The following is a 271,074-nucleotide window of genomic DNA, read 5'->3' as shown; positions in this document are numbered from 1 at the left end:
CGCTTAATCCTATTATATTATTAGACAAATATTCTTCACAAAAAATGTTTATTCATATTCTAATTGGAAATTGTCGTTGAAATTTCAAATACTCGAAGTTACTCAAATCGTTCGCAATACGTTTTCACTCTTATTAATTACAAGATTTTAATTTGATAGATTTGCAATAATTTACAAATTGACAAATGCAAACACGTCGATTAACAAGACTAACAAGAACTGGGGAACTGAGGAACTCTGAACTAAGGAATTATCTCTCTCTCTTCTATGTCGCTACGCTTATTTATATGTCGGAGATGAAAGAACACCGGAGCCTTTGAAATTTTGGATAATCCCGCAACATTGTAACCTAGAGTCTACTATAGCTGTAATTGAACAATTGTAGTTATTCAATCCGATTGTAATTGTTCGAGAGCTGTGATAATGAGCTTGGGCTCGAGGCGACAGTCAATAGCCGAACGTAGCCGCGGTCACGGGATGAACGCTTTGTCTAACAAAGGCATGGAATAATTCTATAGCTCTCTTTAAAAAGGAAATAGTTGTAACACTCGACAGTAAACATTCCAACGGTCTCTGTCCCGTAGCTCGCCACACGCAGACCCTATTCTTCGAGTAAGATGATTGCCAGATGTCGATGCGTCTCCGCAGTACATGTTCGGCTAGCCCGAGGGCCCGTTATAAATCTTAAGGTTTAGTTAACTAAAGTCCTTCAAACAGACAAACAGTCTTTGTCCCAACTACGGGAAGATAGGGGAGACATATTTTTCAACGAGCGGCGTCTCCCACTAGCAACTTTCCCTCGAGGGCGGCTAGCATCTTTTTCTAACCACCGATATGGAGATTGACCAATTAGCAGCAACGTCAATTTCCCTTACTTTCTGAACGAAGGCTTTTCTCGACGAATCCGATGATCTCGTATCCTTAGACACACCCCATCATAATTTTTCCTCCGTGGCATCGTTGGGACGGAAAGGCATTCTCGTTCGCGATCTCACTGATGAAAGGAGTAACCCTTTACGACCAGTGAATATCACGCATCCGACTTAGATTTTGTGAGTACGTTCATCTATCATCCCGTCGACCGCGGATTCGTTATTGAACCTAGGATCATTGTCATTAGTTTCTCGAGTATCTAACTACCACGGTTACTTGTCCGGTTCTATAATAATCGTATTTGCACTAGTCAATGTCTTCTCTATTGCATAACGACAACGTGTAACCCAAACGAAGATTCGTTTCACGCCCCTAACCCTAATTCTAATGAAAACCCGACATATATATGTATTAATAAATTGGTATGTTAAATTCAATTATTTTATTAACAATAAAATGCCTCTAATTTGGCTTCAATTTAAAATTTATTTTATTTAATTTATAAATTTAATTTATATGAGAAGTAAAATTTACTTTTAATTTCGACTTAAAGATTGATTTATTTTTATAAATCCTTATATAATTAAAACATTCAATTTAAATAATTACATGATCATTCTATTAATAAAGAAAAAATTAGCATAAAAAATAAAAAATTATTAAAATAAATAAATATAGAAAATTTAATGTTTTAATATATGAAATTAAAGGGATTAGTAAAACAATTTCTACATCAAAAATTAGAAATGTTAATGAAATTAAATAAAATGGTAATGAAAATGGAATATTTATTTTTGTAATTGGATTAAATCCACATTCATAAGGTAAATTTTGTTCTATATTAAATTTTTTGTATATTGATAAAAATTTATTTAATAAAAAAATAATTATTAAAATTATAAAAATTAATAAATAATAAATTATATTAATTAAGTATATTAATTTAATATTAAATTTTTTAATTGGAAATTAAATGTAATTTTATTATACTATATATTTAAAATTTAATTTAATTTATGATGATGTAATAAAATATATAAATGAATAATCAAATTAGATCAACAAAATGTCAACATCAAATAGCAAATTCAAAATTAATACGATGAATTATTGAAAAATGATTTTTTATTATTCGGATTAAAGAATATAATAGAAATAATGTTCCAATAAGAACGTGAATACCATGAAATCCGGTAGATAAAAAAAAAATAGATCCAAAAATTCTATCATTAATACAGAAAAATGAATTATAATATTCAAAAATTTGTATAAAATTAAAATAAAATCCTAAAAAAATTGTTGATATTAATATTGAGATTCTTGATTTAAATTTATTATTAATTCAATGTATCCTAATATTATTATTAATTGGATATAGTACACTGCTATATAATATTGATAGTTCAAGAAAAGTATTAAAGCAGTGAAAATTATAGAGTTTTTAAGAAACAGGACGACAGAAGCAGGACAGAATCGCAACAGACGGACATTGCAAAAGTGTCTTTTGCTCCGCCTCCAAGGATTTGCACCCCCTCCCCCAAATGTTTTCAAAATTTCCTAAGGAATTATACCTGGCTTTATACCCGAGGAAATTTTATGACCGCATGAAAACATACTTCTTAGTTTCCTACTTTCTTTCATACTTCCCCATTCCTATTTTCGTAGTTAATAAGTTAAAATTAATTTTCTCTATGTATCTCAAATATTATTTATAAAAAATGAGAAAATTAAATATATAAAATATAATGATGTAAGTAATATATTTAAATTAGTATATGGGTATTCAAATATTTGTTTTCCTAACCAAGTAAGTATAATAAAAATATTAATAAATCATCAATAAAAAATTTTATTTATAAAATAAAATTTATTATTTTTTAAATTATTTAAATTAATTAATGGAATTAAATATAAAATAAAAATTGATATAAAAAGTATAATTACTCCTCCTAGTTTATTTGGAATTGTTCGTAGAATTGAATATGCAAATAAAAAATATCATTCAGGTTTAATATGAATTGGTGTAATTATTGGATTTGCTATTTTAAAATTATCTGGATCACCTAAGATGTAATGTATTTGTAAGTTAATTAATATAAATAAAATAAATGTTAAAATGATTGTAATTAAATCTTTAATTGAAAAATATGGATGAAAATTAATTTTATAAATATTTAATTTTGAGTGTATTGGGTTTGATGATCCTGTAACATGAAGGATAATTAAATGTATAAATACTATTATTAAAATAATAAATGGTAAAATAAAATGAAATGAATAAAATCGGTTTAATGTATCATTATTAATTGAAAATCCACCTCAGATTCATTCAACTGTAAATTGTCCAATATATGGGATAGCTGAAATTAAATTAGTAATAACTATTGCTCCTCAAAAAGATATTTGACCTCATGGTAATACATATCCAAGAAATGCTGTTGCTATTGATAAAAATAAAATTGAAACTCCAATTGATTAAACTTGAAATAATTTAAATTAATAATAAAATATATTTCGTGCAATATGTAAATATATAATGAAAAAATAAAATGATGCTCCGTTTATATGAATTAATCGAATTAATCATCCTGAGTTTATATCTTTTATAATATTTGAAATTCTATTAAATGCAATATTGATATTTGGACAGTAATGTATTGATAAAAATAATCCTGAGATAATTTGAATTATTAAAAATATTCCAAGTATTGATCCAAAATTTCATAAGTAATTAATATTAATTGGTGTAGGTAAATTAATAAATGATATAGGTATGAAATTAATTATGAAATAATAATTGATTTAAAATATAAAAGATTTATTTTGATAATTTCAAGAGTAACAATATTAATTTCAGAAATTATAGCTAATTTTGAAATAGATTTTAAAAAAATTAGTGCTTTATCAACATTAAGACAATTAGGTTTTATAATGAGAATTTATTCTTTAGGAATAACAGATTTGACATTTTTACATTTATTTATTCATGCGTTTTTTAAATCTATAATATTTATATGTGTTGGAAGATTGATTCATTATATAAATGGTATTCAAAATTTTCGTTTTTATTCTGGTATATTTTTTTTTATATCCTATAAAAGGATTATTAATAATATTTTCATTAATAATATTATGTGGTTTTCCATTTTTAGTGGGATTTTATTCTAAAGATTTAATTGTTGAATATTATTTTTTAAGAATTAAAAGAACTTTTAGTATAGTAAATTTAATTTTTGGAACTATTTTTACTGTATCATATTCTTTTCGTCCAATATTTATAATAATAAGAAATAATTATATAATAAATTTAATATATTTAAGAGAAGATTGTATTATAATTAGAGTTATATCAATAATTTTAATAATAATATTAATTTTAAGAAAATTTATTTTTAATTTTTTTTTATCATTTAAATATTTAATTTATATTTATAAATATTTTGTATTTAAAATGATTTTATTAGGATTAATATTATCAGTATTAATATTGAATGTTAATTTTTTTAAAAAAAGAAAAATATTTATTAAAAGATATTTTATAATAGAATTTTTTTATAAGTTTATAATTAATCAATTAATAAATAAAATAATTTATTATGAATTTTATTTTGAAAAAGGTTTATTAGAAAAATTTATAGGAAAAATTATAAGATATATTTGTGATTTATTAGAAATAAATTTTATATTTAAAATTTCTTTTTTATTATTATTATATTTATATTTATTAATATTAATAATTTTAATTTAATTAAAATTATTATATATGTCGGAGCGGACATTAGAATTAGGGTTAGGGGCGTGAAACGAATCTTCGTTTGGGTTACACGTTGTCGTTATGCAATAGAGAAGACATTGACTAGTGCAAATACGATTATTATAGAACCGGACAAGTAACCGTGGTAGTTAGATACTCGAGAAACTAATGACAATGATCCTAGGTTCAATAACGAATCCGCGGTCGACGGGATGATAGATGAACGTACTCACAAAATCTAAGTCGGATGCGTGATATTCACTGGTCGTAAAGGGTTACTCCTTTCATCAGTGAGATCGCGAACGAGAATGCCTTTCCGTCCCAACGATGCCACGGAGGAAAAATTATGATGGGGTGTGTCTAAGGATACGAGATCATCGGATTCGTCGAGAAAAGCCTTCGTTCAGAAAGTAAGGGAAATTGACGTTGCTGCTAATTGGTCAATCTCCATATCGGTGGTTAGAAAAAGATGCTAGCCGCCCTCGAGGGAAAGTTGCTAGTGGGAGACGCCGCTCGTTGAAAAATATGTCTCCCCTATCTTCCCGTAGTTGGGACAAAGACTGTTTGTCTGTTTGAAGGACTTTAGTTAACTAAACCTTAAGATTTATAACGGGCCCTCGAGCTAGCTGAACATGTACTGCGGAGACGCATCGACATCTGGCAATCATCTTACTCGAAGAATAGGGTCTGCGTGTGGCGAGCTACGGGACAGAGACCGTTGGAATGTTTACTGTCGAGTGTTACAACTATTTCCTTTTTAAAGAGAGCTATAGAATTATTCCATGCCTTTGTTAGACAAAGCGTTCATCCCGTGACCGCGGCTACGTTCGGCTATTGACTGTCGCCTCGAGCCCAAGCTCATTATCACGACTCTCGAACAATTACAATCGGATTCAATAACGACAATTGCTTAATTGCGGCTATGGTAAAATCTAAATTAAAGTATTAAGGTATTTTCCCAAAATTCCAATATACACAAGTGCAGCAAAAGAATAACGAGACCAGGAAAAAGTAAAGTACATGGACGCACAAAAGACGACGCACTAGATCTTTTTTTATTTATTGCTTTTTAAATAATTTCCGATGGACTTGCTTGTGATATTCACATGATAGCTTAGAAATCGTCGAAAATTCTTCTAACTTAATTACGTTTCATTTCGTTGTAACAATCAGTTAAATATCAGATGTCCATCCAACAAAAGGTTTAATTCCAACTTTAATTTTCGTAAGAGAAGCAGTTATCTGGAGAGAGGGAAATCAAGAGAGTAAGGACAATAATGAAGTATAAGAATTTCATTTTATCGTTATATTGATGGGCGTTCTTGCAGACGCAATATCGCGGTGTAATCGTCAACAAGTAAGACTTTCATCTTGAATTTTAAAGAATTTTTAAGCAAATTGTCGCATCATTATTAAAGAAATTATCATATCATTCTTGAAGGAATCAATCAAATGTTTTTTTGTTTTATATTAGTTTATTGAATTATGCATGAACATAATAATAGAAATATAACAAAATGGATCATACCCAATTCAATAAAATAATATAAAACAGAAGTTGTTGTTCATATATTATCACCTTAAAAAACTAAAGAAACTTTTCGGACAACCTAATAATTCCTCTGCAATTTGTACACACAGTTCTGCCCGAGCAGCCGAGCTAAACGGGCGTGTGAAACAGTGCTTCAGTGAAAGTGCGGCAAGTGAGGAAAAGTAAGAGAAGAACGACAACACCCAACGCCAAATGGTGGAAAATCCAAAATGCAACAACAAATACCGCCAATAAAAATAACAAGCAAAGGCAAAACATATTTCATAAACAAAGTTACAAATATAACAAATCCAAGTCAGTCACTAAACGAAGAACAGGAGTGCTCAGCTATGAATGAAATAGAAATGGAAACATTACAAAATAATGACGAGAATAAAATCAACAACGAAGTAACCCACCAGGATGAAAGATGGAAGGTCGCAATTTACAACAAAAAACGTAAAATAACACCAAACACAAACATTAGGAAAGCTATAGAAGCAGAAAAGCAACAACGGCTACAAGAAATCACTCTCCGAAACTCCTTCAGCGCACTGCCAGAAGAGAAAAAAACACACTCAGCCGAAAAACCAATAACCCACATCGCCAAACCACCATCAACTTACATAGAAGCCCAAATAGTAGACCCCCTCATTGAACTACTGAACAACACGGCAGGAAAAGAAAATTACAGTATAAAAGAATTAAAACTAGACCAGGTAAAAGTACAAACTAACACCCCAGAAACTTTTAGAAAAGTGACAAAAGCACGAAAAGAAAAAACGCCGTATATCACATTTACCAGCTCAAAACTGATAAAAGTTACAAAGCAGTAATCAGAGGATTACACCCAAAAACAAATACAAACAACATATGCGAGGAACTAGCCAAAATCGGACACCAGGTAAGAGCAATAAACAACATAACGAGATATGATACTAAACAACCATTACCGCTATTTCTAATAGAACTCGAACCTAAAAATAATAACAAAGAAATGTTTGAAATTAAAAAAGTTCTAAGCACAATAGTAACAGTGGAGCCACCTAGACATAAAAAAAACATACCGCAATGCATACGGTGCCAGCAATATGGACACACAAAAATTTACTGCAACAGAAATTCGGTGTGTGTCAAAAGTACCTAACAATAAACTGTCCATACATAGGAAAAATAAATGAAGTAAAATGCTACAACTGCAATGGAAACCACCCAGCCAGTTACAAAGGCTGTGTAGTTAGAAAACAACTGCAATGTAAACTGTCTCCGCCGCTTCGAAACAGAACACACAATAACATTCACGCGCAACAGGATAGCACAGAAACTGAAACAACACCAAATCTACAGCACGTAATGAACAATAACCACAGTAACATCAACACCGTTGGTAGCCGAAGCTACGCGCAAGTAGTCAACCAATCGCCACCCTTAGACAACCAAAATCAGAATAATAACAGCAACGACACTACACAAATCAAGGAACTGCTCAAACAATCCATCAAAAACATCGAAATGCTAACAAAAATGATAAGCGAACAAAACGCAGTTCTCAGACAGCAAACGCAACAAATAACAGTCATGTTACAACTTCTTACAAACATGCTAAGCAAAAAATAAAAACGGGCACGCTGAAAATAGCAGCCTGGAACTCAAACGGCCTACAACAATGGGCCCCAGAAATTAAAACATTCCTATATAACAACAATATAGACATATTACTTGTTTCAGAAACACACTTCACTCCAAAAAGCTACATGAAAATACTTTACTACACCATATATGATACCGAACACCCCTCAGGTAATAATAAGAAACGATATCAAACATCACTTACACATCCAATTTAGAAAGGAATATACCCAAGCAACCACCGGTACAGTACAAACTAGCAGCAACCACTCCCATTTGCCAGCAATATATGTACCATCACGACACAAAATTACATCACAAATGTGGGAAGAGTACTTCCAACACTTAGATGACAAGTATATCGCAGCGGGAGACTACAATGTAAAGCACACGCTATGGGGATCAAGAACTACTACATCTCGAGGTAGAACCCTGAAAAAATACACTAGAAACAAGAATCTCAATATATTACCCACAGGAAGACAAACAGACTGGCCGACAGACCTCAGCAAAATATCTGACCTACTCGAGTTTGCAGTTACAAAGGGACTAAACGCAAATAAACTAAAAATAACACCCAGCCTCGAGTTTAGCTCCGATCATACACCCATAATAATTGCATACAGAAACAAGCCAATACTTTATAGCAATCCAGAGACACTATGCAACAAAACCTCCAAATGGCAAACTTTTAAAGAAATAATCGAGAGTAAAACCAACTGCAACATCCAATTGAAAACACCCGAACACATCGAACAGGCAGTAACAACATTGACAGAAACTATCCAAGAAGCAGCATGGGCAACCACTATACCTGATCCAACCACCAGACAAATAAAAATAATTCCGCCAGACATACTTGAAAACATTAGAGAAAAAAGAAAAGCGAAAGCAAAATTGCAAAAACATAGAACACTAGAAAACAAAAAACACCTAAACAAACTTGCAAAGGAAATAAAAAACAAAATAAAAGAGCACAACAATAACGAATTCACAAAATTCATAGAGACACTCTCTGCACACGAGAACTTCAACTGCTCCCTATGGAAAGCCACGAAGAAAATAAAGAAGCCAACCAAACTAGTCCCAGCAATCAGGACGGCAGACAATACATGGGCAAGAAGCAACGAAGAGCAAGCTGAAGAATTTTCCAACCACCTTTCCAACACATTTACACCACATAATATCAACAATAGCAGCCCCAAATGCCATACGGACGAGGATGCGCAAACCACTAGTACCTCAACTGACAAACACTACATCATACCTAAAACAATAGCACAAGAAATTAGAAACATAATCGAGAAAACAAAACATAATAAAGCACCAGGAATCGACCTAATCAGTGGTAAAATCTTGAAAAACCTTCCGCCAAAAGCGATAACACTAATGACAATAATATTCAATGCAATACTACGAATCCAATACTTTCGTAAACTATGGAAACTAGCCAGATTATAATGTTACGTAAACCAGGCAAAGAACCACACCAAACTGCATCTTACAGATCAATATCACTACTTCCTGTGTTTTCCAAAATACTAGAGAAAATAATATACGACCGCATAAAACCAATAATAGAGAAGTAACCAATGGTCAAAGAGGAAATTAACAGATACGCAGGAAAATACAAAGAAAGAATAGGAATATACCCAAACCGGCTAGCTGTGGAAACGGTCAACACCCCAAACATGGATAGAAGACTGAAAAGGAAACACCCAGCAAACCTCACAAAGGACACAACCTAACAAACACGAAGATGGTATCCCGCTGGGGGTAGCCACCCACATGATAATCAAGCAGTTAAAAAATGTCCTACCAAATGTCCAAATTAGACAGATTGTGAATGAAAAGAATTAAACAAAAAAAAAAAAAAAAACGCGTATGGCGTTAGCCATACACGCTGGTCATCCTGCTTGTATCTCGGGCTGATAAAAATATTGATAGCATTTTTATGTTGTATGACGTCTTTAGAATTTCACACGACTCTTCCTCTCTGTCTCTCTTTAAACAAGCTTTTTTCTTATTCCTTTCAATAAACACACAACATTTCACACTTTATTTTCTATATTCGTTCAGATTCGTTGACAAAAAATTTGTAATCATCTTAAAAGAATGATTTTACATAACAAATTTTTAAAAATCTCCGATATACTTCTGTTCTAATACTTCTATTTTAATACTTCTTATTTTAAAAATCCCTAGTTATTATTATAATGTAATCAATAATATAGAAGAAGTAGTAGGAAAAGTATTACAGTTTGTATCATTAATCTATATTAATCTGATTTGGTATAGTCACCGAATAATCCTAATATACTTTACTTTAATCCGAATAAATTTCATTATAACTTATGAAAATGAGAGTGATCATTTTAATGAATTCGCAAATTGTTACGACCGTTCGCGGAGAGACGCGGTCGCTAGGAGATCGCGTCAGCGAGAGGCGTAAATTCTCGCTACGATTATGTTGATCGACGCCGCGAAATAGTCGTTCCCCTGTTTCGGTTAGGATAACAGAGGTGGTTTAATGAATGTAACACTGTATTAACAGGTTAACATAGAACAATATATTTTACAATAATATGACGAAGATGTTACAGAAATTTGACTCGACTTTGCGATATCTCTAGATAAATTCGTTTGCTCGTCAGATTTGTCGAAGTGTCACGTTTGACTCGTCAGAAGGAACTGAACGCCCTTCGATTATTCCTTTGTCTCATTTGGAAGACGACCCCCACTATGCTCGGGTCACGCCACCGCTCGCGCCTATGATCACGTATGCCTCTTCTTGTGTGAAAAACGTAACGGTCAAAAATCGACGTTTCTAGAGCTCGCTACTTGGCGACAACTATGCTCTCGTCGATACATTGTATATGATCCAGATAAGACGATCTGCCTGCTACGTTGTAGGACCGCGAGCGACGGTTAGAAAATACAGCCTGTGGTAAGCCTCGTGGCGTAACACAAATCTTTTGACATTTCGTGAACAAAAGGACTGTCATAAACACCATTTTTGGTGTTACTACCCGATTCTAGAAACTGAAATATTTTACGTCACGTAACGCGGTCGCGGTCGCGATAGGCAAATTGACAAACCTGTCAATCCCTATGCCCATTAACATCGTTTCTCCGTCTGTCTGTCGTACATCCAGCCTCAATTACAATTTATTCCCGTCACGGAGCGCTATCACCAGCCATAGCAAATTGTCCCTGAGCTTTCTTATCAATCGGAGAACGACTGCCGCTTATCGTTGACCTCGACCGCCGACCACGACGTTCAAAGTTTCCGTCTAGATTTACAAATCGACCACAACCAACGAAATTTCATTTGTTCCCTATCGATAGATTGTTTCGTAACCATTCTCGAGCAATTTCTTCGAATATCGAGGAGGTGCGATGCGTTTCGCTTGCCACGCCGCGACTAACCGTTCTCGATCCAATATTTGCGCGAGAAAACGGTCAGTCGTCGATAAGGCAAGTAAAGACGAAAGTGTGAATTGAGATAGCGAATCTGTGAAAAGCGAAATCGGAGCAACTGCCGATGTCTATGGAGATGTAAGTGGAAGTTGAACTTTTCGAGGAAAACAAGAAGAATTATTGGAAGTAAACTGTAAATTTATATTTCTATGAATAGAACCATAGAAATGGAATTCAGATGGAGATTCTTTTCGCTCTTGAGACATTGTATATGTCGGAGTCAGGTTGGAAATTTGGGGCGTTCAATGAACCTTTACTTACTTTACCATCTCGGGTGTAGCTAATGTTTATTGGTACAAATGTGGACTTGTGACTCTGGTCTAAGACTCGATAACGCATCCACGGTCAACGGGTTAGTAGGCTTGTTTCTTCGTCCAAGTCTAAGATGTAATGGTTACCCAGCAAGACGTTAGTTAACTCGTACAAGAGCGCGTACCGGTGAGAAAGTGACTTTCCGTCACGGTGGCGCTGTCAATGAAAACTATGATGGGTGTGTCTAAGAGAACGACATTCTCGGATTAGTGGAGAGACGTCTTCATTTGAAAACTGAGGGAAATTGACGCTGCTGTTAATTGGTCAATTTGGAACAAAGACTGCTTGTCCGTTCGAAGAACCTTAGTTAACAAAATCCTAAGGTTTAAAGCGGGTCCTCAGGCTACCTGAACTTATGCTGCGCAGATGCATCGACATCTGGTAATCATTTTGCCCGAGGAAACCGTTGGAACCTTTTTTTTTTTTTACTGTCGAGTACCTCTACGGGTATTTCTTTTAATACGGGCTATGTTATTACTCCGTGCTTTTGTTAGACGGAGCTTTCGTCCCGTTGATCGCGGCTACGTTCGGCAACTGACTGTCGCTTTGAGCTCAAGCTCATTGTCACAAATCTCAAATAAATACAATTGGGTAGAATAACGGCAAATAGTTTAATTACAATTTTTATGGATTTTCCCGAAATTTCGGAGGGGCGGCCCTGGTGTTCTCTCATCTCCGACATATATAAAGAATATTTTATTCCGAATAGTTAGTTGTTTTTGTGGTGGATAGTATAGTGGATTAATGAAGTGGGAACAAGAGATTCCTGTTGCAACCCGTCAAATATATTTGAAATAATTAAATAAGTTAATAAATATATGACGTAGAATGGTCACAAGCAGGGCTGTGAGCGTTCGGTGGATCTTCCTTGGAGTTGACCATCGTCGCGGAGGCGCACGCGGATACGGTTTTCTCACGCGCGAATGAACACTCCCGACGCGGCAATCAATAGCAGCGGTGTATATCTCGTAGTGTGAACGCCGCGGGTCTTAGGTCCGGTAACGAATCCGCGGTCAACGGGAGGAGAGATAGACTGACACTGACTCGAACGTGTACTACTCGCGGATCAAGCGGTGTTGGTCCCTTCGTCGATGAGATCTCCCGGAGGAATGAATGTTCGTCCCAACGTCACCACCGAAACAACCTCTGGTAGTGTGTCTAGGTATGCCAGCTTCTCCGATCGGCGTCGCTGTCGATTGGTCGATTTGGGACAAAAGCTGCCTGTCCGTTTGCAAAAATCTTAATTGCCGAAAAAAACCCCGGTTTTATAGCGGGTCTCCGGGATGGCTGAACTTGTACTGTGTACGTGCCTCCACGTCTGGTATTCATTGTCCGAAGGGACCGTTGGAATGTTTTACTATCAAATACCTCTATGGGTGTTTCTTTTAATGAGGGTCATACTGTAACTTCGCGCCTTTGTTGGACGGAACGCCCGTCCCGTTGAGCGCGGCTACGTTCGGCGGCTGATGGTCGCCTTGAGCCCAAGTTTATTATCGTAAGTCGCAAGCAGGTAGGATTGGGTCCAGTGACGACAAATCGTTTAGTTATAACTGTAAGCTTTAATTACAAGTTTATGGGTTTTTTCCGAGGCTCCAGGAGGAAGGCTCCGGTGTCCTTTAATCTCCGACATATAAATACTGTCGAGAGACGCTCATACAAACGTATTCGCAATGATAGTGTATGATCGTTCGTAGATAACTCGATAACTCGTATAACTCCGTTAATAACTGTTAATAACTGATTCGCTCGCGATCGCGTCCGTTTATTTATACTGGTTGGGGAGAGTCGAAAAATTCAAATTCGCCTTTGTTCTACGGTTGCACATAGCGGTGACATTGTTTTGCCCGGAGTTTATTTATCGTTACATTTCATGCGTCAAGGCTGTGTCAATGTTCCGAGTCAAAACAACAACATGAGTCGCTCCCGATTCGCATCGTCCTCTGACTCATGTGCCGTTACATCACCCCCTTCCAGTGATAACGTTTCTATTAGGTTATGTTCAAAAAATTATTTACACTGTTTTTTCTTGGTAGTCGCTATTTTAAAAGTTAAATACATACTTTCGATACATACGATACATCCTGTGTCCGACAATTTACGACTCTCAACCGAAACCTGCCTGAAACCAATCGGGAAAACGGACTCTTCGCCCAGACCGCCTAACGGACCTATTCCTGGTGTTTTCTTCCGTCGTTCGATTATTATTATTTGCACCGCTTTCGTTGCGGGCGTTCGTTTGTCCTACCGGAATACGTATGTTACGAGTTTCGGCCGTTTTTTTTCTCTAAGTCGTCCGGTACTATACACGCGGGTTTTAATCGGTCTATGGAAACCGTTACGTCGCGATTATTTACTTTTATAATATAATCTTTTTCATCCCTTTTTACAACTTTATGTTAAGGAAATTCGAGGATTTGGAAATACAAATAATTGACTATATTTCACACACAACAGCTATACATCTATATTACACTCTGAAGAACGTCTTGCACGCACGCTTGTCGCCAACCGACTATCCAGAATCTTCTAACGGCAGTCTTTTGTCTCAACTAAGACCTGGACGCCCACTGACCCTTACACACACACTCTTATGTACAATGTAAATGTATCACTTCCCTAACACTTTAAACGGCCCGTCGTACTGCGGCTGTAAAGGGCCTCCTATCGCGTCATGGCGCAAGAAAACATACGGCGATGATTTTAGATCTTTAAAAACGAAAATTTTCTGTTCGTCATGACGCGTAACCGGGTATGGCCTGACTTTCTCCATCCGCTCTCTTAGCAGGTTCGCGAATTCGAAGTTGGCCCGCTGATTAGTAAAAAGAACTTCGCCGGCAATCGTATACCGGTACCGTAGATCATTTCGGCCGCCGTTGCGTTAAGGCGCTCCTGTATCGCGGTTATAATCGGCGAATTGTACGATCGGCAGAATTTCGACCCAGTTGCTCGTGTCGTGGCACTTGATCGCCGCTTTAAGCTGTCTATATAAGCGTTGTACCATCCCATTAGACGCGGGATGATAGGCCGACGTGCGTAGGTAGGTTACGCCGAGCAACCGGTATAACTCTTCAAACAGACGCGATTCGAATTGGCGTCCTTGGTCAGTTGTTATTTTTAAGAGAACGCCGAAACGAGAAATCCAAGTTGAAAGGAGGGCCGAGGCAACGGTTGGCGCTTCCATGTCAGCGATGGGAATGGCTTCGGGCCAATGCGAAAAACGATCGATACACGTTATACAATATTGATAGCCCTCCGAATACTGCATTACGATAATGTCTACGTGTGCTGAAAATACGTACCTGGTGATTTTACTGCGTTGGCACTTTATGCATTGTTGCGTCCACGTACGGCAATCTTTGTTTACGGACGGCCAGACAAAGCGCGTTGTGGCCAGTTCTTGCGTGGCTCGTATCCCCGGATGGAAAAGTCCGGCTAACGACTGAAATACGTTGCGTCGTAACGGTTTCGGTACGAACGGCCGCAAGGTTCTGGTCGAAATGCCGCAAAATATTTCCACATTCTTTTCGGGAAAACGAATCTTCTCTAGTCGCAGTGCGCGAGAGTCAGAGTTGAGGATTTTCTTGAGCTGATGCTAACGTTCGGTGATCTACCGAGTTTTCAGTTGTCCCGATGCGAGCTCCGCAGAGAGGACTTGCTTATGTAAGTCTATGGGGGCTGGTAAACCCACGTTCCCGCAGTCAGGGAGGACCATCGGGACCAGCGGCCCGCTTACGTGAGTCCTCTATGTACACCGCAGGGAAGGTCGCCGGGAGTGTAAGCGAGAGGCTCGTTTATGCTCTCTGTATGTGGCCTTGGGTAGTAGCGCACCCACGATCCCGATGCCAAGGATGGGACCGTCGGGATAAGTTCCCGGGTACCTTGTACCTTGAGGCCCCCGCTTACGTAAGTCCCATCTGGATCTGTCGAGTACGGTTAGCAGCTCGCCGGCCGGCAGTGACGTGGCGGTACATCCACATGATAGTCCCACCAATGACTTAGGATGGTACCACGGGGGTCGAGTGTAAGCCCGGAGGGAGTAGCGACCCCTCTGCTCGGCCAATTATGGGTTTGGACTCGTGGTGGCAGTGATTGATGACCAAGATGCTGGCAAGAGGGCCGATTGAAGGGGTAATGGCTCGCCCCGAATGGTCTTCAGTGGGTGAGCAGCGTCCCGCCTGCTCTGGAACCGTCCTGGTGAGACAGTAGGGCTTGCAATCGCCCCGTTCGACCTGTAACGAGCGACAGCCCCTGCAGGCTTAGCTAATCAAGGTAGCACTGGGTGCCTTGCGCGATGGTTGGGCGTATCCCAGCCCCTATGGTCCTAGGGGTACCCGGGTGCCGGGTAAGTTGACGCCGAGGAAAGCACCCGTTAACTAAGACTGACAATACTTGTCCCGATGCGAGATGGCGTATCGGCTACATCGTTTTCTACGCCTTTAACGTACCGGATATCCGCTGTAAAGTGTGCTATATAATCTAGATAGCGAAATTGTCGCGGCGAACATTTTTTAAGTTTTTATCGAAATACGTAAATGAGGGGTTTGTGGTCGGTATAGATTATAAAGTTTCTACCCTCAACGGCGTGTCGGAAGCGTTTTACGGTGGTTTACATCGCGAGCAGTTCGCGATCGTAGGCGCCATGTTTTTGTTGCGCGGGTTTTAGAGATTTCGTGGCAAACCCTAGCGGCTGCCATTTGTTGTTCACGTACTGTTGTAAAACGGCTCCTAATGCATAATCGGGCGTGTCTACCGTAAGGCTGATGGGCGCACCTAGTATCGGATGCGCCAGCATCGTGGTGTCCGCGAGGGCACGTTTTGATTCTTCGAAACTGTCCTCCGCCTGTTTGGATCACTCGATGGGCGTGTTGCCCTTTTCCGCGCCTCTTAACAGGTCGTGAAACGGTTGTAAAATTTTTGCGGCCCCCGATATGAAACGTCGGTAGAAGTTAACCATACCGAAGTACCTGCGTAATTGTTTAACATCCGTGGGCTTCGGGATTCTGATTATCGCTTCGACACGTTCAGTCGGCGGCTTGATTCCTTCGGCGTTCACGTTGTATCCGCATTTCGAGGGATTAATGACTACACCGTAATCATTGAGGCGGTTGAATACTGTTTACAGATGTTCGCGAGGTTAGTTTTCGTCTTCTGAAGCGATAAGGAAGTCGTCTATGTACGCGTAGACGAAATCGAGACCGCGGATGATTTCGTCGACGAATCGCTGGCACGTTTGCACGGCGTTTCAAACATCATATTGGTCGCTTCGAAATTTCCGAACGGTGTTGTAATTACCGTTTATTCCACGTCTTCCGGCACAATTGGAATTTGGTGGTAAGCGCGAACGAGATCAATTTTTGAAATTATGCGCTTACCGTGTAGATGGGGGGCGAAGTACTCTATGTGTGGTGGCGTGTACCACCTATCAGGTATCATGCGAGCGTTTAACGCACGATAGTCGCCACATGGCCGCAGGTTTCCGTACCTTTTCGGTACGACGTGCAGAGGTGACGCCCACGGGCTTTTCGATGGTCGCACCACGCCTTGCTCAATCATGAGTTCAAATTCAACTTTCACCTGCTTGAGCCGATCCGGTGCGAGGCGGCGGGGTATTTTGTAAACTGGCGGGCCTAGCGTGGTTTCGATGTTCCCGTAATTCGGCGGACGAGTGAGGCCGGGAAATTCCGCCAGTAGTTGATGATACACTGAATTACCGCAGATGATTTTTATAGATGAAACGTTGACCGTGGCTGTGTATCCCTTCGAAGATAACTAGGTCGTCGTATCGAGAAGTCTTTTATTACGTGGGTCCACGAGCCGTAGTGACTTAGAAAATCCATACCGATAATAGGTGTTTGGACGTCGGCCACAATAAAATACCACTTAAAGGCACGCCGTAGGGACAAGTTAAGATGGACCGCGACGGTCCCGTACGTTGCGATTTGTGCCCGTTAGCCGCGAACAACTCGTACTCGCTTTATCTCGCATGTCCTCGGATTCTGCTGCGCGGGTAGATGCAAATGTCGACGCCTGTGTCTGCCAGATACGAGATACGCGTGTTTTTGTCGAATAGGAAAATGCGGCGGAACATCAAGCTGTCGTCGTTTGCCGCGTTTACAGCCGTTTCCCGGCTTCCAGTTGCACGGTGAGTTGCATTTTCTCGCGCGTTCCCGAAACGTAGCGTGGTAAAAACTAAACCATCTTGTCGCAGCGTGTTTCAGGATCTCGAACGGCGGCGGTATCTCGTACGAGAGCGTGATCGTGGTCGCGGTCGTCGACGATTATCCATGGGCAGCACGTTCATTTGCGCTTGCATCTGGATCGTCTGCTCTCTCAACGCGCTGATGGCAGCAGCGGTAGAATCACTAGCTCCGACGTTTTGTGCAGGTGGATTAGATACCGCAGTCATTCGGTCTGTGCTGACCGCGACAACCTGTCCTGGTCCCGAGTGTATTTCGTAAATGCTGCCGGCGATCCGGGTCAGCGTTTCGGGGCTCTTATCCTGCACGGCGGCCAGAATATGCTGCACGTGAACCGGCAGCCGGCCTTCCCAGATGGTAAGGATGAAGTCATCGGACGTTACGGGAGTGGCGAGGAATTTTATTTCGCTCACGTCGAATTCACATTTCGCGATATATATTACAACCCCGTACTCGTTAAGGCGTTTAAACAAAATCCGCCAGTATTCGCGGTGTTGTTCTTCGTTTTCGGATGCGATTAAAAACTCGTCTATGTATGCGTAGACGAAATCAAAGCCTCTCGTGATTTCGTCCACGAATCTCTGACACGTTTCTCTGACGTCATGTTGGTCGCTTCGAAAATGCCAAAAGATGTTGTGATCGCGGTTTTTTCTACGTCCTCCGGCGCGATTGGAATTTGATGGTAAGCGTCAACGAGATCGATTTTAGAAAAGATACGCCTACCATACAGATTCTGCGCGAAGTCCTCTATGTACGGCGGTGTGTATCTATCCGGAGTGGTGCGGGCCCAATAGTCGCCACAAGGTCGAATCCATCCGTCCTTCTTTAGAACGATGTGCAAGGGTGATGCCCATGGGCCTCTCGATGGCTGCATCGCGCCTTGCTCTATCATGACTTCGAATTTCGCCTTCGCGGCGAATTGAGCCGGCCAGATTGAGTCGATCGGGGACGAGGCGGTGTAGTTTGGCGTGACGGGGGGGGGGGGGGTCCCCGCGTCGCCCTGATATGGTGTTGCACACCGTGTCGTAGAAAACTTCTCCGGAAAACGGGCGGTTTCGTCAAATCAGGGAATTCCGTCAGTAGATTGGGATACGATGATTCTCCGTCGATGGTCTTGATTGACGCTATGTCGGTGGTGGCGGCGAATCCCTTTGTCGACAGTCATGTAATCGTATTAAGGTGTTTCGTGGGTCTACGAGCAACTCATAATGACTCAGGAAGACGAAACCGATGATGGGCGTTTGCACATCGGCAACGACAAAACGGCACTTGAAAGATCGACATAGTTGAGGGACACGGTGATGGTGCCATCCTAACCCCAACCTAAATAAATAAAAATAAAATAAAATCGAATACAGGTCGCACGATTAACATTTTTGATCTCGAAAGCCAGAGGAACGTGAGAAACTTCTCGGTATTACTTTTCCTTTTTCTTTGACATTTTTCTTTGACTTCTGCAGTACGTTCGAAAAACTTGGTCGTCGAAATGTAGACGCGCGGCTGGTAATACACTCGTTTTCGACAGAAAGGAAAATACGGAGGTGCAACTGAAAATTAAATCGATGAACCGAGGCAATATTTGCTCGTTTTATGAAAAAAAAAACTGTTTTAGAGGGTTGAGTTTCAAGAAGTTTGAATGTCGATTACGAAATAACGTGAAACTTTATATTTTACGAATAATTTGGTTTATTTGGCGAACAAAATGCAGAGAGTGCAGGGAATGATGGATTTTAATAGGTATAAAGTTTTAAAATCGCGAATGGACCTGTTTCATTCGACGTAATATTACTATAAAATTTTCTCCGTATAATTAATTTCATAACGTTTATTCGTTTAACGCAATAAGAATTAATATGTCAGATAAAATTATAGTTATAAAATTAATCGTAAAAAATATAATAAAAACTGTAAAATTCCTCCATTAACAAACGAAATCTGATAGAATAGAAATTGGGAATTTTTTAGACTCTGAACGTACCAGAATGAAAATGGACTACTCGTAAGCAGACAAAATCACCATTAGGTTTACAGGTTTACAGTTGTCACAGGTAGGTTTACAGTTATCGTTTTCAGGAACAATGTATGTAATACTTGTTCGTCGTGTTACGTCTGGGTCAAAGATGTTTCACAGATAATTCTCTATTCACGATGTATCGATGGATCGTTTGGAATTTGCCAAGTAGCTGTTAATTTCAATGAAATTATTCTTTGTAAATTTAGAACGGAAGTATTATAAATATGCCGGCATCCGACGGTTTTGTGAGAATATCTCGTTATCGAATATAATATAAATTAGATTCAATGTTACAATTTTGGAAAAGCAGGTCTCAATGATTTATTATGTGATGTACGTACAATGTTACTGCTTTATGGTTAAACAAGAAAAGAAAAAATGTATAAGAGTTTATTTGTTACGGCTTAATATTCCTGTCGTATCAGCAGACGCTTCTTTCCGTATTAAAGTCTTATCGTAGATGAAAATCTCAATCTCACGCACGATATTACAAGGTCTGGATCACAATACGTTACGAGTTGTTCCTAGTTATTCTTACGAGGCGATGTCCCACGCGCCTCGCTCGTTCGTCCTTCCGGTTTCAATGCATTCATCAGCTAAACACGTGGAAGGTATCAAAAAGGAGATGAGAGCTCGGACTCAGGGTTCAGGAGAGCACAACTGGAGGGGGGAAACAAAACTCTGTCCGCTGTTACTTTCTTTATCTTGAGGGCAACGTCACCCCCTTTGATGCCCCCGCTTCCAGTTTCACGAGGATATCCTCGTCCGTTTAATGCCCGTGCTCTCGCACAGCACCTCCTTCGTTACCATAGGCTCCTTATAGGTCTGGAGACATTCCTTACCCTCCCGGATTTTCACCAAGAAGGCCTATTTCGAATTCTAGGCAACCTTTCCCTCCAGCCTTCTTTAACCGGTGGCCTCCTTTCCTCGTTGTTCCTCCTCTCTCTCACCCGTCTTTTTTATTTTCTACCTATTTGAACAATCCATTCGCCTCCAGAGTCGTAGGTTTCTCTATCCCTGGGGTCAACTTCGCCCCTCTTCCACATACGAAGGATCGCCTCTCTTCGCCCTTTTTATCCCATCGGCCTTCGTGTCCTCAAGCGGCGACACAGTTTTCCTTTTGTTACGCTGTTCAAACTTGTTTCTCACGTCCCCGTTTCTTTTTCCAATCTAGACTATTGGAGGGGAAGTTTGTGTAGAGACGTTAACCTCAACGGGCCTTTCAACCTGTCTCCTACCTTTACGTCCCTTCTTATTTGATAATTTCTTTTTATTTACAAGTACTTTACAATCAATTCTCGCATTGAGAATTTTGAGTAAGTTTCTCTGGCGTGGTGCAGTGGTTATTGACTATTATGATATATCTATTACCACATTTTGTTATTTCTTCTCTGACTGTGGGTATCTTGAGGTGGTGATGTATTGCTTCGTTGGTAACATACCAGGATGCATCTATTAGGGACCTTAGAGTTTTCGACTGGAAGCGTTAAACTATTTCAATGTTGAAATTACTTGCTGTTCCCCATAGTTGGATTCCGTATAATCCGATAGAGTGTAATTTTGTTCTGCGTGCTTAGATTAGAACGTCGACCAACGAACCAGTAGAATTTTTTGAGTTTAGCCTTGAGTTGCTTCGATTGGTCTATGTTGTGTTGTTTCCATGTTAGTCTCCTGTCGAGAGTCATGCCCAGGTATCTGACTGAATCCTTGTTAGGAATTGTTATATTGTTAATGGTCACCTGAGGGCAGGTTTGTTTTCGCAGCGTCAAACTGTTTCGCTGTTATATTAGAAACAAAACATGAGTTTCCAGTTTTCCTCGATGCTTTCCTTAGCAGAAGTTTGGTTAACTAATTTTATGAAACAGTATTTTGAATTATCCCTTCGTGCAGCAAAATCCGCTTCAGTCGCACGAGCCATGGAACTTAACAAGGTCAATGTTGGTAAAATTTTTTCATCCGTTTCATGACCTTGTAGACAAGCATAAATTTCGACCATATAAGATTTTTAACGTTGACGTGACAGGTATCACGATAGTACAAGAAAAGTGATTTCAAATTATCGGTTTTAAAGGCAGAAGACAGGTTGGTATAATCAGTTAGCGACAAAAGAAGACAGCTTTCCATAGCTGTCATTTGCGTTACTGTCTCGGGAAATTATGTTCCTTTGTTATAAATTTTTCCAAAAGTTTGGAAAATAAAATAACTGGGCCAACGATTCTATCATTTAAAATTCCTATTCGAGTATTTGCTAGAAATTACGTTTGCGGATTTGATTCTTAACACGTCTGGATTTTCACTTGCCGAGAAATGTTCATTCTGCATATCCACCGTTCCATATTTACTGAATGAGCCCTTGTCCGTAAATAATATTCTCGCAGGAAAATTACAGTTACACTAAATTTTGCGAGACATCCATCTGTAAAATTCTCTCTTCTCGGGAAATCTTCCGCACTCAATTCTTGAACTTTTCGAAAACTGTACGGGTGTAGCTTTTATTTCTTCAATGCTATCCATATGGTTGTTGGTATCTTCTTCTGCAGCATAATCCATGTTTTAGCTAAACACGCTGCGATGTTCTATACCCAAAGTCTGAATCATCTTGTTGAATAGTCGGACTTCACAGATTTTAATGTACTTGCATCTAATAAATTTTGGTTGATTCTACGTAATATACTTGTTCTTTGTATTCTATTCTATTCGGAGATTTTTCACGTAACGCAAGTGCATATCGGCAAGTGTGTCAAAAGTATGACATTGTACAATAGACTACGAAAAGATGATGATGTACACTACGACCACAATATACACAATACGCAGTAAGTGCATTACACACGCAATAACATGCACTGCACACAATACACACAATACAACTCGCTCAACAATAATTGCTATATTCGCATGGACATTAAAAAAGAAATAAAACGAATCAAAAATAAAAGAGTTTAAAAAAGTGAAAATTAAAAAGGTCTAACAATATCTACAAAAATTAAAAAAATTTGTGGTTGGTATGATACAGAATAGCTACCATCAGCTGCAACAGCATTATCCGTGTTTGTTTGGCTGCTTTCATTCGATATGTTTGTTGTTTTCGCATGAAAATAATGTTTTGTACAAATGGTCTACATGCTTCGGTCTCCCTTGCCCATATCGCATTCGGGTTTTTAATTGCTGGAATCAGTTTTATTGGGCTTTTCTCGTTATTTGAGTTCTTCTCGAAAGCCCGTTTCGTAGTTTCCCACAGTGAGTAATTGGTGTCCTCGTGGGGTGAAAGTGAGTCTAGATATTTCGAGAATTCCATATCATTGTATCCTTTATAGCCTTTTTGACGTTTTTGTTATTTCGCTCAGGACCTTTTTATTTGCTGATATTTCGTGTTTCTGCCAAATCGCTTTTGCTTCCTTCTCACATTTAATTTTTTCCAGAATTTCATTCGGTATTAATTTGTTTTGTCTGGTTGTTGATTTGCAATTCGTGGTTGCTTCCACTACTTGTGTGAGTTCTGTTAAATGCTTACTCAACTTCATCTGGTGTCTTGTTATTACTAGTACATTGCCTAAATAATTGTTTTATTGCAGAGTGATGTTGACTTACTGCAAAAGACTCGTTTGCGTTATATTCAATTATTATTGGAGTATGATCAGAGACGAGTCTTAGGTTTCCTGATATTCTTAGTTTGTTTAGATCTGTATCATTTGTGACTGCAAAGTCAAGCACATCCAGTGTTTTATTGAGTTCTGTTGATAAGTGAGTTAGCTCGTCAGCTGACCTTAAGGTTACTCCTAATATTACTCTGAGAGTGTACTTCCAGTATTCTAGTGTTATTTTATATTTTAATGATGCGTACAATGTTCAAATTTGGAAAGAATTTGTATTTGTTTGTACTGAGACGGTTGTAACTTATACGTGACCCTGATTAATTTGGCTATGGAGGTAGTGTTTAATGTTATTCTTAATTATTATTGCTGAACCTCCATGTGCTCTTCCTGATGAGCATACAGTATAGTGTGATATTTTTATGTAACTCTATTTGTTGTATAATGTATTATACAAAATGTTTTTATTTCATGTATTCTCTTTTGTAGCCCATTAGCGTCCCATGCTCTTATCTTTAATATATCCATTGATTTATTTTTGCATTAGTGCGCTGCTGATAAGTTGTAGCATGGCTGATATTTCTTGCACTTGTTGCTTTAATAGCGAATTCTGTTTAATTCTGTTAAATCCATGTTTTTCTATAGCTTGCCTCACGTAGCTCTTTAAATTCTGTTTAGATTCATTGCTCCAGATTAATAACTCTAACAGGGCCCGCCTACGACACTGGAGCTGCCAGGATGGCGAAGATGCGGGTGGAGGTACTAGAGAAGGAGATCGAGGTCTTGCGGAAAGAGCAATCAGGAAAGGCCGGGTGTGTCCGTTAGGAGAATGCACGGTACTTGCTCATGTACCTTGTCTTGTAAAGGCGTCGCTCGCACCTTGTCGCCAATAAGTTCGTTTATCTTATTGGCAGCTACTTTCACCTCGCTGCCAGCCCTCATTTCTATCAAGATGTCCCCAGCTCTTGTTCTACGAATGCCCGAGCTTTCCTTAAGAACATCCTTCGCCACCATGAGATCTTTATACACCTGAAGCCATTCCTTGCCCTCTCCTACTGTTACGCCACGAGGCTTGCCACAGACTGTGTTTTCTAACCGTCGCTCGCGGTCCTACAACGTCGCAGACGGATCGTCGCGGCTGCCCGGCAAACGAACATTGTAGTGGCAAGCGCATGGTTCACTAAGCAAGGCGACCTCCAGAAACGTCGACTCGTGGCCGTTATTTTACCTCGCGTAAAAGAATGTGGCGTGATCCGAACGTAGTGGGAGTCGCCTTCCAGAAAAGACCAAAATAATCGAAGGGCGGGCAGTTCCTTCTGACGAGTCAAACGTGACACACCGAACATATCAGACCAATAGCAAACGAATTTATCTAGAGATCAAAGTCGAGTCAAATTTCTGTAACATCTTCATCAGATTATTGTAAAATATATTGTTCTATGTTAACCTGTTAATACAGTGTTACATTCATTAAACCACCTCTGTTATCCTAAACGAAATAGTGGTTCCCCTGTTTCGAGAGGAAATTCAAAGAGCTCGGGCCTTCACTAATGAGGATCCTGGAAGAACGCCTACAGGAATGGCGTCATAGTCTGAAAACAAGGCAGAGAAAGGCAACCACGGTTGCGGGCAATGCCACCAATCGCCCTTGAAGTCGAACACAAGAGAAAGAAAGATGCGAAGAGACCAGTTGCTGCCAAGGCGCCTAGGACCTCACAACGAAGTCTTCGGTTTAGGACGCGATGGAGAGCGGATGTGTTGACGGGTTGCTCCCGCTAGCCGAGTATATGTACGAGGACGTAGGAGCGTTTGAGATGGGTGTGATTGTTATAGGGTGTAATGGGTCAATGAGGCGGGAAGTGTAGTGTAATAATAATTGTAAGGAAGTAGTGAAATGAAATGAGAGGTATGAGTGGACTGAGGTGGCAGGAGAATGCATGGGAGTGAAATAGTGTTGGGTGATGCGGGGGAGAGTGAGTGTGTGGAAATGGAAATAGAGTTGGCATGTATGATGATTGAGTAGGTGAGCAACAAGACGTTTGTGCGTAATGGGGTGATAATATCCTCACTGAACAAGAATAAGTAAGTGGAGGATGTAATAGGAAGTGTGCAAGAAACAAAAAGTACGGTTAGTAATCGTTAATTTGAATTTATCCGTTCTAAACATCTAGACAAGACCCCATCGACTATAATGGCAGATCCACGCGTCACGGTAATTAGTCGCTTATATACATACGCGATAGTGGATAACTGCAAATAAATAAACAATAACGTGAGCATGTCGTGTGAGTCGACACGTTGTAAGTCCCTATTTTTAAGGAATAAAGTCGGGCCGGCCAGGGTTCTTATACTTATAATATTTATTTGGCCATTTATTTATTGTGACACGAGCCGAACAAGGTTCTTTGGAATAAATAAATAACTAATAGGGTGCCGAATAATGAGGGGGCTGTAGGAGTTACGTGGTGATTAGTAGGTTGGAGTATGTAACGGTTGGATATAAGCACCGCTATAATATTATAATATTTTGTTATTTTATTTATTCTTTTAGTTTATTTTACTTCTTTATTTATAACTTTATATTGATTAACTAGTAATTGTTTTATTCGTTTTATTTATTTATTATTTATTATTTAAATTATTTATTTATTTATTTATTTTTATTTATTTATTACTTATTATTTATTATTTATTATTTATTATTTATTTATTGATTTATGGTATTTATTACTTATTGTCCATTATTTATTATATATTGTTGTTATTTATCTATATTGTGGCGTTCTTGGCGCGCATCATCGGGTCTTTAGCAGTATGCAAGCGTTTGACAGGGGAAAATTAGATAGCACAATTATTGTAAATATAATCATTGTTTGGCTTATTTGTTGACGACCTGGCGATGTTTATGGACTTGCTTATTACATACAATATGGACAGACGGTCTAACGTAAAAAAACGTACGGCGCAGGAGGTTTCGGAACCCCCAGGCCCCGTCGGGAACACGAGTGGCTTACCAGGCTCGACCCGACGGTCATCATGTTACTGGAAGAACGGCGGGGGGGGGGGGTGGAACACCAGGCACCCCCTTGTGCGGTAATAGCTACTGGGGAAAAGGAAAAGGAAAAGGAGAAGGGCAAACTAAAGAAGACGATAGCGGGAGGAGAGAAGCCGAGGATGATGTCTGACGTGAAACCGAATGAGAATGTGATAATCTCGGTTATTCCGAGGAAGGATGGGGGAGTAAAGTGAGGATTTCTGCCCCTTTAAACCGAGTAAGAGGCTTCAGAGGAGCCCTGATTAGTGAAAGGACGGAGGTTGGAGTGATTGAGGAATCGGAGGGGTGCTTTGGGACTAGAGGGAGCGACCACAGTACGCCCGTAGCAGGGATAGGGCTGGCCTACGCTAGAATGTTGACCAGGAGGGTGGTCGAGAGGAACGTCAGCGCGAAATCCACGAGATCGGCTATGGCTAGCGAAGTCGAGGATAGTGCGAGAGACGATACGCAGATTAGCGATGCTGACGACGAGGATCTTCTGATCTCCAGGGCTGAGTTGAAGGGGCTCACACAAGCCATGGTAGGGATGGTTAAAATGTTCAACATGGTGTTGGAGAGGCTGTTGAAAGTTGGACAAAGAGAAGGATGAAGGGATAAGGGCGATAGGCAACATGATGAAAGGTATCCTATCTACCTTGGAGCAGTGTGGGGAACACAAGGAAAGAAGAAGAAGGAGAAGGAGAGAGCCTGCCGAGGTTGTGAAAAGGGCAGACAGGGCAGAGGTGGAGAGGGAAGTGACGATAGCCAAGGGTGGATATTCAAAAAGAAAGGTATTATCGCCGGCTGAAGGTATCAGAGCTGAGGAGTATAAGAGACCCCGAAGAGGAGAGGGCACATACGCTGAGGCGTGTGGGAGGGAGAATGGAGTGATAAAGGGTGACTACAGCGAGGACTCCGAAGGTTGGGTGAGGGTAGAAAAAGGAGGAAGGAGAGGACAGCTCGCTTAGAGCAAGCTACACCGATGGTGCACCCGGCAAGCAACCGGCGAGTTGGTACTGAAGAGAGAGGCGTACCAAGAAACCGGAGGAGGAAGGAAGCCATACTAATTAAGGTAGAGGATGGTTGTAAATGGCTTCAGGTGTATAAGAGGATAATGGCGGCGAGGAGTTCATTGGAGGGAGCCACGGCGGTCCGTAGGACGAGAGCGGGCCACATCCTGATTGAATTCGACAGGACGGTGGTGGTCAGCGAGGCGGCGGCTAAATTGAGAGCCGCCTTGAGTGATAGTATGGAGGTGGCCGCTCTGGTGATCAGGGCGACTCTACAAACAAGAAACATCGACACCCTCACCAGCAGGGAAGAGCTGGTGGAAGAAATCAGGCCACACTAGGGAATCGAGGAGAGTGGGAAGGTGGAAATTAAATCTATAAAGGCGGCACCATGGGACACGCAAGAGGCGGTAGTTGTCCTCCCGGTGAGTGGAGTTCCTAGTGACGAGAGAGAAAGGAGATTGAGAACTGGGCTAACGATAGCCTCCGTTAGGCAGTTAGCTAATGTTCGGCACTGTTACAGGTGCCACATGTTGGGGCACGTGGCGGCAAGGTGTACTGTTGCATGTCCTGGCAGAAAGTTGTGTAGGAGGTGCGGCAGCGCTGAGCATAGTATGAAAGATTGCGATAGAGAACCGAGACGCGCCATGTGTCTGAAACACGGTGGTATAAATGCAAGGCATGTAACGGGTTCGTTGGCGTGCCCTATGGTGCGCTTAGGTGGTAGGAATAGACGGGTGCCCAATTAGTGTCTTACAAATAAACCTGAACAGGTACAGGCTTGCACAAGACCTGATGATGCAGTGCGTATGTGAAAGCAGGGTGGACATAATGGTCATCTCCGAGCCCTATAGGCAGTTGCCTTATTTATTTAATGACGAGGGTGGGGATGCATCGGTATGGGTCACCCTATTTAATGGAAGACATGCGACGAGCGAGGCGCTGATAAGAAATGTAGGGATTGTAGGGGTCAGGGTTGGTGATGTGCTTTGCGTCAGTGGGTATTGTTCCCCCAATACGGGCAGGAACCAGTTCAACGATTATTTGAAGGAACTGGAAGGGGTCATAAAGGAAGGGAGGAAAGGAGCACCGGCGATTATGGACTTTAATGCGAAATACAGCCGCTGACAATGCTCATAGAGAGAAGCATGGTCACGATCCATTCCATAGGGATCAGTATGGCTTCAGGAGAAAGAGGGGGACTCTTGAAGCCCTGGATAGGATCGTCGCAGTTGCTGAAGAGTGTAGAAGGAAGGGCCTGGTGTGTGTTCTGGTCGCCCTTGATTGTGAAGAACACCTTGAACGCTCTAAGGAGGGAGAGGATAATGGAGGAGATCCGAAGGAGACGGCTACCGGGTCGGTTACAGGAGTTGTTAGCGGACTATCTGGCTGAAAGGAGAATATTGGTACACTGTCGGGACGATGTCGTAAGGAGGAACGTCTACGCAGGGGTCGGTCTTAGGACCGTTACTGTGGAATCTAGTGTATGACAGGGTGCTGGAGGCGCTGGACCGGGAGAAGACGGAGGTTATCCTCTTAACAAGGAAGAGGATTCCGAAGATTTTTAATGTTGACGTGGGGGCTAGGGGGGGGGGGAGAGATATCCACTAGCCGTGTTGTGAAGTACCGAGGGGTAGTGTTGGATAGTGCTAGGAGATTCTCCTCCCACCTCAAAGCAGTTTGTGATAAAGCGGAACGGTTCTTGGGCGCCATACGGAGCCTACTCTCAAACGTCGGTGGGGCCAACGATTTAGTCAGGAGACTGTATTATGGGGTCTGGAAGTCTGTGGTACTAAATGGCGCACCGATATGGGCCTCCTCTCTGGGAAGAGAAACAAATAGGTCGATCATGAGAAGCGTGCAAAGGGCAGCGTTGATCTGTACGTCTACCGCCTACCGTACGGTGTCACATGGGGTTCTGTGTGTGCTTACCGGTAGCATGACAATTTACATCAAGGCATGGTTGCGGTGGAAGCAGTATGAAGTGAAGAGGCGGATCAACGAGAGCCCTGAAGAAATGGCACATGTTGGGCAAGAAGAAATGAAGGATTTGGAGACGGAGGCAGAGGACAGGTGGAGATTGGAGTGGGCGTTCCACAACCCCCACAATTGAACTACGAGACTGGTAGAAGATTCGCTGATCTTCTACAAAAGAAAGAGGAAGATCAACTACCATACGATGCAGATCCTTACGGGACACGGTATCTTTAACTGTTACCGTCTGTTTCGATCATTCGCGGAGAGACGCGATCGCGAGATATCACGTCAACGAGAGTTGTAAGTTCTCGTTACGATTAAACAATCGACGCCACGAACTGATCGATTCCCTTATTTCGATTATGATAATAAGGGTAGTTTAATGAAATTTCACAAAATTAACACAACTAAATTAATGTTTATTGCAACAACTTATTAACTAGAAAGATATAAATGGAACAACAAAAAGAAAATGTGACTACGTAATGCGCGATATAAGATGTGTGTTGACTGTTTGGCTTCTCGAAACGTTCTGATTTTTTCTGGAAGGCGACCCCCACTACCTTCGGATCACGCCACATTCTTTTACGCCAGATAAAATAACGGCTACGAATCGACGTTTCTGGAGGTCGCCCTGCTTAATGAACCATGCGCTTGCCACTACAATGTTTGTTTTGCCGGGCAGCCGCGACGATCCGTCTGCGACATTATAGTGCCGCGACCGACAGTTAAGAATATGATCTATGGCAAGCCGCATGGCGTAACATCCTCCCCCCGTTGAGAGGGTACCGATCAAATTAGCGAGATGTGGTTGAAGTTCCCATCTTAGTTCGTCTCGGTGGCTAGTTGTTCGGGTTTCTCGAGATCGGGTTGAATTGGCAGTGGGACAAGCCTTTTGACGGCCCGATCCAAAACGCTCTTTGCCGTCTGAACTGTAGCTGTCCGGATGACACCATCGGCGCCTGGATGAACCTTGATAACTCGGCCCAGAGGCCAATGCATGGAGGGAACGTTGTCCTCTCTGAGGATGACGATTGTGCCTTTTTGGATGCCGTGTCCACCCTTGCTCCACTTATTGCGGTTGGTTAGCTCGTTCAAATACTCCTTATGCCAGCGGTTCCAAAAATGCTGTTTAAGCTGTTGGATATGCTGCCATCTGGAGAGTCGGTTCGATGGAATGTCTCTGAAATCTCGATCACGTAAGCACATTAGTGAATCGCCAATGAGAAAATGTCCGGGAGTGAGGACTAGGAGATCATTTGGATCGGTGGAGATAGGAGTTAGCGGGCGGGAATTGAGGACTGCTTCTATTTCTATGATAAGAGTATTCAATTGTTCAGAGGTGAGTAACTCGTTGCCGGCTACACGCCTGAGGTGGCGTTTAAATGACTTCACCGCTGCTTCCCATAGCCCACCGAAATGCGGCGAATGAGGGGGAATGAAGCGCCATTCGATTTGTTTGTCGGCTAAAAATGCGGTCACTTTTTCCTTGTGATCGTCCGATTGTAATAAATCGTGAAGCTCTCGTAATTCGTTGCTTGCTCCTCTGAAGTTGGTGCCGTTATCAGAATGGATGGTGGAGCAATACCCTCGTCGAGCGATAAATCTGCGAAGAGCGGCGATGAAGGCTTCGCTAGTGAGATCGTCAACGAGCTCGATGTGTACCGCTTTAATTGCTAGGCATACGAAAATGGCTACGTATACTTTTATCTGACGACGGTTACGATCTCGTTTTTCCTTGATGTGGAACGGCCCGCAGTAATCGACGCCGACGTTTGTAAATGGGCGAGATTCCGTTACTCGCGCCTCCGGCAGATTACCCATCACGTATTCTACCGGCGGTGGTTGAGCGCGGCAGCAGCGGACGCAGCCTTTGATCGCCCGCCATACTTGACTTCGACCGTCAACGGGCCAGTATCTTTGTCTTACTGCGTATAACGTAGCCTGCGTTCCGGAATGCATGTGGATCTTGTGCTCGTGGTCTATGATGCGTGTTGTAACGGATGACTTAGGTAATACTATGGGATGTTTCTGGGCGAAGGTCATCGACGAATGACTGAGTCGACCCCCGACTCGCAATATTCCTTCCTTGTCTATGAACGGATTGAGTCGCGTGAGCTTACCCTTTATCGCCGCGTTCCGATCTTTTTGGAGTGTACGAATTTCCTCGGAGAAATGGATGTTTTGCAACAATTTTATCAGTTTATTGTGCGTTATGCGTAATTCAGTAACGGTTAGGGGTGCCGCTCGGTTCCTTTTCTGTTTCCAACGGAGGCAACGAGCTATGATTCGTATCAACTTGGGCCAGGATGAATATCTTTGCAACAAACTGTAATCGGCGGGGTTTGCGGACAGACAAATCGCCCCCTTCTGCTCCGGTACTTCAATTTGCGGTGTTAGCGCCCATGTCGGCCAATAGCCTTCCGACTGGTAGAGCCATGCAGGACCGTGCTGCCAGATGGTTGGGCGCAGAAACTCTTCGGGTGTTTGGCCGCGTGATATTAAGTCCGCGGGGTTGTCGTCGGTAGGAACGTAGCGCCAATCGCGGATGCTGGTTTTTGTTTGAATTTCGGAGACTCTGTTAGCGACGAATGTTTTAAGGGTGTGAGGTGATGTATTGAGCCAATGGAGGACGATAGTGGAATCGGTCCAATAGATAGTTCGAGTAATTTTGTGTGATAGGGCTTGTTGTACTGTCGACATCAGGGACGTAAGAAGGAGTGCTCCGCTCAGCTCGAGCCGAGGAATGGTCTGGCACTTGAGTGGGGCGACTTTCGATTTTGCGGTTAAAAGCTGGGTCCAAACACGGCCGTTGGTGTTAAGGGTTCGAAGATAAACACAGGCTCCGTAAGCCTTTTCGCTGGCATCGCAGAAACCATGCAGTTCAATTTCCATTGCGGACTCGATTATTGCCTTGCGTGGGAACCTGACGTTGTTTAATAAGGGTAATTGGGCATAGTACCTTTCCCACTCTGTATGTAACTCGATCGGAAGTGATTCATCCCAATCGATTTTCGACGACCATATTCGTTGAAGTAGCATCTTGGCCCGAACAATCACCGGTGCGAGCAGACCGAGCGGATCGTAAATTTTTGCAATCTCCGAGCTGATGATTCGTTTCGTGACTCGAGAGGGCGTGGGTTTGACTTCGACCGAGTAAAGAATAGAGTCGTCGGATGAATTCCAAAACACTCCCAGCGTCTTCAAGGTTTGCGAGTCGCCCAAAAAATGTTGGTGATTTGTTTTTTCTAAGGAAAGTCCGTGTAATAAGTCCTTATCGTTTGACGCCCATTTTCGTATGTTTAAGCCGGCCAGTTGAAGTAAATTGGTGAGTTCTGTTCTGAGCGTGAGGGCTTCGTCCTTCGTTTCGGCTCCGGTGAGAGCGTCGTCGACGTAGAAATCCCGCTGCAGTACCTGTGCTGCACGTGGAAATCGATGTCCTTCGTCCTCTGCCAGTTGCTTGAGGCACCGAATAGCTAGATACGGGGCTGCGGATAAACCGAACGTTACAGTGTTAAGCTCATATGTTTCTGTTCCTCCACTCGCGCTGCGCCATAATATCCTTTGATATTTCCGATCCTCTGGTCGTACGAGGAATTGCCGATACATTTTCTCGATGTCGCCGGTGAGTACGTATTGATGAGCGCGGAATCTAATTAATATATAAAATAAATCTTCCTGTAACTTGGGTCCTGTGTGAAGTGTATCGTTTAAGGAGGTTCCGGTAGTGCTTGGTGCCGATCCGTCGAAAACTACACGGAGTTTGGTGGTTTGACTCGATGCTTTGGTCACGCCATGATGGGGTAAATAGTATCCGTTGTCGTCGGAGTGGTTGTCATTGACCTTCGTCATGTGTCCCAACGCCAGGTATTCCTGTATTACCGTTCGATATTCTGATTCGAAGCGTTTGTCGTGCTGGAATCGGCGATTGAGTGAGGCGAGTCGTTTACTCGCCAGCGTTTTAGAGGATCCGAGTGACTGAAGCTGATCGTTGAAAGGTAGAGCGACGATGTATCGTCCTTCGCTGGTGCGTCGGGTGTGGGCTTGGAAGTGTTCTTCGCATCGTCGATCTGCCTCTGAGATATGTTTAATTGAGGGTCCTTCATCGATTTCCCAAAACCGCGCGAGGTCTGCTTGTAAAGTCGTCGTGGATGTGTGAAATATGTTTGTAGCGGTTTGGGAAGTTGGACTCCCCCCGATTACCCATCCGAATCGCGTCTTTTGCAGACGCAGTCCAGGCTCGTCTGGCTGCGTGAGGTTGACTTGTCCCACACACATCGACGCGAGTGTCACAGACGAAATTCGAGCAACTGTATATAACAAACCGAAATTCCGAACGCCTTATCGCGTGTGACCGTCCGGTCACCACCCGTTCTCAGCCGCCTGAATGGCATTCGATCACTCCAGCCGTTCTCCGAAATTTACACTAAGTATAAACAAAACCTTCTCCCACTCCAACGAATGGAAGAATATAAATGCTCCCTTCAAAATCATCCAGTCAGTCTAATAAAAAACTCTTAACTAATCCAAGTATCGAAAGTGTATCATCGCGAACCGGAAAAAATTGTATAAATTGAGTAAAAAATAAAAAGAACTTAATCTCCTTTTCGGAAATTAACAAGTTCCTTATTTTTACCTTAATTTTACACGACATTTTTGGCGATCCGTGCCAGGATCTATTCACTTCAGTGCAAACGAAATTACGATTTCGGCGTACGCGCATCATTGAAGATCGAAGGATCAACGGACCCAGTGCGAATCTTTGCTACTACGAAGCCCTGCAGCAACTTTCAACGTTCCACTACGGTGAAACTAGACGAGAGGACTACGGTCAGCGCAGAGCAAGCCTACGAATAAGATTCGGAATCTAGAACCAGCCAGAGAGGAAACATCCCTGAGACTCCTCAACGGTCATAGCTACTACGGTAAGCTGAAAAATCTGGATTCATTTTCACGATACCGTGTGAGAAAACCCAGTTTCTCAAGCGCTTCGAGTCCAAATAGCAACAGTAGTTCAGACTCAATAAGCTCAATTAGAATCATGCCCACATCACGAAAGGACAAAGTCGAAACTATTGAAACCGTTTCTACAAACGGAGGTACGGACAATTCGATTCGTGCCATACTCGACGTGATACAAAAACAAATTGAAATTCTTGCGCAACGTGTAGAAGAGACACAACGGACGGCCGACAGTGAAAATAAGAAGCGTGCAGCGGAAATAGAACTATTAGGCAAAAATATCTCTAAAATAAAAATAGGACGCGACGCTACTACAGAACTAGGCTCCCTTATTACTATGGACGAATCTGTTGCCGCGAGAGATAGAACTTCCCCACCATGCGTTCCAATTCGAACAGAAGAAGGCAACCATCCCTCTTACGAAGACCGTCCACCGCAATTCGCCCCTCCGAGCTTACGGGCCAAAGACGCGATAGTATGTATTCCGCAATTAAACGGCGAAGACAATATCGGAGTAGAAGAATTCATACGCGAAGTACGCGAATTACGAGCCATGTGTAGCGAACCCACGCTACTATTAAAAATGATCAAAATCGGGAAAATCGCGGGTAAAGCCGCAATGGCCATCTGCAATATACCGATATACGAATACGGACACCTGTACGATGCCCTAAGACGAAACGTAGCCACCCAAGACTCTGTTAGAGAACATCAAGACCAGCTACGCGAAACGAGACAGCGTCACGACGAAAGTGTGCAAAATTATATCATCAGGTTCCGCAGAGCGCTCAATAAGTTACAATACAGTATAACGAACGAATACCGTGACGAAATTACTAGACGAGCTATGAACGACAGGATTTTAAAAGACTCCGTGATCGATTTTATCCGAGGCTTGAAAGGCGAAATAGGACAATTACTACTCGCCAATCCACCATACAATATCCTTGAAGCCGAAAAGAAAGCCACCGACATCGAGCGATTCTTCAGGGAAGATCGAAATCGACGACCAAAACCAATAGAACGATTACGACTTCCCGAGCAGCAACGACTAACAACCAATAATCCTAATCCGATCACTAAAAAACCAACTCCAACACCCAATCCAATGCCAAGAAGCTTCCGACAAACCGAACAAATACCACTTGCCCAAAGGACACAATTAAAATGCTTCAAATGCAACCAAATCGGACATGTCTCCAGTCAATGTAAAAATTTTCGAACACCCAGCCAATTTCCGAAACCACCAGCAGTCCACAATCTCGAGACACACAAGGAAGAAATAGAGGAACCAATAGACCAGACCTACGAGTTAACGCCACAACAGGAAGACTACCCACAGCACTTTTACGATCCGACGGACAGCGACATAAATTCCTCATTGACAGCGGAGCAGGAATTAATATACTCAAGCGAAGATGCGTATTACGACCAAGAATAACAAAAGAACGGAAATTCTCGATGGGACACTCTAAATTTAAAACCAACGAACACGCTTTGATAAAACTATTTGGCAAAACTCTAGAATTTTTTGTGGTAGAAGACAACTTTCCAATTATAGAAGACGGCATACTCGGTTTGCCAGCTCTATCTAAATTCAAATTTGAACTCTCGAATCAACAATTAAAACTTGACAATAATATACTTTTATTGCAACAGGAAAACGACGTACCTCCAAAACAAGCAGTGTCAAAAACAGTCTACCTGGAAGGAAAACCGACAACGATATGCTTTATCAATGGTGGTGAGTGCCCAGCCAAAATGACTAATTTTATCGAAAATTCAAATACGTACGATCAAGTCTCCACGTTTAAAGATTTAGTTAGACTTTCGCATATAGAGAAAACCCTCCGTGAACCAATCGAAAAGATATTGCTGTTCTACCTCGACGTATTCAATCTAGAGACCGACTTATTACCATGCACTAATCTTGCTAAACACACAATAACGTTAAAAGAAAATAAAATCATTAACACAAAATCTTACCGACCGCCTGAATGCCATAAAGAAGAAATCAAACGACAAATGGACGAAATGCTACAAAAGAACACTATAGAACCATCCGATTCTCCTTACAATTCACCAGTCTGGGTAGTACCAAAAAAGGCAGACGCCTCAGGGAAACAGAAATGGCGAATTGTAATAGACTTCAGAAAAATAAACGAACTAACTGACCAGGACGCATATCCATTACCTGACATAGACGACATACTATCCCAACTAGGCAACGCAAAATTCTTCTCAGCCCTCGATTTATCCTCCGGATTCCACCAAATCACAATGGACATAGACTCTAAAAAGTACACAGCATTCTCCACACCACAAGGACACTATCATTACAATAGGATGCCATTCGGTTTAAAGAATGCACCTGCAACATTTCAACGCATGATGGATACCGCGCTAAGAGGACTCATAAATAAACATTGCTTCGTATATTTAGACGACATTATAATATTCGGACAGTCGATTGAAGAGCACAATAGCAACCTCGCGATAGTATTGCAACGCCTACGCGAACTCGGACTCAAAATACAGCCGGACAAATGCGAATTTCTCAAACCAGAATTAGAATATCTTGGACATATAGTAACCGCCGAAGGTGTAAAGCCAAATCCCAAAAAATTAGAAGCCGTTAGCAATTTCAAACAGCCACGTAATCCCACAGACATCAAATCGTTCTTAGGACTAGCAGGTTATTACCGTAAGTTCATCAGAAACTTTTCTAAGATCGCGAAACCATTGACCGAACTTACAAAAAAGGAGACACCATTTCATTGGACAGATAAAACCCAGGAAGCATTCCAGACATTAAAAAACAAACTCTGTTCATCACCCGTACTAAAATTCCCAGACTTTGCGAAACCATTCACATTAACGACTGACGCCAGTAACGAAGGTATAGGTGCAATCTTATCACAGGACGGACATCCATGTTGTTATATCTCGCGAACTCTAAACCCACCGGAACGAAACTATTCCACTACAGAAAAAGAACTTTTAGCAATAGTATGGGCCGTGAAACGCCTCCGACAATATCTGTTAGGACGGAAATTCCTCATCCGAACCGATCACGAAGCACTAAAATGGTTACAGAATTGCAAAGACCCCTCATCACGCTTGATGAGATGGCGATTAAAACTAGAAGAATACGAATACGACATAGAATACACGAAAGGAAAAGATAATACTGCAGCCGACGCACTATCTAGAATACATGTTCTGACCAGACGACGCGAAAATTTGAACATAGAACTCGATAAAAAATATCACGATTGGGAAAAATCTACCGACGCGTTACCCAAAATTCTCAAAATGACTCCGAACCGTAAATCTTTCTATCAATTATCCAAAACAGAGCTAGGAAATTACGACAGAATCGAATGGTTAACTAAATTAAACGAAATTATTCATATAAACGAAAAGATAGGTATAGGCGACGACAGTTTCACAGAGACCGAAAAGAACGCGATCAAACAAATTTTACTATTCCTGAACGACACCGTAAAAGAATTAAATTTTGCATGGGAACCAATTCAAACATATAGCGACGAAGAAATAGACGAATTATTGAAAGAAAATCACGATTTAGTAGGACACCCCGGTATACAAAAGACATACGACCGCATTCGTGAACGGCACAGAGTACCAGATTTGATGAAACGTATACAACAACACATAGAATCATGCGACTCCTGCCAAACATCTAAAACTACACGTATCAGACCGCGCGAAGAACCTTGTATCACCGACACACCCCTCGAACCAAACGATAAAATTGCTATGGACTTATTAGGCCCACTGAAAAAGACGAAAAAAGGCAATCAGTACATTCTATCCATACGTGACGAATTGACAAAATATTTAATACTCGTACCACTAAAAACTCAGCAAACGGAAACAATTTGGAACGCACTCTTGAATCATTACATTTACATCTTTTCCGCTCCAAAAAAGATATTAACTGACCGCGGACAGAATTTTATATCTAGTTTAATGCAACAGTACGAAGACGCGTTCAAAATCAAACATATCAAAACGACATCCTTCCACCCACAAAGTAACGGATCGTTAGAACGGACACACGCAGTAATAACAGACATGTTAAAATCGATACAGCGAAATTCGGATGAAGAATGGGACGATCAACTTAACTTTGTATGCCTTGCATATAACACAATGATACACGACTCTACTGGTTACACGCCATTCGAACTCACATTCGGACACCAAGCCAATCTTCCCTCCACAATATCCAAGAATCCCCAACGCACGTACGCAGACGAAGTCACGTTCCGCAAAAAGGAATGGGACTCTAGACTCCGACACGCTCGCGAAACATTGATCAAAAGTAAACAGCGATATCAGCGCGATCAAAAACGTAAAATTATAAAACCTCAATCAGTTTTCAAAGAAGGAGACTCTGTTTTAATACATAACGATCATAAAAGGCATAAACTTGATGTGGAATGGTTAGGACCGTACACGATTGATAAAGTATGTACTCCATACTATCTGATTCAAGACAAAAAGATACACGGTAATCGTTTAAAACCTTACTTTCCAGGTCGACGCTCCTCTTTGCCGGAATAGTATCCGCGCAAATAAATATTACACCATTAGAAGGAAACTCTGTATTCGTAGAAAACATAGGAAAAGGATATTTATACAGCGACACCCATTGCTTAGTGGTATTTTCGAGAGGATGAGGCTGTTGAGCATAGCACTGGTATCGGGGTAGGATTCTCCTAATTTGTTCAATGCATATATGTGTTGTTTAAATGTGTGGACTAAGCGCCTTAATTCCGTTGGAGATTCCTTGGTTATCCTTGGATAATCAATTATTGCCATGCAGTGACTGAAAGCTGTGTATCGTGGACATTCGAAACTTTCCTTGAGAACGGCTATAGCCTGACTGTAGTTTACATTACTAAGGGGTAACGCGTTTAAACAATCGGCTGCTTCTCCTTGCAGGGCGGACTGCAGGTAATGGAATTTCTGTATGTCAGTGAGACTAGGATTTTTATCGATAGTGGAGGAAAAAGTATCATAAAACGTGTTCCATTTTTCTAAGCTTCCGTCAAAGGTAGGGAGCCGAAGATCTGGTAATTTAATGGATATCGGATTTGAACTTGCAGATGATGCACAGGTTGGAGGGTTTATGGATGTCGACGGCGAAGCTGTTTGCGCGTTCCTCAGAAGATTTTGTAGCCTTGTGTCTACCGCGACGTACTGATCCCTTATTTCGAAGCCGCGCGCTTGTTCCCCCTCGTCCAATACTTCTAATTCGAGTTGAATCGCTTCGAATTGACTCGCAACTTCGGTCAGTTGTTTCTCGTAATTCTTTAATAAGGAATTTTGCTGACTCTCAGATTGCTCGTACTCGTCCAGTCGATTCGATAAATATGTGAATCGGCCGCTACAGTAGCCTCGTCTTCGACGCAGGGAGATGAGTTGGTCTTCGCTCGTCATCGTTGCCGAGGATAGGAGATGGTCGAAATAAGGAACGAGCTTACCTTACTGTCGTGCGGCGTGAGGTCGCGTGTATGTTAAGTTGTGAAATTCGTTGCGTTGATGATTGTCCAGCTGCGACGGAAGGCTGCGTGGTTGCGTTCCCTTGCCAATGGGATGTGCTTCCTCGAAGATGACGCGCCTGACGTCACTGGTTTCGCTGTAGTGGATGCTCCTGCTTCCGCTGCTGGTTTTGATAAAGTCACGTGGCACTGTGTGGTCACTGGTAAGTGCACTCTTCACTGGCACGTAATCCGGCTCGAAGGACCAAAATGTTTCGATCATTCGCGGAGAGACGAGATCGCGAGATATCACGTCAACGAGAGTTGTAAGTTCTCGTTACGATTAAACAATCGACGCCACGAACTGATCGATTCCCTTATTTCGATTATGATAATAAGGGTAGTTTAATGAAATTTCACAAAATTAACACAACTAAATTAATGTTTATTGCAACAACTTATTAACTAGAAAGATATAAATGGAACAACAAAAAGAAAATGTGACTACGTAATGCGCGATATAAGATGTGTGTTGACTGTTTGGCTTCTCGAAACGTTCTGATTTTTTCTGGAAGGCGACCCCCACTACCTTCGGATCACGCCACATTCTTTTACGCCAGATAAAATAACGGCTACGAATCGACGTTTCTGGAGGTCGCCCTGCTTAATGAACCATGCGCTTGCCACTACAATGTTTGTTTTGCCGGGCAGCCGCGACGATCCGTCTGCGACATTATAGTGCCGCGACCGACAGTTAAGAATATGATCTATGGCAAGCCGCATGGCGTAACACCGTCATAAGATCGGCAAAGAGTCTCACACCAGCTGTTGGGATTGTGGTGCGGTGATGGATGACGCCGAGCATGTGCTATTTTGGTGCCTTAGATGGACGGAGGAGAGAACGGAGTTGGAGGTCGAGATCGGTGAAGATTTTCAATTGGAGAACCGAGTCGTTGAGAAGATGGCAGCAGAGGAGCAGCTGTGGAACAGGTTTCATGACTTTTGTACAAAGGCGATGAAATGCTGGCTTTCTAAGGAAAGGGCGGTGGAGGTCAGGAGAAGATGGGAAGGAAGGAGGAGAAGAATGACCGGAGTCGAGGAGAGAGGATAAAGGATCGGGTACGTGGTGTAGAGGCCAACCTGAAGTAATGTCGAATGACTGTACCCGGTTGGTGCCTCGAGTACCGTAGCAGAGGGAAAATGAGGAGGGGTTTTTAGTGGGTATGGCGATGTCATCTGCCGAGTCCTACATAACCTGGAGACGCGGGTCTTTGGGTATGCGTAAAAGCGTTTTCCCCTCCTCGCTATTAAAAAAAAAATAGGACCTCACAACGAACTCCAACAGGAGGGCCGGTGCAGGAGACCAGGAAGATGGTGCTCCCACTTCCTCCGCGGTCATCTGCGGTGACCCTAACGCTGAACGAGGGGAGGAAAACATCATAAGCTGAAGTGCTAGCGACGGCTAGACAGAAAGCCGAATTCGGCATTGAACGAGTTAAAATCAAAATGGCGATGACTGAGATTATCATTCTAGAAGTTCCCGTAGACAAAGAGAGGAAGAAGGCACCCGCGCTTACAGCATGGTTGACACAGGTCCTGGATCTGACCACGGTGAAAGTTGCGGCCCCAACGGTGGAGCTGAGGGTAACTAAGATTGACATCTCGGTCGGCAAAGAAGAACTTCGGGACACCCTGGAGAGGGCCGGAGGATGCAAGGCACTGGAAGTTTGAGTAGGAGACATGAAGACTTCCAGAGGTTGGGTCAGCCTGGATAAGATGCCCGACAGTAACAGCGGGGAAATTAAGTCAAGCGGGAAGAGGGTCGAAGTCTCCCCGAAGAAACTAATAGAAGCTACAGATGCTTAGAACTGGGACACGTGAGAGTGACCTGCAGATCTACGGTAGACCGGGGGCAGCTATGGTACAGATGCGAAGGCATCGGTTACCAGGCCAAGAGCTGCTCTGCCACCGTGCCCGGGGGCCCGCTCTGTGAGTCGCTTGGTGCGCCACCCACAGAATGGGAGAGGCGGCATGCGTTCCGCCGAAAACTAAAGGGACGAGCCGGATTCGGGAGCCTGCTACGGGCTGGAGACAGGGCGACAACGCGAGAGATCTACCGCAAGAAGAGGAAAGAATCACGAGTGGGGCAGATGGCCAGGGGGAAGCCATGGATATGGACTTAGTAAAGTAAATAAATTCATGCGGCTCCACCAGACCAACTTGGAGCGATCGAAACGGGCATAAGACCTGCTCTTCCAGGCGATAAGGGAGAGCAGGGTTTTTCTGGCAATGGTAGCCGAGCCCTATTGTATACTAGACACCCCTGACAGGGTCGCAGACCTGGACGGCTTAGCCGCTATGACGTGGATGTCAGCACCGAGCACATCCGCCGCAGAGATCCTGTTCGAGCAGGGCAAGGGGTATGCCGCGATCGAGTGGGCTGGGATGGTAGTGGTGGGCGTATATGTTTCCCTGAACAGTGGCCTGGTCGCGTTTGAGGAGTTCCTGGACGTGTTTAGCGATTGCGTGAGACGATACCTTTCACGTCAGGTCCTCGTCTTGGGAGACTTTAACGCTCACTCCTCGCAATGGGGAACACAATGACAGATGCTCCGGGCCGGATGCTATCAGACTGGGCTGCGGGCCTCGGGCTCCTCTTACTTAACAGAGGCTCGTCCAGCACATGCGTGGCATGGAGAAGATGTTCCGTCGTCGATATTACATGGGGTACCCCCAATGCCTTCCAGCGGGTCTCAGGCTGGAGAGTAGCCGAAGGGGTTGAGACTCTCGCAGTCCACCTGTATATATTCATCGAGGTCGGCCCGGAGGCAATACCCGCGAGACAGACCTGCGGCATTAGGGGAATGGAACTCTCCAGCCCGCCACCAAGATGGCGCCTCAAGGATAGAGACAACGAGATGCTCCAGACAGCAGCCAGTGACGCGGCCTAGAACTGGGACGCCCGTACAGAGAAGACAAACATGTAGGAGGAGGCGGAGAACCTTCGCCGAGACGTCAAAGCGGCATGTGATGCGTCAATGACGCGCTCCGTGCCTGGGATTAAACTGGTGGACCTGGAGATCGCAAAGCTACGGATAAAGTGCATTCGGGCCCGCAGGCGGTTCTAGAGAGCCCGCTGTCGGCGGCTTTATGACGAGGAAGAAATCTACTTTTGAGTCTGTACGATAAATTGTTTTACTAATAGTGAATAGAGAAGAGGTCTTCTAACACTCCATACATCTACCCATGTTGATGGGTTATTATTAATTATTATTAGCCATAAGTATATAGGAGGGAAGTATTTGCGCACTTTTACTCACTGGCGTTTACTGGAGAACTAAGCCCTTGCTTGTGCAGTGTTAGGAGGTTACGAGTGTTAGGTTCTGACCTATCAAACCTGAACAGGCACCTTGGCCGACATCACACGGATGCTCGCATCCAGTGGGGATGTCAATATTGTGAAAGGAGTTTCCCGAAGCTCCATGGGGCAAAATGCCACATTCCAAAATGTAGTGGCACTAGTCAAAGGAAAGAAGGAGCGTACAAATGCAAATTTTGCCCCATGAGCTTCTGTACTCAGAGAGGATTATCCACCCACGAATGGCATGCGCACTCTGCCATGAGAAATGAAAAAAGAAGGAGAACGGGCTCTTGTGAGAGCTCGATGAAATTTATAACAGTGAAAAATTGCCAAATGTTGAAATTAGCAAAGTCCTCACTAACAGGACAGTTGAACAAATAAAATACAAGAGAAAGATATTAAAAATAGCTAGTGAGAATACAAGTCCTCAAGAGTTTGCCGAGGAGACAGAGGGAGGGTGCGATCCCGTTAATTCAGGCAATGCGCGGACATGCGTTTAGCCTGTAACTAGCGGGGAAACATATAATGAGGAGCCTACCCATCAGTGGAGACTCCAACTAGAGTACGAAATAGAGAGAGTAACCGAGGTGCCCCCGTCGTTGAAGGAGGTTAACGCTCGGTTAACAGATATTTGGGCAAAATACAAGGAAAATAAAGAAGTCCTAACAAATAATTAAAATGAATTTATTTACACATCTCTATATGGAGCGCTAGAGAATGTTAAAATTAAAAATGACAAAAACAAAAGTAATTCAAAATCCCAAAATAGAAGATATTATAATAATAAGAATAATAATAGAAATAAAGGGAAGGAATACTCCTACGCACGTTGCCAGGAGTTGTTTAAGGAATGTCTAAGAAAGTTGTCCGACGTTGTCGTTAACAACGATCGTGCATACCTGGAACCAACCAGGCAGCCACCGGAAGAGAGTGAAGTGAGGACGCTCTATGAAGATTTATGGCGTCGGGCAGAACCAACCAATCCCCCAATCCCAGGAAGTAGAACCTCTGAGCTGGTAATAAACGAATTGTTTCCGCCGATAACCGCCGAGGATGTGAGCGAGAAACTTAATAAAATTAGGAAAAAGGCTGCGGCAGTAGCGGATGGATTTCAAAAAGAACATTTAATGATATCTGGCCTGCCCGCAATACTAGCTAAAATTTGTAATATATTAATGTATAGTTCCCATTTTCCGACAGTATGAAAGGAAAATAGGCCTACACCAATTTCAAAGCAAAGAAACCAAGCAACCAGGTGGAGAATTGGAGGCCTATAACAGTAGGCCCCATTCTCAGCCGAATTTTCTTCTCCATCCGTGGCGGAAGGATGAGAAAAGGTATTGTGTAAAATTTAAAGCAAAAAGGTTTTACATCTGAAAATGGATGTAAAATAAACATCGATCCATTGAACGCTGCCTTAAATTATAGTAAAAAAAATAACGGGGGGATATTCACAATTGTGGATATCTCCAACGCATTTGACACAATATCCCATTCGGAGTTAAGCAGGGTGACCCTCTATCGCCACTGCTATTCAACTTATGCCTAGAACCGCTGCTGGAAATGATTGAGGAGCAAACCCGTGGCATCATTGTCAGTTGTGAAAGAAAAATATCGATCCTGGCTTTCGCTGACGACATTGTTCTACTTGGTGAAGATGAGAGGGAGGCACAACAAGAATTAATATGCTCCATTAATATCTGAAGAGCCTGGGGATGAACATATCTGGTGAGAAGAGCCAAACGTTCCAGGTGGTCGCCAAAAAGGACACATGATTCATAAAAGAATCGCGAATTAGGCTCGAAAATGTCAACATACCAACGGTTGACCCAGATGAGGCCTTCAGGTATTTAGGCGCCAAAATGGGGCCTTGGAACGGTATCCATTGTGGCATCATAGTGCTAGAAATTCTGAGCATGGTCAGAAGAGTTAGAAAATTCTCTCTGAAGCCATGCTAGAAGATTGAGTTAATTACGAAGTACATCTTCCCTCGATATATTTACCATTTCCTTATAAATCTACCAAGTGACAGTGTCTTAAAATTATTGGACAGCGAAGTCAGGCAGGATATAAAGGTCATATTACATCTTGTGCATTGGACAGCCACTGGTTTCTTTTATGCTCCAAAAGCAAAAGGGGGATTAGGGCTACCGAGACTTGAACATATTATCAAACTTGGTACCGTAAAAAGCGCATTGAACAATAAGAATTCAGTCGATTCAGCGGTATCTAGCTTGATCAATGGAGAAAACGACAGCAAGCTAAAGGAAATCGCAAACTCTCTAAGGATCAATTGGCCGGCCACTTCCGAAGAGGTAAAAAAAGCTAGAAAGCGACTAAAGAGCGGACATATTAAACAATGGCAAGAGTTGAGAAGTCAGGGACATGGAGTAAATGACTTCTCAAAGAGTAATACTGGCAACGTGTGGCTCGAGGAGTATAATCTGTTCAAGCCCTCGAGATTCATCGATGGCGTAAGACTTAGGACAAACACCTATGGGACACGGACTGTATTGGCACGGACTGACAAAAGAATTGATGTAACCTCAAGTGAGCGTCTCGACTTGGGCGCCTATGAAATCTTCCTCCACGAAAAAAAGCATAACAGTTCAATGCTAATATAAACTATAAGTATTAATTAATTGATTATTATTATTATTATCAATATTAATACAGATTATTACTACAGTTTAATAGCATAATTGTGAATGTCTCTAAAAATATTATATCCATATTACGTTGTTTTGACATTAAAATTTAGTATTTATCTTACATTGTATTTTGCGTGTTAAAGATATGTATAAAACAATTGATTTTTATAACAGTTTGCATAATGTACATATAATATTAAATACATTAATTAAACACAGATATATCAATTTTCTCTAAGTAAGTGCATATTTATCAAATTTATCCTGCATGCACTTTATATATGTCGGAAATGAAAGGACACCGGGACCTTCCTTTGGAATTCTTCGGAAAACCCCCAATATTTTGCCTCTATAACTTAACTGGATTATAATTGTTTGAGATTTGTGATAAGGAGCTTGGGCTCGAGGCGACAATCAGTTGCCGAACGTAGCCGCGGTCACGGGATGAACGCTTTGTCTAACAAAGGTATGGAGTAATTCTATAGCTCTCCTTAAAAGAAATATTTGTGGCGACACGCGACAGTAAACATTCCAACGGTTTCTGTCCCCTGGCTCGCCACACGCAGACCCTATTCTTCGAGTAAGATGATTGCCAGATGTCGATGCGTCTCCACAGTACATGTTCAGCTAGCCTGAGGAGCCGCTATAAATCTTAGGATTTAGTTAACTAAAGTCCTCCAAACAAACAGTCTTTGTCCCAGCTACGGGAAGATAGAAGAGACCTATTTTTCAACGAACGGCGTCTCCAACTAGCAACATTCCCTCGAGGGCGGCTAGCATCTTTTTCTAACCACCAATATGGAAATTGACCAATTAGCAGCAACGTCAATTTCCCTTACTTTCTGAACGAAGGCTATCCTCGACGAATCCGATGATCTCGTGTCCTTAGACACACCCCATCATAGTTTTTCTCTGTGGCATCATCGAGACGGAAATTCATTCTTTCTTGCGATCTCATCGACGAAAAGGGTAACCCCATACGACCAGTGAATATTACGCGTTTTATTAACAAAGAGTCCGACTTAGATTTTGTGAGCCCGTACGTCTACTATCCCGTTGACCGCGGATTCGTTATTGCACTTAGGATCATTGTCATTAGTTTCTCGAGTATCTAATTACCACGGTTACTTGTCCGACTCTATAATAATCGCAGTTGCACTAGTCAATGTCTTCCCTATTGCACAACGACAATGTGTAATCCAAATGAAGATTCGTTTCACGCCCCTAACCCTAATTCTAATGTAAACCCGACATTTATAATGTAAAAAATGTATATGTAATACAAAAAGAATGTAGAATATAGGTACTAATGTTTAATCTGATTTTCTGTAATTTTGACAGTTTTGTAATCTTTTATTTTTATATTTTTATATTTTCTATATCTTTGTGCTCTTGTATTTTTTATATAATTCTATATCCAAGTAACCGTATAAAAAGGATACGAAAAGTATGGAATGGCAATGCATGTAACGGTACGTGAATGTTACGCGTGCGCAAGATAACCAGGAGAGGTTGTATAGGAATCAAGAGGTCGTTGGACAAAGAGAACGTTTTTTAGCATTACGTTATGTTTAAGACATTCATATATTCTGCAGATATTAGTTCCTATCAGTATACCCACGTCGTTATTAACAAGATGTTTATGTATTTCCATTATCTTTGTTCTAAAATTCACTGTTATTTTGGGAATTTGTTAAAAAATCTCTTAATCCTTTTAGGAGATGTATCACTCTAAACTGAGATCTAAACTCAGATCACAGATTTGTCCAGTTTGGACATTTGGTAGAATTTTTTAGCTGTTAGATTATTATGTGGGTAGCTACCCCCAGTGGGATACCATCTTCGTGTTTGTTTGGTTGTGTCCTTTGTGAGGTCTGCTGGGTATTTCCCTTTCAGCCTTCTATCCATGTTTGAGGTGTTGATCGTTTCCGCAGCTAGCCAGTTTGGCTGTGTTCCTATTCTTTCTTTGTATTTTTCTGCATGTCTGCTAATTTTCTCTTTGACCATTGGTATTCCCAGGTCCTTCCGTATGCCTTCGTTTCTAACGTACCATGGGGCGTTTACTATTGTTCTAAGAATTTTAGCTTGTACTGTCTCTATTTTGTTTATATGGCTCATTGCCGCTGCCCCCCATAGTGGTATTCCGTACGTCCAGATTGGTTATGATCGTTTTGTATATTTTTAATTTATTTTCTATGCTTAATTTGGATTTTCGACTTGTTAGCCAATGCATTTGTCTCCTTGTTGTCTGTATTTTGTCTATTATTGATTTAGTATGCTGTTTCCATGTGAGTTGTGTTTCTAGGTGGTCTAGTCCTAGGTATTTGACTTGCTTTGTTTGCGGTATGTGCGTGCCGTTCAGTAGGATGTTTGATGGTGTCTGTTTTCGCAGTGTGAGTGTAATATGGTTGCATTTATCGGGGTTTGCTTTTATTTGTTTATCTTGCAGCCACTTTTCTATTTTTGTGATATGTTCTTGTGGTAATTTGACTACTATTTCTGGGTTAGTGTGTCTGACTAGTACAGCTGTGTCGTCCGTGAGTGTCAGTATTTTGCTATTGGTAGTTGTTGGTATGTTTTGTGTATAGTATTGATCCTAAGACGCTTCCTCGCGGAACCCCTGCCTTGATGTCTTTAACTTCAGAGTATGTGTCCTTGATTTTTATTACGAAGGTTCTGCTGCTTAAGTAAGACTTTATTAATTGGTATATTTGCTCCGGAAATTGTTTCCTGATTGTTTGTAGTAGGCTTTCGTGGTTTATTTTGTCAAATGCTTTATCTATGTCCATAGAGAGGGCTGTACAGTATTGTTTGTTTTCTAATGCTAGTATTATTTCTTTAATGAGCCTGTGCATTTGCTCTATAGTGGAGTGTATGTTTCTGAATCGAAATTGGTGATCTGGTATTAATTTTTCCTTCTATATTATTGGTTTTATGCGGTTGCATATTATTTCCTCTAGTATTTTGGAAAACACAGGAAGTAGTGATATTGGTCTGTAAGATGCAGTTTGGTGTGGTTCTTTGCCTGGTTTAGGTAACATTATGTCCTGTGCTAGTTTCCACAGTTTAGGAAAGTATTGGATTCTTAGTATTACATTGAATATTATTGTCATTAGTGTTATCGCTTTTGGCGGAAGGTTTTTCAAGATTTTACCATTGATTAGGTCGATTCGTGGTGCTTTATTGTTTTTTGTTTTCTCGATTATGTTTCTCATTTCTTGTGCTGTTGTTTTAGGTATGGTATAGTGGTTGTCAGTTGAGGTACTAGTGGTAAACGCATCCTCGTCCGTATGACATTTGGGGTTGCTGTTGTTGATATTATGTGGTATAAATGTGTTTCAAAGGTGGTTGGAAAATTCTTCAGCTTGCTCTTCGTTGCTTCTTGCCCATGTGTTGTCTGCCGTCCTGATTGCTGGGACTAGTTTTATTGGTTTCTTTTTTTTTCGTGGCTTTCCATAGGGAGTAGTTGGAGTTCTCGTGAGCAGAGAGTGACTCTATGAATTTTGTGAATTCGTTATTGTTGTGCACTTTTATTTTGTTTTTTATTTCCTTTGCAAGTTTGTTTAGGCGTTTTTTGTTTTCTCGTGTTCTATGTTTTTGCCATTTTGCTTTCGCTTTTCTTTTTTCTCTAATTTTTTCAAGTATGTCTGATGGAATTATTTTTGTTTGTCTGTTGGTTGGTTCAGGTATAGTGGTTGTCCATGATGCTTCTTGGATAGTTTCTGTCAATGGTGTTACTGCCTGTCCGACGTGTTCGGGTGTTTCCAATGGGATGCTGCAACTGGTTTTGCTCTCGATTATTTCTTTAAAAATTTGCCATTTGGTTGTTCTGTTGCATAGTGTCCCTGGATTGCTATAAAGTATTAATTTGTTTCTATAAGCAATTGGGCTGTATGCAATGAGGCTGGGTGTTATTTTTAGTTTATTTGCGTTTAGTCCCTTTGTAACTGCAAAATCGAGTAGGCCAGGTATTTTGCTCAGGTCTGTCGGCCAGTATGTCTTCCTGTGGATAATATATTGAGGTTGTTCTTAATGTATTTTTCCAGGGTTCTATCTGGAGGTGTGGTAATTCTTGATCCCCATAGCGTGTGGTTTGCATTGTAGTCTCCCGTTGCGATATACTTGTCATCTAAGTGTTGAAAGTACTCTTCCCACGTTTGTGATGTCATTTTGTGTCGCGGTGGTACATATACTGCTGACAACTGTAAATGGTTGCTGCTAGTTTGTACAGTAACGGCGGTTGCTTGTATATATTCCTTACTAGCTTGGCTGTGTTAGTGGTGTTTAATGTCGTTTCTTATTATTACTGCGGTCCCTCCGTGTGATTTTCCTGAGGGATGCTTGGTATCATATATTGTGTAGTACGGTATTTTTATGTAACTTTTTATAGTGAAGTGTGTTTCCGATACGAGTAGTATGTCGATATTATTATTATACAGGAATGTTTTAGTTTCTAGGGCCCTTTGTTATAGTCCGTTAGAGTTCCATGCTGCTATTTCAAGCATGTCCATTTTTATTTTTTACTTAGCAAGTTTGTGAGTAGTTGTAACATGACTGTTGTTTGTTGTACTTGTTGCCTTAGTATTGTGTTTTTCTCACTTACCATTTTTCTTAATATCTCTGTACCTTTAATGGATTGTCTGAGCATTTCTTTGATTTCTGTATCGTCTTCGGTGTTGTTGCTTTGATTCTGTTTGTTTGTGGGCGTTGTTTGTCTAATGTTTTGGGTTACTTGCGCGTAGCTGCGGTTTCCTTGGGGATCGGTGTTTCCGTTTATAGCTTTTGGTTCATTTTGTGCTTTCAATGTTGCTTAATTATCCGTTATACTTTGTTGTGGTTGGTAGTTATTGATTGATCTATTGCCAAGTGGTGGAAACTGTTTACGTTGTGATTGTTTTCTGATTTCGCATCCTTTATAGCTGGCTAGGTGGTTTCCATTACAGTTGTAACATTTTACTTCATTTATTTTCCCTACGTATGGACAGTGTGTTGTTAAATGCATCGTATCGTATCTTGTCATATTGTTTATTGCTCTTGTTTGGTGACCAATTTTTGCTAATTCGTCACTTAACTTTTTTTGTGTTAGTTTTTGAATGTAGTCCTCTTATAACTATTTCGTAGCTCCTTTCCGTTTTCAGCTGGTATGTGTGGTACACAGCGTTTTTTCTTTTAATTCTTTTATCACTTTCCTATAATTTTCTGGGGTGTTTATTTGAATTTTTACTTGTTCTAATTTTGTTTGTTTTATTGTGTAGTTTTCCTTCCCAACTATATCGTTTAGTCGATCAATAAGCGGGTCTATTATCTGGGCGTCGACAAATATTGGTGGTGGTTTTGTAGTTTGCGTTGATTTAGTTGTGTTTTTGGTTGTTGGGTCGTCTATTTCTTCCGTAAGTGAGCTGAAGGAGTTTCTTAATGGCAATTCTTGCAGCCATCGCTGCTTTTCTGTAACAGAATTTCCTGTTATTTTTCGTTTCTTGTTATAACTTGCCACCTTCCAGCTTTCATCCTGTTGGGTTAATTCGTTATTGGTAATATTCTCTTCATTGTTTGGTATTGTTTCCATATCAACTTCGTTTGTAGCTGAGCATTCCTGTTCTTCGTTTATTGGTTGGCTTGGTTTTGATATGTTTGTTGTTTTATTTATGTAGTATTGTTCGTCTTTGTTAATTATTTTTATCGGTGGGATGTGCTTTTTCATTTTAGTTTTGCTTGTAGTCTTCTTAGTAGAAGACACGAGTTTCCACCATTTAGCTATGGCCGTTGCCGTTCGTAACTTTCTCTTCCCCACTTGCCGCACTTTTTCTGAAGCACTGTTTTACACGTCCGTTTGGCTCGGTTGCTCTGGCAGAACTCGATTTACAACATTGAGAACATTTATATCGAAAATTCTTTCTCGCATGAAGCTTCTGTATTAATACAAAAGGCACGAATTAAGATATATGATTGTTCACAAGTATTAGAGCACTTGCTGATCTTATAGATTTTATAGAAAATGTAATACATGATTGACCAAGATTATTAAGAAAATGAAGTTTACATCCGTATGAGATTAACGATCCGAAATACACACTTTGTGAAAATTCGTGACAGTTGGAGGAAAAGTAATGAATTAACGATTATGTGACAGCAATTAAAATCCGTCGATCTAAGGTCTTTATTAAATTAAATAGTTCAAAATCGTTTACATATTAGGTGATCCCATAAGTTTTTGTGTATATATTTATACACTTTTGTGTATATATTTCATGTGTCGATTTCTAAACATACGGCGATACGGGACCAATGCACTTGAGCTTAGCTGATCGAGAACAGGCTAGAGTAGATCTTCGTGGGCATAAGATCGTAATATAGTGAACACAGTGACTTCTAACAGTAAAAAATCACGAGTGAAATGCGTATCCATTTTCGACATCTCATGTTATATGAATTTCGGAAAGAAAGTTCGGTAACAATTGCCAGGAAAAACATATGTGCTGTTTACGGAGAAAATACGCTTTCATCTCGCACCTGTAGGAAGTGGTTCCAACGTTTTAGAGCTGGGAATTTCTGTTTAGAAGAGGAGGTACGCTCCGGGCGTCCTCCTCAGACAGACGGAGATAAAATTCGGGATCTTGTTGAAAAATCACCAAGTTTGACAGTTCAAGAGATGCCAAATGTCCTGAAAATACCTAAGACAACGATTCATAGGTGTTTAAAAAAAATGGGGATGGTGTCAAAGTTGAACGTTTGGGTGCCCCATGAACTTACGGAACGGAACCGTCTTGAACGAACGACAGCGTGCATGTCATTAATTGCACGTAATAAACGTGAACCATTCCTTAAACGCTCCTGATAACTGGTGATGAAAAGTGGATACTTTTCGAAAACCCTGAACGGAAACGTAGCTGATCCCAACGAAATCAGCCGCCTGAACGCTGTGCAAAACCAGGGTTACATCCACGTAAAGTTCTTTTGTGTGTATGGTGGGATTATAAAGGAATACTCTATTTTGAACTTTTATCTAGTGGTGATACCATTAATTCAGACAAATATTGCGCTCAGTTGGAAAAATTAAGGGAAGCACTAGCTGAAAAACGGCCAGGTTTAGTGAATAGGAACAACGTTATCTTCCATCACGACAATGCTAAACCGCATGTCGCGAAAAGCGTTACAAAAAAATTGTCTGAATTTAATTGAAAAATTTTACCACATCCCCCATATTCCCCAGACATTGCCTCATCTGATTACCACCTGTTCAGAGCATTACAACACTTTTTAGTAGCTAAAAAATTTGAAAATATTGACACTCTCAAAAATAGCATAGAAAATTATTTTAAAGAAAAACAAGAGAACTTTTATCGAGACGGAACCTACCAGAAAAATGGGAAGAAGTTGTACAACGAGAGGGGGATTACATTTTTTCATGAAACTGAAAGGTATGTAAACGATCTTAACATATATAACCTCTCGAAAAACGGCACGAACTTATGGGATGACCTAATAATTAAACAACTATAAATATATCAAAAGATTATAATAAAAGAATGTAATAGAATATCTAATGTCCGTACTTGTAAATACAACGAAAAACGTAACGTGTAGATTGCAGATGTTTATGAATGTAAAATTTGCGAAAAGCATATGAAAGTTATACACATAAAATATACAAATATTGATATATGCACGAAAACTATGCGTATATGCACAAAGATATGTACAATTTATGAGTAATATGTCTAATATTGATTTATTAACGTTATGTGAATTGATACAAAAGGATATTTAAGAATTTCGTTTTAAATAAAAATCTATTTATGACGACGCGCCAAAATTCGCATTACGATAAATTACGATAAATTATAAATTGCTTTTCCGTATCTGCAGCACTCGAATTGTACAAGTAATGTGTGCGTTTGAGGGCCCGACCTTTTGGTCGACCGCGCCATACCTGCAGTAAAAACGCATACTGGCTTCGCATTTAGATGTTCACGTTCGACTTGGGAATGGCGCGCATAGATGGTCGGCGCGCGACTTGCCCTCTCCTTGCGGATCATTGGACAAGTTAAACCTACCCTTTCGGGCGACAGCTCGCTTAGCTGGCGCCACGCGATACCTGCCACCATATAGCTCGGTCCCAGCAGGTTGGCTCTCCAGCCGATTATTCCTGCTCGGCAACCATTTTGTATGCTTACCGCTTGCACCGACGGTCACAGGTTTCCTCCCCAGCTCGCACGCTTCGTGCTTTTTTCTGCGCCCCGGTTCTTCGTTACTGTTGTTTTCTTGGTTCTATCTTGTTTATTGTTCTATCTTCGATCCAGTGTTCTGTTTGTTGTATCCGTTTATTTCTTCGTTGCGATTCTTTGTTTGGTTGTTGTTGTTGTCTCTATAAACTTGAAATATAAATGCAATTTCCTTTTAAATACAGTAACGAGGTTTATTCAATTTCGATAACATTGTATTAGTAAGATATCGAAGCTAGCAACTTTTCGTTGAAGTTTATTTTATATTTCTTAAATTATTCGGGTAAAGATAACTCCACACTGACGGCCTATTGTCCACAGACAGATGTCGTAGTAATCGGCGGACAATGTCTGTCAGTGAAACTTAAGGCGCGTACGGGCAGACTACAGGCGTCTGTAGACATTGCCTGCCGACAACACATGCCAAAACATGTATATAAACTGCCTGCAAGCAACGTCGCTTGTCCACTAGAAGTTTGCCGGGTATCACTGCGTATCGATGAGTCGAAGATGCCTTGGAGATGCAACACACGGATCGTTTAAATCTACCTGTAATCAAATCAAGCTAGCCTAAAAAAAGACAAATTCAACATTAAATTGTATCGGACATTTTGCTACAATTTGCTCAACTGATAGAAATCATGCTCAGGAACAAATATATGTCTTTGCTAACTTTCTAAATATATGTAGACGACGTTTTAAATTGCTAGTAGTTGAAACAAACAATATGATATATTTTTGAGTGATCTATAAGGATTTACAGGCCCACTGGGAAATCTTATTAGTGTTCTCATGCACTATGTATTAAAGCGCATCAACAACGATAGAAGCACTGTACACGCGATATCGTCGCAGTGTCTCCTGAAAATCGGCGATAAGTCGCTCGAAACTTTACTGGAAACATTTCTCCATGTTCTACTGACAATCACATAGCATGTGTCATTGCTGGAATTTGATAAATTTGGTTGAGAACACGAAAGAATTTTCCGTTTACAGTAAAGCAAGGGACTATCGAGTTGGAACAATTCGTGTTTGAAAATAGCGTTCTATGCTAAAATAGCGGTGGAAATTATACTACATGTAAAAGTGAGTCATAAAAACGAATACAATTTTCTTATTTTCTATCTTTTTTACTTTTATCGCAAGTTTGATTTCTATACATATAACTGTTTTCAATTTAAGGAGGAACTTATTTTCTTCAGGGCTTTTCATACAAATTTGAAAAATAACTGTTGTTTTTGATCCCTTATCTCTATCTTTATCCTTCTATTTTTGTGAGACTGTATCGGTTATTTATTCTTAATATTTACAATCCGAAGTCTAATTTATGTGCCGTATTAATTTTCTGTGAATAATTTAGAGATACGTAAAATCTTGCTATATATATATATATACTGTTTGGTACCTATTAGAAGTGCGTTCGATCTAATGTGGAAAATTCTTAATTTTAATAAAATAGTTTCAAATTGCTAAGGCTGGGGCAAACTAAGAAGTTTCTGGAATATACAGGGTAGTAAGTCGCTTCGCAGATATGTGTACATCGGGACAATATGTTACATATGTAATCCCTTACACAGTTTCATATTATCTTGTAAAATAATCATTCTTCTTTTAATATCAGTTGGTTTTTGTATTTTTATTTCATTTATCTCATAGATTATAATTCCTTTAGGAAATTTTTGCAAAAATTTTCGCAGGAAATTTTCAGAAAACCTTATTCCTGAACAAAATTTGTTTTGTACTACGAACTGTCGCATTTAAATAAGAAAAATTCTATTTATGTAATTTTGTTATTAAGCTTGTTCATATCTAACTTCAAATTATCTGTAGCTTGTTTATAATTAATTAAGTTTGAAATGTTTGTTTGTTAGTTATTACAAAAGGGTCATAGCTAAGTTTTTGAGTTGTGCTCAGGTTATTATAACTTCAGTTATTATGCTCTGAGCGTCATGTTGTTTCTTAATAAAATTCTTTAGTCTCAATAAACAATTTTCTCTGTTCGTAAAGATGGTGGTTGTTTATTTTAAGAATTTTGTTCTTAATTCCAAATATTGCGGACATTCTTTTATTATGCATTAGTTGGTATCCAATCTTCTTGGATAGGACGTATTGCATATTCCATTTTTATTTGTTTTATATTTTATCCTGTTTCCTAGACTCACTGCACAATCACGTTTGTCTCTCTGCTAATCTAACTTGTACTATTATTCTTTTAGTTATTAACAATAATTTCATATCTAAGCAACTCACTTCAATTATGTTTTCTGAGTCGTTAGTATATTTATATACTTCACCGTTGATAATCCTGTAGATTATTCTATTCTCTCCGTTTATTACGCCCCAAGGCTTACTATAGGCCGTGTTCCTAACCGTCGCAAACAGATCGTCTTACATGACCGTCGAGATATACACAAAGTAGCGATAAACGCATAGTTGTCGTCAAGCAGCGAGTTCCAGAAACATCTATTCGCCTTCGGTGCGTTATTTTATCCGCATAAAGAAGCTGGTATACGTGATCATAGGCGCGTGATCCGAGCGTAGTGGGGGTCGTCTTCCAGAGAAGACAACGAAAAGGATCGATGAGTAATCGGTCCCTTCTGAAGAGTCAAACGTTATAAATTGCTTAGTCTAACGAATTCATTGAGAGATATCGCAAAGTCGGGTCGAATTCCTATAACATATCAACTGTATTTATCGCTAAATAATTTGTGACGTTTTTATTATTACATTCATTATTTTTAAATATACAAGCTATATTAACCTGTTAATGCAGTGTTAAATTCATTGAACCACCCCTATTATCGTAACAGAAATCAGGGGATCGGTCAGTTCGTGGCGTCGGTTATCTAATTGCAACGGGAATTTACTACTCCCGTTGACGTGCTTTCTCGCGATCGCGTCTCTCCGCGAATGCTCGAATAAACACGGATTGTTTTTTAACTAAACATATTCATACCCTGTTTTCTCAAAATCGAAAGCTTAAAACATCCGTTCTTACTGATGTTATTTCAATTATATTTATATCGCGTTATTTCAATTATCTAATATATTTTTTACTTTTTTCATGTAAAATCATCATTTTACCAATTGTACCATAATTATTAGGAAGCTCTGTTAGAATTTAATCTTGGAATTGAGATTAATAATCTGTGGGACACAATGTTTGTGTTGAAACAATATAATGTGATATTTATTAAACAATTATTACAGGAATTATAAGTGTGTGTGTTCTGGAATGTAGACAGTTGGCTAGTTATTCACAGACTGACTGGCTTAGTGACCCATGGCCCTTGAAAGGGTTTTGAACCCCACTCTCTACGCAGTAATGAGTGTGACCTGTGTGGGTGTCTGTGTGTCGTCACATGTGCCACAGAACCTTCTAGTAGCTTCTCGACGTGCCCATCGGGAATGTTCCATCCATATTCCTACGCTTCTTCCGCCGAATTCTCGAAAGAGCATGCACGTGCTAGCCGCCGTGGTACATCTCACGAACGCACGCTAATGAGGATATCGCTGAACAACGAAGGAAAGAATCCGTTCGATCAATCACCTCATCTGTATGCGATTAATATCGTTGTATTCCAACAAACTCTGAACAATAACTTAAACACGAAACTGTAATTTGTGTCTTTGTAATTTGCAACGTTGTTAAAATTTTGTATCTCCCTTTGCAAATGCAAATAATTTAAATGAAAAAATACATGGTTTTTAAATCGTTTCTCTTATATTCGTAATAATAATTTCGTTCTACAGTGAATGCATCTATTATTCAACGACGTGATTTTCGGTTGTTTATTGGAAAGTTACAATGCTGCTGATCTATAGAATTAGTACTGACTGTTATAGTAATATGCACAGCGAGTCATTTGTAATAAATTGTAATTACTTGTAATGTATATCGATTGTAATTACTTGTAAACCACTCAATTCATAAATGCATACATATGTGGCGGCACTCGACAGCACAAATACGACAACTCGACACTAACTAATACCAGACAACGGTAGCGCAGTGGTTAGCGCCTCGAGTTACGAACGTTCGGGATCTGGGTTCTTAAATCCCGGCGACCGTAGTCCGATTTTTCTTCCACGATTCTTAAATGAAAAGAAAATACAGCAGTACCCTAGCAGCGACATCTACAGCCAGCAGCTACAATTATCATTTGTGTCTTTGTTCTCTCCTAAAGGCCGTCCAAGGGACTTGAGAATGCAAAGAAGAAGTGCTGCAAGAACATAACAAATATATTTACAAACCAAAACCAATTCATTACAACGCTCATCCTTCAATTACATCCTCCGTCGCGAAAATCCTCCGCTTCCTTTCTGTCAATCCATCTTGCCCATATGTGGTTCCATAGCTGCTGAATCTTATATAGACAAACAACAACTTGAGTAAGCAAGGGGGATGGATGTAGAGCCGACAAATAAAGGAAAAGGAGAGAGAAGTGTTTCGTTCTTGAGTTTATCATATTGTGGTGGCCGGGGTATTCAACGCTATGTCCTCGATTCGCTCTAAGTACTCAGGTTCTAGACACCCTTGGAGGGCGGTGGATTTTTCTTCATCGCCCGCGATGCTCGCCGCCGCGAGCTATCTCTCTAGTAAGGAGAACCATAGCACTATCTTCTAGGGCATCGTCAAAGGCACGCGGACTACTTCACTGGTCGTAACTGTTTTATTCTTGTTTGACATATCGTTAGCGCGCCCGGAATCACGATCATTGAAATCTCATTAGCTCGATCACGTCGGGGTCACTTACACCTCACATATTTCAAATAAAATCTGCATAATTCTGAAGGAAACACAACTACATTTGGGTTATCTTGTTTTCACAGAAACCTGAGAATTGCTCAGAGTATTTTAATAAAATATTCAACTACTTTAAAACGCAAAAAATAGTTTATTGTATGGAATATATAGAGTGGTTCACGCAATTGTTTCGGCATAATTGGAAAATTCGAAATGTGTAGCTTTAAAAATATTGCAGAGGAAAAATCGGATTCGTCGAGGACAACCTTCGTTCAGAAAGTAAGGGAATTGGTCAATTTGTATGTCGGTGGTTAGAAAAGGATGCTAACCGCTCTCGAGAGAAAGTCTCTAGTGGGAGACGTCGTTCGTTAAAAAATAGGCGTTTCGACCGTTCGCGGAGAGACGCGATCGCGAGATAGCACGTCAACGAGAGTTGTAAGTTCCCGTTACGATTAAATAATCGACGCCACGAACTGATCGATCCCCTTATTTCGATTATGATAATAAGGGTAGTTCAATGAATTTCCACAGAATTAACACAAATAAATTAATGTTTATTTCAACAACTTATTAACTAGAAAGATATAAATGGAACAAAGAAAATGTAACTGCGTTTTGGTTGATAAGTAATGCGCGACATACCACATGTGTTGACGGTTCGACTTCTCGAAAAGTTCTGAACGCCTTTCGATTTTTTTCGTTTTTTCTGGAAGGCGACCCCCACTACGTTCGGATCACGCCACATTCTTTTACGCGAGGTAAAATACGGGCCACGAGTCGACGTTTCTGGAAGTCGCCCTGCTTAATGAACCATGCGCTTGCCACTACAATGTTTGTTTGCCGGGCAGACACGACGATCCGTCTGCGACATTATAGTGCCGCGATCGACAGTTAAGAATATGACCTATGGTAAGCCGCATGGCGTAACAATAGGTTTCCCCTATCTTCCCGTAGTTGGGACAAAGACTGTTTGTCTGTTTGAAGGACTTTAGTTTCCTAAGAGTTCTGCCGAATATCAATGGTCCGCCTGGCTTGGCGCGCAGGCTCTATTACAATGTTTGGGAACCCATCGTGACATATGGTGCGCCTGTGTGAGCTGATGCAATGAACTATGAGAAGAACAGGAAGATTATAAAACGGACCCAACGTACTGCCCTGTGCATTACATTTACAGCCTACCGCACTGTATCTCATGCGGTGCTTTGTGTATTGACCGGCAACTTACCGATCAACATTAAAGCTAGGATGTTGAAAGAATCATACGAGAGAATGAAGATTTATAAGAGCTTAGCTGTTGAAGGTGAAGTGATCGATAGATACATCATGTTAAAAGAAGAACTGGATGACATAAGGAAGAAAGCAATAATGGAGTGACAAGCGGAATAGGGCATTTACAAAGAGGACAACTTTACTAGGAAGTTGATAGGTAATGCGTCTATATTCGCCAAGAAAAGGAGAGACATCGATTACTTTACGATGCAAATGTTAATGGGGCATGGTATCTTCAACAGCTACAGAAAGAGGATCGGTAAGGGGGTCGACACTAAGTGTAGAGATTGTGGTGACCCGAACGACGATGCAGAACACGTCCTGTTCGTGTGTCCTAAATGGACCTAATGAACATAACGATCGAACTCGAGAATTTCCTGGATCTCCGGATAAGTGTGGTCAACTTGGTGGACACCGTGGTTACCAAGGACGAATACTGGACAAAGCTCAAAGCGTTCTGCAAATCGATAATAAATTACAGAAGAGAAATGGAAATGGCTATGGGGTCAGCGAACAGGAGGAGCGGTACCAGTATGCAACGTTAAATATTCGGAGACGCGGTTAATGACAACCCTGATGAATGCTGATCGGCTATGCCGGGGTTGTCCGTGTCTAATCAAATAAAGGATCGAGGGGTTTTTAGGGCGTATGGCGATGTCACCTTCCGAGTCCTACATAACCCAGAGACGCGGATCTCTCTGGGTACGCGTAATAGCATTTTTCCCTCTTCACGCAAAAAAACCGGTTCATCTAACAAATTTTTGTTTCATGACGACGGTGTCCTCGAGATAAGGACTCATGGTAACTACAACTGCCGTACATTCTCTACTATTCTCCTCGATAGGAACATGAAGAGATCCGTTCCTTCTTTCAACTACGATCGGATTTGCAAAGTCGGATTAAGACTGATCAATTACTTTGTCTTGCCGCATTTCTATATCTACTTTAAACACCTCCTGGTGTCTATTACAATCTTTTTCCTCTACTTTACGAATAGAAGCATTTCCGTCCTTTATGTTTAATTCGACGGTATTCAGGAAGTATGTGCCAATTATGAACGAGTGTTGCATCAAGGTATCTGAAACTACATGTATCGTTACAACGTACGACTCATCATCTATCACAATATTCGTCGAAAATTCTTCGAGTGTACAATTTCTTCCGGACCCGATACCAATTTTCACATACTGATTCGCTCTCATTAAAGTTAGTTCGCTACCGGTATCGGTATTGTCGCATTTCGATACGATGTGTCCGTACTCTCTACACTTAAAGCACTTGGGTCCTCTCGACCTATTCGGGCACTCTGCACACTCATATTCTTCGTCGCCGCAATTGTAACATCTCGTCTTCTTCATATCTCCAGATTGACTGGGCATCCTGCTCCTTTCAATTTTGGCTAGCTTCACAATCAATTTTGCTCTGCGATAATTCTGTTCCTCGTACATGATTAATCTCTTCTTCAATTCTTTAATGGATGTAGTAGACTTATTGTTTTCTTCATCTACTATTCCTTCTACAATATACTCCACTTTCGCCTCCTCTTCCATATCAACATGGCTGGCTATTTCCAGCATGCGGTACATATTCAAGCATGCGGTACAATTTATATTCTAGAGAAAAATGGCGCGCCCGGGCGAATAGATGGCGTTATACGCAATGATCCCAATTGAACTGAAAAGTCGTTATGTATTAAGGGACTTGTGTGTAGAGGATGGTTAATCGTGAGATTTTTTAGACGAGATTGCCCGTTGTAGAAACCGTCAAGTATATTTTAAAATGATTAAATAAATAAGAACAGATAATGTTCGCAAAGACGCTCGTATTAACGGATTCGCTAAGACAGTGTATAACCGCTCGCTCATAACTCGTTAGTAACTGATCAATACTCGGTAGATAGTCGGTAGAGTCATAGGACGTGGCGGATCGAGAGCGACTCGTGTTGTTGTGCCTCGGAACACGGACATCGCCTTGACGCACGAAACATATCGATAGGTAAACTCCGGACAAAACAAAGTCACCGTTATGGGCAATCGTCGATCTAAGATGAATTCAAATTTTCCGACTCCCCCCCCCCCCCCCCCCCCCAGTATAAATAAACGGACGTGATCGCGAGTTTGTATATACCGAGTACCTACGAATTATCGATCAATATCTACGAGTTATTATCCGAGTCATCCGAGTTATAGTTATCGAGTTTTTCGCAAGCGACCATACCCTAGCTTCGCGAATACATTTGTACGAGCGTCTCTCGACGGTATTTATATTTATTCGTATTTATTTTATTTATTCTAAATATATTTGAGGCGTTGCAGCAGCAATTTCTCGTATTCTCTAAATTATTGATCCTCACACGATCCACTACATGATCGATAACTCTTTACGATTGCGTCCGTTTAAACTGGTACAGTATAAACTGGTCGGAGGAGAATCGGAAAATTCAAATTCGTCTTCGTTCGACAGTTGCACGAAGCGGCAACATAGTTTTGTCCGGAGTTTATTTATTGCTACATTATGTATGTCCTAACGATATTGATACTCCGAGGCAAAAAAACAACATAATTTGAATTGTCCTCTAGCTCATGTACCGCTACATGTACTTTCAAGGAGCAAAACTGGCACAGTCCCGCTTGTGACGTGAGACGGAGATTATCGTTTCCCTTACTTTAACGCATTTTGCCATTGAAAGACACGAATTTCTGTGACTTGTTTTATCTCTGTTATAAAAGTTGATATTTACAATTTTGTAGTTTTTATGCAAACGTAAAAGGTAAGTAAATATTAATAAATATTATAATAATATAATATAGTACTGTATAATAATATTAATAAATGCTTCGCTATTTACTTGTTTTATTTCCATTAAAGTATATTGTATTTTTCATTAGAGTACTTTCACTTTTATTTGGTGTAATAATAAACATATACGTTAATATTCATTGACATTAGTGTAATTGTAAGCTTCACTGTAAATTTAATAAAATTGATAAGAACGGTATTGTTAACAGTGTATATATTTGTAATTAAACTAGATTTTATTCTCAACGTTATTTCATTATTTTATTATTGTTTCATATAAATATTTTTTTTGAAAAATAATTTACATATGCTTCTAAGTTAAGTGTTTGTATTAATTGTTACATATGTCATAATTTCAAGCACAATATTAAATTATGGTATGTATTATTAAAAAGTATAGTTTAATGTATATATTAAATACTTATGTAGTATCGTTGAGCTGTGCTCAGCGCTGTAGAGGTCGCTGTTGGGTACGGCCGCTCTTTTCCTCATTTTTTGTACCGTGGAAGAAAAATCGGACTCCTACGTTCGTAACCTAAGGCGCTAACCACTTCGTCGTCCGACACTAGTTTGTGTCGAGTGGTGCTATTTAACTATCGAGTACCACCACAGGACCTTCTTTCCACGATACTACACTTATAAAGAATTTATTTGTAGATATATCGATTGTAGGAATATCGGTACTACATCAAAGAATCGGATGAAAGCACTAATTACCAAAGATATATTGAATATACGTTGCTTGGGTGTTAAAAAATCTGTTAACGACCATTTTGGAGATACTTTGCTCAAACACCACAACCTGGCCCTTCAACTTCAACTACGCCGAAAGTTTTGAAGAGCCGAGCAAAAAAAGAGGGTTGAAGGAAAGCTGCAATTAATATTAAAAAACAACAGTCAATGTCACTTGTTGCAAAATTACGAAGGCCATTAATTCGTGACGATGACAGTAATGTAAATGTTTGTATCATATTATGATGAAATTTAATATCTTTAATCTTACCCCAAATCTCATGTTACTGATCAATACTAACCTTTATATATAGTATCTAATAATGATACCTAAAAGATATCGGTTAATTAATATGTTGAAATCTAATCGCTTAATGTATGTACATTGTGCATATAAATTCTATTATAACGTAATTAAATATATCCTACATTTTTAGAGGAAACGTGAAAACCGATCTAAAAAAAAAGGAAAAGTGCTAGAAGTAGCTCAGAAGAAGAAATAACACAAAGCCCTACAAAACATAGTAAATGAGAAAAGTGTTTTAAGCGAAACAATTTCAAGGAAGATCGCGGGTACTTCACAGACACATTCACTATAAGAGAAGATGCAATACAGCCAGAAAAGTGTTCAATGACAACAAGAAATAGTAATAGAAAGAGAACTTTTTCACAGAGTGAAAACACGAAGATGCATCAGCTAAAAGAAGAAGATGAGTCATTCCCTGAAGTGAAAAAGTTTCAAGCAAATATTCAGAAACAAGAAATTAAAAAGCGGCAAAACAGATCTATGACATTGTGTTTCGATCGCGGAGAGACGCGATCGCTAGGAAGCACGCCAACGGGAGTCGTAAATTCCCGTCACGATTAGATAATCGACGCCACGAAATGATCGATCCCCTATTTCGATTAGGATAATAGAGGTGGTTAATTGAATATGGCACTGATGTAACAAGGTGTGAATGACAGTTTATTCCAACAACTTTGTGAAGAAGATAGTTACGCTGGTGCGTATGTATAAGATAAGTGACTGACTGATCTTCGGGTGTAGACCCGGTCGAAGAATGTTGTATGTTTGAAGGTTGAAGAATCAGTGATGTTCGGTGACGATGCTGTAGCGGAGGAAAGCTAAGGATGCGTGTGTCCAGCGCACGGGACCATCGGATTTGTTGTTAATTGGTTAAACGAAGGTTGGTGGACTAGGAAGGGTCTTAGCTGCTCTCGATAGAAAGTTGTTATTAGGAAGCATCGTACGTGGGAAAACCCAACTTTCCCTTGTCAAGCCGTGGTAGACAATAATCTTTAGAAATGATTCAGAAAACAGATGTTTGTTGGGTCTGAAGGACCTTAGCAAGCAAATTAGTGGGATTTATGACGGGTGCTTAAGGTTATTGAGAGTACGCCGTAAGAATGAGCGGACATCTGGGGCCTGTCTGGCCCGCGGTGTATGGCCGGGTCCAGGTAGAGTGTTGCACGACGCAACATATTGAGTGAAGATGAAATACAACCATCTTCGGAGGAAGAGAGAATGCTCTATTCGATCCATTTGAACAGGCAGGCACGGACACTTCAAAACTTGTTCAACTAGGATAACTAGAACGAAAACACGAAAACAAAACACTAGAGCTATTGCATGAACAAAAGCTTTGAAAAATACAAACATTGCAGAGGAAGCGATTGCATATAAATCCGCTGCGTTAAATGTGCAGGTACACACCCCACTGACCAGTGCACTAAATCAACGGAAACCCCAACGAAGTGCATCCACTGTCAAGGTGACCATTCTGCTAACTACAAAGGCCGCTCAGCCTACAAAACCTTATGTATAAATAAGTATCCCAAGCTTAGAGCCAAAGAGACAACCAATCAAATACCCAGTCTTCCGAAATTCACTACTACTTCAATCTCCTATACTACTCCCAAACAGTACAAGGAAATCAAAATAATCCAAATAACCACAGGGTCCATTCTCAAAATAATGTCTCCAATTCATAAAACACAGACAACGTCTCTAGTGTCACTGTGGCCCCGGGAATGCAGCAATAGGATAATCATATCTCACATACCTTAGCCATCGAAACAGTAACTAAGCAGTAACAGGATCCCTATGTGACCGGCATCCAACGATAACCCCTCCACAGGAGCCAACCCCTTGATATAAAAAAACCTCCCAAGTCAGTACTCGACATTCTATTCTGTTCTGTTATAACATTCTGTATCGTTACTTTGTCAGTTTCTAATAAATTTTGTAATAACGATCATAATTGGAATACGAATCTATTAAGGAAATTCAAGGATTTGGTAATACAAATAATTGACTATATTTCACACACAACAGCTATACATCTATATTACACTCTGAAGAACGTCTTGCACGCACGCTTGTCGCCAACCGACTATCCAGAATCTTTTAACGGCTGTCTTTTGTCTCAACTAAGACCTGGACGCCCTCTGACCCTTACACACACACTCTCATGTACAGTGTAAATGTATCACTTCCCTAACAATTTTTATGATTAGATTTAAATTATTAATATTTGTATTTTTAGTAATATTAATTAGTTCTTTTATTTAATTATATAGAATTAGATATATAAATTTAAATAATAAATATTTAATTAATCGTTTTTATTATTTAATATTAATGTTTTTAATATCAATAATTTTTTAAATTTTGAGACCTAATATATTAACTTTATTATTAGGATGAGATGGTCTGGGTTTAATTTCTTATTGTTTAATTATTTATTATCAAAAATTTTTATCATTTAATTCAGGAATAATTATAGTAATTTTAAATCGTTTAGGTGATTCTAGTTTATTAATAATTATTTCTTTTTTAGTAATTTTTGGTACATGAAATTTAATTTTATATAAAATAGATTTATTCATTTTATTAATGTTCTTTTTAATAGTATTTACAAAAAGTGCACAATTAATATTTATGATGTGATTACCAGCTGCAATAATTACTCCTACTTCTGTGTCTTCATTAGTTCATTCATCAACTTTAGATACTGCTGGAATTTATTTATTAATCAATTATGAGATAATAATTGATTTTAAATATAAAAGATTCATTTTAATAATTTCAAGAATAACAATATTAGTTTCAGGAGTTATAGCTAATTTTGAAATAGATTTTAAGAAGATTATTGCTTTATCAACATTAAGTCAATTAGGTCTTATAATAAGAATTTATTCTTTAGGAATAACAGATTTAACATTTTTACATTTATTTATTCATGCATTTTTTAAATCTATAATATTTATGTGTGTTGGAAGATTTATTCATTATATAAATGGTATTCAGAATTTTCGTTTTTATTCTGGTATATTTTATTTATATCCAATAAAAGGATTATTAATAATATTTTCATTATTAATATTATGTGGATTTCCGTTTTTAGTAGGATTTTATTCTAAAGATTTAATTGTTGAATATTATTTTTTAAATATGAAAAGAATTTTTAGTACAATAAATTTAATTTTTGGAACAATTTTTACAGTATCATATTCTTTTCGTACAATATTTATAATAATGGGAAATAATTATATAATAGATTTAATTTATTTAAATGAGGATTGTATTATAGCTGGAATTATATCAGTAATTTTAATAATTATATTAATTTTAAGAAAATTTATTTTTAATTTTTTCTTTTATCAATTAAATATTAATTTAATTTATAGTTATAAATATCTTGTATTTAAGCTAATATTATTAGGATTAATATATTTAGTATTAATATTAAATATTTATTTGAAAAAAATTAATATTTATCAAAAGATTTTTTATAATAGAATTTTTTTATAAGTTTATAATGAGTTATTTAACAAATAAAATAATTTATTATGAATTTTATTTTGAAAAATGTTTAGTTGAAACATTTACAGGAAAGATTATAGGATATGTTTGTGATTTATTAGAAATACATTTTAGATTAAAAATTTCTTATTTATTATTAATATATATTTATTTATTAATATTAATAATAATAATTTGATTATAAATATATTTATAATTAATTATTTAATTATTATTACTAATTTATATTTAAATTAAATAAAGAGAAAGATGAACTTGTTTAATTTAAATAGCTTATACATTTAGAGCATAATATTGAAAATATTAGGGAAATTTAAAAAATTTTTGAATATTAAAAAAAAATATTTAAAAATATTAATATGTATGTTGGATTAGCACTGGGAGTAGGGTTGTGGGCGTCAAATGAATCTTCACGGGAATTAGCCATTGGTACGGTACACGCAGGTGTAGTTTATTACAATAAAAGAGTTATTACAGTCTTGACAATTGATCACGACAATTGGCACTCGCGACACTAGTGACGATGGTCTCAGGCCCGATAACGAATCCGCGGCCAACGGGATCACAAAAGAACGTGTCGGAGATGAAAGGAAAACCGGAGCCTTCCCTTTGCAATTTTGCGAGAGTCTTCTGGTGCTTTAGCCTGGGTTTTGTCATAGCTGTAATTAAGCAATTGTTGTCATTTGTAATTGTTCGATATATGTGATGGCGAGGGTGGGTTCGAGGTGGCAGCTGGTCGCCGAGCGTAGCCGCGGTCACGGGATAAACGTTTTGCCTGACGAAGGTGTGGATCGGTTGTATTGTTCTCCCTAGAAATCACATAGAATTGTACTTTGGAGATGTCGATATAATGGGACACACGTTGTATTAGGAATCAGACTCCAGACAGAGGCTGCCTAGCAACGACGTTTGGATCTTTCTCGATGCTTCCAAAGAGTATACAACAAACTCTTGGCAGAGTCTGCCTAGCAGCGGCGATTGGAAGCTTCTCGATGCCTCCAGCGAGCATATAACGAACAAAATGCAGTCGTACAGCGAAAAAGATTTTCATCAGATATTCATTCGTGTGATCGCCTTGGAAAGTGATACATCGAGCAATTTACCGAGTGCCTCCGCAATCGTATTTTTTTTTGTGTTTAAATTATTCTACGCATAGTAAAGAGTTATCCCGTTGACCGTGGATTCGTTTGGAATCATTAGTTAAACTTATCATTTGTTAATCTTATCATTCATTAAACTCAATATTCATAATATTTTGTAAAATCTTGTATATTCGCGTAAATATAATCTCTGTTTCATAAAACGATGGCTAATTCAAACGAAGAATCGTTACACGACTTAAATTCTAATGTTAACCCGACATATACATATATATATATATATATATATATATATATATATATATATATATATATATATATATATATATATATATATATATATATATATATAATATTTTAAAATATTAATAAAAAATAATAATATTACTATAAATATTTAATTATCTATAAAATTAAATTATAAAATATTAATACTTAAATATTCTACCCTTTATTTTTAAATTGTTTAATATACAATTCTTTTTATTTTGAAAAAATGGAAATTACTATAATATAAATTGTATAATATATAATTTAAAAATTTTTTATTTATGATATATATATATTAAATTATAAAATATCAAAAATTTTAATTATATATTAATATAAATAAAAAATATTAATGATACTATAAAATTAAAAATATTAAAAATTTTAAGATTGTATTTTTAATATTAATAAAAAAATATTAATAATATTACTATAAATATTTTATTTATAATATTTAAATAAATATAATTATTAAATTATAAAAATATTAAAAATTTTTAAATTATATTTTTAGTTCTAATAAAAAGATATTAATAATATTATTATAAATATTTTATTTATAATACTTATATAAATATAGTAATTATTATTATTATTAAATTATTAATAAATATTAAAAATTTTAATTTAATATATATATATTATTTATTCATTAATACGTTCATGCTGTAATACACGAACATATGCGTTACTCTGCTACTCACGATGCATCGTAACAAGTATGCATTTTTGTATGAAAAACCGTTTATTTTCATTTTATGTTCTTTTTTAAAGTCAGATGCGATACGAAATAACGTCAGTGTTGTTTTCTGGCTGCTCGCGAACATATGATATCTATTCCATTTTCAAATTGATTTTATCTACACGTTAAAGCGAGCTGTGGAATAAATCAAACTTGCTCGAGCCTGCTTGAATCTCTGTATCATTGTATCATAATGTGAGAACTTTCACAAGCCTAAATCTTGGCAGTCTGACGATCGAGAATATTGCTATCGGAAGAATCGCTCTCATCCGTAAACAAGATATTTCCAAGGATTGCGTTATAATTTTCTTAGCGGCTAACCATCGAATATTCGTCAAACGACATAATTTCGCACACGGCGAACCTTATAACGTACACCTTTTTGGCGTATTATTTTTCCCACTTTTTTTTTTATTAACGTGGAGGACACCAGGCCGCTTCTGGGAAAAAGCGGCGTGGTAGTGGCGGACGCCAACGGACTAAAACCTCCATGATGACCGTCCCGGCAGCGATCTAGAGGGGCCCGGGAACTGGTGTGAGGGATACACCCCCCCCCCCCCCCGCGCTCAATACACCCCCTAATGGAGCGATATGCGGCCACGTCACACCGCGCCTCGTCGCCGGAGCCGCCGTGCCAGACAGTCCGGTTCCCCTGCCGGGCTGATTTGCTGCCCCGGGGCGCTGAGTTGCCAGCGCCTAAGTTTGCACCCCACCGGTGGGCGCGACGGACCTAGCGCGCCTCACCGAAGCGCTTCCATGGCCTCTGCCGCGCCCTCGCCGGTCAATTCTCTCAGGGTGAGAGTATTATTTTTCCCATTGCTGCGTGTGAAACCCCTATTGGACAAACTGTTCTTTGCAATACATCGATGGATAAATACGCGCACAAACACGCAATACGTGCAATAGAATGCTCGAGGTCAATTTTGTGATCCTCTTTTTCAACAGATCTTCGCAAATCCGAAGGTGTAGAATTACCTCCCAAAGACATAAGATGACAACAAACACTTTCTTGACACACTGTATAACATTGAGGTATCCAGTTTTGCCACATACAATTTTGTCATTGTCACGTTTGACTTTGCTCATTGTAAAGTCAAATTTGCACACTCCATCTGTGAAATAGTACGAAGAAATCATAGTGACTTGTATTCCTTATGATATCATGATGCCACATAATATATAATACAATACAATAATTCGCGAACAGATCACTCGTTAATTGCTTTTAAAAGAATTACCACGGAAGCTTCCTAACACGCTACCCGGGGGCTAGGGATTTATTTCGTCGATAAGTTAGGTTATTAAACTTATGTTCTTTCATTGAAGACATCGATGGACGCTGTGTTCCAGAAATGTGTTCCAATCACACTTGGCGAAGCATAATAGTAATTTACAATAACAAATACTTAAGAATGCCTAATTTTGTTAAACATAGGGTTCAATTTACAATTATGTAAATATTACTTCTTGAAAGTAACTTCTTAATCAATTTTAACAAATTTTGTAAAATCATGTAATAAATCTTGTTATTTATCATACGCGTGTATTAAGCCAATTGCCAACCGAACATGTTCAAACTGTATTTTTTTCAAAACGGGACCTTAAGCTAAAAAGCTTTATTTCACATATTCGACTTGTTCTTGTATGTGGTATCAGCACCTAGTCGGATGCCCGCGTTATGCAGGACACCCTGATGGCGTTGAACGCAACGATTCAAATTGAACTGAAAAGTCGTTATGTTTTCAGAGGACTTGTGTGTAGAGGATGGTTGATCGTGAGATTTATTAGACAAGATTGCTCGTTGTTGAAACCTTCAAGTATATTTTCAAATGATTAAATAAATAATTATAGATAATGTTCGCAAAGACGGTAGATACTCGTAGATACTGATCCATAACTCTCGTGAACTCTTTACGATTGCGTCCGTTTAAACTGGTATAGTATAAACAGATCGGGGGAGAGTCGGAGAATTCAAATTCGTCTTTGTTCGACGGTTCGACGGTAACGTAACGGCGACATTGTTTTGCCCGGAGTTTATTTATTAATATATTATGTATGTCCTCACGATCTTGATACTCCGAAGCAAAAAAAACAACAACATGATTTGAAATGTTCTCTAGCTCATGTACCGCTACGTGTACTTTCAAGGAGCAAAACTGACACAGTTCCGCTTGTGACGCGAGACGGAGATTATCGTTTCACTTCCTTTAACGCATTTTTGCCATTGAAAGACACTAATTTCTGTGACTTGCTTTATCTCTGTTATAAATCTCTCTTTATATTTAAAATTTTATAGTTTTTGTGCAAACGTAAAACGTAAGTAAATATTAATAAATATTATAATAATATAATATAATGCTATATAATAATATTAATAAATACTTCGCTATTTACTTATTTTATTTCCATTAAGGTATATTGTATTTTTCATTGCATTACTTTCATTTTTATTTAGTGTAATAATAAACGCATACGTTAATATTCATTGGCATTAGTGTAATTGTAAGCTTCACTGTAAATTTAATAAAATTTATAAGAACGGAATTATTAAAAGGGTATATATGTGTAATTAAACTAGATTCTATTCTCAATGTTACTTCATTATTTTATTATTGTTTCATATATATATATATTTTTTTAATTTACATGTGCTTCTAAGTTAATAGAACTAAACACATGTGTATGTATTAATTGCTATATACGTCATAATTTCAACCATAATATTAAATTATGGTATGTATTATTAAAAAGTATAGTTTAATGTATATATTAAATATATATCATTTATTCGTAGATTTCAAATATAGATACTGGATCAAAGAAGGAGATTAAAGAAATGATTACCAAAGATATATCGAATATACATAATTATTCCTTGGATGTTAAAAAATATATTAACAACCAGCTTGAAGACACTCTGGATTATTTACATGGTTTAATTGCTGAAATACCACAATCAGTCCCTGGCCCTTCAACTACAAAGAGGCCGAAAGTTTTGAAGAAAAAAGGTTATCGCCGTAAAGAGACTATCCCAGAAAATGATATTATCAATACTGATAATACAGTAACAGATTCAGCAGTACATGATAAAACAGAAAATAAAGATGTAAAAACTGGGGATGTGCTGGAAACAACAATTGACCGAACAAAAAGAAAGGCTGCAATAAAAGCTGCAATTAATATTAAAAAGCAGCAGTCAATGTCACTTGTTACAAAATTACGAAGGCTAACTCTTGATGATGACAGTAATGTAAATGTTTGTGTCATATTATGATGAAATTTAATACTTTTAATCTTACCCCATATCTTATGTTACTAATCAATACTAACCCTTATATGTAGTACCCAATAATGTTTGATATCGGTTAATTAATGCGTCAAAATCTAATTGCTTATACAATTGTATGTACATTGTGTATATAAATACTACTATAACGTTGTTAAATATATTCTAAATTTTTAGAGGAAACGTGGAGGCCGACCTAAAAAAAAGGAAAGTGCTAGAAGTAGTTCAGATGAAAAAAACACAAAAGGTCCTACAAAACATAGTAAAACAAAAAAGAATGTTTTAAGCGAAACAATTTCAAAAGAAGATGCAATACAGCCAGAAAGGATTGAACCATTAAAGTCTTCAATGACAACAAGAGATAGATAGACAACAATATAAAGAGAACTTTTTCACGGAGTGAAAACACGAAGGGTAAATATTCTAATATTATTGATGATACAGTAATTCCATCAGCAAGAAATGATATTGAAGATCCTTCAATGTGCGAGGATGCACTTGAGAAATTTACTCCTCTTATGAATTCCACGATGGACATCAATTCTACTTATACGCAGAAGATGATGGACGCTACCGCAATTGTAGAACCTTTATCACCAATAAAATCAAACAAAACTGTAGTAATTAATAAAAACTTGGCTAGTAGTATAGGAAAAAATAATGAACCTAAATTTGCATCACGGTCGCCAATAACTCTGCAGGAGGAGGTTCAGCAGCTGAATCAAGCGATTGGACTCACCGAGTTCGAAGAATTATTCGCAGAAGATGAGCCATCCCGTGAAAGGGAAATGTCTAATAGAAACATGACGAAACAGGACATTCAAAATGAAATGAAGAAAAATGTGCCCGTAAGAAGGAGAATCGAGGCCTTTGAAAAAGAAAAAATTTCAGAAAAAGCCATTGTACAAAAACTGGCACGAAGATCTGTCGAAAAAGCAAAAAAAATCTTATTAGCGAAACAAAAGAAGGAGACTCAGATGATGACATCGCAGGTAACATTACAAACAGTATCAAAGTATTCTTCTGTTATAAAAACACAAGCTATTATTCATTCGATATTTTATCCAAAATATAGCTCCAAACAGCAAGGTCCACTTCTGTTTTGCACAGTAAACCTGACGACGACACATCGGACGATGAAGCCAGACCAAGGCGTACAATTCCACATTAGGCGCAATGTAAGTGTTGTTTTACTTAATGAGTTAATAAACATTATAATGCATGGAGTACTCGAATTTTTATCAATCTTAGCGTACATACGCGAAAATGAACTTGCAATGCAACGATAAATTCCGAAGAAAGCAGTCTATAAATTCTTTGATAGAAGAATGTGCACACCAGATTTAACTGAAATGTTTGAAAATATAGATAGGAGTAGATTACAACGCACGTCCAGTGCAATATGGAAGACACCACCGCGTTATTCCATGATGGAAAACGAATAGAAGTTATAATTTGTTAAACTGAATGTTGTTGATTTCAAATTGTGCCTTAGAGCAGGAATACTTGCCATACCTTGCGTGTAATATAAAAATGATGTTACATTGCAACTATCGTTAAAAGATGTATGTGTTCTTAAAATATACCAATGAACGTAAGACTATTTCACTTTTTATATTTTAGAATGATCATAGGCATATATTACTTTTATTATACTAATCAAATTTTACCATTTTTTCTTATTTATATGTATCTTCTTAAGAATTAATAAATAAACCAATTAATAAATAATTGTTTTGGTACGACTTTTTAATGAGAAGTAAATTTTATTAGATTTGCCTTATTATCACTGTCGTGTAATAATTCGCGAGATACGCGTGATATAATTCGCACGATTAAATAGCACTGGTGATTTCGTCTCTTCGTGTAACGAGGAGGGTCTGGTAAATGGGTCGACCGTGGACGTTCAATCTTGTAAGAGAACAAACGGCGGCACCGTATCGTCGAGCATTTTTCTTTCGGTCAACAGCCATCCATTTTATATTTAGCACATTCGGTTGCGACGCTAAATTTTCGTCACACCACCAGTTGTTTCGTCTGAAATTCGCGTGACGTAAGTGCATTACACTCTCGCACCCGTCAGCCATTCCTGCGACCACTTCGCGTGCGTTAACTCGATAATATTTCGTCTCTGTTACCTTGTCGCCGTTGCTGCTTGACACATCTCGCTTGCTGGACGACTGATCGATGAAAATTAAAACGGGACGCAGATTTACCGTATCGTTATTTTTGTGTCAGGTATTCTCTTTTTGCCGTTTCGGCGAATTATTTTCATTTCGAACTTTTTTAGTCTTATTGTTACGTCGATTCTTATATTTCAAGATCTAGTCTTGTACGTACGTTGGGGAGCGCTTTTATTTATTGATTCAATAAAGAATATCGTTGTAGGTGTCATACATGCGAGTAAAAGTAACGAAGTACGAGCAGTTTCACTGTAACATACTTCCTGATAATTTCTCGTTATTTATACCATAAGAAAGTATCAAAGAGGAACTCTTATCTCGAACGTGGATCTATTTGTCGATAATGCATGCGTGTAATACTCGAGTGTCGTTCATACAGCGTAAATATACGTGCAGATACGTAAACCTTTTATGATTTTTGTATCAAAGGCAGACCTGCTATAATACTCGCAAGTGAAATATAATTCTACGAAAGAAAATGGAGCAAAAGAGTTTCGTTGGTAATATATTCTTCCTTTTTCATCACAAGTTTCCTCTTTGTTGTGCTTCTGTTACATTATAATCCTGTTAGATTTACGCGCGTAAAATTTCACTTTGTTGCACTATATCTCATCATCGCCATCTGCCGAACACCTGTGAGAAACGCGGTTTACTTTGTCTCAAAGCGAGCAAACGTCTAATTTCACAAATTGGATTTTCATCAACAGCGAGAAGGGCATATGCGATGTAAAGGAGGCTGTAAGGGCGTCCTAGGGCTTACGGTGGTTGTCACGATGCCGGAAGTGGCGCCGAGCAGACACGTCAAGGGAGAATCAGAATCGCTATTGGGAAAACCATCACGAACATTTGTCCTTCCCGCCACCAAAATTCTATCTTCTGAGATATTTTTCGCGTTTCCGAGGTCATCGCCACTCTCCTTAACTTTGCCTTACGATGTATAATATCTCGATGTTACGGTAGTTAGAAATTTGTATTAATTTGGAGAACCTTGCAAAAGTACGCAAATCTGCTACGATAGTCGGATAGAGAATATCGGCAGAGATCTGTTCCTTTATCGTGAAACTCTCTCGGACAACTTAGATGCTACCAGATATCGATTTTCGCATCCAACCATTTCGTAATAAACGTAGATCATCCAAGAAATTTCTCAATTGTCATCCGTTAATTTCGCGCAACTTTTGCTTTATTTTAGCTATGTGGGAACCTATTAGTGCGCAAATGTTACCCCGAAAATGTTACTCCTCTGTGCCAAATATCGTTCACGTGTATAATCAAAGTTGCATAAAACCGCGTACAATTGCATCAGGAAATTTCTAATAATTTGCTCGTCTCGCAGGACGAAAACAGGCTCACGAAGGATCCCTCTGTCCTGGCTATCGAATGTACCGCAAGCACGTAGTTTCAAGTGTCCGTTCTCTAGAAAATTCGAAACAATTTATGGTCGATGGTCGAGTGAACGATGCAACGGTCGAGTCGGAAAGATCAGAAAGACAAATCGTCATAGTTCGAACAGACCGGGAAGCAGAAACGCACTTCCATGATCATTTGTATCGTTGCTCGATCTGTTGCTGCTCAATGACCGACCAAGCTGTTGATTTTTCTTTTTCTGCGATGCTACTATACTCTACACTCTATGCTTTATACCGTTCTTTTGCCCGCTATTTACCTTGTACGCGAACTTTTTATCGCTAGTGGATTGCAAAAATCCTTTTTTATCACGAATTTTACGTGACAATGCGTAGGTCAAGGTGGACGTAAGACAAAGGAAGGTGTAGATAAATAAGATAGGGTGTATTTAAAAATAATAAGTTATTTATTACAGTTTATTTAATATGTATACAGGCTATTCGTATTATAGCAGCGATAGCTAGTGTTAAATTAACAATGACAGTTTCTATCGTAGTTAATATTATATTGGTTATTGGCCATGACGAAGGCGAATTTTGATAGCCCTGGTCCAGGTCGGTGGTCTGGATCTATAACAAATAATACTATATTAATATAGCAAAGAAATGTCGTAAATATCGATATCATTTGCAAGGCGATTCTTTTTGGGCATAGTGAAATTATGTTGATCAGTTTGTGGATATTAGGTTGAAATTAGATAATAAAGTTATAGATTTACCCGTTTTAAGGGATTGTTCAGGCGCCGTTAATTCACTGGATATGTCGCCCTGAAGCAGGATGTTTAAATTTTAGATCATATATTGTACTGATAGGAAGTATTTTATCGATACAATTATGAGTTTATTTGATTAAAATATGTAACGTAGTGTCTAGTCACCAAACGAATTAGTAGATCAGCCGTGAACAATGGCAGTAATTTGTATAATAACAAAGGATAAGCCAAATATAGCAGAATGACTCATCGGCTAGCGGGAGGTTGTGTCTAATTATCAAAAGCGAAAGAAATATGAAAGATCCTAGTTTGTAGGACTTGTTGACAATCAATGTCAACAATTTTTTCGTTTGGTCCATAGAATGTTTTGAGTGGGCTGTATTTCGACACACGACAAAATTGATAACGTAAATAAATCTTATATATTTGTTTCAAGAAATGATAGCTTGTTTGTGAGCGGTATCTTTAGACAGGTTGTTGAAAACTGGATGTTAATTCGGATTTTATATTTTCAATAACTTCGCATGAGTATTTTAGTCAAATCTAGCACGAATCGAACAGGTGAAAACAATCTATACGGCGTTCGTGCTGAGGTGGTATGGTGATAGGTGCGTAAGGAACTACTCTTGGTGTTTTTAACGAACAATAGTTTATTTAGAACTAATCAACAATCAGAGTTAACAATTAACAATTAACAATTACATTTAACAGACAACTGGTAACAACTAACAAATAACGATAGACACCGAGAGATCATTCGACGCGTTGCTATGCAAATAGTACCGAGGAGTTTCACATTTAATGGCGTAAGACAGACTGCCTGTGCTTTTGTTTCGGATCGCGCAGATTCTTCCCTTCGTAGCCCATCGATATCCCCCACTAGCGTGCATTCATTAGATGTGCTGGCACGTGTATGCTCTTCCGAGAATTCGGCGGAAGGAGTGTGAAGATATCGATGGTACATTGGGCACGTCGGTGTTGCGCTTTGGCGGCGTCGCGCTTTGCATCCGGAGCCGTTGAAAAGTTCCGTGGCCCGTGCCGCCACAGTGCTTGGCAGGTTTTTATTTTGTTTACCTAGTGGATCGGTATGATAGAGTTCGAGACATGTGGAAAGTACGGCTTCCAGGCAAGCAGGGGCTGATTCAGCGCATTAAAATGAGAAGAAAATTTCGTATAAACGTTTTCGAGTAGACGCTTGCTTTGTGTCGCAGTACTTTCTTACCTATCTTTAGAGAAATTACTCGAATCGACCAGTTCCAGTTTCTACGGAAACGCGAATGCGTCGCGTCATAGATCGTCCATCTTGTTCGAACAGCTTACACGAATTTGTCGAAAATTTTGATCGTCACGTCAACTAACGTTTTATAAGTAAGAGATTTTAAACGTCCCCGTATTTAATAATCGAACGGATTCGGATCCGAAGAGCGTATTGGTCCGGAAATAAGGCCAGCACGATTTATCTATTTTCCAAGAAATCGTTCATCTGTGTAATGTTTAGCATCGCAAAATAAGCTATAAGCGGAACGTATGGTCATATTAGGCATATTATGTTATATAAAATTTTTTTCTTATTTCAGTATTCAGAATCAACCTCTGCCATATTTTCCACCTGTTCTGATTCACCTTGTATAATATAATAACTCTATGATAAGCGCTTAATAATACATACAGTGAACTTGTACAGAGTAACGTTTGCTGACTGTCGGAGGCACATTGTTGCTGTCTATGCAAAGACAAGTGCCCATTTCTTGTCGAAGAACTCCAGTCAATTCTAGCGTTTCACCCACATAAGTTTTCAACGCTGAAACATGAAAATATATAGTCGTTATTTTTTAGCTTTGCCTCTATTTGATCTTCATCTTATCTGCTTACGCGCTTAATAATAGAACTAGGTTTGGTCTACGTAAAAAGTAACTTCTTTTTATTAAGACTCATATTTATTAAGATTTAATAAGATACAATTTATTAAGATACATGTAACGAAAGGCAGGAAGTAGTAACATTTTACGTGAATTTGCATGGATCGAATATGCTGATGTGCTTACGAATAAGAGAGTATTGATCGATAATTATTAAAGCCAATTGTTTGTGACATGGAAATAAGCAAAAGTCATTTTTAAGTTTAAAGATCTTTAGTTTAGTATTGAAATGTGTTTAATGTATTTTATCAAAAGTAGATAAAATAGGAATATTAAAAAGTTGTGTTTTGAAGACAAAATTTGACAAAAATGATGCATATACAAATGCTATCTGTGGTCATTAATATATTTTTTCGTTATCGACAGAACATTTTCCCTTGATTTTATTGACATATTGGATTAATCACTTCTTTAAGTTACTCCTTGTTGAAACAACATCAAAATCGTATATTGTTTCATGCTAAAAAATCTACTAAATCCATTGACAGTGAAACGATATTTCGTATACGGTTCTTACAAGAATTATTATTATTTAAGACTTAGGAAAACGTATATACAGTAGCCACGCACACTGTGCGTATTTCTGGCGCGCGTTTCCGTTCAGTGACAGTACTTCGGCGGACTGGATTGCCGAAGCGAAAGGGTTAAAAATATACGATAAAATCACATGTAGCTCTCTATTTGTCTAGTCGCTTTTGTAGCAATATCACTATGTCCTCTGACATACTTGAGGTTTCTTACAATTCACAAATTAAATGAACAACTGTGCAAGCGAAATCGCTGCTGTAGAATCCCCGCTTCTGTAGAATCAGTCGTATGGATTTCAAAATTTAGTGTGTCGCCGGGATTAGCGTTATCCAAAGTATGCCACAGGAATAGAACATAAAGATATTTCTCAAAATTTGTTATTGCTGGTATGATATTGCTGAAATACAAGGCTGCAGTTTCTTAATGTCGTCAAAACATTCAGTTCTTTTTTGGTCAGTCACTTTTCGCGTGTGTCACGACCGGCATACTTCAAATCCGACGGACTGACGATAGAGATAAAGATGTGGCGGCACTCGGCGACAATGTATATCGCTGATGTGCCTAATGAACCATCAACATCCCAACGGTCCTTCCACCGAAGGTTCTAGAAGAAAGAGCACGTGGCAACGATCGCGGACGCCTAGCAAATGCATGGACGGTGGGGATGTTGAGGGATGACAAAAGAAAGTAATCGGATCCGATCGAAAGTAAAATCATAAGAGTCAGTCTTAGAAAGTCACGCCTAGAGTTCGGAAGTAGATTGTAAAGTGTATTGATGTTAGAAAAAAAATAAAGTTTTCTTTTTTTATTTTTTTACCTCAAATTCCTTTTTTATTTTGTTATTTTACGTGACACGTGCTTTGTATTGCTCTGTCGAATTTGAAAGTTTCTATTACGATAGCGGATGGTGCGAAAGACGCAAGTTTCTAGTATTTTAGAGATGTCTGAACGTCAGCTGCGTGATTATGTAACAAAAAATGGAGATATCCATTGAAATATTTTAACACGCAAGAGATTTCATGTTAAGACAATACACGCAAAGTAAATACACACGAATATAATAGTATATCCCTTTCGATGTCATTCGATTTTTGTGTCATTCATTTTTTCCCCGATATATTTGAGCGATTCGAGATAAACAGGATACACTTCTAAACAATTCCTCTCAAAAGTGGCAGGAATTAATATTTTTTCTACTGAAAACAAATAACTGGAAATATTGAAAATGTAAAAGAATAGGAAGCTTAAAATCCGTTCACTTGTCGATGCAATGAGCAGAACAATACATATTTGCGATAATAAGAAGAATATCTCTAATGATACTGTAGTATCGGGGAGAAGGGCCCAAGAAACGTCGAGCTAACTACAGACAATGTCGCGAGAGCCGAGGCGCTGTCGGCTCCATCAATGCATTACCGGGTCCTTCAAGTAAATAGCCTTGCCGAAAAGACCTACGTGACCCTGGCTACGAGCGTCTGCAGAACACGTGTGCGGTGGGCCTAGCAAAAGACAATAGAGTGCTACAACGGCCAGAGAGTCAGTCGAGAAGCAGAGTGCGAGTTGAGCGGATACGGAGTGTGAGTCGGCGTGCGACGATATTGTAGTCGGTCCTTTTGTTATTGAATATCACTTATTAAAATACACTAAACTTTGAACTCTACCATCATCACTTGTCCTTACTCTAAGAAACCATCAGTTACTACAATACTTTTAATACATCAAAAGGCAAATACTATAAAAAGATTCGACGCGCTCTTTGAATACAGCTACTATCAAGATGTATAAACATTAGTACACATAATTAGCCTAGATCGTGTCGAAGTAGTAAGTACGTATGTACTTTTGACGAATTTTTAAATTCAAAATTCTTTTGAAATCACATTTAAAATACAGTTATTCTTAGAATATGATTTAAAATATAATCTTCTTTCTACTTTTTGCGTAATTTATTACGTAAATCATTACTAAAGAAAGTTACTTTCCAGTTGTGTTACAAAGTAATCCACTTTGTACACAGGTATGTAATAAATTGCCAGAAACTTTGATGAGAACGAACTTTTTATTAAAAAAAAGTGACATCTTTCATGTATGATTTCCTCTTCAATCTAATATTTGCTTGGTAGTAGTATATCAAATATTTTTGAGCTAAAAGTAAGTAATAAATATTCGGTAGGTTTATATGCGGAATGCATAAATAATTGTTATGAGTATTGAAAGTATTACATTTTTCTGTCTAAATCGTTTCGGTTCAATTTGGAAAATCTTATTCTGCGTGTGCAATTAATATCAGCAGCATGTCAACTCTAAAGTTTCATATCACGAAAAGAGTTTATGCAAAAGACGAATAAGAGTTAAGTTTGACATCGAGTAAAGAAAACCCAATTTGAAATTGATCTAACAGTGTTTTTCTAAATTATTTCTAGGTATTGTTCAATTTGTTCTTTTCTAAATATTGTTGGATTTAATTAACGCAGCGTCATATTTACGCTAATATCTGCTTGTTAAGCATAATTTTAATATATAATAACATGATCTATAACTCTTTACAATTTATATTTTATCATGGCATATGTTTTAGAATATTCTCCGGCTTCTTGTAATTTTTATTCATACCTATTCCACGTGTATCATGTTCTCTTTATTAACTTGAAACGTTTTACACGCACAGGTGTACGCGAGTACTATCAATTACACGTACATACAGAACTTCCTCAAGCTAATATTATCAACTCTAGAGCTATTAATAAATGTTCATAAAGGGGATACTTCTTCACGACATGTAGTTTAATAGTTTATTAACACATTGACTGCCACGCGTGTTTTCAAAAAAATCTGCGTCAGGCCACGCGTACAGCAGTACTAAGCGTTCTCTGCTAGGTGCTCCTATCGATATTTTAGTAATGCGAATCGCTCAAGTGATGGTCTCAAGAATGATCTTTCGTTTCGCTTGTTCGCTACATTAAAACCGCTAGCTGTTGTCGAATATAACGAAGGAAAGTGTGGTATAGATTATTCCGATCAAATGGTTTCTTATGCCACCACAATTAGAAAAGGAATCAAATGGTACAGAAAACTTGGCATTCAATTCCTTCTGGGAATTTCTGTTGTAAACGCTTTGACGGTTTACAAAATTGCAACAAGGAAAAATATAAATATTAGAATATTGTTATTCTATAAATTTATTATTATTATGTTATTTTTATTTATTATTATATTATTTTTTATTATTATTATTATTTATTATTATATACTGTTATTTTATAAATTCAGAAAGATAGTTATATCCACTGTATATACTACGTACATATATGTATAAAATATATGATTTTTTAGGAATATCTCTCTACTTTAAACAGTTACTAGCAAAGATACTTTGCAAGTAGCATTCTTATATGTTGGATTACAAGCTATTTCAATTAGCCTTGTAGTGAATATACTGTACAATATTTGTAATTTTAGCGAATGTCGTGATATTGTTCTGTAGGAGTACCAAAACATAGTTATCTTCTATTAGCAAATAAAATTCTATTTTTGATGAAATTTAGTAAAAAATATTAAAGTATCCGAGGAACAATTTCTTTTGCCTGCAAAAGTCACTTTGAGCAGGTGAAATCGAATCCTCAAGATTTTGATTAACTTGTGATGATCCGAGATACAGTAAAACTTTGCATCGCTCTATTGAAAAATATTTGTGCGCTAGGAATAAATCTCGAGTAAATAATGAGTTTACTATTTTAAAGATAAAACGTGTAACAGGCATTACATGTAAGAAATACAATGCGGGCAAAATAACAGCTCACTTAACATTTCTGTTAATTTCTAAATACATAGGATTTTTCACCAGATTTCACGCTTTTATTGGAACAAACAAATGAAAATGAACAATTCCGTGTAACATATTTCGGAGCCATATTGATCTGATATGTCAAACATATACATTGATATCTCGAAAATTAAAAATTATTTTCTAGAGTTGACATGTTGTTTTTCAGGTAAGTAAAATGTTTTTTAATGTATACTATATCTAATTTATTAAGTGTAATTACCAGTTATTTGCCCCACTTTTATAATTTCCTTTGTATATTATATACATTATAATCTAAAACGTATTTGTTCAACGTATTTGTCGTCCAATACCGATGATTTAGTCATAGACCGAATTTCTTTTACCTGTAAGTTCAATATTTTGGCAACTGAGACTAACTTAGAAGGTGTCCGTTTAATTTTTCTTCTACCTTTTCCATAGAAAAATGTCTGAAAGACCAAAACAGAAAAGAGAGAAATGGTCAGAAGAGAACATGAATGGGGCTTCGAAGCTACTCTTCAAAAATAAAATGGCCCAAAGACAGGTCACTGAAGCTTTCAATGTTTCAAAAACGACGAATGTGAAGTCTGGGCACACGTCGAATGCGCAGATCAAGAAAATATTAAGTGTTTTCCATACGATATACATAAAAATCAAATTTGAATAAGAATATGTATACTGACATCTAGAGGACTTTTTAAAACATTATTAACCATTTAGAGCAAAAGATCAAATAATTAAATAATTGATCGGTACTGGACGACAATTTTTCGTTTCCTACAAATTCCGACATTACTATTCTTGCACATTGTCAATTCGTCAATTCGTATTATTGAATTTCATAAAATTAATTTTCCTACTTTTATCAAGTTCCATTTGTGCTATAAAGTCACTTTGTAAATTTTCATTTTTACCAACTCTAGCACAAGGTACTGTGCGACTCTCCCCTGCATCTTATTTTGTATGTGATTCGAAATCCAAATTATTCGATATTTTTCATACCAAACTACGATAAAGATTCTTAACAATTTCTGCAAGATTACCTATACTAGCATTTATGACGTTCCTGTCTCACAAGATCAATAACCAAGCCTTTTCCTCGATTCTTTTTCTCTGATGAAACGTTAAATAGTTTTCTTCCTTCTTTCTGTCCGGATGAATTTTATCTTTTTCGTAGGTCATTGATATCTGGTCGCTTTTTTAAATTACTTTTTCCGTAGTTTTCATGTCGCAATAAAGAGATTAAAAAATGCTGGATCAAAATTCTTAATGCTTTTCTCACCCACTCCGTACTGTTATCTTTCTGTTCATGTTCAAAATAGCGAATAGAGGTACATATAGAGGCGAATACTTCTGTGTTTAGTCTATTGACACCCCCTCCCTCTCGCCCCTTGATAAGGTTGACTCGTGTTAGATTACAATATCAGTTTGCCTAACAATCAGAACTACATGGAATTTTGGTGATATACAGGCTGAGTCTTCAACAGCAAACCACCTGAATAATTCTTTCAATTTTTTGAGACGCAGGGAAATGTTTGAAACAAAAGTTGTTTGGTTTCGAGGAGGCTATTGCGCGATGGAAAAAGTTTTTCTCAGATGGACGCGTTTACGAGTTTTAAAGAACACTTTAATAGGCTTCGTTTTTTTTTAAGTGTAGCCGTGTAGTTTTGAATACCTATTTGTCCCATTGTTGCTCTTTTGAAGACGGATTTAAATATCGCGGTCATTTAAGGTCACTCAAGGTCATAAAACGTAGTAAAATAGTCCAATCGTAATGTGTGTCCAGAACGTAATGTTTCAATATTCCGAAACAAAGGAAAATGGATTTACCATTTTCAAGATAAGCGGCCCGTTTATAAAACACCATTAAACTAGGAGACGCAATCAATTGGAGAAAAGATAAATTTTCTGTGACTACTTATCGTACTCGAATTCGACTCTACATCTTCGTTACTTTGTCGAAATTGCTATGTATAATAATTATTAATTATGAATAACGAAAGAAATCCTTAACCGAAAAATACTTCGTTATTCAGTATTCGTTGTTTAATATAATTATAAAACACCAATCAATAATAACACAGGTACTTCACAGTGAGATATTTGAATTATTCGTCTAATATAAAGAATAAGAATTTTGGAACAAGAAATTAAACGATTAGTACAAACATTCGATAATTGCACGAAAAAGTCCTCTACGTAGTTACACAGCCGTCGTGTCCACTTTGAGAAGGACAGATTTCCCTGAGGTATCGCGGAAATTTGGCGGTCCATTGCGATCAAGCAGTGTAACATGATCCAATATTATCAGTTATCGTTGAGACAATGTATCCGAGTAATCATTCAAAACTGAAAATTGCCTTATTTTAGGCTTTTTAAAATTAAATTTCCACTAACGCATTTGTAGGATTTCCCCGACTAAAATAAGATCAAACATGATATAATATGAATAATATTTAATTATCAATTATTAAGTAAGCAAATATGTTCCAAATTTTATCGTGTTTGGTGTCATTTTAACCAGTAAAACGCAAGAAACATATTAGCAAAAATTTCATTGATCAAAAATCGCAAATAAGAATCTTTCAACTTATCGCCAGCCTTTAACGAGGCTCTCTTTCTCTTTCATTCGCGTTGTCAATTTTGAGGAATAGAGTCTCCATAATTGTAACGTTTCAGTCCCGATTTTTGTGCAATTATCGAATGTAATTATTAAAATTGTATACACGACATATTACAAACATTGAATCGAATTTTCTTCTACAAAACGTTATCGAACACGAAAAAACGAACACGAATAATCGAATCGAAAATTACTAAACGATCGGCTGTTGGATAAGTGTTTACTAAGAATCTGACTAAGTACACTCTCTTAAATGCAAATGACTCATTGAACTTTTTTGATATTAACTTTTTAATGAACGGCAATCCTCGAATAAGATCTTACTCAAACTGATAACATTAACAAAATATTTAAAAAATGTCAAAATCGGCGGTATCTCCTTTTTTTGTAAATATTTACCGGCTATTGAATCCATTGATTCTCGATTGCCTTATCTGTTTGCTTGTGTATATCTTTTATATATACATAGATGGATACACAAATAAGTTTCGTCTATGGCGAGATCAATTTAGCCACCTGAGTAACCAGCTATCTTTCGAATCAACAGATACAATACCGATACAATGATACGACATGCGATGTACATACTCGAAACGTTACAGATTGAATCAATGAATTAATGAATTAATGAAGAGTAGCTGCTAATCATTGGTAGGATACACGCTTGTTAAAGATCGAAGATGTCCCTGAATTAATTAGCTTTGAAATTAAAAGGTTAGGTATGTGGGAGATTTTGCGTTTGAGGAAAATTATTCGAAGATAGCAATATGGTTGATGATACGGAAGTGTAGGGGTAATAGGGTGAATGCAACGAGCAATGTATAATAAACAATTGATAATTGGTAATAATGTATAAATAATTCGTAACGATTAAGAATAGAAGCAGATAGTAATATTTAATTAGAACCCATGTTTTTTGTTTCAACTTCCAATTTATGTTCCTTTGATAGCAAAAACTAAAATAGAATTGATTATAATAAATTTTGAATATAGAGATTGAAAATTGAAATGGTTTATCAATTGGGCTGATTTCAAACTAATCTCGTAAAAAAGTTGTAAAGGGGGAAAATATAGCTTTAAGAAATACGCAATTAGTCGAGTGTTTACGGTACGTGCCAATAACAAGACAAGCTTTTGACTTTTGGAGAAGTCGACTGTAACAAAAATATATTATATTATATTATATTATATATTATATTATATATTATAGCTATAATTTTAGCAGATACTGTTTATCTGTTTCGTTTTGCGTGTTTTAACGTCCTCATGGTGTATCGTATAGTAATTAATGCATCAGATTATATACATATTGGTGTTTGTAGGTAACACGTTATACAGAGTGGAGAAGCAGCATCAAATTGTCACGATTGCAAAATAAAATGAGTGAACGGCTGGTGAACGAGCAAAATACTCGTACAATAACAAGTGAATGTAAAGGGAGCTCTAAATTCCAAGAAATTCCATTTTATCAGCCGAACAAAATGTATAATCTGATAATGTTTTGAGGATAGTAAGTTAGGCAGGCGAAAAAAACAGGTGTTAACGATCAAGTATAACAGATACACAGTAGTAAATATTCAACAATTTTTCAACCGTAATGTATTTATACACAAATCTGCGTACTTTGTATCAAAGTTTCTGTTGAAAATGACAACGTGAGTTCGTGCTCGCCATCCATATGCAGATGCGTTAGTGATAAGAAATAGTAACTAGAGGATGATGCTAGTTACAATCGATAGATTTAATCGATAGGCTTAAGATGCTTTTTTGTTTTTATCCCTAGTTTTTGTAAGCGTGTGCAATAAAGGCTTTTTTTTGGCTCAGAACGGTGTAATAGATTTATCCATTCAATAAAATAATAACTACTCTGATCTTACCTCTGAGTATAGAAATAACAACAGTTTCGATACGTATATTTTTATGTACAGCATGTATAAAAAGTGTCAGGGCGTATAAGTGTCCACTAGCGTGATTTCGGAGGATCGGAGCCTCTGGATCGATTGATTCATGCAAAATTTTGTAAAAATTGACGTTTGCTGGCACCGTATGCTACTTAGCACGAGGATCAAATGAAACTTTACTGGGAAAGTATATTTGGATACCATGATGTGCAAGATATTATTCTTGTATATGTAGGATTTGTATACATTTTAATCAATTTACTTTTTTTAATCAATTTAATCCTCATTTTATCAATAAATCCAATTATTTTGCCATCTATCTCTATTACCGACTATCGAATTGTTCGTTGTTCCAAAAATGTGTTGCGCGCAATACTGGGCACTATTAAATAAATTTTCATTTAAATAATTGTTTAAATGTTAAAAGACAGAAATAAATTATTTGCAATTTCAACAAGTTTACATATATTATTTAAAATAATGAGGTTAATTGTTATTTACAAATTTTATTTTCTATTTATTCTAAAAGAAAGCTAATAAAATCAGAATCTTTGTTTGAAAGTCTTTTTTCACGCAGTAGATAATTCTGTAATAATGTGAAATCACGCTGATTGCTCCATTATGTTTATCACGGGCTATCCCACCTGCTAACGAAAACTTGTTTTCTCGTTGATGTCACATTGCTTACTTTCTACCTGACTGCGAAATATAAACTTGTTGCGAATAATCTCGATGTAAGACCCAATGAAATTTCAACGTCATTTCTCCAAAAAACGGTTCAATTGCGACTCATAGCTTATTTTGAAAAGTTGTCAAGTTGGTCCTCGCGATGAGTAGACGTTTGTAAAACTGTATCATCCAGAGTTGTAGAATTAGGGTGGTCCGGTCAAATAAATGTATTTTTTATATACTCTGTACATATACAGGCTTTTCCAGAATAATTCCATACCGCCAGACAGGATAAGACGTTAAACAAGAAAAAAAACATTTTTCTTTTCTTCAGCTTATTTTTGCGCGTAAACTTTTTGTATTTAAAACTAAAGTTTGAAATAGTTGTAGATACTCTGTCACACTGAACGTATTTCATTGTAAGCTAGCTCAAGCAGAAACAAAGCCTTATACAAGAAAACTTCATCCTCTTCCTTTGACTTACTTTTGCATACAGAAAAATCTGCAGTCTAAGTGTGCTATCCTGAGATTCCTTGATTATACATATCTTTTCTAAATTTTTCGTTTCTGTTAACAAAACTTCCATAAATGATAAAGTGCAGGTATTTCTAAAGGGGAAAAATGTAAAGAAACTAAAATTAACGCCCAAACACCCAAAATTTCAACATTAACCCGCCATATATATATTGTTAAATATGTAAATTCGCACGTTCGTGGGGAGACGCGATCTCGAGGAAGTGCGCCAACGGGAGTCGTAAATTCCCGTTACGATTGACTAATCGACGCCACGAATCGTTCAATCCCTTATTTCTTTTGGGATAATAAGGGTAGTTAACTTGAAGAGAACGCTGCTATTAACAGGTTATTATATATGTCGGAGATGAAAGGAAAACCGGAGCCTTCCCTTTGCAATTTTGAGGAAGCCTTCTAATGCTTTAGCCTAGATTTTATCATAACTGTAATTAAGCAATTGTCATTTGTAATTGTTTGACATTTGTGAAAGCGAAAGTGGGTTCGAGGTGACAACTGGTCGCCGAACGTAGCCACGGTCACGGGATAAACGTTTTGCCTGACGAAGGTGTGGATCGGTTGTATTGTTCTCCCTAGAAATCACATAGAATTGTACTTTAGAGATGCTGATATAATGGGACACACGTTGTATTAGGAATCAATCTCCAGACAGAAACAGGTCGTCCCATATAACGTAATACGTTATAACGTCATCCCATATAACGTAATAAGTTATAACGTCATACCATATAACATAATACGTTATACCGTCATACCATATAACGTATTACGTTATAACGTTATAACGTTATAACGTTATAACATATAACGTAATACGTTATAAAGTTATATCATGTAAAGTAATACGTTATAACGTTATACCATATATCGTTACATATGTCACGACCAGCATACTTCAAATCCGACGGACTGACGATAGAGATAAAGCACTCGGCGACAATGTATATCGCTGAAGTGCCTAATGAACCATCAACATCCCAACGGTCCTTCCACCGAAGGTTCTAGAAGAAAGAGCACGTGGCAACGATCGCGGACGCCTAGCAAATGCATGGACGGTGGGGATGTTGAGGAATGACAAAAGAAAGTAATCGGATCCGATCGAAAGTAAAATCATAAGAGTCAGTCTTAGAAAGTCACGCCTAGAGTTCGGAAGTAGATTGTAAAGTGTATTGATGTTAGAAAAAAAATAAAGTTTTCTTTTTTTATTTTTTACCTCAAATTCCTTTTTTATTCTGTTATTTTACGTGACACATACATCGACACTCTGTGTTACCACAGATTTTATACGAAATAGTGAAATTGGAAATCGAATACTGTATTCAGAGTTAAAATATAATGCTATATGGAAATGAAATAGCACTTCAAAGACTTGATAGATTTCGTTAATAAAATAAAGCAAAATAAATCTTTAATTCACTCACTACGAATTTATGGCATTGATTAAAATCAATGAATGTAGAGTTACTTACGATTAAGGGTACAACTGTTATAAATTAAGAGCATAATTACATTGAATTAATGGGAAAATGTTGTTATAAATTATTGGTATAACTGTTAAGAATTAATGATGTAATTGTTTTAGATTAATGGCTTAAATGTTATATATTAATGGCTTAGAAGGTATAAATGAATAGCTTAAATGTTATAAATTAATAGTTTAAATGTATAAAATAACAGTTTAAATGTTGTACATTATTGGCTTAGATGTTGAAAGTTAATAGCTTAAATGTTATAAATTAATGGCTTAAATGTTATAAATTAATAGTTTAAATGTTATAAATTAATGGCTTAAATGTATAAAATAATAGTTCAAATATTGTAAATTAATGGCTAAGATGTTGTAAATTAATAGCCTAAATGTTATAAATTAATAACTTAAATGTATAAAATAACAGTTCAAATGTTGTAAATTAATGGCTTAGATGTTGTAAATTAATAACTTAAATGTTATAAATTAATAGCTTAAATATTATAAATTAATTTCTCAAGTATTGTAAATTAATGGCTTAGACGTTATAAATTACTAGTTACAATGTTGTTATTTGATATTTTTTTTTATTTACCTTATATTTAAATTCTTCTTGGATGTTCACTGTCCGGAATTTCAGACACGAAAGAGCTCGCGCGCGACTTCCGCGTTCCTTATATATCTTGACAAGGTGTCGAGATGTCAATCAAACGTTAACGATCTCTTGACATAGCAAAGGACGGGTTTTCCATTATAACAAAATCAAATTGAACAATTTCTTAATTTTTATCGTAAATTGGCGCCTTCGACGATTTAATACGGTATCCATTTTTATCATTTTAATAGTTTCTACAAACTAAGACTAAATTCACACCTCCTTGATACTAGTTTTCGACTATCAATTAGTTTGAACAAAAAGGGAAAAGAGCCTAACGGCAGTCGATGACGTTACTGTGAAATATGTTATGGTATTTAAATAATCAGCCAGATAAAATTCATATTAATCATTATATTATATTATCGATATTCGTTCATTTACTCGTGCTAATTACAAAATAAAATGTTCTCTTTTCTTGAATAACACCTACATCACCGTCTGCGATATTTAAATTTCTTATTTAATGCTTATTTAAAAGTCAGGTACCTTTTTAATTCCTCTCAAGGTAAACGAGTAAATTTACTCGTTATAGTTGTAACATAAAATGGCTATTTTCTTCAATACCACTTGCATCGCTGTACGTGATACAAATATTAATTATGTATCGAATAATATGTACCAATTGGCTGTAATCGCGGTTAGGTATTTCTTCGTTTGATCTATCAAAAGATCTATTAGGCTATTAGCGAAACACTTATTGATTCCTCAAAGATGTATCTTAACTTAAATCTTAAAGATTAACTAAATGATTATATTTGATTAGTATTCGACAGTGTCTATCATATTCAGCCATCTTCTTTTATAATTGATACTGCTCGGATCAATTATTTTATAATAAATTGCAGATTATGCCACGGTATATTATAAGATATTTGTCTATAGCTCTTTTTTTCTAATTCATTGATTTTATTATTAGTCTCGTTGGTTTTTCCTGTGAGTATCTGCTGTACGTACATTGGAAATACATAATGGATACGTACATTATATATATATTTTAAAATATAAAAATAAAAAATTAACAATACTATTATAAATATTGCTATTATAATTAATTAATAATAATTTAATTAGATAATTAAATTAAAATAATTTATAAATATTTAACGTAATAAAATAAAATTTTTTAATAAAATTGATAAAAATTGAATTATCTTGTATATAAGTATATATTAATATATAATTATTAATTTTAAATATATTAATTTTAAAATCTTTATACATACATTTAATTTTATAAAAAAATTAAAATATAAATATAAATATTTTAACTTTAAATTGAAAAAAATGTATTATATATAATTAATTATTTATATATAAAAATTAATATAAATTATAAATATTTTATTATCTTGAGATATATAATTAAATTATTATTAATAATAGGTAATATTAATTTATAATTACTTATTTATTTATATATATATATACGTCGGGTTTACATTAGAATTAGGGTTAGGGGCGTGAAACGAATCTTCGTTTGGGTTACACGTTGTCGTTATGCAATAGAGAAGACATTGACTAGTGCAAATACGATTACCATAGAACCGGACAAGTAACCGTGGTTATTAGATATTCGAGAGACTAATGACAATGATCCTAGGTTCAATAACGAATCCGCGGACAACGGGACGGTAGTCGTACGCACTCGCAAAAAATCTAAGTCGGATTCTGTGTTAATATTCGCTGACCGTAAGGAGTTAATCCTTTTTTGTCGATGAGACCGCAAGAGAGAGAGAGACTTTCCGACCCGGTGATACCCCAGAGGAAAAATATGAAGGGGTATGTCTAAGGACACGAAATCATCGGATTCGTCGGGGACATCCTACGTTCGGAAAGTAAGGGAAATTGACGTTGCTGCTAATTGGCCAATCTCCATATCGGTAGTTAGAAAAGGATGCTAGCCGCCCTTGAGGGAGGGTTGCTAGTGGGAGACGTCGTTTGTGGAAAAATAGGTCTCTCCTGTCTTCCCGTAACTGGGACAAAGACTGTGTATCTGTTGAAGGATTTTAGGTAACTAGATATTAGTGTTTATGACGGTCCTCGGGCTAGCCGATCGCGTACTGTGGAGACGCGTCGACATCTGGTAAACATCCTGCCCGGAGAATAGGATCTGCGTGTGGCGAGCTACGGGACAGAAACCGTTGGAATGTTTACTGCCATGTGCCGCTACAAATCTTTCTTTTAAGGAGAGCTATAGGATTACTTAATGCCTTTGTTAGATGGAGAGTTCGTCCCGTTGACCCTGTGACACCAATTACCTCTCAGAGAAAAGACATCGACTCCCGACTGTCGGACGCCAACGCCGCGACGCATCTTAGTCCCCATCAGAGATAAGGCCCCAACCCCGACTTTCGGACTCCTTGGAATCCACACCAAACCCCCCAACATCCCCAAGCCAGGGTGTATATAAGCCGAGACTTCACCCAGCCCGGGGAGTTCTCGTTCTAGTTGCTGTTCTTGTACAACACCCCTTTCTCTGTTCAACGTTATTCTACTGTAAGTGCCAAAGTCATAATAAAGTTCGATAAAAGAAAATTAATAGTTGGGCTACGACTCAGCTTTCTTTTCTCTCGCAACCCAAGTACCAACTTTACGTGACATTTTGGCGATCCGTGCCAGGATCCATCAACTTCAAGAAAACGAAATTACGCATTTCGGCATACGTGCATCATTGACGATTGAGGGATCAGCGGACTTCTGCAGATCAGCTCACTTTACGTGAAAACGACTTCTACGAAAAGCGGACTACGGTCATCACCAAAACTGAAACTGGTCACGAAAAGAAGAATATTCAGGTAAAGAACTGGATTCTTTTAAATATTATCGTACTCGTCGCAGTAGCTTCGCTAGTACAGACTCCAACAACAGTACAATAACCACTATGAGCAAAAAATCAGAAGACACATCTTCTGTTAGCCCTATGGCTACTGGTGTGGATCCAAGTATTCGGGCCATACTAGACGCTATGCAGAAGTAGAACGAAATCAAGTTAAGAAAACTGTTAAAGGAGACTATTAAAGCAGCGACTAGTCGGAGTTATCAGGGTAGTTTAGTTTCTAATAATTTGAACAAAAGCTTGGAGAAAACAGACGTTACTGTAGGAAATGAAGAAATGGTTTTGAAAGAATTTTCAAAAGAATTGCAGTCTAATGTAGAAAATTCTTATGAAAAGAAAGTATCAATTGACACCGCTTCACAGGATTATATTTTCATTAAAACAGACTTAATGTTTGATGTCAATAGCTCAACAGAATACCAGAAAGAGTCTGTGAAACGAAGGAAAGAAGATATTGCAGTATTGTATAATGATTTGTCACCATCTTCGTCACAAGATACTCAAAATTTACAAGAATGGTTTGACAAAAAAAGTAAAAGTTTAGGAGAAGCAGAAAAAGATCATAACAAGAAGGATAATATTTCAATGAGAAATATTTTGGACGGCGATACAAATAAAGAAAACCAAATTGAAACGAAGGAATTAGAAGCAGTTAGTAAATCAACTGCTGAAAATGATACAAAATCAATAGACAACGTTGAACAAAATATATCATTAGAATCCATACAAAAAGCAAGAGATAATGCTTACAATAATGAACATTTGCTTATAGAAGAAGACCAAATGATGACAGCGAAAAATGCGTGTGACACTACAGAATCAAAAACTTCAGCAGATCTTATGTCGAGAAATTTAGATGCTAATACACAAGAGAAGTCTTTAGAGAATAAAGATGACAAGAATCCATCTCCATCTATGTTAGATAGTAGTAAACGGAGCAGTCGTTATAATGTCGCTGCAAAGCCTGCTACTTCGCCAAAATTTGAAGAAATTGTTTATAATCAAACCAGACAATCAAACACAAATAAAATTTTGCGAAGCGCTTTAAAGACGAAATTAATCGAAGACAAGTCTGAAATAATTAATAAACAAAAGGCATCGGAAAATGTAGAAAATAAATTTGCCAAAGAAGAAAAAAGAGGTGTTAAACAAAAATCAATTTCAGATAGTGAAAACGAAACAACTGATACTCGTCAACGAAGGGAAGTTCTTTTAACGAACACAGCTAGTGATAGCAATAGGTATAAATCTGTAGAAAATGATAATGCAGTAACGGGTGTAATAGCAACTGATGAAGCGAAACATAGAGGCAGACCTAGGAGATCGGATAAAGTCGAAGTTAAAAAAGATGAAGATACAAGGAAGATCCTACAAAATGAGAAGGGTGGATTAGAAGAACAAAGAAAACTCGAAGAAGATACAAAAGAAGAAACTACAGAGACAGAAGTCAATTCAAAAGGTATATTCAATAATAAGTGCGATTTACTTGATACCGAAAGAGCTATTGAAATTAATGATACGGTTCAAGATATTAAATTTACTGAAGGTAGAAGCCGCACTCGAAATGATATGGAAGATGTAGTAGAAGATTCACAAGAATTATCTAATAAAAGTAAGTTATCAGAAATAAGGATTGCACTTAACAAAATTGAATATACAAAAACTATTTTACGGAATAAAAAGAATTCATTAGAAAGAGAAAGAGGAGTAAGGGAAAAGAAGAAAATGTACAGACAGAAATTATTTCAAAAAATATATCAGATGATAAATGTGATTTGCTTTAGAAAAAAAAAAAAAAAATATTATCCACAAACTACATTAGGAATTTATCTATTTTAGTGAGGAGAAAGAGAAAGGATAGAGGAGTTGATCAATAGACTGTGGCTTTTGAAGCGTTTATGAAAAACTTACAATTTTAATAAAATATTCAATGTAAAGTCTTTGTTATAATATTCAAATAAATAGATAAAAAAAAAACTGAATTTGCATAATTACTCATGGCTTATTGATCAATCATGCGACTCGTTCAGAGGTAACTCGAGTTGTAAAGGCGACAATTTATTAAAAATGGTATATCTGACGTACGATGCATTTGCTCATGTTAAACTATTTAAATAAGTATAAAAATCACGCGAAAAAAAATCTACTGAAAATAATGTTGAACTAGTTAATAATAATAAATCATATAGTGAAACACAAACCTTAAATCAAGATTTTAAGTTCAAAAAAAAAAAAAAAAGAAAAAAAAAGAAGAAAGAAGTTGATAAAATGACAGCAACATGTAGCAGCAGGCGAGAGAAAATAAGCCAAATTTCTAAAAGAAGAAACGATGCTCAAGAACTCGAAATTTCTCGAGTGGATATGCTAAACAACGAATTTAATGAACAGTTGAAAGAACGTGAAACAGCAATAGAAGACTTACATCAAATGTTAAAGCATCAATCGGAAATTCATAAAGTTACCTTAAATGAAGCAAGTTTGAAAATAGGAGAACTCTCTGATAAAATTAAATGTTTTAAAGGAAAAGATAGCCAGATACCGAAAAGTAATGAATTACTCGAAGAAGAACAGAATAAATGGAGAAGTTTAGAAAAAATGATTACAGAAAAACTTGAAGAAGAAAAATCCCGTTAGGAAACAGCTGAAGACGAAGTGAGAAAGCTTTCCAAATATAACGAGCAACTTCTAAAAGATTATCAAGAAATCCATAAAAAAAAAAAAAAAAAAAAAAGAGAGAGAGAAAGGAAATACGCTGAGGTTGTTCATCATAATCACAGGTAAAGAATTAAACATGTACCTCAACTGAAAGATAAAGTCAATCGACAGGATTTATATGCGAAGAACATAAGAACACAATATATAGAACAGCACAAGATGATCGAAAAATTGAGAGCAAAAGGAAAACGTGTGCATAATAAAGGTAAAGAGAACACATAATGTATCTCCACCAGGGGCGCATGATCCAAAATTAAATAATAAAATAAAAGGTTTTGTTACTGAAAAGTTAGAGAGATTTCATGACAACAAAAGCATTGCCTGTGCAGAGTGCAGTGTATCAATGTGCACTAAAAATGCAAGCAACGTGACGATTACTTTTAGAACACCACAAGCACCACGAAAACACAATCAAGACCAAACAAGATCAAGTTCAAAAGTGAAGTTACGCGAGCTTATTACTGCTAACGACCAAAAATTGAATTACGATCCCGAGCATCAACTCGCTGATTTTCAAGTAGAATGTTCCGACAAAGACAGGACGACACAAGAGTTCGAGAAGCATATAGAGGACATGAAGGAGGAAGTGCAAAAATTAGAATTGCAATTCGACGAGTTACAAAAAAAAACACACACACGCACGTAAAAAGAGTTCAATCTTTTGGAATACAAATTGAAGAACTAACAATAAAATTAGAAGAAATAACATAAGTCACAAATATGAAGTTGACTTGCTGGAACAAAAAAAAAAGGCCAAACTTAATTCATGTGTTAGTAATTCAATGGAGGAACGTGAAGCTGGAGCTAAAGATGCAAAAGAGATAAAATGTAGTTCTTGAACCACAAGGACAAATAATCTGCCCTTCAATGTGAACTAGACGAACTAAAGGGTGAATATGAAAAAGTGGGTGATTTTGGATATAAATATGAAGAAGAAACTAATAAATTGAAACTGGATTTTAGTAAAGTAAAAGATATGAACGAACAAAATAATTTTCTTAGAAAAGAACTGGAAAACGTTCAAAAACTTTCCAAAGATGTTAATAATCGCTTACTAGAGGCGAACCAAGAATTAAAAGATTCACATAGAAAACACACTCTTATTTGAAAATTGAAAAAAAAGAAAAAAAAACATCAGGAAGAATTAGGTGATATAATAAAACTTCATGATGAAGAAAAATATAAACTGATACAGCATTGGTGTTCTGTAGAATGTCAAACTGCCATAAAGGGTTACATTGATGGAAAAGTGCAGTAAATATTTAAATAACAATCCATGACTTCTTAAGTAATTGTAACAATCTTGATGTTTTACTATGGAACAACTACATGAAGTGCACAGTGACATTAATAAAGTAGAATCATCGATAAAAGTAGATGTATCTTCTTCATTAATATCAGAATCAACGACTGATATTATAATGAATGTGCATGATATTCCAGAAAATCAAAAAAAAAAAAAAATAAGTCACAGGAATGTACAGATAATACAATTCAAGATGGTTTAGTAGTAAATAAATGTGATGTAACAGATTTAAATAAAAACAAAAAAAAATTTTTAAAGTAAGGAAAGTAGTGAGACAGAGAGCATAAAGAACGCTGCGATTAATGAAGTAGAACAAGAAATAATAAATAAGGACCCACAAATTGATGATCAATATAAAAAAAAAAAAAAAGATGAGAAATTTCAAGAAGAGCAAGCAGAGAATACAACTGAGATTGGAGATCATTCAAGATATGCAGGTGACACATCTTTAGATAAAGAAAGTACGAACGATGTTGAAATATTTAATACAAATGAGGGTGAACAAAACATTGAGAAACACAACGTTTGTACAGTGTTAAATATAGATACAGTTAGTGTTACTAATGCTCAGTGTCAAGCATTAATTAAAACACTTGGTGAAACTTTTGATGATAAAGCCCAAACATTGCATCTCACGGATACAGACACAGATTTGTCTAAACTAGTTGATAGTAGTTCAGAAGTAATGGTACTGACTGTAGAAACTACTATATATTAATGATATGAATGAAAGTACGGAAAAAAATATTGTTTTAACTGTACATGAAAAGGATACTGTTGTAAATTCCAATGAAGAAAAAAAAATGTTTCTGCAGAACAAAAAGGAATGAAGAACGCTGAAATTGTAAATGAAGAATTTAATTCGATAGGTTAAGCACGAGAAAGTGATGGAACAATTATAGAAGTAATTTCAACAGAAATTGTGGCTCAAGAAGTTTCTGAAAATTGTAGCCAGAAATACAATTATGACATATTAAATCATACAAAGACAAGAAACGATTCTATAACTCCTATTACCTCAGGAGTAATTAGTGATCTAGAAACTGCAGATGACATTGATATTAAAGAAAAGAATAACAAGAAACAACAAATGGAAATGGCAAGATTGATCTTTTGATAGTTCACATAAAATTAATGTAGAAAAGAAAATTATTCATAATAAAATTGTCGTACTTATACATGTTGCTAATACAGAAGGAAGGAATAAATCTATAAGTGAAGCAGATAAAGTGCGCATAACTAACAAAAGAAGTGTCATTCAGGATATCTTTGATGATTGGGGCATTGAAAATGCAGAAGATGACAGTCAGTCGGTATCTAAAGCTCCAGATACTGTGGAAATTGAATTGAAAAGTTTACTAAATGACACAAAAACACGAACTATAGAGGAAAGCACAGTTGTACTGGTTGAAGAAGAAATTACATGCATGGAAAAAGAACCAGTTGTAGATGCTGAAAAGGCTTTAGAAGTTGCTAAACAAAACAAAGAAATGCAAGTATCAAAGGAACAACTGGATAACAATCAAACTATAAAGAAACAACAAGATAGTATAAAACCATTACTCAAAGACCACTAACTCATTCTATATCACAGGCTGTTAGAAAGTCTACAAAAGATTCAACACGTGATACTGCGGCATTTCGTCAAACTTAGCAAACTATCCCTATTAATCGTAGTCGAAATTTAACCAGCCAACAACCTTCACAGGTTGAAATAGCAAAAGCATATACCACGACGAAGAAGAACAAGTACAAGTCGAACCAGTCAGAGTCCAATTCCATCGCTCCATACTGAGGAAACACCAAGATTTTGGAGGACCAAAATCAATCTAAAGAGGGGGGTATGTGACATCAATCACATCTCAACCTACATCAGTGATAATACATCGACACCCGACCTTCGGACACTTTTGGACACATCACCACCTTATTATCATAGAATACACCAAGGCTGTGACGCACCTCCGTCCACATCAGAGATAGGATATGGACCCCCGACCTTCGGACACTTTTCTACATCATAACCTACACCTAGCCCCTCAACATCCTAAAACCAAAACGTATATAAACCGAGACTTCACCCAGCTCGGGCAGTTCTTGTTCCTCTTCTAGTTGCTGTACTCATACAACCCCTATTCTCCGGTTCGGTGTTATTTTGTAAGTGTTTATAATAAAATTTTATAAAGGAAAATAAGTAGTTGGGTTACGACTCAGCCTTCTTACTACCACCCAAGTACCAACTTTACGTGACAGGAGCCGCCTCGGACCTAAGACTGATAATATAGGACTTGGGTTAAGTAGTAGAAAGGTAGTCGCGATACACTATGTGGTTTTTAATAGTTCTTACACACGGTGTGTACGCGAACCTTTCCCACCAAACTAGATTAAGAGTGGGGCCGCTCCACTGGGATACGTCGCAAGAGAGGGTAGGAGATCCGACCGGCCTTGGATACAGTGTCCGGCCGTGGGAGGGAGGAATCCGTCTTCAATGTCTCTGCCATGTACATAGCTTTGTTTCCCCCTCCTTCCATTGTGTCTAAGGTATGAGCCTGCTAGGTAAGCCTTACTGATGAGTCCACTAGCAGGCTCTGGACGAAACACACTTTTTTTCTTCTTTTTCTCCGTCTTCCTTCATATATCCGTGATAATTGTAGGCTGCTGGCTGTAGATGTCGCTTGCCGGGGTGTAGTACTGCTGTATTTCCTTCTTATTTAGATGTCGTGGAAGAAACATCGGACTTTGGAAAAGTACGAGGCGCCGGGATTTGAACCCGGGATCCGAACGTTTGTACTCTATGGCGCTAACCACTGCGCTGCCGTCGTCCGACACTAGTTGGTTTCGAGTGGTGGGATTTGCGTTCTCGTGTGCCGCCACGAGAGGAAATCTCAGTGTGGGTGTGCTTTCTGAACAAAGAACGCGGATTCGTTGTTCACACTTTTCGTTAGGAAAGTGAGGGTGCCCATTGATTATAGCCAACGTTAATGAACGAAGATAGGAGGAGGAAGCCTCCTACCAACGTGGCTCGTGGGTGACATTGTTTATTGGAAAAATAACTACCCGCTTTCTCCGTTATTTGTAAGAGTGCGCAATAAACCTAAGTATTGTTCTAAGGACCATCCATAAACCGAAAACACTTACAGGGTTAGAGATTCCTTCAAGCTATTAAGATTACGTCAAAGGATTCAGTTTATAGTATATAGTATGTAGTAGATCAGTATATAGTATAAAGCTTCAGACGGCGCACGGACCATCGTACGCGCCGTAACATAGAGAGTTATAAGAATATACATAAAATATAATTAAACATCGCAAAAGTAACTTAATTAGAAATGACTAGAATGTACGATGTATAATATAATGAATTCAAATTGTCTAAAAAATATTACAAATTTATAGAGATTTTACTATAAAATGCTTTTAACAGAAGCTGATACAGTTATATAGCATTTTCAAGCATTTACGAACATTAATGTACGAATTTGAAATTAGCAATATTGAAGCGCGGTACTCGGAAAGACGAATGTACATGGATAATTGTATGCACTAATCAACGATACGGTTATAATTGCATGCTTGATAGAAAAATATCATCGTAAAATTGATATGATTTCATGGAAACGCGTCTAACTTGGTATCTCGAAAGTATCTTAAGCAAACTAATTAGCGTGCCTGTTATGTTTTTTAAAATGTAAATTAACATGTAACAAAGAAACCTTCATCAATTTGATTCGCTTCAAACTGCGCAAATAAGTAGTATAAATAATATTTGTGATAGATTTGGCATCAATTCCATGTTTCCTTTGATATTTGCCTTTAGAAAGTCCAATTCGTTTCACGATTATACAAATTACTAAAAAAATGTCTATATTAGTAATTTATTTATTTTGCATTAATCGTGACATGTTAGTTGCATTATGTTATATGTAAACTACCACAGAGGAAAAATGATAATCTTTCAGTTATTAGTTTTCTGATTTTAATGTCATTTTATGAGTACTTTAACACGAGGTACTTGTAAATGAAAACAACCAATTAGGTCTAAAAACATAAGCCTGTTACCAAGACTCTTATTAAATTGAACAAGCTTTTCAAAAATCGAACGTGTATATTAACGCGAACTTATTATTTGACTGATTTGACTGATTTGACTGACATCCGAAATTGGTGAGATCATATGAAATTTTGCTTTTCGCGGTTCGGTGTATAAGAACGCGTCACCGATTGCTCAACTTTCGATATAAAAAGCGGATCAAGTCTACCGGATTATCCTACAGACACGCATTAATTCGTAAGAGTTAGTCATCATCTGGATAATAATTATCTGAAGAAACTTTCAACGTGAAAATATAAAATTTTCATTGATTACATATTGCGTTCGCCATAATTGAAAAAATGGTAAACCTTCGATCTCATCTTTCTAATACACATTTTCTTTACCTCGTGATAAATAAATTCTTGGAAATTTAGGAAAATTTTCAGTGATCATTTTAAGGAATTTGACAAATTTCCAATAAGACTATGTAACACCGTTAGGTAAAAGTGATTCAAATGTAGTAGCGATTTTAAACGAGAAATCTATAAAGGTGTCATTAGAAATTCTAAGACTGTCTCTGCATCTTTATCTTAGGTATTACGCCAATAGTTTTCATTACCGTGATGTAATATTTATCATGCTTATTTTGTACGTAAAACGAATCGTTGGAATATTCCCGCAGCTAACGAAGCATTTCCCAAAAGTTAAACCGAAGAAATTAACGCGAATAGTTAAGTGAAATTTTTCCATTAACTTGCTGACCAACCGGCAAATAAAAAATCATAAAAATTGTTTCAATGTGTTGAGGTCACGCATAACTTCTTTTTTCATTGACGATTACCAAACAGGTAAAATTTCGAAATTGTACGAAGGCCACGTGACCAGATCGTATTGGAATTTGAAGTGCATGGAAAAAGACAACTCGAAGTACAAACCTTGAGCTGTACTACTCGAAGTACAAACGTGAACTAATGGATGCAGAAAAGCAATTAACGCCAAACATCCGAACAGCATCTTGGAGCCCGTCATTGTTCTGAAATAAAAGAAGTGACGAATTAAAAAGACGCAGGACTAATAATAATAAAGGAAACTTAGTTCGTATTATAAATTGAATTTACATCAGAAAAGAAGCACGATCAAGCGAAACAGATCGTAGAAATGACAAATATCATCGATATACGTTTCAGTGTAATTTCACTTTTGAAAATTATTTAGTTTAATACGATCGTATTCATCGCTCCGAAACTTTCATTGTGCTGCAATTTGTGCTGCGTCTTTTTAATTTCTCTATCTTTCTGTGTTTTCGGAAAAATTACTTGAAAGATTAAGAATTGCTTGCCTTATTTTATTTTCGATTAGTTAGGATTTGATTATTCCAGGTAAGGTTTATTATTTATAACAGGTTTTATCACTTGTTTATTATTTAGGAGTTTGTTATTTTAGGATTAGTACCTTTTAGGATTTCTTATCCTTCGAGTTTCTGTTTCAGATATCTAGGTCTATTTCAAGATGTTTTATTACATTAGGATTATTTATTCGATTAAGATAATTTAAGAGTTTCACAATGTACAAAGAAATAATCGCGTGAAATTTAGATTTATGCTTTAAACGTATTAAACACGCGGTAATTTCAATGTCTATAGCCTCGAACGTGTTCTGATTAGTTGTGTCATTGTCTGTGACATTGAAATCACAAAAATCCATTGCAAGTGTGCTGTCATGCAATGTGGATGTAATTGGGTTTTTTGGGGTTAGGTTGGGGTTAGGTTGTATCATTTGATTTGTACAGTACTGTTTTAACGCAAGGACAGGAAAGTTATTATATATTTCCCGTCCATTATTTGAATCGTTGTGAAGTGTAACGAATTATATTCGATTCGAGGAGATGTTAATGAATTAGCCATTTCATATGTAATTACATGGAAATAAAAATCATTGCAAAAATAATTGATCTAATGACAACGGAATTTCCAATATTTTTTTGTTTCGTCACGTCTTTTTCGTAATATATCTTTTATAGGTACGTGATTTATTAATCGTTCGAATGGAAATAATTATTCGTATAATATTCAAACGATTCTAGCCATAAAATAAATTAAAACGATACCTGTCAATGATATGCAATCTGCGTATGACGTCAACCTCGATCTATGCTTATACAAGAAATTTTATCAATCAATGACTAGATATACAATAATCAAATATTATAAAATTTCCTGAAAACCTTTAGGTGTTAATATCTTTAATATTTGCAAGTTATTGTTTAGCGCTAATTAGTTAGAATGTAACAAGTGGTGTACCAGAATTGAGATAATTAAGCCACACGAACAATCTTATTTAGATCTTTTTAATTTTTTAATTCTCTTTTACTCTAACACTTCGTAAAATTAATCTTCATTAGCTACTACACTTCATAGAATAACAAGAGATAATTTTTCTTATATAACGTTTCATTCATAAAATCTATCATTAAAGTATATCTTCATAAAAATATCATTCCATACTAACGGTATATTTGGCGTCATACGAGATAACAGTTACCAGTGATGACATATGTAACTTTATAAAGATATCTCGTTTTATTATATATTAAAAGAATGTACTCATTGCTGCTATATTTCAGATGAAAAAAAGGAGGCAACGATTTTACAGTAAAATCGTTCGTTTACAACTGATTCATTTACATTTCATGATAATACTGTGCATTCTGAATATGCTATGATTTGGTTTAAAATAATAAATAGTCCATTCTTGCATACTATTGCTCCAGCTTTACTTGTATTTTCGATATTGGTATAAATAGAAAGACAATTAATGTCGTTCGAGTCTATTTTCGGATCATTTATATTACGTTTAATCCATATAGTTATCATATGAGACATAGTATCGTAAAATTTGGAAGAATAAAACGTTCGTACAGGAAGTACATTTTATAAGAACTCCAACAAATCTGCGTGTGCACCTAAAATACAAACTGATAGTGATAGTGATTGTTCATAAGTTTATATACATTATCTAATGTCAATCGAAGGTATCAATTCTTTTTCTCCATAAGAGTACTTTTTCATTTATATGTGTTCAAAAATACATGTGTTCAACCGTGAAGCATATGTCACCTACAACGAAAAAGAGTTTTCCTATACTTAATATTTCCTTTATATACCTATGAAAGTCTATTCTTCGCGTAGTATGAAATTATGAATAAATCTGGAATATTGTTCAATCTGAAAAGAAAAATAACTTATTGACATCATTCATTGATACGAGATTCAGAATGTTTGTTTTGTCTTGCAGAAAAAGAAGGCAGCCCTCCCTTTCTTTTAATGTGAAATAGAAAGCGAAAATTTGAAAACAGATTTTTTGGAAATTTACTTGCAAATATCGTTTTCAATATCGTGATTTTCTTCCCAATGGTACTGTACTTTCAAATTTTCCAGTATCCCTCTAAAAACAAAAAGTCGAACCTCGTTATTGTTAACGTAGGCATTACAAGGAAGAGAAGTATTAGAAAGCAGCTCCTTTTTATTATGGATTTCTTTATAATCATGTAAATAAGAAATTCCGGAAATTTTTTCCTCAAGAATTTAATTCTTGTGTTTTGATTGATAATTATTACACTGCATACTAACTTTTCGCATACTGTTCGCGTCTAACAGTTTCCTAATAATAACTACTTCAAAATTACATATGTTCTTGCACGAATTCAAAAGTACGTATGATACAATTACAATTGATTCTAAAATAATAATTATTTAAAGATATTAAGATACTAATTAAACGTTTCACTGTATTTCAAAATCTGGAACAACAAATTTTTATTTATAAAAAATGAAACTGTCTTTATATATTCTTTGTCATGATGCTATTTCTTATTACCGTGTCGACATTTTTTAAAATTCATTTTGTTATCTCTACGCAATAGGAAAATTCATATACTGCTTAATATTTTTTGCATATTATCCATCCACCGCATGATATCTTCTGAAAAATCAAAATATTAATGTTATATTATTACAATGCTTCTTAAATATCAATTTTTGACAAATTTGAAATCCAATATATTTTGCACAATTATTATTTATCAAAAAATTCCAAGTTAGTAACTTTCTTTTCAAATGGCAAATAACATATACTTTGACTTACCTGTAAGTTTTTGTTCCTAATCATCATTTCCTCTTATAGAACATCATTATTGTTCTTATAATTACTACCAGTGTCATAGATATTGTAGTGGCTACAACAGAATTAATAGAAAATGATAAATAACTGTGTATAACACTAACACATAATTGTGTATAACAATGACAGATAACTTTTACTTACATATCAGTCGATAAGGGATTACTGTGATATCCTGTTGATGTTTCTTAAGGCACTTGATTAGGTGCGATACGGTATCATTCCTTATGGTATACTGTAGATAAGTATTTTAGAAAATAACAAGAATAAATCTAAATTATTCAGAGGTTCCAGTTTCGGCTTAGACATAAATACAGGACCATTTGCAAAGAAGAAAGGGTGCGTTTCTACAGCCTCGTTATAGTAACCATGAATACCAATCTCTGAATTACTGGTTACTAAACATAAATATCCTATAAAATTTAATATATTTCTTTAATTTTTAATACATACATGAGTTAGTAGTTCTAAATTATGAATCATCCTACCTGTGATATTACGCTTTTCCTTATAATATCATCACTCGAGTGAACAACATTAAGATCATGTAAACCATGTCATCCTATCTTACTGTGAAGATACTTAGTTATGTTATCTAACATTATAAAAATATCATCAAATTCAAGTCCTTTTATTCACATCACATGGCCACGACGATCTGGTTCTTCGTTATATAATGTTCTAAAATTTGTCGTATATATAGGATGTACAAACCGTGATATCAAGGTATCAGTTCTTCCTTCCCAAGGGACAGTTTCATTAAAATTCTGATAGAATTAAAAATTAATTATTAATATTCTAACAATCATATATGTTAAATACATTATAGTCAACGATATATACCTGAGCGAATGTAGGGGTGATTCCTTGATAATTATAAATGTCATCAGCCCACATCATTGTGCCACTTCTTTGTACTCCAGCCTCTAGATTAACAGCCTAAACAAACATACGAAATTTTATAGAAGCTGTACAAAATATAGTATATATGCGCAATATTGAAGCGTTCAAGGGGATATAAAGGTAATGTACATCACATACACGTGTACTCTCATGCAACAAAATACAATTAGATTTAATAGTATAAGCTCTTTTATTCATCATAATAGATTGGAAATTTAAGTGTCTTACGAGGGTGAGTAAAAAGTTACCCGCTCTGTCGGTGTAGAATTTATTTTAAGCAATTGTCAAAAAAGACATACATCATTTTTTGACATAATCACTCGATTTCTGTATACACTTTGTCCATTTGCCGAAGGACCTTTGTATTTTCTCATTAAAAAATGTTTTGGGCTGAGCTGCGAACCACGAATGCATCGTCGTCTTCACCTTTTCATCAGCTTTTTCGGCATCCATCTCGCACAAACTTTTTAAAATCCAAATCTGTCGTGCACTATTGCATAAGCAGAGCCGTGGCTGATTTGCAAATGATTTGCCACATTATCCAGTGTCACTCGTCTATTCCATAGAGCATAAGTTCATGAGCACGTTCAATGTTGTCATCGTGGATGTGGACGGGCGTCCAGCTGTTTTTTCATAACACTCGTGCGATCTTCTTTGAACTTTTGTGCCCATTCAAACACACTTCGTGACAAAACACTTTCTCCATAATGTGCATTAAATCTTTGATAAATATAGGCATCAAACATAACCTCCGACCACAAGAAACGAATCACAGCATCCTGCACTGTTTTCCTGCAAATCACCATTGCAAAGCGCCATTACTCGCGCAACGGTCACAAACGAATTGACGTAACACAAAGAAACCTGCGCAACAGCACTGAACAGATATTGACGTCATACGAAGAGTGCAGATGGATCAATACGGTCGACAGAAGTTTTAACTATCTGGAGTGCGGATAAATTTTTACTGAGAGTCGTATAGGAATCTATAATCTGTAAGTACACCTTTGGCTGAATGGAAATTTCTCTTACATATAGTCAAAAATGCTGAAACTGTGTATTGAATTGGAAAGTGATAAAAAATAAGTGAAGTTTCGAGGTTGCATGTGATTGCATGAGTACACAGGACGTTTTTAGCGAATAAAAAATAATTTTGAAAGACACGAGACTTATCTTGTATTTTATGCACTCTCTGTGTCCGAATTTCCAGAAGCTCTCTATCTTATGAAGTGTTTTAGATTAGCCGGAAAATTTTGTACGTACGTACAAGAAGTATACGATCTAAGTGGAATATTCCATTATTCTCTTGATACAACAGAAACGAAATTTACAGAACTTCTCAGAAAGTTGGTTTATTATTACCAAATTAATAGAATTAATACACGTTTATCATCTTTACATACCTAAGTCGTGGAGGTTTATCGTGCGTAAAAAATTAGTGTCGTTTCAAAGTTACATTTCGTACATTTTAAGCCTATAATTTGTAACGTACAAAACAATGTAAATTTGAGCTGTTTCTTATCTCCACAATAAGAAAATCCAACTTTACGTTTTTTACACAATGATATTTATGGAACAGTAATATCATATTATTGCATCGCTTGGAGAATGAAGTCAAGGTACGATGTGACCCTAGTGTAAACGCTGGGATACCCAGCTGTGCCGCACTTATAAGCATAAGACACAATACCTATTAAATACGAGGTTAATTCATGTTGTATCAGCAGTGGTCCGCCGCGGTCAGCCTGAAAGGATCGTTAAATTTTTAATCAAAGATACTGAAATATATCGATCGAATTGTATTGAAATTATACTTATATACAGTAATAATCTTCTATTGATTTGTGTATTGAAATACTCCAATTTATAACGTACATGTTATATGTATTTTGAGCAAAACTAAGATTAGAAGGAAATTAGATTAAATACCATAACGAGGTGTGAGAAGTGGGCAAAACTATTAAATTGTGTTTATCTATTATTTTTAATGTTTAAGACGTCGATTTGATGTTAATTCGAATCGACGTGTCTTCAGATACCGTATAGTTTGTAGTAACTCTGTAACTTAATTACCGTACAAGAATCCTCTCCACCCTGAGCATGTTCGGCGCATATTATACCATCAGTGATATCAGGTGCATTAGGAAATTTGGAATAAGCTATTTTGCATTCGGCGTTCTTAATCACTGGCATTTGTACTTCCATTAATGCATTACGTCGTGGTCGTCCTACGAAGAAAATAAGAAAGATATTTAAGACTGGAACTATTTAATTTTATTATAAAATTGATATCACTTACTATATCTTAATGCTCCCCATCCAGCAACAAGGGGGTTATAGCCGACGAAGTTGCTCTTTCGTAGGGGCTCTTTCGTACAAATGGGATATACGTACCCTGAAAAATAAAAAAATAAATGAAAATGCAGGAAACGAATGACCAAAAGTATGAGAAAGAATTATACACGCTTTATGACACAATATATGTGTACAGTAAGAAATTTCAGGATATGATACTTCAGTAATACTCAATAGCATATATATATATATATATATATATATATATATATATATATATATATATATATATATATATATATATATATATATATTTGAGGACTTACTCGAAAATGGCACCTCCTCCACCAATCTAAGAATGACAATATTATGATTGTGTATGTTTTCTATTCCATCCATATGTGCACAATGTGCTGCGGTCAAAACATGCCTAGCCGATATCAGGGAACCTCCGCACTTCCATAGTGGTTTGTCTGGGTTTCGGGGATTACGAAAACCTAATGCAGCGATCCATGGCCAAGCGCCTAAAATGCAATAGTCATAGTTGTGAATATACATAATTTTTTCTCACATAACGGGTAACAACGATTATTACCTATTCGATATTCGATCATACAGCAGACGATAAGTACATACGTACAAATACTCTGAAATAGAGATTTGATAAAGACAGAAATTAAATTTTTATTCCAGTGGAATACAAATTATTAAATAATTCTATATAATTTCTATTTGAACTATACTGAACTATAAAGTTCAAACGTGTAATTTCTGCCCTAACAGTTTTTGATCTCTATCCATATTATTACTCCTATATCAATTTTTTATTTCAAGCAAAAAGATACTCTTCCTAACATGAAGTAAAAGAAAGAAATAATTCAAGTTAATAAGTAAAGTTACTACCGATAAAATCATAGCATTATTATTTAGTCTAATTGAAATGTACATTGATGTGCTGTTTAATGCCTTTAAAGTTCATTCTTTGCAGTAAATGGCTTATTATTAATCGGAAAGAAAGACATAAAACGTACCAAGTTCAGCTGGTTTACCATCGACCACCCTGGTATGAGAGACGTTGCTAAAACCACAGTATGGTGGTCGCAAAGCCTTATACTTATACACAGTTTTTATTAAAATTTCTCTCTTCTCTTTGTTTGGATCGTTCGGACAGCAAACGATCGTAACATTGCCCTGGTATCTGCACACTGATCGTCTATAAAAATCGGTGGCTGTACGGTACTGTATCTGCCATATTTCTTGCAGAGGTTTACATTTTCTGTAGTCAAGGCACCTGCCTTCTTGATTGTCCGGTGTGGTACATTCTGGATCAAACAATTTTAAAACATTTATACAGTTCAAAGATGCGTAAGAAAGCGACACCGATTACTCAACTTTCGAAGTAAAAGGCCGATCAAGTCCACCGGATTGCCCTACAGACACGTATTAATCCGTAAGAGTTAGTCATCATGTTGATAATAATTATCTAAAGAAACTTTTCACGTGAAAATATAAAATTTTAATTGATTAGATATTGTGTTAGCCATACTTAAGAAAGAAAATGAAAATGAATGAAATGAAAGAAAAGGACTACCTTCAACCTCATGTTTTAAATAAACACTTTGTCAGTTTTGCGGTAAATAAATTCTTAGGAATTCAGGACAGTTTTTAGTGAATCATTTTGTTTCGACCGTTCGCGGAGAGACGCGATCGCGAGATAGCACGTCAACGAGAGTTGTAAGTTCCCGTTACGATTAAATAATCGACGCCACGAACTGATCGATCCCCTTATTTCGATTATGATAATAAGGGTAGTTCAACGAAATTCCACAGAATTAACACAAATAAATTAATGTTTATTTCAACAACTTATTAACTAGAAAGATATAAATGGAACAAAAAAAATGTAACTGCGTTTTGGTTGATAAGTAATGCGCGACATACCACATGTGTTGACGGTTCGACTTCTCGAAAAGTTCTGAACGCCTTTCGATTTTTTTCCTTTTTTCTGGAAGGCGACCCCCACTACGTTCGGATCACGCCACATTCTTTTACTGCGAGGTAAAATACGGGCCACGAGTCGACGTTTCTGGAAGTCGCCCTGCTTAATGAACCATGCGCTTGCCACTACAATGTTTGTTTGCCGGGCAGACGCGACGATCCGTCTGCGACATTATAGTGCCGCGATCGATAGTTAAGAATATGACCTATTGTAAGCCGCATGGCGTAACATTCTCCCCCCGTTGAGAGGGTACCGATCAAACTAGCGAGGTGTGGTTGAAGTTCCCATCTTATTTCGTCTCGGTGGCTAGTTGTTCGGGTTTCTCGAGATCGGGTTGAATTGGCAGTGGGACAAGCCTTTTGACGCCCCGATCCAAAATGCTCTTTGCCGTCTGAACTGTAGCTGTCCGGATGACACCATCGGCGCCTGGATGAATCTTGATAACTCGGCCCAGAGGCCAATGCATGGAGGGAACGTTGTCCTCTCTGAGGATGACGATTGTGCCCTTTTGGATGCTGTGTCCACCCTTGCTCCATTTATTGCGGTTGGTTAGCTCGTTCAAATACTCCTTATGCCAGCGGTTCCAAAAATGTTGTTTAAGCTGTTGGATATGCTGCCATTTGGAGAGTCGGTTCGATGGAATGTCTCTGAAATCTCGATCACGTAAGCACATTAATGAATCGCCAATGAGGAAATGTCCGGGAGTGAGGGCTAGGAGATCATTTGGATCGGTGGAGATAGGAGTTAGCGGGCGGGAATTGAGGACTGCTTCTATTTCTATGATAAGAGTATTACGGTGTTAAGCTCATATGTTTCTGTTTCTCCACTCGCGCTGCGCCATAATATCCTTTGATATTTCCGATCCTCTGGTCGTACGAGGAATTGCCGATACATTTTCTCGATGTCGCCAGTGAGTACGTACTGATGAGCGCGGAATCTAATTAATATACAAAATAAATTGTGAATTGATTCGAGAATATAGGATTTCCCCATTTTCATGATTATCGTGATTTTTGTATAAATATATTTTTTAAGATACTAATAATTAGGTACTTATAAATTAGTATTATCAATTATTTTGCATTTATAATTCCGCCTCTAGTATAAGTGTTAATTGAAAACTAACTTTATGTTTCAAAAAGTACTAGCAAAGTCGTTGAGTAACAAGCCACTGATGCTAACACAAATAGCATTGTCGTAATTAAATATTTCTAAATATTCATTTTTCATTTTGAACCTGTAGAAACAATTTATTATATATACTATTAGCTAAGTAATTGCATATTTAATTAAGTCGAAATATAAAACTTAGTTATTTTAATAATTTAAAAAATAAAAAACTGACAAACATTTCAATTTAATTTATGGTTGGAACAAAAGACAGTTATTCTTCATTAATTGAAATATTGCAATGCAGAGTACTTTCCAAAATACGCCGAGAGTATTCCTGATGGTGAAACGAGCGTTGCTTCATCGAACGCAGCTAAAGAAAACAACATCTATGTAGTTGGTGGTACGATGCCTGAAATAGAGGGCGCTAAATTGTACAATACCTGTACTATTTGGGGTCCCGATGGAACTTTGATAGCAAAACACCGAAAGGTAAGTAATATATTCCTTTATGGCTTTGAATTTGAAAATATTGGGGTGAAGAAAGTGACTCTATCTAGGAATAATTTAGGAATATACATATGTACATACGTATACTATAACCAATTCTATAATTTACGGTTTATAAAATACGTTATGATACGGGAAACGCCCATTTTTGTTGTAATGTGTTTGTTGTTGTATAAATTTTTCACATACTTAAAATATTATTATACTTATTTTTTCTCCTTTTTAAACATTATTAAATGATAAGATTTTTTAATAAAAGAAAGTGATAAAAACGCTGTCAGTTATTAAATAAAAAATAATTAAAGTTTAGGAGTTGGTAACTTTGATATTAAATTACAAAAGTTGCAGCAATAGAATTAGCGACCACATTTTTATGTTATTAGGTACATCTATTCGACATCGACATTCCTAATAAGATTACTTTTCGAGAGAGTGATTCACTCAGTCCTGGTAACTCCCTAACGACGTTCGATGTGAAGGGCTGCAAAATAGGTATTGGCATTTGCTATGATATTAGATTCGAGGAAATGGCACGCATTTATCGGAACAAAGGTACAGTAACTTAATCGATCAATACTTAACTAGCAAAAAATTAAATATCTTTCTTAAATATATTCTATATAAAATTAATATAATCTGTAACTCTGTATAAAAAGAAGCTTAATTTAAAAAACCAGTATATTTGCTGAAAATGAAACAAATAAAAGAATTAAAAGCACAATAAGAGGACTGTCCTCGCATATTCAGAAATGATGGAATGTGAACCGTGCAACTACGAAGTTAATTGGTATTCGGTGGCTTCATATTTCCTGCTTCTCTGGGTTAGGTTGCCAAATGCTGATATATCCAGCGGCATTCAATATGACCACTGGACCACTGCACTGGTCATTACTTCAGCGTTTCAGAGCGAATGATAATCAATTATACGTTGCCTGCATATCACCGGCTCGTGTTCCTTAAGCAAGTTACGTCGCATGGGGACATACACAGTTGACCAATCCCTGGGGAAAGATTCTTTACGATTTGGAAACTCAAGAGAATATGGCAGTCACCGATATCGGTAATTTACAGCTTAAAATTAAAAGCGAGAGATCCATGATGTAATTAATTTTTAGTCTCGTTAATTTATCGATTTAGCCATCTTCCTCTGTATTTGTTGAATTTATTAGTAAGCATTACTTATTACTTCGTATGTTTCTTTTTTCTATCAGATCTAAAAGTTGTTGAGGAAGTAAGGGCTCAGATACCTACATTTTCTCAGAGACGTACAGATTTGTACGACACTGTCTGTAAGAAGGAGTAACTCTACACTAAAACAGAAAATGTTTTTTTATAATATTTCTACTACGATATCCTTTTTTTGTGAATTATTACTAATTTCTTATCATTTGTACTAAATGAATGACTCAATTAAGAAAACCAAAACGTTATAAATAATAATCTGTATATCTTGTGTATCAACATGTAATTGGATATTATAATAATATAGGAATGCTATAATAATATAGGATAATAATATAGGAGAATAGTAATATAGAAAAAAACTACATGCTTTTAAACACCTTTAATATCGATCACATAAATTGTTATAATTCACAATGATTACGCATACATAAAAGACCCCTTGATAGTAAAATTTACGATCAAAAGGCAATTACGTATCGTTTAACAACATTTAATTTATAACACCTTTTAAACATTTAGACAGATTAACACATAACACTTCTTATATATAAACATCAATTCGAAGTTATCAGCTTGGAGAAATTGGTCGATTAATACCTGTAGATTGTCTGTCTCGATGAAAGACTTAAAGAGAGCAAAAACATGATAATGCCGCTAATATAATATTCCTTCTTTCTTGTATCTGTCTGCCTCTCAGGTCGATTTACTAATTACAATAAGTAATTTCGCCTTCTTTGCGCTCTCTTTTAACGCATTCGAGACCGAAAGAAATTCATATCAGTCAGTAGGCAAGGGTATAATATACATATTTTATATATAACTTACGTAGTAATGTATATATCATGTTAATTTCATATTTTTTTCAATATAGAATTATTATATATATATATATATATATATATATATATATATATATATATATATATATATATATATATATATATATATATATATATATATATGACTGTACATAATACATTATAGAATAACATAGTATATAATTTTATATTTTAAAAATATGAGGCATACTATTTAAGATTGTCATCGATTTAAAATCAAAGTATGAAAAGGATACCCTGGAGAGAGTAAAACACAGAATCATTCTAACTAAACATTCAGATCGTACCGACACCTAGGTATCGTCTTACAATTAAATCTCGGTCTCGAATGGATTAAAATGAAATACATACTTGCAGCTTCAACATCTTCAATATCGAGAAGATTCAAACTTTACAAATAAATGTAAATTGCGATGTAAAACAACGCGATGTAAAAAGGGAAAAAGGAGGAAAGAAGGAACAGGGAAGCAAAGAGAAGAAACGAATTTTTCATTTTCTCTTGCCAGGAATATAAGATGCTAAGTAATCTTCCTAAGTAATCTCCTCCAGCTTTTTCTAGTTTGATCAATAATTATTAGTACATGTTAGGAAAACAAATAGAATTTTTGTTCTCAAGCGAGGTATAATCTAAATTTTGTATGTACACAAAAATGTTAAATATCTGTAATAAACATGGTATAATCAATTTTTTTACATAAAATTATATTGTATAGGCTATTGTTATTTAAACATTTTAAATTGGATGAAGAAAAAAAATGACGCAAATAAAACGTAGGACATTTTAATTAAAGAGACTAATATAGAGATTTATCTACTTAACTGTGATTAAATCATCTCCACTTAACGCTCTACCTCTTCTATTAATTATGCTTCGTTAAACTATGATTACAGAGGATGGGTTTTTTGATAAAATGACATTCTGACAAATATATATAGATCGATATATATAGATATAGATAGACAAATATATAGATTCTTACAACAGTAGTTATGAATGAACAGTAGTTATTGTATCAATTCCGTTCTTCAGAAGCTTCATTTGTGAAAAGACAATTCGCCAGAATATGGATTCACTGTAGTTATAGCTATAGGATTTCAATCTAGTTGACAGACTTGCTTTACGTAGAGAATATCTGTCTCTTGTTCTACCTTATCGCGATTCTCTCCTCATCTTATACGCTTTGTCGAGCAAAGTAATATTGGCATATATCTCGGCTCTGGTTACAATCATTAGTTTCCGCCTAAACGGTTAGAATCACATAGCTCGCGCTCTACTCTCGTTTATTCAACATTCAGGCCATATGGTCGCATGCGACGAGTTTTATGTTAATTCCGACCGATTACAATACCTTTCTTTCGTTTACAAGGAACGACGAGACTGGCAGTTGCGTGATTTCCAATGCAAAAGCCGCGATATCTGCACGATAACCTAACCTCAACCGATTTTGTTGTACTATTCTTACGTGGACTTCGTTTGTACCACTTTCGTAACAAAAATAGAATACGTAGAACACAGCATTCCGTTATGCGATATTGTCGATTCCTAACATCCGAAAAATCAGAGATAATTATTTCCCTACAGTTGTACATTTGTGTGAAAAATTACGAACGTAAAGTTGTTTGGTGCATGCACAGTCCTCCCCTCCGCTGCATTTGCGTGGACATGCTAGAAAGATTCACTTTTCCACGGTGAAACTGTATGTATTATAATTTCATTTTTACAAAGGTCGAACATCCTACTATGCATAAATTTAATATTAATATAAGCAGGTTTCGTGTTAAGTATTACATCTGACGTATAAGCACACGTGTGTACGAGCCTTGGTTTTAAATGTCTTATAGTAGACACCGAAAAGATTATTCAGTTGGATATCTGACTCAATATCAATATTTTACTAGGAGATAACATGTTAAGAACACGTTGGTGGATGGCATGGGAGATGATGAATGAAGACATACTTCTGTGAGATACATAAAATAGTAGTCAGAACGTATTTTGGCGCTTGGGGACAGCAACAGCTTTTTTTTTTTTTTTATTTATTTGTTGGAATTACAATCAATTCTCGCGTTGAGAATTTTCAGTAATTTTTCTGGCGTGGCGCAGTGACATGGCTGTTTATTTACAATAAGTTAATACTTATTATAGATAGGTATAATTTATAAGTATTATAAGTAAGTGCATTAGCTTAATTTGGATAATTAAATGAATCTAACGTTTAGGTCTAGCGGGTAGTGCCTCTTCAGCCTGCGAATCTGGTCCGTCGTATCGAGTAGTCCAGTGATTAGGGGGTTTCGGTGTTTCTTGACTCTTTTGCTATATCTGTCGCTATATTTTGCTATTTCCTCTTTGACTGTAGGTATCTTGAGGTCGCGATGGATGGTTTCGTTGGTAACATACCAAGGTGCGTCTATTAAGGCTCTTAGCGTTTTCGATTGGAATCGTTGTAGTATTTCGATGTTGGAGTTACTTGCTGTTCCCCATCGCTTCCTATATCCCTATATTCCGTACTTGCTTCGCTTGGTACTTTTATAATTTTCGCAGTTACAATAAAAAATTTAATTCTTAACAGATTAAAGATTTAACCTCTTGCTTTATAGTGTACAATAATTTTTTTTTTTTTTTTTTTTTGTATAGGTTATGTGATCCATAGTTTGAGTAAGCAGTACACACACACACACACACACACACACACACACACACACACACACACACACACACACACACACACACACACACACACACACACACACACACACACACACACACACATATTTACGTGACAAGCTTTCATTTCAATCTATATTTAAGATTAATATTTTATCAGTTTCTGTTCGTAACAACATCGAAGTAGTCAATAAGTTTGAAGAGTATAATTAAGGAAGCTATGAAGCAAGAGGTTAAGAACAAATTCTGAAAGAGGTTATGTACAACTCAGTAGTACTGCTTTACATTACTTTGCGAATTACTTTTCAAGCATAAAAATAGTTTAACAGCCACTTATAGTTACTTCCTTACCATTACATTCATTAAATTCGTTTGATTTTGTAAACTAAATAACCACGCTGACCAGTCTCTTATTTAAAATAGAATTATTTTGTCATATATCCAACAGTTTACTTTCTCTTCGTAAATATTATTAATAATTTTATCAATTTCGTATACTTCCATCCTTCGTATAAGTGACAATAAATCAGAAGAGCTTCATAGCAATATTGAACAACATACAGTCAACTACAACACCATTAGATACATCCACCATACAGTCAACTACAACACCATTAGATAACAGCAATACAATAGATTATAATTTTCTACGTGTCATTGATTCATCATCATCATTTTCCATTTTTTTAGCATATGTAAAAACGTATCTGACGTAATCTTACCTCGCTCTTTGAGTACAAAAATCCATTCAAATGAAACAAAGGGAAAAGAAATAAGAAAACAAACACTCACATACGAATCTTCATTACATAACTGTATGTACTCCTCGAGGTATAATTACTCAGACACGTTACAGCGTACCTTCTTCGTTCCCTGATGGCTGATGTTGATCGTTGACGTTTATAGTGAAAGAATTTCGTCAACGGCGCCATCTGGATCCCTGTTGAAAAATTAAACTAGCCGCAACAGCACCATTAAGCTCATCACCCAGAGTAGCTTTTGTTGCTGAGTCGTGGAGGAATTATTATCATCAACGACATAAACTTTACCAGTTCCGGTAATGTTCTTCATGTGATCCAGGCATTCGAACTCGCAACATCGCTTTCCAAGACGAAATTTTTTGCATGTCTGTAGTAAAAAGAAATCGAATCTGGTCCGTCGTATCGAGTAGTCCAGTGATTAGGGGGTTTCGGTGTTTGTTGACTCTTTTGCTATATCTGTCGCTATATTTTGCTATTTCCTCTTTGACTGTAGGTATCTTGAGGTCGCGATGGATGGTTTCGTTGGTAACATACCAAGGTGCGTCTATTAAGGCTCTTAGCGTTTTCGATTGGAATCGTTGTAGTATTTCGATGTTGGAGTTACTTGGACAGCAATATAGATATACATGTATATGTGACGAAATATACTAAAGCAATATTGACCCTTTGTCGCTGAAAGTATCAAACTACAAAACTTCCTTTCAAATTTTCAGAATAAGGAAATCAGGATCATGATAAATAATTGGAACATAATTAAAAATAATATATCTTCTCTATAAGATAATGAATACATTGGTTCATTTAATTTTTATGGATATTCAAACGCTTCTGTGAAATAAAACGTCAAGATTATAGAGTATAAAATTCATAGCTATGAAATAACTAAAACTCTGATGTATTATTAAAAATATACGTTAGGTTGTATGTAGTGATACATACAAAGATTACATGTACAAACCCATAATTAACACAATGCTACCGCAACCATTCTGCAATCTACCTTGCCCAAAACACTCTTCCAGTCACCTCCAAACTCTTCAATTCTCTCCACCTAACCACCCACAAACCATTCACAAACATGCAATTCCCGACAAAAGAAGAACTTATCGTCAGTTGTCCTTAACATCTCGTTCATTCATTTGGTCCCTATCCCCCTATTTCCTCCCACTGCGATGATCGCACTACATTTTTCCACGTCTCTATTCTATTCTCTGGATGATCTGAATTCTCGAGCAGTCGAGTGACGATTGATCTGTACAATTGATCGATTTCTTTTTACTACAGACATGCAAGAAATTCCGTGTTGGAGAGCGATGTTGCGAGTTCGAATGCCTGGACCACATGAAGAACATTACCGGAACTGGTAAAGTTTATGTCGTTGATGATAATAATTCCTCCACGACTCAGCAACAAAAGCTACTCTGGGTGATGAGCTTAATGGTGCTGTTGCGGCTATTTTAATTTTTCAACAAGGATCCAGATGGCGCCGTTGACGAAATTCTTTCATTATAAACGTCAACGATCAACATCAGCCATCAGGGAACGAAGAAGGTACGCTGTAACGTGTCTGAGTAATTATACCTCGAGGAGTACATACAGTTATGTAATGAAGATTCATATGTGAGTGTTTGTTTTCTTATTTCTTTTCCCTTTGTTTCATTTGAATGGATTTTTTTACTCAAAGAGCGAGGTAAGATTACGTCAGATACGTTTTTACATATGCTAAAAAAATGGAAAATGATGATGATGAATCAATGACACGTAGAAAATAATAATCTATTGTATTGCTGTTATCTAATGGTGTTGTAGTTGACTGTATGGTGGATGTATCTAATGGTGTTGTAGTTGACTGTATGTTGTTCAATATTGCTATGAAACTCTTCTGATTCATTGTCACTTATACGAAGGATGGAAGTATGCGAATTGGGAGAAGTCAGGTTGAGAGATGCAAGATTTATACGCTCGTTCTGTCAGTTATCCCAGTGTCTGTTACGCGATAGAAAATGAACGAACTGAATAATAAATGCATTATCGGCATGAAGATTGCTTGATGTAGGCCACCGCTTTTTTTCTATCCTTCCGATACCATTTTTCTTTTTTTTCTTTTTTTGCGAAACACTTTGCTAGTCGTGAGAAGCAGCAATTCCCTTCTGCGAATCAATTACGGTTCACGAGAAATTGTATTATAGCCTGGAACGTATTCAAATTATCTTCAATTATTCTCGGCTGTTTCCATTTCCATTCGTCTCTTACGTAAGTACTCGTTTGATGTACGTACATAGTGAGACAATAATCGTTAACACCTTTAATGTCTTCAGTATTATAGAATAAGACGCGAAAATACGTTGAAACCTGACTTTTAGATTCGCGAGACTCTATAAGGCTTCGAAAGTCTCTTGTTTCAGGCCGAATAAAAAATTGTAGATGAAGAATTACATTGCGAGGTCTGTTAAGGAAAATTTTAAATCGTATCGTTGTAATAGGATTATTTCAGAGAGGGAAATTACGTGTTGCGTGCGAAGCCACGAGCTTTCTTTCAGGCTAATATACATAATTGTCCTATCGAACTTTCCATCTAAACCGTTGCGCTCACACGTGGATTTTGCATTTCAATTTTCTTACTTACAGTCCAGTCCAGTGAGACCAAGTTAAATTTTTCAGCCCTCCGAGGTAGAATATGTTTTATAGAGAGACGTACAACGCCATGAAGGGGAGACAGATCAATAAATTGGGTTATCTTTAAATTACTGACAATCATTTCATCGACGCGGTTTCACCGACACCGAGTCCCCCGGCAACGTCTGTCAAAGCTTATTTACCGATACACTGAAATCAACCACAATCATTTTACCGACCTCTTCCTTTGCTGACAGTTATTATACTCGCTGTCATATGTTATCGTTGATTATACATCTTTATTTACAAATTCGTTCCTGTGTATAACGAAACAAAGGAAGAAACGAAAATGATACGTTTCATGACGCATTGTTAAATTATTAATTAACGAGAGTTACATATCTACATGAATGCTTTGAAATGTCAGTTATAATTCATGAAAATGGATACAAGCCATTTTACTATACATAAATAGAATTATAAAGACATGTTACGTACTAATGCTTTTACGAAATATATTTCTGTATACGTTTGACGTTTCTGTATTATTCCTTATGTGCTTTCTGCTCTTGTGTTTAGCTCGTCGGAAGTAAAAATACGTTAAGCGAATCAGCTAATCTATTCGAGCGTTTCAACGGCTCAGTCTTCTCTTATGCAACTACCAAAAGAGAAGATAAGTCTTTGGTTATACAACATTTCATAACGTCCAAAGTAACGGGGCACTAATTAGTTGCAACTTTAAGACAGACCAGATATCAGTCATCGTCCGTAAATACATTTATTACGATCGTTTAAAGTTTAAAGAAACACCGTTATAAAGTCGTAATACGAGACAAAGCGAAGAGAAAGTAAACTGTTGGATATATGACAAAATAATTCTATTTTAAATAAGAGACTGGTCAGCGTGGTTATTTTGTTTACAAAATCAAACGAATTTAATGAATGTAATGGTAAGGAAGTAACTATAAGTGGCTGTTAAACTATTTTTATGCTTGAAAAGTAATTCGCAAAGTAATGTAAAGCAGTACTACTGAGTTGTACATAACCTCTTTCAGAATTTGTTCTTAACCTCTTGCTTCATAACTTCCTTAATTATACTCTTCAAACTTATTGACTACTTCGATGTTGTTACGAACAGAAACTGATAAAATATTAATCTTAATATATATATATATATATATATATATATATATATATATATATATATATATATATATATATATATATATATATATATATATATATATATATATATATATATATATATATATATATATATATATATATATATATGTACTACTTACTCAAACTATGGATCACATAACCTATAAAAAAAAAAAAAAAAAAAAAAATTATTGTACACTATAAAGCAAGAGGTTAAATCTTTAATCTGTTAAGAATTAAATTTTTTATTGTAACTGCGAAAATTATAAAAGTACCAAGCGAAGCAAGTACGGAATATATGCGGAATATGAATCGCTCAACGAACCAAAGAGCGGCTCAGTGACAAAATTAGTAAAGTAAAGACCACAAATATTACAACATTATATTCTACCACAAAATAATTCTCTATACAAAAAAGGTACACAACGAATCGATTTTTCACAACGATAAGAGTCAACAGAACCAATCAAGACCAGACGAGACTCTCATAAGACAACGATATCAGAGGGATCAAATCAGCGACTTCAATCTATGTTACAGAGTATAGTTATCAAGAAAAATTGCTCTTTTCATGAAAAGTATGGTAATGATACTCTTATAACACATTGTATATCTGGCAGTCGGATGTGCCCGTGGCCATCGGAAATGTAAAGACGACGCTTTTAGAAAGTGATAGCGCCATCGCGTATTAAAAACGCGTTAGAAGAAGGACGGTTTCGCTATCCAAGGCGAATCGAAAAGTGTGTGCGTGTTGCGAGAATCAGAGTTGATCGAGACGTCGAAGCATAGAGTCGTTAGAATTGAGTTGCGAGTGTTGTCGAGTGTTAGAGTTGCTAGTGAGAGAGAGAGAGAGAGAGAGAGAGAGAGAGAGAGAGAGAGAGTTACCAAATAGTTGTCAAGTTATTTGTTGTAAATACGAGCGTTGCATTTAGTTTTCCTGTTAATCAAACATCGTTTCTCTGTCTAACTAATATCTGTATTTTCAATCCATTATTAATATATTCCGATATTACAAGTGGGGGCTCGTCCGGGATTGAATAAGACAGAGAAACGATACGATTTAACGGAGCTATTTCTGCGGGAGTAGAAAAGAATAGAATAAAATGGCAAACGTTGAAGACGAACGATTGTCGGGTGAAGAGGATTTGACGCTGGAGGAGCTGAGGAGTAAGCTCGCACAGATGAATCTGCCTATATCCGGTGCGAGATCAGTGCTGGTTGCCAGGTTGAACAGAGCGTGCAAACCTGGTCGATCTACTCCTAAGGATTCGAAGCGTGGCGAAGAACCAACAAACCAGCGAGATCTAAGAAGCAAGCAGAGAGCCGAACGCAGTCAAGAGGGAGAGGAAGACCTCGAGAAGCTGAGGACGAAAGAGCTGAGAGCGCGTCTCGTTAGCTTGGGGTTGAAGGTAACGGGAAGAAAATCCGAACTACGCGCGCGGCTACAGGCGGCCCTAGAAGGAGACGATGTATCGTCGGAAGAAGAGAGCTCCGACGAAAGTGAAGGCGAGGACGATAAACAAGGCGCGCGAGAATACAGGAGAGGCACGCGAGCGGTGTATCAGGACCGCGATGAGTAGCAGCAGAAGGTATGCGTCGGTTCGATGTTGAGTCTTAAAGACGTGGAAGACTCATTAGAGAAATTCAGCGGGGATGATCTGCTGAGGGTAAATCAGTGGGTGGAAGACTTCGAGGAAATGGCAGAAGTGTGGGGTTGGTCAGACGCCCACATGGTGGCCTATGCTAAGAAATTACTCGCAGGCTCCGCTCAGGCCTTCGTACGACAAAAACGATGCGCGAAGTCCTGGGCAAAGCTAAAAAAGGCGTTGAGGAATGAGTTTGAAAATGTAGTAAGCGACCAACAGATACATGGCGAGTTATCCCATAGAAAGAAGAAAGCAGATGAGAGTCTGCAACAATATATGTATCACATGTGCGGGATTGCAAAACAAGGAAGGGTTGATACGCAATCCTTGATAGACTACATTATTCAAGGCATTCCCGACGAGGTCGCGAACAAGACTGTGCTATACGGAGCCAGGAATATCGAGCAATTAAAAGAGCGTTTCAGGCGCTACGAAGCGATAAAAAGAGATATGGAGATGAGGACGAAATTTGAGGAGCCGAAGAGTAACAGGGTAAAGCCGGTGGCGAAGCTGTCCGAAACCGAGAGGAACAAGGAACCCGGTCGATCTGGAGATGCGAGGAAGACCGATGCTACAATTGCTTCAAATGTAGGGAGTACGGACACATCGCATCAAGTTGCGACAATTTGGGTGAGCCCTCAAAAAAAGTTTACAGCGTGTTTCGGTCGTTACAAACAAGGCGTGGTAAGGATGTTAAGATGGAAAATTTCAAATTGAGCGCGTTGATAGACACCGGTAGTGAGCTGACTCTAATGCGAGCAGATCAGCATGTGAAAATCGGAGCGCCCAGATTAAGTCGGGAAATCGTTGGATTTGGCGGTGTCGGTTCCGGAAGGAATTTTACGCTCGGGAAATTTTCCACGAACATTATTATAGACAATGAGTCGTACTGTATAACCATACACGTAGTTCCAGACACAGTGATGCAACATTCGCTTATTATTGGCGCAGACTTTTTGGACACTGTTGAAATAAGTATAAAAGGGGGAGAATCTTTTATTAGTAGAATAAAGGACGAAAATCCCGATGAGTGTCCGGAAGTCCTCAAGATAGATGTAGAGACACAGGCGAGTGAGATAGATTTGTCACACGTTAAGGACATGCAACATAGGCTAAAAAGAGATTTGAAGAGAACCAAAGCATTGCTAAGAGACGCTCAAACGATGCTGGAGAGATCGAAAGGTGACTCGACGGGTAAAGCAGCTTTACGACAGCTGAAGAACCAGTTAGAAGATGCAGAATGCGCTAGAGCAGTTGCAGTTAAAGCGAAACAGGCACTGGAGCAAGAACCGAATGAGACGCAGGCTTCGTTGCAGGAAGTACTGCGGCAACGTTCCGAAGCAGAAGATCGTGTTAATGTAGCTAGTCGCGAACGAACTGAGCTACTGTCGCAATTGGAAGAAAATAAAGAAGAGTTAGCAGAAGTTTTGAAGAAGTATCGGGCAGCTGTGCAGCAAGTGTCGGAGGAACGGAGAATAGTGGCAAGACACGTGGTGATTGGTAAAGTGGACCACGAGATGGTGTCCTCGTCGGATTCTTGCGGCCAGCAGGAGGACTTAGCGAACATCACGAGGAGGAAGAATCTGGCTAAACAACAGCAACAGGATGTTGTTGATGATATTTGCGAATTTACTGAGAAGGATAGCGTTGCGGATGTGAGGGTTGTTTCAAGTTTTCGGATAGACTCGAAGAGAGTGAATGCAAGGCGAACGAAAAGACAAGGGAAGTCGCACGTGCGGAATCCCTCCAATAATATCGATATACAGAGGATGTGGATGACGAGGACGACGATGGGATTGTCGAGGACACGATGAACGTGAAGACCTTCGAAAAAGAAGAGATCATAGTCTCGGTAGATGGTAAGTTGTTAACGTCTTCCATGTACGAACCGAGCCTACGAAAATGTCACGATGCTGCCACGACGATCAAAGCCCCTGACAAGAGTGAAATGGGTAAACAAACAACGGAGAGGAAGATAGAGGAAGAGCGAAAGAGGAGCAGTAGCATCGAGGACGAACAGGCCGCGGTGTTCCAAGAGGAACGAGATCAGCTGCGTGCGGACGCAAAGAGACGGATTGAGGAGATCCAAATCCGAAACAAGCGGGCGTATAACAGGAGACGCAAGAAGGCGACAGCATACAGGACGGGAGATCTAGTGGCAATCGAGAGGATGCAGAGGGGTCCCGGGCTAAAGCTGCATCCGAAGTTTCTTGGACCGTATCGGGTGATAAAAGTCCTGCGAAATGACCGATACATAGTGCAGCGAGAGGGGGAGCACGAAGGGCCACGTACAACTTCCACGGCAGCCGATCACATGAAATGGTGGAATGCTGACGATAGTGATGTAAGTGCGAGCGGCGCTGATGAGCACATCTGAGGGCAGATGTGATTGTCAGGAAAGGCCGATTGTAATATCGTAGAATAGCTTTGATTGGAGATCGGCTGAAAATAGAAAAACCGTGTACGTCGTGTTTCTGTGGTTCGTTTACATTTAAGAGTGCCTACGTGACTAAAGGCACGTAGTTGGTAGTTCTTACATAGGTATGAGGGAAACAATAGACAACGTTAGAAGAAGGACGGTTTCGCTATCCAAAGCGAATCGAAAAGTGTGCGTGTTGCGAGAATCAGAGTTGATCGAGACGTCGAAGCATAGAGTCGTTAGAATTGAGTTGCGAGTGTTGTCGAGTGTTAGAGTTGCTAGTGAGAGAGAGAGAGAGAGAGAGAGAGAGTTACCAAATAGTTGTCAAGTTATTTGTTGTAAATACGAGCGTTGCATTTAGTTTTCCTGTTAATCAAACATCGTTTCTCTGTCTAACTAATATCTGTATTTTCAATCCATTATTAATAAATTATAATTAATCGGACAAAATTACACCTTTAATATATTCCGATATTACATTATCGTGATGTAATATTTATCATGCTTATTTTGTACGTAAAACGAATCGTTGGAATATTCCCGAAGCTAACGAAGCATTTCCCAAAAGTTAAACCGAAGAAATTAACGCGAATAGTTAAGTGAAATTTTTCCATTAACTTGCTGACCAACCGGCAAATAAAAAATCATAAAAATTGTTTCAATGTGTTGAGGTCACGCATAACTTCTTTTTTCATTGACGATTACCAAACAGGTAAAATTTCGAAATTGTACGAAGGCCACGTGACCAGATCGTATTGGAATTTGAAGTGCATGGAAAAAGACAACTCGAAGTACAAACCTTGAGCTGTACTACTCGAAGTACAAACGTGAACTAATGGATGCAGAAAAGCAATTAACGCCAAACATCCGAACAGCATCTTGGAGCCCGTCATTGTTCTGAAATAAAAGAAGTGACGAATTAAAAAGACGCAGGACTAATAATAATAAAGGAAACTTAGTTCGTATTATAAATTGAATTTACATCAGAAAAGAAGCACGACCAAGCGAAACAGATCGTAGAAATGACAAATATCATCGATATACGTTTCAGTGTAATTTCACTTTTGAAAATTATTTAGTTTAATACGATCGTATTCATCGCTCCGAAACTTTCATTGTGCTGCAATTTGTGCTGCGTCTTTTTAATTTCTCTATCTTTCTGTGTTTTCGGAAAAATTACTTGAAAGATTAAGAATTGCTTGCCTTATTTTATTTTCGATTAGTTAGGATTTGATTATTCCAGGTAAGGTTTATTATTTATAACAGGTTTTATCACTTGTTTATTATTTAGGAGTTTGTTATTTTAGGATTAGTACCTTTTAGGATTTCTTATCCTTCGAGTTTCTGTTTCAGATATCTAGGTCTATTTCAAGATGTTTTATTACATTAGGATTATTTATTCGATTAAGATAATTTAAGAGTTTCACAATGTACAAAGAAATAATCGCGTGAAATTTAGATTTATGCTTTAAACGTATTAAACACGCGGTAATTTCAATGTCTATAGCCTCGAACGTGTTCTGATTAGTTGTGTCATTGTCTGTGACATTGAAATCACAAAAATCCATTGCAAGTGTGCTGTCATGCAATGTGGATGTAATTGGGTTTTTTGGGGTTAGGTTGGGGTTAGGTTGTATCATTTGATTTGTACAGTACTGTTTTAACGCAAGGACAGGAAAGTTATTATATATTTCCCGTCCATTATTTGAATCGTTGTGAAGTGTAACGAATTATATTCGATTCGAGGAGATGTTAATGAATTAGCCATTTCATATGTAATTACATGGAAATAAAAATCATTGCAAAAATAATTGATCTAATGACAACGGAATTTCCAATATTTTTTTGTTTCGTCACGTCTTTTTCGTAATATATCTTTTATAGGTACGTGATTTATTAATCGTTCGAATGGAAATAATTATTCGTATAATATTCAAACGATTCTAGCCATAAAATAAATTAAAACGATACCTGTCAATGATATGCAATCTGCGTATGACGTCAACCTCGATCTATGCTTATACAAGAAATTTTATCAATCAATGACTAGATATACAATAATCAAATATTATAAAATTTCCTGAAAACCTTTAGGTGTTAATATCTTTAATATTTGCAAGTTATTGTTTAGCGCTAATTAGTTAGAATGTAACAAGTGGTGTACCAGAATTGAGATAATTAAGCCACACGAACAATCTTATTTAGATCTTTTTAATTTTTTAATTCTCTTTTACTCTAACACTTCGTAAAATTAATCTTCATTAGCTACTACACTTCATAGAATAACAAGAGATAATTTTTCTTATATAACGTTTCATTCATAAAATCTATCATTAAAGTATATCTTCATAAAAATATCATTCCATACTAACGGTATATTTGGCGTCATACGAGATAACAGTTACCAGTGATGACATATGTAACTTTATAAAGATATCTCGTTTTATTATATATTAAAAGAATGTACTCATTGCTGCTATATTTCAGATGAAAAAAAGGAGGCAACGATTTTACAGTAAAATCGTTCGTTTACAACTGATTCATTTACATTTCATGATAATACTGTGCATTCTGAATATGCTATGATTTGGTTTAAAATAATAAATAGTCCATTCTTGCATACTATTGCTCCAGCTTTACTTGTATTTTCGATATTGGTATAAATAGAAAGACAATTAATGTCGTTCGAGTCTATTTTCGGATCATTTATATTACGTTTAATCCATATAGTTATCATATGAGACATAGTATCGTAAAATTTGGAAGAATAAAACGTTCGTACAGGAAGTACATTTTATAAGAACTCCAACAAATCTGCGTGTGCACCTAAAATACAAACTGATAGTGATAGTGATTGTTCATAAGTTTATATACATTATCTAATGTCAATCGAAGGTATCAATTCTTTTTCTCCATAAGAGTACTTTTTCATTTATATGTGTTCAAAAATACATGTGTTCAACCGTGAAGCATATGTCACCTACAACGAAAAAGAGTTTTCCTATACTTAATATTTCCTTTATATACCTATGAAAGTCTATTCTTCGCGTAGTATGAAATTATGAATAAATCTGGAATATTGTTCAATCTGAAAAGAAAAATAACTTATTGACATCATTCATTGATACGAGATTCAGAATGTTTGTTTTGTCTTGCAGAAAAAGAAGGCAGCCCTCCCTTTCTTTTAATGTGAAATAGAAAGCGAAAATTTGAAAACAGATTTTTTGGAAATTTACTTGCAAATATCGTTTTCAATATCGTGATTTTCTTCCCAATGGTACTGTACTTTCAAATTTTCCAGTATCCCTCTAAAAACAAAAAGTCGAACCTCGTTATTGTTAACGTAGGCATTACAAGGAAGAGAAGTATTAGAAAGCAGCTCCTTTTTATTATGGATTTCTTTATAATCATGTAAATAAGAAATTCCGGAAATTTTTTCCTCAAGAATTTAATTCTTGTGTTTTGATTGATAATTATTACACTGCATACTAACTTTTCGCATACTGTTCGCGTCTAACAGTTTCCTAATAATAACTACTTCAAAATTACATATGTTCTTGCACGAATTCAAAAGTACGTATGATACAATTACAATTGATTCTAAAATAATAATTATTTAAAGATATTAAGATACTAATTAAACGTTTCACTGTATTTCAAAATCTGGAACAACAAATTTTTATTTATAAAAAATGAAACTGTCTTTATATATTCTTTGTCATGATGCTATTTCTTATTACCGTGTCGACATTTTTTAAAATTCATTTTGTTATCTCTACGCAATAGGAAAATTCATATACTGCTTAATATTTTTTGCATATTATCCATCCACCGCATGATATCTTCTGAAAAATCAAAATATTAATGTTATATTATTACAATGCTTCTTAAATATCAATTTTTGACAAATTTGAAATCCAATATATTTTGCACAATTATTATTTATCAAAAAATTCCAAGTTAGTAACTTTCTTTTCAAATGGCAAATAACATATACTTTGACTTACCTGTAAGTTTTTGTTCCTAATCATCATTTCCTCTTATAGAACATCATTATTGTTCTTATAATTACTACCAGTGTCATAGATATTGTAGTGGCTACAACTGAATTAATAGAAAATGATAAATAACTGTGTATAACACTAACACATAATTGTGTATAACAATGACACATAACTTTTACTTACATATCTGTCGATAAGGGATTACTTACTGTGATATCCTGTTGATGTTTCTTAAGGCACTTGATTAGGTGCGATACGGTATCATTCCTTATGGTATACTGTAGATAAGTATTTTAGAAAATAACAAGAATAAATCTAAATTATTCAGAGGTTCCAGTTTCGGCTTAGACATAAATACAGGACCATTTGCAAAGAAGAAAGGGTGCGTTTCTACAGCCTCGTTATAGTAACCATGAATACCAATCTCTGAATTACTGGTTACTAAACATAAATATCCTATAAAATTTAATATATTTCTTTAATTTTTAATACATACATGAGTTAGTAGTTCTAAATTATGAATCATCCTACCTGTGATATTACGCTTTTCCTTATAATATCATCACTCGAGTGAACAACATTAAGATCATGTAAACCATGTCATCCTATCTTACTGTGAAGATACTTAGTTATGTTATCTAACATTATAAAAATATCATCAAATTCAAGTCCTTTTATTCACATCACATGGCCACGACGATCTGGTTCTTCGTTATATAATGTTCTAAAATTTGTCGTATATATAGGATGTACAAACCGTGATATCAAGGTATCAGTTCTTCCTTCCCAAGGGACAGTTTCATTAAAATTCTGATAGAATTAAAAATTAATTATTAATATTCTAACAATCATATATGTTAAATACGTTATAGTCAACGATATATACCTGAGCGAATGTAGGGGTGATTCCTTGATAATTATAAATGTCATCAGCCCACATCATTGTGCCACTTCTTTGTACTCCAGCCTCTAGATTAACAGCCTAAACAAACATACGAAATTTTATAGAAGCTGTACAAAATATAGTATATATGCGCAATATTGAAGCGTTCAAGGGGATATAAAGGTAATGTACATCACATACACGTGTACTCTCATGCAACAAAATACAATTAGATTTAATAGTATAAGCTCTTTTATTCATCATAATAGATTGGAAATTTAAGTGTCTTACGAGGGTGAGTAAAAAGTTACCCGCTCTGTCGGTGTAGAATTTATTTTAAGCAATTGTCAAAAAAGACATACATCATTTTTTGACATAATCACTCGATTTCTGTATACACTTTGTCCATTTGCCGAAGGACCTTTGTATTTTCTCATTAAAAAATGTTTTGGGCTGAGCTGCGAACCACGAATGCATCGTCGTCTTCACCTTTTCATCAGCTTTTTCGGCATCCATCTCGCACAAACTTTTTAAAATCCAAATCTGTCGTGCACTATTGCATAAGCAGAGCCGTGGCTGATTTGCAAATGATTTGCCACATTATCCAGTGTCACTCGTCTATTCCATAGAGCATAAGTTCATGAGCACGTTCAATGTTGTCATCGTGGATGTGGACGGGCGTCCAGCTGTTTTTTCATAACACTCGTGCGATCTTCTTTGAACTTTTGTGCCCATTCAAACACACTTCGTGACAAAACACTTTCTCCATAATGTGCATTAAATCTTTGATAAATATAGGCATCAAACATAACCTCCGACCACAAGAAACGAATCACAGCATCCTGCACTGTTTTCCTGCAAATCACCATTGCAAAGCGCCATTACTCGCGCAACGGTCACAAACGAATTGACGTAACACAAAGAAACCTGCGCAGCAGCACTGAACAGATATTGACGTCATACGAAGAGTGCAGATGGATCAATACGGTCGACAGAAGTTTTAACTATCTGGAGTGCGGATAAATTTTTACTGAGAGTCGTATAGGAATCTATAATCTGTAAGTACACCTTTGGCTGAATGGAAATTTCTCTTACATATAGTCAAAAATGCTGAAACTGTGTATTGAATTGGAAAGTGATAAAAAATAAGTGAAGTTTCGAGGTTGCATGTGATTGCATGAGTACACAGGACGTTTTTAGCGAATAAAAAATAATTTTGAAAGACACGAGACTTATCTTGTATTTTATGCACTCTCTGTGTCCGAATTTCCAGAAGCTCTCTATCTTATGAAGTGTTTTAGATTAGCCGGAAAATTTTGTACGTACGTACAAGAAGTATACGATCTAAGTGGAATATTCCATTATTCTCTTGATACAACAGAAACGAAATTTACAGAACTTCTCAGAAAGTTGGTTTATTATTACCAAATTTATAGAATTAATATACGTTTATCATCTTTACATACCTAAGTCGTGGAGGTTTATCGTGCGTAAAAAATTAGTGTCGTTTCAAAGTTACATTTCGTACATTTTAAGCCTATAATTTGTAACGTACAAAACAATGTAAATTTGAGCTGTTTCTTATCTCCACAATAAGAAAATCCAACTTTACGTTTTTTATCTAATTAATATACAAAATAAATTGTGAATTGATTCGAGAATATAGGATTTCCCCATTTTCATGATTATCGTGATTTTTGTATAAATATATTTTTTAAGATACTAATAATTAGGTACTTATAAATTAGTATTATCAATTATTTTGCATTTATAATTCCGCCTCTAGTATAAGTGTTAATTGAAAACTAACTTTATGTTTCAAAAAGTACTAGCAAAGTCGTTGAGTAACAAGCCACTGATGCTAACACAAATAGCATTGTCGTAATTAAATATTTCTAAATATTCATTTTTCATTTTGAACCTGTAGAAACAATTTATTATATATACTATTAGCTAAGTAATTGCATATTTAATTAAGTCGAAATATAAAACTTAGTTATTTTAATAATTTAAAAAATAAAAAACTGACAAACATTTCAATTTAATTTATGGTTGGAACAAAAGACAGTTATTCTTCATTAATTGAAATATTGCAATGCAGAGTACTTTCCAAAATACGCCGAGAGTATTCCTGATGGTGAAACGAGCGTTGCTTCATCGAACGCAGCTAAAGAAAACAACATCTATGTAGTTGGTGGTACGATGCCTGAAATAGAGGGCGCTAAATTGTACAATACCTGTACTATTTGGGGTCCCGATGGAACTTTGATAGCAAAACACCGAAAGGTAAGTAATATATTCCTTTATGGCTTTGAATTTGAAAATATTGGGGTGAAGAAAGTGACTCTATCTAGGAATAATTTAGGAATATACATATGTACATACGTATACTATAACCAATTCTATAATTTACGGTTTATAAAATACGTTATGATACGGGAAACGCCCATTTTTGTTGTAATGTGTTTGTTGTTGTATAAATTTTTCACATACTTAAAATATTATTATACTTATTTTTTCTCCTTTTTAAACATTATTAAATGATAAGATTTTTTAATAAAAGAAAGTGATAAAAACGCTGTCAGTTATTAAATAAAAAATAATTAAAGTTTAGGAGTTGGTAACTTTGATATTAAATTACAAAAGTTGCAGCAATAGAATTAGCGACCACATTTTTATGTTATTAGGTACATCTATTCGACATCGACATTCCTAATAAGATTACTTTTCGAGAGAGTGATTCACTCAGTCCTGGTAACTCCCTAACGACGTTCGATGTGAAGGGCTGCAAAATAGGTATTGGCATTTGCTATGATATTAGATTCGAGGAAATGGCACGCATTTATCGGAACAAAGGTACAGTAACTTAATCGATCAATACTTAACTAGCAAAAAATTAAATATCTTTCTTAAATATATTCTATATAAAATTAATATAATCTGTAACTCTGTATAAAAAGAAGCTTAATTTAAAAAACCAGTATATTTGCTGAAAATGAAACAAATAAAAGAATTAAAAGCACAATAAGAGGACTGTCCTCGCATATTCAGAAATGATGGAATGTGAACCGTGCAACTACGAAGTTAATTGGTATTCGGTGGCTTCATATTTCCTGCTTCTCTGGGTTAGGTTGCCAAATGCTGATATATCCAGCGGCATTCAATATGACCACTGGACCACTGCACTGGTCATTACTTCAGCGTTTCAGAGCGAATGATAATCAATTATACGTTGCCTGCATATCACCGGCTCGTGTTCCTTAAGCAAGTTACGTCGCATGGGGACATACACAGTTGACCAATCCCTGGGGAAAGATTCTTTACGATTTGGAAACTCAAGAGAATATGGCAGTCACCGATATCGGTAATTTACAGCTTAAAATTAAAAGCGAGAGATCCATGATGTAATTAATTTTTAGTCTCGTTAATTTATCGATTTAGCCATCTTCCTCTGTATTTGTTGAATTTATTAGTAAGCATTACTTATTACTTCGTATGTTTCTTTTTTCTATCAGATCTAAAAGTTGTTGAGGAAGTAAGGGCTCAGATACCTACATTTTCTCAGAGACGTACAGATTTGTACGACACTGTCTGTAAGAAGGAGTAACTCTACACTAAAACAGAAAATGTTTTTTTATAATATTTCTACTACGATATCCTTTTTTTTGTGAATTATTACTAATTTCTTATCATTTGTACTAAATGAATGACTCAATTAAGAAAACCAAAACGTTATAAATAATAATCTGTATATCTTGTGTATCAACATGTAATTGGATATTATAATAATATAGGAATGCTATAATAATATAGGATAATAATATAGGAGAATAGTAATATAGAAAAAAACTACATGCTTTTAAACACCTTTAATATCGATCACATAAATTGTTATAATTCACAATGATTACGCATACATAAAAGACCCCTTGATAGTAAAATTTACGATCAAAAGGCAATTACGTATCGTTTAACAACATTTAATTTATAACACCTTTTAAACATTTAGACAGATTAACACATAACACTTCTTATATATAAACATCAATTCGAAGTTATCAGCTTGGAGAAATTGGTCGATTAATACCTGTAGATTGTCTGTCTCGATGAAAGACTTAAAGAGAGCAAAAACATGATAATGCCGCTAATATAATATTCCTTCTTTCTTGTATCTGTCTGCCTCTCAGGTCGTTTTACTAATTACAATAAGTAATTTCGCCTTCTTTGCGCTCTCTTTTAACGCATTCGAGACCGAAAGAAATTCATATCAGTCAGTAGGCAAGGGTATAGTATACATATTTTATATATAACTTATGTAGTAATGTATATATCATGTTAATTTCATATTTTTTTCAATATAGAATTATTATATATATATATGACTGTACATAATACATTATAGAATAACATAGTATATAATTTTATATTTTAAAAATATGAGGCATACTATTTAAGATTGTCATCGATTTAAAATCAAAGTATGAAAAGGATACCCTGGAGAGAGTAAAACACAGAATCATTCTAACTAAACATTCAGATCGTACCGACACCTAGGTATCGTCTTACAATTAAATCTCGGTCTCGAATGGATTAAAATGAAATACATACTTGCAGCTTCAACATCTTCAATATCGAGAAGATTCAAACTTTACAAATAAATGTAAATTGCGATGTAAAACAACGCGATGTAAAAAGGGAAAAAGGAGGAAAGAAGGAACAGGGAAGCAAAGAGAAGAAACGAATTTTTCATTTTCTCTTGCCAGGAATATAAGATGCTAAGTAATCTTCCTAAGTAATCTCCTCCAGCTTTTTCTAGTTTGATCAATAATTATTAGTACATGTTAGGAAAACAAATAGAATTTTTGTTCTCAAGCGAGGTATAATCTAAATTTTGTATGTACACAAAAATGTTAAATATCTGTAATAAACATGGTATAATCAATTTTTTTACATAAAATTATATTGTATAGGCTATTGTTATTTAAACATTTTAAATTGGATGAAGAAAAAAAATGACGCAAATAAAACGTAGGACATTTTAATTAAAGAGACTAATATAGAGATTTATCTACTTAACTGTGATTAAATCATCTCCACTTAACGCTCTACCTCTTCTATTAATTATGCTTCGTTAAACTATGATTACAGAGGATGGGTTTTTTGATAAAATGACATTCTGACAAATATATATAGATCGATATATATAGATATAGATAGACAAATATATAGATTCTTACAACAGTAGTTATGAATGAACAGTAGTTATTGTATCAATTCCGTTCTTCAGAAGCTTCATTTGTGAAAAGACAATTCGCCAGAATATGGATTCACTGTAGTTATAGCTATAGGATTTCAATCTAGTTGACAGACTTGCTTTACGTAGAGAATATCTGTCTCTTGTTCTACCTTATCGCGATTCTCTCCTCATCTTATACGCTTTGTCGAGCAAAGTAATATTGGCATATATCTCGGCTCTGGTTACAATCATTAGTTTCCGCCTAAACGGTTAGAATCACATAGCTCGCGCTCTACTCTCGTTTATTCAACATTCAGGCCATATGGTCGCATGCGACGAGTTTTATGTTAATTCCGACCGATTACAATACCTTTCTTTCGTTTACAAGGAACGACGAGACTGGCAGTTGCGTGATTTCCAATGCAAAAGCCGCGATATCTGCACGATAACCTAACCTCAACCGATTTTGTTGTACTATTCTTACGTGGACTTCGTTTGTACCACTTTCGTAACAAAAATAGAATACGTAGAACACAGCATTCCGTTATGCGATATTGTCGATTCCTAACATCCGAAAAATCAGAGATAATTATTTCCCTACAGTTGTACATTTGTGTGAAAAATTACGAACGTAAAGTTGTTTGGTGCATGCACAGTCCTCCCCTCCGCTGCATTTGCGTGGACATGCTAGAAAGATTCACTTTTCCACGGTGAAACTGTATGTATTATAATTTCATTTTTACAAAGGTCGAACATCCTACTATGCATAAATTTAATATTAATATAAGCAGGTTTCGTGTTAAGTATTACATCTGACGTATAAGCACACGTGTGTACGAGCCTTGGTTTTAAATGTCTTATAGTAGACACCGAAAAGATTATTCAGTTGGATATCTGACTCAATATCAATATTTTACTAGGAGATAACATGTTAAGAACACGTTGGTGGATGGCATGGGAGATGATGAATGAAGACATACTTCTGTGAGATACATAAAATAGTAGTCAGAACGTATTTTGGCGCTTGGGGACAGCAACAGCTTTTTTTTTTTTTTTATTTATTTGTTGGAATTACAATCAATTCTCGCGTTGAGAATTTTCAGTAATTTTTCTGGCGTGGCGCAGTGACATGGCTGTTTATTTACAATAAGTTAATACTTATTATAGATAGGTATAATTTATAAGTATTATAAGTAAGTGCATTAGCTTAATTTGGATAATTAAATGAATCTAACGTTTAGGTCTAGCGGGTAGTGCCTCTTCAGCCTGCGAATCTGGTCCGTCGTATCGAGTAGTCCAGTGATTAGGGGGTTTCGGTGTTTCTTGACTCTTTTGCTATATCTGTCGCTATATTTTGCTATTTCCTCTTTGACTGTAGGTATCTTGAGGTCGCGATGGATGGTTTCGTTGGTAACATACCAAGGTGCGTCTATTAAGGCTCTTAGCGTTTTCGATAGGAATCGTTGTAGTATTTCGATGTTGGAGTTACTTGCTGTTCCCCATCGCTTCCTATATCCCTATATTCCGTACTTGCTTCGCTTGGTACTTTTATAATTTTCGCAGTTTCAATAAAAAATTTAATTCTTAACAGATTAAAGATTTAACCTCTTGCTTTATAGTGTACAATTATTTTTTTTTTTTTTTTTTTTGTATAGGTTATGTGATCCATAGTTTGAGTAAGCAGTACACACACACACACACACACACACACACACACACACACACACACACACACACACACACACACACACACACACACACACACACACACACACACACACACACACACACACACACACACACACACACACACACACACACACACATATTTACGTGACAAGCTTTCATTTCAATCTATATTTAAGATTAATATTTTATCAGTTTCTGTTCGTAACAACATCGAAGTAGTCAATAAGTTTGAGGAGTATAATTAAGGAAGCTATGAAGCAAGAGGTTAAGAACAAATTCTGAAAGAGGTTATGTACAACTCAGTAGTACTGCTTTACATTACTTTGCGAATTACTTTTCAAGCATAAAAATAGTTTAACAGCCACTTATAGTTACTTCCTTACCATTACATTCATTAAATTCGTTTGATTTTGTAAACTAAATAACCACGCTGACCAGTCTCTTATTTAAAATAGAATTATTTTGTCATATATCCAACAGTTTACTTTCTCTTCGTAAATATTATTAATAATTTTATCAATTTCGTATACTTCCATCCTTCGTATAAGTGACAATAAATCAGAAGAGCTTCATAGCAATATTGAACAACATACAGTCAACTACAGCACCATTAGATACATCCACCATACAGTCAACTACAACACCATTAGATAACAGCAATACAATAGATTATTATTTTCTACGTGTCATTGATTCATCATCATCATTTTCCATTTTTTTAGCATATGTAAAAACGTATCTGACGTAATCTTACCTCGCTCTTTGAGTACAAAAATCCATTCAAATGAAACAAAGGGAAAAGAAATAAGAAAACAAACACTCACATACGAATCTTCATTACATAACTGTATGTACTCCTCGAGGTATAATTACTCAGACACGTTACAGCGTACCTTCTTCGTTCCCTGATGGCTGATGTTGATCGTTGACGTTTATAGTGAAAGAATTTCGTCAACGGCGCCATCTGGATCCCTGTTGAAAAATTAAACTAGCCGCAACAGCACCATTAAGCTCATCACCCAGAGTAGCTTTTGTTGCTGAGTCGTGGAGGAATTATTATCATCAACGACATAAACTTTACCAGTTCCGGTAATGTTCTTCATGTGGTCCAGGCATTCGAACTCGCAACATCGCTTTCCAAGACGAAATTTTTTGCATGTCTGTAGTAAAAAGAAATCGATCAATTGTACAGATCAATCGTCACTCGACTGCTCGAGAATTCAGATCATCCAGAGAATAGAATAGAGACGTGGAAAAATGTAGTGCGATCATCGCAGTGGGAGGAAATAGGGGGATAGGGACCAAATGAATGAACGAGATGTTAAGGACAACTGACGATAAGTTCTTCTTTTGTCGGGAATTGCATGTTTGTGAATGGTTTGTGGGTGGTTAGGTGGAGAGAATTGAAGAGTTTGGAGGTGACTGGAAGAGTGTTTTGGGCAAGGTAGATTGCAGAATGGTTGCGGTAGCATTGTGTTAATTATGGGTTTGTACATGTAATCTTTGTATGTATCACTACATACAACCTAACGTATATTTTTAATAATACATCAGAGTTTTAGTTATTTCATAGCTATGAATTTTATACTCTATAATCTTGACGTTTTATTTCACAGAAGCGTTTGAATATCCATAAAAATTAAATGAACCAATGTATTCATTATCTTATAGAGAAGATATATTATTTTTAATTATGTTCCAATTATTTATCATGATCCTGATTTCCTTATTCTGAAAATTTGAAAGGAAGTTTTGTAGTTTGATACTTTCAGCGACAAAGGGTCAATATTGCTTTAGTATATTTCGTCACATATACATGTATATCTATATGAATTGAGGACTGCTTCTATTTCTATGATAAGAGTATTACGGTGTTAAGCTCATATGTTTCTGTTTCTCCACTCGCGCTGCGCCATAATATCCTTTGATATTTCCGATCCTCTGGTCGTACGAGGAATTGCCGATACATTTTCTCGATGTCGCCAGTGAGTACGTACTGATGAGCGCGGAATCTAATTAATATACAAAATAAATTGTGAATTGATTCGAGAATATAGGATTTCCCCATTTTCATGATTATCGTGATTTTTGTATAAATATATTTTTTAAGATACTAATAATTAGGTACTTATAAATTAGTATTATCAATTATTTTGCATTTATAATTCCGCCTCTAGTATAAGTGTTAATTGAAAACTAACTTTATGTTTCAAAAAGTACTAGCAAAGTCGTTGAGTAACAAGCCACTGATGCTAACACAAATAGCATTGTCGTAATTAAATATTTCTAAATATTCATTTTTCATTTTGAACCTGTAGAAACAATTTATTATATATACTATTAGCTAAGTAATTGCATATTTAATTAAGTCGAAATATAAAACTTAGTTATTTTAATAATTTAAAAAATAAAAAACTGACAAACATTTCAATTTAATTTATGGTTGGAACAAAAGACAGTTATTCTTCATTAATTGAAATATTGCAATGCAGAGTACTTTCCAAAATACGCCGAGAGTATTCCTGATGGTGAAACGAGCGTTGCTTCATCGAACGCAGCTAAAGAAAACAACATCTATGTAGTTGGTGGTACGATGCCTGAAATAGAGGGCGCTAAATTGTACAATACCTGTACTATTTGGGGTCCCGATGGAACTTTGATAGCAAAACACCGAAAGGTAAGTAATATATTCCTTTATGGCTTTGAATTTGAAAATATTGGGGTGAAGAAAGTGACTCTATCTAGGAATAATTTAGGAATATACATATGTACATACGTATACTATAACCAATTCTATAATTTACGGTTTATAAAATACGTTATGATACGGGAAACGCCCATTTTTGTTGTAATGTGTTTGTTGTTGTATAAATTTTTCACATACTTAAAATATTATTATACTTATTTTTTCTCCTTTTTAAACATTATTAAATGATAAGATTTTTTAATAAAAGAAAGTGATAAAAACGCTGTCAGTTATTAAATAAAAAATAATTAAAGTTTAGGAGTTGGTAACTTTGATATTAAATTACAAAAGTTGCAGCAATAGAATTAGCGACCACATTTTTATGTTATTAGGTACATCTATTCGACATCGACATTCCTAATAAGATTACTTTTCGAGAGAGTGATTCACTCAGTCCTGGTAACTCCCTAACGACGTTCGATGTGAAGGGCTGCAAAATAGGTATTGGCATTTGCTATGATATTAGATTCGAGGAAATGGCACGCATTTATCGGAACAAAGGTACAGTAACTTAATCGATCAATACTTAACTAGCAAAAAATTAAATATCTTTCTTAAATATATTCTATATAAAATTAATATAATCTGTAACTCTGTATAAAAAGAAGCTTAATTTAAAAAACCAGTATATTTGCTGAAAATGAAACAAATAAAAGAATTAAAAGCACAATAAGAGGACTGTCCTCGCATATTCAGAAATGATGGAATGTGAACCGTGCAACTACGAAGTTAATTGGTATTCGGTGGCTTCATATTTCCTGCTTCTCTGGGTTAGGTTGCCAAATGCTGATATATCCAGCGGCATTCAATATGACCACTGGACCACTGCACTGGTCATTACTTCAGCGTTTCAGAGCGAATGATAATCAATTATACGTTGCCTGCATATCACCGGCTCGTGTTCCTTAAGCAAGTTACGTCGCATGGGGACATACACAGTTGACCAATCCCTGGGGAAAGATTCTTTACGATTTGGAAACTCAAGAGAATATGGCAGTCACCGATATCGGTAATTTACAGCTTAAAATTAAAAGCGAGAGATCCATGATGTAATTAATTTTTAGTCTCGTTAATTTATCGATTTAGCCATCTTCCTCTGTATTTGTTGAATTTATTAGTAAGCATTACTTATTACTTCGTATGTTTCTTTTTTCTATCAGATCTAAAAGTTGTTGAGGAAGTAAGACAAGACGAAATTTTTTGCATGTCTGTAGTAAAAAGAAATCGAATCTGGTCCGTCGTATCGAGTAGTCCAGTGATTAGGGGGTTTCGGTGTTTGTTGACTCTTTTGCTATATCTGTCGCTATATTTTGCTATTTCCTCTTTGACTGTAGGTATCTTGAGGTCGCGATGGATGGTTTCGTTGGTAACATACCAAGGTGCGTCTATTAAGGCTCTTAGCGTTTTCGATTGGAATCGTTGTAGTATTTCGATGTTGGAGTTACTTGGACAGCAACAGCTGGTGATACTGTCATACACCTCCATTTATAAACTTTCGAAAATCGATGTGACCTTCAAACTTTAGTGTATTCTGTTTCACAGCACAAAATGTTTCCGAAACGTACGTTTATTGTTACAATAAACTTGACTAGTGGCTCTGAAATACTATCCTTGAAAAAACAATGGGGAAATTGGAGCAAAAGCAGAAGGAAATAAACAAAGACCTTGTTGGTTCGTAAAAATAAAATATGCTACAGGAAAAACTTTTTCCAACGGATTGAGATGCGACAAGCTTTAAAAGCTATGACGCGAATCGAGCGTTTGTCTACAAGAGCGCATTTTCGGTGGATATATATGTCGGAATGACATTGGGGATAGGGTTGTCGGTGTTTGAGGAGTCTTCATTGAAGGTAGCCATCGTTGCGGTGTAACGAAGATACGATTTATTGACACAGGTATGAATAACACAGGTTTGACAATCTACCACGGCGGTGAGACGTCCGCGACACTAGTGACAATGGTCTCCGGTTCGATAACGAATCCGCGGCCAACGGGATGACAGATGGGCGTTCTCGCTGAATCTAAGTCTGATTCGTAAAAATAATTGCTGAGCGTAAAGACGTTACTCTTTGGTCGACGGGAGCGCGTAAAAGAATGCCCGTCCCGTCCCGATGATGCCACAGAGGAAAACTATAATGGGGTGTGTCTAAGGACACGAGATCATCGGATTCGTCGAGGAAAGCCTTCGTTTAGGAAGTAAGGGAAATTGACGTTGCTGCTAATTGGTCAATCTCCATATCGGTGGTTAGAAAAAGATGGTAGCCGCCCTCGAGGGAAAGTTGCTAGTGGGAGACGCCGCTCGTTGAAAAATATGTCTCCCCTATCTTCCCGTAGTTGGGACAAAGACTGTTTGTCTGTTTGAAGGACTTTAGTTAACTAAACCTTAAGATTTATAACGGGCCCTCGGGCTAGCCGAACATGTACTGCGGAGACGCATCGACATCTGGCAATCATCTTACTCGAAGAATAGGGTCTGCGTGTGGCGAGCCACGGGACAGAAACCGTGGGAATGTTTACTGTCGCGTGTCGCCACGAATATTTCTTTTAAGGAGAGCTATAGAATTACTCCATACCTTTGTTAGGCAAAGCGTTCATCCCTTGACCGCGGCTACGTTGGGCGACAGACTGTCACCTCGAGCCAAAGCTCACCGTCACTAATCTCGAACAATTACAATCGGATTGAATAACTACAATAGTTTAGTTACAGTTATAGTAGACTTTAGATTGCAATGTTGCGGGGCTATCCAAAGGTTCCGGTGTCCTTTCATCTCCGACATATAGATATACATGTATATGTGACGAAATATACTAAAGCAATATTGACCCTTTGTCGCTGAAAGTATCAAACTACAAAACTTCCTTTCAAATTTTCAGAATAAGGAAATCAGGATCATGATAAATAATTGGAACATAATTAAAAATAATATATCTTCTCTATAAGATAATGAATACATTGGTTCATTTAATTTTTATGGATATTCAAACGCTTCTGTGAAATAAAACGTCAAGATTATAGAGTATAAAATTCATAGCTATGAAATAACTAAAACTCTGATGTATTATTAAAAATATACGTTAGGTTGTATGTAGTGATACATACAAAGATTACATGTACAAACCCATAATTAACACAATGCTACCGCAACCATTCTGCAATCTACTTTGCCCAAAACACTCTTCCAGTCACCTCCAAACTCTTCAATTCTCTCCACCTAACCACCCACAAACCATTCACAAACATGCAATTCCCGACAAAAGAAGAACTTATCGTCAGTTGTCCTTAACATCTCGTTCATTCATTTGGTCCCTATCCCCCTATTTCCTCCCACTGCGATGATCGCACTACATTTTTCCACGTCTCTATTCTATCCTCTGGATGATCTGAATTCTCGAGCAGTCGAGTGACGATTGATCTGTACAATTGATCGATTTCTTTTTACTACAGACATGCAAGAAATTCCGTGTTGGAGAGCGATATTGCGAGTTCGAGTGCCTGGACCATCTGAAGAACGTTACCAGAACTGGTATAGTTTATGTCGTTGATGATAAGAATTCCTCCACGACTCAGCAACAAGAGCTACTCTGGGTGATGAGCTTAATGGTGCTGTTGCGGCTATTTTAATTTTTCAACAAGGATCCAGATGGCGCCGTTGACGAAATTCTTTCATTATAAACGTCAACGATCAACATCAGCCATCAGGGAACGAAGAAGGTACGCTGTAACGTGTCTGAGTAATTATACCTCGAGGAGTACATACAGTTATGTAATGAAGATTCATATGTGAGTGTTTGTTTTCTTATTTCTTTTCCCTTTGTTTCATTTGAATGGATTTTTTTACTCAAAGAGCGAGGTAAGATTACGTCAGATACGTTTTTACATATGCTAAAAAAATGGAAAATGATGATGATGAATCAATGACACGTAGAAAATTATAATCTATTGTATTGCTGTTATCTAATGGTGTTGTAGTTGACTGTATGGTGGATGTATCTAATGGTGTTGTAGTTGACTGTATGTTGTTCAATATTGCTATGAAACTCTTCTGATTCATTGTCACTTATACGAAGGATGGAAGTATGCGAATTGGGAGAAGTCAGGTTGAGAGATGCAAGATTTATACGCTCGTTCTGTCAGTTATCCCAGTGTCTGTTACGCGATAGAAAATGAACGAACTGAATAATAAATGCATTATCGGCATGAAGATTGCTTGATGTAGGCCACCGCTTTTTTTCTATCCTTCCGATACCATTTTTCTATTTTTCTTTTTTTGCGAAACACTTTGCTAGTCGTGAGAAGCAGCAATTCCCTTCTGCGAATCAATTACGGTTCACGAGAAATTGTATTATAGCCTGGAACGTATTCAAATTATCTTCAATTATTCTCGGCTGTTTCCATTTCCATTCGTCTCTTACGTAAGTACTCGTTTGATGTACGTACATAGTGAGACAATAATCGTTAACACCTTTAATGTCTTCAGTATTATAGAATAAGACGCGAAAATACGTTGAAACCTGACTTTTAGATTCGCGAGACTCTATAAGGCTTCGAAAGTCTCTTGTTTCAGGCCGAATAAAAAATTGTAGATGAAGAATTACATTGCGAGGTCTGTTAAGGAAAATTTTAAATCGTATCGTTGTAATAGGATTATTTCAGCGAGGGAAATTACGTGTTGCGTGCGAAGCCACGAGCTTTCTTTCAGGCTAATATACATAATTGTCCTATCGAACTTTCCATCTAAACCGTTGCGCTCACACGTGGATTTTGCATTTCAATTTTCTTACTTACAGTCCAGTCCAGTGAGACCAAGTTAAATTTTTCAGCCCTCCGAGGTAGAATATGTTTTATAGAGAGACGTACAACGCCATGAAGGGGAGACAGATCAATAAATTGGGTTATCTTTAAATTACTGACAATCATTTCATCGACGCGGTTTCACCGACACCGAGTCCCCCGGCAACGTCTGTCAAAGCTTATTTACCGATACACTGAAATCAACCACAATCATTTTACCGACCTCTTCCTTTGCTGACAGTTATTATACTCGCTGTCATATGTTATCGTTGATTATACATCTTTATTTACAAATTCGTTCCTGTGTATAACGAAACAAAGGAAGAAACGAAAATGATACGTTTCATGACGCATTGTTAAATTATTAATTAACGAGAGTTACATATCTACATGAATGCTTTGAAATGTCAGTTATAATTCATGAAAATGGATACAAGCCATTTTACTATACATAAATAGAATTATAAAGACATGTTACGTACTAATGCTTTTACGAAATATATTTCTGTATACGTTTGACGTTTCTGTATTATTCCTTATGTGCTTTCTGCTCTTGTGTTTAGCTCGTCGGAAGTAAAAATACGTTAAGCGAATCAGCTAATCTATTCGAGCGTTTCAACGGCTCAGTCTTCTCTTATGCAACTACCAAAAGAGAAGATAAGTCTTTGGTTATACAACATTTCATAACGTCCAAAGTAACGGGGCACTAATTAGTTGCAACTTTAAGACAGACCAGATATCAGTCATCGTCCGTAAATACATTTATTACGATCGTTTAAAGTTTAAAGAAACACCGTTATAAAGTCGTAATACGAGACAAAGCGAAGAGAAAGTAAACTGTTGGATATATGACAAAATAATTCTATTTTAAATAAGAGACTGGTCAGCGTGGTTATTTTGTTTACAAAATCAAACGAATTTAATGAATGTAATGGTAAGGAAGTAACTATAAGTGGCTGTTAAACTATTTTTATGCTTGAAAAGTAATTCGCAAAGTAATGTAAAGCAGTACTACTGAGTTGTACATAACCTCTTTCAGAATTTGTTCTTAACCTCTTGCTTCATAACTTCCTTAATTATACTCTTCAAACTTATTGACTACTTCGATGTTGTTACGAACAGAAACTGATAAAATATTAATCTTAAATATAGATTGAAATGAAAGCTTGTCACGTAAATATATATATATGTACTACTTACTCAAACTATGGATCACATAACCTATACAAAAAAAAAAAAAAAAAAAAAAATTATTGTACACTATAAAGCAAGAGGTTAAATCTTTAATCTGTTAAGAATTAAATTTTTTATTGTAACTGCGAAAATTATAAAAGTACCAAGCGAAGCAAGTACGGAATATATGCGGAATATGAATCGCTCAACGAACCAAAGAGCGGCTCAGTGACAAAATTAGTAAAGTAAAGACCACAAATATTACAACATTATATTCTACCACAAAATAATTCTCTATACAAAAAAGGTACACAACGAATCGATTTTTCACAACGATAAGAGTCAACAGAACCAATCAAGACCAGACGAGACTCTCATAAGACAACGATATCAGAGGGATCAAATCAGCGACTTCAATCTATGTTACAGAGTATAGTTATCAAGAAAAATTGCTCTTTTCATGAAAAGTATGGTAATGATACTCTTATAACACATTGTATATCTGGCAGTCGGATGTGCCCGTGGCCATCGGAAATGTAAAGACGACGCTTTTAGAAAGTGATAGCGCCATCGCGTATTAAAAACGCGTTAGAAGAAGGACGGTTTCGCTATCCAAGGCGAATCGAAAAGTGTGCGTGTTGCGAGAATCAGAGTTGATCGAGACGTCGAAGCATAGAGTCGTTAGAATTGAGTTGCGAGTGTTGTCGAGTGTTAGAGTTGCTAGTGAGAGAGAGAGAGAGAGAGAGAGAGAGTTACCAAATAGTTGTCAAGTTATTTGTTGTAAATACGAGCGTTGCATTTAGTTTTCCTGTTAATCAAACATCGTTTCTCTGTCTAACTAATATCTGTATTTTCAATCCATTATTAATATATTCCGATATTACAAGTGGGGGCTCGTCCGGGATTGAATAAGACAGAGAAACGATACGATTTAACGGAGCTATTTCTGCGGGAGTAGAAAAGAATAGAATAAAATGGCAAACGTTGAAGACGAACGATTGTCGGGTGAAGAGGATTTGACGCTGGAGGAGCTGAGGAGTAAGCTCGCACAGATGAATCTGCCTATATCCGGTGCGAGATCAGTGCTGGTTGCCAGGTTGAACAGAGCGTGCAAACCTGGTCGATCTACTCCTAAGGATTCGAAGCGTGGCGAAGAACCAACAAACCAGCGAGATCTAAGAAGCAAGCAGAGAGCCGAACGCAGTCAAGAGGGAGAGGAAGACCTCGAGAAGCTGAGGACGAAAGAGCTGAGAGCGCGTCTCGTTAGCTTGGGGTTGAAGGTAACGGGAAGAAAATCCGTACTACGCGCGCGGCTACAGGCGGCCCTAGAAGGAGACGATGTATCGTCGGAAGAAGAGAGCTCCGACGAAAGTGAAGGCGAGGACGATAAACAAGGCGCGCGAGAATACAGGAGAGGCACGCGAGCGGTGTATCAGGACCGCGATGAGTAGCAGCAGAAGATATGCGTCGGTTCGATGTTGAGTCTTAAAGACGTGGAAGACTCATTAGAGAAATTCAGCGGGGATGATCTGCTGAGGGTAAATCAGTGGGTGGAAGACTTCGAGGAAATGGCAGAAGTGTGGGGTTGGTCAGACGCCCACATGGTGGCCTATGCTAAGAAATTACTCGCAGGCTCCGCTCAGGCCTTCGTACGACAAAAACGATGCGCGAAGTCCTGGGCAAAGCTAAAAAAGGCGTTGAGGAATGAGTTTGAAAATGTAGTAAGCGACCAACAGATACATGGCGAGTTATCCCATAGAAAGAAGAAAGCAGATGAGAGTCTGCAACAATATATGTATCACATGTGCGGGATTGCAAAACAAGGAAGGGTTGATACGCAATCCTTGATAGACTACATTATTCAAGGCATTCCCGACGAGGTCGCGAACAAGACTGTGCTATACGGAGCCAGGAATATCGAGCAATTAAAAGAGCGTTTCAGGCGCTACGAAGCGATAAAAAGAGATATGGAGATGAGGACGAAATTTGAGGAGCCGAAGAGTAACAGGGTAAAGCCGGTGGCGAAGCTGTCCGAAACCGAGAGGAACAAGGAACCCGGTCGATCTGGAGATGCGAGGAAGACGCGATGCTACAATTGCTTCAAATGTAGGGAGTACGGACACATCGCATCAAGTTGCGACAATTTGGGTGAGCCCTCAAAAAAAGTTTACAGCGTGTTTCGGTCGTTACAAACAAGGCGTGGTAAGGATGTTAAGATGGAAAATTTCAAATTGAGCGCGTTGATAGACACCGGTAGTGAGCTGACTCTAATGCGAGCAGATCAGCATGTGAAAATCGGAGCGCCCAGATTAAGTCGGGAAATCGTTGGATTTGGCGGTGTCGGTTCCGGAAGGAATTTTACGCTCGGGAAATTTTCCACGAACATTATTATAGACAATGAGTCGTACTGTATAACCATACACGTAGTTCCAGACACAGTGATGCAACATTCGCTTATTATTGGCGCAGACTTTTTGGACACTGTTGAAATAAGTATAAAAGGGGGAGAATCTTTTATTAGTAGAATAAAGGACGAAAATCCCGATGAGTGTCCGGAAGTCCTCAAGATAGATGTAGAGACACAGGCGAGTGAGATAGATTTGTCACACGTTAAGGACATGCAACATAGGCTAAAAAGAGATTTGAAGAGAACCAAAGCATTGCTAAGAGACGCTCAAACGATGCTGGAGAGATCGAAAGGTGACTCGACGGGTAAAGCAGCTTTACGACAGCTGAAGAACCAGTTAGAAGATGCAGAATGCGCTAGAGCAGTTGCAGTTAAAGCGAAACAGGCACTGGAGCAAGAACCGAATGAGACGCAGGCTTCGTTGCAGGAAGTACTGCGGCAACGTTCCGAAGCAGAAGATCGTGTTAATGTAGCTAGTCGCGAACGAACTGAGCTACTGTCGCAATTGGAAGAAAATAAAGAAGAGTTAGCAGAAGTTTTGAAGAAGTATCGGGCAGCTGTGCAGCAAGTGTCGGAGGAACGGAGAATAGTGGCAAGACACGTGGTGATTGGTAAAGTGGACCACGAGATGGTGTCCTCGTCGGATTCTTGCGGCCAGCAGGAGGACTTAGCGAACATCACGAGGAGGAAGAATCTGGCTAAACAACAGCAACAGGATGTTGTTGATGATATTTGCGAATTTACTGAGAAGGATAGCGTTGCGGATGTGAGGGTTGTTTCAAGTTTTCGGATAGACTCGAAGAGAGTGAATGCAAGGCGAACGAAAAGACAAGGGAAGTCGCACGTGCGGAATCCCTCCAATAATATCGATATACAGAGGATGTGGATGACGAGGACGACGATGGGATTGTCGAGGACACGATGAACGTGAAGACCTTCGAAAAAGAAGAGATCATAGTCTCGGTAGATGGTAAGTTGTTAACGTCTTCCATGTACGAACCGAGCCTACGAAAATGTCACGATGCTGCCACGACGATCAAAGCCCCTGACAAGAGTGAAATGGGTAAACAAACAACGGAGAGGAAGATAGAGGAAGAGCGAAAGAGGAGCAGTAGCATCGAGGACGAACAGGCCGCGGTGTTCCAAGAGGAACGAGATCAGCTGCGTGCGGACGCAAAGAGACGGATTGAGGAGATCCAAATCCGAAACAAGCGGGCGTATAACAGGAGACGCAAGAAGGCGACAGCATACAGGACGGGAGATCTAGTGGCAATCGAGAGGATGCAGAGGGGTCCCGGGCTAAAGCTGCATCCGAAGTTTCTTGGACCGTATCGGGTGATAAAAGTCCTGCGAAATGACCGATGCATAGTGCAGCGAGAGGGGGAGCACGAAGGGCCACGTACAACTTCCACGGCAGCCGATCACATGAAATGGTGGAATGCTGACGATAGTGATGTAAGTGCGAGCGGCGATGATGAGCACATCTGAGGGCAGATGTGATTGTCAGGAAAGGCCGATTGTAATATCGTAGAATAGCTTTGATTGGAGATCGGCTGAAAATAGAAAAACCGTGTACGTCGTGTTTCTGTGGTTCGTTTACATTTAAGAGTGCCTACGTGACTAAAGGCACGTAGTTGGTAGTTCTTACATAGGTATGAGGGAAACAATAGACAACGTTAGAAGAAGGACGGTTTCGCTATCCAAAGCGAATCGAAAAGTGTGCGTGTTGCGAGAATCAGAGTTGATCGAGACGTCGAAGCATAGAGTCGTTAGAATTGAGTTGCGAGTGTTGTCGAGTGTTAGAGTTGCTAGTGAGAGAGAGAGAGAGAGAGAGAGAGAGAGAGAGAGAGAGTTACCAAATAGTTGTCAAGTTATTTGTTGTAAATACGAGCGTTGCATTTAGTTTTCCTGTTAATCAAACATCGTTTCTCTGTCTAACTAATATCTGTATTTTCAATCCATTATTAATAAATTATAATTAATCGAACAAAATTACACCTTTAATATATTCCGATATTACATTACCGTGATGTAATATTTATCATGCTTATTTTGTACGTAAAACGAATCGTTGGAATATTCCCGAAGCTAACGAAGCATTTCCCAAAAGTTAAACCGAAGAGATTAACGCGAATAGTTAAGTGAAATTTTTCCATTAACTTGCTGACCAACCGGCAAATAAAAAATCATAAAAATTGTTTCAATGTGTTGAGGTCACGCATAACTTCTTTTTTCATTGACGATTACCAAACAGGTAAAATTTCGAAATTGTACGAAGGCCACGTGACCAGATCGTATTGGAATTTGAAGTGCATGGAAAAAGACAACTCGAAGTACAAACCTTGAGCTGTACTACTCGAAGTACAAACGTGAACTAATGGATGCAGAAAAGCAATTAACGCCAAACATCCGAACAGCATCTTGGAGCCCGTCATTGTTCTGAAATAAAAGAAGTGACGAATTAAAAAGACGCAGGACTAATAATAATAAAGGAAACTTAGTTCGTATTATAAATTGAATTTACATCAGAAAAGAAGCACGACCAAGCGAAACAGATCGTAGAAATGACAAATATCATCGATATACGTTTCAGTGTAATTTCACTTTTGAAAATTATTTAGTTTAATACGATCGTATTCATCGCTCCGAAACTTTCATTGTGCTGCAATTTGTGCTGCGTCTTTTTAATTTCTCTATCTTTCTGTGTTTTCGGAAAAATTACTTGAAAGATTAAGAATTGCTTGCCTTATTTTATTTTCGATTAGTTAGGATTTGATTATTCCAGGTAAGGTTTATTATTTATAACAGGTTTTATCACTTGTTTATTATTTAGGAGTTTGTTATTTTAGGATTAGTACCTTTTAGGATTTCTTATCCTTCGAGTTTCTGTTTCAGATATCTAGGTCTATTTCAAGATGTTTTATTACATTAGGATTATTTATTCGATTAAGATAATTTAAGAGTTTCACAATGTACAAAGAAATAATCGCGTGAAATTTAGATTTATGCTTTAAACGTATTAAACACGCGGTAATTTCAATGTCTATAGCCTCGAACGTGTTCTGATTAGTTGTGTCATTGTCTGTGACATTGAAATCACAAAAATCCATTGCAAGTGTGCTGTCATGCAATGTGGATGTAATTGGGTTTTTTGGGGTTAGGTTGGGGTTAGGTTGTATCATTTGATTTGTACAGTACTGTTTTAACGCAAGGACAGGAAAGTTATTATATATTTCCCGTCCATTATTTGAATCGTTGTGAAGTGTAACGAATTATATTCGATTCGAGGAGATGTTAATGAATTAGCCATTTCATATGTAATTACATGGAAATAAAAATCATTGCAAAAATAATTGATCTAATGACAACGGAATTTCCAATATTTTTTTGTTTCGTCACGTCTTTTTCGTAATATATCTTTTATAGGTACGTGATTTATTAATCGTTCGAATGGAAATAATTATTCGTATAATATTCAAACGATTCTAGCCATAAAATAAATTAAAACGATACCTGTCAATGATATGCAATCTGCGTATGACGTCAACCTCGATCTATGCTTATACAAGAAATTTTATCAATCAATGACTAGATATACAATAATCAAATATTATAAAATTTCCTGAAAACCTTTAGGTGTTAATATCTTTAATATTTGCAAGTTATTGTTTAGCGCTAATTAGTTAGAATGTAACAAGTGGTGTACCAGAATTGAGATAATTAAGCCACACGAACAATCTTATTTAGATCTTTTTAATTTTTTAATTCTCTTTTACTCTAACACTTCGTAAAATTAATCTTCATTAGCTACTACACTTCATAGAATAACAAGAGATAATTTTTCTTATATAACGTTTCATTCATAAAATCTATCATTAAAGTATATCTTCATAAAAATATCATTCCATACTAACGGTATATTTGGCGTCATACGAGATAACAGTTACCAGTGATGACATATGTAACTTTATAAAGATATCTCGTTTTATTATATATTAAAAGAATGTACTCATTGCTGCTATATTTCAGATGAAAAAAAGGAGGCAACGATTTTACAGTAAAATCGTTCGTTTACAACTGATTCATTTACATTTCATGATAATACTGTGCATTCTGAATATGCTATGATTTGGTTTAAAATAATAAATAGTCCATTCTTGCATACTATTGCTCCAGCTTTACTTGTATTTTCGATATTGGTATAAATAGAAAGACAATTAATGTCGTTCGAGTCTATTTTCGGATCATTTATATTACGTTTAATCCATATAGTTATCATATGAGACATAGTATCGTAAAATTTGGAAGAATAAAACGTTCGTACAGGAAGTACATTTTATAAGAACTCCAACAAATCTGCGTGTGCACCTAAAATACAAACTGATAGTGATAGTGATTGTTCATAAGTTTATATACATTATCTAATGTCAATCGAAGGTATCAATTCTTTTTCTCCATAAGAGTACTTTTTCATTTATATGTGTTCAAAAATACATGTGTTCAACCGTGAAGCATATGTCACCTACAACGAAAAAGAGTTTTCCTATACTTAATATTTCCTTTATATACCTATGAAAGTCTATTCTTCGCGTAGTATGAAATTATGAATAAATCTGGAATATTGTTCAATCTGAAAAGAAAAATAACTTATTGACATCATTCATTGATACGAGATTCAGAATGTTTGTTTTGTCTTGCAGAAAAAGAAGGCAGCCCTCCCTTTCTTTTAATGTGAAATAGAAAGCGAAAATTTGAAAACAGATTTTTTGGAAATTTACTTGCAAATATCGTTTTCAATATCGTGATTTTCTTCCCAATGGTACTGTACTTTCAAATTTTCCAGTATCCCTCTAAAAACAAAAAGTCGAACCTCGTTATTGTTAACGTAGGCATTACAAGGAAGAGAAGTATTAGAAAGCAGCTCCTTTTTATTATGGATTTCTTTATAATCATGTAAATAAGAAATTCCGGAAATTTTTTCCTCAAGAATTTAATTCTTGTGTTTTGATTGATAATTATTACACTGCATACTAACTTTTCGCATACTGTTCGCGTCTAACAGTTTCCTAATAATAACTACTTCAAAATTACATATGTTCTTGCACGAATTCAAAAGTACGTATGATACAATTACAATTGATTCTAAAATAATAATTATTTAAAGATATTAAGATACTAATTAAACGTTTCACTGTATTTCAAAATCTGGAACAACAAATTTTTATTTATAAAAAATGAAACTGTCTTTATATATTCTTTGTCATGATGCTATTTCTTATTACCGTGTCGACATTTTTTAAAATTCATTTTGTTATCTCTACGCAATAGGAAAATTCATATACTGCTTAATATTTTTTGCATATTATCCATCCACCGCATGATATCTTCTGAAAAATCAAAATATTAATGTTATATTATTACAATGCTTCTTAAATATCAATTTTTGACAAATTTGAAATCCAATATATTTTGCACAATTATTATTTATCAAAAAATTCCAAGTTAGTAACTTTCTTTTCAAATGGCAAATAACATATACTTTGACTTACCTGTAAGTTTTTGTTCCTAATCATCATTTCCTCTTATAGAACATCATTATTGTTCTTATAATTACTACCAGTGTCATAGATATTGTAGTGGCTACAACTGAATTAATAGAAAATGATAAATAACTGTGTATAACACTAACACATAATTGTGTATAACAATGACACATAACTTTTACTTACATATCTGTCGATAAGGGATTACTTACTGTGATATCCTGTTGATGTTTCTTAAGGCACTTGATTAGGTGCGATACGGTATCATTCCTTATGGTATACTGTAGATAAGTATTTTAGAAAATAACAAGAATAAATCTAAATTATTCAGAGGTTCCAGTTTCGGCTTAGACATAAATACAGGACCATTTGCAAAGAAGAAAGGGTGCGTTTCTACAGCCTCGTTATAGTAACCATGAATACCAATCTCTGAATTACTGGTTACTAAACATAAATATCCTATAAAATTTAATATATTTCTTTAATTTTTAATACATACATGAGTTAGTAGTTCTAAATTATGAATCATCCTACCTGTGATATTACGCTTTTCCTTATAATATCATCACTCGAGTGAACAACATTAAGATCATGTAAACCATGTCATCCTATCTTACTGTGAAGATACTTAGTTATGTTATCTAACATTATAAAAATATCATCAAATTCAAGTCCTTTTATTCACATCACATGGCCACGACGATCTGGTTCTTCGTTATATAATGTTCTAAAATTTGTCGTATATATAGGATGTACAAACCGTGATATCAAGGTATCAGTTCTTCCTTCCCAAGGGACAGTTTCATTAAAATTCTGATAGAATTAAAAATTAATTATTAATATTCTAACAATCATATATGTTAAATACGTTATAGTCAACGATATATACCTGAGCGAATGTAGGGGTGATTCCTTGATAATTATAAATGTCATCAGCCCACATCATTGTGCCACTTCTTTGTACTCCAGCCTCTAGATTAACAGCCTAAACAAACATACGAAATTTTATAGAAGCTGTACAAAATATAGTATATATGCGCAATATTGAAGCGTTCAAGGGGATATAAAGGTAATGTACATCACATACACGTGTACTCTCATGCAACAAAATACAATTAGATTTAATAGTATAAGCTCTTTTATTCATCATAATAGATTGGAAATTTAAGTGTCTTACGAGGGTGAGTAAAAAGTTACCCGCTCTGTCGGTGTAGAATTTATTTTAAGCAATTGTCAAAAAAGACATACATCATTTTTTGACATAATCACTCGATTTCTGTATACACTTTGTCCATTTGCCGAAGGACCTTTGTATTTTCTCATTAAAAAATGTTTTGGGCTGAGCTGCGAACCACGAATGCATCGTCGTCTTCACCTTTTCATCAGCTTTTTCGGCATCCATCTCGCACAAACTTTTTAAAATCCAAATCTGTCGTGCACTATTGCATAAGCAGAGCCGTGGCTGATTTGCAAATGATTTGCCACATTATCCAGTGTCACTCGTCTATTCCATAGAGCATAAGTTCATGAGCACGTTCAATGTTGTCATCGTGGATGTGGACGGGCGTCCAGCTGTTTTTTCATAACACTCGTGCGATCTTCTTTGAACTTTTGTGCCCATTCAAACACACTTCGTGACAAAACACTTTCTCCATAATGTGCATTAAATCTTTGATAAATATAGGCATCAAACATAACCTCCGACCACAAGAAACGAATCACAGCATCCTGCACTGTTTTCCTGCAAATCACCATTGCAAAGCGCCATTACTCGCGCAACGGTCACAAACGAATTGACGTAACACAAAGAAACCTGCGCAACAGCACTGAACAGATATTGACGTCATACGAAGAGTGCAGATGGATCAATACGGTCGACAGAAGTTTTAACTATCTGGAGTGCGGATAAATTTTTACTGAGAGTCGTATAGGAATCTATAATCTGTAAGTACACCTTTGGCTGAATGGAAATTTCTCTTACATATAGTCAAAAATGCAGAAACTGTGTATTGAATTGGAAAGTGATAAAAAATAAGTGAAGTTTCGAGGTTGCATGTGATTGCATGAGTACACAGGACGTTTTTAGCGAATAAAAAATAATTTTGAAAGACACGAGACTTATCTTGTATTTTATGCACTCTCTGTGTCCGAATTTCCAGAAGCTCTCTATCTTATGAAGTGTTTTAGATTAGCCGGAAAATTTTGTACGTACGTACAAGAAGTATACGATCTAAGTGGAATATTCCATTATTCTCTTGATACAACAGAAACGAAATTTACAGAACTTCTCAGAAAGTTGGTTTATTATTACCAAATTAATAGAATTAATACACGTTTATCATCTTTACATACCTAAGTCGTGGAGGTTTATCGTGCGTAAAAAATTAGTGTCGTTTCAAAGTTACATTTCGTACATTTTAAGCCTATAATTTGTAACGTACAAAACAATGTAAATTTGAGCTGTTTCTTATCTCCACAATAAGAAAATCCAACTTTACGTTTTTTACACAATGATATTTATGGAACAGTAATATCATATTATTGCATCGCTTGGAGAATGAAGTCAAGGTACGATGTGACCCTAGTGTAAACGCTGGGATACCCAGCTGTGCCGCACTTATAAGCATAAGACACAATACCTATTAAATACGAGGTTAATTCATGTTGTATCAGCAGTGGTCCGCCGCGGTCAGCCTGAAAGGATCGTTAAATTTTTAATCAAAGATACTGAAATATATCGATCGAATTGTATTGAAATTATACTTATATACAGTAATAATCTTCTATTGATTTGTGTATTGAAATACTCCAATTTATAACGTACATGTTATATGTATTTTGAGCAAAACTAAGATTAGAAGGAAATTAGATTAAATACCATAACGAGGTGTGAGAAGTGGGCAAAACTATTAAATTGTGTTTATCTATTATTTTTAATGTTTAAGACGTCGATTTGATGTTAATTCGAATCGACGTGTCTTCAGATACCGTATAGTTTGTAGTAACTCTGTAACTTAATTACCGTACAAGAATCCTCTCCACCCTGAGCATGTTCGGCGCATATTATACCATCAGTGATATCAGGTGCATTAGGAAATTTGGAATAAGCTATTTTGCATTCGGCGTTCTTAATCACTGGCATTTGTACTTCCATTAATGCATTACGTCGTGGTCGTCCTACGAAGAAAATAAGAAAGATATTTAAGACTGGAACTATTTAATTTTATTATAAAATTGATATCACTTACTATATCTTAATGCTCCCCATCCAGCAACAAGGGGGTTATAGCCGACGAAGTTGCTCTTTCGTAGGGGCTCTTTCGTACAAATGGGATATACGTACCCTGAAAAATAAAAAAATAAATGAAAATGCAGGAAACGAATGACCAAAAGTATGAGAAAGAATTATACACGCTTTATGACACAATATATGTGTACAGTAAGAAATTTCAGGATATGATACTTCAGTAATACTCAATAGCATATATATATATATATATTTGAGGACTTACTCGAAAATGGCACCTCCTCCACCAATCTAAGAATGGCAATATTATGATTGTGTATGTTTTCTATTCCATCCATATGTGCACAATGTGCTGCGGTCAAAACATGCCTAGCCGATATCAGGGAACCTCCGCACTTCCATAGTGGTTTGTCTGGGTTTCGGGGATTACGAAAACCTAATGCAGCGATCCATGGCCAAGCGCCTAAAATGCAATAGTCATAGTTGTGAATATACATAATTTTTTCTCACATAACGGGTAACAACGATTATTACCTATTCGATATTCGATCATACAGCAGACGATAAGTACATACGTACAAATACTCTGAAATAGAGATTTGATAAAGACAGAAATTAAATTTTTATTCCAGTGGAATACAAATTATTAAATAATTCTATATAATTTCTATTTGAACTATACTGAACTATAAAGTTCAAACGTGTAATTTCTGCCCTAACAGTTTTTGATCTCTATCCATATTATTACTCCTATATCAATTTTTTATTTCAAGCAAAAAGATACTCTTCCTAACATGAAGTAAAAGAAAGAAATAATTCAAGTTAATAAGTAAAGTTACTACCGATAAAATCATAGCATTATTATTTAGTCTAATTGAAATGTACATTGATGTGCTGTTTAATGCCTTTAAAGTTCATTCTTTGCAGTAAATGGCTTATTATTAATCGGAAAGAAAGACATAAAACGTACCAAGTTCAGCTGGTTTACCATCGACCACCCTGGTATGAGAGACGTTGCTAAAACCACAGTATGGTGGTCGCAAAGCCTTATACTTATACACAGTTTTTATTAAAATTTCTCTCTTCTCTTTGTTTGGATCGTTCGGACAGCAAACGATCGTAACATTGCCCTGGTATCTGCACACTGATCGTCTATAAAAATCGGTGGCTGTACGGTACTGTATCTGCCATATTTCTTGCAGAGGTTTACATTTTCTGTAGTCAAGGCACCTGCCTTCTTGATTGTCCGGTGTGGTACATTCTGGATCAAACAATTTTAAAACATTTATACAGTTCAAAGATGCGTAAGAAAGCGACACCGATTACTCAACTTTCGAAGTAAAAGGCCGATCAAGTCCACCGGATTGCCCTACAGACACGTATTAATCCGTAAGAGTTAGTCATCATGTTGATAATAATTATCTAAAGAAACTTTTCACGTGAAAATATAAAATTTTAATTGATTAGATATTGTGTTAGCCATACTTAAGAAAGAAAATGAAAATGAATGAAATGAAAGAAAAGGACTACCTTCAACCTCATGTTTTAAATAAACACTTTGTCAGTTTTGCGGTAAATAAATTCTTAGGAATTCAGGACAGTTTTTAGTGAATCATTTTGTTTCGACCGTTCGCGGAGAGACGCGATCGCGAGATAGCACGTCAACGAGAGTTGTAAGTTCCCGTTACGATTAAATAATCGACGCCACGAACTGATCGATCCCCTTATTTCGATTATGATAATAAGGGTAGTTCAACGAAATTCCACAGAATTAACACAAATAAATTAATGTTTATTTCAACAACTTATTAACTAGAAAGATATAAATGGAACAAAAAAAATGTAACTGCGTTTTGGTTGATAAGTAATGCGCGACATACCACATGTGTTGACGGTTCGACTTCTCGAAAAGTTCTGAACGCCTTTCGATTTTTTTCCTTTTTTCTGGAAGGCGACCCCCACTACGTTCGGATCACGCCACATTCTTTTACTGCGAGGTAAAATACGGGCCACGAGTCGACGTTTCTGGAAGTCGCCCTGCTTAATGAACCATGCGCTTGCCACTACAATGTTTGTTTGCCGGGCAGATGCGACGATCCGTCTGCGACATTATAGTGCCGCGATCGATAGTTAAGAATATGACCTATTGTAAGCCGCATGGCGTAACATTCTCCCCCCGTTGAGAGGGTACCGATCAAACTAGCGAGGTGTGGTTGAAGTTCCCATCTTATTTCGTCTCGGTGGCTAGTTGTTCGGGTTTCTCGAGATCGGGTTGAATTGACAGTGGGACAAGCCTTTTGACGCCCCGATCCAAAATGCTCTTTGCCGTCTGAACTGTAGCTGTCCGGATGACACCATCGGCGCCTGGTTGAACCTTGATAACTCGGCCCAGAGGCCAATGCATGGAGGGAACGTTGTCCTCTCTGAGGATGACGATTGTGCCCTTTTGGATGCTGTGTCCACCCTTGCTCCATTTATTGCGGTTGGTTAGCTCGTTCAAATACTCCTTATGCCACCGGTTCCAAAAATGTTGTTTAAGCTGTTGGATATGCTGCCATTTGGAGAGTCGGTTCGATGGAATGTCTCTGAAATCTCGATCACGTAAGCACATTAATGAATCGCCAATGAGGAAATGTCCGGGAGTGAGGGCTAGGAGATCATTTGGATCGGTGGAGATAGGAGTTAGCGGGCGGGAATTGAGGACTGCTTCTATTTCTATGATAAGAGTATTACGGTGTTAAGCTCATATGTTTCTGTTTCTCCACTCGCGCTGCGCCATAATATCCTTTGATATTTCCGATCCTCTGGTCGTACGAGGAATTGCCGATACATTTTCTCGATGTCGCCAGTGAGTACGTACTGATGAGCGCGGAATCTAATTAATATACAAAATAAATTGTGAATTGATTCGAGAATATAGGATTTCCCCATTTTCATGATTATCGTGATTTTTGTATAAATATATTTTTTAAGATACTAATAATTAGGTACTTATAAATTAGTATTATCAATTATTTTGCATTTATAATTCCGCCTCTAGTATAAGTGTTAATTGAAAACTAACTTTATGTTTCAAAAAGTACTAGCAAAGTCGTTGAGTAACAAGCCACTGATGCTAACACAAATAGCATTGTCGTAATTAAATATTTCTAAATATTCATTTTTCATTTTGAACCTGTAGAAACAATTTATTATATATACTATTAGCTAAGTAATTGCATATTTAATTAAGTCGAAATATAAAACTTAGTTATTTTAATAATTTAAAAAATAAAAAACTGACAAACATTTCAATTTAATTTATGGTTGGAACAAAAGACAGTTATTCTTCATTAATTGAAATATTGCAATGCAGAGTACTTTCCAAAATACGCCGAGAGTATTCCTGATGGTGAAACGAGCGTTGCTTCATCGAACGCAGCTAAAGAAAACAACATCTATGTAGTTGGTGGTACGATGCCTGAAATAGAGGGCGCTAAATTGTACAATACCTGTACTATTTGGGGTCCCGATGGAACTTTGATAGCAAAACACCGAAAGGTATATTCCTTTATGGCTTTGAATTTGAAAATATTGGGGTGAAGAAAGTGACTCTATCTAGGAATAATTTAGGAATATACATATGTACATACGTATACTATAACCAATTCTATAATTTACGGTTTATAAAATACGTTATGATACGGGAAACGCCCATTTTTGTTGTAATGTGTTTGTTGTTGTATAAATTTTTCACATACTTAAAATATTATTATACTTATTTTTTCTCCTTTTTAAACATTATTAAATGATAAGATTTTTTAATAAAAGAAAGTGATAAAAACGCTGTCAGTTATTAAATAAAAAATAATTAAAGTTTAGGAGTTGGTAACTTTGATATTAAATTACAAAAGTTGCAGCAATAGAATTAGCGACCACATTTTTATGTTATTAGGTACATCTATTCGACATCGACATTCCTAATAAGATTACTTTTCGAGAGAGTGATTCACTCAGTCCTGGTAACTCCCTAACGACGTTCGATGTGAAGGGCTGCAAAATAGGTATTGGCATTTGCTATGATATTAGATTCGAGGAAATGGCACGCATTTATCGGAACAAAGGTACAGTAACTTAATCGATCAATACTTAACTAGCAAAAAATTAAATATCTTTCTTAAATATATTCTATATAAAATTAATATAATCTGTAACTCTGTATAAAAAGAAGCTTAATTTAAAAAACCAGTATATTTGCTGAAAATGAAACAAATAAAAGAATTAAAAGCACAATAAGAGGACTGTCCTCGCATATTCAGAAATGATGGAATGTGAACCGTGCAACTACGAAGTTAATTGGTATTCGGTGGCTTCATATTTCCTGCTTCTCTGGGTTAGGTTGCCAAATGCTGATATATCCAGCGGCATTCAATATGACCACTGGACCACTGCACTGGTCATTACTTCAGCGTTTCAGAGCGAATGATAATCAATTATACGTTGCCTGCATATCACCGGCTCGTGTTCCTTAAGCAAGTTACGTCGCATGGGGACATACACAGTTGACCAATCCCTGGGGAAAGATTCTTTACGATTTGGAAACTCAAGAGAATATGGCAGTCACCGATATCGGTAATTTACAGCTTAAAATTAAAAGCGAGAGATCCATGATGTAATTAATTTTTAGTCTCGTTAATTTATCGATTTAGCCATCTTCCTCTGTATTTGTTGAATTTATTAGTAAGCATTACTTATTACTTCGTATGTTTCTTTTTTCTATCAGATCTAAAAGTTGTTGAGGAAGTAAGGGCTCAGATACCTACATTTTCTCAGAGACGTACAGATTTGTACGACACTGTCTGTAAGAAGGAGTAACTCTACACTAAAACAGAAAATGTTTTTTTATAATATTTCTACTACGATATCCTTTTTTTTGTGAATTATTACTAATTTCTTATCATTTGTACTAAATGAATGACTCAATTAAGAAAACCAAAACGTTATAAATAATAATCTGTATATCTTGTGTATCAACATGTAATTGGATATTATAATAATATAGGAATGCTATAATAATATAGGATAATAATATAGGAGAATAGTAATATAGAAAAAAACTACATGCTTTTAAACACCTTTAATATCGATCACATAAATTGTTATAATTCACAATGATTACGCATACATAAAAGACCCCTTGATAGTAAAATTTACGATCAAAAGGCAATTACGTATCGTTTAACAACATTTAATTTATAACACCTTTTAAACATTTAGACAGATTAACACATAACACTTCTTATATATAAACATCAATTCGAAGTTATCAGCTTGGAGAAATTGGTCGATTAATACCTGTAGATTGTCTGTCTCGATGAAAGACTTAAAGAGAGCAAAAACATGATAATGCCGCTAATATAATATTCCTTCTTTCTTGTATCTGTCTGCCTCTCAGGTCGTTTTACTAATTACAATAAGTAATTTCGCCTTCTTTGCGCTCTCTTTTAACGCATTCGAGACCGAAAGAAATTCATATCAGTCAGTAGGCAAGGGTATAGTATACATATTTTATATATAACTTATGTAGTAATGTATATATCATGTTAATTTCATATTTTTTTCAATATAGAATTATTATATATATATATGACTGTACATAATACATTATAGAATAACATAGTATATAATTTTATATTTTAAAAATATGAGGCATACTATTTAAGATTGTCATCGATTTAAAATCAAAGTATGAAAAGGATACCCTGGAGAGAGTAAAACACAGAATCATTCTAACTAAACATTCAGATCGTACCGACACCTAGGTATCGTCTTACAATTAAATCTCGGTCTCGAATGGATTAAAATGAAATACATACTTGCAGCTTCAACATCTTCAATATCGAGAAGATTCAAACTTTACAAATAAATGTAAATTGCGATGTAAAACAACGCGATGTAAAAAGGGAAAAAGGAGGAAAGAAGGAACAGGGAAGCAAAGAGAAGAAACGAATTTTTCATTTTCTCTTGCCAGGAATATAAGATGCTAAGTAATCTTCCTAAGTAATCTCCTCCAGCTTTTTCTAGTTTGATCAATAATTATTAGTACATGTTAGGAAAACAAATAGAATTTTTGTTCTCAAGCGAGGTATAATCTAAATTTTGTATGTACACAAAAATGTTAAATATCTGTAATAAACATGGTATAATCAATTTTTTTACATAAAATTATATTGTATAGGCTATTGTTATTTAAACATTTTAAATTGGATGAAGAAAAAAAATGACGCAAATAAAACGTAGGACATTTTAATTAAAGAGACTAATATAGAGATTTATCTACTTAACTGTGATTAAATCATCTCCACTTAACGCTCTACCTCTTCTATTAATTATGCTTCGTTAAACTATGATTACAGAGGATGGGTTTTTTGATAAAATGACATTCTGACAAATATATATAGATCGATATATATAGATATAGATAGACAAATATATAGATTCTTACAACAGTAGTTATGAATGAACAGTAGTTATTGTATCAATTCCGTTCTTCAGAAGCTTCATTTGTGAAAAGACAATTCGCCAGAATATGGATTCACTGTAGTTATAGCTATAGGATTTCAATCTAGTTGACAGACTTGCTTTACGTAGAGAATATCTGTCTCTTGTTCTACCTTATCGCGATTCTCTCCTCATCTTATACGCTTTGTCGAGCAAAGTAATATTGGCATATATCTCGGCTCTGGTTACAATCATTAGTTTCCGCCTAAACGGTTAGAATCACATAGCTCGCGCTCTACTCTCGTTTATTCAACATTCAGGCCATATGGTCGCATGCGACGAGTTTTATGTTAATTCCGACCGATTACAATACCTTTCTTTCGTTTACAAGGAACGACGAGACTGGCAGTTGCGTGATTTCCAATGCAAAAGCCGCGATATCTGCACGATAACCTAACCTCAACCGATTTTGTTGTACTATTCTTACGTGGACTTCGTTTGTACCACTTTCGTAACAAAAATAGAATACGTAGAACACAGCATTCCGTTATGCGATATTGTCGATTCCTAACATCCGAAAAATCAGAGATAATTATTTCCCTACAGTTGTACATTTGTGTGAAAAATTACGAACGTAAAGTTGTTTGGTGCATGCACAGTCCTCCCCTCCGCTGCATTTGCGTGGACATGCTAGAAAGATTCACTTTTCCACGGTGAAACTGTATGTATTATAATTTCATTTTTACAAAGGTCGAACATCCTACTATGCATAAATTTAATATTAATATAAGCAGGTTTCGTGTTAAGTATTACATCTGACGTATAAGCACACGTGTGTACGAGCCTTGGTTTTAAATGTCTTATAGTAGACACCGAAAAGATTATTCAGTTGGATATCTGACTCAATATCAATATTTTACTAGGAGATAACATGTTAAGAACACGTTGGTGGATGGCATGGGAGATGATGAATGAAGACATACTTCTGTGAGATACATAAAATAGTAGTCAGAACGTATTTTGGCGCTTGGGGACAGCAACAGCTTTTTTTTTTTTTATTTATTTGTTGGAATTACAATCAATTCTCGCGTTGAGAATTTTCAGTAATTTTTCTGGCGTGGCGCAGTGACATGGCTGTTTATTTACAATAAGTTAATACTTATTATAGATAGGTATAATTTATAAGTATTATAAGTAAGTGCATTAGCTTAATTTGGATAATTAAATGAATCTAACGTTTAGGTCTAGCGGGTAGTGCCTCTTCAGCCTGCGAATCTGGTCCGTCGTATCGAGTAGTCCAGTGATTAGGGGGTTTCGGTGTTTCTTGACTCTTTTGCTATATCTGTCGCTATATTTTGCTATTTCCTCTTTGACTGTAGGTATCTTGAGGTCGCGATGGATGGTTTCGTTGGTAACATACCAAGGTGCGTCTATTAAGGCTCTTAGCGTTTTCGATTGGAATCGTTGTAGTATTTCGATGTTGGAGTTACTTGCTGTTCCCCATCGCTTCCTATATCCCTATATTCCGTACTTGCTTCGCTTGGTACTTTTATAATTTTCGCAGTTACAATAAAAAATTTAATTCTTAACAGATTAAAGATTTAACCTCTTGCTTTATAGTGTACAATAATTTTTTTTTTTTTTTTTTTTGTATAGGTTATGTGATCCATAGTTTGAGTAAGCAGTACACACACACACACACACACACACACACACACACACACACACACACACACACACACACACACACACACACACACACACACACACACACACACACACACACACACACACACACACACACACATATTTACGTGACAAGCTTTCATTTCAATCTATATTTAAGATTAATATTTTATCAGTTTCTGTTCGTAACAACATCGAAGTAGTCAATAAGTTTGAGGAGTATAATTAAGGAAGCTATGAAGCAAGAGGTTAAGAACAAATTCTGAAAGAGGTTATGTACAACTCAGTAGTACTGCTTTACATTACTCTGCGAATTACTTTTCAAGCATAAAAATAGTTTAACAGCCACTTATAGTTACTTCCTTACCATTACATTCATTAAATTCGTTTGATTTTGTAAACTAAATAACCACGCTGACCAGTCTCTTATTTAAAATAGAATTATTTTGTCATATATCCAACAGTTTACTTTCTCTTCGTAAATATTATTAATAATTTTATCAATTTCGTATACTTCCATCCTTCGTATAAGTGACAATAAATCAGAAGAGCTTCATAGCAATATTGAACAACATACAGTCAACTACAGCACCATTAGATACATCCACCATACAGTCAACTACAACACCATTAGATAACAGCAATACAATAGATTATTATTTTCTACGTGTCATTGATTCATCATCATCATTTTCCATTTTTTTAGCATATGTAAAAACGTATCTGACGTAATCTTACCTCGCTCTTTGAGTACAAAAATCCATTCAAATGAAACAAAGGGAAAAGAAATAAGAAAACAAACACTCACATACGAATCTTCATTACATAACTGTATGTACTCCTCGAGGTATAATTACTCAGACACGTTACAGCGTACCTTCTTCGTTCCCTGATGGCTGATGTTGATCGTTGACGTTTATAGTGAAAGAATTTCGTCAACGGCGCCATCTGGATCCCTGTTGAAAAATTAAACTAGCCGCAACAGCACCATTAAGCTCATCACCCAGAGTAGCTTTTGTTGCTGAGTCGTGGAGGAATTATTATCATCAACGACATAAACTTTACCAGTTCCGGTAATGTTCTTCATGTGGTCCAGGCATTCGAACTCGCAACATCGCTTTCCAAGACGAAATTTTTTGCATGTCTGTAGTAAAAAGAAATCGATCAATTGTACAGATCAATCGTCACTCGACTGCTCGAGAATTCAGATCATCCAGAGAATAGAATAGAGACGTGGAAAAATGTAGTGCGATCATCGCAGTGGGAGGAAATAGGGGGATAGGGACCAAATGAATGAACGAGATGTTAAGGACAACTGACGATAAGTTCTTCTTTTGTCGGGAATTGCATGTTTGTGAATGGTTTGTGGGTGGTTAGGTGGAGAGAATTGAAGAGTTTGGAGGTGACTGGAAGAGTGTTTTGGGCAAGGTAGATTGCAGAATGGTTGCGGTAGCATTGTGTTAATTATGGGTTTGTACATGTAATCTTTGTATGTATCACTACATACAACCTAACGTATATTTTTAATAATACATCAGAGTTTTAGTTATTTCATAGCTATGAATTTTATACTCTATAATCTTGACGTTTTATTTCACAGAAGCGTTTGAATATCCATAAAAATTAAATGAACCAATGTATTCATTATCTTATAGAGAAGATATATTATTTTTAATTATGTTCCAATTATTTATCATGATCCTGATTTCCTTATTCTGAAAATTTGAAAGGAAGTTTTGTAGTTTGATACTTTCAGCGACAAAGGGTCAATATTGCTTTAGTATATTTCGTCACATATACATGTATATCTATATGAATTGAGGACTGCTTCTATTTCTATGATAAGAGTATTACGGTGTTAAGCTCATATGTTTCTGTTTCTCCACTCGCGCTGCGCCATAATATCCTTTGATATTTCCGATCCTCTGGTCGTACGAGGAATTGCCGATACATTTTCTCGATGTCGCCAGTGAGTACGTACTGATGAGCGCGGAATCTAATTAATATACAAAATAAATTGTGAATTGATTCGAGAATATAGGATTTCCCCATTTTCATGATTATCGTGATTTTTGTATAAATATATTTTTTAAGATACTAATAATTAGGTACTTATAAATTAGTATTATCAATTATTTTGCATTTATAATTCCGCCTCTAGTATAAGTGTTAATTGAAAACTAACTTTATGTTTCAAAAAGTACTAGCAAAGTCGTTGAGTAACAAGCCACTGATGCTAACACAAATAGCATTGTCGTAATTAAATATTTCTAAATATTCATTTTTCATTTTGAACCTGTAGAAACAATTTATTATATATACTATTAGCTAAGTAATTGCATATTTAATTAAGTCGAAATATAAAACTTAGTTATTTTAATAATTTAAAAAATAAAAAACTGACAAACATTTCAATTTAATTTATGGTTGGAACAAAAGACAGTTATTCTTCATTAATTGAAATATTGCAATGCAGAGTACTTTCCAAAATACGCCGAGAGTATTCCTGATGGTGAAACGAGCGTTGCTTCATCGAACGCAGCTAAAGAAAACAACATTTATGTAGTTGGTGGTACGATGCCTGAAATAGAGGGCGCTAAATTGTACAATACCTGTACTATTTGGGGTCCCGATGGAACTTTGATAGCAAAACACCGAAAGGTAAGTAATATATTCCTTTATGGCTTTGAATTTGAAAATATTGGGGTGAAGAAAGTGACTCTATCTAGGAATAATTTAGGAATATACATATGTACATACGTATACTATAACCAATTCTATAATTTACGGTTTATAAAATACGTTATGATACGGGAAACGCCCATTTTTGTTGTAATGTGTTTGTTGTTGTATAAATTTTTCATATACTTAAAATATTATTATACTTATTTTTTCTCCTTTTTAAACATTATTAAATGATAAGATTTTTTAATAAAAGAAAGTGATAAAAACGCTGTCAGTTATTAAATAAAAAATAATTAAAGTTTAGGAGTTGGTAACTTTGATATTAAATTACAAAAGTTGCAGCAATAGAATTAGCGACCACATTTTTATGTTATTAGGTACATCTATTCGACATCGACATTCCTAATAAGATTACTTTTCGAGAGAGTGATTCACTCAGTCCTGGTAACTCCCTAACGACGTTCGATGTGAAGGGCTGCAAAATAGGTATTGGCATTTGCTATGATATTAGATTCGAGGAAATGGCACGCATTTATCGGAACAAAGGTACAGTAACTTAATCGATCAATACTTAACTAGCAAAAAATTAAATATCTTTCTTAAATATATTCTATATAAAATTAATATAATCTGTAACTCTGTATAAAAAGAAGCTTAATTTAAAAAACCAGTATATTTGCTGAAAATGAAACAAATAAAAGAATTAAAAGCACAATAAGAGGACTGTCCTCGCATATTCAGAAATGATGGAATGTGAACCGTGCAACTACGAAGTTAATTGGTATTCGGTGGCTTCATATTTCCTGCTTCTCTGGGTTAGGTTGCCAAATGCTGATATATCCAGCGGCATTCAATATGACCACTGGACCACTGCACTGGTCATTACTTCAGCGTTTCAGAGCGAATGATAATCAATTATACGTTGCCTGCATATCACCGGCTCGTGTTCCTTAAGCAAGTTACGTCGCATGGGGACATACACAGTTGACCAATCCCTGGGGAAAGATTCTTTACGATTTGGAAACTCAAGAGAATATGGCAGTCACCGATATCGGTAATTTACAGCTTAAAATTAAAAGCGAGAGATCCATGATGTAATTAATTTTTAGTCTCGTTAATTTATCGATTTAGCCATCTTCCTCTGTATTTGTTGAATTTATTAGTAAGCATTACTTATTACTTCGTATGTTTCTTTTTTCTATCAGATCTAAAAGTTGTTGAGGAAGTAAGACAAGACGAAATTTTTTGCATGTCTGTAGTAAAAAGAAATCGAATCTGGTCCGTCGTATCGAGTAGTCCAGTGATTAGGGGGTTTCGGTGTTTGTTGACTCTTTTGCTATATCTGTCGCTATATTTTGCTATTTCCTCTTTGACTGTAGGTATCTTGAGGTCGCGATGGATGGTTTCGTTGGTAACATACCAAGGTGCGTCTATTAAGGCTCTTAGCGTTTTCGATTGGAATCGTTGTAGTATTTCGATGTTGGAGTTACTTGGACAGCAACAGCTGGTGATACTGTCATACACCTCCATTTATAAACTTTCGAAAATCGATGTGACCTTCAAACTTTAGTGTATTCTGTTTCACAGCACAAAATGTTTCCGAAACGTACGTTTATTGTTACAATAAACTTGACTAGTGGCTCTGAAATACTATCCTTGAAAAAACAATGGGGAAATTGGAGCAAAAGCAGAAGGAAATAAACAAAGACCTTGTTGGTTCGTAAAAATAAAATATGCTACAGGAAAAACTTTTTCCAACGGATTGAGATGCGACAAGCTTTAAAAGCTATGACGCGAATCGAGCGTTTGTCTACAAGAGCGCATTTTCGGTGGATATATATGTCGGAATGACATTGGGGATAGGGTTGTCGGTGTTTGAGGAGTCTTCATTGAAGGTAGCCATCGTTGCGGTGTAACGAAGATACGATTTATTGACACAGGTATGAATAACACAGGTTTGACAATCTACCACGGCGGTGAGACGTCCGCGACACTAGTGACAATGGTCTCCGGTTCGATAACGAATCCGCGGCCAACGGGATGACAGATGGGCGTTCTCGCTGAATCTAAGTCTGATTCGTAAAAATAATTGCTGAGCGTAAAGACGTTACTCTTTGGTCGACGGGAGCGCGTAAAAGAATGCCCGTCCCGTCCCGATGATGCCACAGAGGAAAACTATAATGGGGTGTGTCTAAGGACACGAGATCATCGGATTCGTCGAGGAAAGCCTTCGTTTAGGAAGTAAGGGAAATTGACGTTGCTGCTAATTGGTCAATCTCCATATCGGTGGTTAGAAAAAGATGGTAGCCGCCCTCGAGGGAAAGTTGCTAGTGGGAGACGCCGCTCGTTGAAAAATATGTCTCCCCTATCTTCCCGTAGTTGGGACAAAGACTGTTTGTCTGTTTGAAGGACTTTAGTTAACTAAACCTTAAGATTTATAACGGGCCCTCGGGCTAGCCGAACATGTACTGCGGAGACGCATCGACATCTGGCAATCATCTTACTCGAAGAATAGGGTCTGCGTGTGGCGAGCCACGGGACAGAAACCGTGGGAATGTTTACTGTCGCGTGTCGCCACGAATATTTCTTTTAAGGAGAGCTATAGAATTACTCCATACCTTTGTTAGGCAAAGCGTTCATCCCTTGACCGCGGCTACGTTGGGCGACAGACTGTCACCTCGAGCCAAAGCTCACCGTCACTAATCTCGAACAATTACAATCGGATTGAATAACTACAATAGTTTAGTTACAGTTATAGTAGACTTTAGATTGCAATGTTGCGGGGCTATCCAAAGGTTCCGGTGTCCTTTCATCTCCGACATATAGATATACATGTATATGTGACGAAATATACTAAAGCAATATTGACCCTTTGTCGCTGAAAGTATCAAACTACAAAACTTCCTTTCAAATTTTCAGAATAAGGAAATCAGGATCATGATAAATAATTGGAACATAATTAAAAATAATATATCTTCTCTATAAGATAATGAATACATTGGTTCATTTAATTTTTATGGATATTCAAACGCTTCTGTGAAATAAAACGTCAAGATTATAGAGTATAAAATTCATAGCTATGAAATAACTAAAACTCTGATGTATTATTAAAAATATACGTTAGGTTGTATGTAGTGATACATACAAAGATTACATGTACAAACCCATAATTAACACAATGCTACCGCAACCATTCTGCAATCTACCTTGCCCAAAACACTCTTCCAGTCACCTCCAAACTCTTCAATTCTCTCCACCTAACCACCCACAAACCATTCACAAACATGCAATTCCCGACAAAAGAAGAACTTATCGTCAGTTGTCCTTAACATCTCGTTCATTCATTTGGTCCCTATCCCCCTATTTCCTCCCACTGCGATGATCGCACTACATTTTTCCACGTCTCTATTCTATTCTCTGGATGATCTGAATTCTCGAGCAGTCGAGTGACGATTGATCTGTACAATTGATCGATTTCTTTTTACTACAGACATGCAAAAAATTTCGTCTTGGAAAGCGATGTTGCGAGTTCGAATGCCTGGACCACATGAAGAACATTACCGGAACTGGTAAAGTTTATGTCGTTGATGATAATAATTCCTCCACGACTCAGCAACAAAAGCTACTCTGGGTGATGAGCTTAATGGTGCTGTTGCGGCTAGTTTAATTTTTCAACAGGGATCCAGATGGCGCCGTTGACGAAATTCTTTCACTATAAACGTCAACGATCAACATCAGCCATCAGGGAACGAAGAAGGTACGCTGTAACGTGTCTGAGTAATTATACCTCGAGGAGTACATACAGTTATGTAATGAAGATTCGTATGTGAGTGTTTGTTTTCTTATTTCTTTTCCCTTTGTTTCATTTGAATGGATTTTTGTACTCAAAGAGCGAGGTAAGATTACGTCAGATACGTTTTTACATATGCTAAAAAAATGGAAAATGATGATGATGAATCAATGACACGTAGAAAATAATAATCTATTGTATTGCTGTTATCTAATGGTGTTGTAGTTGACTGTATGGTGGATGTATCTAATGGTGCTGTAGTTGACTGTATGTTGTTCAATATTGCTATGAAGCTCTTCTGATTTATTGTCACTTATACGAAGGATGGAAGTATGCGAATTGGGAGAAGTCAGGTTGAGAGATGCAAGATTTATACGCTCGTTCTGTCAGTTATCCCAGTGTCTGTTACGCGATAGAAAATGAACGAACTGAATAATAAATGCATTATCGGCATGAAGATTGCTTGATGTAGGCCACCGCTTTTTTTCTATCCTTCCGATACCATTTTTCTTTTTTTTCTTTTTTTGCGAAACACTTTGCTAGTCGTGAGAAGCAGCAATTCCCTTCTGCGAATCAATTACGGTTCACGAGAAATTGTATTATAGCCTGGAACGTATTCAAATTATCTTCAATTATTCTCGGCTGTTTCCATTTCCATTCGTCTCTTACGTAAGTACTCGTTTGATGTACGTACATAGTGAGACAATAATCGTTAACACCTTTAATGTCTTCAGTATTATAGAATAAGACGCGAAAATACGTTGAAACCTGACTTTTAGATTCGCGAGACTCTATAAGGCTTCGAAAGTCTCTTGTTTCAGGCCGAATAAAAAATTGTAGATGAAGAATTACATTGCGAGGTCTGTTAAGGAAAATTTTAAATCGTATCGTTGTAATAGGATTATTTCAGAGAGGGAAATTACGTGTTGCGTGCGAAGCCACGAGCTTTCTTTCAGGCTAATATACATAATTGTCCTATCGAACTTTCCATCTAAACCGTTGCGCTCACACGTGGATTTTGCATTTCAATTTTCTTACTTACAGTCCAGTCCAGTGAGACCAAGTTAAATTTTTCAGCCCTCCGAGGTAGAATATGTTTTATAGAGAGACGTACAACGCCATGAAGGGGAGACAGATCAATAAATTGGGTTATCTTTAAATTACTGACAATCATTTCATCGACGCGGTTTCACCGACACCGAGTCCCCCGGCAACGTCTGTCAAAGCTTATTTACCGATACACTGAAATCAACCACAATCATTTTACCGACCTCTTCCTTTGCTGACAGTTATTATACTCGCTGTCATATGTTATCGTTGATTATACATCTTTATTTACAAATTCGTTCCTGTGTATAACGAAACAAAGGAAGAAACGAAAATGATACGTTTCATGACGCATTGTTAAATTATTAATTAACGAGAGTTACATATCTACATGAATGCTTTGAAATGTCAGTTATAATTCATGAAAATGGATACAAGCCATTTTACTATACATAAATAGAATTATAAAGACATGTTACGTACTAATGCTTTTACGAAATATATTTCTGTATACGTTTGACGTTTCTGTATTATTCCTTATGTGCTTTCTGCTCTTGTGTTTAGCTCGTCGGAAGTAAAAATACGTTAAGCGAATCAGCTAATCTATTCGAGCGTTTCAACGGCTCAGTCTTCTCTTATGCAACTACCAAAAGAGAAGATAAGTCTTTGGTTATACAACATTTCATAACGTCCAAAGTAACGGGGCACTAATTAGTTGCAACTTTAAGACAGACCAGATATCAGTCATCGTCCGTAAATACATTTATTACGATCGTTTAAAGTTTAAAGAAACACCGTTATAAAGTCGTAATACGAGACAAAGCGAAGAGAAAGTAAACTGTTGGATATATGACAAAATAATTCTATTTTAAATAAGAGACTGGTCAGCGTGGTTATTTTGTTTACAAAATCAAACGAATTTAATGAATGTAATGGTAAGGAAGTAACTATAAGTGGCTGTTAAACTATTTTTATGCTTGAAAAGTAATTCGCAAAGTAATGTAAAGCAGTACTACTGAGTTGTACATAACCTCTTTCAGAATTTGTTCTTAACCTCTTGCTTCATAACTTCCTTAATTATACTCTTCAAACTTATTGACTACTTCGATGTTGTTACGAACAGAAACTGATAAAATATTAATCTTAAATATAGATTGAAATGAAAGCTTGTCACGTAAATATATATATATGTACTACTTACTCAAACTATGGATCACATAACCTATACAAAAAAAAAAAAAAAAAAAAAAATTATTGTACACTATAAAGCAAGAGGTTAAATCTTTAATCTGTTAAGAATTAAATTTTTTATTGTAACTGCGAAAATTATAAAAGTACCAAGCGAAGCAAGTACGGAATATATGCGGAATATGAATCGCTCAACGAACCAAAGAGCGGCTCAGTGACAAAATTAGTAAAGTAAAGACCACAAATATTACAACATTATATTCTACCACAAAATAATTCTCTATACAAAAAAGGTACACAACGAATCGATTTTTCACAACGATAAGAGTCAACAGAACCAATCAAGACCAGACGAGACTCTCATAAGACAACGATATCAGAGGGATCAAATCAGCGACTTCAATCTATGTTACAGAGTATAGTTATCAAGAAAAATTGCTCTTTTCATGAAAAGTATGGTAATGATACTCTTATAACACATTGTATATCTGGCAGTCGGATGTGCCCGTGGCCATCGGAAATGTAAAGACGACGCTTTTAGAAAGTGATAGCGCCATCGCGTATTAAAAACGCGTTAGAAGAAGGACGGTTTCGCTATCCAAGGCGAATCGAAAAGTGTGCGTGTTGCGAGAATCAGAGTTGATCGAGACGTCGAAGCATAGAGTCGTTAGAATTGAGTTGCGAGTGTTGTCGAGTGTTAGAGTTGCTAGTGAGAGAGAGAGAGAGAGAGAGAGAGTTACCAAATAGTTGTCAAGTTATTTGTTGTAAATACGAGCGTTGCATTTAGTTTTCCTGTTAATCAAACATCGTTTCTCTGTCTAACTAATATCTGTATTTTCAATCCATTATTAATATATTCCGATATTACAAGTGGGGGCTCGTCCGGGATTGAATAAGACAGAGAAACGATACGATTTAACGGAGCTATTTCTGCGGGAGTAGAAAAGAATAGAATAAAATGGCAAACGTTGAAGACGAACGATTGTCGGGTGAAGAGGATTTGACGCTGGAGGAGCTGAGGAGTAAGCTCGCACAGATGAATCTGCCTATATCCGGTGCGAGATCAGTGCTGGTTGCCAGGTTGAACAGAGCGTGCAAACCTGGTCGATCTACTCCTAAGGATTCGAAGCGTGGCGAAGAACCAACAAACCAGCGAGATCTAAGAAGCAAGCAGAGAGCCGAACGCAGTCAAGAGGGAGAGGAAGACCTCGAGAAGCTGAGGACGAAAGAGCTGAGAGCGCGTCTCGTTAGCTTGGGGTTGAAGGTAACGGGAAGAAAATCCGAACTACGCGCGCGGCTACAGGCGGCCCTAGAAGGAGACGATGTATCGTCGGAAGAAGAGAGCTCCGACGAAAGTGAAGGCGAGGACGATAAACAAGGCGCGCGAGAATACAGGAGAGGCACGCGAGCGGTGTATCAGGACCGCGATGAGTAGCAGCAGAAGGTATGCGTCGGTTCGATGTTGAGTCTCAAAGACGTGGAAGACTCATTAGAGAAATTCAGCGGGGATGATCTGCTGAGGGTAAATCAGTGGGTGGAAGACTTCGAGGAAATGGCAGAAGTGTGGGGTTGGTCAGACGCCCACATGGTGGCCTATGCTAAGAAATTACTCGCAGGCTCCGCTCAGGCCTTCGTACGACAAAAACGATGCGCGAAGTCCTGGGCAAAGCTAAAAAAGGCGTTGAGGAATGAGTTTGAAAATGTAGTAAGCGACCAACAGATACATGGCGAGTTATCCCATAGAAAGAAGAAAGCAGATGAGAGTCTGCAACAATATATGTATCACATGTGCGGGATTGCAAAACAAGGAAGGGTTGATACGCAATCCTTGATAGACTACATTATTCAAGGCATTCCCGACGAGGTCGCGAACAAGACTGTGCTATACGGAGCCAGGAATATCGAGCAATTAAAAGAGCGTTTCAGGCGCTACGAAGCGATAAAAAGAGATATGGAGATGAGGACGAAATTTGAGGAGCCGAAGAGTAACAGGGTAAAGCCGGTGGCGAAGCTGTCCGAAACCGAGAGGAACAAGGAACCCGGTCGATCTGGAGATGCGAGGAAGACGCGATGCTACAATTGCTTCAAATGTAGGGAGTACGGACACATCGCATCAAGTTGCGACAATTTGGGTGAGCCCTCAAAAAAAGTTTACAGCGTGTTTCGGTCGTTACAAACAAGGCGTGGTAAGGATGTTAAGATGGAAAATTTCAAATTGAGCGCGTTGATAGACACCGGTAGTGAGCTGACTCTAATGCGAGCAGATCAGCATGTGAAAATCGGAGCGCCCAGATTAAGTCGGGAAATCGTTGGATTTGGCGGTGTCGGTTCCGGAAGGAATTTTACGCTCGGGAAATTTTCCACGAACATTATTATAGACAATGAGTCGTACTGTATAACCATACACGTAGTTCCAGACACAGTGATGCAACATTCGCTTATTATTGGCGCAGACTTTTTGGACACTGTTGAAATAAGTATAAAAGGGGGAGAATCTTTTATTAGTAGAATAAAGGACGAAAATCCCGATGAGTGTCCGGAAGTCCTCAAGATAGATGTAGAGACACAGGCGAGTGAGATAGATTTGTCACACGTTAAGGACATGCAACATAGGCTAAAAAGAGATTTGAAGAGAACCAAAGCATTGCTAAGAGACGCTCAAACGATGCTGGAGAGATCGAAAGGTGACTCGACGGGTAAAGCAGCTTTACGACAGCTGAAGAACCAGTTAGAAGATGCAGAATGCGCTAGAGCAGTTGCAGTTAAAGCGAAACAGGCACTGGAGCAAGAACCGAATGAGACGCAGGCTTCGTTGCAGGAAGTACTGCGGCAACGTTCCGAAGCAGAAGATCGTGTTAATGTAGCTAGTCGCGAACGAACTGAGCTACTGTCGCAATTGGAAGAAAATAAAGAAGAGTTAGCAGAAGTTTTGAAGAAGTATCGGGCAGCTGTGCAGCAAGTGTCGGAGGAACGGAGAATAGTGGCAAGACACGTGGTGATTGGTAAAGTGGACCACGAGATGGTGTCCTCGTCGGATTCTTGCGGCCAGCAGGAGGACTTAGCGAACATCACGAGGAGGAAGAATCTGGCTAAACAACAGCAACAGGATGTTGTTGATGATATTTGCGAATTTACTGAGAAGGATAGCGTTGCGGGTGCGAGGGTTGTTTCAAGTTTTCGGATAGACTCGAAGAGAGTGAATGCAAGGCGAACGAAAAGACAAGGGAAGTCGCACGTGCGGAATCCCTCCAATAATATCGATATACAGAGGATGTGGATGACGAGGACGACGATGGGATTGTCGAGGACACGATGAACGTGAAGACCTTCGAAAAAGAAGAGATCATAGTCTCGGTAGATGGTAAGTTGTTAACGTCTTCCATGTACGAACCGAGCCTACGAAAATGTCACGATGCTGCCACGACGATCAAAGCCCCTGACAAGAGTGAAATGGGTAAACAAACAACGGAGAGGAAGATAGAGGAAGAGCGAAAGAGGAGCAGTAGCATCGAGGACGAACAGGCCGCGGTGTTCCAAGAGGAACGAGATCAGCTGCGTGCGGACGCAAAGAGACGGATTGAGGAGATCCAAATCCGAAACAAGCGGGCGTATAACAGGAGACGCAAGAAGGCGACAGCATACAGGACGGGAGATCTAGTGGCAATCGAGAGGATGCAGAGGGGTCCCGGGCTAAAGCTGCATCCGAAGTTTCTTGGACCGTATCGGGTGATAAAAGTCCTGCGAAATGACCGATGCATAGTGCAGCGAGAGGGGGAGCACGAAGGGCCACGTACAACTTCCACGGCAGCCGATCACATGAAATGGTGGAATGCTGACGATAGTGATGTAAGTGCGAGCGGCGATGATGAGCACATCTGAGGGCAGATGTGATTGTCAGGAAAGGCCGATTGTAATATCGTAGAATAGCTTTGATTGGAGATCGGCTGAAAATAGAAAAACCGTGTACGTCGTGTTTCTGTGGTTCGTTTACATTTAAGAGTGCCTACGTGACTAAAGGCACGTAGTTGGTAGTTCTTACATAGGTATGAGGGAAACAATAGACAACGTTAGAAGAAGGACGGTTTCGCTATTCAAGGCGAATCGAAAAGTGTGCGTGTTGCGAGAATCAGAGTTGATCGAGACGTCGAAGCATAGAGTCGTTAGAATTGAGTTGCGAGTGTTGTCGAGTGTTAGAGTTGCTAGTGAGAGAGAGAGAGAGAGAGAGAGAGAGAGAGAGAGAGAGAGAGAGAGAGAGAGAGTTACCAAATAGTTGTCAAGTTATTTGTTGTAAATACGAGCGTTGCATTTAGTTTTCCTGTTAATCAAACATCGTTTCTCTGTCTAACTAATATCTGTATTTTCAATCCATTATTAATAAATTATAATTAATCGAACAAAATTACACCTTTAATATATTCCGATATTACATTACCGTGATGTAATATTTATCATGCTTATTTTGTACGTAAAACGAATCGTTGGAATATTCCCGAAGCTAACGAAGCATTTCCCAAAAGTTAAACCGAAGAGATTAACGCGAATAGTTAAGTGAAATTTTTCCATTAACTTGCTGACCAACCGGCAAATAAAAAATCATAAAAATTGTTTCAATGTGTTGAGGTCACGCATAACTTCTTTTTTCATTGACGATTACCAAACAGGTAAAATTTCGAAATTGTACGAAGGCCACGTGACCAGATCGTATTGGAATTTGAAGTGCATGGAAAAAGACAACTCGAAGTACAAACCTTGAGCTGTACTACTCGAAGTACAAACGTGAACTAATGGATGCAGAAAAGCAATTAACGCCAAACATCCGAACAGCATCTTGGAGCCCGTCATTGTTCTGAAATAAAAGAAGTGACGAATTAAAAAGACGCAGGACTAATAATAATAAAGGAAACTTAGTTCGTATTATAAATTGAATTTACATCAGAAAAGAAGCACGATCAAGCGAAACAGATCGTAGAAATGACAAATATCATCGATATACGTTTCAGTGTAATTTCACTTTTGAAAATTATTTAGTTTAATACGATCGTATTCATCGCTCCGAAACTTTCATTGTGCTGCAATTTGTGCTGCGTCTTTTTAATTTCTCTATCTTTCTGTGTTTTCGGAAAAATTACTTGAAAGATTAAGAATTGCTTGCCTTATTTTATTTTCGATTAGTTAGGATTTGATTATTCCAGGTAAGGTTTATTATTTATAACAGGTTTTATCACTTGTTTATTATTTAGGAGTTTGTTATTTTAGGATTAGTACCTTTTAGGATTTCTTATCCTTCGAGTTTCTGTTTCAGATATCTAGGTCTATTTCAAGATGTTTTATTACATTAGGATTATTTATTCGATTAAGATAATTTAAGAGTTTCACAATGTACAAAGAAATAATCGCGTGAAATTTAGATTTATGCTTTAAACGTATTAAACACGCGGTAATTTCAATGTCTATAGCCTCGAACGTGTTCTGATTAGTTGTGTCATTGTCTGTGACATTGAAATCACAAAAATCCATTGCAAGTGTGCTGTCATGCAATGTGGATGTAATTGGGTTTTTTGGGGTTAGGTTGGGGTTAGGTTGTATCATCTGATTTGTACAGTACTATTTTAACGCAAGGACAGGAAAGTTATTATATATTTCCCGTCCATTATTTGAATCGTTGTGAAGTGTAACGAATTATATTCGATTCGAGGAGATGTTAATGAATTAGCCATTTCATATGTAATTACATGGAAATAAAAATCATTGCAAAAGTAATTGATCTAATGACAACGGAATTTCCAATATTTTTTTGTTTCGTCACCTCTTTTTCGTAATATATCTTTTATAGGTACGTGATTTATTAATCGTTCGAATGGAAATAATTATTCGTATAATATTCAAACGATTCTAGCCATAAAATAAATTAAAACGATACCTGTCAATGATATGCAATCTGCGTATGACGTCAACCTCGATCTATGCTTATACAAGAAATTTTATCAATCAATGACTAGATATACAATAATCAAATATTATAAAATTTCCTGAAAACCTTTAGGTGTTAATATCTTTAATATTTGCAAGTTATTGTTTAGCGCTAATTAGTTAGAATGTAACAAGTGGTGTACCAGAATTGAGATAATTAAGCCACACGAACAATCTTATTTAGATCTTTTTAATTTTTTAATTCTCTTTTGCTCTAATACTTCGTAAAATTAATCTTCATTAGCTACTACACTTCATAGAATAACAAGAGATAATTTTTCTTATATAACGTTTCATTCATAAAATCTATCATTAAAGTATATCTTCATAAAAATATCATTCCATACTAACGGTATATTTGGTGTCATACGAGATAACAGTTACCAGTGATGACATATGTAACTTTATAAAGATATCTCGTTTTATTATATATTAAAAGAATGTACTCATTGCTGCTATATTTCAGATGAAAAAAAGGCGGCAACGATTTTACAGTAAAATCGTTCGTTTACAACTGATTCATTTACATTTCATGATAATACTGTGCATTCTGAATATGCTATGATTTGGTTTAAAATAATAAATAGTCCATTCTTGCATACTATTGTTCCAGCTTTACTTGTATTTTCGATATTGGTATAAATAGAAAGACAATTAATGTCGTTCGAGTCTATTTTCGGATCATTTATATTACGTTTAATCCATATAGTTATCATATGAGACATAGTATCGTAAAATTTGGAAGAATAAAACGTTCGTACAGGAAGTACATTTTATAAGAACTCCAACAAATCTGCGTGTGCACCTAAAATACAAACTGATAGTGATTGTTCATAAGTTTATATACATTATCTAATGTCAATCGAAGGTATCAATTCTTTTTCTCCATAAGAGTACTTTTTCATTTATATGTGTTCAAAAATACATGTGTTCAACCGTGAAGCATATGTCACCTACAACGAAAAAGAGTTTTCCTATACTTAATATTTCCTTTATATACCTATGAAAGTCTATTCTTCGCGTAGTATGAAATTATGAATAAATCTGGAATATTGTTCAATCTGAAAAGAAAAATAACTTATTGACATCATTCATTGATACGAGATTCAGAATGTTTGTTTTGTCTTGCAGAAAAAGAAGGCAGCCCTCCCTTTCTTTTAATGTGAAATAGAAAGCGAAAATTTGAAAACAGATTTTTTGGAAATTTACTTGCAAATATCGTTTTCAATATCGTGATTTTCTTCCCAATGGTACTGTACTTTCAAATTTTCCAGTATCCCTCTAAAAACAAAAAGTCGAACCTCGTTATTGTTAACGTAGGCATTACAAGGAAGAGAAGTATTAGAAAGCAGCTCCTTTTTATTATGGATTTCTTTATAATCATGTAAATAAGAAATTCCGGAAATTTTTTCCTCAAGAATTTAATTCTTGTGTTTTGATTGATAATTATTACACTGCATACTAACTTTTCGCATACTGTTCGCGTCTAACAGTTTCCTAATAATAACTACTTCAAAATTACATATGTTCTTGCACGAATTCAAAAGTACGTATGATACAATTACAATTGATTCTAAAATAATAATTATTTAAAGATATTAAGATACTAATTAAACGTTTCACTGTATTTCAAAATCTGGAACAACAAATTTTTATTTATAAAAAATGAAACTGTCTTTATATATTCTTTGTCATGATGCTATTTCTTATTACCGTGTCGACATTTTTTAAAATTCATTTTGTTATCTCTACGCAATAGGAAAATTCATATACTGCTTAATATTTTTTGCATATTATCCATCCACCGCATGATATCTTCTGAAAAATCAAAATATTAATGTTATATTATTACAATGCTTCTTAAATATCAATTTTTGACAAATTTGAAATCCAATATATTTTGCACAATTATTATTTATCAAAAAATTCCAAGTTAGTAACTTTCTTTTCAAATGGCAAATAACATATACTTTGACTTACCTGTAAGTTTTTGTTCCTAATCATCATTTCCTCTTATAGAACATCATTATTGTTCTTATAATTACTACCAGTGTCATAGATATTGTAGTGGCTACAACTGAATTAATAGAAAATGATAAATAACTGTGTATAACACTAACACATAATTGTGTATAACAATGACAGATAACTTTTACTTACATATCTGTCGATAAGGGATTACTTACTGTGATATCCTGTTGATGTTTCTTAAGGCACTTGATTAGGTGCGATACGGTATCATTCCTTATGGTATACTGTAGATAAGTATTTTAGAAAATAACAAGAATAAATCTAAATTATTCAGAGGTTCCAGTTTCGGCTTAGACATAAATACAGGACCATTTGCAAAGAAGAAAGGGTGCGTTTCTACAGCCTCGTTATAGTAACCATGAATACCAATCTCTGAATTACTGGTTACTAAACATAAATATCCTATAAAATTTAATATATTTCTTTAATTTTTAATACATACATGAGTTAGTAGTTCTAAATTATGAATCATCCTACCTGTGATATTACGCTTTTCCTTATAATATCATCACTCGAGTGAACAACATTAAGATCATGTAAACCATGTCATCCTATCTTACTGCGAAGATACTTAGTTATGTTATCTAACATTATAAAAATATCATCAAATTCAAGTCCTTTTATTCACATCACATGGCCACGACGATCTGGTTCTTCGTTATATAATGTTCTAAAATTTGTCGTATATATAGGATGTACAAACCGTGATATCAAGGTATCAGTTCTTCCTTCCCAAGGGACAGTTTCATTAAAATTCTGATAGAATTAAAAATTAATTATTAATATTCTAACAATCATATATGTTAAATACGTTATAGTCAACGATATATACCTGAGCGAATGTAGGGGTGATTCCTTGATAATTATAAATGTCATCAGCCCACATCATTGTGCCACTTCTTTGTACTCCAGCCTCTAGATTAACAGCCTAAACAAACATACGAAATTTTATAGAAGCTGTACAAAATATAGTATATATGCGCAATATTGAAGCGTTCAAGGGGATATAAAGGTAATGTACATCACATACACGTGTACTCTCATGCAACAAAATACAATTAGATTTAATAGTATAAGCTCTTTTATTCATCATAATAGATTGGAAATTTAAATGTCTTACGAGGGTGAGTAAAAAGTTACCCGCTCTGTCGGTGTAGAATTTATTTTAAGCAATTGTCAAAAAAGACATACATCATTTTTTGACATAATCACTCGATTTCTGTATACACTTTGTCCATTTGCCGAAGGACCTTTGTATTTTCTCATTAAAAAATGTTTTGGGCTGAGCTGCGAACCACGAATGCATCGTCGTCTTCACCTTTTCATCAGCTTTTTCGGCATCCATCTCGCACAAACTTTTTAAAATCCAAATCTGTCGTGCACTATTGCATAAGCAGAGCCGTGGCTGATTTGCAAATGATTTGCCACATTATCCAGTGTCACTCGTCTATTCCATAGAGCATAAGTTCATGAGCACGTTCAATGTTGTCATCGTGGATGTGGACGGGCGTCCAGCTGTTTTTTCATAACACTCGTGCGATCTTCTTTGAACTTTTGTGCCCATTCAAACACACTTCGTGACAAAACACTTTCTCCATAATGTGCATTAAATCTTTGATAAATATAGGCATCAAACATAACCTCCGACCACAAGAAACGAATCACAGCATCCTGCACTGTTTTCCTGCAAATCACCATTGCAAAGCGCCATTACTCGCGCAACGGTCACAAACGAATTGACGTAACACAAAGAAACCTGCGCAGCAGCACTGAACAAATATTGACGTCATACGAAGAGTGCAGATGGATCAATACGGTCGACAGAAGTTTTAACTATCTGGAGTGCGGATAAATTTTTACTGAGAGTCGTATAGGAATCTATAATCTGTAAGTACACCTTTGGCTGAATGGAAATTTCTCTTACATATAGTCAAAAATGCAGAAACTATGTATTGAATTGGAAAGTGATAAAAAATAAGTGAAGTTTCACAGGACGTTTTTAGCGAATAAAAAATAATTTTGGAAGACACGAGACTTATCTTGTATTTTATGCACTCTCTGTGTCCGAATTTCCAGAAGCTCTCTATCTTATGAAGTGTTTTAGATTAGCCGGAAAATTTTGTACGTACGTACAAGAAGTATACGATCTAAGTGGAATATTCCATTATTCTCTTGATACAACAGAAACGAAATTTACAGAACTTCTCAGAAAGTTGGTTTATTATTACCAAATTAATAGAATTAATACACGTTTATCATCTTTACATACCTAAGTCGTGGAGGTTTATCGTGCGTAAAAAATTAGTGTCGTTTCAAAGTTACATTTCGTACATTTTAAGCCTATAATTTGTAACGTACAAAACAATGTAAATTTGAGCTGTTTCTTATCTCCACAATAAGAAAATCCAACTTTACGTTTTTTACACAATGATATTTATGGAACAGTAATATCATATTATTGCATCGCTTGGAGAATGAAGTCAAGGTACGATGTGACCCTAGTGTAAACGCTGGGATACCCAGCTGTGCCGCACTTATAAGCATAAGACACAATACCTATTAAATACGAGGTTAATTCATGTTGTATCAGCAGTGGTCCGCCGCGGTCAGCCTGAAAGGATCGTTAAATTTTTAATCAAAGATACTGAAATATATCGATCGAATTGTATTGAAATTATACTTATATACAGTAATAATCTTCTATTGATTTGTGTATTGAAATACTCCAATTTATAACGTACATGTTATATGTATTTTGAGCAAAACTAAGATTAGAAGGAAATTAGATTAAATACCATAACGAGGTGTGAGAAGTGGGCAAAACTATTAAATTGTGTTTATCTATTATTTTTAATGTTTAAGACGTCGATTTGATGTTAATTCGAATCGACGTGTCTTCAGATACCGTATAGTTTGTAGTAACTCTGTAACTTAATTACCGTACAAGAATCCTCTCCACCCTGAGCATGTTCGGCGCATATTATACCATCAGTGATATCAGGTGCATTGGGAAATTTGGAATAAGCTATTTTGCATTCGGCGTTCTTAATCACTGGCATTTGTACTTCCATTAATGCATTACGTCGTGGTCGTCCTACGAAGAAAATAAGAAAGATATTTAAGACTGGAACTATTTAATTTTATTATAAAATTGATATCACTTACTATATCTTAATGCTCCCCATCCAGCAACAAGGGGGTTATAGCCGACGAAGTTGCTCTTTCGTAGGGGCTCTTTCGTACAAATGGGATATACGTACCCTGAAAAATAAAAAAATAAATGAAAATGCAGGAAACGAATGACCAAAAGTATGAGAAAGAATTATACACGCTTTATGACACAATATATGTGTACAGTAAGAAATTTCAGGATATGATACTTCAGTAATACTCAATAGCATATATATATATATATATTTGAGGACTTACTCGAAAATGGCACCTCCTCCACCAATCTAAGAATGGCAATATTATGATTGTGTATGTTTTCTATTCCATCCATATGTGCACAATGTGCTGCGGTCAAAACATGCCTAGCCGATATCAGGGAACCTCCGCACTTCCATAGTGGTTTGTCTGGGTTTCGGGGATTACGAAAACCTAATGCAGCGATCCATGGCCAATCGCCTAAAATGCAATAGTCATAGTTGTGAATGTACATAATTTTTTCTCACATAACGAGTAACAACGATTATTACCTATTCGATATTCGATCATACAGCAGACGATAAGTACATACGTACAAATACTCTGAAATAGAGATTTGATAAAGACAGAAATTAAATTTTTATTCCAGTGGAATACAAATTATTAAATAATTCTATATAATTTCTATTTGAACTATACTGAACTATAAAGTTCAAACGTGTAATTTCTGCCCTAACAGTTTTTGATCTCTATCCATATTATTACTCCTATATCAATTTTTTATTTCAAGCAAAAAGATACTCTTCCTAACATGAAGTAAAAGAAAGAAATAATTCAAGTTAATAAGTAAAGTTACTACCGATAAAATCATAGCATTATTATTTAGTCTAATTGAAATGTACATTGATGTGCTGTTTAATGCCTTTAAAGTTCATTCTTTGCAGTAAATGGCTTATTATTAATCGGAAAGAAAGACATAAAACGTACCAAGTTCAGCTGGTTTACCATCGACCACCCTGGTATGAGAGACGTTGCTAAAACCACAGTATGGTGGTCGCAAAGCCTTATACTTATACACAGTTTTTATTAAAATTTCTCTCTTCTCTTTGTTTGGATCGTTCGGACAGCAAACGATCGTAACATTGCCCTGGTATCTGCACACTGATCGTCTATAAAAATCGGTGGCTGTACGGTACTGTATCTGCCATATTTCTTGCAGAGGTTTACATTTTCTGTAGTCAAGGCACCTGCCTTCTTGATTGTCCGGTGTGGTACATTCTGGATCAAACAATTTTAAAACATTTATACAGTTCAAAGATGCGTAAGAAAGCGACACCGATTACTCAACTTTCGAAGTAAAAGGCCGATCAAGTCCACCGGATTGCCCTACAGACACGTATTAATCCGTAAGAGTTAGTCATCATGTTGATAATAATTATCTAAAGAAACTTTTCACGTGAAAATATAAAATTTTAATTGATTAGATATTGTGTTAGCCATACTTAAGAAAGAAAATGAAAATGAATGAAATGAAAGAAAAGGACTACCTTCAACCTCATGTTTTAAATAAACACTTTGTCAGTTTTGCGGTAAATAAATTCTTAGGAATTCAGGACAGTTTTTAGTGAATCATTTTGTTTCGACCGTTCGCGGAGAGACGCGATCGCGAGATAGCACGTCAACGAGAGTTGTAAGTTCCCGTTACGATTAAATAATCGACGCCACGAACTGATCGATCCCCTTATTTCGATTATGATAATAAGGGTAGTTCAACGAAATTCCACAGAATTAACACAAATAAATTAATGTTTATTTCAACAACTTATTAACTAGAAAGATATAAATGGAACAAAAAAAATGTAACTGCGTTTTGGTTGATAAGTAATGCGCGACATACCACATGTGTTGACGGTTCGACATCTCGAAAAGTTCTGAACGCCTTTCGATTTTTTTCGTTTTTTCTGGAAGGCGACCCCCACTACGTTCGGATCACGCCACATTCTTTTACTGCGAGGTAAAATACGGGCCACGAGTCGACGTTTCTGGAAGTCGCCCTGCTTAATGAACCATGTTTGTTTGCCGGGCAGACGCGACGATCCGTCTGCGACATTATAGTGCCGCGATCGATAGTTAAGAATATGACCTATTGTAAGCCGCATGGCGTAACATTCTCCCCCCGTTGAGAGGGTACCGATCAAACTAGCGAGGTGTGGTTGAAGTTCCCATCTTATTTCGTCTCGGTGGCTAGTTGTTCGGGTTTCTCGAGATCGGGTTGAATTGGCAGTGGGACAAGCCTTTTGACGCCCCGATCCAAAATGCTCTTTGCCGTCTGAACTGTAGCTGTCCGGATGACACCATCGGCGCCTGGTTGAACCTTGATAACTCGGCCCAGAGGCCAATGCATGGAGGGAACGTTGTCCTCTCTGAGGATGACGATTGTGCCCTTTTGGATGCTGTGTCCACCCTTGCTCCATTTATTGCGGTTGGTTAGCTCGTTCAAATACTCCTTATGCCAGCGGTTCCAAAAATGTTGTTTAAGCTGTTGGATATGCTGCCATTTGGAGAGTCGGTTCGATGGAATGTCTCTGAAATCTCGATCACGTAAGCACATTAATGAATCGCCAATGAGGAAATGTCCGGGAGTGAGGGCTAGGAGATCATTTGGATCGGTGGAGATAGGAGTTAGCGGGCGGGAATTGAGGACTGCTTCTATTTCTATGATAAGAGTATTACGGTGTTAAGCTCATATGTTTCTGTTTCTCCACTCGCGCTGCGCCATAATATCCTTTGATATTTCCGATCCTCTGGTCGTACGAGGAATTGCCGATACATTTTCTCGATGTCGCCAGTGAGTACGTACTGATGAGCGCGGAATCTAATTAATATACAAAATAAATTGTGAATTGATTCGAGAATATAGGATTTCCCCATTTTCATGATTATCGTGATTTTTGTATAAATATATTTTTTAAGATACTAATAATTAGGTACTTATAAATTAGTATTATCAATTATTTTGCATTTATAATTCCGCCTCTAGTATAAGTGTTAATTGAAAACTAACTTTATGTTTCAAAAAGTACTAGCAAAGTCGTTGAGTAACAAGCCACTGATGCTAACACAAATAGCATTGTCGTAATTAAATATTTCTAAATATTCATTTTTCATTTTGAACCTGTAGAAACAATTTATTATATATACTATTAGCTAAGTAATTGCATATTTAATTAAGTCGAAATATAAAACTTAGTTATTTTAATAATTTAAAAAATAAAAAACTGACAAACATTTCAATTTAATTTATGGTTGGAACAAAAGACAGTTATTTTTCATTAATTGAAATATTGCAATGCAGAGTACTTTCCAAAATACGCCGAGAGTATTCCTGATGGTGAAACGAGCGTTGCTTCATCGAACGCAGCTAAAGAAAACAACATCTATGTAGTTGGTGGTACGATGCCTGAAATAGAGGGCGCTAAATTGTACAATACCTGTACTATTTGGGGTCCCGATGGAACTTTGATAGCAAAACACCGAAAGGTAAGTAATATATTCCTTTATGGCTTTGAATTTGAAAATATTGGGGTGAAGAAAGTGACTCTATCTAGGAATAATTTAGGAATATACATATGTACATACGTATACTATAACCAATTCTATAATTTACGGTTTATAAAATACGTTATGATACGGGAAACGCCCATTTTTGTTGTAATGTGTTTGTTGTTGTATAAATTTTTCACATACTTAAAATATTATTATACTTATTTTTTCTCCTTTTTAAACATTATTAAATGATAAGATTTTTTAATAAAAGAAAGTGATAAAAACGCTGTCAGTTATTAAATAAAAAATAATTAAAGTTTAGGAGTTGGTAACTTTGATATTAAATTACAAAAGTTGCAGCAATAGAATTAGCGACCACATTTTTATGTTATTAGGTACATCTATTCGACATCGACATTCCTAATAAGATTACTTTTCGAGAGAGTGATTCACTCAGTCCTGGTAACTCCCTAACGACGTTCGATGTGAAGGGCTGCAAAATAGGTATTGGCATTTGCTATGATATTAGATTCGAGGAAATGGCACGCATTTATCGGAACAAAGGTACAGTAACTTAATCGATCAATACTTAACTAGCAAAAAATTAAATATCTTTCTTAAATATATTCTATATAAAATTAATATAATCTGTAACTCTGTATAAAAAGAAGCTTAATTTAAAAAACCAGTATATTTGCTGAAAATGAAACAAATAAAAGAATTAAAAGCACAATAAGAGGACTGTCCTCGCATATTCAGAAATGATGGAATGTGAACCGTGCAACTACGAAGTTAATTGGTATTCGGTGGCTTCATATTTCCTGCTTCTCTGGGTTAGGTTGCCAAATGCTGATATATCCAGCGGCATTCAATATGACCACTGGACCACTGCACTGGTCATTACTTCAGCGTTTCAGAGCGAATGATAATCAATTATACGTTGCCTGCATATCACCGGCTCGTGTTCCTTAAGCAAGTTACGTCGCATGGGGACATACACAGTTGACCAATCCCTGGGGAAAGATTCTTTACGATTTGGAAACTCAAGAGAATATGGCAGTCACCGATATCGGTAATTTACAGCTTAAAATTAAAATATAATATATATATATATAACTGTACATAATACATTATAGAATAACATAGTATATAATTTTATATTTTAAAAATATGAGGGATACTATTTAAGATTGTCATCGATTTAAAATCAAAGTGTGAAAAGGATACCCTGGAGAGAGTAAAACACAGAATCATTCTAACTAAACATTCAGATCGTACCGACACTTAGGTATCGTCTTACAATTAAATCTCGGTCTCGAATGGATTAAAATGAAATACATACTTGCAGCTTCAACATCTTCAATATCGAGGAGATTCAAACTTTACAAATAAATGTAAATTGCGATGTAAAACAAAGCGATGTAAAAAGGGAAAAGGAGGAAAGAAGGAACAGGGAAGCAAAGAGAAGAAACGAATTTTTCATTTTCTCGAAACTGGATCAAGTTTCAATGCGTTAAAAGGGAGCGCAAAGAAGTCGAAATTACTTATTGTAATTAGTAAAACGACCTGAGAGGCAGACAGATACAAGAAAGAAGGAATATTATATTAGCGGCATTTTTGTAGCCATTATATAGGGTTTCGATCGCATAATTAATCAGTATCAACTTACCAGTCTTTAACGGAAGGACAAAAAGAAGAGCAGACGGCACACAGACCGCAATCATGATCATTTTCAAGTAGAATCTCAAACTGCCGTACATCTTCGAAAACTTCGTTAGTCGTAAGGGATCAAAGGATGATGTCCGTGCTGCGGAAAATAGATGAGAAGCGGCTATTTCAACAACCACCGTGTAGGTACTGCACTAGCCAGAAGTATCTGCGACAGAAATCAGAATACACTCGTTTTCGCATGGTTGGATCAATTTCGCGTGGGACTAACCTGATTGAACCTAACGCGGGATAATTGCTCAACTCACGACTTTAACCAGCCCGCTTGATTCTCTGTAAATGCTTGAAATTGACGCTTGGATTCTTTCCAGATTAACTAGCTTTGCCCCTCCCTCCCTTTATCTATTTTCTTAGATCGACTTAGACTGCCACAATATATTATCTTTCTTCTTTTCTTTCCTTTTCTTTCCTTTTGATCTTTTAAAGCCCTAAATCGCTGGCTATTTTGTATACTATATATTTTGTACACTCAATTACTCTGTAAGTCATAAGTACATATGTTTTACAACGTTATTTGTCATATTTCAGTTAAACCCCAGAAAAGCCAGAAATATATTTTTACCATGTTTTAACGCGCCCCTGGCAAAGATCTCAAAAACGAGTTGCGGCACAATTTAAAGCGACAAATAGCATCGCGTGTCTCGTTGTGGTAACACACGGTTCGCCAGCTTTTTAAAAGCGCTCTCCGTCTGCTTTTTCCTCTCTTCCCTGTCTCTTCGTTTTTCCTTAACAAGCGAAACCATTTTCGCGAGGACGAGAGTACGGAAATGACGTACTGGCAATTTTGTTTTGTGATAATACAAGCAGCTCGGTTTCAGTGAATTAAACTTGACCCCAAGCTTCTACTTATCTATCTTCTTTTCCTTTATTTTCCCTTCTATATCTGTTTTGCGGTTTTCCACATTTCCATCACAATAAACCATGTTTTTTCTCGATTTTACATGTTAGCCAATGATTCACGGCAAAAGCGTCGACTGTAAAAATATTTGTAGTTGCAATAGCAACAAGTATGTTTTCTCAAATAGAAAATATTGGGAGCGTACACGCTGGCAAAACAATTCATGAATAGCTCGTCCTCTGCTTGTTATTTGTTTCGATACTGTTAGCAAACAAATTCATGAAACATACTGGTATAGCGTAAAATGAACATAAAAGTTTTGCGTACACTTGAGAGCTGAACTTTGGTTGTTATACGTATATTATACATATACGCACACAGTTATGTATATGTATATATATATAGAAAATTCCTTAGAACCTTGAGCTTAATAACATATTAAAATCATTAACATTAAGGAGGTGAACTTTACTTACCAATTACCAAAGTTTCTTCCGCCAAATAATACATAAAAATTGAAAAAGATAATGTAACTAGTTTTAACTTTTTTTTGTGTTATAATTTGAATCACTCGATTTATCCGACTGAGGATGGTCGATCGCAATCTCAATTTATACGTATTCTCATCGCATGAAATAGATCACATGAGGGATTTTCAAAAGTCGATGGAATATTAATCGCGATTAATTATTTGTAGGTGTATTCTGTGCGGCTAAAGCAGTCACCTAATGAATTATTGAGTACCAGGAATGTTAGCGGTAAACAGGATTGCGGCTATGAATGATTCTCTAATGTCTATATTAGAGATGAATTTGATAATTTATCCTCATAATATGCAATCCGCTTTTAAGTGGAAATCATAATTAACAATTTCTGTTTGATTAAATATGAAGAGCAGATAAATCGATACGCTTAAATCAATATTAGAATTTCTTAACATTTTTATCAAATATTTTAGCACTGTAAAAGCGTCGTAGTAGAGAAATATTAGGTTGTTCCAAAAGTTTCTTTCGTTTTATAAGAAAGTAATAGATGTACAACATTTTTCGTTTTATATTATTTTATTGAATTACGTGTGATCCACCTTTTTCCAATTTAATGTAAAATAATATAGAATAACATAAAACAAAATATGTTGTGCATCTGTCATTTCTTTATAAAACGAAAGAAACTTGGGACAACCTAATAGGAATTTACTTTTATTATCCATTATAAAAATGGATTGTTAATCCTCTAGGAGATACGAACAATATAATTGCAATTAATAAGGAATAAGCTAGCATAACTTGAACCAGCTTTTGCAGAAAGCTATTAGCTAAAGATGTTTATTAAACAATGACAACATGAATTTTCTTAAGTACCCCATTTGGTACTTAATCTACTTCGTAAGTACTGTGTGTCCTAGCCTTCAAAGGATGCAATTTTAACCAGAATGTTTCACATTACTTGCCCGTATTATTTCCTTGTAATATAATTTATATTTACATTATCTACGTTACGTTACATTCTACGCGTTAATGTAATGTGATTTTTATTTCTAATCGAAGTTATTCAAAATTTGTAGTATCTCAATAAAAAATTAACAGCCTGCAAAAACTTCACAGAAGCATTAGTATCTTCGAAACTATTTAATTCAAATGACTAATATTCTTTAACAATATGCACTCGACGACGTTTATCGAGAGAAGTATGTGGCGTAATAGTTAAACTTTCAATTCATATACATATATCGTTTATGAAAAAGTAGTCATTCTGCTTTTGTGATCTGTGACACACTATAAATTCTCATAAGCTAACTAACGCGTAATCTTCTGTAACGTATTAATGTAATATAGGTATGTATATCTCGATTTTGAGCAACCAATTGGTGATAAATAAGCTTTAGTACATACTTCTTACACGTAACAAAAGACCAGTTAACATCTCTGCTCTTAAAAGAAAAACGAAAGAAGCTCTGAAAAGCTGCAGAGTTCAGGTCGAATAACACCAGCTCAGATAAATGACCCTCTAACTTACCTTTGTCCTCATCGACGTCAGTGATTTTAAAGCTAGTTATAAAGTGCACTTCTCAGCCAGCGTCCACGGCAGTCAATATTATTTAACGGGTCTTAACGCGATGTAAAAAGGGAAAAAGGAGGAAAGAGGGAACAGGGAAGCAAAGAGAAGAAACGAATTTTTCATTTTCTCGAAACTGGATCAAGTTTCAGGCTGCTCGCCAAAGAGTCTGTAGCTAACGAGACAAGATTAGACAAACCACGCTTTAAAATTGCCACAGAACTATAATAATCCTCGAAATCAATACGATTCGTCGATCCATCGCCTGATTAAAAAATGAGATAGGATGAAGCTCACTAGTCGGCCTTTGAACTTTCAATAGCGCTTACGGCTCGTATACTCTAGTTTGAATGCTACAATGTAAGCCAAGTCAGCTGTAACTAGCGTTCGCGTGATTGTCGCTATCTATTATTCACGCGTTACACGTTCACCAGACAAACGCGTCTACCGGTTGACATTGTTTTCTGTCCTGAGTTTCAAAGCAATTATGTTGCTTCGTGTAATCAAATCTCGCCAAACTAACGATAAGTTCTTGTTTGATCTTACACAGTTATTAAAACTATACAAGTTAAACCAATCTAGCCTAAACAAGTAATGTCGTTATATATTCTTTTTTAAATCTATATATTGTTTAATAAATCCTGGTTAGGATATAGTAGCTGACAAAAATATTCGGACAAATATATTTGTAGAAACATTTTAGGAGTGTATTATGCATAGTGGCACTATTTAATACTGTACTGTGACTATCATGGTCGTGTTGGTATTATTCGAAACTAATCTGAAAATCTGTATGGAATTTGTAAGATATTTAGTACGAGTACTGTGCATTACTGATATGTACACAACCGAGACGAGATAACGAAGGTACTGCTCTCCATCGTTCATCGCTACGCGTTGCTAATAGCAACGTATAATGCATATATATCTCGCAAAGACCATAAAAGTACCCAATGGAACCACGTTTAATATTTGATAATAATGTCCCATTACAGTTTCGTCATTTTCAATTAATTAAACACGACCCTCTCTTTAAAAATTAGAAGATAAAATACGTAATACAAATCTACTCGAAATCTTTTAAACCTTACGGACGACCTTACGGACCTTACTTATGGTCTTTGAAAGCAGCAGGGATTAGCAGAATATTAACTGCGGATTTTTCTTGGACCGCAGCATGCAATATGAAATATGGTTATTAAAATGTACACTGAAAATTTCATATCCATAAGATACTCGTGCTTGTAGAACCTTGAAAATGAATTCTTAACCCAAATAGTCGACCGCGATACTCGAGAAATTTTGTGAAGCTGACGTCAATACCAATATGTACCGTCGTTGTGCTATTATTTCGTGATAAACCGTATTGATTGCACTTCCATTTCACGGAATTAATTTTTTCACACAAAAAGTGATAACGATAATCGAAAAAAGAAAAATATACTACCACATTTCGTATCAGCATACACAAGCGCACTCGATTTTACACGAGTATACAATTTGCAAATTCGACAGAACGATCGGATTTAATTATTTTTTCGATATTTCAGGCATCAAGTTCTATTTACACAGCGAACGTTGAAATACGGCGAAATACAAAATGTACAAACCACTCTGGACATTAATTAACTTTAAACGTTATTGATTAATTAAAGAAACCAACCATTGTGTTGATTTTTACATTTTGAAAAATTGTTATCCACTTTTGCTTTGTTTAAAAATTGAAAAAAAAAATACTTTTATTGTAAGTCACGAGTATCTCTTTTATTTATTTAAACTTTAGATCAAATATTACAATTTATAAATATATCATTTATTTAGATATACTTGTAATATCTGTTTTATAAGTTTGTACAACCATTTATCTATTTATCTATTTTATTTGCACATAATCTTTATAGACTGATTTTGTAAAGAATAAAAAATTGTGATTCTATTTAAAAACGATCGTGTCAGACTCAAGTGATAAGCGATATATATTTCAGCGATATATATATATTCAGATTTCACTATCACATAAACGGTGCTATTGGAAACGTTTCACAATAGACGTCTTATAAGCGCCTGCGATGTCCGTCATATGTAAAGCTATACCACTGAATCACGGCCGCCATTTAGTGATTAAGGTCGATCACTTAGAGTTGTTAATCCGACATAATGGCGAGCAATACATCGAAGACATTATTGGAAACACAGTTACAGTTTAATTTCATTGAGCTTATTTGCAAATAAATGTGTACAATATATTTTAGAGGTTTTAAATATTATTGCTGACTAAACTTCGCATCTACGCATCATCTTTCTTTAACTTTTTTTGCATTTTCTTATCGACGCATGAAGACGAAATGCGTAAATTTTATTATTTATTTAAACATTACTATATTGTGCTCAAAGTAGCGGAATATCGTTCTATTATCAATATATGAAGAACTAAAAGAATTAAAAAAGAATTAAAAAAATATGTAGTTCAATCAATACTTCGTGTATTTTTCTATCTCCACAAGACAATATCCGGACCAGTTACGCTTACAGTATCAACAAAGATTTGTCCAGCCATACGGAATAAGTCGTACTCAGTAGTTTAAAAGTATTAACCGCACAAACTCCAGAAACACTTTTGAAGTAACTTTCGAACCAATAAATCCCCGAACTAAGAACTGTCATATTTCGTCTCTATTTATTGAATATTGTGAGAAAATGCAAAAAAAAAGAAGTTAAATAGAAAAAGTACTTGGAAACTTAAAAGAAAAAATCTCGAAAAATCTCTTAATACTTTTTACTGTCGTCTTGAGACGCACCATATGTTAAGCTTCTTCGTAGTTACAACTTTTACCGCAGATGTAACGAACTGACAAATGCTTCGAATGGCGCGCGCGCGTCAACGCCTACACTTAAATTTTAAATAAATGTTTTTAAATAAATGTTTAAAATAATACATTAAATGTATTAACTTTCTTGCGCAATTTCATTTAATTTCTTACGATATGGAGGGTTTAATTACGTTTAAGATATCTATTTGAATCTTTTAAATTCGAAGTTTTTTAAAAAATTACCTTAAACTTTATAAAATTAAATCGTTTTTCCACTTTGTTGTATCATAAAATAGTTACTTAAATTCAAACCTTACCGTCGTCTTGAAATATTCTATATTTTCCTCGTCTTAAAAAATTTCCCTACAGAAAGAATAAAGAAGAATAAAATCCCATACGTTAAATTTCGCGTGATTGATGGAATACATAACGATAACGAGAACTAACTAGCGACAACAAGCAACCATTAGCAAGGACAACTGGCGACTATAACCGTCGTCTCTACGATGTATGGCGACTAAGGAGAACAGCCAGCAACTACGGATGACATGTAACAACCAACTGCCCCACTTCTAAAAGACAACTAACTTGCAAACCCTTTGATGGTTTCTGTAGCGTGATATACCCCTTGAACGTGGTTAAAGAATGTGGTCGCCGCTGGACGGCGGTTTGACAGCAAAGCGATCTCGCCAATTCAAAGCTTGACATTACAAACTACCCAGAATCATTAGGCTCGTTATCGAGCATCTAGCTTTCAGAAGGTGCTTTATCATATGATATGACTTCACGATATTTTTATAGCAAGAAGAATGGCCAACCTCTAACAAAACAAATTTTTACTAAGTGCTGCATGTGAGCTGCAGGCCGGCCTACTAGGGAAATTTGACGAATGAATAAACTAAAATATATACGAATATATTCGTTATATCATAAAATGCTCGCATTATGTTCTCTAACACCATAGAGGAAACTAAATTTATATATTAAAAAATTGGAATACCCTCGTACTTCGCAGTCCATGTGTCCGAGCGATGAATTCCCTCCAAACAAGGAAAAACCAAAGGGAGGTCTTCTTCGAAGGACGTGAGAGGGTAAGGGGAGCAACGGGAACGATGATCACGCGATATACTGGCGGCGTACGTATAGAACGGCTGTTGCGAGAGAGTTCGCAAGAAACAAGAAGAAAAAAGGAATCGTAGGCCGACGCGACTATACGCTGTCGACGGACAAACAGCGACTGAGCCTAACTGAAACGAACTCTGTCGCAGTATGAGCACAGGCTACGTTCGCGGGTCGATCGAACACGTTCTGCGCCTTTCCTCGGCACCAGCGTCAAAACCACCCTCGACGAGCGCAACGCACTGGTGCACCTGCAATATTAACCACTGGTCTTTCCTTTTTCGCGCGATATTATATCAGCACCTATGATACCATTTCAAAGACCGCAATCAAAACATTAAATACCGCATTAAAGCCATACAATAATTCGCAATATTCATTCGTAAACGTTATTGTATATGTGCTTAATTAATCGTTATTATGTTTCGAATGATTTACTACCTCATATTCCATAAGCAGATATATGGTTCATTTTCATCTCAAGTACGATATAATTTGTAACAAATATTTATAATTCACAATGTAAAATATTTATAATTCATTGGAAATATTATTCTATCACGGTATAGTGGTCAAATTTCACATAAATCACAAACATATGGTAGTCAGAAGCTATACTCACGACATGACAAATCATGATGATGTCATGAAAAATGGCGTCCGTCCATATATATTCAAACGCAACGAACAAGTTCGAACTTTTCGAGAATAAACGATTTGTTCGATAACATCTGTCGCGAGCTTCTCTTCCTTTAACGATAACAATTGACAACTAAAGCTCGAGAGGCTCGTAAGGATGAACAGCGACGAGTATCTAGAAGCTATGTACTCACCTGGGCAAGGAGACTCCAACACCAAGGACGTTGGAAGTTTCAAGAAGCGAAGATGGAAACTGAAGTAGCACGTCAGGTCAACTCTGGCAAAAACTGCTAAAGAAAGAAAAATCCAACTAATTTGTTTCCAACAATAAAATGAAATTAATTTGTTTCACAAATTATTAACTGGATATTATTCAAAAATTATTCAAAATTCGCTTGATTGATTCACGGCCCGGGACACTTGGGTCATGCCATTTTGGTAATGGACGAAAATGGCAGAAGGAAGAACGACCGTTTTTTTTATATTTCTCTTTCCCCGGGAAACGAAAGAATGCCCGAGCACCTTGTTTCATTTCTTCTCGACATCAATTTCAATCTTTTTAAACGAAATATAATCTGAACGATGAAAAGTTCATTCAAATAATGCTCCGCGCCAGACACTCACGAAAATTAAGAAGAAACACGGAAAATTCGCGAATAAAACGGATTTCTTTGTCCCAGTGAGATAATAAATCTCGTACACGTATTGGTTTTTAAAATCAATATATCCACCAATGTGCACTCGTTTAACAAGGGTGATGGAACGTGCCAAAAATCTCTCAAGAGGGTCTTGGCAACGGAAGAGTCGAAAACGTCACAATTATGAATGAAAAATTCGAATAGTTGCTGATTTTACAGTCGAAACCGATAAAGAACTCCAGATATTCCCCCAATTAATTTACAATAAATTCGCGAAAATGATCGATTGCTGACGTCATTGTATTCTAGAAAGATTGTAAAACGATAAGAATTTATTGAAAAAACTTATATTCGATGATAACACTTCTAATAAGAGTACTAAGAGGAGCGATTCTGTACTCACCTTCCTGCCTCGAAGTACCGAACGCAATTAACCGTCCGCCCAGGATGGAACCGTTCGGAACTTTTGTAAGTCACTGCACGGCCGCTGCTTATGGTGGAAATGTAATAGATATAAGTACAGAGCGCGTGAGCGAACTAAAAACGCGATAGAGAAGTAGAGAGAGGATGTTCCGTCCTTGTATAATGACGCGCACTTGTACAGGAAATATGTAACAGCGGTATACGAGCAGCGTCAGTGTCCACTAGTGTGCATGCCTGATTAAACAAGGACAGGAAGTATCTATACATGGTGTTCTCTTTCTATTTCCATGTTGCATCCATCTTACTATACAGTACACACACTCAGCTATTCTATCATTATATTTGTGCGTTGCTTATGTGTGAACCAAACATTTCCATGACAACAAATCGTTTGTCTCTTGTTTGATGCTCGGTTTTCAACAGAGTTGAAAGAATTTTTTAAGAGAAACGCAATGGACGGGTTGTTTTTAAAGTAATAAACGGAAATTCTCGTATCCATTGAGAAGCGATAGGCGATTTGAAAGTGTCACTATGAACGGTGATTTATCGATGCAAGGTAGTATGAATAAGATATTTTATAATCTGCGAAAAAAGGTAAGGAATATTCTAGATTTTAGATTTTAGAATTTCCACGTCACAGACGAGTGTGTTTTGTTATTTGATTTGTAATATTGCTGCAGTTCTCTTAATAGCTGTTCGTTTCATGCGATACTCGCACATAGTATCTATGACTTTTGCTTCTAACAATTTTTATAATTAGGCTGTATCAAAAATTTTTAACGTTCGTGTTTCATGAAAAATCATGTGTAACTCGTTGAATTCGCAAATGTAACAAAAAATTACATGAAAAACCTTATATTATTGTAATGAAAAAATAATTATATTAGGAGGAGAGTCGTATTTCGGAACGTCATCGGAACATATTACACCTTGTATGTGATTATTTGGAACACAATGGGTGAGTATATTATAATTAAAATATATTCCTAGTTCCAATTCTTTTGAATAGTGTCAGTGACCAATCGAAATAGAAATCAGTGGACATCATGGAGAGAGAAGGCGAAACCAAATTTGAAAATTCGACATCGGTAATTCAGTAGTTAAGAATAACTCAATCGATTATGTAGATTAACTAGTTATAAACAAATATATGAAGTATAAATTCAAATTATTCTTATCCATCTAAAAATTGGAAATTAAAAAGCAGAAGACAAGAAATTATCTTCGAGGATTTATATAGTAAATACATTCTTTTGCCTGTCTTACCTAGAGATAAAACAGTTGTTTGATGGTTATCTTATAGTGTTCAGTCATTGCGAAAAATATTTTTAATTAGTTAAAAACTATAATTAATTAAAAACTACATTTTTTTATGTATATAGACGTTAGCGATGTATTATTCCGGGAAGCTCGTCTATCTCCCGAACATCGGGTTTGCGACAACATCGATTTGGAAATTATCGTTGCAGAGTATGAAAATTATTACAAGATGAAATTTCAAAAATATCCCATATTGTGTAAGAAAATAACTGGAAGGGAAATGACGAGGGAAGTGACAAATGCAAGCAAAACGTAAGAATTTAAATTATTTAACGATATTAAACGGTATTCAACGTATTCAACGTATCGTATTCAACGTATCATATTACAATATGATCCAGTGTTTGTAGAAGTATTGAGACAAAAGCCAAATCTGTTAGTAAACAAGCGAGAAGTGAGCCTGTGAAAGAGACGAATCTACAGCAGAAGATAACTGATGACAATACGAATCATATTAATCTCGCAATGACAGTGACGTCAATATTCCCCAATGAGAGTGATGGACGTTCATCAGAAGAGCTATTTAACGTCCCAATGGAACCATCCATGCAATCGAAGATATTGAAATGCATTGAAAAGCTTTATTCAGATAATCCGGAATTACGAGGCTGAGGACATCTCATGCGTAAGTTATTTTCAAGTAATATACGTATCGTAAAGCTTTTAAACGATAAAATTCCCGTCGATAAACCGTCCAACGTATATCGACGATGACGTGATTTCAGTAACGCTTCAAATATCAAATTACGTAACACTTACTTAATATAGAGAAGACGTCATTTTATCTTTGTATCGTCACAGGAGATCATAGTAAACAAATTAAATGTACATTGGGATGACGTTATAGGCCTAGAGGAATGTAAAACCGCTGTTAAGGAGGCCGTTGTGTATCCCCTTAAGTATCCTATCTTTTTTGATGGCCCGTTTTCCCCCTGGAAAGGTATTTTGCTGTACGGCCCACCTGGTACAGGTAAGATACTCGTATTCTTTTCATTTCTGTACGTGTTTACAAGAAATATACAAAACAGGGAAAACGAAGTTAGCGAAGGTAGTCGCGACAGAATGCCATTGCACCTTTTTTAACATAAATGCCAGCTCATTGGTCAGCAAATGGAGAGGCGATTCCGAGAAGTATATACGTGTAAGTTGCTTTGTCTATGTAAGTTTCTTTGTTCCTTTGTCTATGAAGGAGAGATTCTAGGTATAAAAAGATTTGATTTTATTTTTCGTCATTTATATATAAATAGAATAGTTGTTTGGAAAACGAAATGATATCATATTCGTGATGAGGCAATGAATTTAAGGAATTTCGAATATAATATTTAATGAATAATACATTTGTTAAACTGAACAGGTTTTATTTGAACTTGCCTATAGTCATTCGCCTACAATTATTTTTATCGACGAGATTGACTGGATCGCCACAAATAAAGGAGACTGTATATTGTCTGAACCTGCAAAGAGATTCAGATCAGAACTTCTTTCTAGATTGGATGGATTAGTGTCTAATGAAAATTCTAATGTAGTTCTTCTGGCTACAACTAATTCCCCTTGGTACGTATATCACGTTATTTCAATGTTTTCTAAGTAGAAAATATCGTAATATTTCTCCAAATTCCAAATATGTTATTGTGTTGTTTGAAGTATTCCTTCATTATTATTAGTATAATAGAACGATAATATTTATTGTAAATATGTTATTAGGGGCATTGATGCAGCTTTACTCAGGCGTCTCGAAAAGCAAATATACGTATCATTACCCAATGAAGTTGCTCGACTTGGTATATTCAAATTATACCTTAGCAACCACTTATTAGAAAATACAGATATTGTAAACCACATAGTAAAATGTACTGAAAGATATTCTTGTGCAGATATAAAATTGCTTTGTAAGCAAGCGTGGCTACTAGAAATAAGCCCGATATGGAGGAGACTTGAAAAGAAAGAAACACCTGTTACCACTTTGAAATATGAATTAAAAAGTTATGAAATATTAGCAAAATTGTTAAAAAAAATGTCACCTACAGTTATGCAAATAGATAAATATGATACGTGGAACAAATAAATACGCAATCGTAAGGACAGATATTGAAAAATCGTTCGAGAAATCATTCGCATGTGTGTGCATGTGTGTGCGCGCACGCGCTATAGGCTAAGTTTAAAATGTTCGGTTGTATTATATCCTTGTATTATATATGTCGGAGATGAAAGGAAAACCGGAGCCTTCCCTTTGCAATTTTGAGGAAGCCTTCTAATGCTTTAGCCTAGATTTTATCATAACTGTAATTAAGCAATTGTCATTTGTAATTGTTTGATATTTGTGAAAGCGAAAGTGGGTTCGAGGTGACAACTGGTCGCTGAACGTAGCCACGGTCACGGGATAAACGTTTTGCCTGACGAAGGTGTGGATCGGTTGTATTGTTCTCCCTAGAAATCACATAGAATTGTACTTTAGAGATGTCGATATAATGAGACACACGTTGTATTAGGAATCAATCTCCAGACAGAAACTGCCTAGTAACGGCGTTTGAATCTTTCTCGATGTTTCCAAAGAGTATACAACAAACTTTTGACAGAAATTGCCTAGCAACAACGATTGGAACCTTCTCGATGTTTCCAGCGAGCATATAACAAACAAATGCAATCGTATAGCGAAAAAGATTTTCATCAGATATTCATTCGTGTGATCACCTTGGAAAGTGATACATCGAGCAATTTACCGAGTGTCTCAGCAATTGTAGTTTGTGTTTAAAATTATTCTACACATAGTAAAGAGTTATCCTGTTGACCGTGGATTCGTTTGAACCCCGGAACATTGTTAATAGCGTTAATTAAATTCATTATTCGTGAAACTTATCAATCGTTAATCTCATTATACGTTAAATTCATTATTCGTAAGACATATTATTCGTTCCTCTTATTGTTCGTTAAACTTATTAATCTTTAATCTAATTATTAGTTAAACTTATCGTTTGTTAATCTTATTATTTATTAAACTCATTATTCATAATATTTTGTAAAACCTTGTTTATTCGCGTAAATATATTCTCTGTTTCGTAAAACAATGGCTAATTCAAACGAAGGATCATTACGCGCCTTAAATCCTAATGATAACCCGACATATATATGTGAGTGTATTTTATCAAAAATATGTTTTTTATGTTTTCTTATCTTAGTAATTATTTTTAAAAAAGTCTTAAAGTCTTATATGAAAATAAAGCTGTTCTTTATTTCAAATAATTGAAGTAAATAAATACAATGAGTTTTATATTTTATTATATCTTATATTATTGTTATATTGTTATTGAAAAAATTGATATAATCAACAGTTCTTCCTGTTCTCTTGATTGTTTCTTGCTTGTTTCAAACCATGGTAATAACCTACAAAAGAAATAACATAGTCCATTGAAAATTTAATATACAATAAAATACTTATATGAAATAATTACCTGTGTAATATACCATGTAACCACTAATATACCATGACATCAACATACTTGAAAGTGCGTCTGTATCATTATCTGGTAATCTAGTACATTTTATTAAAATTTCGTATTTTTTTTCCAAATAAAATGTTAAACTTATTCCAAATTACTTATTAATATTAGAAGTATTCAGCATTCCATTAGAATTTTTAAATTGTACTTACTTGGCCATTAATTGTGGTGGTAAAGGAGGTGCAGGTGGCATTATATCAGTCATCGAATTGAAAGATGGTCCCGGTATGAAGTGATGTTTATACGCATTTGCTTCTTCAGAGTCACAATCCATTTTTTCTACATTATATTTTTTCGAATTTACATTTGTAGAAAAATTAGTCTCACAAGTCTCATCGTTCTCTTCATTGAATTTCTCTTCCAAAGCTTTCTTTTGTTGTGCTATTTGACTTTGCAAACCTTCTGATTCTAAAAGAGAACTCAACTCGACTTTCTGTGTATTACCATAGCCTAAACACAGAGTAAAAGAAATTTTTGTCATTTAATAGAATGACTGAGTGCCATTCGGTTACTGTCCTTACAGGCAATGTATTAGAATTTCCCGTGCATAAATGTATATGTATAAATGTTTGCCTTGATATATGTAGTAATAATCACTCGTCTAATGAGGAGAATTATATTCCAAGCAGCTAATAATGAACAATAAGTAACATGCATGTTTATGGTTCATGACCCTATATCCCACGGGTCTCCCCATAGACATTGACAGGTACTCCTGCCCAGTTAAGGACCTGCTGAATGACACTGTGATAGACTATGCGAAAGCCTTTACTTCATATATATATGTATTTTTAGTACATTTCTTAATTGACATAACCATCATGCTAAAGGTATTACCTACAAATTTTACAACACACGTGCTGTTGAGGTTATTCGGTGTGTAAACAGAGAAAACACGTGGATAAATTGTAAGGTAGAAAATATATTTAAATAGAAGTGTAATAAGTAAAAATACAATTTGAGCTGGTTCAGATCCGCACGCTAGCTGTGTTACCTAATAACTGAAAAACCCCGAAGCCAACGTCGCCTGTCTACTGTTTATGGCCTGACTTCGTCGCAGTCTTTTGTCTACACGCTGTCGATGGCTTCAGTGCTTGAGAAAACTAAAAAAGACCAGATGTAGAGTTTTCTTAGAAGTGAACTTCAACACCCTCCCTAAAACTCTACATCCCTACAAACAATTATCTCAAATTTACAAATTATCTCTTAATATTTTCTAACTCTTGTCGTAAATATCTGAAAATTAATTTGTCAATGCCTTCTCAAGTACATTTGCCAGCCGCCTTTCTCTTTTCCATACAAATTAATTTATTACACAAAAAAAAAAAACTAGAAGACTAAACAGATCATGTAGAGTTTTTCCTCTTTTTGTTTGAGAAGTAATAATCACTTCGACACCCTCCCTAAAAACTCTACATGTTTACAAACAATTACATCTTAATATCTTTTTTACTTTTCAAACCTAACTTTTTCCTTAAATATTCAAATCTCGGTTTTGGCAATGCCTTTGTACATATATCCGCCAATTGCTCTTCGCTTGTTACATACGTTATATCAATTTCGCCTCTATTGTATAAATCTCGCAAGAAATGATATCTTACGTCAATATGCTTACTTCTTTGATGGAATTCTGGATTCTTAATTAATTTCACGGCACTAGTATTGTCTACACATAGCATATACTTAAGGATCTCTAATTTACATTCAAGAAATATTTTCTTTAGCCACATAATTTCTTTCGCTCCTGAGGCTGCACTGACATATTCAGCTTCGGTCGTAGATAAAGCTATACATTGTTGTCGCTTACATTGCCATGTGATGGCCGCATTCGCATACTTACATACAACGCCTGATGTCGACTTTTTTGTTTCTTTGTCGCCTGTGTCACGACCGGCATACTTCAAATCCGACGGACTGACGATAGAGATAAAGATGTGGCGGCACTCGGCGACAATGTATATCGCTGAAGTGCCTAATGAACCATCAACATCCCAACGGTCCTTCCACCGAAGGTTCTAGAAGAAAGAGCACGTGGCAACGATCGCGGACGCCTAGCAAATGCATGGACGGTGGGGATGTTGAGGGGTGACAAAAGAAAGTAATCGGATCCGATCGAAAGTAAAATCATAAGAGTCAGTCTTAGAAAGTCACGCCTAGAGTTCGGAAGTAAATTGTAAAGTGTATTGATGTTAGAAAAAAAATAAAGTTTTCTTTTTTTATTTTTTACCTCAAATTCCTTTTTTTATTTTGTTATTTTACGTGACATTTTGGCGATCCTGCCAGGATAGTGAAAAGTGTTTGTTCGGAAACCAAAAGACATTCATCATCTACGGAAGATCGAATTATTTGGGACTACGGTCATCCGCAACAACAAAGTAACTATCACGAACCAAGTGAAGTAACAATAAAAGGTAAACTGAATTCCTGTGTACGTTACCGTGAAAGAAAATTTAGCTTCAGTAGCCAAGACTCGTCTTCGTCTGAAAATTATAAATCAGCGCAATAATGTCTAAGGCAAACGAATCTCAAACTTCAACCTCAACTGACCCAATGTTGCGAGCAATATGGGACAGTATTCAAAAACAGAACGAGAACATTGCCCTTTTACGAGAGGAAATGTTACGTTTGTCTATGCAAAATGACGAAGAGAACAGACACAGGGCAGCAGAAATCGAGAATCTCGGGAAAACCGTCGCAGCGCTACGGACTGGGTTCGGATCCCCTGCGACCGATGAATTTGCTTCCATTATCACCGAAGACAATGAAAGTGCGTCGACAGCAATCAATCGTACTGTGAATATGGCAAAAGCACGCAAACTGTCAGGGTTAGCAGCTTCAGACACCCCACCTGTCCACCTCGACAGCGAACAACCCGAGGTGGAAGAAAGAGGCTATTTTTCGCCCGCTCCTCCCACTCTACGAGCTAAGGATGCAATACGCTACATCCCAACGCTCAACGGAGATGATGATGTAGGAGTTGAAGACTTCATCAAAGAAGTGAGAAGTATGAAGGATCGCTGTATGGAGCAAGATCTATTGCTAAAAGCAATAAAAGTGGAAAAAATCGTGGGGAAAGCAGCCCAAAGTATTCGCAACATTCCTATTGAGTGTTACAGTGATCTGTACGACGCACTGAGAAATAACTTAGCAGCACAAGTGACTTCGGATGAGTACCAAGAACAATTACGAGAGTTGAGACAGGGACGCGAGGAATCAGTGCAAAGTTTTAATATTCGGTTTAGAAGAATACTCAACCGTTTGCTGTACGCAGTAACCAATGAGTACCCACAACCACTAACACGTAAAATTATGACTGAAGAAATCACGAAGAAGACTGTTCGTGTGTACCTAAAGGGACTCAGACGCGACATAGGGCGAATACTATTAAGCAGTGAACCCTTGAATCTTCCGGAAGCTGAAAAAAAGGCAGCCGATGTAGAACGCTACTTGCGAGAAGAACGACAACCTAATTGGTCATGTAATCGCTTACCTTCGGTTAGTAATCGCCCCGACAACCAGCATATGCAGATGAAGTGCTTCAAGTGCGGAAAGCTGGGACACATTGCCAACAAGTGTCAAAATTTTCTACCACCGAGCCAGCGCGATCGACCACCCGCAAGGATTCCAGGCAGTCCAGGAATGGGACGAAATACAAGAAACAACATCGAACCAGGAGATGGACGAACCGTACGAGACATACGAGTCAACATCGCCACGGGAAGATTACTCGCAATACCTTTGTCAACCCGAACCGAAGAGCGAGTATTTCTGGTCGACACAGGAGCAGGGATAAACCTGGTGAAACGTAACAAAACTGTCAACGCGATACAAATAGGGCCTAAACAAAAATTTTCTATGGGACGAGACAAGTACGAAACTAACGAATACGTAACGAAACGAATTTTTGGACAAAATCACATTTTTCACATAGTACCGAACAATTTCCCTATTATCGAAGACGGAATCATTGGGCTACCATGTTTAGAGAAGTATAACTATTCAATATCCAATGACAAAATCCGATTAAACGACAAAACCATTTTATTTCAGAAACCAATACATTTGACTCCTGGAGAAAACAGAGTTCAAACAATCTATTTGGAAGGCAAACCAACTAAAGTATGTTTTATCAACACTGGAGAGCAAAACGTTGAAATTTCTAGCAATATTCAAAATTCTCATGACTTTTCCAACGTATCAAAACTAAAAAGCCTAGTGAGAACAGATCACATTGAAAAACCAATCCGTGAATCCATCGAAAAGATTATCCTTCATTATATTGACATCTTTAATTTAGAAACCGATCTTTTACCCTGTACTAATTTAACTCAGCACACAATTTCGTTAACCAAAGACAAAATTATTAACACACGATCGTATAGACCACCGGAATGTCACCGTGACGAGATTTCGCGACAAATAGGAGACATGTTGAAGAAAAATATTATAGAAGAATCCGAATCCCCTTATAACTCTCCGGTATGGGTAGTTCCGAAAAAATTAGACGCCTCAGGAAAACAGAAATGGAGGATAGTTATCGATTTCAGGAAACTAAATGAACTCACAGAACAAGACGCTTACCCTTTACCTGATATAGACGACATTTTAACACAACTAGGAAACGCAAAATTCTTTTCGGCGCTTGATTTATCCTCAGGATTCCATCAAATTCCAATGAACGAGAAATCTAAAAAATATACCGCTTTTTCGACACCGCAAGGGCATTTTCATTTCAATCGAATGCCATTCGGACTTAAAAACGCACCCGCTACCTTTCAAAGATTAATGGACAGAGCCTTAGCTGGACTTGTAGGAAAATACTGCTTTGTTTATTTGGATGACATAGTGATATTCGGAAAAACGATTCAAGAACATAACGAAAACCTCGCGATAGTATTTCAGAGACTCAGAGAATTAGGACTTAAATTGCAACCGGACAAATGTGAATTCGTAAAACCGGAATTAGAATACTTAGGCCATGTAGTTTCATCCGAAGGAGTCAAACCAAACCCCAAGAAATTAGACGCTGTAAAAAACTTTCGATTACCCCGCAATGCCACGGACGTGAAATCATTCTTAGGTTTAGCAGGTTATTATCGCAAATTTATTCGAAACTTTTCCAAAATCGCGAAAAGCCTTACAGACTTAACAAAAAAGGACACACCATTCCATTGGACTGACAAACACCAGATTAGCTTTGATACTTTAAAAGACAAACTCTGTAATTTCCCAATATTAGCTTATCCAGACTTTAACAAAACCTTTACCTTAACTACCGACGCAAGTAACGAAGGACTAGGAGCAATACTGTCGCAAGACGGTCATCCTTGTTGTTACATTTCAAGAACACTGAATCCACCCGAACGAAACTATACCACGACAGAAAAGGAACTCTTAGCCATCGTATGGGCCGTGAAAAGATTAAGACAATATTTGTTAGGACGACGCTTCATTATTCGAACCGACCACCAAGCTCTTAAGTGGCTACACAATTGCAAAGACCCTTCTAGCAGACTGATTCGTTGGAGACTTAGACTCGAAGAATATGACTATGAAATCGAATATACAAAGGGTAAAGATAACACAGCTGCAGACGCTTTATCTAGAGTTCACGCAGTAACTCGCGACGAAGTAGTTAACCTCGACCTAGTAATTGATCACACTAATTCATTCAACGCATGGAAAGACAACAACGAGAATCCGAAACTCTTAGAAATTAAACCAAATGACCAAACATTTTACCAATTAACTCGAAACGACTTAGGAGAATACGACGAGACACTTTGGATCAGAAGACTTTACAAAATTCTTAAAGATACAACAAAAATCGGCATAGGAAATAACGACTTCACTGAATTAGAGAAAACACAGATTAAACTCATGCTAATATATTTTAACGACACGTACAAGAAAATTACTTATGCACCTAATCCCATCTTAAAACTAGACGAAAACGAAATAATACAAGCAATAAAGGAAAACCATAACGACACCGTAGGACATTTAGGGATACAGAAAACGTATCAACGGATCAAGGATAAATTCAAAATTTCCGGACTTTTAGAAAGAGTAGAAAACTTTGTGAAAACATGCGACACATGTCAAAAGGAGAAACTAACACGTATCAGACCCAAAGAATCCCCACAAATCTCAGACACGCCACTTAACCCTAACGACAAAATCGCTATGGACATCATAGGACCGATGACGAAAACCAAACGCGGAAACCAATACATACTTTCAATACACGATGAACTTACGAAATATCTGATACTAGTTCCCCTTAAAACGCAACGAACTGAATCCATAATTAACGCGCTTATTGAACACTATATTTACATATTTTCGGCACCAAAAACGATCCTAACAGATCAGGGACAAAATTTTGTTAGTGATTTAATGACGAAATTTGAAGAAGCTTTTAAAATCAAACACATCAAAACAACTTCATTTCACCCACAAAGTAACGGATCCCTCGAAAGAACGCATGCCTCAGTTAAAGATTTAATTCGTACTGCATTACACGACAATGACAAAGAATGGGATGAAGTACTTAATTTCATTTGTTTAGGGTACAACACCGCGAAACATGAAGGAACAGGATTCTCTCCCTTTGAATTGACCTTTGGGCGAAAAGCTAACTTACCTTCCGCAATATCCAAATTTCCCACACTTACCTATGATGATATGTACTCACTTTGGCAAAAACAGTTGAATAAATATTGGGAAACAGCTCACAAAACACTTATTCAGAATAAGCAACGATACAAGCGAGACCAAGAAAGAAAGATTGTTAAAACTCAGACTGTGTTTAGGAAAGGAGACTTTGTTTTAATTCACAACGACCATAAAAGAGATAAGTTGGACATTGAATGGTTAGGACCCTACAGGATTAACGATGTGAAAACTCCTTATTACATTATTTCTATCGACAATGCTAAGAAAAAGATACATGGTAACCGATTGAAAGCGTACTTTTTTCAGGATAATGCTGACCCTAGCACTAGTAACAATACCCTTAATTAGTTGCCTTAAATTCACGGGATAGGAATTACGCTTTGTAAACAAACCCAACCAATTCACGATCGAAAACTACAACATGATTACGCCTCTGAAATTATTAGCTTCTCGAACACTAACAAATATTGTAAAATTGCTATATTTAAGATTAACGAAATAACTTTTGTACCATAACATGCAGAAAATCAATTCATAGCGATTCCTAAAAAAAAGCATAAACATATCCTTTGATCTACATTTAAATAATTCCATTCTACTACGATCTTAGAGGACCAAGATCAATCTAACCAGGGGGGTATGTCACGACCGGCATACTTCAAATCCGACGGACTGACGATAGAGATAAAGATGTGGCGGCACTCGGCGACAATGTATATCGCTGAAGTGCCTAATGAACCATCAACATCCCAACGGTCCTTCCACCGAAGGTTCTAGAAGAAAGAGCACGTGGCAACGATCGCGGACGCCTAGCAAATGCATGGACGGTGGGGATGTTGAGGGGTGACAAAAGAAAGTAATCGGATCCGATCGAAAGTAAAATCATAAGAGTCAGTCTTAGAAAGTCACGCCTAGAGTTCGGAAGTAAATTGTAAAGTGTATTGATGTTAGAAAAAAAATAAAGTTTTCTTTTTTTATTTTTTACCTCAAATTCCTTTTTTTATTTTGTTATTTTACGTGACACCTGCATAGTCAGCGTCGCTAAAGGTTTCGAGACTGCCTGCTTTTGTATATAAGAGTCCCATGTCTGCGGTCCCTTTTATGTAGCGCAAAATTCGTTTGACTAATTTCCATTGATACTGGTTTGGATTCTCTAAGTGTCTCGCCGCTATATTTATTGCAAAACTAATATCTGGCCTACTTACGGTTTGTAAAAACATTAAGTTCCCTACGGCTTCTCTGTATGGTGCGTTACAATCATTATCGCCTATGTTACTTTCGTTCCAATTAGTCTCGATAGGTGTAGAAACACTGTTTGCCTCATTCATATTAAATTTTTCCAATATGTTTTCGATATACCTACTCTGATGAATGAATATTGAACCATCTTCTAATCTATTAATTTCAAGTCCAAGAAAACTCTTTACTTCTTTCGAACTCGTAATTTTGAATTCTTTATTTAAATCATCGAAGAATTTATCAATTAAAGATTCGTCTGAAGCTGCTACCAGTCCATCGTCTACGTATATGGTCATCAACATTAATTTGTCGTCTTCTGTATAAATATAAAAACAAGGATCTGCGTTACTCTGATAAAATTTTAAGTTCGAGATAAATTTTGTGAAACGTTCCGTCCAACATCTTGGAGACTGCTTTAAGCCATATAGGCTTTTTAGCAATTTACAAACCCGATTTGTACCATCATCATAACCTTTAGGTTGTTTCATATAAATATCTTCTTTCAGACTTCCATATAAGAATGCGGTTTTAATGTCGAACTGTCCGAGGTGTAAATTATTTTTGGCTGCAATACTGAGCATTAATCTAATTGTGTCAAACCGAGCAACGGGACTATATGTTTCCTTATAATCTATGCCTTCTTTCTGTGAACACCCTCTTATTACAAGTCGCGCTTTGTATCGTTCCGAGTTGTCCGGATTTAGCTTTATCGTTAAAACCCACCTATTGCTAAGTACCTTCTGATCTTTAGGTTTTTCTACAAGTATCCACGTCTTATTTTCATGGTGCGATTTCATTTCATCATTCATAGCTGTTTCCCATAACTCTTTCTTTTCGGATCTCATCGCTTCGTTAAAATCCACCGGTAATTTTTCCGCCACGTACGTTACTGGGTTACCATAAAAATCGGTTCGTTTGATCTTATCTCTATCTCTCAATTGTCTCATATTGTCGCTAGTTCCATGAGGTTGTTTTTCATGTTCACTCTCTGCACTTTCATACGTACATGCTCTATCGCTCTGCGCACTCACATCTTCGCGCTCGACAATTTTCGGTAAACTTAATTTTACGAATTTCGCATTTTCTAGTTCAGGCTTAAATATTACGTCACGGCTTAATATTACATTTTTTACTGTTGGCACGTACACTCGATACCCTCGTCCGTCATCTAAATAGCCTACCAAATATCCTTTGTTAGCCTTTTTGTCAAGTTTTGTCCTTTTCTCCGCAGGTATGTGAGCAAAGCACTCAGTACCGAAAACCCTAAACTTTTCTAAATTCGGCGGTTTCCCGTACCACAGTTCATATGGTGTTTTCTTATCTTGTCTTGTCGGCCCCGTCTTATTTATGACATGTACTGCTGTGTTCATGGCTTCGGCCCATAAGAACAGCGGTAGATTTGGTTTCGAATATAGCATCGACCGACCTGCCTCTACTATTGTTCTATTTTCCCTTTCTGCGACACCATTCTGTTCAGGAGTGTATGGGACGTTAATCGTGTGCCTAATTCCCTGACTTCTTAAAAATTCTTTGACTTCTTTATTTTGGAATTCTTTCCCTCCATCACTATGAATTTCTTTAATTTTATCCTTAAATTGATTTTCAACTTCTAGGCAAAAGGTTTTTAGTTTTTCAATTACTTCTGACTTACGTCGTAAGAAGTAAATCTTTGTGAATTTTGAAAAATCATCTTTAAATGTCAGAAAATACAGTTTCTTGCCTAATGACTCGACTTCCATAGGTCCACATACATCCATATAAATAATTTCGCGAGGTTTAGTCGCCCGATTGATTTTCTCGTGAAAACTCGATCTATGCTGTTTCCCGTACTCGCAACCTTCACAGAAAAAGTTATTATCCTCTACAACTTTCATATTTGAATTCTTTAAGAATTCTTTAACATGTCTGATGTTCTGATGACATAGCCGTTCGTGCCATAACTGCAATGTGTCCGCGTTTGACTCCGCTCTATTGCTAAAATTACAAACTGACGGTATGATAACTCGCATATCTACTTTATACAAATTTCCGATAACAGAACCTCTTGCTATTATTTTCTGATTTTGTAAAAATATGCAATTGGTCCCTTCCTTTGAAATACAAAAATCTATGCCCCTTCTTGCGACAGATCTAATCGAAAACAGATTTCTTTTCATACCTGGTACGTATAGAACATCGTTCATTGTACATGTTACCCATTTGCCGTCCACAAAAGTCTCTACTCTGATTTTTCCTTTGCCGCACGCATCCATGAACGGACCATCGCCGATCTCTATCTTCACCGTGTTATCGAATTCTTCGAAAACGCTGAACCATTCCCGTCGTCCTGTCATGTGATCCGTAGCTCCTGAGTCGATTATCCAAACATCAGCGTTTGCCGTTTGTATCGCTGAGGTACTTCCTAATAGACCAATTCCGCTGTGATCCCGATTTTGGTTTCTAGGTTCCTGGTTGTCTCTATTGTTGCTTCTTTTGTTATTTTTAAAACAGTTTTTGCTGGTGTGGCCTTTCCTTTTGCATATAAAGCATCTAAAGCAATCCTTCTTTAGATGGCCAACTTTTCCACAGTTAAAGCAACTTGGTCCTTGTTTTTCGTATTCACGTTTACTTGACTGCTTCTGCTATTCCCTTTTATAATTATTACCTTTTGTTACCAGTGCCACCGATGTTTCCTGGTCGTCTTTCTTCCATCTAATTTCTTCCGTCATCAGCCTGGTACTAAGCCTGTCTAAGGTCTTCTTTTCTTCTTCCGCGGAATCCCACGCACTGTGAAAATGATCGAATTTGTTTGGTAACACCGATAAAATGCGTGTTATCAGCATTTTCTCGCCAATTTCACTCCCAAGGACTTTCATCTTCGCCGCTATGAGTTCCAACTTTGATAGGTTGTAAGAGACATTTTCAGATTCTTCCCATTTAAAATCGAAGAACTGCTTCTGGACCATATTTAAATTCTCATCCGACTTCATGTCATATACTGTATTCAGCTTTTTCCACATTTCATGTGCTGTCGTGCAACATAAAAGAAGATCCAACGGTTTCTTTCCTACTGAGGTCACGATTAATTTTCTCGCTAATCGATCTGCTTTCAAAAATCTTCCACGAGCGATTTCTTTCTCCGCGCTGTTACCTGGATGACACAAATTCTCTTCACACACGTTGATCAGGTCGTCATCTTCCTCCAAAAGTGTACGCATAACAAAACGCCACTGGAGCCAATTTTCTTCGCCGCGTAACATCTCGACCTTCGCACTTGCTGATTCCATTTTAGCACTATCCCTTATTTTACTAAGCACAACACTTTAACAATTTATTCATTTCACGTTGCTACCTTGCAATTTACAGCCCTGGGCCCATAACCTGTTGAGGTTATTCGGTGTGTAAACAGAGAAAACACGTGGATAAATTGTAAGGTAGAAAATATATTTAAATAGAAATGTAATAAGTAAAAATACAATTTGAGCTGGTTCAGATCCGCACGCTAGCTGTGTTACCTAATAACTGAAAAACCCCGAAGCCAACGTCGCCTGTCTACTGTTTATGGCCTGACTTCGTCGCAGTCTTTTGTCTACACGCTGTCGATGGCTTCAGTGCTTGAGAAAACTAAAAAAGACCAGATGTAGAGTTTTCTTAGAAGTGGTAACCACTTCAACACGTGCCATTGTTTTCGTAAATTTTTGATATTATAGCTTCATAAGTTTCTCCATCCTCTGAGTATATTGCACGATAAGGTGCTCCTATGATCCATTTCTATAGAGAGAAGATGTGTATACAAATAAATATAAGTAAATAGCAAAATAAAATAATTTGCTTCTTAATCAATATATTTAATAATATTCTGTATCAAATTTGTAATATTCTATCAAAATCACAACCTTGTGTAATTTACTTGCGTGTTTAGGCTGCTTAAGATTTTGTAGGTTTTCTTTCGGTTGAGAATTTCCAACATCCATTCCCATTCGCTTGATAACTTCTTCTTTTGCTAAATATATTGCTTTATCATATGCTTCTATTAATGCACTATCATCCCAAACATTATCATTGGCTGAGTCTGTATCTTTTTGAGATAGCAAATTATACGTTATTAATATTGATACAAGTATTTTATTATCAAACTATTGCAAATTATCATATATGTCATTTTTCAAAAATTGACTAAAAGGTAGTGGATACTGTTAATTACTATTATGCTAAGATCTTGTACTAAAATAATGTTAAAACCATTACGTTTCCATTACCATACATACGTTTCCATTTCCTCGTATAAAAAGAACATTCATATCATCTGCCATTTTAAAATAACATCATTTAAATATTGAAGTTGCTTCTGAAATATTAATTTGTCTCATTTCTTTAACTCTAACACATTGTAAACAATGATGACATTATACCAACTATAATACTAAAAATCTATTCCCCATACATTCGAAAGATTATTTTTTGAAGCAAGGTTAACATTGAATGTTCCCAAACTTCAATAACTGTACTTTACTTTCTTTACAATATCTAACAATATATTAGAATACTATAAAAAAATATTGTATGCACAAGAAACTGTTTATAGCGAAATAGCAAAAGAATTAATCACATATTATAACTAAAACGAGATTGTTAAGTAGATTATATTATACTGCATATGCGTTAGTGTTTCAGCTGGTAAATATAGTTTTTATATCTGAAGATAAATAAGATTTAATTCTATAAAATTGCATAATGAATTATACATCTATCTATTACTATTCGTATTTCCCCTTAGTTGTATGTTGTCAATAGCATCAATCACGAACATATAAATAAATATAGAAGAAACCGTTCGGAAATGGAAAGGGAAAAATGAACATGGAAGACAAGAAAGTTTTCTTCAGGTTTAGCGTATGCGTGATACGCTTTGAATGTCTCAGATAAAGATAAAGATACTCTGCTCATTTCTATTTGTTCCGCAGAACGAGAAATTTGTTGTCTTTCATATTGGTTTTTACGATTCAATTTTTGGGCAGTTTTCCCTAGCGAGTGTCGGTTCCTGTTTGATATAACCAGACCGTAATTTATACAGATATGTATTATAGATATATATTTGTAAAACTGAAATCAGATGAAATAAATGTTGCCTGAGGTTTTAAACGTTTAATAAAAACAATATTTCATTTGAAAAAAATGTAAGATATGTAAAATTACACATTGATCATTTTGCTGGTCTTGTATCATAAAACGTGTGGCCCGAAGAGCACGTGTCCGGTAGAGATACGTCACTTGTGTTAGGAATCGTTTTATAACCTATCACAGTAAAGGAACGTCCCAGTATAGCAGCCGAAGAATGCCGTGGAAGTTTTTGTACAAAGTACAATTGATCTACAATTGATATTTTCCGCAATACTTATCTGGTGTTCGGTCAGGGTGTCCCATACTCATGATATTTATGACAGTGGAATGGCGTTAGTAAATCAATTACAAAAATTTTCGAGATCAATTCTCGGTATTGCATCAAATTATTCAAAATATACAAGCAACACAACGTTGCCCTTTTTGCAGGCAACAAGAGGAATATCGACCACGCAACCACTTTCAGAAAAACAAGAGTAAGTGATACAAATTTTCTTGTGCTTTCCTTCTTTTTTTAATAGAATTTCAGTACTTGCCTTCCAATATAAAATTGGTGTCAAAATAATAATGCTAATAATAATGTCTAAGAAATTTTTCTCTTTGTAGGAGTATAACATCTAGAAAAATAACATAGTATTAATAGAATAGTATTAATAAGAACAACATTGACAGTGAACAACTAAAAATATAACACTGTTATAAATATATGATATACGAATTTTATTTATGTATTATTAAGACAAGTATATCTTATTTTTAAATTATTTCTATTATCATAAGTGATACATATAATTAAGGTATAATTAAGAGAAGATTAATTGAAGAAACACAAAAAATAAAGAAAATAATTATATTGAGATAATTTTTATCTTTCATAAATATTATTTTCAGAGTAAATATAACGTTTGTTAAAGCAAGTGGAGAGAGAATCAAAGCAAAAGGGAAAGTTGGAGATACTATATTAGACATAGTAGTAAATAATGAAATTGATTTAGGTGGATATGGTATGTTTTAAAGAAGCATAATTTACTTAATTTAAAATAAATAATTTTGAGGTAGAAAATATTTGAAAATTTTCATTTTTATCAAGTTTAATATTCTTATTATTTTTAACATTTGGTACTTTATTATATAAGTATGTTGTAATCTTAAAATATAATTGATATAGGTGCTTGTGAAGGAACATTAACTTGTAGTACGTGCCATTTAATATTTTCGAAAGAAGTTTATGATGCACTTCCTGACAAACCAACAGATGAAGAATTAGACATGTTGGATTTAGCATATGAATTAACAGATACGTTAGTTCATAATAATCAGTATCAAATCATTCACATTATTAATTCTATTACCTTTTAATATTTTATAAAGTGAATTTTTCTATTTAAATTTATGTAAAAACAGGTTAGTATTGGGTATTTCGAAATCTGCATCTCAATGTAGAATTTCAAATCGCTATCTCTGAATACTACGAAACTGAAATTATAATAAATTTTCATAGTTTTTTATTTATGACCCTATAATCATTACAAATCTATGTTGGAATTAGCATATTTACAATGTTGATTTTCAAATGGATAAATAGAAATCTTATTGTGTATTAGTATTAATTTGTATAGCAATAAATATATTTATTGACATATTCAGTTATATAATATTTAATTTCAGGTCACGGCTAAGCTGTCAAATAGTAATGTCTAAGGAACTAGATGGAATTGAGGTAAGAGTTCCATCAACAATTAATGATGCAAGAGCATAACTGAAATTATCTATAGGTTTTTGAAAATTTGTATACAATGTTATACATCTCTTGTTAAAAAACCCTTGTTATAATTATTAAAATATTGGTATTAAAAAAATATAATAAAGAATCTTGTGTTTAAATGTGAAGCTTATATATATACATATGTTATAGTATAATTGCAATTTTGATATTTGTACATTGCCATTGTAAAAAGCCTATCCAATTATGAAGAAAATATATCTTTTATTTTTAATATACAGGGTGTCAATTTTAAAACGTTCATCTAAATTATTTTCGTTACTATTAAAGATAAGAAGAAATTACTAAGGAAGACTTAAATGGTTTTAAGATGTGTACTTGGTTATGATAAAAAAGACTCTTGTGGAATAAATTTTGCAACTTCTGAAAGATTAGATAAAAGCTTAGAACCTAAAAAATAATTTGAAATTAATTTCGTTTAGATATACTGTTTGATTTCTTAGCTATGGGCAAGTTTAAAAGATCATCAAACTCATGGTCAACAAAACAACAGAAATGTACATGCAATGCTTTTTCGTTTCACAACAAGTTATCTGACACTATCATCATTTTCGTGGCACATGCAACATTATCGATTCAGTATAGTAATGTTTTGGATTAAAACAAATGTCTCGACATTGGAGCAAAATATTTCAACCTTTAAGGACTAAAATTAAAACTTATGAGTTTGTTTATAATTTTAATGGATTTTATTAATATTGTGTTTACTGGTTTATTAATTACAAGAAAGTTTGTAAAAGACTGAAGTTTTACGTAAAAAGTACAAATATTCTTTTAACAAAATTAGTCAAATCACATCATTATTTATACATATTGTATATAAATAACATATGCGGATATATTACTCTACCCTAGAACTAAAATTCAATAATATTGAAGAATCTTATTTATTCAGATTTTGTACATTATCGCTTCTAACCTCGGATAATAGAACAACAAATTAAATATTTTTAAACAAAAAAACTTTGTTCCTTTGTTTGATTTCCCTTGCTCGCGTTTCTTAACTACTTAGATATAAAATACTTGCGTTTTCGAAAATTCATACTTCACAAGCTACTAAACGCTTTATCTGTTCAGAATAATTTATTGTTTTCTTAACTAGGTACATACCAAATACATCTATTAAGTTGGTATTTCTCATAATTACCAGTACATAAAGCTAAAACACTTTTGTACTATGCATGTTATACATGGATCTAACAAATAATTTAACTTGTGTATTGTCGTTTGTATATTTTGTTACGTGTAAAATATTCTATTTCTACACTACTTACAAGTTCGATAAAGTGTACATTACACATCGTGAAATTTACATATTTTCACTTGGTTACCCTGCCCAATTCGAATATAATTCAGAACGTATGTGCTATATTTATATATTCTGCATTTGTTTTGTATATTATGTACACTGATCTGATCTTTGTAAACGCGAGTTTTACGATATTAATGAGAAATTTGCCAATTTAATGGAAGTTGTTAATTTTTTCTGGCACGTTTCACGTTAGCAGACATGTTTCTTAAGTTACAGTCGAAAAGTGTTTTTATGTAAAAGAATAGGAATGATCAAGTTATTTTAAGATGACAAGATATTTCACGTCTTCTATTTAAATATAGCGTTAAATTTTAATTCCGTCAATTCGTATATACTCATACATCGAATTTCCTTTTCTCATGTCATTTCTTTTCTTTCATTTCACATTTAATTACAAAGATAAAGTGTAAGTACGTTCCTCATAAAATTAATATCAAATGTCGCAAAATATACAAAAGTAAACTAAGAAGAGGGGACATATTATTACACAAACTGTCGTTCATATTGCATATGTACATATGCAGTATAAAAACAATACTTTTTAGTTTTTAATCTCTTGTTTAAATAATCCTAATATCTAAATTTGTATCGGTCATTGATTCGATATAACTGCGTTTATTGGAAGTAATTAAGCTATAGCCTGCGCACAAGAGAAGAAGGAACAAACACGTATAGTATACACGCTTAAATAACAAAATTAAGTCAGTTTACGTTCAATGTGAACTTGATCAAAGTTCCAGTCTCGAATTATAGAGTTTCTTACTATCAGTTTACAAAATTCGATATTACGATTATGTACCGTATTTGAAAAACATAAAATGCTTTGTTCAATTTTAAATAAAACTAATATTTACCAAAGCGAATACGAAAAAAATTTTATCATCAAACTCAATTTTCAATTATCAAACTTAATCCAGCACAAATACAAATGTTATTCGTGCTTTTTTACTTTTACTACTTTTCAACTCTCTATAGTTCGAGATTTGAGTTCCGCTAACTTTCTTTCTACTGCGCATGCGCAACAGGAAAACTTGAATTACACGTAATAGTAAAAAATTCGAAAATCTTATCCTTTCGTGGCAGCGAAAGTAACCTAGGACTAGAGGTTCCATAACATTAATAATAATAAGGCAATAATATTAATATTAATAATAATGTAATCGAGTACTACTAACAATATTAATAATAATAATAATAGTATGGTAATGGCAAGATACACGCGGGTATAAATTAATCATTCCTTTCGTAATATCTACGACGTCTTCGGGATATTCTTTAGAAATTACTTTATTTCTGGTCAATATTCATTAACGAGCAACTTTTCTCTCTGTTTCTTATCACGATTTTTTTCACTTCATCACAATTGTACCGTTAGAAATTATTCAAAACATTGTTAAAATGTCCATGAAATATATGCAATTGCCGTATTGAATAAGCGAGTAATGAAGTTGCTGTTTCACTGAATAAAAGTGAAATCTCCAATGCGTGTGCTCAAGTAAAGATTGGTACATCAATGCCTATTATTCTTAATCAATATTCATCATTTAACAATTAGGACCGAATTTTTACAAACCAACTCTAAACCACGACCCAATTTACAAATAAAAAGATCGATGTGTAAATTAACTATCAACTATTAATCTCCAATCCTATGTGAAGATATAATGTTCGGACCAAATTTCTAAACTAACGTGGACAATTCATGCGGACTATTGGTGGTTGCTGCGCTACTTAGATCCAATGTGGCAGCCGGAAGACCAGGACTGACGCTGCCGGTTGCTTCCCGTGGCAAATGCTGCGATCTATTTAGCTTATTTCCAGGACTCGGTGGCGATCTATCTGCTGGTGTATCCGGTGGCGTAACCACGTTTCTGTGTCCGCTCACGTTCAGATGATTGTGCGTCGCCACGATCGGAGCTGGCGATGAGAGCAACAAGAGCGGTGGAGACATTGACACGTGTCGATGATGATGATGGTGATGATAGTGTTGGTACTGTGCAGCTCGGCCGTGCGTTGCGTGGCTGGTATTTAGTTGGTTCGTCACGGGCCCGACTTTCGTTGGGCAGCCAGCATGGTGGATGGTTAACGGGCCACGTAGTTGTTGTTGCTGTTGTAGCTGGTGCTGGTTCTGGTGCTGTTGCAGCTGCTGCTGACGCTGCAGCTGTACCGCCGCTTCGCACTGTTCGCGCGCTAACGCCTTCACGGCATTCGTCTTCTCCTACGAAATAAGAATGATAGGTTAGGTTGTAGTCAGGGGCCATAACAAATTAAAAAAGTTATAATATAAGAATTTACATTTTAGTTGAAATGATTTTAGTTACGAATAAGTATTAAAGATGATTCAAATCTTTTTCGTTACCGATAACCATGGTGAAAACTCTTTTGGATTACTTTCAGCCATTGTCAATCTTATTGTCAATACTACATGCTTGAAGTAGAAGGAGGGGTACAGAGAAAAAGACTTTTTCTCAGCAAATATAATCGTTACTCAATTATTTTGTTCAACAGTTTTACAAATCTCCCAAAAATAAACGAGAATACGAAAATACACTGAATATCGTGTGTATGGTTATTTATAAAATCCCCTTGAAATAGTTGCGATCGCGGATCACATAAACAAACGAACCTGTCATTCTACAGAGTATCTTTTTCGGTGAAATTATGCAAACGTAAATGTAACTTCGGTAGAACTCCTCGAGAACTTGTAAGCTTATATCACTCTGACCCAACCAGTCCACTCTAAAGTGTATAATTTATAAAAGGGGATTATATTAATACGCGGAGGATGTGGTAGGTGGTAAGTTTTGCATATGAATGTTCGTTGATACAACGAATGGTTAAATGGAGGTTTTCATGAATGTGATAAGGACTAGATCGAATGTTTTAACACTTATAACTAGAATGCGTATTTTTATACAAGTTTGTAGTTTTACGAACATAATCAAAGAAATAAAATTTTAATCGAGATTTATTTTCTTATATACGTATATTTTAGCGCATTTTATGCATTTTGCGCCATTTGCGTACTTTTCAATTTCGCACGAATAAAATAAAGATCAGCAATATAATTATAACGCTTCTTAAAAATGTGAAAAATCCTGGTTTCCTAAAAGCTTGCAATTGATTTCAGAAAAATTTTTACCAGATAAATTATGGTAACTCTGAAAAACAAAATTTCACGATAAAATGATTTCCGGGTAAAATACACATAAAAGATGATTTAGACGTGTTTGAACGTGTTCGTTTTCTTTTTTAATAGCGATATGTTCTTACCCTCTGCCACACGAAGACGTTATGGACCATTGCGCATTCACAAAACACGATGCCAAGGCCTATGAAAACCGACGTAACGACTGCCGGTGTGACACCAATTACCTCTCAGAGAAAAGACATCGACTCCCGACTGTCGGACGCCAACGCCGCGACGCATCTTAGTCCCCATCAGAGATAAGGCCCCAACCCCGACTTTCGGACTCCTTGGAATCCACACCAAACCCCCCAACATCCCCAAGCCAGGGTGTATATAAGCCGAGACTTCATCCAGCCCGGGGAGTTCTCGTTCTAGTTACTGTTCTTGTACAACACCCCTTTCTCTGTTCAACATTATTCTACTGTAAGTGCCAAAGTCATAATAAAGTTCGATAAAAGAGAATTAATAGTTGGGCTGCGACTCAGCTTTCTTTTCTCTCGCAACCCAAGTATCCATTTTACGTGACACCGGCGTCGAATGAAACTGGATGAATGTATACAATATCATACCTGAAAGCATTGTTAAAGGATTATTATAACACGTATGCCATAACAAGCGGGACAAAGAATCAGCGCAAATACATATTCTCAATACATATAATTCTCGAAGCGTAAACTATATACATATGCTTTTCATTGAAATTTTCAATACTAGTCGCAAATTATTTTTCAATTAATTTATTATTTAAGTCTTTATATATCAATTCTCGACGAATAAATTACTTAAATTATAGAGAATCTATCTTCAGACAATAGAGAATTCAATATTTTTGGTCGTTAAGTAATTTACAAATTTCTAAAACGATTACGTTCGAAGTTTTGGACAGTATTTGAAGTTTCTAACATGACATTAAAAAAAAAATAAATAAATTTTATGATATAATTAAAAAAACGTTGTAGTCTATCATAATTTCTATTCCGTCAAATTTATTAAAACGCAGTTTTCTTCTGAACAGAGTCAAAATGTCCGTCTTGAATCGAGTTCAACAGCTTAACGATCGATCGAGCGAATGATAGCTGTGTAAACTAGCATGACACAACGTAAACTTTAGATTAGATCTCGATCCATCCACCAGCCGTATTCATGCATGACATGAATATTCTGTTTCAGCTCTTTATAAATTAATCTGTTAAAACTTCCCTAAAAGACGATCATTTTTATTTTTCTAAGAAAAATAATGACTATTCGGCGTTAAAATTAACTTTATTTCCATTGGATTTCTAAACTGATTTCATACACTCAGAGATAGTTCACAGTATCTTTTAGATTCATGCCTGAATTCAAGAAAAATTAAACGTATAACTTATGTACTAGTATCTTTCAAAAGGTTAAAGTTGACAGAATTGAAGGAATTGGTTCTTACCAGTTAGAAAGACGGGAATGCTAATGAAAAACCTTCCGACAGCACATATCCGGCTGATGGATGATTTTTGCAGGTACTTGTTACTCCTGAAACAGACAAAATTTGAAGTGAAAGTCAGTTTCACGATTCTATGATAATTGAGCGAAATATAAAGGAACCAGTTTTTTGTTTAACAGCCAAGAATCTTTCAAAAATTCTACTGCAATTGATCCTTCAAATATATTTAGTCAGACAAAGGATAATCATAATCGCAACGTTAATCTTAACTTTAATTCAAGGATCAAACAGTATCATTATACATATAAAAGTAAACATAAAGTCTATCCACATTATTATTATTATTATTATTATTATTATTATTATTATTATTATTATTATTATTATTATTATTATTATTATTATTATTATTATTATTATTATTATTATTATTATTATTATTATTATTATTATTATTATTATTATTATTATTATTATTATTATTATTATTATTATTATTATTATTATTATTATTATTATTATTATTATTATTATTATTATTATTATTATTATTATTATTATTATTATTATTATTATTATTATTATTATTATTATTATTATTATTATTATTATTATTATTATTATTATTATTATTATTATTATTATTATTATTATTATTATTATTATTATTATTATTATTATTATTATTATTATTATTATTATTATTATTATTATTATTATTATTATTATTATTATTATTATTATTATTATTATTATTATTATTATTATTATTATTATTATTATTATTATTATTATTATTATTATTATTATTATTATTATTATTATTATTATTATTATTATTATTATTATTATTATTATTATTATTATTATTATTATTATTATTATTATTATTATTATTATTATTATTATTATTATTATTATTATTATTATTATTATTATTATTATTATTATTATTATTATTATTATTATTATTATTATTATTATTATTATTATTATTATTATTATTATTATTATTATTATTATTATTATTATTATTATTATTATTATTATTATTATTATTATTATTATTATTATTATTATTATTATTATTATTATTATTATTATTATTATTATTATTATTATTATTATTATTATTATTATTATTATTATTATTATTATTATTATTATTATTATTATTATTATTATTATTATTATTATTATTATTATTATTATTATTATTATTATTATTATTATTATTATTATTATTATTATTATTATTATTATTATTATTATTATAATATGTTATTCTATAATTGATTTTTATTTCTTTATTATCAATATTATTCTACTTTCTATAATGATTCAATTATAGATCTTATTTTTTGTCAATCATATTTCACTGAAAAGATCACTTTGAAAATAATCTAATAGTAAAAAATGAAAAATAATCTTTTTCTACCTTGTCTTCATTTTTTACAAACTCTGTCCACCGCCGTAAACCTATTAAATGCATGAAACGACAAAGCAAAGCTGCTTCACATAATTCCCCGCTCACGCAGTGTCAATCAGCTCACGACCGCAAACGATACTGCTAATTTCCAGCGACCACGAACGATTTCACCGTAATTGCCGGTGTGAAATTTACCAATACGTGCTCGAATTGGTCAATAATGAACAGAGCGCTCTTGCACACACTAATCTACCAACAAATAATATTGACTCAATTGAACAACAGCGCCTAGATTAACGGACAAACCGCATGTTCCAAACAGATTTACAATCACGGCAGAAAATACATGCCGTTATAGATGTTTCCTGGTCAAGACTAATTTCCACGCGTTAAGAACATTGTAACCGGAATCTAGGAAGAACTAGCACTTTCTGGAATAATACTATTGTGTCCTCGATTAATCTTTTCCCACTCATTTTCATCTCCAATTTCTCATGAGGCTAAGATTCCTGCATCTTTTATCATAATAATTTATTAATACTATTAATAAATTGAGACAATTTTACACGTCGTATTTTGCGTTATAAGATGACTTGTAATTTGTAAAATTTACCTGTAAAATTCCTTTGTTTGTTTTACCGAAGCAATAGTTGGCATTTCTATACGACAATAAGAATTTGTTAATACTAATAATTTGTAAGGTTATCATGTTATCATTCTTCTAATGGATAGTATATTATTGAAACTTTTTTTAATATTGAAACGCGATATTTTTTTGGAGAAGAAGTGCATAGTAGTAAAGAGTTGAATTCTACGGACGTAAAAAGTGGACATAACATTTTCTGTACATGGAGTCGCCTGGCCTAAACATTTTATGATTTCCGGGCAAAAAACAGACGAATCCAGCGCTGATTTTAAAGCAGCTTCATCCAAATAAGCCACAATAAGAAATTCCCACGAAACAGTTGCGTTCATCCCCTTTCGAGGTCGCCGACCTCTTTGAATGCGTTTCAAGTGCGTCGTACCAATGAAACTTCGAGTTCTAAACTAATTTCTCAGCCTTTTGCGTTAAATTTAACCTTCCGCGTTAGTGTATTTCGGACGAGCTCCTATTTTACGCTTTCGTCGACTTCACCAACGTAACACGCAGCATCCGCAAGTAAAACTGTCTCTTAAATTTGATGTGACACCGATACACGACGAGAAGAATCACAATGCCATTTTTATTCCACTTCGTTAATTTTTCGTCGTAAGGTTTAGCTGTAAATAGGATTAAAAAAATTTAGATTAACGAGGAATTTAAAATTGATCTGTTAAATCAACAATTTCCATTAGTTGTCAATAGATTTTATAAGCCTCAGATTACTGAGAAATTATACACATTGCAAAATATTTACCATTGGTTACCCACGCTACACGTAAATTTGATCAATCTACCAATGCACTAACACTGCAATAAATTTCTATTGCAACATTCCACGCTCCTTTGCCGCACCTTAAACTCCTCGCTAGATTTATTCCACCTTAAAGTGTCACATAACTCCTACGACACCGATATCAAATCTTAAACTCCACCAAATTCCAGAGAAACTTGATTTCGTCGAAAGTAAGAGATTAAATTTAAAAAGCAATTTATTTCATCTTTAAACTATCCCAAACTTCTTAAATATAATTTATATATATAAAATATTATACACTTATTGTGTGCATTATATATTTCAAGAACTTTGCAATAAAAAATAAAACTTATTACATTTAAGATATGGTTATATCGCACAGGCTCGAATATGATAAAGAGGTTAAATAAATGTCTCGAATCTCCGCAACAAACTCACACAAACCACCTAAAACACGTATACACAATGTGCATTCACTACGAACTCGACTCCCATTCCCTGCCAAAATCACAGGCATGCAGAGTCAATTTCACTGCTCGAGCTAGTTGAATAGGGAAGAAGGTCGAGAGCTGGAGTTAAGGAGCATAGTTGGTAAAGAATCGCGTGCCGCCGCGCCATTAAGATCAAGCCCACGATCTCAACAATAAATATTAGACGGTTCTCTGACCTGCATTTCGCGTGCGACTCGGGACGATTCAAAAACGCGTAAATTTCCCATGAGTCGAATCAAACGTTCGCGATTTATCGCATTTAGGTTATATCGATATTGTCCACGAGTGGAGGCATTCAAACACAGATTGCTTTGTGTCACTCTATCGTAACTGCCCGTAATACATGATAATTTAATTTCGAATTCTTTCGAATATATGCACGTAACGAAAAATTTGTATTGGTTAGTCAATTGCAGACCAACCAGTTGTTAGCCAGTGAAAATAATGTAGATAATAATAGTGAAGAATTAGCTCGAGAAGAGTAAACAAACAAGGCGCCTTAATAAAAGGCACAATGTGGGTCCGCAAAGTAGTGGGATTTCGGCGCATGCGCATTGTTTCGCATCAACTTACAATTAGACATGCACGAAAGCTTCATTTCTGCCGCATACATACTTGGATTCGCGTGCATGAAATTCACAAAGTAGGTTATTGCTTGAAAAACAGCTTTAATCGAGCGAAGCTTTTAACCAGACTGAAATCAAGTCTTGGTTTCTTTAGAAATTCAGATGGAATAAGAGAAACCTATTTTATCTGTGGATAAAGGTTAGGCTGCATCGGTTGGCTTATATGACTTTCCGGTGACTTTGAAGGGTAATACGGCGCCGGCGGTCGAGAAGGTAACTTCTCTATTGAACGAGATCTCATTGATCTCGTCTAAGCAGGAAGAGTCTGTCGGCCCTTTGATTTTATACGAGTCTTTCCATTCACGATCGTGCGAGCTGGCTACAGGCGACGACACGGACCCCCGACAAAACTGTCTGAGCCTATTCAAGGCGACGTCAAATAGTTTCACTCGGAGAGATGAATGGAGATAAGAATCACCGGAGCGTCTCTGCGCTTCGATGACAATGATATTTGGTAAATCCTCTTCTTGTTTCTCGTTTTGAAAGAAGGTTGTAAAGAAGAGTGCTACTAGATCGTCTAGGGAAATCACACGGTATATATTGCGTAATGCTATTGATTTATCAAAAATAACAAGAGGTTAAGGAGCTTTGGGAAGGTTGATTCAATTTTTTATAACCTGACATCTCTTTGAACAAATGTCTTAAGAAACGCTTGAATAAAATGTTAAAAAAAATAATAATCTTTTAATGAAATAATCATCTAAAATGAAATCTTTTCCTGTATTTTTAGACAATAAGATTTACTATATCCTACGCCATAATAAGAATCAATTTGCTATGAACTGGTATCTCGGAAATTGTAAGAATTCAGAAAATATAAGGAGGCCGGAAGAGGTAAATGAAATCCACAGAAACATTGATCCAACCTCAGCCCAGTTAGCCAACAAACTAAAATATCTCGCTGCCTTTTCTATATTTACGACCAGAACGTGGTCATTAATTGAGTCTAGCGACTGCACCGTAGACGAGTCACTGACCGATGTTGCTTTAATGGATATGCGGAAAATCACGTGTTCCAGGTTCCAGGGATATAGTTGTTTTCATTTCCGGAGAATACGGTCGACTCGCGTGTGTATACCAATCTATCTGAGGATAGGTGTTCGTTAGAATTACTAACTATATTACTTTCAACCTTGTGATTAAAATTTTTAAACGTCACTTAATAGCAATTCAGTCGAGTAAGTACAAACTTTCAAATGTCCTAATTTTCAAATCTTTATATTTTTTAATCTCAAAGATATTTTATTATTTGCCGTAGATCAAGCTTCGTGTTACCGGTACTGTAACATTACAATCCTACGAGAAGCAGAAAATAGTGAAAAAATCTGACCTAATAGATAGTAGTCAATATTCCTTTGATGCGTCTTATGCGAACCGCAGTTAGAGGAAATGCAAATAAGCTCTTGCGAAACGGTTTGCCGCACGACAAGCCTACGAACAACGCCCAATGCAAGTTCGGTGGGAGTTACAGGAAGAGGGACGTCTAAAATCAACTAGGAATCCCTATTCAATCGTCTAATTTTCGATTCCGGCATTGAACTTCCCGAAGAAAATTAAATACAATTCCGACTCGAGATTTAATTTCAGTCTCGTAGCTAATGCAATCTAATCGCGTTTGCAAAGCTACGCTTCCGGTTAGAAGCCACGCGCTTCGATCGCGTACTTTCCGCATCGGAAGCGTACGCTTCGGTACTAACCGCGTCGATTTTCAAAGGAATCATTGGACACCGGAAGAAGAAGAAGGAGTAAGAATAAAAGCACGTAAACCGGCAGGAAGTCAATCGAGACAAAATCGATATCGTTGAAAGTCGAAAAAAGACCCGAATTTAGGCTACAGTACATATTCGAATTGAATATATTCAAGGTTTAGATTTTCTTCTCCTGAAAATTATAAACATAAATGAGTCGACAAGCGATCTTGAAAAGCGTCTGTTCCATCTAGATTATGTAAATTGCGTGAATTACCGTTAGCCATAATTCATAATTTATCGAAAAAGCGCGCTTCTTCTCAACCACGCTTTCCCCTACCAGCACCGACATTATCGGCAGATCGATAAGTATCAAAATACCACAAAGATATTAATCTCATCTTTCTTCTAACCGCGAAAAAATGCCGCGCAAATGATAAAACAACAGATCAGCCAGAAACATCGAATTCTCCACGCTTCCGACTTGCAAGAAGAAAAACAAAGTTATTTGTGTATGATGGAAACGTCTCTGGACGATGCTCTTGTCACAGACGAAATTCGAGCAGCTGTATATAACAAACCGAAATTCCGAACGCCTTATCGCGTGTGACCGTCCGGTCAGCATCCGTTCTCAGCCGCCTGAGTGGCATTCGATCACTCCAGCCGTTCTCCGAATTTTACACTAAGTATAAACAAAACCTTCTCCCACTCCAACGAATGGAAGAATATAAATTCTCCCTTCAAAATCATCCAGTCAGTCTAATAAAAAAATTCTTAACTAATCCAAGTATCGAAAGTGTATCATCGCGAACCGAAAAAATTGTATAAATTGAGTAAAAAATAAAAAGAACTTTATCTCCTTGTCGGAAATTAACAAGTTCCTTATTTTTTACCTTAATTTTACACGACATTTTTGGCGATCCGTGCCAGGATCTATTCACTTCAGTGCAAATTTGTAGAGATAGTGGACGTAATAGTAGTATGATTTAATACTTGATGTGTCTTTTTTTTCTTTGACATATAGGTCACTGTGGGGAGTAATATTGATCTAGATATAACTATCTTTTCTGAGAAGTACGTATATGCTTATGGGAACTATGTTTGGTTAATCAATAGAGCCATTCTTTTGAGAAATTGAATCTAGAAGAATTTGACGATATTTTGCCTTGTTTCAATAGTACATCATTTTAAAGAAACGCCTGCGATTATAGTATATAATTGCACATATACATATAATTGAACATAACAGAGTTTGATGTTCTGAACACCACGGTTGTAAGATTTTATTGAGACCCCAGTATTGTATCCGCACGGTGTGACCCTCTGTTGATGATTGCCCTCTCCACCAGCCGTTTAGTCTCATCTGTCTATCGTGCCTTACCGGCCAGGGGGTTTCCCTAACATCTGAGATATCAGATTTGCAGCTCGGAGAGGACAGATAATTCGGAATATCCCAAAGAAGGGCAAGGTACTGGCCGAGCCCCAAATCACTTACATAGAATTACTTACATAGAATTACTTACATAGAACAATCACTTACATAGAATTTTTTTTTTCTTTTCTTTTCTTTTCTTTTTTATTTTCTTGTTGAAATTATAATTAATTCTCACGTCGAGAATTTTCAGTTACTTTACTTAGTATTATACAGTGTTAGCTGATTATTAATAATAAGTTAAGACTTATTATAGATAAATATAATTTACTCACATAGAATAAATTCATTTAATTAATTATGAGATTAATTCACTTACATAATTATGACATACAAGTAAATTTTATAACCACAAATTTTATAACCACAAATTTTTAAATGTTATACTTTGAATCTGTTCTTACATTTAATTTTAATTTTAATTTTAATTTAAAAAAAAACCTTACAGCCAGTACCTCTAAAATATTCGATAAAAATTCTGATGAAACATTAATTGAAACATCTAAACGCGACAGAGAATGGATATAATTATACAATTTTCCAATATTTCAACATTCATTCATGTACACCGATTTTTATTATCACATTTGTTTCATATCTGAAGAATATGTATTTGTTGGCATCAAAATATTCTCTGTTTCAATCCTTGGTCATTTTAGATCGAGACTTCAAAATCTTCTTGATTAAAATTCTTAAATTTTTTTAAATGAGAATCATTAATTAGAGGACAAAAAGTTGTTTCAATTATTTGAACATTCTGCTATTCATAGAATAACATATTTCATTTTAAATTAAAACGAGAATAAATACTATTGTGTATAAATTTAATAGAACGACACACGTGATTTGTAGTCAACACTGTGACAGTTTGTGCAATTACCTTTTAATCGAGTGGAAACGAGAGCATTTTCAAATTTCTATTAACCAACGGTATTATCAATCAATTTTAACAATGATTGAAGGTTGCAAAATTAAATATAAAATGATTTATTAATAGCATACGTAGTGTTAAATTTGCAAACAAGCAGCGTATCTTTTAAGAATAATAAAGACACCAGAAAATAAAGATAATATTCTAATTACATTGCAAATTAATGAATAATTTAAGAAATGTATTTTTGTTATATTAATGTATCACAGATTCTAGGTAAAGTATTAATTTAATTTACTTATTACTTAGGAGATTGTATTTGAAATATAATTACAATTTGTAAGGTGTAATCAGCACACCTTTAAGCTAGTAGATATTTGGTAGCAGTTCTCAAGTCTTTGTGCAATATAGCACAATTGAGTTTAACCGAGTTTAATCCCTTTGACCAGCCAGCTTCCAATTTCATTTATGGCATAATCTCCTGACAATTTCATGCCCTTCAGAAGAAACACAATGTCCTATTATCGTTTTGTGATCGTTGAATATGATCACTCTAGCGTTTTAATCTCCTTTCTATGTATGATGCGGGTATACCGTTTTCTGTTGTTTTTAGATTCAAGTGACGAAAACTTATGAAATGATATTTTAAGTTTAAACTGATCAATTAATTTAATTAATTGATTTATTGTAGCAACAATGGTAAATTGTTTAAATAGAGAAAGAAATTTACAACGAAAAATGTATGAATGTAATATTTGAAATCTAAAATGATAAATTATTGTGCGAAAATAATAAAACTCGCAATGTCAGCACATGGTCTCATTAGAACGTGTTTAACGAGCGTTTAAAATGAAAACGTTGAGGCTCTCGTGGTGTAAAAAGGCTAAATTCCTCATAAAAATACAAGAAATGAGAGGGAACGTTCGCCCTTGAACACATAAAACCAAAAAAAAAAAAAAAAAAGAATAGAAAAGGAAAAAAACCACAAATTTTAGTGTAGCTATTTTACTGAAACTTATTATATCATTTTAACAGCTATATATAAAACGTTGAATTATTTCCTTTCGCGCAGAGCAATTTTATTTCAAATTTCTAGCTTCAGAATGATAATTACGTATTTGTAATTATCAACAAGCTTTAAAAATATGGAATATTCAGCCAGATGAAATATAGGTAAAGTATTTAGAAGAAAAAAGATTGAAATGTTTTATATAAAGCGATTAAATTAAGTGGTTGAGTTTGAAAATTTGACTCGGTTTAATAATTCAATGGAAAAAATATTCGCCCTATGAAAAAAAATTCATGTTCCTGTCGATATATCGGCGAGGTGCTCCTCTACTTTCGACTGCTCTGCAATTCAAATGCAATACTCGAATATACATGGCGAAAGAAATGGAAATTGAGTAATTTAAGGGAACCAATTACTCTCGCGTCGACGTAACTTCAAAATGTTTCACGTGTCGGTGTTTGCGAAATGAAGTTCGTCGTTATCCGATTAACACGCTTGCAGATGCGTTCTTTTTGTTGCAAAGTAAATGAACAAATTGTACGAGGCAACTGTCATTAGCGTAATTTTAACGTATACATTTACAGTATGATATTAACCATTATTCAGGATTGTTAAAGTGAATTAATGCGTAACTGCGTCATCCACGATTGACCATGATTATGGTAGTGACTATTGCTATAAATGAAGCTTAATAGTTGTCGAAAAGAATCACTCGAAAATCGTGTTCATAAATCATTCTCTCGTCTCGTATCGTGTTCGTCGGGCGGAAAACAAGATTGTGTTTTAAAGAAATCGCGTGTTCCGATTACTTATCAAACTTACTGTGTCACTCGCATAGCAGAAGAAAAAGATTAAGATAAGGTCACCAATGAGCAAAACGTTTAACGTATAAGTGTGGTACATTAAAATTGAGTCCACTGCAACCCTCATGACATTTAAAATCCTACGCGTATATTGAGTAAAGTTGTTATATTAAATATAATCATATTAAATACAAGCTCGTCCGCTGGATTCCCAAATTATTTGGTTAAATACTTTGAATACGAGAATACCGAGTGTTAACAGTAGTAATTCCTCTATATGGTATGTTTACTTTGCTATCTTGAATAGGTAAATAACATTTCACTTTAACGCATTTAACCAATATTATACGCATATGCACATAATGTTACTGTTACATATAATGATATATACGTAGATATACACGTTAATTAAATCCTCTATATGGTATTTTTATATCAGTATCGTAAACATTGTAAACCGGAAATCTTTTATTACACACGTACATATACAGTCAATATTATTGTTACATATAGTGATACATACGTTGATCCACACATTAATTAAATCCTCTATATGCTATTTCTACTTTGCTATCTTGAATAGATAAATAACATGTCGCTTCCAGATGTCAAATAATATTTGCCAAATGCACATATAATGATATAATTACATATAATGATAACAATATAATAATTATATATAATATTGATAATAATGATATAATTACATATAATGATATATACGTTGATCCACACATTAATTAAATCCTCCATATGGTACTTTTGTATCGGTGTCATGAACATTTTTCCCCGAACGACCTTCTATGACGCGTGTACGTATATCGAGAATATCATTGTATTATATATAGTGATACATACGTTGATATACACATTAATTAAATCCTCTATATAGTATTTTTACTTTGCTATCTTGAATAGATAAATAACCTCGAATATAGACATACAGGTACACTTACGTTGATATACACCTTTGTACAAGGTGTCAAAAAATTTTTTATCACGGCGTTTTTTTAAGACGATTTTATAGCTTCGAAATTGATCTTGACACGATTTTCAATGTCAAATTATTTTTCTATTGCATCATGTGATACTCATTAGGAGGAACGAAACCTCTGTTTTCTTAGAAAAAATGTTTGAAATTTCATTAATTCCTAGATTGATTTTATTTATACTTTAAGGTCAGATATGACATCAAATAATGTCAATACTAATATCTAGTTATTTGCCAATTTATAGCATCTGAAAAACAAGATATCTTCGAGACAGCGTGGGTTTTCTTTCCAACTTTCTTAACTTTCAACAATAAAATTTTCGTCAAACGATACAATCTATCCAACAAAGTTCTTGCACACAGCCAATCTCGTAAGAACATAGATCTTCTTCAAGTATTATTCTTCACAATGCTTCGTGTGGAATTTCTACTTGACGAGTTATTATTAAACGATTAAAAGCTTATTATTATACGATAATGTAATATCGTAGAATAGCTTTGATTGGAGATCGGCTGAAATTAGAAAACACCGTGTACGCCGTCTTTTTGTGCTTTGTTTACATCCAAGAGCGCCTAGTAACAGTGACACGAGAAAAGATAAGCAGCGTCAAAACAGAAGTACGGTTTCATATTTCAAGGAGTGGCAATCGAGAGGCCAGAGTATGTGAGCCGAAAAGTGTGTGTGTGTGTGTGTGCAGGACCGAGCAGGAATGCATTGGCGAGGTTCAGAGTTGATCGAGACGTCGAAGCATAGAGTCGTTAGAATTGAGTTGCGAGTGTTGTCGAGTGTTAGAGTTGCTAGTGAGAGAGAGAGAGAGAGAGAGTTACCAAATAGTTGTCAAGTTATTTGATGTAAATACGAGCGTTGCATTTAGTTTTCCTGTTAATCAAACATCGTTTCTCTGTCTAACTAATATCTGTATTTTCAATCCATTATTAATAAATTATAATTAATCGGACAAAATTACACCTTTAATATATTCCGATATTACAATAACTTACTTTTTTCTACGTCAATGGACACGAAAGACGTTGAGTGAGGAATTAGAACAAGTGTGGATCGTTGGAAACCACTATGCTGCGGTCTACCATTCGTTTTACCCTATATATACCACGGAACAAAGGATAATTTTCACCGGCTTCATCAAGAGCACATTTTCTAAGCTTTATTACTTATTATTACACCCATTATATTATATTATTACGATATTATCTAATTAATTGTTGTTTATTTATTTTGATGCTTATATTAACTGTTATTTGAAACATACTTTCAACAACGTAATAAATACAGAGTAAAGGTTAATGAAATTTTAAACAGCTTTTTCCAAAAGAACATGTTATATCCGTGTAAGGACTATAACACTTCTGTTTCCTCGTCATGAGAACTTTATGACGCAATAAAAACTGTTGTCCTTGAAAATTATACTCCAGATCAATTTTGTAATCCATTTTTTCTAACAGATCACCATCTCCCACGGCTATAACAAGTAAGTTTTTAACACTCTATACACATAGAAAACACGTATTGATTACGATTCTGCTGATTAAAACACGGAACGTCAATATATTTATTCACTATGCCAACACAGATAACATTTACCACTGACGAATATAATATATATTTGAAAGGATGGAAATTTTATTTAACCGACTATATGACCATACTCGGTTAAGTATCAACAGCGACTATCTATCAAAAAGATTAAAAATTTTAGCCATGTGATTTGGTCCCTTAAAGCGGGGATTTTAGAAGTAATATTTTTATAATAAAAGAATTCATGAAAAAGTTGTATTATCATACAACTAATGATAAAATGATCTGGTTCTTCGTTATATAATGTTCTAAAATTTGTCGTATATATAGGATGTACAAACCGTGATATCAAGGTATCAGTTCTTCCTTCCCAAGGGACAGTTTCATTAAAATTCTGATAGAATTAAAAATTAATTATTAATATTCTAACAATCATATGTGTTAAATACATTATAGTCAACGATATATACCTGAGCGAATGTAGGGGTGATTCCTTGATAATTATAAATGTCATCAGCCCACATCATTGTGCCACTTCTTTGTACTCCAGCCTCTAGATTAACAGCCTAAACAAACATACAAAATTTTATAGAAGCTGTACAAAATATAGTATATATGCGCAATATTGAAGCGTTCAAGGGGATATAAAGGTAATGTACATCACATACACGTGTACTCTCATTCAACAAAATACAATTAGATTTAATAGTATAAGCTCTTTTATTCATCATAATAGATTGGAAATTTAAGTGTCTTACGAGGGTGAGTAAAAAGTTACCCGCTCTGTCGGTGTAGAATTTATTTTAAGCAATTGTCAAAAAAGACATACATCATTTTTTGACATAATCACTCGATTTCTGTATACACTTTGTCCATTTGCCGAAGGACCTTCGTATTTTCTCATTAAAAAATGTTTTGGGCTGAGCTGCGAACCACGAATGCATCGTCGTCTTCACCTTTTCATCAGCTTTTTCGGCATCCATCTCGCACAAACTTTTTAAAATCCAAATCTGTCGTGCACTATTGCATAAGCAGAGCCGTGGCTGATTTGCAAATGATTTGCCACATTATCCAGTGTCACTCGTCTATTCCATAGAGCATAAGTTCATGAGCACGTTCAATGTTGTCATCGTGGATGTGGACGGGCGTCCAGCTGTTTTTTCATAACACTTGTGCGATCTTCTTTGAACTTTTGTGCCCATTCAAACACACTTCGTGACAAAACACTTTCTCCATAATGTGCATTAAATCTTTGATAAATATAGGCATCAAACATAACCTCCGACCACAAGAAACGAATCACAGCATCCTGCACTGTTTTCCTGCAAATCACCATTGCAAAGCGCCATTACTCGCGCAACGGTCACAAACGAATTGACGTAACACAAAGAAACCTGCGCAGCAGCACTGAACAGATATTGACGTCATACGAAGAGTGCAGATGGATCAATACGGTCGACAGAAGTTTTAACTATCTGGAGTGCGGATAAATTTTTACTGAGAGTCGTATAGGAATCTATAATCTGTAAGTACACCTTTGGCTGAATGGAAATTTCTCTTACATATAGTCAAAAATGCAGAAACTGTGTATTGAATTGGAAAGTGATAAAAAATAAGTGAAGTTTCGAGGTTGCATGTGATTGCATGAGTACACAGGACGTTTTTAGCGAATAAAAAATAATTTTGAAAGACACGAGACTTATCTTGTATTTTATGCACTCTCTGTGTCCGAATTTCCAGAAGCTCTCTATCTTATGAAGTGTTTTAGATTAGCCGGAAAATTTTGTACGTACGTACAAGAAGTATACGATCTAAGTGGAATATTCCATTATTCTCTTGATACAACAGAAACGAAATTTACAGAACTTCTCAGAAAGTTGGTTTATTATTACCAAATTTATAGAATTAATATACGTTTATCATCTTTACATACCTAAGTCGTGGAGGTTTATCGTGCGTAAAAAATTAGTGTCGTTTCAAAGTTACATTTCGTACATTTTAAGCCTATAATTTGTAACGTACAAAACAATGTAAATTTGAGCTGTTTCTTATCTCCACAATAAGAAAATCCAACTTTACGTTTTTTGCACAATGATATTTATGGAACAGTAATATCATATTATTGCATCGCTTGGAGAATGAAGTCAAGGTACGATGTGACCCTAGTGTAAACGCTGGGATACCCAGCTGTGCCGCACTTATAAGCATAAGACACAATACCTATTAAATACGAGGTTAATTCATGTTGTATCAGCAGTGGTCCGCCGCGGTCAGCCTGAAAGGATCGTTAAATTTTTAATCAAAGATACTGAAATATATCGATCGAATTGTATTGAAATTATACTTATATACAGTAATAATCTTCTATTGATTTGTGTATTGAAATACTCCAATTTATAACGTACATGTTATATGTATTTTGAGCAAAACTAAGATTAGAAGGAAATTAGATTAAATACCATAACGAGGTGTGAGAAGTGGGCAAAACTATTAAATTGTGTTTATCTATTATTTTTAATGTTTAAGACGTCGATTTGATGTTAATTCGAATTGACGTGTCTTCAGATACCGTATAGTTTGTAGTAACTCTGTAACTTAATTACAAAAAATAAAAAAATAAATGAAAATGCAGGAAACGAATGACCAAAAGTATGAGAAAGAATTGTACACGCTTTATGACACAATATATGTGTACAGTAAGAAATTTCAGAATATAATACTTCAGTAATACTCAATAGCATATATATATATATATGTTGGATCGTCACTGGGAATGGGGTTGTGGGCGTCAAATGAATCTTCTCGAGGATTAGCCATTGATACGGTACACACAGACGTAGTTTATTGCAATGATAGAGTTATTACAGTCTTAACAATTGATCACGGCGGTTCGGCACTCGCAACACTAGTGACGATGCTCTCGGGCTCAATAACGAATCCGCGGCCAACGGGATGACAACAGAACGTACTCACAAAGTCTAAGTCTGAAAATAATCACTAATCGCGAAGGCGTTACTCCTTAATCGATGAGATCGCGAGAAAGAATGTCTTTCCCGTCCCGATGATGCCACGGAGGAAAACTATAATGGGATGTGTCTAAGGACACGAGATCATCGGATTCGCCGAGAAAAGCCTTCGTTCAGAAAGTAAGGGAAATTGACGTTGCTGCTAATTGGTCAATCTCCATATCGGTGGTTAGAAAAAGATGCTAGCCGCCCTCGAGGGAAAGTTGCTAGTGTGAGACGCCGCCCGTTGAAAAATATGTCTCCCCTTTCTTCCCGTAGTTGGGACAAAGACCGTTTGTCTGCTTGAAGGACTTTAGTTGACTAAATCTTAAGATTTATAACGGCCCCTCGAGCTAGCCGAACATGTACTGCGGAGACGCATCGACATCTGGCAATCATCTTACTCGAAGAATACGGTCTGCGTGTGACGAGCCACGGGACAGAAACCGTTGGAATGTTTACTGTCGCGTGTCGCCACGAATATTTCTTTTAAGGAGAGCTATAGAATTACTTCATACCTTTGTTAGACAAAGCGTTCATCCCTTGACCGCGGCTACGTTGGGCGACAGACTGTCACCTCGAGCCAAAGCTCACCGTCACTAATCTCGAACAATTACAATCGGATTGAATAACTACAATAGTTTAGTTACAGTTATAGTAGACTTTAGATTGCAATGTTGCGGGGCTATCCCAAGGTTCCGGTGTCCTTTCATCTCCGACATATATTTAACTATATATATTAACTATATATTTTCCCTAGGAACAGTAAGATTTTAACGATACAACTCTATCAAGAGATCTTAATGTCATAAACGGTATCGAAACTTCGTAATTCATATTGTTAAGGAAGAAAATATTGGTAATCTCCTCAAACGACGAGCGCGTGATATTCACAATTAGAACTCGATATCTTAGCTTCTTATAATATCCTAATAAAATGTTATTTATCGATTACAATTGTCCTGTCGTATTTTATTGTGTTTGCTTTATAAATGTGAACTTTATTCAAAAAGAGTTCATCGATATAACGGTATTGAAGAGAACTACTCGAGAAACTATATCTAGCCCTTGGATGGAGGGATTGCTTGCTTCTTACAATCGAATAATTGGAGTGTAACTAGAAACACGAACGGTAATTTAGCAATGGAGAAGAACTTTAGAACGACAGCAATTTTCTTCTTGTTTCTTTGAGAAAGGCACCGTTCATTTTATGTTTGACGAGAATGGGGTTGTTGGACGAATTTGATTACAAAGGAAAGATCTTTAACAAATATTCTTCCCATTGATACATTCCTATATTTTTGATTTAATTATTTGAAAATGCAATTTTGCATATACCTATGTGCAATTATATACTATAATCGCAGGCGTTTCTTTAAAATGATGTATTATTGAAACAAGGCAAAATATCGTCAAATTCTTCTAGATTCAATTTCTCAAAAGAATGGCTCTATTGATTAACCAAACATAGTTCCCATAAGCATATACGTACTTCTCAGAAAAGATAGTTATATCTAGATCAATATTACTCCCCACAGTGACCTATCTGTCAAAGAAAAAAAGGACACATCAAGTATTAAATCATACTACTATTACGTCCACTATCTCTACAAATCCTCCACTCTTGGAAAAGTCTATCTTATTCAAATGTAACGTAACTCAAATTAAATCTTTTCCATCATCATAAATACGAAACATTTATAAATTATCATCTTCGATTATTTACTCAACATCTAGCTAACAAAATCTTCTCCATCGCCGTACCCCTTAATCCTGACCGCGTACAATTAACGTATGAATAGTTAATTTATTGAAATTTAAACGACCATTTTACGCTACTTGTACTCGAATGATTTTAGGATCTTGCTGTATCTCTTGCACAGTGTTATACTGACAGGCGAGAAACATAGAAACGTAACTTCCGATCCACTGATTTACCCTAAACACACGATGATAGGTTATACGGTGGACGCAATACAGAAGCGTTTCCGATGCAATTCGAAGGTGCGTTGTTACAATGGAGTTCATCGATCCATAGTGACTATTTCCCCGCCAACTACAGCCTGTAATAACGGAATAGCCAATAAAGTATATCCTGTCGATTTAATCGTTACCCCCACGGTGCACCGCGCGCACGGAGATCGGATCGGTGATTTTCACGTGATGTTTCGCAAATCGTGAGGCGCTCGCGTGATTCGCGCGTTTTAAGCGTTCCCGCTCTTCCCGTCCGATAGAAAGAGAAAGGGAACAGGGGGTGGAAGGAAGAGGGAAGATACGTGATGCGGGTTCAACCTGCCGCGGGAACCTTTAAAGAAGGTCGGTGCAACGGGAGAGATGTAATTTTAATAAATTGGAGAACAAGTCATTGTAAAAGATTGATATTCAGATGTTGGAGATGCAGCAGATTTACAACTCGCTGGAATTAAGTTAGTTAAGGCGTTGAAAACCTAACGTCTTTTCAAAGGCGTTTGCCGCGTTTCTTTTCAAATCAAAATACATACATACGATACGTACAATGTATGCGCCTAAAGTTTTAAAGTTAATTTCTATTCAAGGAATGGCCTGTTTTATTATAGATTTAGGAAATTGAAAAGAAGCAATTGCTTGTTTCTAAGAAAGAATCGCGAGAAGTACAGTTAGAAACTGTATTGTGAATCACTTTTCCTGGTTTCCGTAACGAGGAAGTGAAAAAAAAAAAAAAAACGCAGACAAGTCAGCGTTTACCGCAGCTAAATGGAAGATACGCAGGTACGAGTCGTTACAGTTTTGTCGTTGCAACGATTCCCGCTGCGTAATTTGATAATGAACAGTTGAAAAATAGCAGCGTTGTATCCGTACTCTTTAATATCCCATTATATGGAAGTTAACGACCGGAAAATACACCGCTCGACTACTTGAAGGAAGTAGCTCATGAGCAAGTCTTTTGTATCCTCGCAATGGTATAATTCCTGTAACGTCTCGTTCTCGGAGGATTTATTTCGTTGATTTGTACTTGTTTATTGCTTTTGTGTTTTCATGAATGGAGCATGTCGCATGCGAATCGTAATATGGTTTTAATGGCGTTTCGACTTCAATGATATCAGCGGCTGATTGCGCTTCCCGTAAGAAGCTTCCAATCATTATGTATTTTAGGAACAACAGATAAGGATATTTAGAGAACGAATTAATTATTCAATTGTTCGCGCAAGAAATACCTGTCTCTTTTTCGAAAGTTATAAATGCTGTTTTCAAAGAGTTCCTTAGCTCACCATAAACCAGATAAGAATCTTTGGTTCCATCTAGAAAAAGAAACCTTCAGATCAAACCGAAAGGGGTTCGGATTATATTTTCTAATCGTATTTGTATATTTCTTTTTACGGTCAGCTTGTCATCCACGTACAATCGAACAGAGAGTCCATTAATTATTTCCCTTCGACTTGTTTCAGGGGGAGCATCTCGGAAGCCATGCCGGCTGACGAGTTCGCTGGAAATCGAAACAGAAGCAAACCAAGACTGCAACCACCTTAACGAACCGCTATTATCACTGGCAAGGTCATCGGGCAGACCGGATCTAATCATGCTCACGCCGACCATGCTTCCTGTGCACTCGTTCCTCTTTCTTAACGACGTCAACCAGAAGATCGGGTGGTAAAAAATTCGAAATCGAGTTGATTGAAAATCTCAAGGAATATTAAAAAAAAATACGAATAAACAATTTGATATAGAAATCATCCATTTTGGGCAAAGAAAAGAAACAATCAGAAAAAGGAATAACCACAGAAGCTCTGAATTTCATTGCTTCCTAATGGTACTTCCTTGGATATTTTTACATTCTGGAGGCGTGAACGAACTCTGAAAAACAGAAACGACTTCTATCGGATGATCGAAAGAACTACCTGGACACTGAGTATAATTATTCACACGTGCGGATGCCATTTCCGGCATGTTTCTCCATGAAGAAGGTCAGCTTCAGTTTTTGCCACTTGTAGATAGAAGTTGAAGTGGCGGACGTCTTAACGAGGTTGCTAGAATGTCAAAGAAATAGATGAGGGAAATATTATGAAGATATATTTATGAATATCTAATTGAGCATTTAATTAAGAACTTAATCGAAAGACCAAAATAAGTTGGTTCTTGAGACCAAGTACCTATCTAAGTATAATAGTCTTTTGTACTTACGGTTTAGTAAGAGGACTCGAGTAAAACGATTACTCGTTAAAAGGAACAATAGAATAATCATGCCTCCGCAGACGGTGGTCTCTGCTTTCATGCCTCATCGCGGAGAATCTCAGCGAAAAAAGTATCCCGAAGCGTGAGCTGAAAGGTGGCTATGTAGGCTGCCTAGTGAATGCCGTCGCCATGGTGGAGCTGGCGTGTAGCAACTCCCTAAGTCCAGGAATCTAATCCCGCGTCAGAAAGACAAAATTCGCTACGGAGAAAAGTAAACAAAAATATATATATAGGGAAGAAGAGACAAAGATTAAAGATCGTTAAGAATTAAAGGTAATTTAATGATAAAAGGGAGAAAGAATTGTGTAAAAATTCTACTGGGAAAGAAAAGAAAGAAGAAGCCTCCAACGAGAAAGACGTGCTCAGAAGCGAGTCCCGCGTAGCGCCATGTAGAGGAGCAGGAAGAAAATATTGGTAATCTCCTCGAACGACGAGCGCTTGATATTCACAATTAGAACTCGATATCTTAGCTTCTTATAATATCCTAATAAAATGTTATTTATCGATTACAATTGTCCTGTCGTATTTTATAGTGTTTGCTTTATAAATGTGAACTTTATTCAAAAAGAGTTCATCGATGATTATCCATTACAGGTTGTTAATAAACCTGAATTATGCACAAAGGAATTGCCGTTAATAACTTAAGATTCTCTGCCCGTCGTACAGGGTACATATAGTAATTATTCTCGACGATCGTAACGTTTAAGTCCAATTCGAGCTTATAGTCCCATGCGAGTTAATCAACGACAATAGTTTGAATTTCTATTTGTTCGTTTGTCGTCTGTTTATACCCGGAGCACCTGCTGTAAACCAATACAAAATTTATTAGATCTATAAATAACACATATAAAACTTATTAATTTATAATTAATATAAAATAGGAGAGCACGAAACTTCCTATTTTATGGATATGTTAAATCTTCGTAAAAAAAAATACCATATCATTAGTATCATTTTAATCGTTCTAAAGGATTTAGCTGCATAAAGCTGTGACCCTTGGAAGAATCGATGTTCACGCGTAACAAATTGAAATTGTGCGAAGGTTCCGGTACGAACATCACAAGCGTCGATACCAGGGGCACAGGCACATGTTCTGGGTTCATTATATATTTATAAAGGGCTGACGATTCAGTGGATGGTCCGGGTAAATTTAAATTGTAAATGAACGCATTGCTGGTTCCAAGTAAAAGCCTGGATAAGAGAGGATATGGTATGAGAGTCTGTCGTGGAAAGGGGAACAGGCCGCTTTTATTTGTAAAGTTTGAATCTCCTCGATATTGAAGATGTTGAAGCTGCAAGTATGTATTTCATTTTAATCCATTCGAGACCGAGATTTAATTGTAAGACGATACCTAGGTGTCGGTACGATCTGAATGTTTAGTTAGAATGATTCTGTGTTTAACTCTATCCTTTTCATACTTTGATTTTAAATCGATGACAATCTTAAATAGTATGCCTCATATTTTTAAAATATAAAATTATATACTATGTTATTCTATAATGTATTATGTACAGTCATATATATATATATATATATATATATATATATATATATATATATATATATATATATAATAATTCTATATTGAAAAAAATATGAAATTAACATGATATATACATTACTACATAAGTTATATATAAAATATGTATACTATACCCTTGCCTACTGACTGATATGAATTTCTTTCGGTCTCGAATGCGTTAAAAGAGAGCGCAAAGAAGTCGAAATTACTTATTGTAATTAGTAAAACGACCTGAGAGGCAGACAGATACAAGAAAGAAGGAATATTATATTAGCGGCATTATCATGTTTTTGCTCTCTTTAAGTCTTTCATCGAGACAGACAATCTACAGGTATTAATCGACCAATTTTTCCAAGCTGATAACTTCGAATTGATGTTTATATATAAGAAGTGTTATGTGTTAATCTGTCCAAATGTTTAAAAGGTGTTATAAATTAAATGTTGTTAAACGATACGTAATTGCCTTTTGATCGTAAATTTTACTATCAAGGGGTCTTTTATGTATGCGTAATCATTGTGAATTATAACAATTTATGTGATCGATATTAAAGGTGTTTAAAAGCATGTATTTTTTTCTATATTATTATTCTCCTATATTATTATCCTATATTATTATAGCATTCCTATATTATTATAATATCTAATTACATGTTGATACACAAGATATACAGATTATTATTTATAACGTTTTGATTTTCTTAATTGAGTCATTCATTCAGTACAAATGATAAGAAATTAGTAATAATTCACAAAAAAAGGATATCGTAGTAGAAATATTATAAAAAAACATTTTCTGTTTTAGTGTAGAGTTACTCCTTCTTACAGACAGTGTCGTACAAATCTGTACGTCTCTGAGAAAATGTAGGTATCTGAGCCCTTACTTCCTCAACAACTTTTAGATCTGATAGAAAAAAGAAACATACGAAGTAATAAGTAATGCTTACTAATAAATTCAACAAATACAGAGGAAGATGGCTAAATCGATAAATTAACGAGACTAAAAATTAATTACATCATGGATCTCTCGCTTTTAATTTTAAGCTGTAAATTACCGATATCGGTGACTGCCATATTCTCTTGAGTTTCCAAATCGTAAAGAATCTTTCCCCAGGGATTGGTCAACTGTGTATGTCCCCATGCGACGTAACTTGCTTAAGGAACACGAGCCGGTGATATGCAGGCAACGTATAATTGATTATCATTCGCTCTGAAACGCTGAAGTAATGACCAGTGCAGTGGTCCAGTGGTCATATTGAATGCCGCTGGATATATCAGCATTTGGCAACCTAACCCAGAGAAGCAGGAAATATGAAGCCACCGAATACCAATTAACTTCGTAGTTGCACGGTTCACATTCCATCATTTCTGAATATGCGAGGACAGTCCTCTTATTGTGCTTTTAATTCTTTTATTTGTTTCATTTTCAGCAAATATACTGGTTTTTTAAATTAAGCTTCTTTTTATACAGAGTTACAGATTATATTAATTTTATATAGAATATATTTAAGAAAGATATTTAATTTTTTGCTAGTTAAGTATTGATCGATTAAGTTACTGTACCTTTGTTCCGATAAATGCGTGCCATTTCCTCGAATCTAATATCATAGCAAATGCCAATACCTATTTTGCAGCCCTTCACATCGAACGTCGTTAGGGAGTTACCAGGACTGAGTGAATCACTCTCTCGAAAAGTAATCTTATTAGGAATGTCGATGTCGAATAGATGTACCTAATAACATAAAAATGTAGTCGCTAATTCTATTGCTGCAACTTTTGTAATTTAATATCAAAGTTACCAACTCCTAAACTTTAATTATTTTTTATTTAATAACTGACAGCGTTTTTATCACTTTCTTTTATTAAAAAATCCTATCATTTAATAATGTTTAAAAAGGAGAAAAAATAAGTATAATAATATTTTAAGTATGTGAAAAATTTATACAACACAAACACATTACAACAAAAATGGGCGTTTCCCGTATCATAACGTATTTTATAAACCGTAAATTATAGAATTGGTTATAGTATACGTATGTACATATGTATATTCCTAAATTATTCCTAGATAGAGTCACTTTCTTCACCCCAATATTTTCAAATTCAAAGCCATAAAGGAATATATTACTTACCTTTCGGTGTCTTGCTATCAAAGTTCCACCGGGACCCCAAATAGTACAGGTATTGTACAATTTATCGCACTCTATTTCAGGCATCGTACCACCAACTACATAGATGTTGTTTGCTTTAGCTGCGTTCGATAAAGCAACGCTCGTTTCACCATCAGGAATACTCTCGGCGTATTTTGGAAAGTACTCTGCATTGCAATATTTCAATTAATGAAAAATAACTGTCTTTTGTTCCAACCATAAATTAAATTGAAATGTTTGTCAGTTTTTTATTTTTTAAATTATTAAAATAACTATGTTTTATATTTCGACTTAATTAAATATGCAATTACTTAGCTAATAGTATATATAATAAATTGTTTCTACAGGTTCAAAATGAGAAATGAATATTTAGAAATATTTAATTACGACAATGCTATTTGTGTTAGCATTAGTGGCTTGTTACTCAACGACTTTGCTAGTACTTTTTGAAACATAAAGTTAGTTTTCAATTAACGCTTATACTAGAGGCGGAATTACAAATGCAAAATAATTGATAATACTAATTTATAAGTACCTAATTATTAGTATCTTAAAAAATATATTTATACAACAATCACGATAATCATGAAAATGGGGAAATCCTATATTCTCGAATCAATTCACAATTTATTTTGTATATTAATTAGATTCCGCGCTCATCAGTACGTACTCACTGGCGACATCGAGAAAATGTATCGGCAATTCCTCGTACGACCAGAGGATCGGAAATATCAAAGGATATTATGGCGCAGCGCGAGTGGAGGAACAGAAACATATGAGCTTAACACCGTAATACTCTTATAATAGAAATAGAAGCAGTCCTCAATTCCCGCCCGCTAACTCCTATCTCCACCGATCCAAATGATCTCCTAGCCCTCACTCCCGGACATTTCCTCATTGGCGATTCATTAATGTGCTTACGTGATCGAGATTTCAGAGACATTCCATCGAACCGACTCTCCAAATGGCAGCATATCCAACAGGTTAAACAACATTTTTGGAACCGCTGGCATAAGGAGTATTTGAACGAGCTAACCAATCGCAATAAATGGAGCAAGGGTGGACACAGCATCCAAAAGTGCACAATCGTCATCCTCAGAGAGGACAACGTTCCCTCCATGCATTGGCCTCTGGGCCGAGTTATCAAGGTTCATCCAGGCGCCGATGGTGTCATCCGGACAGCTACAGTTCAGACGGCAAAGAGCATTTTGGATCGGGGCGTCAAAAGGCTTGTCCCACTGCCAATTCAACCCGATCTCGAGAAACCCGAACAACTAGCCACCGAGACGAAATAAGATGGGAACTTCAACCACACCTCGCTAGTTTGATCGGTACCCTCTCAACGGGGGGAGAATGTTACGCCATGCGGCTTACCATAGGTCATATTCTTAACTATCGGTCGCGGCACTATAATGTCGGCGACGGATCGTCGTGTCTGCCCGGCAAACAAACATTGTAATGGCAAGAGCATGGTTCATTAAGCACGGCGACTTCCAGAAACGTCGACTCGTGGCCCGTATTTTACCTCGCGTAAAAGAATGTGGCGTGATCCGAACGTAGTGGGGGTCGCCTTCCAGAAAAAACGAAAAAAATCGAAAGGCGTTCAGAACTTTTCGAGAAGTCGAACCGTCTACACATCTGATATGTCGCGCATTACTTATCAACCAAAACGCAGTTACATTTTTTTTTTGTTCCATTTATATCTTTCTAGTTAATAAGTTGTTGAAATAAACATTAATTTATTTGTGTTAATTCTGTGGAATTTCATTGAACTACCCTTATTATCATAATCGAAATAAGGGGATCGATCAGTTCGTGGCGTCGATTATTTAATCGTAACGGGAACTTACAACTCTCGTTGACGTGCTATCTCGCGATTGCGTCTCTCCGCGAACGGTTGAAACATTTTCGAGCTGAATCACGTGCCAGTGAAGAGTGCACTTACCAGTGACCACACAGTGCCACGTGACTTTATCAAGACCAGCAGCGGGAGCGGGAGCAACCACTACTGCGAAACCAGTGACGTCAGGCGCGTCATCTTCGAAGAAGCACATCCCATTGGCAAGGGAACACAACCACGCAGCCTTCCGCCGCAGCTGGACAGTCATCAACGCAACGAATTTCACAACTTAATAATACAACCGAACGAGTGGCCGTCGGCAAGGAACAAGGCGTTCCTCGCTAAGCATACACGCGACCTCACGCCGCACGATAGTAAGGTAAGCTCGTTCCTTATTTCGACCATCTCCTATCCTCGGCAACGATGACAAGCGAAGATGAACTCATCTCCCTGCGTCGGAGACGAGGCTATTGTAGCGGCCGATTCACATACGTATCGAACCGACTGGACGAGTACGAGCAATCCGAGCGTCAGCAAAACTCCTTGTTAACGAACTACGAGAAACAACTGACCGAAGCTGCGAGTCAATTCGAAGCGATCCAACTCGAGTTAGAAGTATTAGACGAGGAGGAACAAGCGCGCGGCTTCGAAATAAGGAATCAGTACGTCCCGGTAGACATAAAGCTACAAAATCTTCTGAGGAACGCGCAAGCAGCATCGCCGTCGACATCCATAAACCTTCCAACCTGTGCATCATCCGCTAGTTTAAATCCGATAGCCATTAAATTACCAGATCTTCGGCTCCCTACTTTTGACGGAAGCTTAGAGAAATGGAACACGTTTTATGATACCTTTTCTTCCAAAATCGAAAAAAATCCTAGTCTCACGGATATACAGAAATTCCATTACCTGCAGTCCGCCCTGCAAGGAGAAGCAGCCGATTGTTTAAACGCGTTACCCCTTAGTAATGTAAACTACAGTCAGGCTATAGCCGTTCTCAAGGAGAGTTTCGAATGTCCACGATACACAGCTTTCAGTCATTGCATGGCAATAATTGATTATCCAAGGATAACCAAAGAATCTCCAACGGAATTAAGGCGCTTAGTCCACACATTTAAACAACACATATATGCATTGAACAAATTAGGAGAATCCTACCCCGATACCAGTGCTATGCTCAACAGCCTCATCCTCTCGAAAATACCACTAAGTATCCAAAAACAATGGGAAATGACGCTGCCCAATAACGAGGTGCCTCCGTACATTCATTTACTAAACTTCCTAGAGAGATTAGCACGAAGCTCCAGACCGATCACCACGGTCAAACAAACAAGAGAATCACCGGAACAAACTACTCCGGTCCGTCAACGCGCACCATGAGGACATGCACTTACGGCGACACAGGTTACTCCAACATGCCCCACCTGTCAAGGACCACACCCCATTTGGAGATGTGACACCTTCAAAACCAAATCCCTTCGCGAACGCATTCGGGAGGTCAAAAGAGCATCACTATGCCTCAACTGCCTCGGGAAAGGGCACGCAACGAAGCATTGTTTCGCAGGATCATGTCGCGTATGCGGAGAATGACATCATACAATGCTGCATAGGACAAAACGCCATTCAGGGTCTCGTTCCAGCAAGTCCAGCCCGAAATCTTCCCCATCAAATAGCCGATCCACAACACCTTCTTTGCCACCCTACGTATCACCCACTCGTCGCAAAAAGCACACAACAGACCACAGATCGGAAACACCACGAATAGCCGCGACTCCAAGTCCACCGCCCAGTGACAGACGAACACATAACCAATGACGCCGACGATCGACGACTCCGTTGATGACCGAACATATCAGACCAATAGCATCCGAATTATTATCCAATGATCTAATCATCACAGCGCAGATTAACATTTTGAATGATAAACAGCAACCAATCCGATGTCGAGCGTTGCAGTATCTTGAGGTCGCGATAGATGGTTTCGTTGGTAACATACCAAGGTGCGTCTATTAAGGCTCTTAGCGTTTTCGATTGGAATCGTTGTAGTATTTCGATGTTGGAGTTACTTGGACAGCAACAGCTGGTGATACTGTCATACACCTCCATTTATAAACTTTCGAAAATCGATGTGACCTTCAAACTTTAGTGTATTCTGTTTCACAGCACAAAATGTTTCCGAAACGTACGTTTATTGTTACAATAAACTTGACTAGTGGCTCTGAAATACTATCCTTGAAAAAACAATGGGGAAATTGGAGCAAAAGCAGAAGGAAATAAACAAAGACCTTGTTGGTTCGTAAAAATAAAATATGCTACAGGAAAAACTTTTTCCAACGGATTGAGATGCGACAAGCTTTAAAAGCTATGACGCGAATCGAGCGTTTGTCTACAAGAGCGCATTTTCGGTGGATATATATGTCGGAATGACATTGGGGATAGGGTTGTCGGTGTTTGAGGAGTCTTCATTGAAGGTAGCCATCGTTGCGGTGTAACGAAGATACGATTTATTGACACAGGTATGAATAACACAGGTTTGACAATCTACCACGGCGGTGAGATGTCCGCGACACTAGTGACAATGGTCTCCGGTTCGATAACGAATCCGCGGCCAACGGGATGACCGATGGGCGTTCTCGCTGAATCTAAGTCTGACTCGTAAAAATAATTGCTGAGCGTAAAGACGTTACTCTTTGGTCGACGGAAGCGCGTAAAAGAATGCCCGTCCCGTCCCGATGATGCCACGGAGGAAAACTATAATGGGGTGTGTCTAAGGACACGAGATCATCGGATTCGTCGAGGAAAGCCTTCGTTCAGAAAGTAAGGGAAATTGGCGTTGCTGCTAATTGGTCAATCTCCATATCGGTGGTTAGAAAAAGATGCTAGCCGCCCTCGAGGGAAAGTTGCTAGTGGGAGACGCCGCCCGTTGAAAAATATGTCTCCCCTTTCTTCCCGTAGTTGGGACAAAGACCGTTTGTCTGCTTGAAGGACTTTAGTTGACTAAATCTTAAGATTTATAACGGCCCCTCGAGCTAGCCGAACATGTACTGCGGAGACGCATCGACATCTGGCAATCATCTTACTCGAAGAATAGGCTCTGCGTGTGGCGAGCCACGGGACAGAAACCGTTGGAATGTTTACTGTCGCGTGTCACCACGAATATTTCTTTTAAGGAGATCTATAGAATTACTCCATACCTTTGTTAGACAAAGCGTTCATCCCGTGACCGCGGCTACGTTCGGCGACTGACTGTCGCCTCGAGCCCAAGCTCATTATCACAACTCTCGAACAATTACAATCGGATTGAATAACTACAATTGTTCAATTACAGCTATAGTAGACTCTAGGTTACAATGTTGCGGGATTATCCAAAATTCCAAAGGCTCCGGTGTTCTTTCATCTCCGACATATAATTATATAATGACTCATTGAAAACCAGCTTTCATTTTTTGTTGATAGTATGGTAAGAAAATGTGAAGTTCGAACGCTTGTAACGATTGCCTGAGTTGCGTCATCCTTGGTTTTAGGAAAAGATAGGGAAGTCACTGAAGGGTGTCGCGGCTTCGATGTCTTTCGTAGCTGCGACGCGGAGGCCTCTCGGTTGTTCTTTGAACAATCGTCAACGTGGACGTACGTCAAAGCGAAACCACGCGAATTCGGCATTTCCGATAATACGGAACACTGTAAACGCGACTGCGTTGAATTCGTTCGATTAATTCCTAGCAGTATCTATAAACAGTGAACTTGAGGCCCCATACACAACTGCATACGCTAGGTTGTAAGAAATAATAGCTATATAAGTATGTGGCGGCACATGAGTTAGAGAACGATGCAAATCGAGAGCGACTCATATTATTGTTTTGCCTCGTGACACTTACACAGTCTTGACGTACATGTAACGTCAACAAATATCTCCAACAGACTCAGGAAACCTGAAACGCCTTGCACACGACACCGACTCCCAAAACAAAGGAATATGAATTCGGCACATAGGCATAAGATAAACGAACATCTAGAAGGGCTGTGTCTTGATCGAGTCTTTCAGTCTTTCGGTAACGGTCAAATCGCACACTTGTAATCCTATTATAAAATAAAGGTACCTCGAACTCTGGTTCAAGAACCCAACATTTTTTTATTATAATTTTCCCATTATTTTTACGTGACATTTTGGCGATCCTGCCAGGATCCATTCGCTTCAGTGTAAACGAAGTTACGATTTCGGTCTACGGACATTATTGAAGATCGAAGGATTCGAACTACTTGTGTTATGAACTTTGCTGTCAATAATTTACCACGGTGGACCAAATCAACGAGGCCACTGTCAGCATAGAACAAATCAACAGAACGAGTTTGACACTCAAACAACACATTTGAACGCGCCACAGAGGAAAACACCGCAAGGGAACCTCATTCTACGAACTTACGTATCAAGGTGAGAAAAGTCGGAATTCTTTTAAACAATATAGAACGCGAAAAGTTAGTTTCTCTAGTAACTCTAGCGAAGAGACAATATGAACAAGAAAGACTCAATAGCCGAGACAAGTTTACCCTCTACAAGTGGAGTCCAAAATAAAACGGGATCACTCGATTCCTCCACCAGAGCAATTTTAGACTTAATACAGAGACAGAACGAAGAATTTCGACAACAATTTAACGAAATAAAGAATGCTTTAAAATTAGCGAACGAAGAAAATAGAAAACGCGCTAACGAAATGGAAATATTAGGTAGAAACCTCTCTCGTGTTAAACTGCCACAAATAAACGTAGAATCAACCGAATTCGGTTCTATGATGACTGACGATGGCGATAATATATCAGTATTAAAACACGATACTAATCCACCTCCACCTATGCCACAAAAGCCACCAACATATGTCCAACCATCCAATCCAACAGCTGCAAACTCTGGAAATCTAAAAGCTGTTTAGTATCTCCGATACTAAACGGAGAAGACGATATAGGTGTAGAAGATTTTATTCGTGAAATAAAAGAAATGAGAATGATGTGTAGCGAACAAACGTTATTATTAAAAATGATCAAAATAGAGAAAATTGTAGGAAAAGCCGCAATGACAATCCACAATATCCATATTAACGAATTCGAAACTCTGTACGAAGGATTAAGACGTAACGTAGCTACTCAAGCATCAGTAAGGGAACACCAAGATCAGTTAAGAGTGATAAAGCAAGGAATAACCGAAAGCGTGCAAAATTATAACATTAGATTTCGACGTGTTTTCAACAAACTTCAATACAGCATTACCAATGAATATAAAGACGAACTAACTCGATGAGCGATGAACGATCGACTATACATGGTTTCTGTGATTGACTATGTAAGAGGCCTTCATTCAGAAATAGGACACGTGCTATTGGCTAATCCCCCCCCCCAAACATTATCGATGCAGAAAAAAAGGCAATGGACGTGGAAAAATACTTTCGCGAAGACAACGCTCGCAGACGGATGACACGACAAACAACCACTCCACCATCTTATCGTAACCAGACGTCTCGTCCAGTAGGTAACCGCTTCACGATTACAAGTAACATGAATAACAAAACTCCACCCACACAAAACATTCTACCAAGAATGAATAATTTTACAAAGCTTGAAAATCGACCATTAAACGAAAGGCCACAAACGAAATGTTTCAAATGCAATCGATTGGGACACCTTGCCAATCAATGCCAAAATTTTCGAATACCGCCTCAAACAAAAGCCCCTTCAGGAATAAACCACATTCAAGAACAATCAGAATTAACAATGCTACCTCAGGAAGATTATCCACAATACGACTACAATTACCAGGACGACGAGGATTGCGATTTTTCGTTGACTCGGGAGCAGGAATCAACTTGCTTAAACGAGGATGCTACCCAGGAAGAACAATAATACCAGACACATAGAAATTCTCCATGGAACATTCCAAATACGAATCCAATTCCAAAATTAAACTAAATTTATTCAACAAAGAGATAGAATTTTCCTTAGTAGATGATAATTTCCCTATCATAGAAGACGGCATATTAGGCTTACCCGGTTTAAATCAATATCGATTCGAACTCTCCAATAAAACATTAAAATTAGATAATAATACCCTTCTGCTGCAGCAAGAAACAACCCTCGCATCGGGAGAAATCGTTCAAAAAATTGTATACCTCGAGGGAAAGCCAACGCCAGTATGCTTTATCAATGGTGGTAAGTTTTCAGTCCAAATTTCTAACATTATTGAAAATATAAACACTGTAGATCAAATCGAAAAATTCAAGTCTTTGATTCGACTATCGCACATAGAAAAACCTCTTAGAGAACCTATGTAGTATTTTCGTCTGTACCTACTTAAATTATATTTATCTTATTTTCCTTTAAGCATTCGTGAACGTAGTGGTAATGAACTTCAATGTGTTTAGAATTTTTTGTGAAATTTCCGTACTTTGCTATACTTATCACTCCAGAGTTATCGTCATAAATTTTTACAGGGTTATTGTCTAGATTTACATTGAAGACCTTCATAATTTCTCTAATAGCCATTAATTCACTCACCGCTTCCGATAGAGCTACATACTCTGCATACGTCCAGGCTTTTGTCACACACCTTTGCTTTTTAGATTTCCAACCGATTACATTTCCATACAATTTAATTACATATCCAGAAGTAGATTTTCTATCTAAATGATCTCCTGCCCAATCAGCGTCCACATAACAATCTATCGTTTCACACTTTTCATTCCTTTTCTAATGTAACCTTAAATCTTTAATATTAAATATTTCAATATTTCGGTACAAATATTTCAATATTCGCAAAGCATATTTAAAATGTGTCTCGCTACAACAATCTTGAAATCTACTTAAGATAATTCACACTATAACTTATATTGGGTCTGGTATTTGTACTAATATACAGCAATGCACCAATTAAGTTCTTGTATCCAATGTCATTTCTATTTATCTCAGCGTTTTCTATTTTTAAATTTGTTTCCGTTGGTGTACAGTACAATTTGCTGTTTTGTAATTTATATTTGTTCGCTAATGATTCAATGTATTTCGTTTGGCTTAGTTTCATTTCATTTTTTATATAATCATACTCTATATTTATTCCAAAATATTCTTTCACTTCACTTACATCTTTCATTTTAAATTTATCAGGTAATAGCTTCTTTACATTTTGGATCCTTTTTTTGTTTTTACTACAGATTAACAAATCGTCTACATATATTAGCAAATAAACAACATTTTCCCCCTCTCCATGAGTATATAGGCACAACTCTATGTTATTCTTCTTAAAATCCAATGTCGTCACATACCTATCAAAACACTCATACCAGTCCCTCGGACTTTCTTTTAACCCATAATGCGCTTTCGATAATTTACAAACTCTATTCGTTCCGTCTGCATATCCCTTTGCTTGATTTACATATACCTCCGAACTTACTTCGCCATTTAAAAAGGCAGTTTTTACATCCATTTGCTCAATGATTAATCCATTTTGACAACAATATGATAGAAGAGAAGAGAATATATGTCATCAACGACTACGTTTCTTTGTTGAAATCCTCTTACCACTAATCTAGCCTTATACTTGTCATCTGATTTTCTCGTGTAAACCCATTTTACATCTAATACTTCTTTGCCTTTTACCCTCTCTACCAATTTCCAAGTTTTGTTTTTATAGAGACACTCTATTTCTTTATCCATAGCCTGTTTCCAATCTTCACTATTTTCACAACAAATCGCCTCCTCAAATGTGCAAAGGATATCTACTCTACAATAATTTGCGTGAATCTCACTACTGTTTTCCTTTTCTGGATACCTTACTGGAGTTTTCTTATTACGTGTAGATCTCCTAGGAATCTTTAAGCTTTCAAAACTATTATCATTTTCATCTTCTCTACTTTCTAACTCTTCCTTATTCATGCTGTCCAATAAATAATTATCTTTACTATCATCGCTAACTGCATCGAATGAATTCTCCTCAAAACCGATACATTTTTTGTCTGTTTCTACGACCTCTACATGTCGCTACTGTTATTTTTACACCTAATAGGACTCTCTAACCTACTTCACTATATCCTAACAGAATTCCCATATCTGCCTTCTTATCCCATTTAGAAACTCTTTTTTGTTCTGGCCTTCTTACAAAAACTTTACTTCCATATAGATGTAGATTTTTAACACTTGGTTTTCTCCCGAAGAATATTTCAAAAGGTGTCTTTCTTTCTATAGTATTCGCTAATATTCGATTTTTCAAGTATGCCGCTGTACAAACTATTGCCGGCCAGTACCTTTTATGTACTTTCGCTTCCGCTAACAAGCAACGCGCCATGTCCATCACTGTTCTATTATACCTTTCCGCTGTCCCGTTTAATTCATGTACGTATGTTGGGCAATTATTTATTCTTATACCTTTATCCCTAGCAAATTTATAAATTCGATTATTTAAATATTCTTTACCATTATCGCATCTTAATATTTTTAACCTCTTGCCCGTTAAATTTTCGGCTTCATTTACGAACTGTACGAAAGAATCAAAGACCTCTTTTGATTTTATATAATAGATCCTAGCTATTTTACTATAATCATCGATAAATGAAATAAAATATTTTTCTCCATTGAATCCGGCAGTCTTAAAGGGACCACATACGTCCGTATGAATAATTTCCATTATTTCCCTAGCCTTAGTTCGATTATTTTTGAAAGGTAAGTTATGCATTTTGCTTTCTATACACACCCTACATTTCAAAAGTTCCTTTTCAAATTCATTCGATATGCCAGTCACTAGCTGCTCTTTACCCAAAATATTTAGGTATTTAAAATTTACGTGTCCTAGCATCCTATGCCATCTTTCCTTTTTACTCATATCACTACGTTCGCCACTGTTTACTAAGTGCTTCTTCCTTTCAATATACTTTTCATTTTATATGTACCATTCTCTTTGACCGCTAAAGCTGTAAGTTTATTGTTCTCATCTATTATTTTTGCAATATTTCCTTTTGAAATAACCATATTATTATTATCCGTTAACTTGCCGAAACTAATCAAGTTTGCGGACATTTCTTTCACATAAAAAATTTTATTCATATTTATTTTATTTCGTTTTTCAAATGCTTCAAAATATCTTATAACATTTCATACTTTTGTTGCCTTTATCGATCTATTATCGCCCAAATATATGTCGGGTTAACATTAGAATTAGGGTTAGGGGCGTAAAGCGAATCTTCGTTTGGATTACACGTCGTCGTTATGCAATAGAGAAGACATTGGCTAGTGCAAATACGATTACCATAGAACCGGACAAGTAACCGTGGTGATTAGATACTCGAGAGACTAATGACAATGATCCTAGGTTCAATAACGAATCCGCGGACAACGGGACGGTAGTCGTACGCACTCGCAAAAATCTAAGTCGGATTCTGTGTTAGTATTCGCTGACCGTAAGGAGTTAATCCTTTTTTTTGTCGATGAGACCGCAAGAGAGAATGACTTTCGGTCCCGGTGATACCCCAGAGGAAAACTATGACGGGGTGTGTCTAAGGACACGAGATCATCGGATTCGTCGGGGACATCCTACGTTCGGAAAGTAAGGGAAATTGACGTTGCTGCTAATTGGCCAATCTCCATATCGGTAGTTAGAAAAGGATGCTAGCTGCCCTTGAGGGAGGGTTGCTAGTGGGAGACGTCGTTCGTGGAAAAATAGGTCTCTCCTGTCTTCCCGTAACTGGGACAAAGACTGTGTATCTGTTGAAGGATTTTAGGTAACTAGATATTAGTGTTTATGACGGTCCTCGGGCTAGCCGATCACGTACTGTGGAGACGCGTCGACATCTGGTAAACATCCTGCCCGGAGAATAGGATCTGCGTGTGGCAAGCTACGGGACAGAAACCGTTGGAATGTTTACTGCCACGTGCCGCTACAAATCTTTCTTTTAAGGAGAGCTATAGGATTACTCAATGCCTTTGTTAGGTGGAGAGTTCGTCCCGTTGACCGCGGCTACGTTCGGCGACTAATTGTCGCCTTGAGCCCAAGCTCATTGTCACAAGTCTCAAACAAATACAATTGGTTAGAATGATGGCAAATCGTTTAGTTACAACTGTAGATTTTAATTACAATGTTTTTATGGATTTTCCCGAGGTTTCAGAGAGAAGGCACCGGTGTCCTCTTATCTCCGACATATATATTTACCGGTTCTTTAAGGTCGATAGATTTATCAAAATAATTTACGTCGTTAATAATGTGATCGGTACAACTGCTATCTAATAGGCATGTTATTTCGTTACCACTTATCTCGTTTATCTCGCTGCTGTGTGCTGCGTGCGCTGTTGCCATCCATATGCCTGCTCCTGAGTTGCCATATTCGCTCGTGCCGGCTGCTGATTGACGATGGAAGTTTCCACGCCCCCTGTTCGTATTGCCTTTGTTTCCTCTTCCTCTGCTGCGACCACGTGTTGACCCACGCCGATAACTGTTACTGCTTCCCGCTTGGACGCCATTTTGACACTCTCATGCAAAATATCCCACTCTTCCACATTTGAAGCATCCTTCCTTTTTTGCAGCAAAGGCATTAGTTTTCATTTCTCCTCGATTAGACTTATCTTTCTTTTCCGCTATTTCTATTTTATTCTTCACGCACGCTACCGTTTGTTTCTCTTCTTTCACTGCATCTATTATATCCGCTATGTAGCTATACTCTTCGGGTAACGTATTGTTTTCGCACGTTCGCGGGGAGACGCGATCTCGAAGAAGCGCGCCAACGGGAGTCGTAAATTCCCGTTACGATTTGCTAATCGACGCCGCGAATCGCTCGATCCCTTATTTCGTTTAGGATAATAAGGGTAGTTAAATGAAGGATAACGCTGTTGCTAACAGGTTATTATATATTTTCACAAACCAACAACTTCGGTGTAACACAAAATGAATATTTGTTATGAGATGACTACGAATGAGTGCGACCTGAGTCTCTAGACGGATTATCGCGTATACTGATGGATTTGTCGACTCACTGTATTCGAATTGCTGACCGCTTGACGAGATGCTTGATTGAGACTGACTGATCTTCGGGTGTAAACCTGGTCGAAGGATGTTGACTGTTCGAAGGATGTAAAATCAGTGATGTTCGGAAACGATGCTGTGGCGGAGGAAAGCTAAGGATGGGTGTGTCTAGCGCACGGGACCATCGGATTTGTTGGTGACGATTTTGACTAAGGGAGTGAGGGAAATAGTCTTCGTTGTTAATTGGTTAAACGAAGGGTCTTAACCGCCCTCGAGAGAAAGTGGTTCGTGGGAGGAAAGTTGCATCATACGTGAGAAAAACCAACTTTCCCTTGTCAAGCCGTAGTAGACAAAGGTCTTTAGAAATGCTTTGGAAACAGACGTTTGTTCAGTTTGAAGGACCTCGACTAGGAAATTCCTAAGATTTATGGAAGATACTTGAGACTATTGAGGGTACGCAGTGAGTATCCGAAGACATCTGGTTGCCATCTTGCCCGCGGTGTGTGGCCTGGGCTATGTAGAGTGTTACGCGACGTAACACGTATTTATCATGTAATTCAGCTTTTCCCTCTCACTCACTTTTGCGCCTGCACCTTTTAATTCATTTATTAATTTTTCAAGATCGCTAAAAAACGATGCTGAATCACTGTATTTATCAAGACTTATCTTTTCCAATCTCCTTCTGCACACGATCTAGTGCCGTCGATTCTTTCAAGTACACTTCGTCGAACTTTTTCATTATTTCATACGCTGTTTTTTCTTCCCTAATATATTCTAATTGTCTATTTGAGAAGGCACTGTAAATTATATTTATCGCCTTCAGATCCTTTTTATCCCAGTCTGGATTGTCTGTTTCAGTCTTCACTCTAGTTATAACAATATCACATTCTTTATATCTCAGAAACATTGTTATTCTTTTCTTCCACATACCGTAACCCTCACCATCGAATATCGATAGCATAATTTCCGATCTCTCCATTTTAATTGATTTCCTATTCTTTACTCAAGCGTTCCTACGTGCTTGAAGTACTTTTTCTTTTATTTTATATTCTTTGAACGTTTCTTCCCTTACTAAACTCGCAAGACTAAAAACCACGCACTAAGTAGCTTGCAAAACTAGTAACCACGCTCTGCTACCATGTTAAGGTATAGAGAGGATTCGAAAATACAAATAGTTTACTTTATTTCGCACACAACAGCTATACATATATATATTACACTCTGAAGACTTCGATAACCTTCTTGCACGCACGCTTGTTGTCAATCACCTCCTCTAGATTCTCCTAACAGCCTCCAATCGTCTTTTGTCTCTACTGAGACCTGGACGCCCTCTGACGCTTACACACACATTCACGTGTACAGTGTAAATGTATCATCTACCTAACAAGATCATCAACGTAAAATCCTACCGTCCTCCCGAACATTATAAAACCGAAATAAATAAACAGATGACTGAAATGTTAAACAAAGAGATTATAGAACCCTCCGACTCCCCCTATAACTCTCCTATCTGGATCGTTCCAAAGAAAATCGACGCATCAGGGAAACAAAAGTGGCGAGTAGTGATTGACTTTAGGAAGTTAAACGAACTAACAGACCAAGACGCGTATCCACTACCTGACATTGACGATATACTATCACAGCTAGGAAATGCGAAATATTTCTCCTCTTTAGACTTATCCTCAGGGTTCCATCAAATAGCCATGGACGAGAATTCAAAGAAATACACTGCATTTAGCACACCACAAGAACACTTCCACTATAATAGAATGCCATTCGAGCTCAAGAACGCACCTGCTACCTTTCAAAGAATGATGGATACCAATTTAAGAGGTTTGATTAACAATCATTGTTTCGTTTATCTCGATGATATCATTATATTCGGGCAATCGATAGAAGAACATACTAAAAACTTAATCATTATATTCCAAAGACTCGGGAAAGTAGGTCTAAGAATACAACCAAATAAATGTGAATTCTTAAAGCCCGAATTAGAATATCTAGGACATGTAGTGACAGCAGATGGAGTAAAACCTAACCCTAAAAAGATAGAAACAGTAAAGAATTTCAAACTACCAAAAAATCCTACAGATGTAAAATCATTCCTTGGGCTAGCTGGATACTATAGAAAATTTATTAGAAACTTCTCTAAAATTGCCAAACCTCAATCTATTTTTAAAGAAGGACATTTAGTATTAATTCATAACGATCATAAAGAACACAAGATAGATACTGAATGGCCAGGGCCATACACCATTGAAAAAGTGAAAACCCCCTTATTATGAAATAATAGTAAATCGCTCGATTAGGAAAATACATGGTAACCGTATTAAACCTTACTTTCCAGGACGATCTTCACCTTCTTCATAGTTAGCTAAGCTAAACGTTATACCCCTTAATGGTAGTTCTATATATCAAGAAAAATTAGCTCATGCATACTTATATAGCGAATCCGTAAACGTAATTATAGGTTTAGACATTAAGGATATATATGCAAAACTCAGCGAAATTAAAAGATTTAGACTAATGTTAACAGAACATTTTAAAAGTGAATGCCCGTATTCCAATGAAATGATTACACGCGCTCGCAAAAGAAATTTAGACAATGTAATCATGCATATTAAATTTATGACACACACTTGTTACCGAAGAGGGTTATTGAATTTTGTTGGATCCATTTCTAGAAGTCTATTTGTAACTCTGGATAACGATAATTTAGAATTAATGAATAAAAATATAGATAAATTTTTTACCCTTAACTGACAGTCTAGAAGAAATCCTAATAAAAATTGAAAACGCTCCAAAAATCATTAATAATGTATAATCGTATAGAATGCACCTCAATCAAATTTCCAACGAAGTAAACTCTCTTAATTATGAACATAGAATTAGAAGTCTTAAGAAATAGGAACTAAGTGTCTTATAAATTATCAGTTATATTGATCTAGCATTACTAGGAACATATGTATATTTAACAAAATAGGATTATTCGATATTATAAGCAAATGCCTACCTTCCAAATTATGTATTCGCGTATTATGTTGTAAAACCAAAGAAAAAAAAAGACACAGGTATAAGCAATATCTCTAGACCAATAGAGACACCTAGCGCACCTTTAAACACATATTCCACGCCTGAAATACAACCATTACGAGAATTACCTGAAGACACCAATTCAGTCATCCTCGAAGCAAGGCATGTAAGATTCCAAAAGGGCATACAAAAGGAGGCACTACACCGAAAATAAGAGTCTGGAGGACCAGCCGCACTCTAACACTGGGGGAATGTAACGTCAACAAATATCTCCAACCGACTCAGGAAACCTGAACCGCCTTGCACACGACACCGACTCCCAAAATAAAGGATTATGAATTCGGCACGTAGGCATAAGATAAACGAACATCTAGAAGGGCTGGTTCTTGATCGAGGCTTCAGTCTTTCGGTAACAGTTTAATCGCACACTTGTAATCCTATTATAGAATAGAGGTATCTCGAACTCTGGTTCAAGAACCCAACATTTTTTTATTATTATTTTCCCATTACTTTTACGTGACAAGCAAAGCGTAACGATAAACAAACTCCGGGCAAAACAATGTTGCCGCTACGTGCAATCGTCAACCGAGGTTGAATTTAAAGTTTTCGATACTCCCCCGAGTATAAATAAAAGAACACGATCGTTAAGACAGTTAGTATCGAACATTCTTATAGCGAATTAATATCGAACGAACGTAAGCATTACCTTGTATACACATATCGAGCAACACTAAGCGAACGACGACTAATTCTGTACTGCAAATAATTTTAAATACATTTGACTACACTAAGTATCAACTCGTCTGGTCAGTAATCAACAACGCGTTTAATCGTCCTCCACATACATGTTGTATAAGCTACTATGTGTATATTTATTTATGTTTCCCATAGTACAGACGTATTCCTTATTTTATTGTAGCTGTGTAATTTCAGTAGTCTTGCATAAAGGACATCTGTTTTGTTGCAATTGTATCAGCTATTAATTGTAATACTTGAAGCGTTTGTATCTAATCGTCATGCATCTGTGGTGGCACTCGACCATGGAACTTTCCAACGGCTTCGCGACACAAAGCGCTATACCTTCAAAGCGTAAGGCCGACACGCCTAATGTACCATTGATATCCCTACAGCTCTTTCGCCGAATATTCGGAAGAATGCATACGCGGCAACCGTTGCGGACATCTAATAAACGCGTGCGTAGTGGAGATATCGAGGGGCAACAAAGAAAAGAATCCATTTGGTTTCGAATCAAAAATTCATTCTGCCCCGAGCTGCGGAGTGCGAAAGGTTAAGCGTCATAGCGAAGCAAACACAATTAGAGATACGTGATTATTGACTCTTGATAGTTAATCGTTAATCGTTAATCGTTAATTGTTGTTCATCGTTAATCGTTAATTGTTTTTGATCGTTCATCATTAATCGTTAATTGTTGTTGACAGTTAATCGTTAGTCGTTAATTGTTGATCATAAATTGTTGACTGTTGATTGTTAATAATTTAATTAACTTTTTTGTTGAACATCAAGAGTATTTCTGGTGGGCACCTTCACCCACTATCCACCTCACATCGTTATTCTACATACGGAAGGCAAGATTGATATCAAGTTAGAAGGACAGACCGCAAAAGTCTGGTCTCTGCTATTACCACGAGAACTTTCGAGACCGCGCAAGGAAGTGCCGGGCCCCTTGCAACTGGACCCAGTGAAACGAGACCAGCCGTCCGTAAACGCGGCATGTGGCGATGGCTTTAGTATCCTGTCGCATTTTCGTGACGGACAGGGCACCAAGGATCTCTTTCCTTGTGAACACCGGTGTCAATATAAACGTATACCCGTGCAACAAACTACGCGGACCCGCGAACAAAGATACGTACGAGCTGTTCGCGGCGAATCGAGTGGTCGAAGCAAACCGAAAATGCCTTTCGCGAGTCAAAACGCATCGTCTCTGACGCCACAATGTTAGTGTCACGACCGGCATACTTCAAATCCGATGGACTGACGATGGAGATAAAGATGTGGCGGCACTCGGCGACAATCGGCGGCAATATCGCTGAAGTGTCTAATGAACCATCAACATCCCAACGGTCCTTCCGCCGAAGGTTCTAGAAGAAAGAGCACGTGGCAACGGTCGCGGACGCCTAGCAAATGCAAATGCATGGTGGGGATGTTGAGGGATGACAAAAGAAAGTAATCGGATCGAAAGTCAAATCATAAGAGCTTCAGTCTTGGAAAGTCACGCCTAGAGTTTGGAAGTGGATTGTAAAGTGAATTGTTGTTAGAAAAAAAATAAAGTTTCTCTTTTTTATTTACACCTCAAATTTCTTTTTTTATTTGGTTATTTTACGTGACATTAGCGCATCCGGTATCGGCAACAGCGCGTGAACGACAAATGGCAGCCGCTAGGATTCGTTACAAAATCTTTGTCTCCCGTGCGATTAATTCTGTATTTAGAATAATTTTAAATATATTTGACAATATCAAGTATCAACTCGTCACGTCATTATTTAAATCATCAACCACAAATCCAAAAACAGAATAAGGAAAACAGAGAAACGAACAAATAGAAAATTAAGCTGCTAACATGTTTTTCTATAATAATATTTTAACATCAATATTGTAATACGCAATGTGTTATGCCGCCTAAAACATCTGCACGCCAGCCCGCGCGACCGGACAACAACCGACCTGCGTAACGTCACTTCGACCATCAATAAACCTAAGGACTCACCATAACTTTCACTTCCCTGTATTGTTTCGCCATGTGTCTTCAATCCGTTTGTCTTGAAGAATTTCTAAAGCTTAAAAATATTCTCGAAACACAGTCGGTTTTTAGAGAGGTCCTTGGGTTTATTAGTCGCACTTAAAACACGGAGAAAGCGGGTATGCACCCATTAGGAAAATCCGAATAGCCCTGTAATAAAACAAGCTAGGTTTTTCTCACGCACACAGTCATCTATCCACCGCGATGGTAGGAGACTCCCTACTCATCCCTTCGAGCAGTAGTGCAGGTCATGACCAATTAACACCGCGGTTCGTTGCCCTCACTTTTCCTAACGAAAGTGGGAACAACGAATCCGCGTTCTTTAGGCACAGGGGCACACCCACACCGAACTTTTCTTCCGTATTAGAAAAAGAGCGACAGACAGTCTAAAAACTAACGCCTAACGCGGCAGTCTACACATAGCGCGAGAGTCGCATACTTCACGCAAATCTTTTGTCGGTTCTCGGTGTTGTCGAACACACATCTTCTCTCCTAAATATATTATAGTGCTAAGTCCATTAATACATTAATTTCCATTATAAGAGCCCTGCTCTAGCGTACATATCTATCGCATCTTCGTGCGACAAGTTGTTAACTATTTATTTCTCTACGTCAGTGTAATCTAAGTGTTGGAAATATATAATTTATAATTCTGTGAATCACAGTGTTATACAAACTCAATCACCCCTATTATCTCAACGGAAATCAGGGGATCGATCAATTCGTGGTGTCGATTGTTATAATCGTAACGGGGATTTACGACCCCCGTTGACGTCTCTCCTCGCGATTACGTCTCCCCGCAATTGGTCGAAATTTACACAATGTGAAAATGAAAAAATTGGAAGCAACCGAACTACGGATGAAACTAAATCACTTCGCTGCTTGTAAAGATAACTTTTAGTGTTATAAACATAAGTCAAGTAGCAAAGAGCATAAATTGAATTTACCCAAACTCTTCTTGAAATCTGACAAAATGATTCTTTATTTTGTCAAAAAAATCTTTACGTATTTTCCATTCCCATTCGTCGCTTTTTTCAGTGGCGTGTTTATCGCTACGTCGAAACTCCGTCGGGTGGCAGTTAATTTCATTTAAAGTAGAAAACTATTCAGAAACGTGTATACGTTACACAGCAACAAACCAGTCGCCCTGTTATTACCTCGTTCTCAACAGTTCAAATTTCAGGGATAACCGACTACTTAGTATCGACCCAGTACGTCATATTTACTCGCCAAAAGTATTGTAAACGAAAATTGTAACCAGACGTGCCGTTAGTAACTACCATTTTTCGCGAAACTTCTTTTTCATTTGGCGGAAATTTAAACAAACCCCGAAACACCGTGGCGTTTTGCAACTGTCTTTAATCCTTTAAGATAAAAAAGATTGACGCAAAATTTTGACGGGATGAAATTTCACGATATATTCAGGTGAAACGATGCGAAATTAGAGCGAAGCTTATAATGGGAATATAGTTTGCTTGTCTGTTGTCATAAAATGAGATATGCAGAATATATTAAAAAATAGAGTATATGTAATACGAAACTTTATATTATTCATGTTATTATGGACAAAATATCACAATATGTTCGTATATTTAAATCTCATCCGAAAAAGATTATTGTATGTAGAACACAGTTTAACTGTATTTTGAATTCTTGTTTATCAGATCACAATTGATAAGTTGATATTAGGATGATTATCCTCATTTGAAACAATTTTGTGACTGTTACTTGTCAATATACTTTATATCTTATGTACATTTTAAATATAGCACGCAAACTCGAAGTTGCAAGGAACATTAATAAAAATTCAATATTTCAATAACGCCTTTCATGATTATAAATATTTTTTCAAAATGTCGTATCAGTGTTACATCTAGCACCCCCTCCCCCACACACAAAAGTTTACCAATTTATAATATATGTACTAGTAGATTGACAAGTTACGATTTACAGGTTATATAGAATTCTATTTTATGATTTTATAATTTTTCGTTAAATAGAATAATCAAATAACTTGCAATTAGTAAAATTTCATTTGTTTTATCGTCAAACTTGTGCAAGGGAACATATTAATGCTGGTAACTTTAGTGACTTGCAAAATTTCAATAGTGCAAGACAGGCCAAATATTCAATTGCAATTGGTTGCTATCCATATTTTCATCGGTCTTACAATAACCTTATGTTATCAATTATGAATTAAAAAGTTAATGAAATCACAACTCACCCAAGGCCAATGGGTATGACTTCTTTTCGAAGATCGATTGAAATCTCGAGTTTGTTGTTTGAGACATTCAGTTACCACAAGACAAAAATACCACTCCATTACAGCCGACGTAAACAAAACATGACAGATTCTTCCAATTCTCGGACAACAAACATAGGCTTACATACTGTTTTAAAGTCACAGTCTGTCGTTGAACTTTCGCCAAGTAACTTGATACGTACATATACACGTCCCTCGAAATCAGTTTTCGACGAAAATACATACGTGACATGTTATGTTGCAACCGAACGTGAATTTCTCGCGGGAAATAGCCTGATATCGTTTATTTATGCGTCTCTCAAATACGAATTTTACTATACACTTCGTTTAAGGCACGCCATTTTGCAAAACGATTATCGAAAGATTACTGCTTACATCGAGATCGAGAATAGATTCGCAGGAAGCTGGATGCCGCCATTTCTTCCCGCGCTTTACTTTCTTCCGAAGTTGTGATTGGTTGATTTCCTGCTGCCATATTCGGTTTCGCCGAGAATCGTGAACACGTACGCTGGAAGCAATGCGGGGTAATTATTTAATTTATTTCATAATATTATTTAACATATATCGTGAAAAGTTCTGAATATTCGGATTCTTCTGTTATCGTTTCATCGTATGTTAGCATTATCAGCTCTCGATATCGAATTGACAAACAGAATTTTTCTCATACAAAGTAAGTCACATTAAGTATATGTATATGTATAGTCGAAGCAATGCAATTAAAAATTTTTCAATTTTAATTGGTATTATTTATCACAGACATTTTACCGAGCATTCATTTTATAAATCTTATACATATATATATATATATATATATATATATATATATATATATATATATATATATATATATATATATATATATATATAGAAAACATAAAAAACATATTTTTGATAAAATACACTCACATATATGTCGGATCACGATTCGAATTTTGGGCGCGCGACGACTCTTCATGTGGACTAGCCATCGTTTCACAAAGCCGAGATTTTATTTACACGTATATACAGGTCTATCACTAAGCTTAACAAATAATAAGTACAACTAATAATAAGTCTAACAAACACTAAGCCTAATGAATAATACGATCTACGAATAATTAAATTAAATAATACTATTAGCAATGTTTGAGTTCAAACGAATCCACGGTCACCGGGATAACTCCTTACTAAGCGAAACTAACTTAGACGCAAATGCGATCGTCGAAAATGCTCGATGTATCACTCTCCAAGGCAATCGCAAGAATGCCAGCCTCGTGGAGATTTTTCTCCCTGTACGATTGCATTTTGTTTTCTATACCCGTTTGGAAGCATCGAGAAGGTTCCAAACGCCGTTGCTCGGCACACTCGTTGGAAGCATCGAGAAAGTTCCAAACGCCGTTGCTAGGCAGTTTCTGCCTGGAGTTTTGATTACTAATACAATGTATGTCCCATTGCATCGGCACCTCCGAGGCAACATCACACGTGGCTAGGCCCGCTCTCGAGGCCGCATG

General features: G+C 36.4%; 12 protein-coding genes and 5 long non-coding RNA genes across 76 annotated transcripts; 8 read left to right on the top strand and 9 right to left on the bottom strand.

The window, feature by feature from the left end:
• Positions 1-30,711: 30,711 nt before the first annotated feature.
• LOC126876554 (uncharacterized) lies at positions 30,712-33,510 on the bottom strand. Its single transcript, XM_050639403.1, has 4 exons — positions 33,355-33,510; positions 33,136-33,277; positions 30,800-32,892; positions 30,712-30,717 (listed from the first exon to the last, which is right to left on the bottom strand). Exons 1-4 carry the CDS (start codon positions 33,508-33,510, stop codon positions 30,712-30,714), a joined length of 2,397 nt encoding a protein of 798 aa, XP_050495360.1.
• Positions 33,511-38,977: 5,467 nt separating this feature from the next.
• On the bottom strand, positions 38,978-39,838 carry LOC126876552 (uncharacterized). Its single transcript, XM_050639402.1, has one exon. It carries the CDS (start codon positions 39,836-39,838, stop codon positions 38,978-38,980), a length of 861 nt encoding a protein of 286 aa, XP_050495359.1.
• A 2,058-nt stretch (positions 39,839-41,896) lies between these two features.
• Positions 41,897-42,483, top strand: LOC126876551 (uncharacterized). Its single transcript, XM_050639401.1, has 2 exons — positions 41,897-42,061; positions 42,139-42,483. The coding sequence occupies exons 1-2, from the start codon at positions 41,897-41,899 to the stop codon at positions 42,481-42,483; spliced, it is 510 nt and encodes a 169-aa protein (XP_050495358.1).
• A 29,931-nt stretch (positions 42,484-72,414) lies between these two features.
• Positions 72,415-73,489, top strand: LOC126876559 (uncharacterized). Of its 2 annotated transcripts, none has more exons than XM_050639429.1 (2): positions 72,415-72,848; positions 73,062-73,489. In XM_050639429.1, exons 1-2 carry the CDS (start codon positions 72,435-72,437, stop codon positions 73,251-73,253), a joined length of 606 nt encoding a protein of 201 aa, XP_050495386.1. In that variant the 5' UTR covers positions 72,415-72,434; the 3' UTR covers positions 73,254-73,489. The 2 variants fall into 2 exon arrangements, with proteins under 2 accessions (XP_050495386.1, XP_050495384.1); XM_050639427.1 differs by having other exon boundaries at positions 72,415-72,854.
• Positions 73,490-73,795: 306 nt separating this feature from the next.
• LOC126876576 (uncharacterized) lies at positions 73,796-74,598 on the top strand. Its single transcript, XR_007694333.1, has 3 exons — positions 73,796-73,876; positions 73,960-74,062; positions 74,136-74,598. It is a non-coding gene; the product is annotated as an uncharacterized LOC126876576 (long non-coding RNA).
• Positions 74,599-78,133: 3,535 nt separating this feature from the next.
• Positions 78,134-91,268, bottom strand: LOC126876575 (uncharacterized). The gene is made up of 3 exons (XR_007694332.1): positions 91,226-91,268; positions 78,856-78,987; positions 78,134-78,260 (listed from the first exon to the last, which is right to left on the bottom strand). It is a non-coding gene; the product is annotated as an uncharacterized LOC126876575 (long non-coding RNA).
• Positions 91,269-107,006: 15,738 nt separating this feature from the next.
• LOC126876556 (venom serine protease Bi-VSP-like) lies at positions 107,007-250,814 on the bottom strand. Of its 13 annotated transcripts, XM_050639417.1 has the most exons (8): positions 250,652-250,814; positions 158,455-158,652; positions 158,191-158,286; positions 157,965-158,119; positions 157,582-157,636; positions 156,140-156,683; positions 155,832-155,927; positions 155,638-155,755 (listed from the first exon to the last, which is right to left on the bottom strand). In XM_050639417.1, exons 1-6 carry the CDS (start codon positions 250,812-250,814, stop codon positions 156,661-156,663), a joined length of 690 nt encoding a protein of 229 aa, XP_050495374.1. In that variant the 3' UTR covers positions 155,638-155,755; positions 155,832-155,927; positions 156,140-156,660. The 13 variants fall into 13 exon arrangements, 9 of the variants coding, with proteins under 9 accessions (XP_050495374.1, XP_050495373.1, XP_050495378.1 ...); XM_050639416.1 differs by having other exon boundaries at positions 155,832-156,683; XM_050639421.1 differs by lacking the exons at positions 157,965-158,119; positions 158,191-158,286; positions 158,455-158,652; positions 250,652-250,814 and adding exons at positions 186,006-186,160; positions 186,232-186,327; positions 186,496-186,758 and having other exon boundaries at positions 155,832-156,683.
• Positions 108,167-237,235, top strand: LOC126876562 (omega-amidase NIT2-A-like). 30 transcript variants are annotated; one of them, XR_007694310.1, is made up of 5 exons: positions 132,326-132,414; positions 133,458-133,642; positions 134,044-134,212; positions 134,487-134,720; positions 134,872-136,009. XR_007694310.1 is itself a non-coding variant. In XM_050639438.1 (4 exons), the coding sequence occupies exons 2-4, from the start codon at positions 161,646-161,648 to the stop codon at positions 236,740-236,742; spliced, it is 465 nt and encodes a 154-aa protein (XP_050495395.1). In that variant the 5' UTR covers positions 108,167-108,255; positions 161,545-161,645; the 3' UTR covers positions 236,743-237,235. The 30 variants fall into 30 exon arrangements, 17 of the variants coding, with proteins under 17 accessions (XP_050495395.1, XP_050495402.1, XP_050495399.1 ...); XR_007694307.1 differs by lacking the exons at positions 132,326-132,414; positions 133,458-133,642; positions 134,044-134,212; positions 134,487-134,720; positions 134,872-136,009 and adding exons at positions 156,692-156,886; positions 161,545-161,729; positions 162,124-162,292; positions 162,567-162,800; positions 162,952-164,089; XR_007694304.1 differs by lacking the exons at positions 132,326-132,414; positions 133,458-133,642; positions 134,044-134,212; positions 134,487-134,720; positions 134,872-136,009 and adding exons at positions 108,167-108,255; positions 112,972-113,156; positions 191,432-191,609; positions 193,023-196,626.
• Positions 108,325-111,620, bottom strand: LOC126876557 (venom serine protease Bi-VSP-like). 5 transcript variants are annotated; one of them, XM_050639426.1, is made up of 7 exons: positions 110,827-111,470; positions 110,502-110,768; positions 110,151-110,405; positions 109,882-110,079; positions 109,560-109,655; positions 109,334-109,488; positions 108,325-109,005 (listed from the first exon to the last, which is right to left on the bottom strand). In XM_050639426.1, exons 3-7 carry the CDS (start codon positions 110,167-110,169, stop codon positions 108,850-108,852), a joined length of 624 nt encoding a protein of 207 aa, XP_050495383.1. In that variant the 5' UTR covers positions 110,170-110,405; positions 110,502-110,768; positions 110,827-111,470; the 3' UTR covers positions 108,325-108,849. The 5 variants fall into 5 exon arrangements, with proteins under 5 accessions (XP_050495383.1, XP_050495380.1, XP_050495381.1 ...); XM_050639423.1 differs by having other exon boundaries at positions 110,502-111,470; XM_050639424.1 differs by having other exon boundaries at positions 110,587-111,470.
• LOC126876571 (uncharacterized) lies at positions 183,705-184,302 on the bottom strand. 2 transcript variants are annotated; one of them, XR_007694326.1, is made up of 3 exons: positions 184,207-184,302; positions 183,899-183,994; positions 183,705-183,822 (listed from the first exon to the last, which is right to left on the bottom strand). It is a non-coding gene; the product is annotated as an uncharacterized LOC126876571 (long non-coding RNA). The 2 variants fall into 2 exon arrangements; XR_007694325.1 differs by lacking the exon at positions 184,207-184,302 and having other exon boundaries at positions 183,899-184,200.
• On the top strand, positions 199,997-203,395 carry LOC126876555 (katanin p60 ATPase-containing subunit A-like 2). Of its 9 annotated transcripts, none has more exons than XM_050639408.1 (7): positions 199,998-200,967; positions 201,392-201,581; positions 201,671-201,954; positions 202,177-202,299; positions 202,358-202,488; positions 202,684-202,883; positions 203,034-203,395. In XM_050639408.1, exons 3-7 carry the CDS (start codon positions 201,951-201,953, stop codon positions 203,392-203,394), a joined length of 819 nt encoding a protein of 272 aa, XP_050495365.1. In that variant the 5' UTR covers positions 199,998-200,967; positions 201,392-201,581; positions 201,671-201,950; the 3' UTR covers position 203,395. The 9 variants fall into 9 exon arrangements, 7 of the variants coding, with proteins under 7 accessions (XP_050495365.1, XP_050495361.1, XP_050495364.1 ...); XM_050639404.1 differs by having other exon boundaries at positions 201,041-201,581; XM_050639407.1 differs by having other exon boundaries at positions 199,998-201,097.
• On the bottom strand, positions 204,534-205,656 carry LOC126876561 (survival motor neuron protein-like). Of its 3 annotated transcripts, none has more exons than XM_050639432.1 (4): positions 205,348-205,656; positions 204,979-205,276; positions 204,779-204,858; positions 204,534-204,710 (listed from the first exon to the last, which is right to left on the bottom strand). In XM_050639432.1, the coding sequence occupies exons 2-4, from the start codon at positions 205,098-205,100 to the stop codon at positions 204,652-204,654; spliced, it is 261 nt and encodes an 86-aa protein (XP_050495389.1). In that variant the 5' UTR covers positions 205,101-205,276; positions 205,348-205,656; the 3' UTR covers positions 204,534-204,651. The 3 variants fall into 3 exon arrangements, with proteins under 3 accessions (XP_050495389.1, XP_050495390.1, XP_050495388.1); XM_050639433.1 differs by having other exon boundaries at positions 204,979-205,234; XM_050639431.1 differs by lacking the exon at positions 205,348-205,656 and having other exon boundaries at positions 204,979-205,341.
• On the top strand, positions 217,809-219,844 carry LOC126876563 (adrenodoxin-like protein 2, mitochondrial). Of its 3 annotated transcripts, none has more exons than XR_007694313.1 (5): positions 217,809-218,319; positions 218,450-218,640; positions 218,735-218,847; positions 219,012-219,247; positions 219,512-219,844. XR_007694313.1 is itself a non-coding variant. In XM_050639455.1 (4 exons), the coding sequence occupies exons 1-3, from the start codon at positions 218,171-218,173 to the stop codon at positions 219,200-219,202; spliced, it is 453 nt and encodes a 150-aa protein (XP_050495412.1). In that variant the 5' UTR covers positions 217,815-218,170; the 3' UTR covers positions 219,203-219,247; positions 219,512-219,844. The 3 variants fall into 3 exon arrangements, 1 of the variants encoding a protein (XP_050495412.1); XR_007694314.1 differs by having other exon boundaries at positions 217,810-218,319; positions 218,450-218,586; XM_050639455.1 differs by lacking the exon at positions 218,450-218,640 and having other exon boundaries at positions 217,815-218,319.
• Positions 225,587-228,584, bottom strand: LOC126876573 (uncharacterized). Its single transcript, XR_007694329.1, has 4 exons — positions 228,375-228,584; positions 227,591-228,237; positions 226,987-227,492; positions 225,587-225,637 (listed from the first exon to the last, which is right to left on the bottom strand). It is a non-coding gene; the product is annotated as an uncharacterized LOC126876573 (long non-coding RNA).
• On the top strand, positions 239,243-245,548 carry LOC126876570 (uncharacterized). The gene is made up of 2 exons (XR_007694324.1): positions 239,243-239,347; positions 244,253-245,548. It is a non-coding gene; the product is annotated as an uncharacterized LOC126876570 (long non-coding RNA).
• LOC126876564 (omega-amidase NIT2-A-like) lies at positions 247,105-248,982 on the bottom strand. The gene is made up of 4 exons (XM_050639456.1): positions 248,689-248,982; positions 248,120-248,288; positions 247,612-247,845; positions 247,105-247,460 (listed from the first exon to the last, which is right to left on the bottom strand). Exons 1-3 carry the CDS (start codon positions 248,770-248,772, stop codon positions 247,712-247,714), a joined length of 387 nt encoding a protein of 128 aa, XP_050495413.1. The 5' UTR covers positions 248,773-248,982; the 3' UTR covers positions 247,105-247,460; positions 247,612-247,711.
• Positions 250,815-250,969: 155 nt separating the features above from the next.
• On the top strand, positions 250,970-251,926 carry LOC126876550 (uncharacterized). The gene has a single exon (XM_050639400.1). The coding sequence runs from the start codon at positions 250,970-250,972 to the stop codon at positions 251,924-251,926; it is 957 nt and encodes a 318-aa protein (XP_050495357.1).
• Positions 251,927-271,074: the final 19,148 nt, after the last annotated feature.

This window comes from Bombus huntii, unplaced genomic scaffold, assembly GCF_024542735.1.
Source record: "Bombus huntii isolate Logan2020A unplaced genomic scaffold, iyBomHunt1.1 ctg00000083.1, whole genome shotgun sequence".
Lineage (NCBI taxonomy): Eukaryota > Metazoa > Arthropoda > Insecta > Hymenoptera > Apidae > Bombus > Bombus huntii.
Note: the sequence above shows the minus strand (reverse complement) of the source record. Positions and strands in the feature narration are given on the sequence as shown.

What these genes read in the sequence shown, in the direction of transcription:
- LOC126876555 (XM_050639408.1), top strand. An exon ending in GTACGGCCCACCTGGTACAG is followed by an intron (nt 202,300 to 202,357) that starts GTAAGATACTCG and finishes TATACAAAACAG; the next exon opens with GGAAAACGAAGTTAGCGAAG. An exon ending in GCTACAACTAATTCCCCTTG is followed by an intron (nt 202,884 to 203,033) that starts GTACGTATATCA and finishes ATATGTTATTAG; the next exon opens with GGGCATTGATGCAGCTTTAC.
- LOC126876563 (XM_050639455.1), top strand. Translation starts at nt 218,171, where the DNA reads ATGGCGTTAGTAAATCAATTACAAAAATTTTCGAGATCAATTCTCGGT. An exon ending in CCACTTTCAGAAAAACAAGA is followed by an intron (nt 218,320 to 218,734) that starts GTAAGTGATACA and finishes TATTATTTTCAG; the next exon opens with AGTAAATATAACGTTTGTTA. An exon ending in AATTGATTTAGGTGGATATG is followed by an intron (nt 218,848 to 219,011) that starts GTATGTTTTAAA and finishes TAATTGATATAG; the next exon opens with GTGCTTGTGAAGGAACATTA.
- LOC126876551 (XM_050639401.1), top strand. Translation starts at nt 41,897, where the DNA reads ATGGGAGAGGCGGCATGCGTTCCGCCGAAAACTAAAGGGACGAGCCGG. An exon ending in AAGCCATGGATATGGACTTA is followed by an intron (nt 42,062 to 42,138) that starts GTAAAGTAAATA and finishes CTGCTCTTCCAG; the next exon opens with GCGATAAGGGAGAGCAGGGT.
- LOC126876559 (XM_050639427.1), top strand. Translation starts at nt 72,435, where the DNA reads ATGATTACCAAAGATATATCGAATATACATAATTATTCCTTGGATGTT. An exon ending in ATGATGACAGTAATGTAAAT is followed by an intron (nt 72,855 to 73,061) that starts GTTTGTGTCATA and finishes CTAAATTTTTAG; the next exon opens with AGGAAACGTGGAGGCCGACC.
- LOC126876552 (XM_050639402.1), bottom strand. Translation starts at nt 39,838, where the DNA reads ATGACGAGCGAAGACCAACTCATCTCCCTGCGTCGAAGACGAGGCTAC.
- LOC126876554 (XM_050639403.1), bottom strand. Translation starts at nt 33,510, where the DNA reads ATGAAGGACCCTCAATTAAACATATCTCAGAGGCAGATCGACGATGCG. An exon ending in ATCCTCTAAAACGCTGGCGA is followed by an intron (nt 33,278 to 33,354) that starts GTAAACGACTCG and finishes ACGGTAATACAG; the next exon opens with GAATACCTGGCGTTGGGACA. An exon ending in TTTCGACGGATCGGCACCAA is followed by an intron (nt 32,893 to 33,135) that starts GCACTACCGGAA and finishes GTTTATCCGCAG; the next exon opens with CCCCGTATCTAGCTATTCGG.
- LOC126876561 (XM_050639431.1), bottom strand. Translation starts at nt 205,307, where the DNA reads ATGACAAAAATTTCTTTTACTCTGTGTTTAGGCTATGGTAATACACAG. An exon ending in CCACCACAATTAATGGCCAA is followed by an intron (nt 204,859 to 204,978) that starts GTAAGTACAATT and finishes AAAATGTACTAG; the next exon opens with ATTACCAGATAATGATACAG. An exon ending in TTACATGGTATATTACACAG is followed by an intron (nt 204,711 to 204,778) that starts GTAATTATTTCA and finishes TTTCTTTTGTAG; the next exon opens with GTTATTACCATGGTTTGAAA.
- LOC126876562 (XM_050639438.1), top strand. Translation starts at nt 161,646, where the DNA reads ATGCCTGAAATAGAGGGCGCTAAATTGTACAATACCTGTACTATTTGG. An exon ending in TGATAGCAAAACACCGAAAG is followed by an intron (nt 161,730 to 162,123) that starts GTATATTCCTTT and finishes TTATGTTATTAG; the next exon opens with GTACATCTATTCGACATCGA. An exon ending in ACGCATTTATCGGAACAAAG is followed by an intron (nt 162,293 to 236,530) that starts GTACAGTAACTT and finishes GCCAATTTATAG; the next exon opens with CATCTGAAAAACAAGATATC.
- LOC126876556 (XM_050639412.1), bottom strand. Translation starts at nt 250,814, where the DNA reads ATGACTGTCCAGCTGCGGCGGAAGGCTGCGTGGTTGTGTTCCCTTGCC. An exon ending in GTGGCACTGTGTGGTCACTG is followed by an intron (nt 158,653 to 250,651) that starts GTAAGTGCACTC and finishes ATTGCATTTTAG; the next exon opens with GCGCTTGGCCATGGATCGCT. An exon ending in GTGGAGAGGATTCTTGTACG is followed by an intron (nt 157,637 to 157,964) that starts GTAATTAAGTTA and finishes CGATCCTTTCAG; the next exon opens with GCTGACCGCGGCGGACCACT.
- LOC126876550 (XM_050639400.1), top strand. Translation starts at nt 250,970, where the DNA reads ATGACAAGCGAAGATGAACTCATCTCCCTGCGTCGGAGACGAGGCTAT.
- LOC126876557 (XM_050639422.1), bottom strand. Translation starts at nt 111,599, where the DNA reads ATGTGGCGTGATCCGAACGTAGTGGGGGTCGCCTTCCAGAAAAAAGGA. An exon ending in GGAGGAGGTGCCATTTTCGA is followed by an intron (nt 109,656 to 109,881) that starts GTAAGTCCTCAA and finishes TTTATTTTTCAG; the next exon opens with GGTACGTATATCCCATTTGT. An exon ending in ATGGGGAGCATTAAGATATA is followed by an intron (nt 109,489 to 109,559) that starts GTAAGTGATATC and finishes TTTTCTTCGTAG; the next exon opens with GACGACCACGACGTAATGCA.
- LOC126876564 (XM_050639456.1), bottom strand. Translation starts at nt 248,772, where the DNA reads ATGCCTGAAATAGAGTGCGATAAATTGTACAATACCTGTACTATTTGG. An exon ending in TGATAGCAAGACACCGAAAG is followed by an intron (nt 248,289 to 248,688) that starts GTAAGTAATATA and finishes TTATGTTATTAG; the next exon opens with GTACATCTATTCGACATCGA. An exon ending in ACGCATTTATCGGAACAAAG is followed by an intron (nt 247,846 to 248,119) that starts GTACAGTAACTT and finishes TCTCTGGGTTAG; the next exon opens with GTTGCCAAATGCTGATATAT.